The sequence below is a fragment of the Lissotriton vulgaris genome, chromosome 1_2, assembly GCF_964263255.1.
Source record: "Lissotriton vulgaris chromosome 1_2, aLisVul1.2, whole genome shotgun sequence".
NCBI lineage: Eukaryota > Metazoa > Chordata > Amphibia > Caudata > Salamandridae > Lissotriton > Lissotriton vulgaris.
The window spans coordinates 305,622,375-305,910,732 of record NC_141686.1 but is presented as its reverse complement, the minus strand read 5'-3'; the positions used below and the strand labels follow the sequence as shown (position 1 = coordinate 305,910,732).

At 46.8% G+C, this 288,358-nt stretch overlaps 1 protein-coding gene across 1 annotated transcript; it reads left to right on the top strand.

Annotated features, from left to right (window-relative positions):
- Positions 1 to 61,975: 61,975 nt before the first annotated feature.
- LOC147736570 (mas-related G protein-coupled receptor member H-like) lies at positions 61,976 to 236,446 on the top strand. Its single transcript, XM_086953307.1, has 2 exons — positions 61,976 to 62,340; positions 232,637 to 236,446. Exons 1-2 carry the CDS (start codon positions 62,300 to 62,302, stop codon positions 233,619 to 233,621), a joined length of 1,026 nt encoding a protein of 341 aa, XP_086809433.1. The 5' UTR covers positions 61,976 to 62,299; the 3' UTR covers positions 233,622 to 236,446.
- The last annotated feature ends 51,912 nt before the right edge of the window (positions 236,447 to 288,358 follow it).

Here is a 288,358-nt window from a genome sequence, read left to right as displayed (position 1 = left end):
TTTATTTGTTTCATCTGAAATTGTCACTAACTGACCTTTTGATCTCCCCTTGCTTTTATTCAATTTTATTCTACTGATCCATGAGGTATTTCCTAAGTACGTAGCCTTAACCTCTGTAACGCTTTTTGTCTTCTGGACAGTCGAACAATAATCAAATAAAAAGAAAAAAACGTTCAGTTTCATTTTGGTCATGTGACTGCATTCTTCCCGGTAAATACTGTAGAAGGACAACTCCCGTCGCGCAAACTTACCAAACTAGGTTATACGCTACCGGCGACTCTGACGAAAGGTAAGGACAAACAGCTCTTGCGATTTTACCGCTGCGCACCGCTTTAACTCCTCGTAGTGGTTCACCCTCCCATTCCTCCTTTCTAGGGTGAACATTTGCAAATAAACAAACGGGCGTACACCTTGAAGCCGTCCAAACTGCCCGGTAAGCTGCTATTCACGAAAATGCTTTTGTTCCGCTTTAGTAGCCATTAACCTTGCTCACATGCAGGCCTTTGAAAAAAATTATGTTTCTCTGCCCTTTTAGGTTAAACAGCTCTTTTCATTCACACAGGTGAGTGCTGTTAAACTATGTAAACGCCCATCAGGCCCATTTCAATCAAACTAACTTTGTGACAGTTTTATGTTGTGTTTTTCCTGTCTAGTGTGACTACGAAACTGATGGTTACCAACTGCAATTGTTTTGGTCACTGATGTTAGACCATATTTACAAGGTAGACTTGTTTAAATTCCTTTTTGATTTCTGTTGTAGAAAATGTGTTGGTCCTGATGAGAACCCCACAATCAGGGGTTTGAAACGCGTCGACCTGACCTGATTTTGATTGGACCCTTTGTCAATTTCAAATTCTACAAGAATCTACTTTATGAAACAAGGATTTGTTATCAATGTATATAGTTAGAAAAAATTGGACTAGAAATCTAGACAAACATTTTCATCTATAAGGCTCAAGCACTTAGATTTCCTTGACAAAGGTCCACACTGTTGTTTTTATGTATAGGTTTGTGAGTGAAGTATGAATGTTGTAGGTAGGTTGTTTAGCATTTGTAAAGATGTGTAAATTCGCCGTTTTGATATGTTCAACTGTTTGTACATGCATAAATACTCTATGATAAGAATTTAAAATTGAATTGTATAAATAGTGAAGAATATAAATATTTAACTTGTGACGTAAGCAAAAAACGGACTGATATGTTTCATTCATAAAGGTTAGTATCTGAATATCTTATAGCAGGTCCAGTATTGGCCAATGTATTGTTGTTTTGTTGGAAATAAAGAGCGCCACGTGTGTGTTAAGTGTTTACGCAAAGACTCAATTTGTAAGGTGACACAACCGCTTATAAATGTATTGCATACAGGATAGATAGATAAATATATTTATTTGCACAGTTAATTAAAATCATTGCAATTCATACAAAAATAGAAGATAAAAGATACTTTCAGTGCTCAATTTAAAATTGAAAAAACGCAATTTCATGTCTGACTCAGTGAAGTATCATGGGTGGTATCTGCTGGTAGCATTAGATTAATCTTAGTTATGAATTTCACAAAGCGGGCGGCCATTTGTGCTGAATCCCCCTTCATACATTCCTCTAGTGCTTCATGGCAGGTACGCACATTGAGAATTCTCCAGATGGGGCGCAGCCAGTAAGTTAGAAGGAGGAGTACATTTCTGTAAATACACAGAACATGGATTACATTTTCTTCCCCATTGTTGCAATAGCGACACTGAGAGGACATTGCCCGCCTTGTACTTCCTTCCATAGTTGTACCCCACCAGGGAGATTAGCCCAAAATGTAGTCTCAATAACTGATGTTTCACTAATGGGCTCATGGAAGATGACATGTAGTGTGGTAGGGTTTTTAGGTCATAAAGTTTTGACGCCCAGCAACTGTAGGGATAGCTTTTTGTATTGTGTTCTATTGATAGTATTTTTGCTTGTTTAGTCAGGGCTTTGGTTACAATCCCTATGGGTAGTGAGCTTAACATCAGATATTGACTTCTAAAGCATCCAAGCAGAATGTTAAAAATGTATTCCATGAAGTCCTGGGGTTATTTAATAATGACCAAATGCAACTCTTTAGTGTGGAGGCTTGGGCTACTTTTGTTTTTGCACAATAGGAAATTAATCTCGCTTTCATGATCCTGTTTTGAGAAAACAAGCTGAATTGGGTGAATATAACAACAATAATAGTAAGGGCACAGCAACTCCAATTCCAGCTGTGGGCCGGGTCAGGGTCGTCCCTGTCTGCCCTGAACCAGTTATTATTGGTGACCAGCTGAGCACAAGCGAGGGCTTCAGTGATGTCTCTAGGTCGCTGGATATCCTCTTTTAATGCAAACCAATATTAATGTTACAGAAATAAACACAGATTTATTTTTATAGGGAACCAGATTGAGACACTATGCAATGTTTAGGTATTGACAATTGTAAGCTTGCATTTCTTAGTTCATGGACTATGTTGGAGGTTTGTTTTGTTCTCTTATTTTGTTAACTTCCTTCTTTATTTATTCCCACATTCTCGCGGTTCTTTTCCGCTCCTTTTCTTCAACTCCGTTCAACGCTATAGTTCTTTTGAGTAAACAAGGGTTTTATAAATAAAGAAATAAAAAACATTTTTAATAATCTGCACACGTTTCATCCATTCTTTTAAAGCCCGGAAGCAGCTGAGGGTCATTCAGTCTGATAATAGAATACCAGTTAAAGCACTCATACAGGAGGTGCCAACACGTTGTTTCATGTTGCTACCTCTGATTGAGCGGTACAGACTAATCAATGAATACGTTATGCAAAGAGGGGATGCAACTGTGAAAGGCATGATCATTGATTGAGTTGGACCAATGGGGTCTGGTCAAATTTCTGACAGAGATGCTGCTTCCTTTTGAGGTTGCCCCTTAAGAAACCTACTAAACCAAGACATTTTTAAATACTGTCCCCACCCGATTGAATCCAAAGTAGTGGGTTGCATAAATACTTCATTTTTTTCCTTTCCCAAAATGCGTTGCAAACCTCAATCCTTGGTTGAAATCAGTTTCCTCTAATTTGTATGAGGAAAAGTTCATAAGTCTGATCATCCACAAAATTCCTGTCAGGCAGCATACCCACACTTAAAACAAAACTACCTACTTGTGTGGGTGCGCCTAGCATCTGCAACAGGAATGGCGCTGACTGCTTTCAGCAGCGACATCGGCACACTGCACACTGATAGTCATGTAAAGATCTCATAATGCAAGGGAAGCTTTTCCCTTAGGTCCCACATTTATTTTCTTGCAAGATTATTTTTCTTTATTGTGGTAGATTAACTGTCTTCCACACATCAGAATGCAGTGGACGTGAAGGATTCATCCACCACAGTAAAGGGGTTAATGGCTAACTTTTGTTAACAAGTCAATGTTCATATCATCCACCCTAGACTTTGTGTATTTACCGTTCAGTGCTTATAAAGACAAATAAGTGAAACATATTGGAGATGGGGAGCAGTGCGTCATCAAATGAAGTGTTCACAAAGTCTCAAATACCATTCTAGGGTGGGGTATGAGATGCAGATATCCATGGCTGTCTACCTTCTTGGACACAAACCTGTGTGATTCTCAGCAGGACCCACCTTTAATCACATAGCACCCATTGCAAAATAAAATGTGCCCCTCTCCGACCCCATCCCTGCTTCAAAAGGCTTCCATGAAAAATACTCAACCGACCTGCACAAATACCTGTACAGCAGTTTATGGCATGTGGCCTCCACAATTTTTAACAGATGTTATATGGCCAAATAAATCCATATACATAGAAAGCAGTGAAGAGAACTGAAAAGCTGTTGAATACACTTTAGTTTCTTTCATTTTGGACCTAATGAACACCATGAATAAAACTATATTTAGTACACAAATAGTACGCTGCTCTTTATGTTTATTTACCCACATTGATGAGTTTGTTCAGGCATTGTTCTCTGAAGGGCACATGTATCATTAAAATCTTGACTTTCTGGCCTTTTTCCAATTGTGCATGAAATTAAGCATATCAAAAGGCTTCTTAATGCCTATGGAAGCATGTACCTTTGACAAAGTATTACGCTTTAAGGACCACTGCATTAATATGAGCCTAAAAGGTAAGTGCCACATCTAAGTTATTGTGTCCTCCTAAAAGAAAGGGCCTCGCCAAGTGCACGGGCGTCTGCAGAAATCTTACGGAGGCAACATTTCAACAGCATCACCATCCTCCAACATGTGCTGGTTGGGGCACAAGAAATACTGGGGCGCAGGGGAGCAATGGGGGGGAAGGGGGCAGAAGACAGGACGCATATTATCTCCTACACCGTAGAGTTGTTGTGCCACAGCCATCTCTTTCGTTTGTGGCCTTTGGTAGATATCATTCACACCTAGCAGTTGGCAAAGAAAAAAGCAGAGCTGCAAGCTGGAGCGGCTTGTGGCCAAAGGTGAAAAAGCACAGGCATGAAAAGGGTTGAGAAACCTGATGCAAAAGCTTAATAAATGGATCAAGCTGCCATTGTCTGAACAGCAATTTCTAATCTGTTTTAATGTCGCCACTATTGAATGCACCACGTTATTCATACACGCATGATCAAGGCAGTGCAGGCACAATAACTGATTTATAAAAAATACATGTAGAGTTTGGTGTTAACATGCACAAATGAATGAAAATTAAAAAATATGATAAATGTATTTATTTTGGAAATGTATTAACTTAAATATATTAAAATAAATAAAATAACAGTTCTCATCCAAATTGGAAAATTAAACATAATTAACCTGATTAACTGTTGTAAATTAGGACCTGTAAACATCTACTTTCTAATGACTCGATGATGAAGTCTATGTATGACACATAGGTAGACTGGTGATATTCTTCCACAGAAGGGGAACCAAAATTAGAACAAAATACTTGCCAGCCACACTGTTTTAGAATACAAAGTTCGATGTTCAGTTTTTCTGCTATTGTTTGACGTTCGTTAAAATGTCCTTAAATAGTTTTCTGCTCTTTGTCTGTAATTACGGAACACAGTCAGGTTTTGCACTTGGTCGCACACCTTGAGGATATCAATCAACTTAATTTTTTATACTAAGTTTCCTTTTTCCTTTACCAATATCTTCTTAGGGAGCCCCTCACCTTTATGGGAAAACATGATGTGTATTGTCAAAATTATTGATCTGTTATTAGCTGTTGCCTTGCAGCAAATTACAATAAACTGGAAAGACTTTACAAAAATTTCTTTTAGAGCCTGGTGGTATAATATTTGCCACAACCACAGGTTAGATACTGCTTTTATTTACCCTCTAAAATTGGCAACGAAACGCTTGGGCTTATGGTCACCTGTTACAATGTTTCTTGAGGTCAGTGCTTAAAGGTTTTCTCAGACACAACCATTACAACAAGAAGTTCCTAAAAATCCCTGATCCCCTAACCGTTCCAATTTTTTCTTATATTTCATTAGTCTTTAAATTTGAGATGTTATGTGCATTTCTTATATTGTCATTTATGAGTCTGATTCGTGTACTTATAAATATGTTTATGCTGGATATTCCTTTAGAAGACTATTAAGATATACTTTTTATTGACACCTTTATATTACTCAATAAAGCTTTCTTGAACTTCAAAGCTGGACAGCTTGGAGAGCCTGGCTTATAGATTCCCCTCTTGATGAGTAATATGAATTTATGGACAAGCAAACTAGAAGGCTCTCTTTGCTAGAGGAACATTGCAATTGATACCCATCCTGACATGTTTTCCCTGATGCTGTAGTGACCAGTAAGCTTAATTGCTTAAAAATCTCTTCAAAGTTTGAGGTAAAACTTCTAATGCTCTTGTATTTTGCTGTCCATCGTGTTTCAACCAGCAATGGCACATTGGGAATAAGATCTTATTTTTGGACTCACAGAAAAACTTGATGATGGCTCCACTGTGCCAATAGAATTCTGTATACCAGGAAGAGCATTCAGGGCATTAACAACCAAATTAAGTTTTATGTGCAGCACAGTGAGCAAAAGCAGCTTTAGGAAATTTCCTCTTTAATATGGCTTGAACGCCACCTTCCTTTCCTGAATTGTAGAGCATTCATCAAATCCTTGGCCATGTAGTTTTTCTAAGTTAATTTCAAATTTAGAACATGCATCCATGATTGTATTTGCAATTGAGAGAGCATCCAATTCTTTTAAGGTTAAAAATCTAAGGAATTCTTCTCTGATGTCTGCTACAATGCTACTTGTGTCTACAAAACGTACTCCAAGTGACATCTGTTCTTTTCCAGATGTCAGCACTTTCATCAGCAATGATTGAAAATCCTTTTGGCATATTGGCTAAATAAACTAGATCTTCTCCTAATGTTTCTTCATTTAAGGTAATAAATTTATGTTCAACTCGAACTGATGTATAACATGCATTAACTGGTGCATTTTCCAGATGGCTCTTTAGGCTCACATCTCCTGCTTCAATGCGAAATTAGTACAGTCATTGCAAATTTCTGGTTTTACTTTTTCCCCCCACATAAAGCAATGTTGTGTGTGCCACAAAATCAGTTGGTGTACAAAATGAAATGAAATGAAATGAATGAAACTTATATAGCGCACGACTTAGCCTGGGGCATCTCCGCGCTTGCTTAGGGAACCCGTCCTGGTATTCCCCTGTGAGATAACCCTGGCAGGGTATCCACAAGGTGAAAGCCAGGCATCCCACCGCGAGGTGCCGTTGTGGAGATTAAGCAAGCTATTGCCCAGAGTCGCAGAGTGTGAACCCGTGAGTCGAGAAGGCACCGGAGCGAGAATTAACGAGTCCGTGGAATTTTGAGCCCAAGACCCGCCGAGGCGGGGAATTGAACCCTGGTCCAGGGCCGAACTCAAGCTCCAGGTCTGCCGCCTCTAACCCCTGAGCCACACTTCTTGGTAATTTTTTTCCAATTTTCTTCAACATGCCTTTTCACATTGCTGTCTCGTGTTTGGCAAACAATACTTGTTTCTAGTTTCTTTCTGATAGCCAAAAATGATTTTTTAAAAATTTTATAACCTTTGAAAAGTGTATGGTAACACCAAATGGTGGGTCCCTGTACTGGGAGGAACTCTACAGGGAAGGAGGACAGCAAAAAGACCTATACCTGGAACAACCATGTTTTTATTTTTCTCCGGAAGAGAACCTCTGAAGATTCCACCCAGAGGGTGAGAGGAAGAGCATTCCAATTTTTGGCTGCCAGATAGCTGAAAGATTGCTCCCTCATTGTGGCTTTGAGGTGAGCTGCTGTGTTCTGAATGCATTGTAGTCTGTGAAGACCTTTTTTAGTTACTCCCAAGTACAGGCCATTTTCCATAGTGCAGCTGAGATGTTACCATGGCATGGACCAGGGTTTTCCTAGCTGGAGTGGGAAGAACGTCCAGGGTTTTCCGCAGCATCCTAAGAGTTCCAAAACACTTCCCTGCCACCTTGTGGGTCTGTGTCTCAAGAGATAGATTAGAGTCGGACCATATTCCTAGGATTTTAACATGCATACTTGGAGTGGGGGTTGGGCCCAGTGTCCGTGGCCAGGATGCCGAGGACCAGATAGAGGGGGATTACCTCACCACCAGAATCTCCATTTTACTGCCATTTAAGTTAAGGCAGATGTTAGTCATCCAGGAAGGCCAAGTCCTTCAGGCATGAGGGGAACTTTGCAGCGGGTCCTTCCGAGCAATCTGGCGGTGACACCACCAATTGCGTGCCATCTGTATATGACACAATGGGCCTTGCTGTTCCACAATCACTGTCAGGGGTGCAACATATAGATCAAAAAGGGTGGGGCTCAAAATGGAGCCCTGTGGCAGAGCTATGCATTTGGAAATGTGTGGACGCTGTGCCACCTGGAAGCTCCTGTCCTGCAGCAAAGAAGTCATCCTTTTCAGTGTGACATTATCCAACCCCCCTACTCTGTGATGATGTAACAGTAGATGGTGGGGGGAAACTGTGTCAAAGGCCGCACTAAGGTCTTGAAAGAAGGCCACTGTCTGCCCCTCATTCACATTGTTGGACTTAGTGGCAAGAAGCAACGCTGACTCCGTAGAGTATGTTGATCTAAAGGCTAAGTGAGACGGATGAAGTTTGTTGGTTCATATTTGTAATTAATGGAGATATAGGGCAGAAGTGAAATCGGGCGAGGGTTTTCTAGCTGACTAGGGTCAGCTCCCAGCTTTTCAGTAGGGGGAGGACAGCTGACTGTTTCCAAGGTTTAGGGACCATGCCCTCGGAGAAGGAGAACTCGAGAAGTTGCCGTATATATGGCAATGAAATCTCCAGGCCATCTCTCCTGATCTTAGCTGTTGTTGGATCAGTTGGAGAGCCCGATTTTAATACTGGAAGCTATGGCTTTGAGATCTACAAATGAAGGTGGGTCAAATTTTAAAGGCAATTGGCCACGTCCCCTGTCGTCCTCTCAGCTATGCAGCTCCTCCCATCATGAGCCTCCTCTGGAAAGGTATCATATTTTAGCTACCTTCTCCTCAAACTAATCTTCAATTCTATTAGACGACACAGGTGAACTAGTCATCGGAGTCTCGGTTCTCGTCAGCGAGCATAGATCTTTAAGAATGTCAAATAATTCTCTAGAGGAGCTCTCGGCCTGTTCTATTTTTTCCTTGTAGTTGGCAGCATGGGTTCTTGATTGTGCTTTAACTTCAGTTTTTAGGTAGTCTTGTTTTACTCGGAGAAGTCCTTCCTCCATATGCACCCCAGGCACTTACAAGAGGTGAAAAACAAAAGGGGAATACTTTAAAAGGGGGCAGGGTAGAGACCCCCTGACCCCCTAGGTTTTCTCAGGGGGGCCTAGTAGGACCCCGAAGGGCAAACAAACGATTTTTTTTGTTGTAAATTTCACGGAGTACGCTCAGGGGTGCGCGTACATGGACGTTTACAGGTATGCGTACCCTGAGCGCACCACGGGAAAAAACAGTGAAAAAAAATAGAGTAGAATAGGAATTTAGAGTGCTTAGAGGTAGGGTAGCTCTGAAAAGAGCTGTTGTGTTATGTGGGTGACGATGCAGAGTCTAAAATTCAAGAGGAAGACTCTGTTCCCCTCATCTGAGAAATGTACACCGTCTCCTCTATAGATACCTTGCATGTTGTAACGCAAGTTATTGTGGTATATGGAACCCATACCGTAGTTTCTCAGGAAAGCAGAAAAAGATTTATTCACATGTTTCCTTGCTTTCTCAATCTGCGGACAAAATTGGTTGGACCAGTTCCTCCATCCCCTCACTCTGTGACTCCCCCTTCACTCACCCTCACTCACCTTCCATCCTTCACTGTCATCAACTCACCCTCACTCACTCCCCTTCTGTCATTTGTTTCCTCAGTCACTTTCTACCCTTCATTCAGTCATTTTATCCATTCATTTATGCAGTACACATTCATTAAAAAAAAAGAATGACACAATATATAAGGAATATAGCTCTTTTTGGAGAATTGGAGGTAGTTCTGTTAAGAACTTTTTTCTTCTTTTTTAGTTTTTAAATTTTTTTTATATTATTTCAGAACGATTTTAAATTGTTTTGGATATTTTTTGCAGGACAAAAACAAAACCAGGGAATGCAAAACTGCTCAACAGGAGAAAAAAAGGGGAAAAATTAGGGCTGGGTGGAGCAGTGGTGTTCCTCCTTTTTGCGAACAATAATTTCAATTCTCTGCTCCCCGTAGCAGAGCAGTTGGTCACACTGTTTGCATACAATTTTCAAATCTCCGAAGACCGGCTGTATATTGGGGATTAAATGTGCTGGTGCTCTCCCATGCGAAGTTATTAGGGTGCCTCCTCTCCACATGCCGGATCAAGTTGGCTTTCCCGAAGCTGTATTTGCGGGTGGGGATCCCCACGTGACTGAGTTGTGTCACATATCCGGCAGGTCACTTTAGCTGCATTACATTTTTTCCCCCTCTGGGAAAGTGAAGAACTTCCAATGAAATGCTCTTTTACTTTTCTCTGGGGGGGGTCCTCAGGCAGGAATTCAAGATCAGAGTCTGAGGAGGGGTCCCTGGAAGCAGACATCTTGAAAAAAAAAGAGGTATTATTAAGAACAATGGGCAAGTTGTGTTCTCTCAGCAATTGCAAAGAGGTAGTGAGGGAAATGGGTGGGGACTTTCCATAGTAGTGAAAAAAAACTGTTATTAACCAATCAAAAGTGTTGTTTTAAGGTCACATGGCTTGACGCGCGCTTACGCTGCGCGCTCCGGGGGCGCTTACGGAGGCGCTTCCGGGGGCGCTTACGCGGCGCGTAGGAATGACATTTTGCTCGATTATCGGAAATGCGTTTAAAGTTAACATACGGTTATTAAAAATCAAAAATACTACTTTTATGAGTATGCCATTGAATATCTTGCATTAATATTTACTTTAAATACATAAATATATTTTTTTCGCACACGGGAATTGCGCTCCCGCTACGTGTACGGGTGCGCGCACCCTGAGCGCACCGGGGTTTAAATATTTTTTAAAAATACATTCAAAAAGTAATATTATAAAAATATAGAATATTGGAATAATTAGAAAAAATTATAATTATCAATAGCTATAAAAATTAGCTATTAAAAAAACTTAATAATTCACTTAAAAACTGTAGGTTTCAAACTCATTATAGTTAGGAATTAGGACCTTTGCTGTTTTGTTCAGACAGATACTTATTTATACAGGTACTCTTCCAAATTCTCACTCTCACATATACTCAATTATATACATCAATACTAACATACTAGTTTTAAACATATGTAGTTACACATGAATATACTATTGAGACAATCATTCACTCACTAACCCACCCATACATACAATTATCCACCCATGCTGTCTTCAAAACACATACAAACAGTGAGTCACTCATTCATGCATCTGTGCGCTAAGTAATATCGCCCACTGAACCATACAGACACTCATACTGATACTCAAAACAACTTATAACCCATATACACACTCATGTAGCTACTCGCCAACCCATGCAGGCACTTGTACACAAAGTGAGACACAGATACATATATTTAAACATTACTCGCTAATACATGTATTCACTAAGATACACTTAATAAATCAGTTAACCAATCATTTTGACAAAAATATAAATTTAGACACTTATTTACCCATTTATTCTTCCATCGGCGTTTAGATATACACATTTAAAAAATATTTATTTTTCAAAAAGACACACATTCGCAGGATGATGTCATCAGTGATGTCATTTGAGATGTCATCAGTGATGTCCTGAGTGATGTCACTGACCATGTCATGAGTAATGTAATATGTGACATCATCAGCAGTGGATTGCGGGCCCGCGAGTTATAGTAAGTAAAACTAACTATAACGGGGGAGTTTCAATTGTATGCGTGAAATGTCCGGCTAACTATAACTGGTGTGAAACCTATGGTTTTTTCAGTGAATATATATATATATATGTGAACAAGGGCTTTTGAAGCCCGAAACGCGTAGTGCCCTCTTGCTACCGACTATTATGCAATAAAAGAACCTGTGAAGCGCATCCGTTGGTCCGTCTCCTCGACTTGACCTTGGTCTGACTCGGAAGTGGTGTGTGGAGTCTTTGTGCATATATATATATATATATATATATATAGATATATATATAGATATATATAGATATATAGATATAGATATATAACCTACTGGCGGTCGCCAGTAGGTAGTTATAGTTAGGATTTTTTTCAATGCAAAATCTCAAAATTCTATTTGAAATAACTTTGGCGCCGGTTGACGAATCTGCCTGAAAATTTCCTCAAATTTGCCTCGCGGAGCTCCGGTCCTTCCTTGAAAGTTTGGGGGGATTCGTCAAGAAGGGGCCGAGATAAAAGGGGGGTCCCAAAACGTGTTTTCCCCATGTTAATTTCCATAGGGCGGTCGAACTCACTTTTAGCCAGAACGGCTGAATGGATTTCCACTAAACTTGGCAAAATTGTAGGGACTAGGGACTGGTAGCCCGATGTGCCTTTGCTATGTCTCAAGATATGTGCTCCAGTGGATTTTGAGTAATTTAGGTTAAAAAAAATATATATATCTATGGCCGCGCACCGGGGGGCGCACCGGGCGCGACACTCGAGGTGCGCACGGAAAGCTGATTGGCTCTCGGGTGTCTGTAAACATTCGAAACAGTCCGTACCGGCCGCCATCTTGTGTCTCGGTAGGATAAAGGGGGAAATGACCATAACGTGGGAATTTCAATGGTTTTATGCGAGTAAAATTTCCAGATAACTATAACTGGTGTGAAACCTATGGTTTTTTCAGTGAATATTAGTTATAGTTAGGACCTCATTTCTATTCAAAAAACGTTTTTTCTTTTGCCAATGTCTTTGGCGCCGTTTGATGAATCTTTACGAAATTTTCAAAACTAATTGTTCACTCAGGTCTGCTCCTGTCCCGAAAGTTTCGGAGTGATTCGTCAAGCGGGGTCCAAGAAAAAAGGGGGGTCCCAAAACACCCTTTCCCAATGTTAATATCCATAGGAAACTTAAGACACGTCTACAGCCCGAACTGCAGAACGGAATTGCACCCAATTTGGCAAAAAGGTAGCATTTGGTCTAGAAAGCACTCTCTTTTGTGTAAATGATGTAAATCCGTTCAGTAGTTGCTGAGAAATTCAAAAAAGAAAGATATTGATATCTGAGTACAAAGTAAGAGTTGCGACTTCTCCTGAGCACGAGCTGACTTCTAATTGGCTACCAACACTCCAAACCAGGAAGAAATATTTTTTTAACAAAAGTGGTTTTTGACAGCAACCCCAATATCATCCACTGATCGCTATCCATGGCAGAGTACTTTCTTGCATTTAATGCAATGTTGTTCAAGTCTTGCAAACTCCGGTTTTATATTAGTAGTCATACTGGTGGAAGAACCTGATGAAGTATTAGGCCCTGCAAGTTAATCTAAGTTGGAAAGCTGTTTTTTCGAGATCACAGTGATGTTTCGGTGCAAGGGCCCATGGATGAATGGTTTGAAGATGCTTGAGCATCGAAGATGTTCCACACAACTATTTTTTGTAAGATCCACGTGATAGGACATTCTTACTGATGGTGCAAGTCACCTTTCGTGCGATGCCCTTCTCACCTTCAGGGGTGGAAAAAAGACCCTAAAATGCTCTCATACCTTCTTTTAACAGTTTCTTGTAAATCTTATTCTTCTGCACAAAGCTGTTGATCAGTATTTGAAGAAGCCATTTGGTCTTGATGTTCAAAAAAAAACAAAAATTCAAAAATTCACGGTCAAAGCAGGGAGGAGAGCATCACATCTGCCTACAGCACATCACTCCCACACACCTGTATAACACACTGCACAGGACCACAGCAAGAGAACACACCACCACTGCCCCCTATCCATGTACTCCCCCCACCTGCACATCCACCCCCTCAACAGGCACTACCACCATCCACCATCACCCCATGAGCAGGCACTACCCCCACCTGCACACCCACTCCTTGACCACGCACACACCCAACTGTATAGACACCATCAGCCCCTGTACATGAACTCCTCCCTGTACAGGCAGATGCAGCACACCAACCTACACCTTGGCGACAAGCCAGACTTAATCACTCACAGCGATCCTCCCCTCACACTTTGCAAAGTTGCAAGCATGATCCCTATTGATCACATCTCAGATATTTTGTCTAGTGTGAATATGTACATCCAATAGGAAACCAGCCTTGCATCCACACATGATCGTGAATAATGACAGTAATCGTGCAAATCTAAAAAAAAAAAGCTCAAAAATTCAGGAAAAAGTCTGCATAGTCAGAGACTGAGGAACTGGAACATAAACTGATAGATCCTGAAAGAGGCAGTCCAGAGCAAATCAGTGGATGTAAGAGTGAGCTGTGCACCTCCACGCAACAGGACTAAGAAATGACCTCTAGAAAATTAAGGCAACAACACTGACAAACTACTTCCTGTATAAACAGGCGTCCAACACCAGCTCTGATCATGTGTTCGGTGTGAGGTGGATACAGCATTGCTCTGCTTCCTGTGATGATGACAGACCCACCATTGAGCACGCTAGGTGTATTGTAAACTCTTTCTAGCCAAACCTCAGGAGCAAGAGAAAAGCACAAGGGAGTGGAGCCAGACAACTGAAGGGTAAAGGAAAGAGAGGGTCTCTGATCTACCAATTTGCTTCGACCAGAAGGAAGACTAATCTTCACTCATAAACATGCAAACCATTCCACAATCTAAAGATATAATCACCTACAAAGAAGCTTAACTTGCCACAATTATAAGATATGTAGTTGGTGAGTCTCGTATTTCATTGTGAAATCTGAAATCAACCATCCAAAATACCACACACATACAGGGAATGTGAAAATAACACAATTGCTTTATCAACCATGTTAGCTCCTCAGGAAACGCAGTCATGGTATACAGACAAATATAAACGCAACCCATAGACACTAACCTTTAAAGAAGAATAAAACACAAGCAACAAGAGCTTTAGTTTGTCATGACTACTGATGAGCCATCAGCAAACACAACCAGGAGAAGCAGCGTGCAATTGTAATGAATGTGTGAAGAGCTTTAGTCAGTTAGCACTCCTAAAGATCATCAGCGAACACACATGGGGGAAAAACCATACCATTGTACTGAATGTGTGAAGGCGTTCAGTCAGTTATCAATTCTTAAAAGCCATCAGCGAACACACACAGGAGAAAAACCATACCATTGCAGTGAATGTGTGAACAGCTTCAGTCAGTTATAAAATCCAAAAACACATCAGCGAACCCACACTGGGAAAAAATCATACCTTTGCAAGGAATGTGTGAAGAGCTGTAGTCTGTTATCACAACTGCAAACACATCAGCGAACATACTGGGGTAAAACCATATCATTGCACTGAATGTGTGAAGAGCTTTAGTGTGTTATCACAACTCCAAACACATCAGCGAACACATACTGGGGAAAAACCATACCATTGTACTGAATGTGTGAAGAGCTTCAGTCGGTTATCACACCTACAAGGACATCAGCGAACACACACAGGGGAAAAACCATACAATTGCTATGATTGTGGAAGTAGTTTTAGTGATTCCTCAAATCTCAGGAGTCATCAGCAGACACACACACAGGGTAAAAGCCATTACAGTGTGGTGAATGTGTGAAGAGCTTCAGTCAGTTATCACAACTCCAAACACATAAGCGAACACATACTGGGGAAAAACCATACTATTTCAATAAATGTGTGAAGAGATTCAGTGTGTTATCATGTCTTCGAAGACTTCAGCGAACACACACACGAGAGAAAAACCATAGCATTGTAGTGAATGTGTGAAGAGCTTCAGTCGGTTATTGGTCCTACAAAAACATAAACAAACACACATTGGGGAAAAACCATACCATTGCAATGAATGTAGAAGTAGTTTTAGTGATTCCTCAAATCTTAGAAGTCATCAGCGAACACACACAGGGGAAAAGTCTTTCCAGTGCAGTAAATTTATGAAGATCTTTAGTCTGTTATCAATTCTGCAGTGACATCAGCGAACACACGCTGGGGGAAAACCATTTGATTGTAATGAATGTGGAAATAGTTTTAGTCGTACCTCAAAATTAAGGAATCGTCAGCGAACACACTCAGGGGAAAAAACTTTCAAGTGCAGTGAGTGTGTTGAATGCTTTAGTCAATTATCAGAAATACAAAGACATCACCATACACACACAGGTGAAAACCCTACCATTGCAGTTAATGTGAAAGTAGTTTCAGTGTCCCTTGAACATTAAGACATCATCAGCAAACCCACTTAGGGGAAAAGCCATTCAAGTGCACTACACAAACAGGGGATAAACCATACCGTTGTAGTGGATTTAGAAGTGTTGTGGGATGGCTTTTCAGCTAACTACAGGGATTAGTGATAACACCTATAAACACAACACACTTGAATAAGTTTAACAAGCACAGACTGGAGAATATTTCTAGCTGATTTTGGTGTTTGGTCATTTGGTGCAATAACTGGTTCAATGTCAGATGCTAGAGAACAACGTCCAAAGGCACAAGAAGTCAAAGTAGGAAATTGTGACCTGTAACTCTTGAGAGTTAATGCTTGCAGTGCACAACATTTACCTCTGAAGCCCAGACGCAGGAGAAATTATGTCCTCAAGATGGCCACCACCCTTGTGTTTTAACCTTGACACAAAGTCCTCTATGTGATCGGGTGTTGGAGGCGGAATCAACTTAGAGCACGCAATCAAATAACCTTCCCCCAAGAGGATGGAATCTTCTGATTGACCTCGGACTATGCCCCATGGGCAGATTCTAAAACTGTTTTACCAAGCAATGCATTATCCCTAAAGTTACCACCATGGTGTGTGCTCTTTACCAAAGCACTCCTTCTCCCCTTGTTGGGGAGGGATCCAGCATATACCCTGGAGTCTGAGACCCCCCTTAGAGAGTGCACAGCATCAAGGAAGCCACGGACAACAGTGGTGTGGGAATGGCGCCCCTTGCCAAAGCACTTGCTCTCCCCTTGTTGGGGAGGGGTACCGTTTTTATGCCCTGGAGTCTCAGAGACCCCTCTTAGAGAATCCAGAGCATAAAGGGAGCCACACACAGCAGAGGTGTGGGAATGACACGATTTCCACGTTTTTCCGCCTCTCCCGGTTATGTTTCCTTCACCCTCCCCTACCTCTTTCCCTGTTTCATTATTTGTCTACCTCCCCTACTCCTATCCTGTCCCCTTGCCTGCTTTTTCCCTTACGTATGTTTTTAACACATGTAACCACGCTTCAGCAATTTATAACTATGCTCTGAAACTGTGTAACTTGTAACTATGTAAGTGGTAACCATGCTCTGAAACAATTCTCTTCCTCATGTAAAGCGCTCTGATACCTCCGGGCCTAGCCAGCACTATATAAAAATTTTCAAATAAAAAATAAAATGTGTGAATAAAAAGTACAGCTCATCACAAGTGAAGACTGTTGCGCATTTTGTCCTGATAGGCAAATGTTTACCATTGTGGTGGCCTAGAGATGTGAGGATGAAGGTGTGAGCGTGACACATGTAAAAGTGTAACCCCATCATTGCAACAAGCTCTCATGTGCACAGCAAATAACAAGTCTCAAAATATATGTCCGCATTTCATACAAGACATTCACAATTAAGTTAAACAAGATAAAGTATGATTCAAAATATCATTTTATGCAAAAAAGTTTTGGGAGAAGAAATACAACAGTCCATTTAGGAGGGAGAAAGCAAAATAGATGATGTTAATAATACAGAAGGGGACTGGGACTTTGAGTGTGGTAGGGCAAGTTAAATATAACACATTAGGGAGCGTCTGGTGAAATAGTCTACTTACAAAATGCAAATTAAATATTTGTTCCCAAAACATTTCAGTCCAACAGGTTGTGTCCTTCTGGTCATACTCAATTTCCAAAATGTTGAGATCCTCTGAGTCTGAAGCGGGCTCTTGGCTAGCCGGTGCAGGACCAGGCAAGTCAGGGTTTAGGACACACGAAGAGTATGGGGGAAACAGTGTGGGGCAATGGACAGGAAGAGACATTGAGGGTGGTGTGAGAGGGACATTGGGATGGGGCAGACAACTTGGCTGCACCCAAGGAAGTGAAACTGGCAGTGAGGATGGCCATGGCTCGTGCATTTTCCTCTTGCATCAGACGCAGCTCTGTACACATCTGCAGCATGGTGCAAGAGGGAATGTCTGGCTGACCCTCACATGCCCACATCACTTCCTGTGGTGATGCCACAGGAATTACAACACAGGGAGGGGTTTAGGTGGAACATGAGGGGTGTGGTGTCTCGGGTTCTGAGCCGATGTTGGTGTCTTCATGGCAGCCACAATAAGGGGGTCTGGTTGCAGGGGATGCAGCTGGAGGCCCCCATGGAATGGGGGCCTCTAGAGTTAGGGAGGGGCTGATGGCAGGCCCAAGTTGTGGTCTGCCCTGGGGACACCTCTCTAAAAGAAAGTTGTGTATGGTCCGAGGGAAAGCATATCTCCTCCCTTCCCCCTCATCTTGCCAGAGGTGTCCAGTTCTCCGCGCCTCCTCGCCTTTCAATGTCCTCGGCCTCCATCCGGTCTGTAGCACCAGAGGTGTCTTCCTGCTCAGTCCAGGTGGGCGCAATTCCCCAGCCGCCTGATAGCGAAGGTCCCGCCTCATTCTCTTCTTCCTCACTTGTTTGAAGATCTGGGCTGCCGGTGCACCAAAGTTGTCCTGCTCCGAACCGTGTTTCTGCTGTTCTTCCTCTTGGCCCGCTAAGCCTAATGATGATGTAGTTGTTATACACGCCCAAATTTGAGACATAACTAGATGAGGCTAGGGCACAATTTGTTCTCCTCTGATCACACTATACAGATGTCAGTGATTAGGAGCTTAAATGACATGTATGTTCACTGTCATCTCCTGATTTGACTCAGACATTGGCATCTCACTTACATTTTGGTGGCTTACACTTCTGTACTGACCAACCCTCAGCGTTGGCATTCTTTTGATCTGTGTTTCCTGTCACTGCTACATAAGCAGCTTCCAAACCCAGTCTACAAAAGGGGATCAGAAAGAGTTCAAATGGTATTGGAATGGGCCTGTGATATGAAGTCTCTGAACCGTTACTTCCGCACAAATGCTATCTGATGTGCAGTATTGTATGAGACAACACAAATGCCGTTTGGGGTCACACACCCTTATAGGGTCTGGGCTATTAGGTTTACTAAGTTGTGAGTCTAAAATGTTGATAATCCCTCACAAAAGCTGTCAATCCAGTGCCACATATTGGCTTTGAAGACTGATCAGGCAGAGAAAAGAATGCAAAGTTTAAAAAGAGTTTATTTCAAGAAAAGAATGCAATCGAAAAACACAATAAAATCATAATACAAAGTAAACATCAATCAAATATGAAATAATACACTACAGATTTAGTGAGGGGAAGAGAGAAAGAAAGAGAAAAAGAAAGGAAAGGGATGGGGTAGGAAAACCGAAACATTTCATTATGTAAATTGCATAGTATTCATATAAAGAGATAATGTTGCTAATTAAAATATCTTACTATAAACAGTGAAAACACACTTATGTGATACATACATATGATTCTATAGAAACAATATCAACATCATGGAGGTTTGGGGACTTCTTCAATGGCAGGGGTATGCAATGGACGAGACTGAGCAGATACATCAAGAAAATTAGTAATCGGTAACCATAAGAGATAACGTTTAATAGCAAGAGAAAGAGGGGAGACATATGCTCTATCCAATCTATGATTGTAGCAGACACCATACCACAAAGCTTGAAAAGAGACGCTTGACGTATCCTGCCAAGATTTAGTGATTTGCTGAAAAGCCACCGCCAAGAGCAGGTCAATAATAGAAATATTAAAGGTCATAGATGACCATATGTCAGATAAGCTACCTAGGAAAACGTGAGTAATTGAATAAGGAAATTGTGTAGAGAAAATAGAGTTAATTTGCTGCCATACTTTAGACCAAAATAAATGAATTGGGGGACAAGTGAAAAGCATATGTTTGAGATCTGTGTATGTATTTGAACAGGACCAACATGTGGAGGGGATATATGAATCAATAGTGTGTAATCTGGCAGGAGTGATCGAAAGTCTATTATAAATAAAAAATAAAGTCTGAGTAGTATTGGCTGCTCTAGAAGATCTTCGTATTTTATTCCATATGTCATGCCATAACGAACTAGCAAAAGTATCTTTTAAGTCAGATTCCCAATCTTGTTCTACCTTGGACTTATCTCTAACTAGAGGAAAATCATGTAATTTTAGTATAAACTTGTGAAGCCGAACGTGAAGACAAAAGAAAAGGAAGAGTAAGAGAAGAGACTACAGGGGGAGAAGAAGGAGTAAGAAAGGAGTTATATGACGTTTGGCGAGCCATACACAACAGTTTATTTTTACTAAGAAAGGATTGAGGGAGAGAAAAACGAGACTGGAGAGACGAGAAAGGAAGGCAAAGGCCATCCTGGAAGAATTGATAAACCCAAATAAGACCAAGTGAATGCCAATCCTTCCAGAAAAATTTTCTATTTTTAATTTTAACGAAAGGATTGTACCATAAGGGAGATTGCAAAAATTGAGCTCGGTCGTCAAGACCATGAAGGAAAAAAGGCAGAAAGAGTTTTCTAGCAGTTTTAAGAATAGGAAGAGACATCCTAGAGGGAAAGTCTGAGAGAGAAATAAATTATTTGAAAGTGAAAGGATGAAAGAGGGAGGATTCAATTGCAACCCATATCGGAAGTGAAGAGATATCTGACTCCGAATCTAGTAAAAAAGAAGCCGAATGGGAAAGGAAGAATGAAGAATGATAGGACAAAAAAATCCGGAAAATTAACTCCACCTAGAAACTTAGGCCGTTTAAGTTTGGCAAAGGACATCCTAGCTTTCTTGTGTTGCCATAGAAATTTTGAAAGGACAGAATAAATGTTTTTAAAACAGGATTTAGGAAGATTAACGGGAAGGTTAGAAAGAAAAAATAAAATTACCGGAACCAACATCATTTTAACCCCTTCCATGCTCATGACGAGCTCAGCTCGTCATGAGGCACAGTGGAGCTGTGCTGATGACGAGCTGAGCTCGTCATGAACAGTGGAGTTCTTCATAAATCAGCACAGGAGGGGAAAATGCACAGCAGCGATGTGGTTAATGGAGTCTTATCTACCCCACCAGGATAAAAATAAGGGGTGCCATCTAGTCGTGGAATCTGTTATAATACCGATTAGGTTCTTAATATTTAAAGCCACTGTATCTTTAATAGAAGGAGGAAACTCAAGACCCAGATATTTGATTTTAGTAGGACTCCAATGAAAAGATGAGATTAAAAAATCAGCATGAAAACAATATTTATAAGGAGGGAGAATTTCACACTTTTCGACATTAAGTTTTTAACCGGAGACTGTTGCATAGGAAGAGACCTCGGGTAAAAAAGCCGGAATAGATGTTTGAGGGTGAGAAATAAACAAAAGAATATCATCTGCATAAGCAGAGAGTTTCAGCTGCTTACCCCATACGGAAAACCAATGATATCTTTATTTAATCTAACTTTTGACAAAAACGGTTCTAATGCAAGGATAAAAAGTAAAGGAGAAAGAGGAAAACCCTGACGCACACCACGAAAAAGAGGAAAAGAAGAAGATACAAGACCGTTAGCAAAAATAAAAGACCTAGGAAAGGAATATAATAAAGAGATATAAGATATGAATTTCAGGCCAAAACCAAACTAAGAGAGAATAGAAAGCATAAAAGACCAGTTAACTCTATCAAAAGCTTTCTCTGCATCTAATGCAATTGCAGCTAAGGAGTGATTGAAGGTAGGAGATTTACTGAGAACATTAAAGAAAAGGCGAGTATTATCCGAAAGAAGACGTCCCTTGATAAAGCCACATTGTTCTCTACCAATCAAGTGTGGGAGAATTTTATCCTTGTCTGAATTCTGCGCTCCTGCACTGAACTATCTGCTGCTGGCTTCTGCACATACGATATAACATAGCGCTTCAGCACGCATTTAGAGTGTGCAATTACATGCGAGCTGCCTGGCATTAATTTTAATAGCGCTTCTGGCCGATCCCACCAGTGGTGTTTATTTTTGTGGCAATAGCTCAGGCTTAACTCGGACTGTGCCCCGGTTTCATTTTCAAGCAGCCCGCCTCCATCTTGTTGTTGTGTTCAGCTCTCCTGGCCCGCCTCTACCTCCCCGAGACCGCCTCCCAGCGGCCCCTCCCACGCTCCCCCCCTCCACCATACATTTATGGCCAATGCCCCCACGCGCTTCGGCCGCGCCGAAGGTGCGCCAAAGGTAAGCCCGTCTACGCCCGTCCGCGCCTGGACCGCGCCCAGCGCCAGACCCCCTGGCCCCCGTCCCTCCCAGCCCCCCGCATTACCTACGATGCCGCCACCCTCCTAGCCCTTAACCCCGGTCGCGCTCCCACCTGCGTCCAAGCCGCCCCTGGACAAACCCATGGACCTTTCTCCTGCTTCTCCTGCAAATTCAGCGGCACCGACAACATCTCCGCTACGACCACACCACAGATTCCCGACCCCAACCACCTACAATGCATCCTTCTCAACACCCGATCGGTCCACAGGCACGCCATTGACCTATGGAATCTACTAGACACCATTTCTCCGGACATCGCCTTCCTTACGGAAACATGGATGAATGCTTCCTCCGCACCAGACATCACCATTGCCATCCCTGAAGACTATAAGATCACTCGCAAAGACCGCACCAGCCACACAGGAGGAGGAATCGCGATCGTCCATAAGAAATCAATCCGCATATCAACCAGCTCTGACGCCAACCTCGCCAACTCCGAACATCTTCACTTCCAGATCCACATCGACCCCAAAACCACACTCAGAGGCACCCTCCTCTACAGACCACCAGGACCCCGCGCAAAATTCAGTGAAGACATCACGGACTTCATCACCCCACACGCGCTCCCCTCCAAAGACTACATCCTTCTGGGAGACCTCAACTTTCACCTCGAAAAGATCAACGACCGCAACACCGCCACCCTCGTGGACAACCTCGCCAACCTCGGACTTAAACAACTAGTCACCTCCCCCACCCACATCGCAGGTCACACACTCGACCCCATCTTCACATCCAGCAACCATGTCTCCTTCAGCCACACCACGGACCTCCTCTGGACTGACCACAGCTGCGTTCACTTCACCTACAACAAGCCAAAACCCAGCATCCACCTCCAACCTACCCTGCAAAGAAACTGGAACAAAATCACCACGGACCAAATCTCTGCATCACTCCTTCAAAACACCCCAGCCCTCTCTTCTAACGCTAACGAAGCCGCCGCCAACCTCACCCTATGGTTATCCAACACCGCTGACACCTTAGCACCACTGAAAAAACGCCAAAACAAACCTGGCAGCAAGAAGGCCTCATGGTTCAACGATGATCTCAAGAAGTCCAAGAAACTCTGCCGCTCCCTTGAAAAGGCCTGGAAAAAAGACCCTACCACCAGCACCAAGGACGCCTTCAAAAACGCCACACGCACTCACCACCAACTAATCCGAAAAGCCAAGAAAACAGCATTCAAGGATCGACTTGACAACAACGCCCACAACAGCAAGGAACTTTTCAACATCGTCAAGGAATTTTCCAATCCCTCGGCCAACTCCAACGACATCACCCCCTCTCAAACCCTCTGCGACTCCCTAGCCTCATTTTTCCACAACAAGATTGCAGACATCCACAACAGCTTTGACAACCAACCCGGAAACCAACCCACCCTACCATTTGCTGATCATCTCCCCCCCGTGAACACCCTTAACGACTGGAACCCAATCTCCTCTGAGGACACCATCCACCTGATGAATTCCATCCACTCAGGATCCCCCACAGACCCATGTCCTCACCACATCTTCAACAAAGCAGACTCCGTCATAGCACCGCACCTCCGAGACGTCCTCAACTGCTCCTTCAACTCCGCCACCTTCCCGGAAGACTGGAAACACGCTGAACTCACCGCCCTTCTGAAAAAACCCACAGCGGACCCCACCGAACTCAAAAATTACCGCCCCATCTCGCTTCTTCCATTCCCGGCCAAAGTCATCGAGAAAGCTGTCAACAACCAGCTCGCCGCCTTCCTCGAAGCCAACAAATCCCTCGACCCCTCACAATCTGGCTTCCGAGCAAAACACAGCACTGAGACCGCCTTTATCGCAGCAACAGACGACATTCGAACTCTACTGGACAATGGAGACACAGTCGCCCTCATCCTCCGTGACCTCTCTGCAGCATTTGACACAGTCTGCCACAGCACCCTTTTACAACGCCTCAATAACATCGGAATCCAAGGAAAAGCACTTGATTGGATCACCTCGTTCCTCACCGGAAGAACCCAGAGAGTCCGCCTTCCACCATTCAAGTCCGAGGCCTCTGAAGTCATCTGCGGCGTACCACAAGGATCCTCACTCAGTCCCACCCTCTTCAACATATACATGAGCCCCCTCGCGGCCATCGCACGCCAACACAACCTCAACATCATCTCTTACGCGGATGACACTCAACTGATCCTTTCTCTCACCAACGACCCCAGCACCGCCAAAACTAACCTACACGAAGGAATGAAAGAAGTTGCCGAATGGATGAAACAAAGCCGTCTGAAACTGAACTCAGACAAAACAGAAGTCCTCATCCTAGGTACATCCCCCTCTGCATGGGACGACTCCTGGTGGCCGGAAGCCCTCGGAAAAGCACCCATCCCGACAGACCACGCACGGAACCTAGGCGTCATCCTGGATTCTTCACTCTCAATGAACAGACACGTCAGCGCCGTATCCTCTTCCTGCTTCAACATTCTTCGCATGCTCAGAAAAACATTTCGCTGGATCCCCTCCGAAACAAGGAAAACAGTCACCCACGCTCTGGTCACGAGCCGACTGGACTACGGAAACACCCTCTACGCAGGTACTACCGCAAAACTCCAGAAGAAACTCCAACGAATCCAAAACGCCTCAGCCAGACTCATATTAGACATCCCACGCAACGAACACATCTCTGGTCACCTTAAAGACCTCCACTGGCTACCCGTCAACAAGAGGATCACTTTCCGACTGCTTACCCATGCACACAAATCACTCTACGACATCGGTCCAGAATGCCTCAACTCACGACTGTCCTTCTACACCCCCTCCCGCCAACTACGTTCTTCCAGCCAAGCCCTCGCCACTGTACCTCGCATCAACAAGACCACCATGGGAGGCAGATCCTTTTCTTACCTGGCTGCTAAAACATGGAACTCACTCCCCGCTTACCTTCGCCTTACCCAGAACCACCTAGCATTCAGAAAGCAACTTAAAACGTGGATATTTGACAAGTAATCCTCCTCCCCTTCCTAAGCGCCTTGAAACCCTCTGGGTATGTAGTGCGCTATATAAATTCTATGACTTGACTTGACTTGACTTGAGATGAAATAAAAAAGCAAAATAATTGGTGAAGTTTGGGAACAAGAAAAGAAGAAAAATTAGAATAGAATTCTATAGAAATCCATCTGGACCAGGCGCTTTACCTTTTTTAAGCACATGAATGGCATCCAAAATGTCCTTGGGAAGAATATCTTTATCTAAAGAGGAAAAATCAACATCAGCCGTTTGTGGACGAGGAATAGAGGATAAGTACTGATCAATATCGGAGGGTACGGGAGGAGATTCTGGAGTATAAATATTTTGATAAAAAGTAGTGAATTAACGTAAAATATCTTCATCCTTATGGAGTATAGTATTAGAAGAAGAAACAATCAAACCAATTTTTGTTCGTTCTTTTTTTACTTTAAGATAATTTCCAGCCTTGTTTTGTGTAGAATAAAATTTAGCGCTAGATTTAAGTAAAAACAAATTGGCCGAGTTGGTAGTCAATTTATTAATCAGTTAGAGATAGTGGGGCTGACCTGGCTGGTGTGCTTTTCGTTGCCTGCTCAGACCTGTTCGTCGAGGGATTTGGAGGCTTGCTTGCCTGCAAGGACGCGGCTCTCATCGGAGAGTTGCTGCTGTTGAATCAAAGACCCGCCCTGACCGCCCACACCGTTGCGGGACTGCAAGGCAGTCCTTCCACCTGCAGCCTCTTCCCGCAGCGGCCCCGCCCCCCACCCGGAGAAGTATAAACTTTCGCAGCACCCGCTGCGCGGGTGCTACTCAGTTAGAGATAGTGGGGCTGACCTGGCTGGTGTGCTTTTTGTTGCCTGCTCAGACCTGTTCGTCGGGATTTGGAGCCTTGCTTGCCTGCAAGGACGCGGCTCTCATCGGAGAGTTGCTGCGGGTGAATCAAAGACCTGCCCTGACCGCCCACACCGTTGCGGGACTGCGAGGCAGTCCTTCCACCTGCAGCCTCTTCCCGCAGCGGCCCTGCCCCCCACCCGGAGAAGTATAAACTTTCGCAGCACCCGCTGCGCGGGTGCTACTCAGTTAGAGATAGTGGGGCTGACCTGGCTGGTGTGCTTTTCGTTGCCTGCCCAGACCTGTTCGTCGAGGGATTTGGAGGCTTGCTTGCCTGCAAGGACGCGGCTCTCATCGGAGAGTTGCTGCGGGTGAATCAAAGACCCGCCCTGACCGCCCACACCGTTGCGGGACTGCGAGGCAGTCCTTCCACCTGCAGCCTCTTCCCGCAGCGGCCCCGCCCCCCACCCGGAGAAGCATAAACTATCGCAGCACCCGCTGCGCGGGTGCTACTCAGTTAGAGATAGTGGGGCTGACCTGGCTGGTGTGCTTTTCGTTGCCTGCTCAGACCTGTTCGTCGAGGGATTTGGAGGCTTGCTTGCCTGCAAGGACGCGGCTCTCATCGGAGAGTTGCTGCGGGTGAATCAAAGACCCGCCCTGACCGCCCACACCGTTGCGGGACTGCAAGGCAGTCCTTCCACCTGCAGCCTCTTCCCGCAGCGGCCCGCCCCCCACCCGGAGAAGTATAAACTTTCGCAGCACCCGCTGCGCGGGTGCTACTCAGTTAGAGATAGTGGGGCTGACCTGGCTGGTGTGCTTTTCGTTGCCTGCCCAGACCTGTTCGTCGAGGGATTTGGAGGCTTGCTTGCCTGCAAGGACGCGGCTCTCATCGGAGAGTTGCTGCGGGTGAATCAAAGACCCGCCCTGACCGCCCACACCGTTGCGGGACTGCGAGGCAGTCCTTCCACCTGCAGCCTCTTCCCGCAGCAGCCCCCCTCCCCACCTGGGGGGATATAAACAGGCAACCAGTCTCGCGCAGCGGGACGCTCGCGGGACGAAGACTGGGCAAAGACTGGGCCGTTTCAGGCCGTTCAAGACCGGACCGGGCCATCTCCCTTGGCTGTATTTGTCACGGTACCCTAAATTATTAGTGTTTGATTAATCCCCACCCACCTTTTAAATTATGTCCGTTCGTGAAACACGAAGCAGGGCCACCAAAACTGGGAAAAAGGCTACAGGAACCCTGGATGACTTTATCACAAGGACTAGTTTATCGATTGACAATGAGATTACTAAACTTCAGCATAGAGTCTCCCTGGAGTTAGAGTCTGCAAGAAGGCTGTCAACTGAACTAGCACTAAGAAAAAAATCCTCGTTAGGTAGCATTGCATCCTCGAAAACTCCTGAGCGCACCTCTGGCCCTGCACCAATTATCATCCTGGCCGAGGTACATCCTATTCCCGAGGAATCAGCTCCCTCCGTCAACCATGAAGTACCCTCAAGGCTATCCGTCAGTGTTGTATCTGAAAGTATCCCATCTTCAGATCCACTGATTGAGATCATTGAGGGAGAAAAGGTGTCGGGGGAAGCGGCTCTGAATAAGACTCGGGGAGCCGCTAAGGCAATACCAAAACAAAAGAGAAAACGTAAACATCTATCTGTGTACGCTAGGAAAAGGGCTAAGGTAGCCTCAAGCCAATGCATCTCTGGGGGGCCTCCACAACAATCTATTGCTATTGCTACTAATGGGTCTGATCAGACGCTCCTAACTGCACAAAGTAGTAATGACAACATAGAGGCTCTTAACTCGGATTTAAGGGCCGACCACTCTGTAGATGAGGGCGAGAAAACTTCCATATCCATGGATGACCTACAAGGGGACAGGGAAGAGTTTTTGAAACTAGTATGGGAAACGCTTAAAAACTTCTCAGGCCGTTAGAAGTTAGGCTAACTGGCATTGAAAATCAACTACTTGAGGTGGAAAAAAGTGTTATAACATTAGCAAGCTTAAGCCTTAATGGTAGTGATATCCCTACACATGCTCCGATCATGGCCCCTGTGGTATCCTCGAACATAAATCCACCTAGTGTACAGCATCAAAAAGAGGGAGTAGTAAAAAACATAAGTTCAAATCTGACAGCAAGTACCCAAGTAAAATCTAATGCTACACCCTCGAACCTGCCATCTGTTAACACTACTAGTAAACCTTCGTCGAAGGGTCCTGTACAAAGTAAAAAATCACAGTTAGCAAATGTTGCTGTCACCCATTCTTCTGCCCCCAAGACTCCCGTTTTGCAGAAGTTCTCCTCTAATATACCTCCCAACAACCACACTACTCTGGGCTTTAACAAATCCTTGGCTGATAGATCTTTTGCCAACAGAACAAACACACATAACTATCAATCAGCCCACGCATATAATAACTTCAAGGGAGGGTCCTTCCACCTGCAGCCTCTTCCCGCAGCAGCCCCCCTCCCCACCTGGGGGGATATAAACAGGCAACCAGTCTCGCGCAGCGGGACGCTCGCGGGACGAAGACTGGGCAAAGACTGGGCCGTTTCAGGCCGTTCAAGACCGGACCGGGCCATCTCCCTTGGCTGTATTTGTCACGGTACCCTAAATTATTAGTGTTTGATTAATCCCCACCCACCTTTTAAATTATGTCCGTTCGTGAAACACGAAGCAGGGCCACCAAAACTGGGAAAAAGGCTACAGGAACCCTGGATGACTTTATCACAAGGACTAGTTTATCGATTGACAATGAGATTACTAAACTTCAGCATAGAGTCTCCCTGGAGTTAGAGTCTGCAAGAAGGCTGTCAACTGAACTAGCACTAAGAAAAAAATCCTCGTTAGGTAGCATTGCATCCTCGAAAACTCCTGAGCGCACCTCTGGCCCTGCACCAATTATCATCCTGGCCGAGGTACATCCTATTCCCGAGGAATCAGCTCCCTCCGTCAACCATGAAGTACCCTCAAGGCTATCCGTCATACCAGGTGAGCACCACCTATGCAACCCTCACTATCTTAGGAGATTACACTAGGGAACCTGGGCTCTGCTAGCACCACCTGTACTAGCAAGAAGGAAACCACCTAAGTATTGCTATACCTGTAGGGGTTTAAGGAAGGAAACACATGATGCATCACAATACATTCAGCGGTGTAAAAGGACAAAGCACAAGAGAACACATGATGAATAATCTACCCATTCAGAGGTGTAAGCAAAAACACACAGTTGCGCAAAACTCAGATAAGTCACCACCTGTGACTGTCCCTAGGCCAACTGGCCTCTCTAGGGCTAGGACGCCCTGTGTCCCAAAGTCAGGGGGCCTAAACGTGGCAGTTGCCCACAAAGTGCTGGGCAACTGGTGCAGGGGAAGTTAGGGCAACGTTGGAGCCTCGTGGGCTCTAGAACAAGAACTGGCACCCTGAGCCTCTCTCCGGCTCTTCAACAGGACGGGGCACTCGAGCCTCTCAGGGCTCGCAAAGCAAAAGGCGGGCTGGAGCCTCTCTGGGCTCAAGAACGAGGAAATGGCACCCTCAGAGCCTCGCAGGCTCTGCTTTCCAGAACAACTGTGCCCCAGAGCCTCTCAGGGCTCTCAAAACGACTATGGGCACAAGAGCCTCTCGGGGCCCAATATATCCAAATTGCCCCCAGGAGCCTCGGGGCTCCTAATCTCAAGGCGGCTGCGTTGGAGTCCCTCACGGGGGACTCAGAGCAAGGACAAAGGCCCCCAAGAGCCTCGCAGGCTCACAGAACGAATTGCCCCCAGGAGCCTCTCTGGGCTCCTCAACTCTGATGTGGGCGGCGGGGCCCCTCTCGGGGGACCCTCGAACACGTGGGGTGCTTTGGTTTGGAGTCCCCTCCTCTGGGGGACTCGAGATGCTTGCAATGCCCCCGTGAAGCCCTCGTGGCTTCACTCTGACATCTAGCGCGAGCTCGCGCTACCAGGGGGGGGGGGGCGGACACCGACAATCTGTCCCGGCGCCCCTCCCTTCCCTTCTCGTCACTCACCGGCTTTTCCCTGGCAGGCGGCTCTCCTCACGGGATGCGGGGCTCTCCCCTCACTCGGGGCGCCTTGCCGGGGACTTCGCTTCAGCTTCCCGGCTCCTCTCCTCGCTGCTCGGCTGCGGGGCGGGACTTCCGGTTGCTTCTCCCGGGGCCGCGCTGTGATTGGCCGGCCGGCCGGAACACTTCCGGGTCGTCGCGGGCAGCGCGGCGGCCCGGTCCAGGCACTCGTAGGCGGGGAGCAATTTACCGAGGAGTGGGCTCCCTCGAGGAAAAAGCGAAAACGGGCGGCAAGGTCCCTGGCAGGGTGGGCACCTGTCAGGGGGCAAATTAATCAAAAGTAAGCGAGGTGGCACTCGCTTGGGGCGGACAATGCCGGGTGGGCACCGGCCTCTGCAGACAAAGCGCTCCCAGCGCTAGAGGGGTGACCACAGCGCTCCCAAGCGCTGCAAGCAAAATAAAGCGCTCTTTAGCGCTAAAAAGCAATCCAAGGCGCTCCCAGGCGCTAGGGGCCAACAAGCCCAGCAAAAGTCCTTTCAAGGGGCAGGGGGGCAAGGCTGGGCCAAGAGCCAGCACACTGGGTCTCCAGGCAGGGAGACTCCCCAAGTGGCGGTCCTCTGGCCCCAGCAGCAGCAACAGCCCCCTCTGGCAGGATCCAAAGGTAGAACATTTTCAGTGGGGACACAGCCCCTTCTTATACCAACAAATCCTTTGTTACAATGTGCAGGGTGGGGGGAAAACCAGTCGCAGCTGGTTCTGGAGCACTCTTGATGGCCCAACCACCCATTCCTTTCACTGGGGAGGCTAGGGTCATTAGACACACCACAGGGGGGCGGAGCCAGCATTGTGTGGGGAAAACCCAGCCCATCCAGGACACAGGTACACTCCTCCCACACATCACTCATGCTAATCTCCCACTCACCACCGGGCAGACCCATCCAGACTTCCTGGAGCCTGGCATGCCAGCCAGCTCCAGCCAATCACGCTCCAGCACCCTCACTGTACACATATCTCAATGTCCAGAAGTAGTACTTCCCAACTAGACACACACATGCCGCAGACACCATCTTGCAGCATTCACTCTCACGAGTTCAGGCATACCAAACTCGAGCCTGCACTCCCCACGCATCAGGAACTACTAGGGACACACACATTCCCCATGCATTCCTATGGGAGGGCAGGCCAGCCATACTACACGCACGCACTTTCACTCTGGGACTCAGGGAAAAGTGCGCAGAGACCCACAAATCACTAGCACAGGGTCACAAATAAGGCAAAAAGTCTAGGGGTGAACCTGCCCTGCGGGCCAAGTCCAACACAACCCCCTTCCAGCCAAAACGCAGGGGAGAACAATCACCACCGTGATGGACTTCCCTGCTTGGGGCGATAGAACACGGACGCAGGCCCGCCACGGCCGGGACACTCTCCTGTTCTATGCCACGGTGAACCCCTAGGGTTCCTTCTAAAGCTCCTGTAAGGACCAACTGGGCTACCCCACTGGTACTCCTCAGCTGGCCGCGGCCAGGACCCGGCCCTGGGCCACCCAGGTGCCACCGGTCCTTGCCAATTCGCAGAGCGGGGGGTCGTAACCCCTGGCACATAGTGTCCATTCTCCACTCTCCCTGTCTGCAAGACAGGACTAGACTGCCACTGGTTCACCAGCCTTTGGTCTACAACCTCAGGCGGACCAGGAGTCTCAGGGAAGGCTCTCCTCCCCTTACCTCGTCTTCCAGGGTTCCTCCTCCTCCTGCGAGGGGTACCCTTACAACGCCACTCCAACCCAGGGTTTAACCCCTCAGGTTGCACCGGGGTCAGAGGTGGGCTTTCCCACCCTCTGCACCCCCTTCCAGAGGTCTGCCCTCTCCCAACTGGAGAAGTTCCTCTGGAAGAACCGGTCAGGACACTGCTTACAGTCGTCCTACCCTTCAGGTCAGGCCGAACCTGCCCCTGGCCTCCCAACCTCCGGTCTAAAACCTTTGGTGGAATAATTGCCTGGCACTCCAGGACTTCTGGGGATTCACACGCAATCCCCCTGAGGCTGACACATGACCCATGTGTCGTGTGACGGTCTGTCTGGCGCAGATCTCCCGCCTCCTGTCCACCTGACAGGGCGCAAAGATCCCCCAGACCAGAAGTGGCGCCCCCCGGGTCCACCCAAGACCTAGCCCCACTGGCTAGTCTCTGGTCCACTGGTGCATCCACTGGGAAACTCGTCCCCCAATCACTCCTCGCTTCGGACTTCTGTGCCCTCCCAACTGGAGCGACACTGCCGGACACTGGAACCCCTGGAGTTCTGGTTACAGACACTCCAGGTTCCCTAGACACTAGGAGATCTTCCTCAAGTGTACTAACCGGACAGCCTAGGTCCCTAACCTGGTGTTCCCTCAAGAAACCACCCAGGTTCTGAGATAGGGCTTCGGGCCTCTGGGGACTCTCAGCCTCCCACTGACTCCTGCTCCACTGAGCCAGGTAGTCAGCCCCTCCACCTCTCTCACTATACTGGGACCTAGCTGGGCTACACTGAGCCTCTTCCACCACGCTGGGCTGGAAGATACCTATACCACTACAGTTGGACTCACTCTCCAATGACTCTACAGAACCTCTGGCACTCTCCCAGCGCTCTGCTTCTTCTGCAAGGGTGTCCGGATCAGTCAACCCACATTCCAACAGGTGTAGGCGCAACTCTGGCAAACAACTACTAAGCACCTGCTCTCTTAGAACCAGATCAAATAGTTTGTCAAACTCAGATTCCATGTGAACCTCTAACCATTCAGCCAGTGCACCTTGACATTCATCCACAAACTCCCCCCAAGACTGGTGAGACAGTTTCCTACTGCCCCTGAATCTCAACCTATACTCCTCCTCTGGGGAAACAGGTACCAGACTCTGGGAACTGGGAGTGGGATTTCCTGCACTGAGATTCAAATAGCTGCCACCACTGGACTCAACCCTCCCTGGGGGATCCAGAAAATTATGACTGCAGTCAGGGGATAACCTACACTCTAGGGCTATCTTCTCCCTGGCCAAGGCCCTCTCAGCCTCTGCAATCCGCTCATTCACACCCAGCTGCGCCATCTTCCAGGCATGCTCTAACCTGAGCTTCTCTATGGCCAGCTGGTGCTCCCTCTCTTCTCTCCTATCCACCCACTCCTCTGGGGACAGGGAAAGGGATGGGGTGCTACATCTGACACTGGACCCAGCAAGGGACTCCCTATCTAGGGGGTACTCGCTCTCTGCTGGCGCCCATCCACTGTCAAACTCACTCTCCACATCAGACTCTTCAGGGCTCCCCTCAGACCCACCACCCTCATGGTGTGCGGTCCGGGCCCTCTCCCTCTCACTGTGCTCACGCTCCCAGTCACTCTTCTGCCACAGGATCATGTTATCCCTAAGCTTGGACTGGGTGTCTGACTCACTCACTGGGATGTCTCTCTCCTTACATAACCGTACCAACTCATGCACACTGTACTTAAACAGGCCACAAAGGTTAAAAGGAGATTCCATCTTGACAGGATGCTCACAAACACGTGCAACACAAGGGAACTAGCAATCTGAAGTAAAAGTACACAATTCCAAAACTTCCACACTCTCCTTAAAAAAAAAAAGAACTCACTCATGCGTCCAGGGAAACACACCATTCATCCACACACACCCTCCCCTCGGATCGGTAAGGCAGTTTCTACCACCCCTGACTTCTCAACCTGACCACAAGTGACACAGGTACCAAACTCTGGAAGCAGGGCGGGGGACAAATGTACTGGACACAATTATAAAATGACACTCTTCAGGAGAAGCAACAATGGAACTTCTACCAAAACACAATAATCCCCAAAAATGTGGTCATCTAAAATGCAGAGCTTTGTAGTGGCCAGTTGCCACTGTGGTACAACGCAAACACAAATCCTTATCCTCACCGCTTGCCGCCAATGTTAGACCCGGGACCCTGGCCGGCCAAGACTCGCGTCGAGGTCAGTCAGGGATCGCCAGTTCTAAGTGTCAGGGCAAGGGAGTCACACACCAAGGCAACCCCTACTCGCCCTTTAGGTAACGTGGCGCGAGCAGTCAAGGCTAAACTTGGAGGCGATGTAAGTTAAGTATTTGCGCACGCACCCCAGCAACAACACCCAAGGCCCACCACAAAGAAAGACTCCACACAAGGATATATAAAAAATAGCCTTTGTATTCCAATAAACATACATTAGATAAAACACACACTTTACATTGTGCCAGAGGCACGGGCAGAATTTACAGGGGATAATGTACAGGACAGGGCCACCTGGACCACTGTCAAGGGTATGCACTTTTAGAAATAACACTTTTAGAAATAGCACTTTTTAGATCATAGAATTATCACTGTAGCACAAAAATAACATACAACCAGTCACTACTGGTACCAGGTGAGCACCACCTATGCAACCCTCACTATCTTAGGAGATTACACTAGGGAACCTGGGCTCTGCTAGCACCACCTGTACTAGCAAGAAGGAAACCACCTAAGTATTGCTATACCTGTAGGGGTTTAAGGAAGGAAACACATGATGCATCACAATACATTCAGCGGTGTAAAAGGACAAAGCACAAGAGAACACATGATGAATAATCTACCCATTCAGAGGTGTAAGCAAAAACACACAGTTGCGCAAAACTCAGATAAGTCACCACCTGTGACTGTCCCTAGGCCAACTGGCCTCTCTAGGGCTAGGACGCCCTGTGTCCCAAAGTCAGGGGGCCTAAACGTGGCAGTTGCCCACAAAGTGCTGGGCAACTGGTGCAGGGGAAGTTAGGGCAACGTTGGAGCCTCGTGGGCTCTAGAACAAGAACTGGCACCCTGAGCCTCTCTCCGGCTCTTCAACAGGACGGGGCACTCGAGCCTCTCAGGGCTCGCAAAGCAAAAGGCGGGCTGGAGCCTCTCTGGGCTCAAGAACGAGGAAATGGCACCCTCAGAGCCTCGCAGGCTCTGCTTTCCAGAACAACTGTGCCCCAGAGCCTCTCAGGGCTCTCAAAACGACTATGGGCACAAGAGCCTCTCGGGGCCCAATATATCCAAATTGCCCCCAGGAGCCTCGGGGCTCCTAATCTCAAGGCGGCTGCGTTGGAGTCCCTCACGGGGGACTCAGAGCAAGGACAAAGGCCCCCAAGAGCCTCGCAGGCTCACAGAACGAATTGCCCCCAGGAGCCTCTCTGGGCTCCTCAACTCTGATGTGGGCGGCGGGGCCCCTCTCGGGGGACCCTCGAACACGTGGGGTGCTTTGGTTTGGAGTCCCCTCCTCTGGGGGACTCGAGATGCTTGCAATGCCCCCGTGAAGCCCTCGTGGCTTCACTCTGACATCTAGCGCGAGCTCGCGCTACCAGGGGGGGGGGGGCGGACACCGACAATCTGTCCCGGCGCCCCTCCCTTCCCTTCTCGTCACTCACCGGCTTTTCCCTGGCAGGCGGCTCTCCTCACGGGATGCGGGGCTCTCCCCTCACTCGGGGCGCCTTGCCGGGGACTTCGCTTCAGCTTCCCGGCTCCTCTCCTCGCTGCTCGGCTGCGGGGCGGGACTTCCGGTTGCTTCTCCCGGGGCCGCGCTGTGATTGGCCGGCCGGCCGGAACACTTCCGGGTCGTCGCGGGCAGCGCGGCGGCCCGGTCCAGGCACTCGTAGGCGGGGAGCAATTTACCGAGGAGTGGGCTCCCTCGAGGAAAAAGCGAAAACGGGCGGCAAGGTCCCTGGCAGGGTGGGCACCTGTCAGGGGGCAAATTAATCAAAAGTAAGCGAGGTGGCACTCGCTTGGGGCGGACAATGCCGGGTGGGCACCGGCCTCTGCAGACAAAGCGCTCCCAGCGCTAGAGGGGTGACCACAGCGCTCCCAAGCGCTGCAAGCAAAATAAAGCGCTCTTTAGCGCTAAAAAGCAATCCAAGGCGCTCCCAGGCGCTAGGGGCCAACAAGCCCAGCAAAAGTCCTTTCAAGGGGCAGGGGGGCAAGGCTGGGCCAAGAGCCAGCACACTGGGTCTCCAGGCAGGGAGACTCCCCAAGTGGCGGTCCTCTGGCCCCAGCAGCAGCAACAGCCCCCTCTGGCAGGATCCAAAGGTAGAACATTTTCAGTGGGGACACAGCCCCTTCTTATACCAACAAATCCTTTGTTACAATGTGCAGGGTGGGGGGAAAACCAGTCGCAGCTGGTTCTGGAGCACTCTTGATGGCCCAACCACCCATTCCTTTCACTGGGGAGGCTAGGGTCATTAGACACACCACAGGGGGGCGGAGCCAGCATTGTGTGGGGAAAACCCAGCCCATCCAGGACACAGGTACACTCCTCCCACACATCACTCATGCTAATCTCCCACTCACCACCGGGCAGACCCATCCAGACTTCCTGGAGCCTGGCATGCCAGCCAGCTCCAGCCAATCACGCTCCAGCACCCTCACTGTACACATATCTCAATGTCCAGAAGTAGTACTTCCCAACTAGACACACACATGCCGCAGACACCATCTTGCAGCATTCACTCTCACGAGTTCAGGCATACCAAACTCGAGCCTGCACTCCCCACGCATCAGGAACTACTAGGGACACACACATTCCCCATGCATTCCTATGGGAGGGCAGGCCAGCCATACTACACGCACGCACTTTCACTCTGGGACTCAGGGAAAAGTGCGCAGAGACCCACAAATCACTAGCACAGGGTCACAAATAAGGCAAAAAGTCTAGGGGTGAACCTGCCCTGCGGGCCAAGTCCAACAGTTCGTGAAACACGAAGCAGGGCCACCAAAACTGGGAAAAAGGCTACAGGAACCCTGGATGACTTTATCACAAGGACTAGTTTATCGATTGACAATGAGATTACTAAACTTCAGCATAGAGTCTCCCTGGAGTTAGAGTCTGCAAGAAGGCTGTCAACTGAACTAGCACTAAGAAAAAAATCCTCGTTAGGTAGCATTGCATCCTCGAAAACTCCTGAGCGCACCTCTGGCCCTGCACCAATTATCATCCTGGCCGAGGTACATCCTATTCCCGAGGAATCAGCTCCCTCCGTCAACCATGAAGTACCCTCAAGGCTATCCGTCAGTGTTGTATCTGAAAGTATCCCATCTTCAGATCCACTGATTGAGATCATTGAGGGAGAAAAGGTGTCGGGGGAAGCGGCTCTGAATAAGACTCGGGGAGCCGCTAAGGCAATACCAAAACAAAAGAGAAAACGTAAACATCTATCTGTGTACGCTAGGAAAAGGGCTAAGGTAGCCTCAAGCCAATGCATCTCTGGGGGGCCTCCACAACAATCTATTGCTATTGCTACTAATGGGTCTGATCAGACGCTCCTAACTGCACAAAGTAGTAATGACAACATAGAGGCTCTTAACTCGGATTTAAGGGCCGACCACTCTGTAGATGAGGGCGAGAAAACTTCCATATCCATGGATGACCTACAAGGGGACAGGGAAGAGTTTTTGAAACTAGTATGGGAAACGCTTAAAAACTTCTCAGGCCGTTAGAAGTTAGGCTAACTGGCATTGAAAATCAACTACTTGAGGTGGAAAAAAGTGTTATAACATTAGCAAGCTTAAGCCTTAATGGTAGTGATATCCCTACACATGCTCCGATCATGGCCCCTGTGGTATCCTCGAACATAAATCCACCTAGTGTACAGCATCAAAAAGAGGGAGTAGTAAAAAACATAAGTTCAAATCTGACAGCAAGTACCCAAGTAAAATCTAATGCTACACCCTCGAACCTGCCATCTGTTAACACTACTAGTAAACCTTCGTCGAAGGGTCCTGTACAAAGTAAAAAATCACAGTTAGCAAATGTTGCTGTCACCCATTCTTCTGCCCCCAAGACTCCCGTTTTGCAGAAGTTCTCCTCTAATATACCTCCCAACAACCACACTACTCTGGGCTTTAACAAATCCTTGGCTGATAGATCTTTTGCCAACAGAACAAACACACATAACTATCAATCAGCCCACGCATATAATAACTTCAAGGGAGGATACATTGACCTGCCCCCTGATGCCAGTCCTTTTGTAATTGTTCTTACTGGGGTACCTGAATTGGAAAACCAATATGAAGAGAACTTTTCATACCTAAAAAATAAGGTGATCTATTGGTTAAACTCAAACAAACCAATTCCAAACCATATGAAAAGTAAAATTCTTATGGTTCGTAGGGTACCATGGGTCGGTCCCATAGCAAAGTCAATTCCGGGTGACTGTATAGTTATTTCATTTGAGGAACCCCATAGTGCTGACCAGATTTGCGCATGGAAATCATATGGAGACACATCATCTATTGTAGCTAGACCCCTATCGTTTTTTTATCCCCCACCCAGTCCCTTAAACTACGGGTCTAACTGGAATACTGTTAAACAACACTATGGTTATGCGCCAAATCCGGCCAGACAGGTTGACCGAAACATGTGGACTGGAATTCCCACTCTCAACAGGTTCAGCTGCCTAGATGCAGTTGACTGACTTGAGACCATGCCAAACTGTATCTCAAAGTTATATGACACCTATTGTACACTTGGTGTTGGGTGCATTTATCCTAGTTCCAGAAATAGCACTCAGAACACGGAAAGCTTTTCAGTAGCGAACCTAGTATGCCACGACATATATGAGGGTTGTTTTGGTAAAGAAACTAGTACCGTAGTTGGGACTTTGATCACCGAAGCAGAGAACCAAACAGCAGACCTACAGCTAGATAGAGTAGATCCTCTGTCGGTATCAGTGTCACCCATTGATGATTGTAATTTTTCTGGTAGTGGGCCAACCCCAAAGTTGCTTTTCCTGTCATGTAATATTGCTGGAGTAGGCAAAAATCTGAAAGACCCCGAATGGGCGGATTATGTTGACTCCAGTGATTTCTGCTTATTGCAAGAAACATGGGCAATGGATATTCCACACAGGATGGGATATAAAACCTTTGGTAATGAGGCAGTTCAGTCCGACAGGGGGAGGCCTTCCGGGGGATTGATCATATGGCTCAAAGTCACTTTAGCTATAAGGGTCGCACTTATAGATACAGGAACCCCTGATATTTTGGCCTTAAAAATTGCAACCGTAAAGGGAGATGAATATTATATTGTTAATGTTTATAATAGACCCCTTGGTCGCTCCAAGGTTTCACCTACTCTGGAAACCTTGGACTCTTTCCTGAAAAGGGTGGTTGGTGATGTCCCTGTAATTCTGGGAGGCGATTTAAACTGTCATTTTGAACCGATCCTTGGTATTACTGATGTCTTTGAGGATGAAGATCAAACATATAATATTCCCCAGCTTGATTCTTCAAACTACGTTCAATGCACTACTCTGGCGGTCCAACTACTGAGGCTAACTGCTGATCACGGTCTCAGAGCATGTAACGGCCGCCTTCCATCCGACCTAACCAAACAGCCAACCTTTGCTAAATCCAAAAGTAATCTAGACTTCATTCTTGTCTCATTAAGTATTTGGCACTTTATGATTGATTTTAAAGTAGTAAACAGGGATGAAAGTGATCACTATCCTCTGGAACTTCATATTGATGCATACATGCTCAGCGACATCCCTGCCCCTATATCAACTGAGATTGCCACTGGTAAAATGTGCGAACAGGTACACATTAATAATAATAGACGTGCCTTAAAATGGCCGCATATCCTATCTGAAGGTAAGACCTTAGCATCGGTCTACTTACTTTTTGGTAGGATGTTGGCGCCTATAGTTGGACAACCCTTCTCACCTGACCACTATGATCATTTTGTTGAACTACATAAATACAATACCTAGGAAAAAGCAACAAAATATACGAGTGGGATGCCACGGGAAACTCTGGTATGACCACTCATGCAGGATGGCTAAGAGGAAGCTCTTAAATGCTATTAAAAACAATTCAAAAGAAGATGTCAGACTTGCAAGGGAAGAGTATAAGCATGTCCAAAAAATCTCGAAAAAATCATGGGAAGAGTCGATCTGGGCTGATATGTTGACTGCTGCAAAACTAAATGATAATGTTGGCTTTTGGAGGTTGGTTGCAAACGGGGGGCATGCAGGCAGAGCTGTGAAGAACACGTTCCTAGATGAATTGACATGGGTGACACACTTTACATCTCTGTACAAACAATATGATAGTGGTGTCGATGAGATTCCATGGCTACTTCCACCTTCTGAATGTCTTGATTTCACTCTGGATGAAACAAAAAGGGCAATCAATGAACTAAAAAATAGTAAAGCTCCCGGCCCTGATAAAATACCGGGCGACCTCTAGCACGAAATTGAAGTCTGGGCTCCATTTATAAATCGCTTGTTTAATGCTTTGTCCAAAAACTGTAAATTCCCTGATAGCTGGCGCGCAGCAGAAGTTGTTTTAATTTTCAAAAAGGGGAATAGATCTGTTCCTTCAAATTACAGACCTATTAGTTTAATGGACACCCTGCAAAAACTCTATGCCAAACATTTATTATTTCGGATAAATGATTGGCTGGAGGAGTCAACAATACTTTCTAAATTTCAAGCAGGCTTTAGGAGCAAGATAAGTACCATAGATCAGGTCTTCAGATTTTGTTGTATATATTGAAAATATGTGCACATTAGGAAAGGTCATTTGTATGTAGCTTCGTAGATTTGAGAGCGGCATTTGACCTTGTCCGTCGCAACCTGCTCTGGAGATCCTTAAATGAAGCCTGCCAGGGAGTCTTTTGGTACAAATAATTGAGTTGCACGCTAGAAATCATGCCAACATTAGATGGGGTCCAAATGGTGAACTGACGCGTAACATTCCAATTGAGCGTGGTGTCCGGCAAGGATGCGTCTTGGCCCCCACCATATTTTCTATATTTGTCAATGATGTTCCTGATCACTTGAATGCTTGTAGCAATGATTCACCACAGCTTAATGGAGAGAGGGTGCCTGCGTTGCTCTTCGCGGATGATACCATCTTAATATCCCAAACCAAGAAGGGCCTCCAGGCACTCTTAAACTCCTTTAGTAGCTACTGTGTGACCAAAGGACTAGAAATAAACGTTGACAAAACTAAATGTATGGCATTGAACCCTTGTAGACCGGACAGAGGGAATTTGATCTTGAATGGCCAAACTTTAGGAACTGTGGAGAACTTTTCCTATCTGGGGGTAGTTCTCGATTCAAAACTAACATGGAAGGCCCAAATTGAGAAAAGCAAGGTGTCATACGCCCACAATGTCAAACCAATAATTAATAAACTGAATGCCAGTACAAGTTAGAGCGTAACCCCTGTGCTTGAACTCTTTAAATTTAAAATCCAATCTGCCGCCCTATATGGGGCTGAGATATGGGGACCTTGGGCCAAGGAGAGCTTTCAAGGCCTGGATAATAAATTCATGAGAACAATTGTAAGGGTCCCCACTAGTACACCATTAATTCCCCTCCAATTTGATCTGAATTTTAAACGAACTGATTATCTGACCATCATAAGACCATTAATGTTTTGGATAAGGATTTGGTCCACCCCAGAATTGCTAGATTACAGGAATGGCCTTCGAGAGTTATTGAATCTAGACTCTTTTAACTCTATCCTATGGTTTGGGCATATTAGAAAATGGCTCACAATGCTGGGTTTGTATCCGTTGTGGGAAAATCCAGAGAATCTACCACCCTTTGCCAAGTCCATAGTAAAGAGAGCCTTTTGGTCTTATATGACTAATAGGCTTGCACATGAAAGTAGAACTGGGACCCTAATACAAGATTTCTTATCCTTTAAAGATGAACCCTGTTTTGAATCCTTTTTGGACGAAATAGAGCCCCCTGTTGCGAAGTCTCATTTTCTGAAATTCAGGTATGGGAACCTTATGTTGAACTCTAATATAGAACGTTGGTCAAAGAAAAAATTGGAATGTCTGAATAGCAAAAGTGGGAGATGTCCTATGTGCTCAGTTATTTGTATGGAGAACGAGGTCCACATGTTGTTTATATGCAAAGCGTATTCGAAAGCCCGAAAAAGATGGCTAAAACCCATGTGTGCGCTCCTAGGAACTAGATCTTGTCTTACAGCATATAGGATCTTAAAAACTAATACAGCCCAGTTTATTGTATTCAGTATCAGTAGGTTCCTCTATTCTGTGTATATTGTTCGCAGGAAATCTGGTCAGATGCTTTGAGTAGGACTCCTTTACAAGCTTATGCTTTTGCTGCTAAATGAAATATGTTTTAAAGAAGTTGGCGAAAAATTAATTCTGTACTGTATTTTAAAAAATTCAATTGATTTTAAAAGTATTGATGTACGTATATTGCTATGATCCTTTGTCTTATGTATGTATATATGTGTGTCTTTTATGACCAATTGGCCGAAATAAAAAAATAAATATATAAATATAATTTATTAAAAGAAAGTTTAGTCTTAATGAGTTGAGTAGGAAACGACTGAGATTTGGTCGAGTAATAAGAAAGCTCCAATTGTTTAATCTGAGAAGTTAAAGAAGATAAATATTGGCGTGCAAGGCGACGTTTCTTGGCAACATAAGAAATAATAAAGTCCCTGGAAGCAGCCTTAAAAGTGCCCCAAATTAATTGGGGAGAAGATTGTGGTGTCTCATTTTCTGCAAAAAAGCGTGGAGCAAAATCAAGGAAAGCAGAAGTAAAAGATGTGTCCAAAAGAAGGGCATTATTAAAGCGCCATCTTCGTGGTCCTTTAACAGGAGGGAGTAAATCAAGACCTAATGAAACGGGCATGGTCGAAAATTAGTATAGACCCAATGTCAGAGTGAGTAATATGCTGTGACAGAGCCTTGGAAATAAAGAGATAATCAATTCGTGATTGAGAGGAGTGGACGGGTGAGAAATATGTATATTCTTGTAATGTTGGATTGGATAGTCTCCAGGAATCAACAAGAGACCTCTGAGAAATAGTGGATGTAAATTGGGTATGAACCTGAGATGGAGAAACACGAGAATTGGATTTCCTATCTAAAAATAGATCTATAATCATATTACAATCTCCCCCGAGTATAAAGTAATCATCAGTATAATTCATAGAGGATTGAAGGATGGAAGGCCAAAACAGTTTATCAGGAACAGTAGGGGCATATAAGTTGAAAATAGTTAAAGGAATTTTATTAACCAATAACGAAACTACCACCCATCTACCTTCCGTATCATTATCTTGGGAAAGAAGTTGAATGTTTAAACTTTTATGACATAAGATTGCAACCCCATTACGCTTCCCTGAGCCCGGAGATGCATAAACATGGCCCACCCAATTACGACGTAACAGCTATTTCAACATCTTTAACATGAATTTCTTGCAATAAAACTATATCAGCTTTCAAATGTGCTTAATGTGAAAGAACATGTTGTCTCTTAATCGGGGACTCCAAACCTTTGACATTCCACGAAATTACATTATTGGCATTTAAGCTTATCAAAAATATCGAATAACACGATACTTAGCAATGCTGACCCGGCTAAACCATTACATCACATTCCCAACCACACAACAGGGCTTGAATCAAACCAAGCTTGACTACTACAACATTGCACAATTCCCCCATGTAATTGGATGCATTGACTGTACCCACATCCACATCTGCCCACCTGCACAAACAGAATACATGTACCGGAACCGCAAGTCCTATCACTCCCTGTATATCCAGATGGTTGACCGAATGCGCAGCCAAATCTGTCTTTTGTCCGCCTCTGGCACCCTCCTTGAGTCCTTCCCAAAGAGCCGGTCGAGGTCCTTACTCACTCCCTCCATAAGGTATTCCAGTTCTTGTTCTGAAAACTTTATTTTACGTTTTCTTCCGGAGGAACTGCTCCCTGCTGCTTCCTGGGACATTTTCTGCAGTGGGGTGTCTCCTGACTGTGAGCTGGAGGTGGTCTGGAGTAGAGCTCTGGCCAGTGCTGCTTCCAAATCGGGCTCAGTATGCAGAATAAGGGAGGAAACTGCCTGCTTCCTGGTTGTGATGTTATCACTGTGCTCGAAATGTGACTTCCGTTTTTGCGATTTCGCTATTAGCGAGATCGCAATTTGCGATTTCAGTAATAGCGAGATCGCAGTTTCAACATGGAAAATGACCTATTCTGCGATTTTAGCAAAATCGCAATCGGCAATTGCGGCCGATTCCGATTCGTATTTTTTAATCGCAATCTTTCATGAATCCCATTCTGCGAAATCTAAATTGCGATTCGGTATTTCTCGCAATTTAGAAATCGCAGAATTGGGTTTTCATGAATCTGGGGGATAGTTTCTTCAGTTGGAGTAGTTTACCCATTAAACTCAAACCATAGGTAAAAGGGCATGGGAGGGAAAATTGACTCACCCGTAAAAAATTACAGCTTCTACTTTAGCCATCAGCCCTCAATTAGGGTGGGGTAGGTTCAGATACTGGGTTCCTATCTGATACAATCTGTATTGGACCTGGACCGGCAACCCGGTAGGGATGGGCGAGGTTTCCACAGATGTCGCAAGATAAAAGAATCTACAAATAAACTGTCAAGAACAGAACGAGTCAGAAGATTACAGGAAAGTAGCAGATGCCCCATATAACCAAATGATAGAGCTAGGATAAATAGCTCCAAAAGAAGTAGAGCATACTAGAGGTGAACAGGGACCGGTTATGACCTACCTGGATACAGTCTTCCACTGATTAAGTAGGCAATGTGGGCTAAGCTCCACCTCCGCTGAGAAGAAACTACCAACTTTTCTCGGGAACCAGTTAGGCCTTATCAGAGAGGTTAATCTATATGGGGTTCCCAAGAGAGAAAAAGAAAAAACGCATCTGTAATCACGTTAGAACCCCATCTCCAACAAAGAGTCTGAATGAAGGAAGGTCCAGACATAAGGCTGATGACCCGAGTACCCGGGCCTCGGATGGATGAAAGCCAAAATATGAATGTACACTAAAGTCAGACCAGTTATTTAAACATAATGCAACGGTTCCCCCAAGTGGCCAAATGGGGACATCTCACTGATATATATATATACCAGAGCCACTTATATCCCGTTGTCTCTAGGATTGTGTGCCCTATCGATATGGTTTCAAATATCACAAACAATACCTTGTGGAGGACGGATCTTAACGAAAAAACTCTCCATCAGAGTTCAACCAAGTATTTCGAATTATAGGACGCGTCCCGAAATCAGCTACGGGCGGTATGTAAGGCAAGTTTACAAAAGTTGTTAATGAGGCACAGAACTCCTCTTCGGGGTGAACATGTGCATGGGGAGATCATAATATATAATCCCTTCAATCAGGGAGGGGAGCACAAGGCTAAATAACCGGCCATGGGGTCAGTGCCAGGTCGAAAATCTCGGACTCAATGGGCGGAGATTCAGGCCTAAAGCGTCCATCGAGAAGAACAGTTTCGGGGAAACTCACCAGAAAACTGCAAAGCAGCACGGTCACCGGGGGGTCTGAGGCAATGAAGATAGCTTAGTCCTCAAAGGGACGCCAGGGAACAGCCATTCTTCCCGCGTCCTTTTAAACCGATGACGACATAGAGACGCCCATCAATCAGCGTCTACTACAGGTGTAAAGAAATAAGTCCCGGGGAGGCGGTCATCTTAGATAGGAGTGGATAGACCTCCGGGTCCTAATGAAAAAGGACTACATGTGAAATCCAATGCCTACATACTCGTATGGGAACACCAACTTGATTTTTCTAGGTGTTGGTATGAGATACAAAACGATATACCAAGGTATCCAGTAGACTCGGTTTAGTGAGGATTCATCGCAAACAGCGGCCATATGTGAGATCCTAAGCGAAGCTCAACATGCTCAAAAGCTATATGGACTACCATATAAATTAAAGGCGTGCACTCCGAATTTTCACCTCAGAATAAATAGTCCAGTCAGGGACAGTTCTGCCGTAGTCTTTTCAAGGTGTACGATACTACAGACATAGGGTCCCAGGAAGGCAGAAAAAGTAGATTACTATAAGGCTCACCTGTCAAATGACAGTAACCATCTTGGGGAACCACCCTCGTCAAGTATAGGTACTTTTTAAGCAAAAAAGTGTCGAGAGATGGCTGATCCAGAGGCGTCAGGCCAATGGGGGGGAAAACAGCCATTTCTAAAGGTATTTACATCCAGGTATAGGTGGTCCCTCTCATACATAGGACTTACCTATGGGCATCAGTGATCATGCAGACACACAGAGAGTAAAAGAAAGATCACAGGCTACTGCAGCCGCTCCTAAAGATGGATCGCTCCAGGTATCTCAGGTCTAGAAAGGGGACATACAGGGAATTCGGTCACAGGGAGAGACAGTCATGGGGACGATGAATATAAATGGACTTTCAGAAGATCCCCCCCAAAAAAGGATAGATATAGCCAGTAATAAATGACTTACACAATCTGCTTAACAGAGGCAAAGAAAATAAATATCAGTTAAGATAAAAGTACTTAATGTTTCAAAATTGCATCTTCTTTGTGGTATTTTGTTACATTGTGCAAAGAGGTAATTGCATCGGGTGGTACATGGGCATTACCATGCAACCACATATGGGTTTTGATGCAAATTCCGATCTACATGGATTTGATGCAAATCCTTATCTAAAAACAATCACGAACAGGGATTTGTGCCAAATCCCTGTCTCCTGGGGGCAGACGCAACAAGGAGAAATGTTATTTATTTCTCCTAGTTTTCCTAACCCTACTGCATTGGACAGCACGCATTCAGGAACAGTATAAATGATAGGTTTTGTACTGGGAGGGTCTCCTTTTAGTACAAACAATAGTCCGTACAGAGGCCCACTCCCTTGCACTATGGCGCACATGTCTGTGCCAGTGCACAGAGAGTGGAAAATTGCGTCACATATTAGAATATGACACTGTTCTGCTCTCTCTGTTTCATGCAACACTGCGTTGCATTACTTTTAGGTAAATCTGGGCTGTAATGTGGGAATGTCTCTGGTTACAGGGGTGCTGGGCAGCCATCTGGAGAATAATTACTGCCACATTACACGTGTCTGGAACACAGTCCGGGTTGGCAGTAATGCTCCACAATGCTTCTGCAGGGGCAGTGGTACACTTTGTGGGCACTGGGGGGGTGGGGCACTTGCAGTCAACTAGGCACCAGGGGAGGTAGCGCTCTGTGTGGGCACCAGGGGGAGGTGGTGCACTGGGCACCCGGGGAGGTAGTGCACTGTCTGTGTGCTCTGCACCAGGAGAGGCGGTGCACTGCTGGGCTCTGTGCACTGGGCACCGGGGGAGGTGGTGCACTGTCTATGCACTGGTGGATGTGGTGCACTCTGTCCACTAGGCACCAGGGGAGGTGGTGCACTGTCTGTGCGTCAAGCACCGGGGGAGGTGGTGCTCTGTGTGGAAACTGGGTGAGGTGGTGCACTGTCTCAGCACTGGGGGAAGTGGTGCTCTGTGTGGACACCGGGGGAGGTGATGCACTGTCTGTGCACTTGGCACCGGGGGTGGTGGGGCTCTATGTGGACACTGGGGGAGGTGGTGCACTGTCTGGGCACTGGGGGAGGTGGTGCACTGTCTGCACCGGGGGAGGTGGTGCACTGTCTGCACCGGGGGAGGTGGTGCACTGTCTGTGCACTGGTCACCGGGGGCGGTGGTGCTCTATGTGGACACTGCGGGAGGTGGTGCACTGTCTCAGCACTGGGGGAGGTGGTGCTCTGTGTGGAAACTGGGGGCGGTGGTGCACTGACTCGGCACGGGGGAGGTGGTGCACTGTCTGTGCAGTGGGCACAGTGGAAGATGGTGCTCTTTGTGGACACCGGGGGAGGTGGTACACTGTCTGTGCAGTGGGCACCGGGGGAGGGAGTGCTCTTTGTGGGCACTGGGGGAGGTGGTGCACTGTGTGAGGTGGTGCACTGTCTGGGCCACAGGTACTCATAGTACGGCCCGCTGGCCGTACTATGAGTACCTGGCCGTAATTTACCTGTGTTTTAAAAAGAAAAACAATTAAAGAGTGTCAGCAAAGGGCATTCCAGTGATACTCCGAGAACAGCTGCAGCGTGTTAGACCTGGCACCTTGGCGTGAGTCTCCCTTCCACTTTTTGATGATGTGCCTCAGATGTTTTTGCTGGTGTTCGTAGTGCAAGTGCTCCCTATGTTAAGTGTATCCGTAGTTGATTTCCATGATTGGCTTATTTGGTTTACTGTCAGTCCCCAGTAACGTGCACCAGGAGTGCCGGGGCTTGTAGATACAAATGCCGCGAGTGGGCCTGCAGCGCTGGTTGCGCCACCCACAGAAGTGGCCTAGTAAAAGGTGTCTCGGGTCTGCCATTGCAGACCCTGCGTACAGTCTGGTACTGTCACGCTGGCTGTGCAAGTTCCCACACTTCCCCGTCCCTGAACCTTCCCTAACCTTCATATCAGTCACCCCTATGGTAGGCCCACGGGCAGTGTGCATTGTAAGCGTAAGGTAGGACAAGCCTGATGTGTGTGGCATGTCCTAGTAGTGAATTACCGCCTTTTTCGTTCTTCACTATTGAAGGGCTGCCGGTTCTTTTAGGCCGAGGTGAGTGGCTGGAACTATTACACCCTATAGTCCCAACCGGCTCCGGGAACACGATGGCATGTCGAGTTTGGTATGCCTGAACTCAGGATAATAAAATACTTCCTTTAGCAAGGTTTATTTTAATATCCTGCGTTTGCAACTGCTACTTTTAGAAAGTTAGCATTTGCTCGCCTGACTATTTCAGCCCGCCTCTGCCAGGATGTGTATCTGCTGTCTGGGTTTGTGTGAGTGACAGGGCTGGGGAATTCCTGGGGACAGTCGGGGTGACCAGGTGGTAAATAGAGTGCTTACACCAGGATGGGTGGGCAGAGTAGTCCTCGACTCTGAATAGGGTTGTGCTCCACCACCACAATGCTGGCTCCACCTCCTGCGGAGCATCTGATGTCCCTGCCCTGCACCGTGAAAGAAGACAGCGGCGTCCTGTAAACAGAGTACTCCAAAACCGGGTCGAACCAGGCTCAGGCCCCCTGGCCTGCCAAGACAAAAGAAATCGAGTTTAAAGGTAGGAGCATTGCTCCTAAGAAATCAGATCCAGTTTTTTTTCTTCAAAACCATTTTTATTATGAGTTCGAGCAAATCTTGGTACAGCCCTCCACATTCAGGAGGAGACTGTCAACGACAATATGAAAAGATACAGCATTGACATAGCATTGAACCCAGTACTTTTAGAATAATACACCCCCAACTGCCCCAACCCACCCAATCCCACGAACACCATCCAACCCCCCCCGTAGCTACCCACCCCTTATCCCACCCTAACCCAGTGCACGTGATCACAGTTCAGCAATATGAGATGGAAAACAAAGGTGGTGTCGGCCAGCAGCCTAGGGTACGGGATCCACATCTGGAGGCAGTGCATCATCAATGTCCATGGGGGATCAAGGGTCAGGCCCCTGTAGTCCGCCCAACGTTTCCAAATTTTGTAATGTTTGCGGGGACACCCCCGGGCTTCGAAAACAGGCTGTTCCAGACCCATGAGGAAGTCCAGGCCCGCCTTCCAGGCACCGAGCGGAGGGGCACGCTCGCTCTTCCAGGCCTGCGCCAGATCCCTTTTCGCCACCACAAGCCCCAGCAATAACAGATGACGTTTGTAAATGTTGCCCCCAACATTCTCAAGGACATGAAGAAGGCCCAGCCTAGGGGTACGAGGCAGGTCCCACCCCAACACCTCCGACAGGCAGTCCCAAACCCCGGCCCAAAATCTAGACAGTCTCTCACAGGACCACACAGTATGGAAAAGCGTCCCCCTTTCAGCACCGCACCTCAGACACTCCGGAGCTGCTATAAGACCCGCCCGCCACAGGCGGTCCCTAATGTAATAAGCCCGGTGTAGGTATTTGAATTGAATAAAGCGGAGGCGGATAGCTATAGCAGCACCACGGGGAGATTCAAGGGCCTCACGCCAGTCATCCTCATCCAGGGGACCAACATCATTCTCCCAGGAGGCCTTCATTGTCGAGAGGGAAGGGGAACAGTGTGTGACCAGGGAGCGGTATATCTGAGAGACCTTCTTGTCGCCCAGGTCCCCCATAAAAAGTTTCGCCTCGATGGGGCTAAATGCAGGGAGTTGCTCCAGGCCCACTAGGCTAGGGTTAAGAGCGTTGCGAAATTGGAGGTAGCGGAAGAACTGAGACCTGGGCATGCTAAATTCAGAACTAAGGTCCTGAAAGGACTTAAGTGTAGTGCCAGAGAGGACATGGCCGAGGGATGAGATACCGATCGCGTCCCAGCCACCGAACCCGGACAGGGACGCTAGCGCCGGAAGTAGGCCATTGCGCCACAGTGGAGTCTCGGCCGTCAGTTTACCCCACCAGCCCATACGGTGCAGAGCCTGCCGCCAGACCGCGAAGACCACCTGGGTAACCTGCGGGAGCAGTCGCCTCCGCCTGGCCGAGTACAGCAGGGTGTGGAGGGAGGCGCCACCCATTAGAGAATGCTCCAGGGCATAGGCCGGATCACTACGGTCCCCATACCACCACTCGTTGAGCACAAGGAGATGGGAGGCCTGATAGTAAGACAAAATATCTGCGGTCGCCAAGCCACCGCAGTATGTAGAGAGAAAGCACGTGCGTAGTGCCACCCTGGATGCACCTCCGGCCCACAGAAATCGGCCTAGCACAGAGTCAACACTCCGGAACCACTGCGGGTCAATCTTATATGGATGATTCTGTAGTTGGTAGAGGAGACGAGGCAGGGCCACCATCTTAAAGATGGCCGACCTGCCGTAGATGTTAAGAGGCATACGCGTCCACGTCTTGATATCCATCTGGACCCGATCCCACACCGGCTGGACGTTCCGATCCCACGCCACCACCGGCGAGGCAGAGAGGAAAACGCCCAGGTACTTCACGCCATCCACAGCCACCCGAAGGGATGCAGCCCAAGGACAGTTCACCGCGTCACCCCCCAACACCCATAGGGTCGACTTGCGCGGGTTAAGGAAGAGCCCCGACGCCCGACCAAACTCTTGCATCAATTCCAGGACACGAGGGCCCGTACGCTGCAGGTCAGTCATGAAGAATAACACATCATTGGCATACAGAGCTATGCGGTCCGAATGTTCCGCCCCCCAAACGAAGCCCCGATAAAGCACATCACGGCGCACCCGGGCGGCCAATGGCTCCATGGCCAGCGCGAAAAGGTAAGGGGAGAGTGGACACCCCTGGCGAGTGCCCCTGGTCACTGTAAACCGAGCGGAAGCGGCCCCTGCGACACGCACCGAGGCAGTGACATCTGTATAAAGCAACTTGACATAGGAGACGAAGACCGGGCCTAAGTTCAGCAGCGGCAGGAGAGCAAAGAGAAAGGTCCAGCTAACCGAATCGAAGGCACTGTCGATATCAGCCAACAAGAGCGCCGCCTGATCCTCCGAAGACCCAATTGCGTCAATCGTAGCCTGCGCCCGTCGAATGTTGTGCCTGATCCGGGTGAACGAGGGCAGTAATGTGTGGGAGCAGGCGGTTCGCGAGCGCCTTGGCCAGGAGCTTGGCTTCAAAATTAATGAGGGATATGGGGCGATAAGATTCATGTCGATCAGGGGGCCTACCCGGCTTCTGGAATACCACAATTTCGGCATGGCGCCAATCCGGTGGAAGGCGGCCGTGCTCCCGCGCCTGTTCCAGGGCCCGCTTGTAATGCGGCCCGAGCTGCAGATAGAATTTCTTATAGAATTCACTGGGGAATCCGCTCGGTCCCGGTGCTTTGCCCACATTCAGTTGACCCAACGCGTCACCCAGCTCCTCAGCCGTTAGGGGAATATCCAAAGCATTGCGTACCTCATCGGACACTGCGAGCGGGGGGACCGTCGCGAGGTAGGCGCGATGTCGTCGGGGCAGAGAGTCTCCTGGGCGGCATACTGGAGCTCATAATAGCGCGCAAAGCTCATTGCAAGAGTTGCGGGGTCCATGATCGCCACCCCGGCATCGTCAACAAGGCCCGGTAGGGTGAGAGGCTGCAAAGTCTGTTGGCAAAGCCTGTGGAGCATAGAGCAAGACTTGTCGCCCCACAGGTACACTCTACTACGCGTGGCCAGCCACGCCTGGCAAGCCTCATCCAATAGGACCGAGGAGTAGGACTGCTGTGCCTGTAGGAGCAGTCGTAGCGAAATATCATCGGCCACCTCACTGTGACGAGCCTCCAGTTCCTCCACCCGCTCTGCAGCAGCGACAATACTTCCTTGCCGAGTCCCCCCCAAGCACAGAGCACAATCAAAAGCAGTGCATGGTAAAGAACATCGGTTTGCAGGAGTCCCAAGCATAAGCCAAAGGGGCAAAGTTATACTGCACCAAATCGTGTCTGTACCGCCGACTGGCAGGCCGCCGATGCAGTGACCGCCCATAGAAGAAAAGCTGGGAGCAAACAGGCAGCGGACAGGGATCAAGGCCCCTTGCCAGAATGATCGGTGTCAGGCTGCGTGTCCCCCAAGAGGGGGTCCCGGGACAAGGACCTCCGCCTCGAGCGAGACTTGCGATGTCGCTTCTGCTTGCTCGGCTGGTCGTTCCGTTCCTGAGAGGAGCTGCGTGAGGATCCGGAGTGCAGCCCCCGGCTGGACGTGTGGCCTGATCCTGACCGCCTCGTCAGTCCAGGTGAAGACGGCCTCCGGGGAATTGAAAAAGTGAGTCTTTGAGTTGAAGATCACACGGAGGCGAGCCGGGTAGAGCAGCGAGTATTGGATCTTCAGGCCCCGCAGCTTGGCCTTGGCCGCCAGGAAGGAATGTCTCTGCTGCTGGACCAGCTTGGTATAGTCCGGGAAGATCATAATTTTACAGTTATCATAAAGCAGAGTATCTTTGAGCCGTGCCTCCAGGAGAATGACGTCCCTATCATGGTAGTTGAGGATCCGAGCAATGATCGGGCGAGGCCGCTCCCCAGCCGGCGGCTTCTGCGTCAAGGCGCGGTGGGCGCGCTCCACCACGAAGCACCGTGACAGGTTGTCCGGAGGTAGCCAGCTCTCCAGCCACCGGGACAGGAAAACATCCATAGGCCCCTTCTCGCAGTCCTCCGGAAAGCCGACGAAACGTAGGTTGTTCCGCCGCGCCCGTCCTTCGGCGTCCTCCACCCGGAGCGCTAGGCCCCGCTGCGTTTGCTCCAGGTCGGCAACCCTCTTCTTCAGGGCGCCGACGTCGCCCTCCACCGTTGTGACCCTGGTTTCAGCTTCAGTGATGCGGGCGACTGCATTGCGAAGGTCCTGGCGCAGCAGCATCACATCGGCACCCACCGCACCGATCTTCGCATCCAGCATGTCCCGAGACTGCGTGATGGCCGTCAGCAGCGCTGCATTGTCCGGTCCAGCATTCTGACCTCCTCTGGCCGCCCCGGTGCCACCTCCGGAGCCGGTGAACTTGTCGATGGGCCCCGTCTTAGCAGCGGCGTTGCCACCCCCGCCTCTAGTCATGGCGGCAGCAGAGGCGGTCCGGCGGTACGTACCCGCAACGGGGTCGCCTCGTGAAAATGGCCGACAAGTAGGATCCGGGCCGTCCACAGCACGCCAAGCCCCCCGGCTGCAGCTTGCCCCAGTCCTCCAGGACACAGGCCAGAACCCAGGGAAAGTCACTCTAGCACGGCACAGCAACCACCAGGCAGAGGCCCAGAGCGGGGCCGCCGTAGAGGCGCCTCCAATCCGTCCGCTCCAGTCAGCTCGGCAGGCCCCTAGTGCCAGTCAGGGTAGTTCGAGCAGGTCGATCGCCGGATCTGTACAGCCGTCTCGGTGAGGCCCCACTCCGCAGGACACAGCAGACGGGCACTTTGTCCCACAACTTCCGGTGACTCCGCTCCAGCCTCGCGGGTCCAGACGTAAGACGTCCGGCCGGCGTGCAGGGTTATCCGGCGGGCGGGACAGAAATCGAGGTCCCGGCTCGCCACGCGGCAAGCAGGCCCAACAGGCACGGTCTTCAACGGCCGCGTCAGCGGATGTCCGAAGCTCCAACGACCACACCACTGTGCTCCGCCGGACACCAGCAAGCGCCTGCACAGTAAGAGATGAGGGATGAGGGTCTAGGGCAAGGATAAATTAGCGAATAAGGATCAGGCCGGCAGGAGCTCTACAGAGCCGCGTCCGCCATCTTCGCCCTCGAAGCCACGCCCCCCAATCAGATCCAGTTTTGACCACGACAAACCTCTGCCCGACTAGAAGGACCAAGAGAAGGTGAGGAGAAGGAATCCTGCAGTGGTGCCTTGCTGAGAACGGAGAGGAAAAGACCAGAAAGGACTTTGAAGACTTGTGCCTGAAACTATCTCCAAAGGCTTGATCACGAGCTTGCCCCCTGAACGGAACCCCAGGACCATTGGGTTCTATTCTGCCTTTGCCCCTTTGCTGTTGGGCCTTTATCTTATTCCCTCGCCGGAATTGTGACTCGGGTGCCTTTGCCCTCCAGGGTCGTGACAGCTCGGAGCCTGGTCGCCCCGCCGCCGAGAGCCCCGCTCAAGCTTCAGTCGCTCTCCGCTTCAGTGCCGGGCCGCCCGCTCTCCTGTCACTTTGCCTGCTACGGAGCACGCTGTGCGCCTCTCATCTTCTCTCGCCAGAATCTGCACGGAGCGCATCTGATAGCCTTGGACGGTCCGTACGTCGTAACGTACCTGACTGTCTCGATTTGCCCTCCTGCATATCAAGGCCGTGCCGCACCTCAAGAAGGTCTTCCATACTACAGTACTGAAGGCCCGGTGCTGCACCCGCCTGCTCGAGAACGCGATGCCCCACCCAGATCCACAGGTACGAACTGGTGTGCTAACAAGTAGTAGGCCCCCAGGCCTGAACGGCGCCTCGCCCCATGACCTGCACCAGATCCTGGATCGCCACAACCCTCCACACCGTCCCGCTCACCCGCCTCGCACCTCGAAAGGGCTCCGAGCCGGATAGATCCTTCGGAGAACCGTTGGCCTCGTCCAGGGTCCGCCCTCACCAGTAGCCGCGCCTGAAACGCCTCGGACACTCATCACAGGGTACATTGGAACTCTATCCTGAGTTTGCATCGGATCCAGGGTTCGCAATGTTTGTTTTCCCTGTCATCGTACCTTGCTAACTAAGAACACTTACGAACAATTGCCTATCTAAATCTGGTGGCCTTCCTTCGCAAAACGTTATATGGTCTTGTGATAAATCTGCATATATTTTTACATAAAGTTTACGTATTTTTGATACAATCCTACGACTGGTGTCCGTTTGTGGTGGGTCAGTGGGTTTCCTGTATGTGATCATAAATGCTTAACTAACTATCGCCCTGAAGATTAGCCTTGTCTGCTCGCGCCACACTACCTAAAGGGTGAGCAAGGGTTATTTGTAAAGGAGTAGTTCTCTTACCCTGACTAGAGGAGAGGGTCTCTGTTTGCCACAAGTGCATACCTGTGCCAACCAGAGACCCCCCGAGTCTAACACAGGGGCACTAAGAGGTGAAATACAAAAGCCTCATTAACATACAAATGGTCTTTTAAAGACCTGTGAAGAGCTGCGGCTGTGTGTATGTGTCCAGGAAGCTGTCTCAGCCCGGGCACACTCAGGCAGGGTGAGATGAAGAGAGTGACAGAGGGAGGGAGACATAGGAAGGGAAGGAAAGGGAGGGAGACAGAGGGAAAGCGAGGGTGGGAGTGAAAGGGAGGGGGGAGAGGGAGGGAGGGAGGGAAAGGGAGGCAGACACAGACAGGGAGGGAGAGGGGGTAAAGTGAGGCAGATAGAGGGAAAGCGGAGGAGGGAAAGGGAGGCAGACGGAGGGAGAGCGAGGGAGGGAAGTCGAAAGAGGGGGACAGGCAGGGAGGAAAAGGGAGGGGGAGGGAGAGCAAGGGAAGGAAAGGGAGGGAGAGAAAGGAAGGCAGATAGATGGATAGCGAGGGAGGAAGGGAAAGGGAGGGAGAGGGAGAAACGGAGGCAGACGGAGGGCAAGTGAGGGATGGAAAGGACACAGGGGGAGGGAGGGAAAGGGAGGCAGACAGTGAGAGGGAGGTAGGGAAAGGGAGGCAGACAGGGAGAGCGAGGGAGGTTAGGAAAGCGAGGGAGAGGTGGAAAGGGAGGCAGACAGATGGTGAGGGAGGGAGGGAAAGGGAGGCCGACAGAGGGAGAGTGAGGAAGGGAAGGAAAGGAGGGAGGGAAAAGGAAAGCGAGGGAGGGAAAGGGAGAGGGAGGGAAAGGAAGGCACACACAGACAGAGGGAGAGCGAGGGAGGGAGGGAAAGGGAGAGAGAGGGAGGGAGACAGAGTGAGACAAAGAGAGGGAGGGAAACATGGAGACAGACAAAGGGAGACAAAGCGGGAGAGGGAGGGAGACAGGGAGAGGGAGGCAGACAGAGAAAGGGAGAGGGGGAGACAGAGAAAGGGAGAGGGAGGGAGATAGAGGGTCTCAGACAGAGGGAGGGAGGAGTGTGACAGACAGAGGGAGGAGGGTGTTAGACAGAGGGAGGGAGGAGGGTGACAGACAGGGAGGAAGTCGACAGTGAGAAGGCTGACACGGTGAGGAGGGCAACAGAGTGAGGAGGGAGACAGAGTGAGGGAGACAGAGGGAGAAGGAAGGAGAGAGAGGGAGACAGAGGGAGAGGGAAGGAGAGAGAGGGAGAAAGACAGAAAGAGGGAAACAGGGAGTGAGTGAGACAGAGGGAGTGAGAAATAGGGAGAGAGCGGTTGAGAGAGGGAAAGAGAGAGAGAGAGATGTGTGTATGGCGGGTCTGGTGGCTCAGTGGACAAAGACGTCCACTGCAGGGACCTGTGTTCAACCTCATGGTCACAGTATTTTTTGTTGCTCTAGCCCCGCCTCCTCCCCCACTGACCCTGCCCCCACCATTGCGGCCCTCGGACACAAACTACACTGTAAATTTGGCCCCCAAGAGAAAGTTTGTAAGTACCCATAGTCTGGGCACTGGGGGAGGGGTGCACTGTCTGTGCAGTGGGCAACGGGGGAGGTGGTGCTCTGTGTGGACACCGGGGGAGGTTGTTCATTGTTTGTGCAGTGGGTACTGGGTAAGGTGGTGCACTATCTGAGCACCAGGGGGAGATGGTGTACTGGGCACAGGGGGAGTTGGTGCACTGTCAGTGCAGTGGGCACCAGGGGAGTTGGTGTACTGTCTGTGCAGTGGGCACCGGGGGAGGTGGTGCACTGTCTCTGCACTGGGGGAGGGGGTGCACTGTCTGTGCACTGGGCACCGGGGGAGGTGGTGCTCTGTGTGGACACCGGGGGAGGTGGTGCACTGTCTGGGCACTGGAGGAGGTGGTGCACTGTCTGGGCACTGGAGGAGGTGGCGCTCTGTGTGGGCACTGGAGGAGGTGGTGCACTATCTGGGCACTGGAGGAGGTGGTGCACTATCTGGGCACTGGAGGAGGTGGTGCTCTGTCTGGACACTGGAGGAGGTGGTGCTCTGTGTGGGCACTGGAGGAGGTGGTGCACTGTCTGGGCACTGGAGGAGGTGGTGCTCTGTGTGGACACCGGGGGAGGTGGTGCACTGTCTGGGCACTGGAGGAGGTGGTGCACTGTCTGGGCACTGGAGGAGGTGGCGCTCTGTGTGGGCACTGGAGGAGGTGGTGCTCTGTCTGGACACTGGAGGAGGTGGTGCTCTGTGTGGGCACTGGAGGAGGTGGTGCACTGTCTGGGCACTGGAGGAGGTGGTGCTCTGTGTGGACACCGGGGGAGGTGGTGCACTGTCTGGGCACTGGAGGAGGTGGTGCACTGTCTGGGCACTGGAGGAGGTGGTGCTCTGTGTGGGCACTGGAGGAGGTGGTGCTCTGTGTGGGCACTGGAGGAGGTGGTGCACTGTCTGGGCACTGGAGGAGGTGGTGCACTGTGTGGCACTGGAGGAGGTGGTGCTCTGTGTGGGCACTGGAGGAGGTGGTGCACTGTCTGGGCACTGGAGGAGGTGGTGCACTATCTGGGCACTGGAGGAGGTGGTGCTCTGTGTGGGCACTGGAGGAGGTGGTGCTCTGTGTGGACACCGGGGGAGGTGGTGCACTGTCTGGGCACTGGAGGAGGTGGTGCACTGTCTAGGCACTGGAGGAGGTTGTGCTCTGTGTGGGCACTGGAGGAGGTGGTGCTCTGTGTGGGCACTGGAGGAGGTGGTGAACTGTGTGGGCACTGGAGGAGGTGGTGCACTGTGTGGGCACTGGAGGAGGTGGTGCTCTGTGTGGGCACTGGAGGAGGTGGTGCACTGTCTGGGCACTTGAGGAGGTGGTGCTCTGTGTGGGCACTGGAGGAGGTGGTGCTCTGTCTGGGCACTGGAGGAGGTGGTGCACTGTCTGGGCACTGGAGGAGGTGGTGCTCTGTGTGGGCACTGGAGGAGGTGGTGCTCTGTCTGGGCACTGGAGGAGGTGGTGCACTGTCTGGGCACTGGAGGAGGTGGTGCACTGTCTGGGCACTGGAGGAGGTGGTGCTCTGTCTTTGCACTGGAGGAGGTGGTGCTCTGTGTGGGCACTGGAGGAGGTGGTGCACTGTCTGGGCACTGGAGGAGGTGGTGCACTGTCTGGGCACTGGAGGAGGTGGTGCACTATCTGGGCACTGGAGGAGGTGGTGCTCTGTGTGGACACTGGAGGAGGTGGTGCTCTGTGTGGGCACTGGAGGAGGTGGTGCTCTGTGGGCACTGGAGGAGGTGGTGCACTGTCTGGGCACTGGAGGAGGTGGTGCTCTGTGTGGGCACCGGAGGAGGTGGTGCTCTGTGTGGGCACTGGAGGAGGTGGTGCTCTGTGTGGGCACTGGAGGAGGTGGTGCTCTGTGTGGGCACTGGAGGAGGTGGTGCACTGTCTGGGCACTGGAGGAGGTGGTGCACTATCTGGGCACTGGAGGAGGTGGTGCACTGTGTGGGCACTGAAGGAGGTGGTGCACTATCTGGGCACTGGAGGAGGTGGTGCTCTGTGTGGGCACTGGAGGAGGTGGTGCACTATCTGGGCACTGGAGGAGGTGGTGCTCTGTGTGGGCACTGGAGGAGGTGGTGCTCTGTGTGGGCACTGGAGGAGGTGGTGCACTGTCTGGGCACTGGAGGAGGTGGTGCACTATCTGGGCACTGGAGGAGGTGGTGCTCTGTGTGGACACTGGAGGAGGTGGTGCTCTGTGTGGGCACTGGAGGAGGTGGAGCTCTGTGTGGGCACTGGAGGAGGTGGTGCACTGTCTGGGCACTGGAGGAGGTGGTGCACTGTCTGGGCACTGGAAGAGGTGGTGCACTGTCTGGGCACTGGAGGAGGTGGTGCTCTGTGTGGGCACTGGAGGAGGTGGTGCACTGTCTGGGCACTGGAGGAGGTGGTGCACTGTCTGGGCACTGGAGGAGGTGGTGCACTCTCTGGGCACTGGAGGAGGTGGTGCACTGTCTGGGCACTGGAGGAGATGGTGCTCTGTCTGGGCACTGGACGAGGTGGTGCTCTGTGTGGGCACTGGAGGAGGTGGTGCTCTGTCTGGGCACTGGAGGAGGTGGTGCTCTGTCTGGGCACTGGAGGAGGTGGCGCTCTGTGTGGGCACTGGAGGAGGTGGTGCTCTGTCTGGGCACTGGAGGAGGTGGTGGACTGTCTAGGCACTGGAGGAGGTGGTGCACTGTCTGGGCACTGGAGGAGGTGGTGCTCTGTCTGGGCACTGGAGGAGGTGGTGCTCTGTCTGGGCACTGGAGGAGGTGGTGCTCTGTCTGGGCACTGGAGGAGGTGGTGCTCTGTGTGGGCACTGGAGGAGGTGGTGCTCTGTGTGGGCACTGGAGGAGGTGGTGCACTGTCTGGGCACTGGAGTAGGTGGTGCACTGTCTGGGCACTGGAGGAGGTGGTGCACTATCTGGGCACTGGAGGAGGTGGTGCTCTGTTTGGGCACTGGAGGAGGTGGTGCACTGTCTGGGCACTGGAGGAGGTGGTGCACTGTATGAGCACTTGAGGAGGTGGTGCTCTGTGTGGGCACTGGAGGAGGTGGTGCTCTGTGTGGGCACTGGAGGAGGTGGTGCACTATCTGGGCACTGGAGGAGGTGGTGCTCTGTGTGGGCACTGGAGGAGGTGGTGCACTGTCTGGGCACTGGAGGAGGTGGTGCTCTGTGTGGGCACTGGAGGAGGTGGTGCACTATCTGGGCACTGGAGGAGGTGGTGCTCTGTGTGGACACTGGAGGAGGTGGTGCACTGTCTGGGCACTGGAGGAGGTGGTGCACTGTCTGGGCACTGAAGGAGGTGGTGCTCTGTGTGGGCACTGGAGGAGGTGGTGCACTATCTGGGCACTGGAGGAGGTGGTGCTCTGTGTGGGCACTGGAGGAGGTGGTGCACTGTCTGGGCACTGGAGGAGGTGGTGCTCTGTCTGGGCACTGGAGGAGGTGGTGCACTGTATGAGCACTGGAGGAGGTGGTGCTCTGTGTGGGCACTGGAGGAGGTGGTGCTCTGTGTGGGCACTGGAGGAGGTGGTGCACTATCTGGGCACTGGAGGAGGTGGTGCTCTGTGTGGGCACTGGAGGAGGTGGTGCACTGTCTGGGCACTGGAGGAGGTGGTGCTCTGTGTGGGCACTGGAGGAGGTGGTGCACTATCTGGGCACTGGAGGAGGTGGTGCTCTGTGTGGACACTGGAGGAGGTGGTGCACTGTCTGGGCACTGGAGGAGGTGGTGCACTGTCTGGGCACTGAAGGAGGTGGTGCTCTGTGTGGGCACTGGAGGAGGTGGTGCACTATCTGGGCACTGGAGGAGGTGGTGCTCTGTGTGGGCACTGGAGGAGGTGGTGCACTGTCTGGGCACTGGAGGAGGTGGTGCTCTGTCTGGGCACTGGAGGAGGTGGTGCTCTCTCTGGGCACCGGGTGAGGTGGTGCTCTGTGTGGACACTGGGGGAGGTGGTGCACTGTCTCAGCACTGGAGAAGGTGGTGCTCTGTCTGGGCACATGGGGGGAAGTGGTACACTGTCTGTGCACTTAGGTACCGGGGGAGGTGGTGCACTATCTGCACTGGGCACTGGAGGGAGGTGGTGCACTGTCTGCACTGGGCACTGGGGGGAGGTGGTGCTCTGTGAAGGCACCAGGGGCGGTGCTGCACTGGGCTCTGTGCACTATGCACCGGGGGAAGGCGGTGCCCTGTCTGTGCAGTGGCACCGGGGGATGTGGTGCAGTGTGCTCTGCGCACTAGGCACCGGGCGGAGGCGGTGCTCTGTCTGTGCAGTGGCATCGGGGGATGTGGTACACTGTCTATACACTTGGCAGCGTGGGAGGTGGTCTACTGGCAGTGCACTGGAGGAGGAGGTGCTCTGGGCACGGGGGAAGGTGGTAGACTGTCTGTAGTGGGCACCGGGGGAGGTGGTTCACTGTCTGCAGTGGGTACAGGGGAAGATGGTGCACTGTGTGCAGTGGGCACTGGGGGAGGTGGTGCTCTGTGTAGAAACTGGTTGAGGTGGTGCACTGTGTCGGCACTGGGGGGGTGGTGCACTGTCTGGGCACTGTGGGAGGTGGTGCACTGTCTGGGCAGTGGGCACTGGGGGAGGTGGTGCTCTGTGTGGGCACAGGGGGAGGTGGTGCACTACTGTCTATGCACTGGGCACTGGTGGATGTGTTGCACTCTGTCCACTAGGCACCAGGGAAGGTGGTGGACTGGGCACCGGGGGAGGTGGTGCACTGTCTGTGCAGTGGGCACCGGCGGAGGTGGTGCACAGTCTGCACTGGGCACCGGGGGCAGGTAGTGCACTGTCTGGGCACCGGGGGGGGGGGTGTACTGGGCAACGGGGGAGGTAGTGCACTGTCTGTGCAGTGGGCACTAGGGGGAGGTGGTGCACTGGGCACCAGAGGAGGTGGTGCCCTGTCTGGCCACCACGGCAGACCATCACCAGACATGAGCAGGCTTCTATGAACCTGCTGCTCGGTAGCACGGGACACTAAGAACGAGCGCTGGAATCGAGCACCGGCACAAATTAACCCCGGACCCGGCACTTGTATCTCCAGGGGGGTTATGTTGAGCATCTATCACGGCTACTTGTATCCAGTTCATGGGGTGGACTGGTCCTCAAGCACTCCTGGGTGGACCCTATAAGCAGGCACAGCCACTGCATCCTTACCCTAACAAAGCAAGAACACGCAAGAGCAGTCCCCTGATAACCAACCCTGTACGAGCCCAGAACACTCCTCACATACTCCACACTCAGATTGTGTACTATAACAACCAAGCAGTCCAGGTTGTGCCATGCTACCCATCTGCTAATGCGCTTCAGCGCCTCGCCGGGGCTGTGAAGCGCTATATAAATGCAATTGAAGAACAATGCAAGCAGGTCTCAGCAGCACAACACACTGCTGCTCTGAGCATCCCTTTATTACTTCAGCAAAACTCTTACAGGCATGATGTGCCCGAGGTGATCTGGCTGCGCCCGCTGCTGTGCTAAACGAGCTCAACATCAGTGTTTACAACTTTTCCTGGGCCCAACCCCCATGTGTGCTCTGAGCATCCTTCCAGGCTCTGTTTGTTTCCAGCTCAGGAGACTGCAAGACCCGGCCCGGAGTGGGGGCTGCGCTGGATCTGCGCCCCCTCTCCCCAGGAGCCTCCCCCAGGGCCAGGCTGGGTCCGGCCCAGACCTTCCCTCCTGGAGACGGGGCGAGGAGGGATTCTTGCCCATCCCTCTGATCTCAGCAGAGGGGCCCCCAAAGGGCGGGGATCGCAGCTCTGGACAGAGGGAAGAGAGAGGCAGGAAGTGACTCGAGCAGAGAGTGGGCGTGAGAAGAGCTGCAGCTGTGGGAAAGGGTCTGCTGATCTCGGCGCTGCCCCTGACTCACTGGCAGGCAGGCAGGCGCCCCTCACACGCAGACCCTGGGCACATCACGGAGCGGGAGGCAGCATGGGCTGGGCAGAGCCGCGGGAGAGGCGCTCCCTGCCACAGTAAGTGCAAGGGGTGGGGGGGCTGGATGCACGGGGCACGGGGCATGCACGTGCCAGGGCAGGGGCAGGGGCAATTAGGCATCTGGGCTCTGAGCAGAACAGACTCCGAGCCACCATTCAGCCTCTGGACTGTGACAATGTGGGGCACGTGGATGTGTGTGGGGGCGGGGACGGGGGGGGGGGCACTCGTTAAGCAACAGCTGCGCAATCCTTGCTTCTCTCCGGCCGCTGACCCCTCTCAACCCAGGGTGAGAAATGTCATCGCGGGTGGGTCCTGCTCACAGCATCTCTGCTAGGAGTTAGGGGGTGTGATTCACCCCAGGAGGCTAGGGCTCTATCTGTGTGCCCCTCCTGCTGCAGCATCACCCTTTCTCTCTCCTCCACTCCTTTTCCTGATTAATTTTGCCTTTTTAGGTCATTGCTTTCTTAATTTATTTTGGGATTTCTTCCAGCCAGGTACAACTGAAGGCGCAGTGCCTCGCCCGTGCGTTTACTAACCACCTTCAGGTAGAAGTGGGTGAGCCTTTGAAAACTCGAGCCAGGCTCCAACCTGAAGCCTGGCTCGGCTCGGCTCGAAGTCCTGGTGGAACCTCGAGCCCAGAACGAGCCGAGCTTTCTTTCATGCGGCTTCTGCCTGCACCTTTCCCTCTACCTAGTATGTGGCATTAGGCCAGAGCTACAGACTCTGTAAGTGGGGAACCAAGTCCGAGTATCGGCGTCGGCTCAATATCCTGTGATCTTGGGCACATCACTTCATCTCTCCTCGCCCATGCATAATGCATGTGACCTCGTGTAATGTAACTGGCGCTCATGCAAAGCGCATCGAGTTCGCATTTATTTACAATCTGCTTTAAGATTTAAAAAAATACAAAGCATAAACATATGAAAAAAACAAATATCCAATTATTTCCCGATTCATACAAAATGAAACAAAGAAACCTTGATAAATCGCGTCTTCCTCGCTTTAATTGTGAGAACTTAAGCAAATAATTTATTTTACCAAAAGTCTTTTTTCTTCGTTATTGTGTATAAAAGCACTTGGGAAATGCGTGTTGAGACTTCCAGCTGTACAAAACTATCACTTTTAATTAGGGCTCCCGGTTTTAAGGTATTTTATTTTTTTAATTTTTTAACATTCATGTCTGTATTTATCCATATTTATTTTTTGTTAATTTTTCCATATTTATTATAAAGCTGAAATTAGTATATTCCCACATTTATTTAACCGCTAAATATGCACTCATGTTTGAATCCCTATCAGGCGAACACCCGCAGAAGATAAATCAATGCACTTATATGAAAATATGCACATTTCAGTATCAACCATTTGCATTTCTACTGGTGTTAAAGCCTCTTTACTGAAATTCCATTTTTTTTAATCCCATTGTCTATCCATTCACACAGCTATTGGCCTTGCAGTCATGGCAGACAGTATTTAGAATTTCTCAAAGAGCAACCCAATTTCTGTTTTTATCCACATTTAAAAATTAATACAGACAAGAAAATAAATGTTTTCTGTCTGTATTTATCTGTAAAAATCTGTAAAAACTGAAAACAGGGAGCCCTACTTTTAATAAGTCCTTCTCAGTGCAGAGCAACAATTTTCCCTATTAATGGCAAAGCTTTCACATTTTAAAGAAATACACTTTTTTGAATTTTGAAGAGCCTATCGTGTTTTACATAATGTTTCTTGTATGATTTACATATATGTTCGGGGCTCGGCTCGTGCATGGACTCTAAGACCTGAGCCAGACTCTTAGCTCGGTTCTGGCTCGGCTCTCCCTGTTAATTACTTGGTTCGTCCACCTCTAGCTTCAGGGTAGGTGAGTTTACAAAGTCAGCTGTCCCAAAGCACATCCCTACTGTGATGGTGCTCTTTCGGGCGGGCTCCCTGGGGCATGCAGCTGGGGGTATCAGCCAACTGCTAAGGGAGGTAGTGGTGGGGGAGATTTAACTATGCCGTGGCAGCAATAACGGGACACATGCACTCTGGTACTTAGTCCACGCTGTCAGCCATGTGCGCTGACGTCGCCGATTATTTATACTCCCTGGGCTGAGCCCGGCCCAGGGCGTTGCGGGTGCAACATTGTAGTGCAGTGGCCGTGTTGCTCACTACATCCCATCTATCCCACGGAAAGCGTGAGGATAAAATTGTAAATTGATACTTGTATAGTGCACTACTCACCCGCAAGGGTCTCAAGGCGCTTGTACGAATACCGCTGTGGAACCCATCCTGGCTTTCCCTGTGAGGTGTCCACTCCTGGGCACCCCCAAGGTGGAGGCCAGGCATCCTTAGCGTTGTGGGGGCCGTTGTGGAGATTAAGCAAGCTATTGCCCAGAGTTGCAGAGTGGGACTCCATGATTGGAATAGGCACCGAGGCGAGAATTATCAGGTCCGTAGAATTTTTGAGCCCAAGACCCGCCGAGGCGGGGAATTGAATCCTGGTCCCGGGCTAGACCTTTGCATCAGGGTCTGCCGCTCTAATCATTGAGCCACACTTCTCCACAACTCCACAAGGATACCAACTTCAGTAACAGAACAATAACGTTTGTGTCAGTTAATGGCCGGGTTTGTTCATCTCTCGACGGCTCACTTTCCCCTTCTTCAGCAGAGGAAGTCTCGCAATCGAGTGCTGGGTTCAGGGTAGCCTCATAGTCCGTAGTCTTAGTCAGTATATATTCCTTGCATAAAATAGGGAAGAACCAATACAAATTTTAAAAAAGCAAAAAAAAAGACTGCCCAACAGGGCCTTCCCACACGCTAGTAAGCCTGGCGGGCCCAAAAGGAGAAAGTCGTCTAAGTAGTGCACCACACCCTAGGTAGACACCAGATCTTTCACCGCCCACTCCAGGAAACGACTGAAGGTCTCGAAGACCTAACAGGTGATAGAACACCCCATTTGCACGAAGACAAAGAAACACCCCTTAGATGTAAAACCCAGCAAACAAATGTCATCTGGCTATACTGGCTAGAGGCTGAAGGAGGCCTCCACGTCAGATTTTGCCATCAAGGCACCCTTACCTAGCCTCTAGAGCTTGTGGATTGCTGTGTCAAAGGTGGTGTACCTCACAGCACAAGACCCGGATCCAGTCTGTCGTTGACTGAGGATCCTGGCGGGAAGGATAGGTTATGAGTGAGGCGGAATTTTCCTGTTTCCTTCTTAGGAACTAACCCTAGCTGTGAACACACTTGGTCTTGGCCTGGGAGCGAACTAAATGTACCCACAATCCTTCCTGCACAAACCTCCTTCATGATTGTCTGTCTAACGATCTCAGGGTTTCGTAGTACAGCCAACTGATTGTTGGGGGGTTGGTTACTAATAAAGGAGAAGCAGTTGATGGAATGCAGAATCCATATTTGAAGCCATGATACAACAGCTGAGCATCCTGCCGAGAACTATACCTGCCAAGAAGAAAAGCGAGCCCATGCAAACGGATGGGAGTGGGCACTTTTTCAAGCTGACTGAAGCTAGCGTCTTTTGGGAGGGTGTCGATCTTTTGCCTTTCCAAGCTTTCTGAAACACTTGCTCTCTGTGTGGAGACCTGACCACTAGGCTGAGACTCTGATGAAACCTCAGCCTGAGCTGTCACCGAAGCGGGTATGGCTGTGCCAATTGAGGGGGTTGTGGCTGCAGACAGCTGGGTAAAACCTCCATTCACCTGTGTAGCCGCTGGCGAACCCTCGGACTGAGGCACCCCACTCATCTGCTTGTTGGGCCTCCCACACGCCCTATATTCTGGCCCGCTGGGTACTGAGCTCTTACCCTGAGCCACCAAAGACTGGCCTACTATCGCCGCCTCACCTGCTGGCACCGCCTGTGCCTGTGAGCTACTCTTGGTCGGTTCTGGATGGGCCTCTTTGAATTGCGCCGGAACCCTTCTCTGCCACTTGGGTGGGGGAGCTCGCTGTTGAGACCTTTCCTCAGGCCCTTGCGACAACGTCTAGAGAGCCCATTCTATGCCGTGTATCTTCGCCACTTTCCTTATCTCTTGTAACGACCTAAACTCCTCCTGCATGGCTGGTGTGTCCTTTGTGACCTGGAAGCACTTAGGAGCCATGGACAGAATGAGCCTTTGAGTATGAAAGCACCACGTGGGGCTAAAGATACCTCCTGTTGAACACATACTGCCAAAGTTTGCGCACAACACCCACCGCTGCGGTGCGCCTACAGCGCAACATTGACCCTCATATTATCCAGTAGCTGTGTAGTTATATGCTTTCCTCTAGTACATGGGTACTCCTAGTACGGCCCGGCAAGCCTTCCTTGGCGGCCCGCGGACCTTTTCAAACATCGTACCAATGTATTTTTTTTTTTTTTAAGAGTGTCTGCTGCAGCGCGACTCGGAGAGTCTCTGCTGCTCTGTGGGGGCCGGGCGATTCTCGCATAGCTTGTGGAGCTGCAGAGTCCTAAGATGAGGTGAAATACAACAAAGCCTCATTAGCATGCAGATGGCCTTTAATGACCTGTGAAGTGCTTGGGTGCAGCTGTGTGTGTGCGCCTGAAAGCTGTCTCAGTCCAGGCTGACACACAGGCAGGGTGAAATGACAGAGGGTGACAGAGGGAGGTAGAGAGAGGGAGGGAGAGAGGGAGTGAGGGAGGGGAGGGCGAGGGAGAGAGGGAGTGAGACGGGGAGTGAGAGAGGGAGGGAGGGAGTGAGTGAGAGAGAGGGAGTGAGAGACAGAGGGAGGGAGGGTGGGAGAGAGAGAGGGAGAGAGAGAGGGAGCGAGAGAGGGAGCGAGGGAGAGAGGGAGCGAGAGAGGAAGCGAGAGAGAGAGGAGGGAGTGAGGGTGGGAGGGAGTGAGGGTGGAAGGGAGAGAGGGAGACAGAGGGAGGGAGAGAGAGGGAGTGAGAGACAGAGGGATGGAGAGAGAGGGAGTGAGAGACAGGGAGGGAGAGAGAGGGAGTGAGAGTGCGTGGGAATAAGAGAGACAAACAGAGGGAGGGAGGGTGGGAGCGAGGAAGAGAGAAAGGGAGCGAGAGAGGGAGCGAAACGGGGAGGGGGCGAGAGGGAGGGAGAGAGAGAGGGAGTGAGAGACAGAGGGAGCGAGATAGAGGGCGAATGAGAGAGAGAGGCAGACAGAGGGAGGGAGGGTGGAAGAGAGAGAGGGAGAGAGAGAGGGAGGGAGAGAGGGAGCAAGAGAGGGACCAAGAGAGGGAGTGAGTGAGTGAGGGAGTGAGAGGGAGTAAGAGAGACGAACAGAGCGAGGGAGGGAGGGAGGGAGTGAGGGAGAGAGATGTGTGTATGCCGGGTCTGGTGGCTCAGTGGACGAAGGCATCTGCTGCAGGGACCTGTGATCAACCTCATGGTCATAGTTTTTTGGTTGTTCTAGCCCGCACCCTCCCTCACTGACCCCGCCCCCACCGGTGCGGCCCTCGGACACAAACCACAATGCAAATTTGGCCCCCGAGAGAAAGTTTGTGAGTACCCATGCTCTAGTATATCTACATTACAGCCTTCTTTCCCTTCCATGCGCCCGCTAGCCCTTGTTGGCCCCTATGCGACTTTGGCGCATCATTGGTTTTAGTTTTGCAGGAGTGGCATATTAACAGGAAGATTGGGCAGAGACAAGTGAAAGTTGTGTGCAAGTCCTTGACATGAAAATACTTCCGAAACAAGACATCTCTAATCACCATAAGCACTAATGCAAGATAATATTGAGGCAGAGATTATATACTACTCTCAAATCCATCCCCCACTGAACCCTCCTATCAGCACCTCGACCCGCCTCGGAGCATTGGCATTTACAGAGACACTGTCAGATCTGCCAGCCTGTACCTTAACACAAAAGTACCCTGCAGCCTTCCCTGTAGTGTAACCCGATTGTTCAGCCTTCCGATGTGTTCATGAAAGTCGGCTGCTCGCGCACCACCCCCTAGCTCCGAGCGAAGGATCTGTGCACCCGCCATGCCCCCACACAAACTTTTGCCTCTGTCAAGCCACAATGCTCAAACACACTGCAGAAATAATGACGTCAAACCCATGCTGACGGAGCATACTGCTCTGCGAGTGCCCTCGCCCTCCGACACAGCTGCTGCCCACAAAAACTACCTGCAAATGGGACATGCTGCAGGCTGCTCGGTGGGGATACTCAATACTCAGCCGGTAACCGACGTCCATACAGACTTAATGCAAGAGCTTACGTTGGAGTGCAACCAAGAAAAAGATGCAGTTGTGGCATGCTGCTCGGCAGGGATACTCACCACCCCGCTGGCAGCCGCTGAACAAACAGACCTCATACAATCATCCGATAGGCATGGCATGCATACTAGGGGCTTACCGGGAATACTTACAAACCTAGAGCACCAGCAAGGCGTAGACATTTGCCGGCACCGGGCAGTTGTGAAACCTTTCTACTAGGCAAAGCCAGGCATGCATACTGTGCGCTTACCGGGAATACTTGCAAATCCGGTAGCACCAGCAAAGCTTAAAAAGATTGCAGACAAAGCTGAAAATATGAGAACTACGCCATGAGGCCCCCTCCAAATCTCCCAACAGCAGATCAGCCTCACTAACCTGTGAAGAAAAGCAGTGAAACGTGAGCTACCTAGAACCCCGCCGCACCACCGGGATCCCAGGAACAACGCTGCCGATCCCTCACCGCACCACCGAGGACCCAGGAAAGGCTGCAACAGTTTTGCTGCTGATCCGACTTCTGAGGCACTGGAGGAGACAAAGAGGAAGATCCCAGTCCCGACTGCAGCTTTATCTTCCTGAGGGGTGCCTCGCGCACCCTGATGACATCACATGGCCGCCTCTATTTCGGGAATCATTTCCGGTGCACCAAGGTGGAAGTCAAGGCTCCCGCCCGAGATGCACCTAAGGGCGCCAGCCCGCGAGGTGCTCGCGCAATAAACAGACCACGCAGTTATAGGCGTAAAAGGCCATTTATTAGACCAGAACTGCGCATAACAATAGAACAGTAAACAATAACAGAAACACCCCACTCATACATCCCCCCCATTCGTTTCAATCATTCATGTCAATACTGAGCCCTAGCGGCTCCAAACACCCTCCACTTGCCGTCAATCACCCTTCCAGCTCCCAGCCATTGCCAACTTCAAACAAACTTCGATCCGTCCTGCACCAAGTCTCCCCCCCAAGGGATGGGTATGCCCGCTCTTGACCCCCTATCCCTACGGAACCTGCCTACCGCAGCTCTGGCCTAAACTGGCAACTCAAACAAAGCCAGCCCAAGAACCACCTCTAACTGCCGGGTGGGTGGGCGGTCTTTTCGAGCTCCCTCCCGATGGTGCCAGGCGCAGAAAAGAGGAAGATCCCTTCCACCCCCTAGCTCCTCCCCTTCCCCTGCCTGGACTATCCCCTGCGCGAAAGACCCCGGGGAAAGACTAGTCTGCGACTCTGCTTTCCCCGGGGCCCGGCATCGCGCAATAAACAGACCACGCAGTTATAGGCGTAAAAGGCCATTTATTAGACCAGAACTGCGCATAACAATAGAACAGTAAACAATAACAGAAACACCCCACTCATACATCCCCCCCATTCGTTTCAATCATTCATGTCAATACTGAGCCCTAGCGGCTCCAAACACCCTCCACTTGCCGTCAATCACCCTTCCAGCCCCCAGCCATTGCCAACTTCAAACAAACTTCGATCCGTACTGCACCAAGTCTCCCCCCCAAGGGATGGGTATGCCCGCTCTTGACCCCCTATCCCTTCGGAACCTGCCACCCAGTGGACCCCCTGTAGGGCGGTTCACTGCCCCACCCCCCCCCCCCACCAAGGGGCCGTCCGTCCGTCCGCGCAAAGTCACTCCCTCCGACACCAGATCGACTCGTTCCACAACTTGCTCACCACATCCCTCAGCTCCATCATATACCACGCATTCCCCAGACGAGACAGATGCACACCGTCCTCCCTAAAGGCTAAAGGCTCCTCCAGGCGAAGTCCAGGATGTGAGATGACTTTCACCCCCTTATCAACACAGTAGAGTCTCATTGCCCGATTCAACTTTCTCCGGGCCTTCTCAATGGCCCCATGTTTCATGGCCCCCCTCCAAACTTTACGGGGGACCAGCTCCGTCCAGGCAATGCAGGCCCCCGACATCCTTGATTTAAGCACATCCAAGTCCCTCTGCATCAATTGCAACAGAGCCAGTCCAGACAACTGCACCAGGTCGTTCTCGCCCAGATGGATGATCAACAAATCCGGGCACCCCCTTTAGGGGACCATCTTCGCGAGCCAGGGCAGTCCGCTCTTCCCCCACCATTTCACCTCGTGCAATTGTCCTCTCAGCCCCAGGTTACGTCCGTAAACCTGCTGGTCAGCGTACTTGGATGCCCAGTGCACAAAGGAGTGCCCAACGATCCACGTCACCGTCTTACCACCCGGGCCACCCACGCAACCTACGAAGAAAAAAGATGTTAGAAACAGGCAAAACAGAAAACACAAACCAACAACCTGCCTGGGACCCCAGCTACTTCCTCACATACCGCTCGCAGCAGCGAGACTTCCAACGACCAATACTCCGGATCCGGTCCCAGGACCAACCCAAACGAGCCGCTGCAGTGGCAGCCCCAATACGGAACGAATGAGTACCAAACCCCGCACCATTCATCCCCAGGCGACCCAAAGCCATCCTCAACACCGCCAACAGCTGGCCCGCCGACAACCTCGCACCCGAAGCATGCTGGAAAATCTCACCTCCCCGCGGGCCCCCCGCCCCGCAGAAGCAGCGCCACTCACGCACCGGGCAAACCGCCCCACCAGACTCGTTCAGCCACACCCACGTACCACGGCCCATCTGATCAGTCTTCGAGCGGCCCAGCCAAATCCCCAAACGTCCCGCATCCACCCGCACATCCTCGTACAACCGCCTGGGCTCGTGCCCAGCAACTCAGACACACGGAACGCCCCAAAAAACATCCACACCATGCACAGGCGAAACAAGCCCACCTCGGCCCCGTCATAGCAACACTCAGGCAACACCCCCACCAGTCGCACCAACAGGTCAAACGTCACCGCCTCCCGCAGGCGTCTCCCCCCGACACCCCTCTCCCGGCCCCACCCCCGCAACATGCGAGCCAGTACCACATCCTTGGTGGGGTCGAAACCCAGAAACAGAATACAGTAAAAGGAAATACCAGCCAACTTCCCAGAAATCGTAGCAGCAGTCAGGCCCCGATCCATGCAGGAGAGCACATAGCCCCTCACACCACCCAGCACTTCCGACTCCCCACTCACCACACCATCCACCGTCCAACCCATAAAAGAACTAAATTCAGACCATGCCAAACGATATGTCCTCCTCGTGGACGGTGCCAACGAACCCTCCACCAGACCAATCATCCTCACTCCCCCAAGGCCCAGATGCCGGCCGGCAGCTCGGTCTTGCAGGCGTCCGCTCCCGGCGCCAGATGTCGGAACCGCTGCCACTGCGAACGAGACAAAGCATCCGCAATGTCATTATTCGCCCCAGGGACATGCCTGGCCCGAAACACCACATTCAATTGCAGACACGCCAGCATGAACCTTCGCAACAGCTTCAACACTCGCAGGTCCCTCGCCCTCTGGTTATTCACGAGGTCCACAACCGTCATGTTGTCTACGTGGAAAAGCACTGTCCTGTCCTGAAAGTCATCCCCCCACACCACCAGAGCCACCAGCAAAGGGAAGAACTCGAGAAAAGCAATACTCCTGCCCTGCTTCATCCAGGAGGCCGGCCAGCTCTCCGCGCACCACCGCCCATCCCAAAAGACTCCAAACCCCGTTGACCCAGCCGCGTCAGAAAAGATCTGGCATTGCCACACCGTCCTCTCCTCATCAAACTCCAAGGGCACTCCATGAAACTCCTGCAAAAAGGCGATCCAAGTCCGTAGATCCGACCGCACCCCCAGCGAGATCCTCACCCGGTGATGCGGAAGCACTGCCCCCAACATGGCCATGCCGAGCCGCCGACAGAACGTGCGCCCCGCCCGCACAAACCGGCAAGCAAAGTTAAGGAAACCCAGCAGCCTCTGAACCGCCCGCAAAGGGATCCGCCTCTCCCCCACAGCCCACTCCAGACACTCCAAAATCTCCTTCACCTTAACCGCCGGCAGACGCGCCAACCATGCAACCGAGTCCAACTCGATCCCCAGGAACGTGAGGCAACAGCTGGGACCAGCCGTCTTCTCAGGCGCAAGAGGCACCCCGAACTGCACCGCCAAGGCCCGGAAACGCGACAGAGCCCTGCCACAATCCCCCGACCCCGCCCTGCCCAGGAAGAGGAAATCGTCCAAGTAGTGAGTGACCTCGCGGCACCCGCTCACCCGCACCATGACCCACTGCAGAAAAGAGCTAAACAATTCAAACAAGGCACAGGAGATGGCACAACCCATGGGAAGGACCTTGTCGATATAGATGGCACCCCCGAACTGCATGCCCAAGAGCCCGAAATCCGCCGGGTGAATCGGCAGGAGCCGGAAAGCTGACTTGATGTCGCACTTCGCCAGCTCCGCCCCGGGACCACAAGAACGCACCATCCGGACCGCATCGTCCACCGACGCATACAGCACCCTCGAGTCCTCCTCTGCAATGAAGTCATTCACCGACCTACCCTCCGGCCAGGACAAGTGGTGAATCATCCTGAACTCCCCTTCCTCCTTCTTCGGCACAACCCCCAGTGGCGAGACAATCAGGTCCGGCAGCGGCCAGTCTAGGAACGGCCCTGCAACTCTCCCCTCCGACACCTCCTTCCGCAACTTCGCAGCCACCACACCCGGCAACTCCTTCGCCGACCTCAAATTCTCGGCCCACCGCCGCTCTCTGGGGCCCTGATAACCCACCCGAAAGCCTTCGGTGAAACCCCAAAAGAGCCGCGCCGCGGCCTCGCGGTCAGGATAGCACGCGAGCCACGGGGCCATAGCCTCCACCTTAACCGGAGTAGGCGCCCTTTGGGCCAGACTGTCCTCGCCCCCTGGCATTCCGCCACTGTTCGGAAGGGGTGGCGAGCGAGAGGCACTGAGTGATGGGGTGCTTCCCTCCGCACTTAGAACACTCATGTTTAAACTTGCACGGGTACCTGGAGCAGAAACCCCGACTGTAGCTCCAACACACTCCTGTGGTGGCCCCCCCCCGGTTTGGGCGGCTGTCCGGACACAATGGTGCTGGGTACAGTTCCGCCCCCCGCCCCGCCCTGGGCGGGACGCGTCGGAAAAGACCGATACAACACCGGCAAACCGCTGGCCGTATGTGTAGAGGCCGACGAGTGTGACGACGCCATCCACTGCATCCAAAGTTCCTGATCCACCTCCCCCCAGCTTTTCTCCGGATCGGCGCTGACCCTGGCCCGGAACTCCTCGTCATAGCTCAGCCAAGCAAACCCCCCAAACTGCATCTGAGCCTTGCGGATAATGTCCATGTATTTGAACAACGCAATCGCCCGATCGAGATACTTCACACAATAGACGCTAGCATAGATCAGAAAAGCCGAAGTCCAATTCTCCATGGTGATAGGCACCCTAGGCCGCCTCCTCAACTCCCACTCCTCCTCCTTGGAACCCTCCTTCGCCTGAACCTCCCGGTGCAGTAACTTAAAAACATCCACAAACTCATGTTTCCAAATCTTCTCCCTCATTTTCTCGGACAAATGTGACCCCAACGGCATTGCCAGCCCCATGTACGGCATTTTCTTCGGGACCTTCACCCCTTTTTCATCTTTCCCATCACTCTTGTCAGTCTGCATCCCCAAAGTTACCGACTTACCGTCCACCTTCTTACCATCCTCAGGTGGACCGCCCGAAGGCGCCCCCCCCCTCCCTCACAGACCCATCCCCCACTCCCACCGACCGGCAGGCCCGCTTCCTCCCCTCCCCACCCCGGGGTCGGTCATCCCAAACCGCCCACCAGGCACTCTCACCTGTTAGTGCCTCTGTCCGCTCCCGGGGCCGTCCTCTGGACTCCTTTCCACGGGCCTTCACCAGTCCAGTCTTCCTCCGAGATCCGGGGTCGACCTGCAAGACACCAAGGTCGTCACCCCCCGCTGCGCGGCCTACGCCTTCCAGGTCATCCCGCACCTCCCCTTCTTCCAACTCCTCGCTCTCAGCACTGTAATCCAGTTCAAGCACCGGTTCCTGATCCACACCTTCAGTCGAGACACACTTCACTGCACGCTTCACACCCTTGGCTCCACACTCGCGGCCACGCTGTACGGTGGCGCCACCAGAACTCGGTGCCCGATCCCGCGGGGGAGGGACAGCCGCCGCGGACTGCCCTACTGCTTCTGACCTGCGTCTTGGAGCCGTGTTGCGCCCGCAAGGCCCCCCTTGGCTCTGCCGACAACTGCCGACTTGGATCCCCTCCCGCCCCCCAGGTCGCTCGAACCTGGCAGGGCCCCGGCACCATCGGGCCTCAAAGCCGTGCTGGCCGTCCCTACCCCGGCCGCACCCCCAGTAGGGTGGGCGGCCAGGCCTGACCTCCTCAACCTCGCCTGCCGGATCTCCTCCTCCTGCCTCTCCGCCTCCCTCTCCTCCTCCGAGGTGGGGGTGGGGGGCCCCTCAATGTCGGGGCCCCACACAGAACCAACCCGGGCCCTCGTCTCCTCAGCCCACCTGACCTCCTGAATCTGTTCCAAGATACGCTCTCCCCTGGCCCTCTCCTCCCAGGAGACAGAACCCCAAATCGGAGGGGGGAGCGGCTGGCCGCGGCCAAAAAATTCGCCCCCCCCGTGGGAAGAACCCCACTTGGTGGAAACCGTGGACCCAACCAGGGCCGCAATTGGGAACCAGAGAGGGGGAAGCACTCCTGCCCACCGCAAAACCAGGCACCAGCGGCCGAACCACGGCCGGGGTGCCCACCCTGGAGCCCCGGGACAAGTCAATCGGGCCGCCCCCAGACACCCGCAGGTCCAGCCCAGGCCCATCCCCACTAAAAGGAGCCCCATCCAAACGAACCAAGGCCCCGGGGGCCCCGCCGTCACCCTCCGACCCGACCAGGCCCTGCGCGGGCCCAGCCCGGGCGTCACCTAGCTCCACCCCCTGCGCAGCACCGTCCGGCGCCAACAGAGGACCCTGGCGCGGAAGCTCCTCGGGCACGGCCTGCACGGCCGCCCCCTGGGCCCCAGGCAAAAACTCCAATTGGGGGAAGGGGCGTGCGGAAGTCGTCCGACGCTTCCCGCCCCGCGCAGTATCCTTAGGGACACCCCCCCCCCCCCCCCCCTCCTGGCCCCCGAGCCACCCTCCTGAACCTGGTCGTCCTCCAGGCAGGCGAAAACCGCCGCCTGCACCCCCGCCGAGGCAGCCCTCGTGCCTCTGGTGGCCCCCACCCAGGCCTGGTCCATGACCCCGGGCCTAATCAAGTCATCGCGGCCGGCCCTAGCGAGCAGCAACAAGGCCTCACGGACCTGTTCCGCAGACACCCCAGACATCCCGGCCAAATCAGCAACAAAAGCAAGAGAAAGATTCACAAAACCCAGCTGTCGTAAGAACAGCTCCGAGAACAATTCCTAAAAGTAGCACTAGGCCTCAAACTACGCACTAACTAAAACTCTTTTCGAGCTCCCTCCCGATGGTGCCAGGCGCAGAAAAGAGGAAGGTCCCTTCCTCCCCCGCGCTTAAGTACCCACCCCCTAGCTCCTCCCCTTCCCCTGCCTGGACTATCCCCTGCGCGAAAGACCCCGGGGAAAGACTAGTCTGCGACTCTGCTTTCCCCGGGGCCCGGCAAAGTGACGCCTGCTCATTTTTGAAAATTCTCAGTTTAAAAAAATACTTCTGAATGCACTGATATAATCTGATGCTCTAAAGTACAATGCTTCTGCATGTTCATAAAATACACTTTTTAAAAATTTTGAAGATGCTTTATTACATTTTTAATCATTAGTTGCAAAATTAACATATTTCTAAAGTCAAGTGGTGCAGGACACCTTATTTACGTCTTTTCCTTTGCTTCGGTTAACAGGTAAAATAATGCTTGCCTATTTATTTAAAATCTTTCTGAATGTTGCTGCTCTCTCAAGTAAAGAGCAGCCCAGTACACTTGTTCAGCTGGGTGCCACGCTTTGAATGTGGATAAACAACAAAAATGGCCGGGTACATAGATTCAAAATATTAACATTAGCACCACACCTAGCCATTGTTGCAAGAAAGGATTATTTAAACTGTATTTCTGCAACACCCATAGACATTCTTATTCCAGCGTAGAGTCAATGCGTTTCGAACCCTTACAACACTCGGGGGTTCTCCTCAGGGCAGGGACTAGAGATGGCCTATAACAATAAAACACGGTGTAAGTGGGGATTGTTCTATTAGCTCATATACACTCAGGCTCCACCTTTACTTGAAAATACCTGTGTGTCTTTTTTTCTTTCAGTGCTGTAGTATCCCATTGACAGTAGGGGCGGGAAACCTATAGCTGAATGTAAAGTAAAGTAAAAAGTGAAAGCTAGTATCAGTCTGTTGGCTCATGCACCTTCTGAATTATACCACTGCTTGAAATGCTGTCAGGTGTGTACCTTAAATCCTTGCTTTATGGCGGGGTCCCTTCTCTCATTGGTAGGTTGCATTGAGTTTTGCAGATGAAAGCGCTGCGCTGTAAATGACAATCACAAGATTGTAAGGATGGGGACACTGCTGATAGTGGCATAAGCGCACATCACGGGCAAAATATTGTGCCATGTACCTTGAAACTTCTTGTATCGTCTAGTTCAAAAGGCGGAATGCGGCATGACTACCTCAATTTTGCGATGTACGGCAAATTTCTTCAATTGTTCCTAAAAATTAACCAAAATCAGAGTATATGTTACTCACAGTTTATCTTTCACGGTGCGGCCTGCTACATGCTAAATTCAGTCTGTAGAGGAACTTACTCGCAGGGCCGGCTCTAGGCTCATGGTGGCCCTGTGCAGGGAGCGTAGGTAAGGGCCCCGGAAGAGGGGGTCCGGACGGGCGGAGCTCAGGAAGGTGTTTAAATAATACGTCCAGAAAAGTCGTTAGATGATTGACCAGTACCTGCGGCTGCTCCTACCCTTCCGAATTCGTCTCAGAACGATACAATTTAGGAGGAGGAGGGCATTGTGACACACAACATGAGGGACTGGGCGCACAGACAGCTGCATGACAGGTGTCATGCAGGGCCATGACAGGGACACCGGGACACCGGACCCCCACAACCCCCCAGAGAAATAATCGGTGGCTTTTTGCCCGGAAACAGTAATATCGATGCCATATCGAATATGGTGTCTTACGCTTGGCAGATAGCCACGTCTGTTGCAGACACTGCATAGCCACCTCGTGACACAACAAGCGTTTAACTTTTGTCGAAATTTGCTGCTGCGTTTTGCCAGCTTTCTCTGTTTACACCAGGCACCATGTGGAGGTAGCAGCAATACCTAGCTTTTTTTTGTTATTTTATGTTTTTTAACTTTTTCTTTTACTTTTTTACTTTTAGTGTTTTACTGTTAGCGAGTCTGATTAAAACTATGGAAAACATCTTGCGTACTTCTTTATGAAAGGAAGTCAAGTTTCCGAGCCTTCTGTGCTGCAAATTCCCTGATAAGCTGTCCGTAATCCAGAGATCTAGTAATGTCATGTTCAATTGATAACAGGGCCAAATGATTCAGTCTCTCTTGAGTCATTGATGTCCTCAAACAATTTTTTATCAATTTCAGTTTTGAAAAAGTTCTTTCCCCCGAAGCCACTGTAACTGGGATTGTCAACGCAATGAGTAAAGCCATGCAAGATTTGGAACTGCAGTGTGCAGTTTGTTTTCATAAATGAATTGTTATGTTTCGAAAGCTGTTGCATTATTTGCCACCAAGGAGGAGAACATTCGAAGCTCGGTATGTAAATCTCCGGGATCAACATCTGAGTCAGAACTGTTGGTTAACACGATGCTTAAATCTGCATATCTTTTCATCAATTCATTATCGTTCATGCTAGCAATTTTCCCCCAGTCGTGAAGGAAACCAAAGAAATCATAGTGATGTTTCATCTGAGTTAACCTTTCAGTCATGGACATAATTGCTTGATCCATCAAGACGTTGAAGAACTCAATGCGATATTTCTCTTTTGGTTCTAAGATTCCCTCATCACGACTCTCGTATTGAAATTGTCTCCTAATCGTTCTTCTTCGCAAACTTGTAGATGCAGGAAAACTTATCTCATCTGAGCTCATCTCCAGTTCTTCCGCCAACTCCTTAGCTGAAACTTGTGCAGATGTCAAACCACTCCCCTTATAAGTTTCCAGAAACTGGACAGTCTTTTCAAGGCATTTCAATGCAATGTCAAGTTGCATTTCCTTACTTTGCATGATTTTGCTAACAAGATTTATTTGCTGCAAAAGGTCATACCAAATCACCAGCGATACTAGAAATGCATAACTCCTTAATTGCTTAGCCAACCCGGCTGCCTCAGTTCTGGCCTTTGGGTCATTCGCTTCCTCTGATACTTCAAACACGGCATCATAAACGGCGGCATCTTGGAAACGGACAGCCTTGACGCTATCACTACGGCATTCCCATTGAGTTTCGGATATGGGCTTTACTGTCAGATCTTTAACGTGCTTAATTAGTATTTGCCATCTCTGTGTTGAGGCAGAAAACAGTATGTAAATTTGATGCAAGATTCCAAAAAGAGTCACAGCGTGAGTGTATGATTTCGCCATATCACTAAGTACTAAATTCAAGTTATGGCAACCGCATGGAACATAAAACGCTCTTGGATTCATGTCAAGTAAACGTTTCTGAACACCACTTTTGCAGCCTATCATATTTGCCCCATTATCATACCCTTGACCTCTGCAATTTTGAAACGGCAATTGCAATTCCTGCAGTTTTTGCAAACATGCTTCTGTGAGACCAGCACCTGTGCTGCTTTCAACAGACAAGTATCCAACAAATAATTCACTTATTTCAACTGGCATTGTTTCCACGTTCACAGTTCGAAGGCCCATCGTCATTTGCTCCTGATGACTTGCATCAGTTGTACAATCCAAAATGACAGAAAAATATTTACTCTTGTGTATTTTTGCAATAATGTTGTCCAAAACTGAAGCTCCCATAGGATTAATGATTTCATGTTGAATATTCTTGCCTAAGTAATGGGCATGGATTTCAGCGCATTTAATTCTACGTGCATGCTAATGCATATATGGGTCATTCTTCGCTAGCAGCTCAACAAGACCTAGAAAATTGCCATTGTTCTGTTTGAACAAAGTATCAGTTGTACCACGAAAAGCCAAACTTCGTTCTGCTAGAAAATGAACAATGGATATGATCCTTTCCAAGACCTTGCCCCAACGATCACTTTCCACTTGCAGTAACTTCTGCTGTTCTTTATCTATTGTCTGTCCTTGTTTTAACCTTCTTTCTAATTCAACCCAGGCACTGACGGCGCGTATATGTTTTGAAGAGGGTTCATGATCAGACCGACAACTGTGCATGTGTGCCCAGTCGTCATTTCCATTATTAGTAAATCTGATCCCTGCGTCAGAAAACAATTTACAGCAAAAACAGAATACTGCATTATTTTTTTTTTAATAGACAAGCCAGCACCTATCTATAATTTCACCATTCCTTAATTTCCGTGAGAACATGGTAACAGAAATATGACGTTACTTTTTGAGTGCTCATCACTTGGATACTTTGTTTTAGAATCTGGGTCTCTGGAGGGACCCCTTTCAACAAGAAGGACACGTTGCGCGTCAGTAAGAGAGTTCGGCCACGAAGCAGGATCACTCCAATCACATAAATCATATTCAGAACACAGGTCTGTAACATGGTCTTGCTCTTTGGCTTCCTTTTCACTACCAGCATCATCCGTCTGTAAACTCTGAACCTCCTCCAGAATGCCAGATGTTGATGGACCGATGAATGATGATTCAGTTTCTCTGTCTGAGGGTCTATTGTCAGGATCCTCATCCTGAGTTGGTAATTGCTGCATGTTTGTATCAATGTCAGAGTCACCTTGTTCATTTTCATTGGTCTGCTCGTGAGTATCATTCTGCTCATGGATATTATCATCATTTTTTTGTTCTTGTTTATGGTCGTCAGCGCCGCCTGTTTTACCTAGTGTATCAGCTGTACTCTGGCCAGAGGATTCCCTATCTTTAGGTTTCAAATGGGTGAGAAAGTTCAGGATTGCTCCTTCCTGTGACGCTACGAAAGCCTCCTGAGCCACCTTTCTCTTTCGTTTCGAAGAACCAGATTCATGTACTCGAATTCTCTTCATATTGCTTGCAATACAAGGGCCGGGCTGACAGTGGGTAGGGAAAAAAAGAAGGCATTCAGCAGTTGCGGCTGGTGAAAGATTTTGATGTGTCATTTTCATTTAAACCACAAATTACCAAATCAAATGATATTTCCTAAAGAAATTAGGACTCTGATAGGTCAGGTTGTTGTGTAGTTCCTATATTTCCAATAGGCTCTGCGCATTGGAATAGCATATACCAGTGGTTCCCAAACTTTTGACTCCTGAGGACCCCCATTGAGTCACCACTGGAAGCCGGGGACCCCCAAGCAATTTGTAGGATTTAAATTTCAAACATTAAAACAGTAGTTCGAAAAAAATGCCCACATATGCACACAAAACAAATACTCAAATTACTAATGATTTTAGGGGAATATTTACAAGCCCCTATCACCATGGAAAACCACTTTTTGCAACGTTCCCATGGCAATAAGGGCTTTGCCTTCTTTACAAGGCTGCGTTCAAGCCACTTAACGTGGCTTAACGCTGCCTTGTAAATAAGACCCCCTTTCACCCAATGCTTAGTGTTAAAGGGGTGGGCAGTGGGTGTTGTGGTGCAACACCCATTGATTTTGACGCTGCCCCCTATTTACAAGGGCAGCGTAAATGGGAGGCAACGCCAAAATTGAGACCAGGGACCACCGGGTCTTAACTTGGCGAAACAAGGAGAAATGCTTAATTTCTACTTGTTTTTGCATAACGCCTTGGATTGTTTATCTTCAGGAAGGTGAACATTCCTGCACCTCAACAATCTTTAAAATAAAATGCCATTTTATAACTTTCATGTGTGCTGCATTAAGCAGCACACATAGAAGTGACAAAACAACACTTCAAGATTGTTTATGTGCAGGAAGGGGGACCTTCCTGTACATAAACAATCTTCCCTTGTTAAGTGTAGCACCAGTGCAGGGGAAACGCAGGGCTGCACCATATTCTTGTAAATATGGTGCAGCCCTGCGTTTCTGAAGTGGCGGAGTGTGTTGTTAAGCCAAGGAGGCTAACGACACTCCTCACCACTTCTGTTGTATTTTATATTGAAAGAATTTGCAAGAAAACGCTCTGTCACGTGTATTTCATTTTTTATAGCATTGCTCATACCATTGTTGGATGTCAGAGCACTTTACATCACACACATATAGAGACAGTGAATCATACATGTAAATCAGTGTATAGAAAATGTTACATAAGGCAAAGGGGACTGCAACGTGTAGAATTCACATGTCATTCATACTGGTAGGCATTTTTAAAGAGTGTTTGTTCTGGAGAAGCTCAAACCCAGGATTCAGAAAATAACACAGTGGTTAGCATTGACTTTAACAATAAAAATGTATTTCCACCCAAATAAACCTTTTTAGCAGCATCATGATAATGAAAGACTGGGAAAAAACATGTTACTAACTTGTACCTTACAGTTTGCAAGCAGCTCTTTGATGACAATTTATAGGTCTATTTGCTAGATTACGACTGTCACTTATGAACTGCGGAGTAACAAAAGAATCCCTCTGACAAAAGCAGTAACCCACTGACCTACGCAAATAAAATACTGTTTCTTCTACGCAAATAAAATACTGTTTCTTAAAATTCATGGTACACTTCCTTGCAGTAGGCATATTAACCCTCTGTGCTACATTGGATAAATCAAAGCTGCCACCAGACAAAACGCTCATCTCTCTCCAGCAGGGACATTAATCACTGGTGTTATCTTGACACTTTCATTGTTCTTTGAAAACTGCTTATTAAACAAGACACTTTGCAGTGCTTTTAAAACTGCTGCCTGCGGATCCCCTGGGAATGTGTCAGGGACCCCTGGGGGTCCGTGGACCACAGTTTGGGAAACACTGGCATATACTATCGAATTGACGTAGGACTTAAGTCGACTAGGTGTCTATCGAATATACTAAACTTAATTGTGTGTGCCAGCTAGCAGGGTCGGCTTCCTTCTGCACTTACTGTAGCGAGCTAGGAGCTGCGTCGAGCAAGTAGATAGTCGAACTGCTCCAAAGCACTGTGTGTTTGCCTGGGCAAATATGGGCATATTTATACCTTGAAGGTGCCGAGTTTGACCTAACGTTGGACATAATAACGTCATTAAAGACTCGCAATTATTTGAAAAATCCATGAGTTCTTGGATAAATCAATATTCAAGCAAGGGGAATTCCCTGACTGCTGAAGACTAGTTTTTCCAAGAAATCGTTACGGATTTTCAGAACTAGTGGAAGTAGCCATGCGTATTTGGACTGCATGGGTCAAGTCTAAATATGGTTATGATTTCTATGCCTATATACAGTGGCGTCACTAGGGTTGGTGTCACCCGGTGCGGGTAACTCATGGTGTCACCCCCTCACAACTTACCGCTTGGACCAAGGATACCAGTAAAAACCCTGGGGCTTATTTTATTTACAAGCCCCTTGCGCCGCCGGTGCGCCACTTTTTCCCATATTAAAAGTGACGCACTGGTCGCGCAAGGGTCTTGTAAATAACCCCCCCTGTTCCACTCACTAGTCATAGCTGCCACCAGCTAGCTGCCTGTCTCCCTTAGACTGGTGAGAGGGCACTGTACCAATACCCCAGCGGGCTTCAAAAACAACGCCGCTTATCGAAAAGGGGCACGTGCGAGCAATATGTGCGATAAAATGACACGTAAAATCTAAGACACTTTAATCTTCCGGTCCGGTTAAACAACATCGTTAATATAAATCAGATTTATGTTCATATTGTATGCTCGAGGGAACTTTTCCATTAACCAAGGCGTATCTCGCTGCTCGTATGTCACCCTTCAACTCAACAAGCACGGCTAGTGCATATAAAAGGCAGCCAGAAACAAACACTCACGCAAACAACCACACATTCGCGTGCTCACGAACGCACAAATGTGCATGCACGCACACACGCACTCACGGCTGCAGGCGCTATCCCATTACACATATAGTAGAATTGTTGTCAAAAGCTGGTACAATCCAATTAAATATACAGCAGGAATACAGCCAAGGGCTGGCACTCTCCATTTAAACTTAAAACAGAGTTGCTCAATATCAGCAAACGGAGTACTGATATTTTGTCAGTCATTGGTCACTGAATGTGCTTCCTCTTCCAAAGACATCACTTCCTGTGATGTCAGGGTTTTGGAGATCATTCTCATGATGTCACTCAAGTACCTTTCAAGCACTGGCGACATGGTGGCTGATGTGGTGCATTTTGATATACATTGTGTGACAAATCTTGGGAGGCCAGGCTCGGCTCGGAGTATGCAGCTGGCTGTCACACTAGACCCAACGTTTAGATCAGACAAATTGGACTAGGCTCAGAGTCTGGTCCTGGCCTGTCAGTCAAGGTCCAAGGTTGCAGGGCAGGCAATACCCACAATCTGGCTTGGACCAGTTAGGCTAAGACAAGGATTTTCAGCTTGCTGGTGAGCCTATATTCAAAGGTGGTGCTGGCCGGTAAGGCTAGGCTCAGAATATGGCATTAGCAGGTAAGACTAGTCCCAGGGGCAGGGTCGTTGAAAGAATGACAGCGAATTTCCTATAAAAATGCAGTTTAAAAAAAAAATTGAAATGTGCTTGGTTAGAAATAAATAAAGTCTCTCTGGAAGATACACTATGTCGAATAGATTCAGAAACATAGTGATTCATGAAATACCTAGTCTAAAACCGTAGGCTTTATAGACACATACGACTTCTATAGACACATGACTGCCCCACATGGACCAGACTAGAGCGATGCACCCTTGAGTTCTCTGAATCAGTGCTGTCGGTCTACTGCACCCTACAGTCACCCATCCCGTTGCAGGCTGTATGATGCCACTATTAGAACAGCGCCATCAACTATGGAAACTAGACCCATACATACATGCCTCAGCCCCAATAGCCAGAAACTATAGGATATGAAGAGATAGTAAATATCTTTGACTGAAGGGTCCAGATAGTTGGCCAACTGGTGACAAATGGAGAGTTTGGGGTCTTCCGGGATTGAAGTGAGAGAAGGGGGTAGCGCAGCACTTCTTGGAGGCCAGTTGGGAAGTCCATTGTATATTCTCCTCAATTCTTTACTCCCTATTTGACTACTTTTGGAAGAATGGAGGGTTGCTTCTCTCCTCTATGGGATGTTAGTAAATCTACAATACTCTAACCCAACAGAGACTGTGTGCAGACAGCGGTGGCAGACCAATCTGAAGAAAAATTACCCAGACTGGGCGGAATTGCTGGAGAAACAGAGTCTTTAAGGAGGCAACACCAACATGTTTGCTCTTATAAATTCAGCAACTATGGTATTGGAATTCACTGAAATGGCATAAAGGTGTGTTACTCCCTCATGATACCCACTTGGCATGTGCCCAACGCTAAAGCGATCTAGTCCATATGTTGTGCTCTTGCAATGCTTTAGCCCACTATTGGCCGGATATATGTCCAGACCTATCTGCCTGGACTTAGGTTCACGTAAGACCATAAGGCACAACTGGTTCTGTTTCATGATGTGGCAGAATTTCCAACCCTAGATATACATTTGCAGCATGGATAGCTGGTGTTGGCACAGGCCTTTGCTAAAATGTGAGAGTCCCATTCTTGGAGGCACGCGACTATGCCCACAAAAGACTGTTGATCACTCATAAGCAGGCCATGTAAGAATTTAATGATAAGATTACAGAAATTGACAAAATATGGGATCCCGTTCTCCGAAGAGTGGAGCAAACCTAGCTACACATGAACTAACCAATGCTTTGCACATAGGGTACATTTCTGATGCTTGGAGGCGAAGGCGGTACTACCATGGATAATCTTGACACTTATTTAGTTCCAGACTAGTGTTAAGACCACGTCTCCCTGCATAACTGTACAGAGTAGCGTGACCAAGGGTGCACTCTCACACCATGTGAAGCACATATAGATCATATTAACCTACTCCTCCTCTCCATTCTAAGCCATATGTAAAGGACCCCATCTGGACAGAGAGAATCAACCATTGAGGTTTCCTGGTTGAGTAAGATAGCGGGTTAACAAAACATTTAGCACCTGAAGGAGAGGTCATGTGCTGAGTACAACAGAGGCAAATTTAACGTCTTACTGTGTTCTTAACAACAACATATGGAGTTTTGAGCCCACCACCTGGTGATACTGGAAATCTGTTCATTCAAGTTTGCTTCCCGAAAATAGAACTTTTTCATAATCCTACCTTCCTAATATCCTTCACCCACGTTTCCTGGATTCCTCTCCCATTCTCCTTCCTTTCATTTATTCTTTATGTCTCGTGACCATTCACCACTTCGTATATTCTACATAGAAACTGGAAATCTTATGAGTTTATTGGGATAAATGCAATGTGTTCAGATAATGCTGCAGGAATCTCACATCTCACGGAACAAACACACACGTTGAGGAGCACACAGACTCATGCATTCGTCAGGTCTCGGTTATGCACAGGCACACACTCAAATGTGCATACACACGTTTGTCGTGAACATGCATAATGCAGACAAACCATTCAGTATTGACTACGCTGCGCATCTTAGACATGTTGTTAACACTAGTCAGACCTCCCAGGATATGCATGGATTAGCAAATTTAGCGGCACAAAAATGGAAATTTAGCGGCACAAATATGGAAATTTAGCGGCAATTTTGCGTCATTTTATGTGGCCATTTCTCCTACAACAAACACAGATATCTTAGTTTTTTTGTTATTTAACAACATGAAGCTATGTATATTTGGTTTCTTTACAATGTAGACACTTTGGGGCAGATTTACAAGCCCCTTGCGCTGCATTTACGCCGCCGTTGCGTCACTTTTGTGACGCAGCGGCGGCGCAAAAGATGCACCATGGTGCGGGGTATTTACTACGTGACGCATCTCCCAGATGCGTCACGTTGCAAAGCCCTGCGCCAGAAGAGGCGTACCATTGCAGGTCAGTTTGTGTCTTGCAATAGCCTTAGAGCTTGGTGCCACTGTACCTGCTGCACTAATGATGGCTATACCTATCGCCCCTTTTATTAGTAAGCACGTTAAATAGTACAGTGTATTTTGAACACGACCTGATATCCCACCGGATGCCCGTTCGACAGACCTAACCACTAGAGAGAGAGCAGTCAAAACCGCCAAGTGGTCACTTGTTAAACAGTAGCGAACTGCATGTTGGTACTTGTAGTTTCGTTGCAAAATGTCAGCCTGCAAATCGTCTCCGATTTAAAAGCGGGGACTGGTTGAAGTTGACACCCATGACATGGGGCCACTTGACGGACGTGTTAAATTTCTCGCCTCTAGGATTTTTCCCATGGCTCACTCCCAGGGGGAAATGGTCTGCAATAGGTGAGCTCAACCCTCTGACTTCATCCCTTGTCCAGCGCGCCTCTGCAGATACCCCGTCCCGTGTGCGCCTCAGCTCTCTCGGCTGAGTGGTTCTGTCTGTTTATCTTGTGGGACAGACATCTCTGCACGGTGCTCCGTCTCCAGGCCAGCGAATAGGGTGACCAACTGGCATTGGTGCAAATTCAGGACGTTGAGTGTAAAAATTCAGGACAAAGGGTCAAAATTCAGGACAGGAGCTCAAAATTCAGGACAAAACTTCAGGACAATAGGTACGTTTGACAGACACATCAGAGGCCGCGCAATAGTATATAAGTAAGCCCAGCCATTTCCAAACATATTCAACCGTTTGCAAACCTATCCATCATGTATCCTTCCATCTATCATTTCACTCATCCATCCCTTCATCCATCCCCTCATCCATCCTTTCACTCATCTCCATTATCCATCCACCCTTTCACCCTATCCATCTGTACACTTATCCATCCACTCTTCATCCCATCCATCCATTCACTCATCCATTCAGCCATTTACCCTTTTACCAATCCAGCCATCCTTTCACTTACTAATCCTTCCATCCATCCACTATTTTAGTCATCCATCCATCCTCCCTTTCTCTCTCCATCGACCCTTTCACTTAGCCATCCTTCCTTCCATCCATCCTTTCACCCACCCTTCATCCATCCATCCATCCATCCATCCATCTGTCCTTCCCCTCATCATCCATCCTTCCCCTCATCACCCATCCATCCTTTTCCCTCATCATCCATCCATCCATCCTTTTCCCTCATCATCCATCCATCCATCTACCCACCCACTCTTCATCCATCCATCCATCCATCCATCATCCATCCATCCTTCCCCTCATCATCCATCCATCCTTTCACCCGCCCCCTCATCATCCATCCATTCCCTCATCATCCATCCATCCACCCTTCCCCTCATCATCCATCCTTTCACCCACCCCCTCATAAACCATCATCCATCCATCCCCTCATCATCCATCCATCCTTTCACCCACCCATCCATCCATCCTTCCCCTCTATCCATCCCCTCATCCATCCATCCTTCCTCTCATCCATCCTTCCCCTCATCCATCCATCCTTCCCCTCATCCATCCTTCCTTTCATCCATCATCCATGCTTCGCCTCACCCATCCATCCACCCATCCTTCTCCTCATCCATCCATCCATCCCCTCCATCCATCCATCCTTCCTCTCCATCCATCTCCTCATCCATCATCCTTCCCCTCATCCATCTTTCCCCTCATCCATTATCCAGCTACCCTTCCACCGGTAGGGTGTTAAAATATCGATAACAAAAATATAGCTGACATAAATATCGTTGCAAAAATATCGTTTACAAAAATATCGACACCCTATACTTAAACAGGTAAGTACATAAATATCGACTCCAAAATATCGTTGTAATTAATATAGATGTAAAAAATATCGACTTTTTAAAATAATTAAAATTACATTAAATAATAAATAAATATAAGTACTATTAACAAAATACATTACATTACTTTTATTTTTTAACTATTTCAAACAAATTTACTACACTTTTTAATTATAAAATTAATAAATGTGGACATATAAATTAATTTTACACATTACTTTATATAACAACAATAATACATATATATAATTAAAATACCCCTTTACCCAAAAACCCAAAACTGACCCTGAACCCTAAAAATACCCCTTTACCCAAAAACTGAAAACTGACCCTAAACCCTAAAAATACCCCTTTACCCAAAAACTGAAAACTGACCCTGAACCCTAAAAATACCCCTTTACCCAAAAACTGAAAACTGACCCTGAACCCAAAAAATACCCCTTTACCCAAAAACTAAAAACTGACCCTGAACCCTAAAAATACCCCTTTACCCAAAAACTAAAAACTGACCCTGAACTCTAAAAATACCCCTTTACCCAAAAACTGAAAACTGACCCTGAACCCTAAAAATACCCCTTTACCCAAAAACTGAAAACTGACCCTGAACCCTAAAAATACCCCTTTACCCAAAAACTAAAAACTGACCCTGAACCCTAAAAATACCCCTTTACCCAAAAACTGAAAACTGACCCTGAACCCTAAAAATACCCCTTTACCCAAAAACTGAAAACTGACCCTGAACCCTAAAAATACCCCTTTACCCAAAAACTGAAAACTGACCCTGAACCCTAAAAATACCCCTTTACCCAAAAACATTTTCACTAAAAAAATCCTGTACACACACCTAAAAATAATAAAAAAATTAACATAATTAATTACATAATTATTATTCAATTAACTAATTGAAATTAATTAACTATTATTTATTACACTATTTATATTCATTTAAAACATTAATTAATGTATTATTTCATTATATTTAAATTACTTCCCACCCTACTCCCCTATAAACCCACAACCCGCTACGGAACTATTAATACTAAATTCAACTGAAAATACATTATTAAATAATAATATTCTACTAAAAATAGTACTTTGACTAAAAATAATCATTAAAAACACTACATTACTTATAATTATTTAAAAAACGATATTATTGTAAACTATGTTTTTGTAAACGATATTTATTACAACTATATTAATGTTAACGATATTACTTACCTGTCTGTCGATATTTTGGTCAGACGATATTTTTGTCATCGATATTTCTTCCTGTAGATATTTTTGCGGCGATATTTATGTTAGGCGATATTTTTGCGGCGATATTCCTGCTCTGTACCCTTCCACCCATACATCCAGCTATTTACATTTTCTCTCCATCCTTCCCCTCTCATCAATCAATCCATCCTCTCTCATTATCCATTTATTCAATCTTCCATTCATCCATTCACCCTTTCACTAATTCATCCAGCCATTCACCCATCCCTTCACTTACTTACTCGCCGACCTTTCCATATACATTTTTTGTTCAAATCTGTTTTTATTGTGAACACAGCGATAAGCCTACAACCTCGTGCTGAGGCCGGCCGCGCACAGAAGAACTCATAGGAGTATACCAACTGGGGCGGGGGAGAAGCGTTAACACAGCGCCCTGCCTACAACCCCGCCATGGGGGCCGGCCGCGTGGCTTAGGGGTGATGATTGCAAAGGTTGGCTACGCGCGGGTGACATGCTGCTACGCGAGGGAGGCACACATAGAATACCCTACTGTAGTGTCACAGATTTTAAAGGCCCAACGGGGCCCAACTGCCCCAGAGAGAGGTGAAGGCCAGAGTGGCAAGTAGGAAAGGAGAGAAAATCAGAGGGGAGCTAGGTAGAGATGACAGGGGGGGGCGGGGAGAGAGCGGCAGCATCGCAATTGCGGTCAGGGGGGCAGAACGCGAGCGGGCATGCGGTGTGCAACAGCGCCTGCATTGGGGAGGTCAGTTAAGGGCGTAATCTGCTTGGGTCAGCTGGGATAAGGGCGTCGTCAAATAGGTGTAAAGCACGAAGCCTAGGAGGCATGTGGCGCGCATAACTGATGGAGCATAGGTGGCGCACAAGGGGTTCCCACACTGCTTTGAAACGTGCGTCCCTCGCTTGTAACCGCGCCGTAAGCATTTCCATAGCAAGGACCTGCCAAAGGCGCACGAACCAGGAGGCTATCGGCGGCGCTTCAGCCCGCTTCCAGTACAAAGCGATGAGTTGCTTAGCTGCGCCTAGCATTTGGAGCGTGAGGATCCAGTCGCTGCGCGTGAGGGCCCTAAGCGCAGGGGGTCGGATGCCTAGCAATAGCGTGCACACCTCCTCAGGCAGGGGGAAGCCCAGCACCCTTTTGATGTGACTGAGTACCTCCTTCCAGAAGACAGCTAGAGTAGGGCACGTCCACCAGATATGCACAAAGTCACCAGTCGCAGATCCACACCTCCAGCACAGCGGCGAGGTGGTAGGGAACATTTTGCTAAGTCTCAAGAGGGTATAGTACCATTTCGTGAGCATCTTGTAGGCATTTTCCCTCTGGGGGATGCTGCGGTAGATTTTGGGGATATCGTTCCACAGCCTGGCCCATTGGGAGGGCTCTATGTCGGCGCCCGCTGCCGACTGCCATTGCCTCTGGTAGGGGTGAGTGGGTGGTGCGGTGGGATGCTGTAGTATGCTATATATTTGGGAGATAAGCCTCTTCAGCCCCCCTAGGGAACGTACCAGTTTCTCAAAGGGCGTGTAGGCCCTGGTGGCCGCTCGGTACATGTCGTCTCCCATAGTCCAATGGCGCAGCTGGGCGTATGCAGGCCAGCATTCGAGGGTAGTCCGAATTCTTCCTTGCAGTCCTTCCACGATTTGGGCGAGCCTCCAATGAAGAGGTCTCCTATGACCCTGCAGTCTCCGTGCGTCTAGCTCTCAAATGCACGAGTCCGGGCTGCGGGAGGGAAGTGCGGGTTTCCAGCTATGGGGGTGTGCGGGGACGGGAACGTGGTGAGACCTTTGGACACCGCTATCCTGTCCCAGATATCCAGGACCGTTTTCGTCGGGACCGCCATGTATGCACTCCTGGAACGCGCCACTCGCGGCAACCAGGGTAGATCCCATATAGTGCGCCCCGTGACTGCCCGGTCCATGTGGAACCAGTGTTTGTCGCTTTCACGTGTACCCCATTCTATTACGAACCGGAGGTGCGCTGCCCAGTAGTAGTGTAGGAGGTTCGGACAGGCGAGGCCGCCCCTATCCCTCGGTTCCATAAGGACCTTCTGGGAAAACCGGGGGCGTTTTCCACCCCAAATGAATGACGTGAGGTCGCGCTGGAGACTCCTAATGCAGTGGAGCGGGATCAGAGTGGGCAAACACTGAAAGACATAAAGAATTCTGGGGAGAATCAACATTTTAACCGCGTTGAGTCGCCCCAGCCACGAGACCATCAAGGGTTTCCATTTCCGTAGATCTGCTAGGACTTCTTTGCGGCATGCCGTCCAGTTCCGCGCGGACCAAGAGTCTAGATGGGGCGTCAAATCGAGGCCCAAGTACTTGATGTGGCTCTCCGCCCATTGGTAAGGCACAGCCCCTTTCAAGAATTGGACCTCTTCCTCAGGGATGGTGAGGTTGAGCGCCCAGGATTTGGTGTGGTTTATTTTAAGGCCGGACGCCCGCTCATAGAGGCAAAGCACCTCATGTACCGCTGGGAGGGAGTCGCGAGGGCGTGTAAGAGTAAGGATCAGGTCGTCCGCAAATAGCGCCACCTTTTTGTCACGTCCCCCGTGGGGTATTCCATGGATGTTAGGGGTACGCCTTATCAGCGCCGCTAGCGGTTCCACCGCGAGGGCGAACAAGAGTGGCGAGAGCGGGCACCCCTGTCTCATGCCCCCGTAAATCGAGAGCGGCGGTGTTAGTTGGCCGTTGACCCTGATTCTGGCCTGTGGTCCGAGATAAGGGGCCATGATTCTAGCGATCATTTTGGGACTGATACCGAATTTCTGGAGGACCCCCCTCAAGAAGACCCAGTCGACCCGATCAAAGGCCTTCTCCGCGTCAAGCGAGAGAAGACAAGCCGGGATGTCCCAGTGCCACACCTTCCCCACCAGATGTGCCAACCTGCGTACGTTGTCAGCCCCCTGTCGATCTCGAATGAACCCCACCTGGTCCGGGTTTATCAGTCCCGGCATATACGGGTCCAGTCGTTGGACAGAATTTTGGTGTATATCTTCAGAACGGTATTCAGGAGGGCAATAGGGCGATAGGAAGCGCACAGGTCGGGGTCCTTCCCAGGCTTAGGGATCAAGGCGATTTCCGCCAGGCCCATATCTGGGGACGGGCCAGAGGTGTCGGAGAAGGAGCGATATAGCCGCAGTAGGTACGGGCGAAGCTGGGTCAGGAATACGCGGTAAAAGGTCAGCGGCAGGCCATCCGGTCCCGGAGTTTTCCCGGTGGGGAGGTCCTTTACGGCCGCAGAGATCTCCTCCTCCTGTAGGGGCTCCTCCAATTCAGCCGCACAAGCCGGAGGCAGCGGAGACCCCTCGTAGTCCGCCAGGACGGCCTCCCGCGCCTCCGCCTTTTGTAGCTTCCTCTGCATACAGGGAGGAATAATAAGCAACGAAGGCCTCCTGCTTGGCCTTTTCAGTGGTGGCGCAAGTGCCGTCCTGCCGCCTTTTATTGGCTATATGAGCTCTAGCTGCACGTGCCCGCAGTCTACCCGCTAGAAGACGTCCTACCTTGTCTCCACCCTCGTAGTATCGTTGTTTGAGCGCCAGCAGGGAGCGCTCCGCCATGTTGGTGCGCAGCGTTCGGAGTTGCCCCCTGAGATTGGCGAGCGTTCTCTTAGACGCCTGCGAGGGACAGTCCCTGTCCCGGGTTTCCGCCTGTTTGATCTCGCTGGCCAGGTCGGTTTCCAGTTTAAACACCTCCCGTCTTCGTGCCACCGTCAGGGAGGTGATGTGGCCTCTAATGGTGGCCTTAAAGGCATCCCAGACTGTCGGGAAGGGCGTGTCTGAGTTATCATTAATGGCAAAATACGAGTCTATGGCGTCACGGATGCTGGCAACATCCTCCGGGTCTCGAAGGATGGCCGGGGGGAGGGTCCATCTCCGCTCCCGAGTGGCACAAGCCAGCGGGTCTTGTAGCAGAAATTCCACGTGCGCATGGTCCGACAACGAGATATCGGAGATGGTGGCCGTCAGTGAATCTCGAGTCAACTCAAGGGAAGTAAAGAGATAGTCTATACGGGAGTACGTCCTGTGGGATTGCGAATAAAAGGAGTAATCCCGGGCTCCCGGGTTGTGGTAGCGCCACACATCCACGAGTCCCAGGTCCGTGATCTGCGCCCTTAGGGCAGAAGACATTGCGCCCGCGTCATTAAACAAAGCCCCCGCGCGATCCAGATCCGAATCCCATACAAGGTTGAAGTCCCCACCCAGGATCGTGTGGGAGTCACCGGAATTAAACTGATCCCGCAGAAGCGCTTGAAGGTATTTATCCTGCGACTGGTTGGGTGCATATACGCAACCCAGGGTGAACTGTGTGCTCCCCAGCTGTACCGTGGCTCGGAGGAAACGCCTGTCAGTGCTCTTGTAGGGTTTCGTGGGTCCCCGTCTAAAGCCAGCCCTGCAGAAGATTGCCACCCCCGCCGTTTTAGTGTCAGCGGATGCCCAGAATTGCGTGGGGTATCTAGGGTGCGCCTGGTGTCCCCCCTCAGAAGATGCGTCTCCTGGAGGAGGATGATGTCAGGGGAGTGGTGTAGGAGATAGCGCCATACCTCATTTCGCTTATTGGGGGAATTGAGCCCTTTGACATTGAGTGACAGGACCTTCAGAGGTGCGGGGATATTCGCCATTATCGCACTAAGGTGGTCGAGGCCGCTCAATCACCCATGGTTCACCCCCCCCCCCGCAGACGGGGCAGTGGTCACCTCCCCCCGCCCCCATCGCGCCAGCACCCGCGTCCTCCACCAGGCCACCACACGACAGGATTGGGGAATAAGCCAGAGGAAAGGGCAGCGCAGGCAAAAAGTAGGAGAAAGAAAGAGAGCAAGAGAATAGAGAGTATGGAGAGAGAACATAACCACAACAGGCCAACAGGGCCGCAATACAGTGTCCCAGGTACCGGGCAACCTCTTCCCAAGGGTTCGGATGAACACAGGAATGTCACTTCCTACGGGACAAAGTGAGGGGGTGGATGTCCGAGAGGAAGAGTTTTGAACGCCCCGCTGTCTCAAGTAAGTTCGAGGGCAGCAAGAGCCGAGACTCCTCAAAGGTACATAAGCCTGAACCAGATGGCAATAGGACAACAAGGCTCAATAGTGGGGGCCAGATTCAGAAGAGGAAGGATGCCACAGGCCGCTCCCTCCGACCCACCGTGGGGGGGGGGGCGGAGTCGGCCCGCGAGGGACGGATGGGGTCCCCATCACCATCGACGGCAGGACAAGGCCACTATTAAGTGACAGGGTGGTCCCGGACGCCTGAAGGTCAAGTCTAATCTTCGAAGCAGCACCAGGCACATACCTGCCCTTCAATGGTCATCTAGAGTCAGGGGTCGATCCTCTCCTTCAGTTCCAGAGGCGAGGAGCTGGGAGGCCTGCTCTTCGCGGTCGCCCTCAAGGGAGCGAATGTGCGCTATAATGTCTTGCTTGGCTTGAGAAGTGGAGCTGCTATCCACCTGGGGGGTTCGGCGATGTCGGCGTACCGTGGACCAGTCCGGGCGGGGGGGGGCCTCTCTTGGCGGTGAGAGCGGGATGGGCTGTGGTCCGGGGATTCCGGCATGCCAAGTAGTTGGGCCGCCTCACGGTAGGACCGGTGGGCCCTGCGTTTATCTTCCCATCGAAAGATGAGGGCAAAGGGGTGTCCCCACTGGTAGGAGATGTTGAGGGCCCGCAGTCTCTCCGTGATCAGGCGGAAGACCTTCCACCTGTGGAGTGTGTTAGGGGCCAGGTCTTGGAAGATCTGGATCTTGTGACCTCCGTAGCGCAGGTCCGGGTTGTCCCTCGCCGCCTTCAATATGGCCTCCTTCTCCGTGAAATAGTGCAGTCTGGTAACGATATCAGGCAGGAGGCCCGCCTTGCTTCCCGCCCCAAAGACTCGATGGGCGCGATCCAGGCGCGGTAGGGAAGCGTCGTCGTTGCCCCCCACCTCGTGCAGGAGTTGGGCCACATAGGCCATGGCGTCGGTCCCCTCTTCTCCGAGCGGCACTCCCCGTATTCGGAGGTTATTTCGGCGTCCCCTATTTTCAAGGTCCTCTTGCTTGATCTGGAGCTGAATGTGCTGCTCCTCCAGGTTCGCCACTCTCTGCCATAGCTGTTCCAGATCTTCAGTGCGGGAGTTGACTGTTTTTTCAAGGCCATCAACCCTATCGCCCAGATCAGTGACCTCCTTGCGCAGCTCCTTGACACATGAGTGGACCTCCGATCTTAGGGACCCAATTTCGGATTTCAAGTCAGTCATGAAGGAGGACATAAAGGCCTGGGTCACCGGGGGGGAGTCGGCGGGCGGCCGGGGCTGTCCCCCTGACGAAGACGGTCCCCCGGAGGAAGGCGGTGAGCCCACTTTGCCCCACATGGTAGCCACCGATGTGCCCTTGGTCGTCGCCACCGGTGGGTCCGTCTTGCCCCCCTGCCACGGGTCATTGTCCTCTCCAGGTGCACAGTAACGTGAGGATGGGTGGTCTGTTACCAGCGGCCCCCGGTCCGCACCAATAGGGAGTCCAGAGAATGCCCTCTCAGTCCAGTGCGTGGGGCGTAGGCCGCTTCCCCCGGGGCTGTGGGGGCGCTTCAGCGCGAGGCCGTCGGTGGCGAAGGGCGTCCCCCCGGGCAGGGGCACTATAGTGGCCCCCTCAGCTCAGGTTGAGTGCTCCCCTGCGGGTGCGCCAGGGGCGATGTCGACCACCGTGTGGCGAGGGTCAGCACAGGGCCGCAGGTGCGGCGTCGGGTGTGTGGCGCAGGCGAGGGCAAGGCTAGCACGAGATCCCTCAAGTCGTGGTGTCCAGCTGTGGTGGCCCGTCCAGGTGCAGCGCCGCGGTGCAGCGTCGCGTCACTCCTCGGCCACCACTCTCTAAAGTCCCAGCATCCAGGCAGTTCACGGCCCAGGGCCGATGGCGCCAAACAGCAGGGCAGAAAATGGCGGAAAGTGGCAGGAGTCCCTACAGGCAGGGGGGAGGGTGCCCCAGCCGGCCCCGTCGCTGCTCGACTGTCCACGTAATGGCAGCAGGGGACCTCGTGGGCAGAGGACCGCGTGAGTAGGCGAGGAGTCCCCCCACCTCGCCCGGGTACATCCCCACGGGCAGCCGACAAGGGGTCAAGGTGGCGGTCGGCACCGCTCTGAGGCCCCCCGGGTGTGGGACACCGCCGGCGACAAGCGGGGGAGGGTGATACAAGGAGGGCTGCTCACCGGAGTGATCCCGCGGCGGTCCAAGGATCAGGAGTCGGGTCCCGTAGGGTGGGGTCCTCCGGCGACCTCTCCAGTCTCGGCCTCCAGTCTCCGCCGAAGCCGGGGTCTCTCCCGGCAGCAGCGCCCGGGTAGCTTCAGCGCCTTCCGGTAGGGAAGGCCCGGCGCCGACAGCCTCGATGTCACCGCCCGGCCAGCAATCCGTCCCCGGGGGGGGGGGGTCCGCCGCAGGTGGGGCACAGGCAACCTCCGGCGCTGTGCCAACATCAAGGATCGGCCCAGCTCGGAAGGAGCTGGGCCAGGCTTCTCGGCGGCAGACCCGCCAGCAAGATGGTGGCCAGGGGTCGGTCGCGGAGGTCTCGGAGCTCCAGGCGCCTCTAGCGGGATCACCAACAGCCAGGACTACTCCCGGGGCACAGTGCAGACAGGACATGCAGCACATAGGGGGGTCCCCAGGAAAAACCCCCGAACTACGCAGTAGCAGGCTTATTGTACAGCGGGGCGACGGAGCTCGCACAGGACACGTCCGCTCACATCGCTGTCTCGGCCACGCCCCTCCATATTAATTTTGAGCTGAGCCCTTTTGAGAAGAGGCCCATCAAGAACTTCACCCTCGCTGCAGGGGCCGTTCCAGGACTGGGACAGAAGCCACCCAGGGCGGAGACAGGATCCACCACAGGGGGGGACAATAGCCATCACAGGTTTAGGTGGACTGGAGCCACAACATGGGGGGACAGAAGCCATCACAGGCGGGGGGGTGGACTGGAGCCACCACATGGGGGGACAGGAGCCATCACTGAGGGGAGGGCAGGAGCCATCACAGGAGAGGGAACAGGATCCACCAGGGTGGGCACAGGGGTGGGCATGCAGTATTCTAGTATCATCTTGGTCTCCATGCCCCCTCCTGCACAAGACAACGAGAAGACAGGCTCTCTGTCCAAAATGCCATCCCCCACTGTGATGTACAGTACTTACAGGAGATACTCTAAGAGAACTGATTGTCCTCCATACTCTGTTAATCAGTGTGGGTGCGATTGTGCCATTTCTGTGTTTTCTTAAATTATAGACTGCATGTTTGAAGAACCGAGGTTTGCTTACAATTTAGTGACAGTAATTACGCTCTGTGAAGAGAACCACATGCTGCCTCGGTGTAATCAGGAGTGTAATCTGGCCGAGTCTCGGATGTTTGGGGCCCTGGGTAGAAATGGAATGTGTGAGCCCCCCTCTAAATAGCAGAGACATGACACATTCAGGGCTGTTTGCATGTGAATAGATGTCGCAGCTCCTGAACCTGCAGCCCCTCCCTCTCAGTCACCTTCGAAGCACCTCTTAACAGGTCATCAAGGGCTGGAGGTGTGAGGTTTGCCACCCCGCTGTGACGCTTCAATGCTGCTGAGTATCTGAGGAGCTTTGGTGCAGCATCGGAGTGAAGAAGGGAGGTGGGTGCAAACTGTGCCGGCTTTAGGGTGGGGCAACCGGTGCCCTGTTAAAATGACGGACAAATGGCGTCCGTTAGCAAACACTTCCTTGTTCGAATGCTCCATGAATGGTTTGGGCAGACAAGCGTGGCAGTGAAGGCTGAGCGTGGCGTAAAACTCAGCACTGGATGTCTTTGGCTGCTAGCCCAATTCACAGGCGATAGCCACATAAAGCAGACCCCCCAGGATATAGCGAAAAATGCAGCGATTTCTACAAAAATGTCGATTTCGCTGGCATTTTTGTAAAAATCGTGGCATTTTTTAAAAAGTGCCGATTTCGTGGCAAATCGCGATATCCTGGAGGGTCTGACTAGTAACTAGGCAGCTCAACTGGAAAGACAGGTGATTACATTATAAATATTTTGTGAGCAGTCTCGTCTCAGAGACAGAGTCAGACTCTCACCGTTCCAAATTTGAAGGGTCGGACTCGGGGAAGAGTCGAGATAGTGCCGCCCGGAGTCGACTCGGACAGGTGTTCTCTGTCGGGGGGCGATGTTAATTGTTCTTTATTCTCAATCTCACACAATGACGATGCACCGCTCACTTACGTCACGCACTCTCCCTGGCGGGAGCGTGACCACCGTGACGGGTCACTGAGCAGGTAAGAGCAGCAGGTGCACAGTTGCGCACAGGGGCTGTCCCAGGGCCGGCATGTCATTGGTATAGTAGGGCTAAGATTGACGGCCCTGGGACCAAAACTGCTGGCTGGCTAGGCAAGTGAAACCAAACTGAAAACAACAACGCTCACGCTGCCATTGCCCGGAGGCCGCCAAATCCTGCCAGGGGGCCACCAGTGATCCTTCCGATCCGATCCTCGTCGTGGCGGCCCCTGGGGTTTGGCGGCCCTGTGCAGGTGCACACTTGTTACTCGGGGGCAGCCAGGCTTGCTCCGACTTCCGTGTTCGATTCCAACGGCAACGCGCATCACGTGGTTCTACGTGTGCGTGAATGCCTATATTTAAAGGAGCGATGGTGATTTTACCTGTAAGGTGATGCGAAGGATCTTGGTACTTGATGTACTGACATCTGCGTTTCACAAGAGTGGGACTTGACGCTCTGCAGTCAAAAATCTTTTGCAGTCGTATATTGAATGAATGGTGGTGATCCCAACTGCGAGCACGTCAAGATTTGTAAACAAACATGAAATGATGTATCACACTTAGGGCCCGATGTAGGTAGGGCGTTACCGATCTGTAACGGCCGAAAATACTGATTATTGGCCCTTACCGATCGGTAAACAGCCATCGAGATGTAGGGAACAAAAAACATAAAGATTCGGAGTGAAAACCGAATCGGAATGAGTACCGAATGGGAAAGAATCCGATACGTACATACCGAAAATCGGATATGTAACGAATCGGAAAAACACCGAATCGGATGCAAACACCGATTCGGTCCATGTACCGAATCGTTAGTGACACCGAATCGGAAAATCACCGATTCGGTCCATGTACCGAATCGGTAGATAGACCGATTCGGACATGAGCCGAATCGGAAAACATGCCGAATCGTATGAATCGCCGATCGGGAAATTCCCCGATTCCGACAGATGGGGAGATGTAGGGAGGCACAGAAACACCGAAATCGGCTCAAAATCGGTAGAAATCACTCGGTATTTACCATGGATTGCAATCAGGTGGTAACCAACTCCAACCCATATAAACAGGCCCAAAATGCATTGCAACTTGCAGGATGGCAGCTTTCTATGTCATTGCGAGGCGGCTACGGCTACAGCAGGAAGGACAGAGGGAATGGCTAAGAAATGAACAGGTCTACAGACAGAGGATAACCCTGTTCATGCTCAAAGAGGCAGAGATACTACAGAGATACAGGCTGGACTCTGACACCATACTTGAGCTCATCAGGGATCTCAAGCCATTCTTGGACCACCACACCCCAAGGGCACACGCCATCCCTGCGCACATCCAGGTGCTATGCAGCCTACACCTGCTAGCGTCTGGCAGCTATCAAAGTGGAGTTGCAGCGGCAGGAGGGGTGAGCCAGAGCAGCCTGTCAAGGTTCTTCCACACATTCCTTGATGCCATGATACACAGGATGGACCAATACATCTCTTTCCCTGCAACCCACGCAGAACTGCTACAAACCAAAGCTGACTTCTACCAGATGGCACAATTTCCCCAAATTATCGGTTGCATAGATGGCACGCACATTCCGATTTGCCCACCAGCGGACACTGAATACATATACCGCAATCGCAAGTCTACACACACCATCAACGTGCAGGTGATCTGCAATGCAAAGTGCACCATCACAGACCTGGTCGCAAAATTTCCAGGGAGTACCCATGACTCCTATATTTTCCAACAGAGCGGCATCTATGCACGGCTGATAGCTGGCGAATTTGGTGAAGGATACCTCCTAGGTGAGACACATCATCAGACCCCCATAACACATAGTAGCTAGGTGGAATACATGTATGCATGTGTGTAATGTGACCCCTTTCTCTTCCAGGCGACAGTGCATATGCCCTCCGCTCATTCATACTCACCCCCCACCTCAACCCCTCCACACCCAGCCAAAGGAGGTATAACCGGGCCCACATACGCACAAGGAATGTTGTCGAACGGACCTTTGGCATCTGGAAAAGTAGATTCAGATGCCTGCACAAGAGTGGAGGTGCAAGGCAGTATACCCCCATCACCTGCTGCAAGATCATAGCTGTATGTGCAATGTTACACAACCTTGCGGTGAAGAAGGGCACTGAGGTGGAGTTGTCTGACTACGAGGACCATGACGACGACGAAGCTGTGCCACTGACTCAGCCAGCTGGGGTGTGTACGCCAAGTGATGGCAGATACAGACGTGAGGAGATTACTGAGAACTATTTCTGACTGAGTACAGATGCAAAGACAGCAAAATGTTGGTTGGAAAAAACAAATTTTAATAGTGTTGCAACACAGTTACAGCACTGATGTGCAACAAAAAATGGTGTATGGGAAATAAACACAAGTCCAAGGTTCAGGTTGCCTCACCCGCCCTTGCAAGGCTATTTCTTTGCCCGCTTGCCGGACCCACTGGGGTATCCCTCAGCCCCCTCTGAATGCCCAGCAGCATCAGCAGAGCGCCTGGTGCTCCTCCGTGGCTCAGACGCAGCGCTGGCCGGGCTGCTGCGGCTGCTGCTGTCCCCAGCATCACCCAGGTCCAGGGCAGGATTGGAGGCGGTGTTAGAAATAATCATGGCCTCCATAGCAGTGGTGATCCGGGCCATCCCCCTTGTGAGCTCAGCCGTATGCTGACTCAGGCTAGATTCCTGGTTCGCGCTGCGATGGCACAGTTGTGCCGTCGCCACAGCAAGGCGGCCCATGGCGCGGTTCAGCACCCGGGCATCCCGCCTGCGCACCAGCTCATGCTCCTCCTGTCTGCTAGATGATTGGGTGATGGCAGTGGTTAGCCTGCCTAACCCTGCTGCCACCTCCTTGTTCGATTCCACGACGGCCTGGAATCCCTTGACCAACTCTCCCATCTGCAGGTTGTGCTGCAGGAGCTGGCGTTGGCAGGCCATAGTGGATCTTGCCTGTTGCCTCTGAATTTTCACCATCTGTCCCTCGAGGCCCAGGAATACACTGCCCTCCCGTGCTGGTGCAGCAGTGGTGGTGATGGTACGGCGCCGGGCACTGCTGCTTCCGGCCTGCTGAGTGGGCTGGGGTGCCACTGATGGGGGTGTGGAGCTGGCCGGTCCCTGAGCCCCTGCTCCCAGGACAGGTTGTACAGGTGGCAAGGCCATGGTTGTGGCAGGAGCTGGTGTAGGCGGAATGGTGTCCCTTGTAGGGGAGTTCTCTGGGGAGAACTGCAAGGGGGGTGTGCTGGCCATTTGTGGGGAGTGCAGTGCATCGAAGTCTATGACCAGGTCTCCCTCCATACCTAGCCCTAGGGTGTCTCCTTCCTCCTCTTCCTCCTGGCCAGCCTGGCTGGTGCTCGGCCCTGCGACTGCAGTGTCAGACGGTGCTGCTCCCTCTGATGTCAATGTTGTTCCGCCTGATGGGGCCCCTAGGTACAAAGAAGCATTTGTAAACTGAGTGCCGATGTATTACAGTCAGTACAATTATAGCATTCCACATGTCCTTGCATCTCCTTACACTGTGTCACACTGTTTCCTGTCTTGTGATTCTGCACTGCCATATTTAGCTAACTTCTGCTGACTACATATACCATGATGCTTGTCTCTTGTATGTTGGTGACAGTACTGTGCTGGGGTTTGCCTATGCATTGTGTCTAATGGGGAGGTGTCTGGTAGGGTGTGTCATGATGCGCATGCTTCTTACCTGTAGCTGTAGCTCTCGCAGAGCTTTCCAGGGTCCCGATTCCACTGACACTCTCCCTCTCAATGGTGCTGGAGATCAGTTCCTCCAGCTCGGTGAGGGGTGGCGCCGGGTTCCTGCCTCCTCCAGTGCCTCCAGCCTGCCTCTGTATCTCAGCCATCTTCCTTTTTGTGAGGCTGCGGATGTCATAGAATCTCTTTTTGAGTTCTTCTACTACGGACCTGGGGGTGACACCTGCAGCATTCACCTTCTGGGCGATTTCGGCCCAGATCCTCCTCTTGGTGCTGTCTGGCACGTTGAGGGACAGCTTGCCAAACAGCTGGCGGTGCACCCTCACCACCTCCTCGACCAGCACCTGAAGTTCGGTGGTGGTGAACTTCGGCTTCCTCTTCTGGGAGGACTTCTGGCTTTCTGACTGCTCTGCCATGTTCTTCAGTTCAGTTGGCAACCTCCTATTCCCACTGCTGCTAACTGTGAGTGTTGAGCTCAGGCTGGCTCTCCAGAAACTTCTTAATTAGCTGCACCTGCCAGGGTTGCCACTCCCTGTTTGGGTGGGGGAGGGGGAGCCACCTCATTGGCTGAATCGGCTTTTGCCGAATCGGCTTTTACCGAATCGGATATTACCGATTCGGTAAAATCCGAATCAGTATTATCCGATTCGGTAAAAGCCGATTCGGTTCCTTCAATGCATTCCTATGGGCTTTTTCGCCATGGGTGTGTTTTCATGGCTACGAATCTATGATTGCCGAATCGGATTTTACCGAATCGGCTTTTACCGATTCGGTGTTCGCCGATTCGGGACTATCCGATTCGGTGGTAGCCGAATCGGTAATTTCCAATTCGTTGTTAGCCGATTCGGTACTTTCCGATTCAGACCGTGCCGAATCGGAACGTACCGATTCTCATTACTGATGCCGACCGATTCGGTATTCATTCGCTTTTTTTTCCCTACATCTGGTTTTCCGATTTCAGAATACCGATTCGGCCCGCCTCGGTATTTTGAATTCGGAAAATCGCGTTTACCTACATCGGGCCCTTAGTCATTAAGGAATGACACAGAGACTTCAGATTACAGATGTGACCAGCGTGCTATCGTAGACTGCTGAGTTCTGATAATTCATTCAATCCAGTCATCGCTGTGTTAAATTTCATAATAAAAAACGCATCAGGGTCTCCCCCTCCACCAATAGAGACTTTGATCGCCGCTAGAATAGTCCACGTGAACTCATTTGGGCTGTGATTCATCTGTAGGAAGTGAGATACCAACGGAGCCGTTAAGACCTTGTTCTTGATTCTGGAGCAGTGTTGAATAATGCTTTGGTGCACTTCCTGCGTGGTTTTTCCAATATAGTTTTTTTGGCATGGACAGAGAATGGCATAGATGGCATATTTAGACTTACAGTTGGTAAATTGGTCATGTCGCCAGAACTTTTTCCCGTCTGAAAAAAGTGAACCCTCAATTGTGACATTGCATACTGAGCAAGTTCCACATTTATGATGCCCGTTAACCGGACTCAGACCGAACAGTGTGCTTTGGTTGCCTTTTTTTGGAGCTGGTCGTGTCGAAGTAATCAGTTGGCCTATATTTCGATTTTTCTTTAGAGTGAAAAATGGTTGTCCTATGCTTGGCAGAGCATCTTCCACCAGATGCCAGTGGTTCCGTATGATTTTTTGGACAGGATGTGTGTATGGAGTCCAAAAGTTGAGACACACACCATTCGTTCTGTTTGGGGTTTGTAGTTCTTCTGTAATAGATGTTCTCTTGGGATCCAACGTGCTCTTGTCCTGGAGTGCTTGATCAGTTTGCGTGGGTATCCTCTGTCTTGTAATTTCTGTCCCAAGGCTTCACTATGTATGTCAAAGTCTTCCAACTTGAAACAATTCCGTCTCACCCAAAGGAATTGTCCATAGGGGAGATTGTTTTTTAAATTTCTCGGGTGGTAGCTCCGAAAGTGAAGTGCATTATTCTTGTCTGTCTTTTTGAGGTACAGCGAGGACATCAGTCCTTCCAGTGTGTATTTATTTCAACATCCAAGAATGAGAGAGATTTGCAGTCATACTTCAGACTGAACTTAATGTCATAATGTCAGGACTGCGATTGTTGAGCCATTCATGGAAATCTGTCAACGCTGTCGAGGATCCTTCCCAGATACACCACGCCAATCTCAAAAGTTGACCATAGGGAAGTCCATCTTTTAATGCTCGAGAGTGGGAACCTTTGTATTGTGATAGTGTGTTGCTTTCAGTGAGCTTCCTGTATAGATCGACAATAATTTCATTCTCTTTATTCTTAATCTTAAGATCTAGAAAGGCAATCTTGTCTTCATCGATGTTATAAGTAAAGGTAAGAGTAGGTTGACAACTGTTTAGATATGTAACTAGTGGTAGAGCCACAGGGTTAGATTGTCTTCCAGCTGACGCTTTCATGTATGATAGACCAAAATGGTCCAAATATACACTCTTACTTGCTAATGCCATAGCGCAAGGAGCACCCATCCCAGCTAAGTGGCGGGTGGTGAAGATAATTTCCATATACAAAAAAGGAGATACATCTGTGCATGGTAACTTTAGGCCACTAAGCTTTATCGGTTCCTTAGACAAAGTGGTGGCCAGGCTTGTTGTGGCCAAGGTCAAGGCATGGATTGAGGTAAATAACATTCCTACCCCCTCCAGGCGGGCTTCAGGGCCCGCATCAGTGCAATTGACCAAGTCTTTCAATTTGTTCTTATTTATTGGCGGACTATCATTCTCAGCAAAGGAAGCATGTATGCTGCCTTTGTCGATCTCAAATCTGCCTTCGACCTGGTCTCACGAATAAACTGTGGGAGATCTTGAAGGAGATGGTGATGCCACTCAACTTACTCTCCCTGATTGCCTGACTCCATGAGGATAATTACGCTCAAATACGCTGGTGTGGGGCAGGAAATAAGACAGATTCCTCCCCTGTGCGCAAGGGTGTCCGCCAAGGATGTGTGTTGGCCCCCGCACTGTTTTCTCTCTTTTTAAATGGAGTCGCAAATTTCCTTGATGCCATCCACACCGATGTTCCTACCCTAGCTTGAAGAAAAATTCCCACCCTAATTTTTTGCGAATGACATGCTGATAATCTGTAAAACACCAAGTGGATTGCAGCGTCGCGTGCCCGCCACTACTATGAAGAGTTCTGCCTGCTGAGAGGTCTTAAAATCCATGCCGCCAAGACAACATTCATGGCATTTAACCAATATTACATGCGTCAGAGGGAAAATGATGATGGATGGGCTTCCCCTAGAGCAGGTTGATGCCTTTGTTTTTCTGGGTATCAAGCTGCAAAAGGACACGAGGTGGAAGCCTCATATTGAAGTTATGACGTTAAAGTATCAGCAGTTAGCTGGTACCCTTAGAAAGGAATTTACATCTTCTTTGACAAAGCCGCTTAGTGGTGAGTTCCGTCCTTTATGGGGCAGAGCTGTGGGGCTTAGAGAATGTGACCCAGCTTACTCCAGCTGAGAATACGTTTATAGTTTGCCTCATAGTGCACCTACTCTTCCCTTTAGGAATGACCTATGCACTAAAGCTTTGTCAGATTTAACTAGACCACGCCAAATTCTATTCTGGCATAGATTATGGTTTACGATCACACTTGTGGGACCACCCTTCTACCTCAACGTTCCTGTCAAATAATAGCCTCAAAGAAATGTATTGGGAAATGGTTGCATCTGAAGATTTCAGGCGTCATGAGCTAACCTCACTTTTGGGGCTCTTTCTTTAGATAAAGCCATCCCGAGTTTTGAGCCCTATTGGGACATTGTTAAAAAGCCCTTGGATCGAAAACTCTATTTTCAATTCAGATCTGAATTCCTGCCCTTACAGTGTTTCTCATCTAAATGGTCTCCCACCGGGTACAACTAAAGCATTGCCTGTGTCACACATATAGAATCCTACTTGCATGTGCTCTTCGCTTGCCCAGCTTATGCTGGCAGGTGGAAAGCTTGGCTGGCCCAGCTTTGCAAGAACTTGAGCACAAGATCACAAAGCACTGCCCTGAAAAGCCTTTGCTCTGACCCATCACTACGGTACGCAATTCTGGTGGCTAAATTGTTGAGGTTTATGTGGCTCATACGCTGCAACCAAATCAGTGCGAGCAATTGATCATGATGAAATGTTTTAAGCCTTTGCAGGCATTTTGGGCATATTGGGACAAGAGAGGCCCGTTACAATGCTCATGTATGTTGAGATTCTTTTCTTTGCATTTGATGGTTTTAATTTTGCAGTGGTACGTTATGTCTGACATAATGATAGCCTTTATTGCGTAGAGAAAACCTTCCTCTAGGCCTTTCGTGGTTCGTTCCTGTATCTGCTGCTTAATTTGTGCCAGTGGATTCCTAGTGGGTTTTTTGTAATGGCGAGGATTATTCAATTGTCTGGTTATTTCCGCCTCATACTGGGTTTGTACCTGGTTCACGATACCTCCACCTTTATCTGCTGGTTTAATAATGATGGCTTCCTCCTTTTTAAGACCGACTAATGATTGTCTTCTAGCAGAGAGATATTGTAGGGAGTATAGGTCTGAAACTTTTTCAAGTTATTGGTGTCCTCGAGTACATGCTTTTCAATTGCAAGGATCTCTTGGGCATCACATTTTTGGCAGGTATAATTGATGATTTAGAGCGCAGAATGGATATCTGGCCGTTGCTTCCAATCTTTGTCCTGAAAAAATATTTAAATCTCAGTGTTCTAAACAATTTAGGAAGTTCTGCCTGTATATTAAAGGAATCAGTCCTTTCTGTAATCACATAGGACAGTCCTTTACTTAAAAGGTATATTTCATTACTATTTAGCTGGTGGTGGGAAAGATTAAAGATCGGGATAGCTCCTTTTTCAGTGGAAATCGGATCACATGAGTGGTCGTCCTCTTTGCATTGCTGGATGCATGATGCCAGGGCAAAACAAAGTCAGGATACCAGTTCATGTGCAGTGTGGCACTCAGGACAGGGGCACACAGCTGTTTCCCATGTTGTGGACCTTCCCATCCAACACAAACACACACTATGTGACAATGCACCCTCCTCTCTGTACAACATCCCCCGCCTTTTTTAGAGTATGCAAACACAACTGTACCAGTGCACATCATTTCTAATCATCATTCCCTATTTTTCTGACACAGGCAGACATAATATGTGACAATGCGCGTCATTTCTGGCTCACAGCACCGCCTTTTCTTGTATCGTATACACACAAAACCTGTGCCACTGCACTTCATCTCTGACCACAAAACTCCACCACAACACATGCAGGATGAAAGCACTACTGTTAGACTTGTCTCACACCCTGAAAGCCCCCTGCTGAAGATAACCTACCACACTATTGCTTCACCATCTCCCCAGACCCTTCAACCTTCAGTCACACATCCTCAGTCCTGAGCAAGTGTGTGTCCCCAAGTTCTTCTTACTGTAGCTGCTTGTTCCTGGCATTTTCTTATGACTCCTAGCACATGCCTGTATGAGATGCTTACGGTGGAACACCAGCCCTGGAAAAGGCTCTGCTGACTTGGAGGCCCCAAAGTTCAATCTTATATAGTTGCGGAGGCCCAGGTGTGTAGAAAAGGTGATGATGTATCTGAACCTTGGGTCCAGCTAGTTCTGGTGATATCCTGACCAGTGGTTAATTTTTGAAAACCAACCAGACAGAGTGATCTCGATTATCAAGCCATCTACTGTCATGGTCATGTGCCTCTCCCATTTGATTGGCGGGTTCAGGAGACTAATCTCTAGTATTCCCCTGGTTGCTTGGGTTTGTGGGTCTCCATGGTAGGTGATACACAGGGGGTATAAACCCTTCCACCTGCTGAATATCAGCTTCTTCTAGTTTTGGGAGTTCGTCTTCTACCTTGAGCCTCAGGTGAAAATCTTCTCTTGCGATGGCACAGTGCCACTGGTTGCACAGGTTGATCTACAGGTAGCTTCACAATCCTTCCTTTCAGACAGCCAATCCTTCAGAAGTCTTAAAATCCTCTAGCAGAGGGTCCGGCCCAGTAGCATGCATATTGAGTGTAAAGTGAATTATTTGCCATAAACACCCCAGCAAGAAGAAGAGGGTTTGTATGTCTGTAGGCTTGCACCTTCACATTAGTAGGTCTTAGGATTGCTCTTTGCATTATGGTCTTGTCTTGGGCCTAAGTGTGAAATGTTCGGCATTACATTGTTGGGTTCCTGCAGTATCTGCTCCCACGGTTTAGCTGATGTGCAGCGCTGTATGAATTGCACCTTTATCTCTTACATTTCATCACGCGGGGGTAGACGTCATCAACTGATTCGTCAGGGCCTTCCTGCTCCTGGTGCAGGAGAAAACGTTCATAGTCTAGGTTTGCCCGGGTTCAAAGTGATTGTTGAGAGTTATCACAAGAGTGTCATACTTGAATAGTAGGTTACACAACCGCTTGTATATGCTTTCCCTCTGTCAGGTGAAGTAGTAGGGGCATTCCCTCCTTTAAATGTTGTGCTGACGGTGGTCCTGCAACTGCAAAAGGTAAGCTGTGGGGATCGATGCCATGGAGTGCAAAAGATACTTTGCTCCATTGACAGTTTTGCGTGGGTGGGGCTCGCCTTGTTTCTGCACCTGCTTCCTAGGACGAGAACTCTCTGTTTCACTTCCAGTTTCCCAATGCACTGCTGGGTCCACTCAGAAGAAGATGCCAAAGTTACTCTTTGGTCTTCAAGTAACTCACAGCAATCATGTTGTGTGGGAGGCCAGGCAACCTGACAGTTTTTATGTGGCTTTTCCCAGACATGTGAGGATTCGCCCCCTGCTAGGATATGGGCATCACTGTAGTTGCTGATCTCCGCCCTGTTCCTCTCTGCACGTAGTGGGAGATCTGTTGCGGCTCTGTGTGTCTCGCACCCTGGATGCTGCTATTTCAGGCTGGTGAAAGGATGTCCGTGCGCTGCAGGGTTCTGCGCAGCCCTTCGGTGCTCTGGATCTCAAGTGTGGTGGATGCCGGTGGGTGTGGCTCATTGTGATCCTTCAGCCTCCTCTCCTGTCCATTGGAGCCAGCGGTCAACAACGTGACGTGCGCCATCTTAAATCCCTTGTCGCCATAATGTGGTGTCAAGGGCAAAGTATAGATCACACAAACAGATATATAGGTCAGTCACCACTGCCCGCACGCACCTCGAGAGGACCTCTAATTTGTACCAGTGATGTCACCTTTTTAAACCATTGTGGATCAAAAACAGGGCAATGAACACAGAACATATTCCTTCCCTAGATTGCACAAACACATTACTACAGGGCCCGATGAAGCTCTGTGGGTAGCGCTTCCACCACAGATTCTCCTTTCTTCTTCTTGTTCCAACAAACATAAATATGTCTTCATGCAGTATGCACCCACTTCAAATGATTGCTAAAATGCTGTCACCATGAGCCCCGATTGGCTCCTTCGAAAGCCGCCAGCCTAAAATCAGCAAGCTGTTTCCCGTGCGGCCAGGCCCGTCTTACCTCGCTGCTTCCTTGGTTTGCTCTGCCCATCTCTTGCCCTGTTCCCCACCTATTCAGGAAGGTGTGGGGGTGCACGCACGATTTTGTGCATGGCTGTGCAACAATAGTTGCACCCAGGACCTCAGCTGGATTTAACTATCCTGCCCCAAATGCCCCTTCATTAGCTGTGATTTGTGTTTACCATAGCACAAAAAAGAACATTGTTTGGTATGAGGTGTGTTCAGCTAAGATAAATACGTCCAGGATTCACTAAAAGCCATGATTTTCACACAGATGACCCCCCACGTGCAAACCCTGTAAAGTTTTATATAGAGATCTTTGCATTGGTTACACAAGAAAAAACTTGTATTCTTTGCACACATTCCAGCTTGGCTGAGTTTAATGAGACTGAATCTTTTCTTGTTTTTTTGCAATGAAAATGACATTACCATGCAGAGTAATATTTTTACAAAGTGACTAAACCAAGGCCCCCTTTATGTGCTTCACAAAGGACAAAAATTGGTATCTTAGCAAAACGTTAGAAGTGAAAAAAGAAGAAACTTTGCACATCTATTACTTATGTTTCACAAAGAAAGATAAGGAGGGCGGAGACGAAAATGTCTGCATTTTTAATCAGTTGAGTTAAAAAAAACAGGAAGGAACAAAAGGGTGATAACAGTGGAGCCTCTGCACAAAGAGCTCTGTCACTCACTAGCACAGAAATAACAGCTTCAGTCTTTTGTACTTCCTATTTACTACAAAAGTACACACACTTGTTTTCATCTCACAGTTAATAAACTAAAATGCCGCGTGTACGAAGGTAGCCGCTAAAATCTAGCTCCTATTACTTCATCTGCTTTGCATCACCATGAGTTTGTAGGAGATGGGAGGGGGTTAGGAGTTCCCACTGTGATAGAAAGGAGCAGGGGTTTGGAAGTCATGTTGCCCTATGGCATGACAAGTGCTATATGGAGGTTATTGCAGCTACTGCCCCATGGTGCCACCACAAGAGAGGGTACAAGAGGACTGGACGTCAGCAAGCAGACACAAACTGGCTTTGTTGTTGTGGGGGACACAGGGTGTTCACAAATGCAATCAATCGGTAGAGCACTGAAAACACAGGTGTGAACCAGAGCTAGACATGAGTCACGTTTCACTGACAAAAACGCTCACAGTAAGTCGCTAAAGGTCAGAGTTTGCAGTAGCATGAAGGTTTGAGACACACTGGTTTAAATGATGGCATGGAACACATGTTTCAATCAAAGATCCTCTGTAAGCAGGTAGGGTAGGTACACACTTACACTCCCACTCACTGAGCAGCAGGGAACTATCGAGAAAATGCATCACACCTAATATAAGATATAACACATGACTTCCCTTAGACTTCCCTTAGAAATAATAAACATAATGGTATATGCTAGGCACATTCTAAATAGAATAAATTCATGGTTAGAGGAGGAGTCAATTTTATCTAAATACCAGGCGGGATTCCGAAGTAAAACAAGTACTATTGATCAAGTATTTAGGCTATGCTGCTTGTATTGGAAGTATGTCATCATCCGCAAAGGTCACTTGTATGTGACCTTTGTCGACCTGCGAGCAGCATTCGATCTTATTCCACGAGACCTACTTTGGGAAACCCTGAATAGGCAAGGGCTGCCAGGCGACCTCTTAAAACTTGTAATAGGATTGCATCGGGAGAATTACGCTAAGGTTAGATGGGGCCCAAATGGAGAACTCACAGACCCGATCCCGATAAAAAGGGGAGTACGACAGGGCTGTGTTTTGGCCCCTACTTTATTCTCCCTTTATGTAAATGATATTGCAACCTACATGGAAAACTGCGATAATGATTCTCCTCGACTGGGAGGGGAACGAGTTGCGTCCCTCCTTTTCGCGGATGATACAATCCTAATATCGCAAACGCCACGTGGACTACAGATCTTATTAGACAGGTTCCAACAGTACTGTATCAATAAAGGACTAGAAATTAATATAAAAAAAACAAAATATATGGCACTGAACCCGCATAAAACTTTTAAAAAGAACTTAATGTTAAATGGGCAAAGATTAGATTACGAGCACAGCTTCACCTATCTAGGGGTCTTGATGGACTCTGTAATGGGATGGGGTCCACAACTGGAAAAATCTAAATTGGTGTTCAAACAAAACTGCTTCCCCATAACACAGAGATACAATAAAAGTGTGAATAAAGCAGTTACCCCAGCGATAGAGCTCTTTAGATATAAGGTACAGTCTGCCTCCTTGTATGGGGCAGAAATTTGGGGACCAGTATGTAAAAAATCCTTTGAGGTATTGGAAAATAAATTTGTCAGGGGTTTATTAAAAGTTCCAACCAACACTCCCCTGATACCATTATTCCTAGACCTTAACATTAAACACACAGATCAGCACGCTGTGCTGAGACCATTGCTGATGTGGGTCAGATTATGGACAACTGTGGAACTGTCTGACTATAGAAATGGGATGAAGGAAGTATTAGAGCTGGATAGAGACAATAAAATCTTTTGGTTTAAGCATGTTAAAAGATGGCTTACCAAGCTCGGATTATCACACTTCTGGAACGAGCCTGAATGTCTTAACCTAAATTCCAAAAAAATCGTCAAATTAAGCTTCTGGTCACTAGTGAATCATGAATCTGTGTATTCAAGAACCCATGGCCCCCTTACTGAAAAATTTCTTATGGCAAAAAATGAGGCTCTATTCGAACAATTTTTAGACGAAATCCAACCCCCACTGGCAAAATCTCTATATCTAAAATTTAGGTATGGAACGTTGAGAATAAAAGTAACTGAGAAAAGTTGGGGGAAGACTGACAAAGAACACTGTACCCTGTGCACTAATAACCAAAGGGAGGACATTTTCCACATATTGTTTTTTTGCCCTAGCTATGATAAAGCCAGGAAAAAGTGGATAGTCCCCTTGTGCCGCAACATTGGCTCTACTTCCCATAGGGAAGCTGGCAGAATCCTAAGTACGGACACCAGCCAAGTAATTGTGTTCGGTATTAGCAAATTTTTATTGTCCACTTACTTTGTCAGAAGGAAACTATCTCTTTCCTTCTAAACTACGAAAGTTGTACTTGTACTCCCCTGAACCATGAACCAAGCCAATGCATTGTATATTAATCCGGGTTGTAACTCAAACTAATGTTTAATGTTTTTTTTAACTTTTCTATACTTTTTAAAACATTTTAAATATTTATTGATACTGCGCCAAACTGAAGTATAAATCACGTGCTTTTATAATGAAATACTAGCTAACATGTTAAAATTTGATGAAATGTAGAAGAGTGCCCTTATAATGGATGTTATATTGTTGTATTTTTTTTTATAATGAATTGTATTTTATTGTTATCTTTTATGTTGCAATGCAACGAAATAAAGATTGAATACTAAAAACATAATGGGTATAATCCAACCCTAGTCCAAAAATTAAGCAATAGGTGTCTATCAACCCCCAGTCATCCCAACTTAAGACATATCCCATGAGGCTTTGAACCACGCCTCCTTTAACAACCAATAATAACAGAGGTTAGCATACAAAATAACGAGGCACCATCTTGACTACCTCTTTCTTTGCAAAAACAGTTCTTTAATTGTCCGAAAACAAACAATAGTCCTGGCTCTCAACGAAGAGCAACAACAGCAGATCAGGCTCCCAACGGAGAGCAATTCTCGACAGGTCCCATATGCGACAGTCATCCTCCAACAGCAGGGAAATCCGAACCATGAAGTATCTTTGAGTTATTTCTGTTTGGAATGCGTTCCTAAAAACAGAAAGAAGTTTGAATCAATCCCTGCTTCAGCCATCACCCACCTGACCCAACGTGCCACGGTGGCCGCTAAAACTGGACGAAAATGTTTCTGGATTGCCAAGAGCAATTGACCCAAAGGGACTGATCTATGAACTAGTGTACATTCCTAATTTACCTTCAAACATTTTAACACACATAATTTGTCATTATGAGGAAAAGCAGGATACTCAACCAAACGTGATATCGTCTTAGTCCTCCTAGAGATGACGAAAGACACTCCCTGGGGAGAGAAAATCCTTCCTGCCAAGTCTAAAGCATGAACATCAGAAACTCTTCTACAGGAAATCAAACACAATAACATAGTAAGTTTAGCAGATAATTGTTTTAACAATAAATTGTTATCTGGCCAAGATTCTAATAAAGACAGAACTCTAGAAACATCCTGTAGTCTATCTGGGACGGGGCAGACGAGCAACTCTGATGCCCTTCAATAACTTACACACCTGTGTATGCATTCCCACAGGTTTTCCATCGATGTGATTGTGCCCAGCAGAGAGAGCTGAACTGAAGTTATTAACAGACCTATAAGAAAGACCTGATTCAGCGCATTCAGATAACAAATGTAATAGTTCCTTGGCATCAGATCCCACGGGATCCACCTGTTGTTGAATGCACCGACCCATCCATCGCTTCCATGATGCAGAATATCGATAGTAGGCGGATGGAGCCCAAGCCTGTAGTATAAACTTGCCAGCTGCCGATGAAAGGCCCTCTGTTGTAGATAGAAATAAGATGAATACACAGGAACTTCAGGGAAAACTATGAAGTATATTCACAGAACAAAAACGGATGAACAAGCCACCATCTGGCCAAGCTCCAACTGTCACGGTCAGAATGTCCTATAGAACATTAGAAAGTATTACATAGACAAAGTTCTAAATGAAAGTCCTAAAGGAAAGACCAACCCACAAATAGAGAAATCATATTTACAACACATCTCCCTCCCATGAACGATTAAAATAAAAGCAAGAAAAACAATTAACAAATATAATCACCCAAGTAAGTAGGTGGATGATGGGAGCGGGAACTTCTCATATTTGATCTCACATTTGTACTGATAGAATTGTCATGGTTGGTAACATTGTCATGAGTAGAAAAACTAGTACTTTGAGTACTATCACAACCAGAAGCATCACCACTACCCACTTCCCTCCTTACATCAGACTGGAAAGATGCATTCGGAACAACCTGGGTAGAAAGCATATAACCATTATTGCTAGAACAAGGAATTGAAACAGAATTTCCTGGTGAAACTTCAGAATGTCTATGATACAGTGCAACCCTACGGAAATTCCATTTCTCTCCATTCTCAAGAACAATGAAATGAGGAAATACGTGTTTAACATGAAAAGGACCCCTAAACTTTTTGAGCCCTTTTGATAACCTTCCTGGTTTTACTTTGACAAGATCCCCCACAGCAATTGGCAAAGAAACCCTGTCAGCGTTAGACTGAGAGGAAAGATTCACATTAAGATTTTTTAACCAAGAAGGTGTCAATTTAGTGATAGGAGGTCAACCTCGCATCAACTCAAACGGAGATTTCTCATCTTGTTTCTGAGGAGTAGACCGATAGGCCCACACAAGCTCTTGAACTCTATCATCAGAGAAACACCCAAACTCACATGACATCTGAATGATGCTCTTCAACAGTCGATTGACTCGCTCGCAGATACCATTTGCTCTAGGATTGTATAGGCTAGTTCTGTGATGACCTACCCCACTGCTTTGCAAAAACACACTCATTTTGTTAGAAGTTAACTGAGTTTCGTAGTTAGTTATTAAAAATGACGGAAATCCTTCGTCCACAAAAACACTCTTTAGAAAATTAATTGTGGTATCAGTAGTAATTTCCCTTACAAAACGTACTGTTAACCATTTAGAAAAACAATCTATAACCACGATTGCGAATCGTTGATTGAAATATAATTCAACCATGGGACCAATAAAGTCCAAGCAAATTGTATGCCATGGTTGATCAAGATGGAAAATGTCCCCAATATCCTCTGCAAAAACTACACTTCACCACACATTTTACAGCATCTGCATCAATAGATGGCCACCAAAAATTTTCCTTTACCCTACGTTGGGTAAGTGACCCTCTTTTGATAAGATCAACAACCCTCTTTAGAATCACATCATTCTCCATACCCATTGACCACTCATCCCAAGGGAAAGAACCTGCACTCAGAAAAAGAACATCATCCATAAAAGCTATAGCACAATCATCCTGAGGTTCGGCAAGCCCACTAGATTGAACGGGAAGACGAGAGAAACAGTCTGCTTGTACATTCTTCAAACCCTGAACAAACTGCAACTCAAATTGAAAATCTTGAAGACGTGAAGCCAGTCTAGCTAATCTGGGTGACCCCTTCCCTGTACCACCAGGAGCCAAAACATTGACTAAAGGTTTGTGATCTGAGCGTAACAGGAACCTATTTCCCCACAAATAGGTCCTAACAATAATACGTACCCCAGACCGCAGCAAGAGCCTCGCTCTCAATTACAGAATAGTTACATTCTGAAGTGGTTAGAAGTCTTGAAGCAAACTCTATTGTTTTTTCCTCAAAGCCATGTCTCTGTAACAAAACGGCACCTAAGCCAATAATGCTTGCATCCACCATTAAGATGGAAGAACATTTAATATCGAATGGAGTAAGAACCATAGCAGAGGCTAGTTCCCTTTTGATCAAAACAAAACAAGATTCCTGCTCAGAAGTCCACAAAAACTGAACGCCCTTTTTCAACAAACCCCTTAAAGGAGCAGGTTTGAAGGAAAAGTCTTTAACAAATTTCGAATAAAATTCGATAAGGCCCATAAAAGACCGCAACTGATCCTTATCAACAGGAAAGGGAGCCATCTTAATAGCTTCTAGTAAACTCCACTTGGGTTTGACTCCATCAGCCGAGAGAGCAAAACCTAAATATTCACTTTCTCGCGACAAAAATGAACACTTTCCCTTCCGCAGTGTAAGGCCAGCCTCGTCAATTCTACACAACACACGTTGGAGAATATCCCCAAAGATTAATATGTAATAAAAGCTGTAAGGTGCTTAGACTCACCGTGAAGACGAATCTGGTGATAAGCAGGTTTTAAGTCCAGTTTACAAAAAAATGTTTGCTCCTTTCAAAGTAGAGACCAGCTCACCAATATTAGGCAATGGGTAGACATCCGCAACCACACACTTGTTAAGAGATCCCAGATCCACACAAAATCAGATTTTTTATCAGATTTTTGAGAAATAACAACAGGCGAAATCCATGCTGATGCCTCAACAGGTTCGATGATCCCGCCTTGAAGCATCGCCTCTAAAACTTCTTTGACTTCATTTCTAACAGCAATTGGAACCCTCCTAGCTTTATGTTGGACGGGGATGGCACCTTCCTTTAACACAATTCTGTGAGTATACCCTTGTAACTCCCCCAACTCATCCCTGAACACATTCTTGAAGCTGTGAAGGATGTCATCAATATTAAGATCATCCACAACTGACACAGGTTCATCCACCCTTGGATTGATCTTAATATGAAGGTCAAATTGATGCATCCAACCTAAGATGGCTGGACCATCAGTAGAAACATATATTTTTCCGTGAGTCGATCTGTTCTTAAAACGAATTTCACTCTCGAAATACCCTAGTAAGTTTATCTTTTCACCCTGATAGCCTGTTGGACAAATATCAGAAGTTAATAAAGACTTACGACCCCACAACTGCTTCAGCAATGACAGTGGAATAATGGTCCACTTAGAACCACAATCAACCATTAAACTTATGTCCCTGCTGTCAATGACAAAGTCAGCTTTGGGACGTCTCTCCCTGTTATCCAGGCAAGACCCAATCATATTATCTTGCACAACAAGAATTTTGTTTACATCACGTTTTATGTCATGCTGTTCACTAACTACCGTCACTATAGTACTCATTTTATTTTTGCACATTTTTGCAAAGTGGCCCTGTCTGCCACACTTCAAGCATTCTTTATTTGCAAAGCAAAACTTTGCGTCAGAACCATGCATGTTACTTCTACACCTCGAACACACTTTGGTTTGCCACTTGTTATAACCTTTTTTTTTTGTTTTTTTTGTTTTTGGAGTTCAACCATCTTTATTAAGGTATACACAAGTGACACAGCCTCACACCTACAACCCTGGGGCCGGTGGCATGTCCATCAGTTGCATTAGAAATTCGTAAGTTAAGGAAAGTAGAGATAAAAAGATAGTAACACAGCCTTTATACCGGCAACCCGGAGGTCCGTTGGCAAGTTTAGAATGTCTGTAACACTTATATCACACTCATGTATTTAAATAAATACCAGATCTCTTTTGTAGAACAGTTTTACACATTTTTTTTTTAACCCGTAACCTAGTTTAAGACCCAACAAAACATTAACAGCGATCACTACTCCACAGCACTCTCACTCCCATCTCACATTTTCAAATTGTGTTACCTTGTCTACCTTGACATTTCTGCATTATTTATTCACCAGGATCTGATAGTGGACGGTCTTGTAGATATTTAATTAGATACTGCCAATAGTCTTTGGGTCGAGAGCTAGCCGGTAGCTCTTCTTCATAGGTTGCTAGCGTGTCTTTGCAGTAAGTTAGATCTTCTAACCAATGCCTTGGTGTAGGCCACCTTGAGCCATTCCAGTTTATAAATGCCCTTCTTTTTGCCATCAGTAGCGCTACCACACAGAACTTTCGTTTACGTGCTCTTATTTGCGGAACTAGTCCCAGTAAGCATACCCGTATGGTACAGTCAACAGGTGTATCTAGCATGATGCTCAGTGCTTTTGTCACCTCGCCCCAGTATTTCGCTATTTTCGGACAATGCCATGCAAGGTGAATAAAGTCTGCTCCCTCCGCCTTGCATCTTTTGCACCTAGAGTCCGGAGCTAGTCCATATTTATACAACCTTTGTGGTGTGTAATACATTTGGTGTAAGTATTTATAATGAATTATTCGTAAATTGCCATTTGGAGTTAGCATCTGAGTCCCCATACATGTTATGGTCCAGTCATCTGTACTTATCTGTTCAGATGTTGCGTCATTCCATTTTTGTCTTGTTTTCTCGGTGGTTTCTGCTATATCATCCTGCAGTCTGGTGTATAGCCTAGATACCATGTGAGCTGCTGTGGGTGCTGTAATTATGTACTGCAAGGAGGTCATTTGTGGAGGTTCTATTGGATATGTTTTGTACAGTTCTTTTATCGCCCTTTGTAGTCTGTAATAAGTAAAGCTAAACAGTAGTGTGGGATTACTTATGTAGCTCAAGGTCTCCAGCGATCTAAATTGGCCCTCTTCATATAGGTCACCCATTGTATCTATTCCGACTTGTTGTTAAAGTCCCATGTCTACTTCCTCTTGCGTTACTGAGATTTCTGGATGATTTGTCAGAGGCAGAGCGGGTGCATATATTGGCAACTTCCCTGCTTTCTTGCCCATCAAGTACCAGGCTGTGTTCGTTGCATCAATAGTGTTTATATCTCGGGAGTGCAATGGTGGTCGTTTGTGTGGTAGAATTGCCAATAGGAGGATGGGTTGAGCGTCACCTGTTTCCACCGCCACATGGGACATGAACGGGACCTCGTGATACCAGTAGTGCGCAAATTGTGCTTGTGCACATAGATAATAAAGGTACAAGTCCGGCACCTTAAACCCTCCCTTCGAATAGTGCAGTGTAAGTGTTTGTAATTCCAATCTCGCTTGCTTACCCGCCCAGATTAGTTTGAGCACCAGTCTGGTTATATTACGAAATACTTCCATTGGCGGCCTGATAGGAATATTGTTAAAAAGATAAAGAAATTTGGGTAACAGTACCATCTTTACTATGGCAGTTCTGTCCGCCAGCGAGAGTGGCAACTTATTCCAGCGGTCTATTTTCTCCTCTAGTTCCATCACGACCCTTCCATAGTTTGTACGTATTACCAGGTCCGGATCTCTATGAAACCAGATACCCAATTAACGCGTGGGGTCTTCCCGCCATTCCAGTGGGTAATCTAGTGCGAAGTGAGTAGTGCTGTCTGTCAGTGCCAAGATTTGTGATTTTGACCAATTGATTTGCAGGCCTGAGTGTTGTCCAAATTTGATATATTCCCGGAGTAAGGGATTAAGGTTTACATCTGTTTTTTTTTACATAGAACACCATATCATCCGCATATAGGGATATATGCAGAGGTCGCGTAGGAAGTTGGATAGCAGAGTAATGGTGGTGCTGCCTAATTTTGCATGCTAACGGCTCTAGTACCAAGGTGAATATCATTGGCTACAAGGGGCATCCTTGCCTAGTCCCTCTGTTTATTGTGATTGGATCTGAAATATAACCATTCACTTTTATGCGGGCTGTTAGGTTTGTGTAGAGCATTTTTATCCACTTCATAAATATGAGCGGAAATCCCATACACTGTAGGACGGCATGCAAATATGTCCATTCTATTGTGTCGAAAGCCTTTGCGGCATCTAATAGTACCGCCGCTGCTTTGGTATTAGGTGTCGGGTAATGTGATAGTGCAAAAAGCGTGCGTGTGTTGTGCGTCGTGGATCTTTCCGGTATAAAGCCCGATTGATCCGGTCTGATCAGTAGTGGCATTAGGGGTTTGAGCCGTGCCGCCAGTGCACTCGCTATGATCTTGGTGTCAACATTCATTAGGGATAACGGCCTATACGAATCACAGAGTTCTGGATCTTTACCCGGTTTTAGCAAAGTAATCAACATTGCTTCTCGAACTGATCTTGGGAGGGACTGCTGTTCATGTGCTTCGCCGTACATCCTGACTAAGTGTGGTGCCAATATATCTGGAAATGCCTTATAAAATTTGCACGTAAAGCCATCCGGGCCTGGTGCTTTCCCGTTAGGGAGGGCTTTAATGGTGTCCGTGATTTCCTCAACTGTGACAAATATTCTCTGTGTGCATCTGAGAGCCACGCTAGTTCAACGTCTGCCGTGTAGTTTAGTATATCAGCTGTTGATACGTTTAGGTGAGATTCGTACAGTTGGCCATATGTGAGTTGGCATTCATTCAGTATGCCTTCTGTGTCATACCTCGCTATGCCGTCTGAGTCTTTAATTTTGTGTATATGTTGTGGGGCATGTCCAGTGCATATCTTTTGAGCTAGGGCTCTTCCTGGCCTACCACCCTCTCCATATGCCCTTGCCAACCCCCGCATCGAAACATATTTTATTTCATCATTTGCGTAATTCTGATGTTCTGACAGGGTCGTTTTTATCTCTCCTAATATAGTCGAATCCCTCGTTTGGGCGTATCGCTGCTCTAATTCACCCAGTTTAGTTTCCCTGATTTTTAACTGTCTTCTGATGTCCTTTAGAATACCCGCATTAGTACTGATGCATGTACCTCTAATTGTTGCCTTAAACGCTTCCCATAATAACCCTTTGTCCTCCGTGGTGGGTGCATTTAGTTCAAAATAGTCCTCTATTGCTCTGTGTATGGTGTCAGTAAATGTAGAGTCAAGGAGCGCTGCGGCATTGAATCTCCAGGCAAAGGGGGCGGGGGGGCTATAATGTGGAAACTGTAAGGAGAGTAACACTGGGCTGTGATCAGATAATGTGCGTGGGAAGTGTTTGATGGAGGCGGTCCACAGCGATATCGCATTAGTTCCTAGCCAATAGTCTATTCTCGACCAGCTATTGTGCACTGCAGTTACGTGTGTGGCTTCTAGTTGGCCTGTATGACGTGCCCTTCAAAGATCTGTTAGTCTCAGATCAGTGATGATATCATGTAATTCTGCAAGTGCCCTTTTGTGTGTTTCTGTTGTGTTCGGGGAGCGATCTAGTCCATCTTTCAATGCTATGTTGAAGTCACCTCTCCACAGTAAGTTTCCTACTTGTAGGTCAATGATAGTATGCCAGAGAGTAGTATAGAACCCTGGGTCATCTGTGTTTGGACCATATGTGTTTATGAGCGCTATTTTTTGGTTCCGAAGATGCCCAATCACTATGATATATCTGCTCTCTGCATCTTTTAATATCTTTGAGGCTTGAAAATTGACCCCCTTGCGTATCAGGATACTGACCCCCCCCCCCCGTGCATATGAGGAGTAATTTGAGGTGTACACCGCTTCTGCCCATCATTTTCCTAGCGTAGTCGGTGCTGTTGGTGCAATATGTGTCTCTTGGAGGAAAGCTATGTCAATTTGCAGTCTAGTGAAGTATGCAAATACTTGTCGAATTTTTTGGGGGTTATTTGACCCCCAGGTGATAAAGTTTAGTAGTATTGTCCTCATTCTATCAGCACGCTAACTGTATACATCTTATCCTTTTGAAGTTCCTTGTCTCATGCGTACCATGAGGTGTAAAGTCAAGTAGTACCAAGAAATCAATTATTGCATTTTCACCATGTGAATCGGAGTTTGCAATGCTTCTCAGGTGCAGTGATCTATAACAAACATTCCCACATTCCCACACCCTCCCTCCTCCCACTTTAGCAACCCAACCCTGCCAAAGCCAAGTCCCTGAGTCAAACAACCTTAGAAACAAACTTAGTGTGGGGAGCACCCTCGTAGGGGGTCCACCAGTGTCACACATCTCCATCCACATGGTGGATGTGGACAGGTGCGTTACCATCATTAGCAGATCGCGCATCATAGTGCTTCAAATTAATGCATTAATAGTTTTTTTTTCTTCGGTTTTTTTTCCCCTATTCTGGTTAACAGGTCACAATCGTTCATGATTGTACATAGCAATTTCTGAAACGACATTGCTTTTAGGAAGAGTGTCTTTATCCTCACAAGTCATTGCATAGCAGTTCTAAGACAAGGCTTCTCTTCAGCCCACCCGTCAGTCAGTGTAGTCCATATATCTGCTCCAGGTACAGCACTTGTGTGGCTTTAATTAAGTGTTCACAGGTACATTTAGCATGAGCTACCCAGTCAACCAGGTCTTATATCAGCCATCAGAATACTCAGTGCCACAGTGTTGCTACACTGGTGGCTATCACTCCACCTCTGCTTAACGCAAATAGTCTGTACGTCAGCATGTTAATCAATGTGGTTTATACACAAATTAAATGTTCGAGGCACTACCCTTACTTAGTTAGGAATGTCACATCTTTACCTGTTTATGTTCGTTCAATCTTCCTCACTCTGTTGCTCTTCTCGACCCAACGTTTGTCTCCTTTTTAACATCTTTTAAATGTATACTACATACTGTATTGTCTTGGCGAAAAATGAATGAAATGTATGCCTACCTCATCGTTATATGTGTTTCTGTGTTTGTAGTATACTTTTATGATTTTAATTAATCGAATAAAGTATTTTTGACTTGACTTGACTCTCCGTTTTCCTAGCTTTTTGATAAATTCATGAGCTGCCTGTGGCGTGGGGAGCACCGTTGAGAGTCCTGCATGTGTAACCTTTAGTTTCGCCGGGTAAAGCGTAGAGTATTCTACTCCCAGATCCCGTAGCTTCTTCTTCGCTGAGTGGTATTCTTTGCGTGCCATTTGGACAGCCATGGTGTGATCCGGGTAGAATGCTAGTTTATTTCCCTGATGTGTGATGTCTCCCTTTTCTTGAGCCCGCCTTAATACCGCATCTCTGTCCCTATAGTTCAGCAGACGGGCTATGATGATACTTGGGGGAGCCCCAGGTTTCGGTCGTGGCGCAAGGGATGGGTTGGCTCGCTCCACCAGGAACACCGCCGAGAAGTCCTCCTCTCCGAATATTTCTTTGAGTAGTGTTTCCAGATATTGTTCCATTTTGCCCGTGTTTGTCGATTCCGGCAGGCCTGCTATGCGAATATTGTTGCGTCGTGATCTCGCTTCCAAATCCTCCGCCTTGCCACGCAGCCCTTCCAACGTTTTTTCCATGTTGGCACAGTTCTTGGTGTTGGTGCTGGAGGCGTCCACCACCGCCGATATTCTCGTTTCCGCTTCCTCAAGCCTTTCACCGTGTTTGTCCATTTTTGCTGCCATATGGTCCACTCTCTGCGTTAAGGTGTCTAGCTTACCATTCATTTCTTGCAGGCTGCGTTGTATGGCTTCCTTCCATTCCCGCTCCCAAGTCGTTTTCATTATCTTCGTCTGTTTCCGATGCGTTGGTGTTGTCTTTATTCTGTTTTCTCGCTTCAAATTGCAGTTTTGTTTGCTGTTTTTTCGGTTTCCCCATTGTAGCTGCTGATCGTGATGTGCGACTACTTAAGTGCGGGGCGGCATGGAGAGCGTGTCCCCGTCTGGTCACAGTACTCATTCGGTGTTAGGAAAAACACTGGGATTTGATCGTGTTGCTGGCGCTTGCGATGCCAGTAGTGAAAGAGTACAGTGTCTGCAAGTTGTTCACAGCTTATATTTTACTGCCTATTTCCCTGCGCTGTCTCTGCATAGGCAGTGTACATGGTATCTTATGGCAGTTCCTTTTTTTCTTTTTATATTTTAAATCCTCCATGTGAGTCATTAGTGGTGAGCTTGTCCGACTTGGATCCGCCAAGTTGTCATTTGCTAGTGTGCCAATGCAAGTCTATGAGTTCCTCATGCTATTGCGCCCTATATCTAAAAATTGCTTCAGTGGCGCAGGTTATTGACCCCGCATCAGAACGGCGTGCACTTATGCCCGTAATATTTGTTATCCCAGCTGCAGATCCCGTCTAAAGCGCGGGCTGGTATATTCTGGAGTAGCCGGCGCTGGGGCTCTGTCCTCTGCGTAGCGTGTTTCAGGTTCACTTTGCGCTTCTCCCTCCCGTATGGGCTCGCCGTTCTTATCCCTTCACTTAGCGCACCAGGCGATCCGAAAAGCGGCACGGAGCTTCAGCGGACAGCGCTTTTATACATGCGGTTGTTCAGCTACTTGTGCGGCCAGTTGTAGGAGCACTTCTCCGCCGCACCTCGCCCTCCGTACCCCTGCGTTCCAGCGCGGCTGCCATTTTGCCGTTTGCGAGCGCTCCGTGGAACGCACAGCAGTTGTGCAATTACAGGCTGTCGCTGGTGCCGCCTGAGCACCGCGTTCCGCTGTCCCAGTGTCGCCTGTCATTCGAGGGCCATCTGGAAGCCTGAGTTCGATCGGAGCATTTGTCTGGCGGTGTCAAAGTCGAGCTCAGCGTTAGGTCGCGGGTGCCGCCATTTTGGATCTTCAGCAGCCGTTAGGATCCTTTTAGGTCTGTACTTGCATTTGTAGACAGTTTTGGGGTACGCCAATCACTTCCAGTCGAGCCGCTAGTGTTCCGACTCCTGTTGAGTAGAATTAGGGCATTTTTGATAGGTATTTCACTGCGGTATTTGCGATAACATTCACCCGTCCGGCGGAGCTGTCTCAGGAGGCAGCCATTCCGCAGTGCGCCCTCTAGCGCCCCCCCCCCCCCCCCCCACTTGTTATAACCTTGACTCATGTTTTTTTTTTGCATGACATACCCTTTTTTCCTGACAATTGCTACAGCTCCACCTTCATTGTCACTGTTATCGCTACTAATTACAGATTTGTGAGATACTTCTGCTACACTTTGGCCTAAACCACTTTTCTGCAACTCTAACATACATTTTTCAGATTCCTCAACTATTTTAGCAAGTTCGATTGCAACTTTTAGAGTTGGGTTTTTGGCCGCCCACAGCCTCTCCTGTATCTTGCGATTGTTACACTGAACAATCAGTTGGTCACGTATATGTTCGTCAGTCATTTGGCAGAAGTTACACTTCACTGACAGCTCCCACAACCGAGCCACAAAATCATCGATAGATTCTGCTACATGTTGTCTATTTTTGTAGAATTTATATCTATTTAGAACAAGATTTTCCTCCTTTGCAAATCGTGTTTCAAGTCTAACAATCGCTTCCTTGAATTCATCTAAAGCAGATTGCGAACAAGAAGGCAGGACTTGAGGTAAGTACTTGAACACTCGTTGCCCTTCTTTTCCTAGCGTGGTCATTAACAGTGCCTTTTTCCTTTTGGGAGAAAAATCCTCACCATCTAACGCCTCTATGTAATTATGAAACATCACAATCCAATCTTCCCAAGCAGTACTAGGATTACCAGGTTCACAATGAAAAGGAGGAGGCAAGGCTATGTTTACTTATTGAGACATTAGGAACAGATGATGAAAAAATTGAGTTGCCCCTAATTAAAACCTTGCAAGTTAATGAGTCACTACAAAAGTAGAAACACGCTTTGAGTATAAAGCAGGAAAAACTTAACACACCCAAAAGCGTGATTCAAAATTGACTGTATCGATTTTCCTACTTCTTTCTCTCCATCATGACTTAAACGTGAAACAGCAATCACACTCCTTTCCAATTTTTTGCTAAAATCCGAGAAACGTTGAATCTTCCTCACCGCTGAGACGCTGACTCTTCCTCTTGTAGATTGAATTTAAATAAAAACTACAATAAAAAACGGCAGCATTAAACATACGGAGTACGAGATTGACTGGACTTCACTTACCGAAGTAAAAAGTAAACTTAAGATGGCCGCCGACGTCTTGCATCATGCGTCGTAACGTCACAAGGTCAAAAGTCAAAACGCACTGCAGCTTAACTTGCGCGTAATGAACTCAATTCCTTTTGCGCACTGTTCTTTGCAACGTAAACAAGAGGTAGAGACGCTGCTCGTTGCTGGGACAACTGTTGTTAAGCACACCGACTGCCACAGCTTAATACATCAGTCACCAAGCAACGAAGATGACGCGCTGTACACAAAGCACGTAGATCGTGCTCGCGCGAAGTAAGTTGAAACGCTCACCTCAATATTTTCCTTTACGTCTCAAAATCATCCAAAGATGTACTAATCACAGATGGATGTTCCGTAGTACGCTATAAATTCCTTCTCAAACCATAGCACTGTGATCGTGGGCTGTCGGCGGGCTGGAAAAGCAGGCAAGGAGGCCGGATATAGTGGGCAATAGTGTTCTTTTATTGCACACTGGGCAGTTTTGCCAACCAGAATGGAAACAAGATATGACACAAAATACGGGCTGCGCAGTCTTCTTCTTTCTCCGCCAGATGTTGTGGGGGTCCAGTGGTGTTCCCGGTCTTGGGTGTAGAAGTCTTTAGATGGGCAGGAAGGCTCCTCGGAGGGCAGTAAGAGAAAGAGAAGGAGCTGTTAGTCTCACTGGGACTAGAGATCAGATACCGTAACCATTCACCAGGAGTGAGAGGAATGGAAATGACTGTGAGGAAGGGGCGGACAAGGAAAGGTAAAGTACAAGCGGTGTTCAAAAAGGTTTGTGTGGGGTCAGGGTTTATACAGTGTCAGGTGCTATATATCTATATACAAGGTGTCCAAGAGCTACAAGTGACGTGTCTAAGATAGCGGGGTTCTTTATACAGGGGGCCAAACTATTTACACAGAGCACCTAGCGTGCTTTAATGGTAGCTGGTACTCACACGCTCCGCCGTAACTCTCCTCCGAGTTACGCCCGCTCTTCAGCCACCTCTGTGGGACTCCACCAGTCTTCGGACCACTCCTCGATTTCTCCACTCCCGTCTTCTCCTTCGGTCACAGCTCCAGCCGAAATCTCCGGCCACGATACTCCGACCTCTTCCGCTTCTCGTCTTCCGTCTTTTCTGTGTCCGGCCGCCGGCAGGGTGGCGGGACTTCCGGGGTCAAGGGGAGGTGCTTCCGGTCCGTCGTCTCTCCTGATTGGATCCTGTAACAGAGAGAGGGGCAGGGTTCCCGTTGTCACGGACGCTTTTGTGGTGGTTTTTGATTGTATGCCCGGGAAAGGAGAGCCTCGGAGGGGTGATACTCGTGATGGGGTGAGTAGGGGTCGCGCGACCCGTGGGGGCGATATCACAAGCACGCAGTGAGTTCTTTGTCGATGTTTGCTCTGTCCGCTTCTGTTTTTCTTCTTTATTTATCCGCTGTGATAGTAATCATCGAACAGCTGGCCAGATACTTCTTAGATGCCTCTTCGCCAAGATGTGGTAGATAGAAATAAGATGAATACACAGGAACTTCAGGGAAAACTGAAGTTTATTCACAGCACAAAAACAAGCCACCATCTGGCCTAGCTCCAACTGTCATGGTCAGAATGTCCTATAGAACATTAGAAAGTATTAAATAGATAAAGTTCTAAATGAAAGACATAAAGGAAAGACCAACCCACAAATAAGAGAAATCATATTTACAACACCCTCAATTCTCTTGTGTGTTGGTGGCAGGTATAACAGAGGAGGCAAATCGCTCGCTGGGTCCACACTGCCAGGACCTCTGGGTGGATAGCTGCCCCATTCTCCTGTGCTTAAAGGGCTGTTTCCAGAATCTTTGCCAGGGGGCCTGAAACATCTAGCAGCTTGTATTGGCAAGCTCTAAGGGAGCGATCTATGCCCTTTGTGGGATCTTTTTTATATGTACCAAAAAGAGCCCTACGATCAGCAGAAGCCAAACTGATTTCGTAAAGCCAGCTGGAGTGGTAGAAGTTTTGTAGCCAATGCAGCAAGGGCTTGGAATGGCCTTCCACTGTATCTTAGATCGATATCAGACCTACTCTCCTTTAAGAAGTCCTTGAAAACTTGGCTTTTCTCGACATAAGCCTTGCTGAAGTTGCTCTCCCCTAATGCCTCTTTTGGAACATTCAGCACCAGGACACCTGTTGGGTAATGTTTGCGCTCTATAAATGGCAATAACATTAACAACATACTTCTTTAGGAAGGTGGTCATAGAGGAGTCAACATCAGGTGTGAGCGCAATTTTGTGAGCAAGGTCAGGGCGGGGACAATCAGATCTGAGGCGGGCTCTGACTTCTTTATCGAAGCTCTTACGCAGGTGGGCCTGCATATATTCTGCCACTGCCGGGGTGGGAGCCCAGTCTGAAGAGCAGGGAGTGGACTGTATCGGAAGGGTCAAAAGAGAAAGGGGAAGGTTAGACGGGCGAAGAGGAATGCTTGTGCTTCTTGGCGCATTTGCGGGGCCGTGATTCTTGAGAGGAATCTGTATCGTTGGCCCTGAGGGCAGCAGGGACAGAGGGGAAAGGGTCTGGGGAAGAAGGGCCTAGGTTTACGTTGTAGTCCTGTTCTTTAGACTTTCGTAACTTGGAATAGACCTGAACGTGTGGCCAGGGGAGACCAGGTGGCTCGGTGGAGGAAGGATGAGGGAGTAGGAGTGCCAGAGAAAGCAGGAGTAGTACCAACTAACCGTTCAAGGTGTTGGGAAATAGGCAGTAAGGTGGAGAGAAGGACCTTATCCAACTTAGAGTCTAGTCTCTTATCTATGAGAGCCTCCATTGAGTCATCATAGTAAAAATCTTCGTCCTCTGCATCTGTGGAAATTGATTCAATGGAGTGCGAAGGATACTTTGCTGACAGTTTGACGTGGGTGGGGCTTGCCTTCTCCCTTTTCCCTGCACCTGCGTCCTGCGATGAGAGTTCTCTGTTTCACTTCCAGTTTCCCAATGCACGGCTGGACCCACTGAGATGAAGATGCTCAAGTCACTCTTTGGTCTTCAAGTAACTCACAGCAATCATGTTGTGTGGGAGGCCAGGCAACCTGACAGTTTTTCTGTGGCTGTTCCCAGACATGTGAGGATACGCCCCCTGCTGGGATATGGGCATCACTTGTAGATGCTGATCTCTGCACGTAGTGGGAGATCTGTTGCGTCTCTTTGGGTCTCACACCCTGGATGCTGTTATGTCAGGCTGGTGAAAGGGTGTCAGTGCGCTGCAGGGTTCCGCGCAGCCCTTCGGTGCTCTGGATCTCCAGCGTGGTGGATGCCGGTGGGTGTGGCTCATTGTGATCCTTCAGCCTCCTCTCCTGTCCATTGGGGCCAGTGGTCAACAACGTGGCGTGCGCCATCTTAAATCCCTTGTTGCCATAATGTGGTGTCAAGGGCAACGTATAGATCATACAAACAGATATATAGGTCAGTCACCACTGCCCGCACGCACCTCGGGAGGACCTTTAATTTGTACCAGTGATGTCACCTTTTTAAACCATTGTAGATCCAAAAGAGAGCAATGAACACAGAACATAGTCCTTCCCTATATTGCACAAACACATTACTACAGGGCCCGATAAAGCTGTGTGGGTAGCACTTCCTCCCCAGATTCTCCTTTCTACTTTCTTTTTCCTGTTGGATCAACACACATAAATATTTCTTCATGCAGTTTGCACCCACTTCAAATGATTGCTAAATTGCTGACACCATGAGCCCTGATTGGGTCCTTCGAAAGCTGCCAGCCAATAATGAGCAAGCTGTTTCCTTTGCTGCCAGGCCCCTCTTCCCTCGCTGCTTCCTTGGCTTGCCCTTCCCATCTCATCGTGCCTTGCCCTGTTCCTCACCTTTTTCAGGAAGGTGTGGGGTGCAAGTATGATTTTGTGCATGGCTGTGCAACAATAGTTGTACCCAGGACCTCTGCTGGATTTACCTATCCTGTCCCAAATGCCCCCGATTTGCCCTTACCATGGTGCAGAAAAGAACATTGTTTCGTATGGGGTGTGTTCAGCTATGACTCATACATCCTAAACTCACAAAAGCCATGATTTTCACACAGATGACCCCCAAGTTCAAACCTTGGAAAGTTCTATATAGAGATCTTTGCATAGTTAGCAACAAAAAAACGTGTATTCTTCGCATACATTCCAGCTTGGCTGATTTCAATGAGAGTGAATCTTTTTTGGTTTTTTTGCAATGTAAATGACAATATTATGCAGAGTAATATTTTGACAAAGTGACTAAACTAAGGCCCCCTTTATGTGTTTCCCAAAGGACAAAAATTGAGATCTTAGCAAAATGGTACAAGTGAAAAAGGAAGAATCTTTGAACATCCATTACTTATGTTTCACAAAGAAAGATAAGGAGGGTGGAGACGAAAAAGTCTGTATTTTTAATCACTTGAGTTGAGAAAACAGGAAGGAACAGAGTGCTGATAACAGTGGAGTCTCTGCACAAAGAGCTCTGTCACTCACTAGCACAGAAATAACAGCTTCAGTCTATTGTACTTCCTCTTTACTACAAATGACACAAACTTGTTTTCATCTCAGTTAATAAACTAAAATGCCGCTTGTATGAAGGTAGCCGCTAAATCCTAGCTCCTATTACTTCATCTGCTTTGCATGCCCATGAGGTTAAGGGAGGTGTTATTGTTAACGTTTATTGTGATTTATCGAGCGCTTAATACCGGTAGGTCTCTAAGCGCTACCAGAAGATTAGCTATAGTCCCAGAAGTGAGTTTAGTCTCGGTGGGTGCTATGCCCAGGCTTCTGTGAAGAATAACATCTTCAGTTTCTTCCTGAATAGTAGAAGGGCACTTTCGGAGCGGAGATGGCCTGGCAGCCAGTTGCGGGATGAAGACTGAGAAGGCTCACCCACCTTTAGTGGTGTAATTAAACCATGGACATTTTATTAGGGCCTCCGTGGCAGACCTTAGGGTGCGGCCTGGGACATATTTCATCAGGCGATCTTTGATGTATTTTGGTGCCTGACCAACAGGGCCTTGTGGGTGATGCAGAGGCCTTTGAAACTAGCTTTCTGTTTAATGGGAAGCCAGTTGTTGCAGTAGGGGGGAACCTCAGTTGCGTCCGGGAATCTTAAAGATAAGCCTCGCGGCATAATTTATCACCACCTGGAGTTTGCCAAGCAACTTGCATGGCATTCCAATGTAAAGTGAGTTCCCGTAATCAAGATGTGACAGGATCAAGGCGACCACCACTGTCCGCTTGGTTGAGAAAGACAGGATGGGGGATAATTTCCTCAGCTGTCTAAGCAGACCCACACAGGTCCCAAACATGGTCGATACTTGGTTGGCCAATGTGAATCTGGCATCTATTTTAATGCCCAGGCTTCTTACGACCAGAGCTGGAGACGGGGTGTCTCCCAGCTCATGTGGCCAATACTGAGTAGTCCATGGGTTACAGTCTGTAGTGATGGCCAATACCTCACTTTTATTGGGGTTGATCTTGAGAGAGTTGGCCGTTCTCCAGTTTTCCACAAATCTCCGTATATCTTTCACCCATGTGTGGGCTCGTGGGGTGTTTTCTATTTGTAGAAGAAATTGTGTGTCATCCGCATAATTAAATACCTGGCTGTCCATCTGCACCAGATCCCTCACTAGTGGTCTGAGGTATATGTTGAACAGAAGTGGGGACAAAGCAGACCCTTATGGGACTCCACAGGTTAGGGACCCCTGTCAGGCACATAATCGTCCACATGTATTTTTAGGCTACGATCTGTCAGGAAGGAGCTGATCCACCGGAGAATGAATTGTCCCCCTAATGCCAATGTACTGGAATTGGCAGTGGTGGACCGTGTTGAACACTACCGACAGGGCAAGTAGGACTAGCGCACACTAATTTCATCCAATACTGACAGCATCACCAGCTCAGTACTGTTCTGGTCCCTAAAGCCTGCCTCCTGTCCCTAAGTAGTTGATGTTCTTCCATGAGCACTGATAACGTTTGCAGAACGTGTTGTTCCATGATTTGGGCCAGAAAAGGAAGTTGGGATATGGGCATGTAGTTTTTCATGTTTGTGGTGTCTGCTCCTAACTTTTTTTCATTCAAACTTTTTTTTTTTTTAAATCTTTTTTTTTTCTACTTGAAGAGTAGAACATTGGTCCAGACGTACACAGCGTTAAGCACACAACCCATGTAGGGTCGGTCGCGTTTCTATCAAGTGTCTTCCAGAATATAAAAAGGCATTAGTAAACAATTTGGAACACAGCATGTCACCTCCAACCCTTGTTGGGCTGGCCGCGTGACGTACCACTTATAGCAATATTAGCGTGTTGTGGGACGTCTCGGTACCTGTTAAAAATCCATAACATTGTGAACACGGGGAAGAGGCCTATATAAAGTGGATAGTGGTAGATGGACAGAAACGGGTAAAAAAAAAGAGTAGATACGTAGCAATGAAAAGTCCTTAAATCCAGAATATGAAAATAGATCTGATTTAGTGAAGATTAGTTTCAGGTCAAGTTGATAATACAAAAATATGTAGGTCCAATTGTAACCCCACCAGGAGCAGCTGGACTGCTGCTCAGCCTCAGATGTAACTGACTCTCATTTCAAGCCTACACAACCAGCACTCTATGTGACATCATAGATGTGTGCTGAGCTAGTTATAACAAACACTAAAGAAGGACCGAAAGAAGGAAAAGCAATACGTAACACATCTCCCCCCTTGAAAGAAATACATATAAAATGAGATAACAAAAAGAATAGAAAAGTAGATGGCAGAACATAGAACACATACACAGAAAATAATTGTAAGCAAAGTAAATAGAAACGGTTAAAACATCAAATGGTGAGAGTATGAAAGGAAGTACACTCACCTACAACATAACAAAATCCACAAGAATGGAAATGGATGGATTTGATAAATTAAATATGAACTCCTCTAAAACATTAGAGCATTTTAAATAATTCATATCAATGAACAACCTGCGGATCTTTAAAACATCAAATAATTTGAACACCTCTAAAATATTAGAGCACTTTGTGGTTCAATAAATGAGCAACCTGCGGCTCTTTAAACATCGAACATACCGAACACCTGTGGTTCTGTAAATGAGCACCCAGTGGCTCTTTAAACATCAAACATGTGAATACCTCTAAAATATCAGAGCACTAATGTGGTTCACACCCAAAAATAGAGCAACAAGGGGCTCTTGTAAACATCAAACAAACTGAACACCTCTAAAATATTAGAGCACATATGTGGTTCAACAAGCATTAAAGCTCTTCAAACGTTGAAATTACTAAAGCATGGCTCATCCTCCAATGCAAACCGTAAACACATAAAACCGAGAAACATTAGAACTCCTCACATAACACTGAGCACTAAAGCGGCACCCTGTATAATTGAACACCTCTTGCAGAATAGAGCACAGCACTGCTCTTCAAAATTAGCTTGAAGAGAATGGAGCACCTCAAAATTGAGCACAGATGTGGCTCCGCAAAAATACACATCCAATAAATCCAACACTAGAACAACTGAAAAGAACACCTCAAAATAATTTTAGCACATTTGTGGTTCACTACAATAAAAGAAAAAGCATGACTCCATCAAAAGTAAAGATCAATAAAATTGAACATCTCAAAAGAAACTGAGAACCTAAATGGTGGTTCAGAACAAGAAAGCACCATGTCTCATTATCAATAAGTATAAATTGAACTGAGCAATGCACTATAGTAAGTATAACCCAAACTGAGCACCTAAACCAGGTTGAGCAAATAATTGTCTCAGCATTTACAAGCATAAACAGAATAGAGTATTTCTATAATTCATCACAAGCAAGATAAGCAGAAATGAGCACCACAATTGAAATTGAGCATGTGAATGGCTTGCCAATAATAAATTAGGATGCCTAGCAATGAGCAAAACCTTAACGAAATTCTGAAAACTGACTTATATGCAATAACCAGTATAGAGCATTACATAGAAGATAATTAAAGATGAAAAACGTGTCTTCAAGTAAATAATAAGCAGGTATAACAAAGCAAAGAAAATCATAAACAGGAAAACAGTAAATGTTTTTCACCACACATTCATCTGGAGAGAAATTACGCGAGTATTAGAACATAGTACTCGAGAAATCCGTAGCGCATGTAGGAGATTTTATAATGTCAAGACAAAATCCCACATGTTCTGGGTGAGCACACTAATCTAAACTTCCTTCGGAAATAGTCAGGTCCACATTATGCAGGTTTGTCTCACGATGTAGCTTTTGAACGTTTGTCCACGATGTAGCTCTTGAACTCATTAGCCGTGCAGAGTCCTTCAGGAATTATGACATTAGGAATTTACGTAATGCGCAAAAATGGTGGCACGTTGATGACGCAGGGCCGGATCGCTCCCCTCACGCTGTAGCAAGTAACTTGTATCAGCAGTGTTGAAGAACATCACAGAAGACTGCTCGGGTGTAGCGCGTGAAAGTATGAGTAACGTGTGTACTCTTTGAATTTTAAATGTTTGCGTACTTGTTAATTTTGAAAGAATCTGCGCCCCGTTAACTTTTACAAGAATGCGCTGTCATTCTCCATCAAATTTGATAAATTAATACCAAGTAGCTCACCCTGACAAGAGTTACGACAACACTCCTTCAATGTCACAGCAGAAAACCGTACTTTGTGCTCTGTTCACAACTGCCAGCATCTTTGTTTCTTCCGCAAGGGCTAAAATAAATCTGCACGTCTTTTCTTACACTGCTTACTCTCTCATACTATCGAATAACAAATAAATACTGCGCACCCACTTCCCCACAGCTGATGACAGACGCGTGTCTCTCCTCAAACATCAAAGTGGACTCATATAGGTTACTGGTCACACAGTCACAAGCTTGGTGTGAGCACAGCTCCTCATGGGCAAATAGTTTGTACGTTGTTCCAGGCCAATATTATCTCAATTATGCAGCAAGAACTCAAACACACTGGGGTAGCAGGCTGTCCTGATCATTAGGGACACTGGTGGGGTTAACCAGGGCGCTTTCCTTAATTTACCTTTTCCTTTCAGGCTTAAAGTACTTCTTCAGTTGCAGTATTCCTAAATTCCTTAGTTGCAGTAATCCATTGAATCAGTCTTTTCCTTCACTTGTGGCTTTGTACCTCGTCGCCAAAAGTAGCAATGAAAAGTCCTCAAATCCAGAATATGAAAATAGATCTGATTTATTGAAGATTAGTTTCAGGTCAAGTTGATAATACAAAAATATGTAGGTCCAATTGTAACCCCACCAGGAGCAGCTGGACTGCTGCTCAGCCTCAGATGTAACTGACTCTCATTTCAAGCCTACACAACCAGCACTCTATGTGACATCATAGACGTGTGCTGAGCTAGTTCTAACAAACATTAAAGAAGGACAGAAAGAAGGAAAAGCAAGATGTAACAAGATAGTAAAAAGAAGAGATATATAGCAACTTGGGTGGTTGGGCGGAAGGACGGGAAGTGGTGTGTGGTGGCGTCTGTCGTATCCCTTACAAGGGAGTGAGAGATAAAAAGATCATCAATACGCGAGTACGAGCGGTGGACGTGCGAGTAGTACGAGTAATCCAGCACCTCAGGAGAGTGGTATCGCTATGAATCCATCAAGCCAAGGTCTGTTATCTGTTTCCGGAGTGCAGAGGACATGGCCCCGACCCATTCGAGGAGGCTTCACTACGGTCCAGCGCAGGATCCCACACCAGGTTAAAATCTCCCCCCAAAATCAAGGATGGATCGCCATGTGGCACATGTTCCCGTAGGAGCGTTCGGAGGTAGGAGTCCTGCATCTGGTTCGGCGCATAGACATTGCAAAGTGTGAATAGGCATTTCCAAATCGCCACCCCTTCTCTGATAAAACACCCATCTAGGCTACGAAAAACCTTTGGTTCCCCCTGCCTGATGCCATTTCTGCACAGGACAGCTACCCCAGCCGTTTTCGTGTCTGCTGTGGCCCAGAATCGGAGGGGATACTTGGGGTATGCCATGCGAGGGGTATCTACTTTCAACAGATGGGTTTCTTGAAGAAAGACGATGTCTGGACTGTGTTGAAGTAGGTAGCGCTACAATTACTAACGCTTGTTGGGGGAGTTAATCCCATTGACGTTAAGGGATAATACCTTTAAGGAGTCGGGGAGAGCCATAGGTATATCTGATCCCAAGTTAGTGCATCAAGCCACCGTAGAAAGCATAGCAGGATAGGGAAAGGGGGGTTCAGGGGCAAATCCTCCCTATGGACCTGGGCGCACCATAGCCTTAGAGAAGATTCAGGCAAGTAGGAGGATATAAAAGAGAAAAATTGATAACCAACATTGGCCAACCGGGCCACATAATTGTGTTCCAGTCATGGGCCAGCCTGCACCCTAAGGTTTGGATGGACCCAGAGAAGTCACTCTATCAGAAACAGATGGGGATAGGTTGTCTGCTGCACTCCAGTTCACCCAGGTGGGGTGCTCTGGCACCAGCTACACAGCGAAAGGAGAGTTGGGACGGAGTCTAGAAGACAGCGTCAACCACTACATTTGACCAGGGAAGAGTCGTGCACTCCGAGGCAAGTCTCAGACTTCGTTACGGGCACATGAGCTGTTTATCAAGGGACTGGAGAATCTAGGCCTGTCTCTGACTTGTCCCCCTCCAAGGACCTGATGTGTTCGATAATGCCCTTTTTAGCCTGCGAGGATGATTGCTCGTCAAGGGGTGGTGAGCGTCTGTGCCGACGTACGGTGGACCAGGAAGGCTTGCCAGGCACCCATGTGGGAGGCGGTGGGTGGGTGGGGCTGGCAGGCTTTGAGGTGGGAAGTCGGAGTAGTTGAGTCGCTTCTTGGTAGGACCGTATCACTTTACGTTTGGACTCCCATGGAAAAATAAGAGCGAATGGGTGGCCCCACTGATAGATGTCCAGGCTCCGCAGTTTGTCTGTTACACGTTCAAAGTTGCCGTGGAGTCGCATCATATGTGAGGTCATGCTTGGCTTTTGCCGCCCGAAGAATGGCTTTTTCTGTGAAGAATTGAACCCTGGTTAAAATGTCCGGAAGAAGGCCCGGCCTGCACGCGGGCCCGGCGGCCCGGTATGCCCGGTCCAAAGCCGGCGGGGAAACATCATCATCTCCCCAGACCTCGTGGAATAGCTGTGCCACATAAGTCATAATGTCTTTCCCTTCCGCCCTGAGAGGAACCCCTGGATGCGGAGGCTGTTCCGGCAACTTCGATTTTCCAGGTCCTCCTGCTTCAGTTGCAATTCTATGTGTTGGTCTTCCCGGGCGGACAGGCGCTGCCAGAGTTGCTCCTGATCCTCTGTGCGGGCGTTAACCATCTTCTCTAGTCTGTCCACTAGTTCACCTAGGTCCATAACTTCCTTCCTGACTTCCTGGACACAGGAATGGACTTTGGTGCATAGGGAGCCGATTTCAGTCTTCAACTCAGACTTGAAGGAGGCCATAAATGCTTGTGTTACCGGTGGCGGGTCCCCTCCAGCCTGTGGGGCCACCTCGGTAGGTGCAGACTGGCCCGCCTTACCCCACATCGCTGCCACAGAGTTGTCCTTTGTGGCTGGCACTGAGACGTCCACGCCTCTATCGGTGCATGTCATTGTTGAGCCGTGGCCGTCTTGCGAGGCCCTAGTCTCAAAGGTCAGTGAAGGTCCATGAGCTAGCTTACAGGTGCGCCCGATTGCCAAGTGGGTTCGCCGCTCTTCAGCCGCCCAGCCAATGACCGTAGGATGGGGCCTGTTCTCCAGGGAGTCCCGCTCTCTGCCTCACACCGGGGCCAGGAAGTATGGTGAGATCTAAGTCAATGGTCACTGCAGTTTAACCGTCTGGGGCGAAGCTACCCCCTCTACTCAGCTGGCACGTGGCAGTTGCAGGGAGGGGCCAGTTCCAGACAGCGCAGACAGGGGCAGTCGAGGACATGCAAGAGGGAGAACTCGCAAAAAAGCTAACAGCACCTTTTCCAACTCAGGTGACGAGGAGCTCACATTCAGTAAGGAGCAAGTGCGGACCTCTCCACGTTTGCAACAGGGCCCAGACTAAGTGTTCATATGGGGAGAAGCCAGCAAAGTAGTCCCTCCGCTCAGACATCCAGGGGTTTCAGTGATCAAGCAAAGAAGCGCGACATGATGAAGCCCCACCATGAGAAGTCCAATGGTGTGTCAATGTCAAGTCTCCACACTCAGAGCGCTAGCGCACCCACACTGCGGCCCTCTATCCAGCGGTTGGACAGGGGCCCAAGTCCACACCGGTGTCTCAGCCAAAACCACAAAGCTCACGCCACTCCCGCCAACCCCTTCAGGGGAGACAGTGGCGACGGGGGTGCTATTCTTCTGGGCCCCCCTGATGATGTCTATTTCCGGGGCCCACAGCGTTCCCTCCGGGCTTTGCTCCCCTCAGGCTCTGTTCCAAGATAGTGGCACCCATGGGCTTGCAGTCCCGCCACCTTCCCCCCACCAAGTCTAGGAGGTGGGCAGGGCTCAGGGTGACGGTCTCAGGTGCGAGGGGGGCAGAGGCTTCACCAAAATGTCCACTTCAGGGACCCCCCACACAACCCACAGAGCTCCCTCAGGGCCCACAGTACCTCCTAGGGGAGCGCGCTCCCCAGTTACAGCTCCAGATGGCGGCAGTCCATGCAGTGTGCCTCCCCAGGCCAGGGGTGCTCACTTCCAACGCCGTCCTCTGTCGCACCCCAGGCGCTGCCTTCTCCGCCGAGCCGCTCCCACAGAAGTGGATGGTGTATCCTGGTGTCTTTTGCCAGCGGCGGGGGCACTCCAGCTGAAGTGCTGCCCGTGCAGTCCAGGCTAGTTGCCCACGCCGTTTCAGTCAAGGTCAGTGCCCCGTAATCCCACCTTTCCAACCGGCACTATACGCAGCCACAGGGTATTCGGGGAACAGGGCCGAGCGTCTCTGCACCTCAGAAGAGATCTAGACCCGTGCAGGCAAAATGGCGGGCGCTCTATACTGCAGGTTAAGACCAATCACGACCGTCAGGCCTTCTCCCAATCCGCCAGGAACACACTTCAGATATCATCAATTTTCAGGGACCCGCACTCACCAGGGTTCAGGTGCTGCAGGTGCATGGTGGCCGAGAGCAGGCAAAGTCTCATCGAGCTGAGATCAGGTCACCCGCCATGTACCTGTTTGTTAATGTCCCGATTCCACTCACATCACATTTCTTTGCAACATTGAAATCACAGCTTGTCACACTGGCATGAGCGGGTGGGCAGGCAAGAGCGTCCTGGGACATACTAACACTACCTTTGAAGCAGGGAGGCTTGGGTGTTCCTGATATGCACCGTTATGCGCTTGGCGCTCAAGCCCAATTTTTGCATTTTTGAGTGCATCCTACCCCGTTCCAGCCACACTTGGCCATGGAGCGAGATGCTGTAGCACCGACTCCGTTACAGGCGGCAATCTGTGTGAAGGCGAAGCGCCCCAGGGGAGATGTCGACACGGCAGAGACGCTATGATGGGTGTGGGATGAGTTGAAGAAGAGGGCGGCTGTTCCGCTGATGTATGCTCCATCACTATCGATAGTACAGAACCCACTTCTACCGTGCATTGAGGGAGGTAATGATAAATCACTGCAGAAGAGGCTGGGCCTGCATACATTTGCAGATCTGTTCCCTGATAATGAATTCATGCCCCCTCCAGCGGCTGCTGAAGGACAGAGTATACCCTTTTCGGAGATGTTTTTATATCATAGACTTAAATCGGCTTGCTGAGCAGTGATTTCCCGTTGGCGCCCCAACCTTTCAAGCGTTGGATACCTTGGTTAGCTCTCCATCACCTCTGAGACTTGTCACTAGACTATTTAAACAAATGCAACTTAGTGCACCTGTGATCCAGCCTGTAGCTCTGCAAAGATGGAACGATGAGTTGCCTACCCCGTTGACGGAGGAACAATGGGATTTTTGCTGTGGGCAACTTACTGAACTTTCTCCTAACTACAGATTGCGTTTAATTCATTTTAAATACCTGCACAGATTCTATAGGACGCCGGTTGGTTTCCACAGAATGGGACTTAGGGAAGATGACAAATGCCGGAGATTCTGTTATTGGTCTTCGGTGTTTGTGTCAATTAATCAGATTTTGGGCAGAGTGGATGCCCTGTCCCCTGAGCTAGGTGTATTGGGATATGTCAAAGACACTCTACCCAAGGCAAGAAAATTACATGCATTATTATTTCTGTATGCTAAGCGTCAAGTAGCAACTCATTGGGGCTGGCTCGCGGATGTCACATATGGGCACACGCAACTGGGGACATTCTTGGAGCTAATGCCACCCACTTCCAGACCGCACGACATCTGGGAACCATTTACACTCTGGGCGAGGGGGCAGCGGGAGGCAGACGGGATAAGCGAGGAGAGCGATATCTGAGATGTACCTTTGCTAATTTGATGTTCCATGACTATCTATTGTGGTTAGCTGCAGATGTTATAAAAGCACTGTACATATGGATGTCGAGTGGGAATTGTATTCTGCGGGTGCAATCAGCACCCTGTGCTGTAGCTGTGATATAGACCCTATGGTAGAGTTATCTGTTAGGCTGTGGTCCTCGAACATATGAAACCGACTACATGTGTGCAAGTATATTGTTGTAAGGGCATGACAAACCTAAATCTTTATTATCTATGGATATGACACAGGAATGCATTGAGCTATATTTTGGATGGTATATAAGGACTGGCTTATGATGTTTTTGCAGTGTTTTGTATGTTGTTTGAAAATGAGAATAAACAGAGTAAAAAAAAAAAAAAAGTGAGCTATTTCCCAGAGTCGCATGCCGCTGAGCTGAGCTGCCGCCAGTGCCGGGGATGGAACTGTGGGCCCGCACTCCTGAGTCGGCCGCTCTGGCCGCTGCGCCACAGCTGCTGTGCTGTCTGTTGTGGTTAGGTTGCTCGTGAATCCCCTGGCCTCTAGGGCTTGATTAACCCAACTGTATTCCTGACTTCCAAGGACGGGGCACTAAGTTATGCATGCGGGGCTTCCTCCGCAGAGATATGGTGCCACCCTTCTCCTTCACGTTGGCAATCACATTCTGCGCTCCTCCATCACATACGTCCTGATGCCTCAACTATTACTCAGTACACAAGGCCGACTCGCTGCATTTTGGCCTCTGTAATTTGCCCTCATGTGATGTCCAAGCAGGGCCCACTACTGATGCTGCTCAGCCCGGCTCACCCCAGCTCACTGCACTCCCGCCGCACTCGATCCTGCCCGCCACGACTTGAGGATTTAGGCGCCGACAAACTTACCGGGTGACCGGGTCTGTGCCACCTCTGCTCCTGGACCAGAGTTCCATGTTGGCGCTCTTAATTTCAATTGAAAACCCTGCGCAGGCGCAGAAGGAAATTTTGCAGCCCAAGTCAGCCAAAATGGAGCCCAAAAAGTGCCCAACTCAACTGTGCTCGACAGAACAAGCCCAACGCCCATCAACACAAGACCAAAAGAAGATAGACTAAAGCCTGAAAGAACTGGAGTTCCACATAACGATGAAAACAGGTTACAAAAGTTAAAGGACACATCGAGGAGAAACATTTATTATCCCTTGCAAAGCAAACAGCTTTATATGTAGTTCAATTAATAACGTATTGCAGCATGAAAATACAAATATGAATGTAAAATATTTAAATTAAATTGTCTGAAAAACGCAGAAACAACTTTTAAAGCTCAAACCATTTGCAGTAGTAATGTCAAAAGGTGACTATGTTTCACAAGTTAGTTTGAATTTTTTAGCTCCTAATTAAAATGAAAGTGCATTTTGGGGTTGTAGTTCTAATTGACTTAACCAATTATTAAGCTAACAGTCTTATCCATCTCACTGTCATAGCTGCCATGGATTTAGATTGCCATGTGTGACATTTTCATAATTTTAGTATATTATGAGTGACATTCAACAATTATGAGTGACACTTTCGCACGAGCAAAATCAAGCCATGAACACAAGGAAAACATATAAACATTACAAATTACCCCTATTTGAGCAACAAGAAACTCTAAGAAGACTTTAAAACTGCTGAAAAGTACCAGAAATAGAAGGGCGGTAACGTCGCAGAAGGGCCTCATAGTGATAATATTAAAGAAAAAGTGCTTGTGAGAAGGTTTACCACAGCCTCATACCCAAGACCGCTGCACACTGACACTGCAGAGAAGGCCTTTCAGCTGAGCAGTAACTCACACTATAGCTCTCAGCCCCTCTCGGGCCAGCTGTGCTCTCTGAGGTTCTTTCAGGGCTGGTGGCGCCATGGCAGGCAGCCTCTTTGCTGTGTTGTCTCTCTCCTAACTCAGGTTTGGGATGCAGTCACAGCCCGACTCTTCTCCAGAGAGGGACAATTGACGTGGCTGGAGGGCTTCACTGGTAACGGTGAAATTCAAATCCCTTTGCCCCTGCCGGTCGATTAAGTCCAGATGGGCTGAAGATGGCAGGTGCAGGTAGGGAAAACATCCTGCGCCGAGCCAACACCGCCAGCACAGACACGCAGTACAGACCAACGTAAGTATTGTGCACGGCGGGCCTATGGGCAGGCGTCAAAGGGAAAATGCAAATAATGGTTTTGTATAATACATTGCCACCACCTATAGGGAGAAGTGATGACAATTGCACAGGTAGTAACATGAGGATGATTAATTCTTTAATCGTAATTCAGTACTCCCGTAATGGCTCAGATTGGAAACATGGCTAAACTGAATTTTGTGCATACTGCAGTGTGACTGCTGCAGATCGCTCAGGTGTAACTTTTACCTTGGCCATCACGTCTCCCATCTCTCCTACACCAATTCCCAACCTGCACATTTCTTCGTTTCTATCTCATTTAATAGAAGAATGTCGGTTCGGAGTCTGGAAACGAGAGATCTGACTTTAGAAGGGTGTATTATAATGTTCAATGGTGTGCGGCTGCTTACAATACTTATACAATAAGGAGGGTATGGCGAAACGGCAGGTTCTAGGTTTCCAGTCTCGAGTCGACATCCTGTGATTTTGGGCAAATTACCTAATCACGCCGTGTATACAAAAATGAACGTGTACATGAGTTACCAGTGCTTTTGTAAATCCCTCAAATACCTTCAGGGTGACTTTGTGCAATACAAAACTAAAACAAATAATAATATTGAATTTATACACAACTGTTCTGTTCTCGTTATGAAGGTCAATTACCCCCCTGCCCCCCGTGTGTCTCATGTGCAGCTGTGGGCTCAGATGGGCAGTGTCTGGAGTCTTAACTCCTGCACACCCACATTTTTCACAGGTCTCTAAAGACCGTTTGCAAATTTGCATACCTTTGTAAACTGGTTACTGAGGCCATAGTGTGAGACATTTCATCAAAATGTTTATAAAGTAGGGTTGCCAGCACGACCCTCCCCGACCCACAGTCCTGTCCCACACTCAAACACTACCTTGCACGACCCCCCAGCACTACCCTAAACCATAAAACACTACCCTGCACTACTGTGTTGTCCTGGAAGAGTCTTCGAAGTATCACGAGATAGGTGGCTCCTCCCCTGGACTACAGTGCGCATGGGCATCGCCTCCATCCCCAGATTGTTTTTAGCCATTGGCAGAGATGGAGTGAAGAATGTGAGTGATGACCATGCTATGAGCATATGTATGTATATGAATGAATTCTGCAGCTGCTACAGGCGCCGGGGAGGAGGGTGGGCGATATGAATGTCAGCAGCCCTACATGCCAAGAACAGATGCATACTGGTAAGTAGCATTTGCAGTTCGAGGCATGTGGGCTGCTGAATTCATATCTGTGCATAGAATACATAGCAGTCCCTCCATTAACGGCGGCCGTCCGTGCCAGCTGCAGCAGTCTGAAAAAGCGTTTTTAGAACAGCCTGACCAACAGCTTCCTGCTGTTTGGAATGTGTGGTAATGAAAAGATACAGAGTCCTTGTACTTTCTTGTAGTATCTTTATTCAGGTAAGAAGGTAGGTAAACAAGATACTAGTAAAGGCCCCACCAGGAGCTGATGTTGTTGCTCAGCCCACACTCATCAACTGTCATTCCACAGACACACAGGCACACTCACATTCAGCACTCTCTGACATCACACACTCCAACATTCCACACAGACGTAACACTCACTCTGGCTGAGCAACTGGAAAGGAGGAAAACTCAGGCACAACAGAATGCACGTCTACAGAGTAGTGTTTAGTGAAAGTATGTGTGGTAGACCATGTGGCTGCTCTACAGATATCTTCTAAGGGAATGTTACCTAGGAAAGCCATTGAGGCCCCCAACTTCCTGGTGGAGTGGGCCCTCGGTGGGATAGTGAGAGTGCGCTTAGCTTTAGCGTAACAGATCTGAATGCACTTTACTATCCACCTAGCAATCCCTGCTTTAGAGATAGCGTTTCCCTTGTGGTGTGTGGCAAAAGCAACAAAAAGCTGCTTGGTTTTGCGAAAATCTTTTGTCCTGTCTACATAATACATCAAGGCCCTCTTAACATCAAGGGTGTGGAGCATGCGCTCCGCCAGCGTCTCTGGGTTTTGGAAAAACACCGGCAATTCAATTGTCTGATTTAAGTGGAATTGGGATACCACTTTGGGTAGGAATTTAGGGTTAGTGCGGAGCACCACCCTGTTAGCATGTACCTGGAAGAAAGGTTCTTGGATGGTGAGCGCCTGCAGCTCGCTAACCCTCCATAGCGATGTAATTGCTACTGAGAACGCAACCTTCCAAGTCAGAAACTGAAGCTCACAAGAGTGCAGTGGCTCAAAGGGAGGACCCATCAGCCTCGTAAGAACCACATTGAGGTTCCATTCTGAAGCTGGTGGGGTCCTTGGTGGAATGACCCTTTTGAGTCCTTCCAGAAAGGCCTTGATAGCAGGGACCTTGAAGAGTGACAGGTGTTGCCTATTCTGGAGGTATGCTGCCATAGCAGACAGGTGAATGCGGATGGAAGAGTATGCCAGATTGCATTGATACAGGTGGAAAAGATAGCAAATGATGTTTTGAATGGAAGCATCTAGAGGGTCAATATTGTGGTTAGCACAGTAGATGACAAACCTCTTCCATTTAGCCGCATAACAAGCTCTGGTAGTGGGCTTCCTTGCCTCCCGAATGATGTTCATGCAATCGGGAGGAAGATTGAGGTAGCCAAACTCTAGGACTTCAGGAGCCAGATCGCCAGGTTGAGCTGTTGCGGATCTGGGTGCTGAATGTCGCCATGGCTCTGCGTCAGAAGGCTGGGAGTGAGATGAAGCTTTTGATGCGGCACCACGGACAGTTCTAGAAACGTGGTGTACCATGGTTGGCGAGCCCACGTTGGAGCAACCAGGATGAGAGTCATCGAGTGCTGCCTGAGCTTGCATGCCACCAGCGGTATCAGAGGTGCCGGGGGAAAAGCGTACGCAAATCTGCCTGACCAGTTCATCCACATCGCATTGCCCTGTGATTGGGGGTGTGGGAATCTGGCGGCGAAGCTTTGGCATTTTGCGTTCTCCTTTGTGGCGAACAGGTCTATCTCTGGATGACCCCACCTTTGGAAGTACGGTTGGAGTACTGATGGATGTAGCTCCCACTCGTGCATCTGATGGCTGTGCCTGCTGAGCAGATCCGCCATTTGATTGTCCTTGCCCGGGAGATGCTCTGCCATGAGGAAGATGTTCCTCTGAATGGCCCACTTCCACATGCTCTGAGCCAGATGAGACAGCTGTGGAGAGTGTGTGCCTCCCTGCTTCTGAATGTAGTACATGGCCGTCATGTTGTCCGTCCGGATCAACACGACTTTGTTGCACAGATGTACTTTGAACGCCTTCAAGGCCATGAAGATTGCCATCAGTTCCAACACATCGATGTGCATCTTCCTTTGCTGTAGTGTCCATAGTCCCTGCACAGTGTAATGGAGTACATGCGCTCCCCATGCCTGGAGAGAGGCGTCCGTCGTCAGGATAATCTGTGGGACAGGCTCTTGGAATGGTCGGCCCTTGCAAAGGTTGTGTGGATTCCACCAATGCAGAGAGTTGTATGCCCGACCGCTCACCAACACTAGGTCTGTCAGTTGCCCATGAGCCTGAGTCCACTGACGTGCAAGGCACTCCTGAAGCGGACGCATATGTAGTCTCGCGTGCGGGACAATGGAGATGCAGGAGGCCATCATGCCTATCAACTGCATGAACACCTTCGCTGGAAGCGGGTGTTGGGGTCTGAATCGTTGGATCAGCGCCTGGATACTGGCGATTCTCACTGAATTCGGCTGCGCAGTGGCTGCCAGAGTGTCTATTGTCGCGCCCAGATACTGTCGCACAAGGGCGGGCTGGAGATGGGACTTTGGGTAGTTCAGAGAGAATCCCAGATCGTGCAGGAGATGAATGGTGCGTGACACGTGGTTGACGCACTGCTGTTCTGTCCTTGCTTGAATGAGCCAGTCGTCCAGGTAGGGAAAGACGTGGACGTGCTGGCGACGGAGATGCGCTTCCACAGTCGCTAGGCACTTGGTAAACACTCTCGGTGCCGTGGTGACCCCGAACGGCAGAACCCTGAACTGGTAATGCTGGTCTAAGATCGTGAATCTGAGATACTTCCTGTGGGAAGGATGCAGGGGGATGTGAAAATAGGCATCTTTCAGATCCAGCGTAGCCAGGAAGTCCCCCTGTTGAAGCAGGGGAAGCACCTGCTGCAACGTGAGCATATGGAAGTGCTCCGAGAGGATGTACCAGCTCAGGGGCCTGAGGTCCAGGATCGGCCTGAGGGATCCGTCCTTCTTGGGAATCAGAAAATACAGGGAGTAAACCCCTGTTCCCCGCTCTTGTAATGGAACGAGCTCTATCGCCCCTTTTTGCAGCATGACTAGAACTTCTTGCTGCAACAAGGTCAAGTGCTCGCCTGACATAGGACGGCTCCTTGGGGGTATGTCCGGTGGAATGGACGTAAGCTCTAGACAGTACCCGTACTGGATAATAGACCTCACCCACCTGTCCATGGTGATGGACTTCCACGCCGGCAGGAACTGCTGGAGTCTCCCCCCGACCGGTGTTGTATGGTCGGGGGGCAGTGACACGACGTCACTGTTTGTAGGTGGCGGTGGACCTGGAGCTATTGTTTCCACGTCCCCTGCCCTTTACATTATTGCCTCTGTAACCACCTCTACCCTTGTTGTTATACGAGGCTTGGGTGTTACTCTTGTAATATTGTGTGGACTGGGATGCCTGTCCCCTTGAGGTGCCTCTGGAGTTTGAGCGGCGAAAGGAACCACTCCGAAACTGCTGACTTTGTAAAGCCCCCATTGACTTGGCAGTTTCCGTATCTTTTTTCATTTTTTCCAGTGTGGCATCCACCTCAGGGCCAAACAGGTGGTCAGGATTCACTGTTTGATTCAGTATCGTAGTTTGGATGTCGGGTTTGAACCCCGAAATTCTAAGCCAGGCATGGCGTCGAAGCAGCACACTGGTATTGATAGCCCTGGAGGCTGTGTCTGCCACATCCAGTGCACATTTGATGGATGCATTCGTAATGAGTTTACCCTCCTGAATCAGCATCTCTCCTGCTTCCTTGTAGTGTTGCAGTATGGCCTCTAATGTGTCATAATGGGCCCTATCATAACGTGCAAGTAAGGCTTGGGTGTTAGATATTCTCCAGATATTAGCTGCCTGTGCAGCAATCCGTTTGCCTGAGGCCTCAAAGATCTTGGACTCTTTGTCTGGGGGAGGAGCGTCACCAGTAGTTTGAGAGTTCGCCCTCTTCCGAGCGTTGGAAACAACCAAGGAGTCCAATGGCAAGTGTCCCTTGATATATGTAGGATCCGTGGGCGCTGTCTTATATTTCCTGTCGATGCGAGGGTTGACCACACGCGCTCGGGTGGGCTCCTTGAAAACCTCCGTTGCATGTTTAAGCACCCCCTTAAGCATCGGTAGCGTTTTGACTGACTTTTCGGCTACCGAGAAGGTGTCGAATAAGAAGTCCACATCCACGGGGTCCGAGTGCAGCTCGACGTCGTGGTTAGCAGCAGCTCTCTCTATCAGAGCATTGAAGGCCGCCGAGTCCTCAGTCGGGGACGTCTTGGCCGCAAAAAGTTGAGTGTCCTGACCCAACTGCGGGTCCTCCGTGTCGCCTCCGGCGGACCACGGAACGTGCTCCTCCTCCGGATCCGAGTACGCCGGATAGTCGTACTCGGCATCTTCCTCGTCCGCATCGGCTGCGGCGGAATGCGGCGGCGAGTGTCCTAGGGTTTGTGGGGACACAGGTTCCACCAAAGCCGAAGAGTCCTCGGAGTCCCTTTTGTTTTTGAGAGGGATCTTAAAAGGTTCCAACGCCGGCTCCGTCGTGATCTTCCGTTTGAGGAGCGACAGTTTCCCGGTGTTGGCGTCGATGATTACCTCACGACGTTCCTCTTCCGCAAGCGGCTGGAGACGAAGCTTTGACACCGCCAAGGCAGCCTTCGGCGTTAATGCCTCCTTCGAGGGTCCGGCTTGTTTCGGCGCGAAGGCCTTCGGCGCCGACTTGGGCGGTAGAGTGAAACGGATAGGCGTTTGCTCTCTCGCAGGCGTAGGCGTGAGCTTAGGCGTACTGGTGTCCTGAGCGGGAACAACACTGGCCTTTCGAATCCGCTGCAAGGATTCCGCTACCTTCTTCGTCCAGGCTGGAGAGGGCTGGACTGGCTCGAACGACCCCACATCGTCGAGAGCCTGATCGCCGGCAGGCACCTTCTTCGGGGCCGATGCCCCATGCCTATGCGCGTCGTCGCCCTGACGCTTCTTTGGAGCCGTCTTCGGGTCCGCGACCCCTTTCGGCGCCGACGCAGCCGCGTCGGAGGACTTCGCCTTCGGCGCCGACCCCGAGGGTTTCGGGTCGGCCATTTTGGCGTGGCTCTTCAAGTCGGCCATTTTGGTTTTCTTGGAAGTTGACGCCTCCAGAACCTTCTTCATCTGCGCAACTTTCACTTTCGGTTTCGCATCCGAGGATGCATGACCAGTTGGCTTCACTTTCGTTTTCTTCGACGTAAGCGATGGTTCATAAATGTCCGTGACCGGGCCCGGAGGCGGGGACGTAGGACTCATAGTTAGATCTTGGGTAAGGCCCGAAGGCGATCCCTCGACCTGGGTCGTATGAAGGGGAATAACCCTTGAGTCAGGTTGGGGATGCTCCTCCTCCGAGCTATCACCCATCGTGGCAAAAGCCTGATCGTCGTCCCCTACCTCGTCGGTGACTTCGTCAAAGTTCTCCGCACCCGCGTCGTAGGTCTCCCCCTCGGATGCGGGATTAGAGTCCGAACCTTGCACGTCGTCTTCTCCCTCGACAGATTCTTGGAAAATGTCATCTGGTGGGGGCGCCGTAGCCGATAACTTAGCCTGGAGCCTATTGGCTCGACGAATCTTTAAAGTCTTCTTGCTCCGGAATTTTGAACACGCCATGCAGGTGTCTTCGCGGTGATCCGGTGACAAGCAGGTATTACACACAGGGTGCACGTCGAGGTGTGAATATTTAGAGTTACACACCGGGCACTTCTTAAACGGAGTTCGCTCCATAGCAAGAGTGTAGTGTAGGCCCGTCCGCGCCGAAAGCACGTGGAAGGGCAGCAAGAGATCGGAGCTGAGAGTCAGAAAGAAACCCGTCGCAACTATACCGACGCCCAGCCTAAAGACCTTTTGGTCTCGAGTTGAAGTTGAACAACTATCGGTTCCGACAGAGGGAACCGAAACACATCCGAACCCAATGGCGGAAAAAAACAATCTGGGGATGGAGGCGATGCCCATGCGCACTGTAGTCCAGGGGAGGAGCCACCTATCTCGTGATACTTCGAAGACTCTTCCAGGACAACAATGTGCAATCATCCGGACCCAACACTAGGTGGCGATCTATGCACAGATATGAATGTCAGCAGCCCTACATGCCAAGAACAGATGCATACTGGTAAGTAGCATTTGCAACACTACCCCCAGCACAACCCTCCCCAGACCTTACGTCCGGTCCCCACACTCAAACAATACCTTGCACGACCCCCAAGCACTACCCTAATACCAAAAACACTACCCTACACTACACAAATACCGCAACACTACCCTAAACCCTACCCCCAGTCAGGTCTCTACACTCAATCACTACCCTGCACGATCCCCCAGCACTCCCCTAAACCCTAAAACACTACCCTACACTACACAAACACCACAATAGTATAATAAATAAGCAATAAAATAGTGTAATAAATAAGGCACCGATCTACCATTCAGCATGCAGCTTGAATAGAATGTTAGTAGTAGTTTGGGTAAAATCCAGTAGTATTCGAATTGTTTGTATTCACTAAATGTTCTGCATTGTAAATGAAGACTATGCGATTACAAGTAAGTATGTGTTTAGTATTCTGTTAGTATTCAAGAAGTACCACTCACATATCAGTAGTCTTCATGCACTAGCCTTCCCAAAAAGAACACTATTGAATACTAACATTGGCATAAAATAGTCTTTGAATGTTACAAAAAGACAGGTTAGCCACTAAATGTAGTAATCAACTTCGGTTAGGGTAGTTGATCCCTAATTATTTCATGTCTCATATCTCAACATTTACTAGTGACCGCCAACATCCTTAGGTAAGCCACACATTGCTCAATAGACTCTCCTGGTGACAGTGTGAAAAAAATGTATGTCTTTCTACCACTACACTGACTTTTTCCCCAAAATTTTCTTCTAAGGCCTTCAGAGCAATATCATACACAACAATATTGCTTTCACCTGCTCCACCAGCTTCACCTTCAGTAATCTCCTCAATGCTAATAGCCTCCACCATGGGTAAGGTTTTTAAAACATTCCTGCCTCCTAATCCTAAAAATTGTTTGAGGCTTGCTAATTTCCTTTTTGACACATATACATCACCACCTATGGCTTCTACATATGTTTCAAAAGTCTCCTTCCAGTTTTCCCAAGCCATACAAGGTTGGGCTGGGCTTTGTAGGAAATAAGGTGGCGCAGAAATTTACTGTTGTCATACTTAAGGAGATATAAGTGTTTTTGCGTACAGCTGATGTTTGAAAGTACCGCTGCGTCTTGCTGATGACAGCAAAATCACAATTTGATGTCACTGTCCAAAACACTGTAAGAACTTGACTATTGAAATTAGCAGTGGGAGAACCTGCTGCAGCGTGAGCATATGGAAATGTTCTGACAGAATGTAAAAGTTGAGAGGTCTGAGGTCTAGGATGGGCCTGAGGGATCCGTCCTATTTTGGAATGAGAAAGTACAGGGAGTCAACTCCTGTACCTCTTTCCTGCGGGGGCAGGAGCTCTATTGCTCCTTTTTGCAGCATGACGTTGACTTCCTGCTGCAACAAGTGCAAGTGCTCGGCGGACATAGGACGGCTCTTTGGGGGTATGTTGGGTGGAGTGGACGTGAGCTCCAGACAATAACCATATTGGATAAGAGATCTGACCCACCTGTCCGTGGTGATGGACTTCCACACGGGCAGGAACTGCTGAAGTCTCCCCCCGACCGGTGTTGCGTGGTCGGGGGGCAGTGACAAGGCGTCACTGTTTGTTGGCGGTGGAGGACCTGGAACTGGTATTACCACATCCTCTGCCTTTGACGTTGTTGCCACGGTATCCACACCGACCCTTGTTGGGATAGAACGGTTGGGTGTTACTCTTATAGAATTGCGTCGACTGCGACAGTTGACCCCTCAAGGTGCCTCTATTATTGGAGCGACGAAAGGAACCACCCCGAAACTGCTGGGACTGCAAGGCACCCATAGACTTTGCAGTGTCAATCAATCAATCAATCAGTGACACTTATAAAGCGCGATACATACCCGTAGGGTCTCAAGGCGCTGGGGGGGGGGGGAGCTACTGCTCGAACAGCCAGGTCTTCAGCTTCTTCCTGAAGGAGAGGTGGTCTTGGGTCAGGCGCAGGTCGGTCGGGAGGGAGTTCCAGGTCTTGGCGGCCAGGTAGGAGAGAGTCTACAAACAAACACCTATCACCAGAACTTCTGGGCCAAACAGGTGGTCTGGGTTGACAGTTTGGTTCAAGATGGTAGTTTAAATGTCTGGTTTGAAACCGGATATTCTGAGCCATGCATGTCTACGCAGTAGAACGCTAGTGTTTATTGCTCTTGAGACGGTGTCAGCCACATCCAGAGCGCACTTAATTGAAGCATTGATGATAAGCTTCCCCTCCTGTATCAACATTTCTGCTGCTTCCTTATATTGATCTGGTAAGTGCTGTAGAATGGTCTCTAGAGTGTCGTAGTGTGCCCTGTCGTAACGCGCAAGTAGCGCCTGTGTGTTGGATATGCGCCATATGTTGCCTGCCTGCGCAGCAACACGTTTCCCCGAAGCCTCAAATACTTTTGATTCCTTGTCTGGGGGAGGAGCATCACCCGTGGTTTGTGAGTTGGCTCTTTTGCGTGCATTGGAGACAACCAAGGAATCCAGAGGCAACTGTCCTTTGATGTACGTGGGATCAGTGGGCGCTGCCTTGTACTTCTTGTCGATACGTGGGTTGATGACTCTTGCACGGGTGGGCTCCTTGAAGACTTCTGGCGCATGTTTCAACACCCCTTTTAGCATTGGCAAAGTCTTTACAGTTTTTTCAGCGACTGAAAAGGTGTCAAAAAGAAAATCGACGTCTACTGGGTCAGCATGGAGATCTACGTCATGATTGGCTGCCGCCCTTTCAATTAGAGCATTGAAAGCTGCAGAGTCTTCTGTTGGGGAAGTCTTTGCCAAAAAGAGCTGAGGCTCCTGCCCTGAATGCGGGTCCCCAGGGTCGCCACCAGCAGACCAAGGCTCAGTCACATCTTCTGGGTCTGAGTAAACTGGATAGGAATACTCATCCTCGTCGTTTCCATCACCCTCCTCAACATTAGAATGAGTGGGTGAAAGTTCATGGCCTTGTGGTGATACAGGCTTCATAGGGGCAGAGGCACCAGCAGAGTCCATCTTTCTCTTAAGTGGGATTTGGAAATGCTCCAATGCTGGTTCAGGGGTGATCTTCCTTTTAAGGAGAGAGAGCTTGCCTGTGTTGGCGTCGATGATCACTTCTCGATGCTCTTCTTCTGCCAGCGGTTGGTGGCGCGGGCTTGGAACCACCAACGATGCCTTCGGCGTCGAAGATAACTTCAAGAGCATTCCGGCCCCAGGTTTTGCTTTGAAAGCCTTCGGCGCCGTTTTTGGCGGCAACGTGAACAGAATCGGCGTTGGCGTCTTCACCGGTTTTTGGAGAGGCTTGGGCGGCACAGTGTCCTTCGGCTCGACTGCTGCGGCCCCCTTCCCTAATACGCTGAAGGGACTCCGTGACCTTTTTAGTGAACGAGGCGGAGGGACGCACCGGCTTGACAGAGTCTTCTGAAGCTGGTTTTGGGACGGCGACCAATGACGCAGTCTTCGGAGCCGACGCAGCTGCCCCCTTGGCCTTGTCGAGTGGAAGCGGGGCAGTGAGAGACTTGGGGTCGTCCTGCCGCTTCTTCGTGGCCTTCTTATGGTCGTCGACCTTCTTGGTATCGATGCAACTCTTAAGTGCGTCGACCAACTTTTGCGCCGACGCAGCCGCGTCGGCCGTTTTTACCTTCGGCTTCGATAACGTAGTCTTCAGGTCGGCCATTTTGGCGTGGCCCTTGAGCTCGACGGCCATCTTGGATTTCTTTGGCGCCGAGGCCTCCGAAGTCTTCAACCCGACCAGCGCGACTTGCGCTTTCGGTTTCGATACGTCTGGCGTCGAGACCGATGGTTTTACTTTCGGTTTCTGTACCGTGAGTGGTGCCGTATCAATGTCCGTGGCCAGGCCGGAAGGCGGAGCCGTGGGACGGGAATCAAGGCTTTGGGTAAGGCCCGAAGGCGATCCCTCGGCCTGGGCCTTAGAATGATGGCTGGCCCCGGAGTCAGTGTGAGGAAGCTCCTCTTCCGAGCTATCCTCTACGGTGGCAATGGCCCCGTCGTCGTCCCCTACTTCCTCGACGACTTCCTCGAAATCCTCGTCTTCCGCGTCGTAGTCTTCCTCGATCTCCGACGCCGGGTTAGATTCTGTGATATCTTGGATAGTGTCGTCGCCGACATCCTCCGTTTCGAAGATGTCCTTTGGAGGGGGTGCTGATCGCTGGGCCTGCAGTCTCGCAGCTCGGCGGAGCTTGAGTGTCTTTTTTGACCGGAACTTGGAGCAGGCCATACACTTGGCCTCGTCGTGGTCCGGCGACAAGCACTTATTGCACACCGGGTGCACGTCGATATGTGGGTACTTCGAGGCACACACCGGGCACCTCTTAAATGGACTTCGTTCCATGATGAAAGTAGGTTGGAGCGTCGTGTAGGCCCGTCTGCTCCGAAAGCACGCGGAAGGGCAGAGTTGGGTCGGAGTCGATGAAACAAACGAACCCGAACGATAGACAATACCGACACGAGTCCTAAAGACCTTTTGGTCTCAAGCAAAGTAAGTTTAAGAACTATTGATTCCGACAGAGGGAACCGAAACACATCCGAACCCAATAGCGGAAAAAAACAATCTGGGGATGGAGTCGATGCCCATGCGCACTGTAGTCCAGGGGAGGAGCCACCTATCTTGTGATACTTCGAAGACTCTTCCAGGACAACAATGTGCAATCATCCTGACCCAACACTAGGCGGCGATCTATGCACAGATATGAATGTCAGCAGCCCTATTTACCAAGAACAGATGCATACTGGTAAGTAGCATTTGCAATACAGTACACAATGACATAATCCACTTGATAGTTGCTCAATGCTGAAAACCTTGTAAAATTACAAAAGGTGTGCGTGTCACTGGTGTAAAACGTGTAGACAATTCCACAGACACTCTTTAAATGAGGGAAGCACGAATCATAGATGTGCTTGTTACCGTTGCAAAGCGTTTAGTTAATTCCACACGCTTTGTATGAGGGAAACACGATCATAAAACCTCTTGACCGGAAGAGATTGAACTCTGCATCTTCAATCCCCGTAGATAATACTCCCAAAATGGCAGCAAGCTTCCTACATGCGTAACATGCATGCTGTGTGAGTGTCAAGACGACCGCCTGACTCCAAAATGGCAGAACGTCTATGGTAGCACGTTGGCAAAAGAACTCTCAGGAGCAACATTCAAATGGCAGCAAATCCAGGAGACAGCGGCGCGCGGACCTGCCGACAGTTGCTCTACACAAGTAAGCTTTCAAGTCTTACCAAGTAGTAGAAATTTGGTACCTGTAACCACAGGCTGGTTGGACACTAGGCGATTCTTCATTGTCAAACAAAGTCTTCTTTCACCAAAACAATAGACTTTCCCGGGGTCGTGTACAATCCACAATCGTTCTTGTAATAAGTCCAATGGGCTACAGGTGTACTTTAAAGATGTATGCTTTATTGATACGTTTCTTTGATGGAGGTAAGTATCAAGCATAAGTAATACAGGAAAGTAAGCCCAAAGGGAGAGCCCCACCAGGAGCAGCCTCCTTGCCGCTCAGCCCATTCTCTCAACTGCCACTCCACACGCAGGCATACCAGCATTCCATTCACTCATCACACATACCAACATTCCAAGCTCACTCACACTGGCTGAGCAGCAAGGGAGATAACTAGGAAAGGTACAATACCAGTAAATACTAGCATACTACATACCTTCCCCCTTATAAACAACAACAAAAGAATTATGTAAGTCGAAAGCATAAAACATCAGTAAACATAGGAAAAACAATGCATTAAATAAATGAACTTCCCCTTTTTTTTACGGAGAAAAAATAGTAAATGCAAGACGTTAGATAAATACAATCAAAGACACAACTCGCAAGAAAGGTCTGAGGAAGAACCAGAATAAATCAAGAAAATACAAAAATAAGAAGGAGAATGTGGAAAATGAGTAGCAAGACTAAAACAAATCAAGAACTTGAGATCAAGTTACCATCAAGACAAACCAGTCGGCCAGACTAGTAAGCAGATGACAGTGAACATCAACTAATGAAGAAAATAGCAAAACAATGAAAAGAACAAGAAAAAGTACTCCCACATACAGAGAAAAAGGTTGGTCGCGATCCAACACATAATCCAAGTAAGAGAGACTAGAGATAATGAAAAGAAATGAAGATTACACCCAGTTGGATTTTAAAATAAATCCAACAAGACAGAAGATAAGTGTGAAATCACGCACGCACCTAAGTGAGAAAGTGAAAAACACACACCCTGTCAGAAACTTATAAAAGTAGATTCTACACACACTGAGTTAAACAATCCAGCACTAAACTAAAAAACTAGTAGAACCACTCTAGGTGATATTTCAATATCACATTGCATATAAGCTATAAAAATGTATACATAAAGTAAGATATCCCCGTGGAATATCGCATAGCTTGTAGGCCATCTAAACTTATGTATGCATACCTTCCAGTGACATATCCACGCAACAGTGGAATAACACATATAGCCAGTAGGCTATTAAAAAACATATACTTTAAACCATGGCACTGCCCTAACCAAACTTGCCAATATATGGTGCAAGGAAATCATTTAAAATAAAATAGGTGACCAGTCCACTTAACGGTGTAAGGCCACATAGCCAAGAAGCTATTACAATTCATATTTAGAATACTTACCAAAACCTGCGAGGAAAACGTTGTAAGAAAATCATTTTTTTTTTTTTTAAATAGGTGACAAATCCACTTGACTGTGGAATGTCACATAGCCATGAAGCTATTACCAAACCAAACATTTAACCAATCTTCGCACATTAAATATGCATTAAATATGCATAACTGCACAGGTGGAAACAAAAATAATGAATGTTACCCCTGTAACTCTAAATATAAACAGTAACAAAATTTCACTTACAAATATTCATATGAAGGAATAAATGTAAACCATTACATTACATTTAAAAAGATGTGCATTATGACTGTAGATTACATAAAATACATTCAAAAACAAAATCAGTAAAGAAAATTACAATCCTGTGAAAATAAATGCTTGTTAGAAATACAACTAGGCAAATAATTAACATGCCCAAAAGATGGAGCTCTATCCATATCATAAAGCACAAGTGATAGTAACCATATAGATTGCAAAGTCACTTAGTAGAACGTTTTTAAATAAACATATTCTTGACTGCACTGCATGGAAGACGGAATAACCTGATGATTTATTACCAGCCCGAAAGTACTTTCTTCAGTTTTGCCGCTTTTTCCTTTAAAAGTTTCACACTTGCTTACTACACTCACTGGCTACCTTGTGAAGGAAACTTGTAACGCAGCCGTGTCTAACAATCGAATGGCACATCATGCCAGACAAATTCAAGGTAGACTCACCGAAAGTTCTGTAAACGGTGACCTCAACATCGATGATTTTGTATAAGAAAACAAACACTTACTCTTAATCCAAACGTCAGAGAAGTGTTGACAAATATGCTGGCAAATGACGTAAAGAAGGAACAGGGTGACTCCAGAGAAGACATCATGCCTGAAACCGCAAGATGGTGGTTCGTAACGTTGCGTCCTCCCGGATGGCTCTAGGCACCTAGAAGCTTGCAGGCATCCAGAGAAGGCAATGCAGAAAGATAGACGTCACAAAGACATGAAGGCAGCATGACGACAAGGAGCACACGCAGGATCTGAATGCACGTGAGTAAACATGTAAAAATTTGGTAATGACGGTTCAACTGCCTTTAAAGTTAACAATGCCAATGGCGAATAAAAAGGCCTTGACAAGTTCAATATAGAAAGAAACCAAAACAGTAATTTAAAAAAAAAATGACTCACAGCATTAATATAGAACCACTCAGACAGATCCTACCGTCTGCGCGCCATCTGTGCAATACAGCAAATGAGGTATGAAGACCCTTTGTGCCCCATAATCATGAAGTCAAACAGTTGTGCCATACAAGTAAAAGAACTGTCGATCGTATCTGCCGGAGACTTAGAAAGCTCTGAAGTGTCAATAAATAGTCTCCAGTAGGTGGCAGCAAACCATTCAACAGAATATGCTCTTCAACTTGGATCACGACGCTCTCGATCAGCCCTCTGTCATATTAAAGTTTGAAAAGATTAAGTTCACTTTCAAGGGTTTTAACTCACAAACGCTGAGCTTGGGCTTCGGTTCTGGATTTCTCCATTCTTTTATTTTCAGGTCTGGTTACCAATTTTTCTTCCCCTATTCACGATTCAGTTGTGATCTTTTAGGGACTAGGACATCTCAGATGCCAGGCAACAGGCAGCCAGGTAATACCGTTATCGATAAGCAGTGGCACACTTCAATTGTGTGCAGCAAGAAGCAAGGCAGCAGGCTGTAGCCACTTGCGTATCCGAAACAGCTGCAAATAGGAAAAGCAAATAGAAACTGGCACCTTACCGTTGTGGGCGACCGATGGAGTTCACTGGTGGGGCTCTTGTCGGGGTGCCAGTAATCTTGAGTTGTGATCTATTCAGAAAGGAGATGGATACTTCGGATAGATTATTTAAGTTACTTTATTAAGTTAAGATGTTAAGATATACAGATAACCCCATCAGGAGCAGCTGTCCTGCTGCTCAGCCCTCACCCAACTGACAAAAATTCACAAACCACTAGCATTCCACCCATCCAAAATTCCACAACACAGACATTCTAGCTGAGCAGCAGGAAGACTCAAGATACAACATATCTCCCTACGTTGGGGAATTTAAAAGAATCAAATAAAACATTGACAACATGTCTAGTACAATTGGCCAGTAGAATCAATACATTTTAAACACAGCACAAATACAATAAAATGTGCAATATAATCAATATACAATAGACTCCCTCATACCTCGCATCACAACCAGTGACACAATCATCAAACTGACACAAGAAGACACATCCTGTCACTTCCCATACTGATACACACTGAAACGTAATATAACATCTCGTCTCGCACACTACATCTCAGAGAGCATCACGTTGCCTCCTGAAATAAACAACTATCCTACATCTTACGCCCAAATGTAACAAATCATACCAGTTGGCCAGACCAGTATAACAAGCAAAACACACAGGAACAAAACTTAACACCCTATATATCAGGAAACAAAGTGCACCCTTCAGACGAAAAACAAGCACTTACATAACTCATTCATGCGCCAGGGAAAAAACGTGCACACCTCAGACCAAGAACAAGCACTTACATAACTCATTCATGCGCCAGGGAAACAACATACGCACCTCAGACCAAGAACAAGCACTTACATAACTCATTCATGCGCCAGCAAACAACATGCACACCTCAGACCACGAACAAGCACTTACATAACTCATTCATGCGCCAGGGAAACAACGTACGCACCTCAGACCTAGAACAAGCACTTACATAACTCATTCATGCGCCAGGGAAACAACGTGCACACCTCAGACCAAGAACAAGCACTTACATAACTCATTTATGCGCCAGGGAAACAACGTGCACACCTCAGACCAAGAACAAGCACTTACATAACTCATTCATGCGCCAGGGAAACAACGTGCACACCTCAGACCAAGAACAAGCACTTACATAACTCATTCATGCGCCAGGGAAACAACGTGCACACCTCAGACCAAGAAGAAGCACTTACATAACTCATTCATGCGCTAGCAAACAACATGCACACCTCAGACCACGAACAAGCATTTACATAACTCATTCATGCGCCACGTGCACATCAAAGACAAAGAAAAAGCACTTACATAACTCATTCATATGTCAATCAACACTACACAGTACTCAAGAAAGAGTGACTACATACAGCATAGCCCCCTCAGACATAAGCTAATGAGTTGCGTAACAACTTGAACAACTTAGGAGACCATTTACTGTTTCTCCACACTTTGGATAGAAAAGGTAGAAGGGAGGTAGGACGATCGTTTTCTGGTTGAGCCGCCTCAAGGGGAGGGTTTTTTCAAAAGGGGATTTACCTTGCCATTTTTCCATGCCCTGGGTACCATCGCTGAGGTCAATTAAACATAAGTATATTCTTGAAAGTTGGATAGAATACATTATGTGAGTTTTAAGATGTAGTCCGAATTGATTGGATCATCAGGAAAGCGTGGCTTACCTTGACTGACTTGAACCGCAAAGGCGACAGTATCAAGCAGGGCTAGCTCATTCAATTCCGCCCTTCGTAATGAGCCGTCTGTCAAACTTGATAGGACAGGTTCTTCACATCTATAACTTATTGCAAACTGTAAATAGATATGGTTGACCTGTGTTAGAAAGTAGTCTGCCAGTTTATTGCAGTGATTATTGGAATCCTCCACTGGCTCCACTTTGACTGCAGATTTAGTTAAACTGTTAATAATGGAAAAAGTTTCTCTCGCCAGTCATACCATTATTTTTAGTTTTATTAGACAACTTAACACAAGCCTTCCTAATCATCTTGTAATACGTTTTCATTGCTGTCATATATCGATTTTCAGCAAGAGCATCAAAGGCCTTCTTCCCGGCTCGTTCGAGCACATTCCATCGCTTTGTTTTCAGCGATCAATGTGTCATTGAACCACGGGTCAGAGGGGTCTCTTTTTCGCAAGGCCTGGGCGGGCGGGTATTGTCATCCAGGGCCGAAGTGAACCACACATTCATCTTAGGCTGTGCTAACTCCATATTAAGACATTCATGAGGAGGATTAGATTGAATGTAGCTATGAAATTTAGTCAGATCAAATTTATACCATTGCCTTTTCATAGTAAAATTGGCAGAGGAAGTCCTAGGAACTCCGGGAATATTAATAGTCATAGGTACCTTACATCACTGTTGTATGCCACTCAATATTGTCTATATTCACATATTCTGCTGGTGAAGTGATGATATTAAAGACGGAAAGGCAATGTGAGCTGGAAAGCCCTACACAGAGTCGCTGTAGAATTAAAGCCCACCAAGGCCTTAGCAACTTTCCTGGGACACCAGAAGGTGCTGTGGTGTGGGGGATGAAGCCTGCACCGGTACCAGGCTCTGACACTGCCAGTCATTTAATAGATACATTCATCAAGTCTTAAATTACCGTCTTACCGATATCCGAGTTATATCGAGTACAGTGGTCCATAATCAGAAATCATATCGGAAAATGTTAGTATAACAAATGTTTAATAACAAAATATCAAAAAAGAAATAATATTTGAGCGAACTTAAAGTTGATTTAAAAAGTGTTAAAGTTGATTTAAATAGTGCCAGCGAGAGCAAATTTGCTGAGAAAATGCGACACGAAATAATAAGCTTTTATATGTGTTTATCGCATTCCGTTGTTCTGAATATGTCCTGAAATTTAATAAATACAAAGTATGACTATTGGGGTCCTTAAATAGGTCGAAAGCATTTTGATCCCTTAACCATATAGGATCGGCGTAAGGACTAAAAGAAGTGTTTGGTGGAGGCAGAAGACCTGTAAATGAGGGGGAAGTGTTTGTGTCGGAGCCGGAGCTCATCTCTTCGCGCCAGGTGGGTCTCCTGGAGACCCACTACATCTAAGTGATGGTCAGACAAGTATTTCCAAAGTTTTGAGCGTTTCTGTGGGGAGTTGAGACCCTTCACATTCCATGTGCCGATACTAAGAGGCATGAGGAAACATTAGGTCCCATCGCTTTGCACTCGTTCTGTTAACCTGCCCTTGCCCCCTCCCCGCCAAAGGCAACCAGGCGTCCCCTCGCTCCCCATTCCCTCTCTGCATGTCCCCATCCAGCCCCTCCCCTCCACACCCGGCACCAAGCCCAAAAGACCCGCAAATCCCGGTCCCACAGCAGCAAGAAAGTATTTTCAGCCATAGCACAAACCCAGTGGTTGCGTCCGCTTAATAACCTGGTATCCAAAGGCCTATGTGACATACCTCCAGAGGGGATAAGACTCATAGCAATCACACATCGGTCGCCACCACCACCCTGCCCACCCCAACCCAGTCCCCAACTACCCCCCCCCCCACCCAATCCTCCCCCAAAATTCTCCAGTCCCCCCCCCCCCCAACAAGCAAACAAACAAGAACAATGTACTTAGCAGTCCCAGTGGATGGTAGTTCGTAGAGTTCTCCCTGGGCTGGGGTCAGGACACCACTGATGGGTCCCCCAGGGCCACGGTCCGGGGTGCCTTCTCAAAAAGTACAAATATACCCACGGTACCTGAGTTCACGTGCCCCTCCGGCACCATACGGCCATCAGCTCAAGGTTCAGGCCGCTCCGGAGCTCTGCTGGGAAGACGCCGACGTCACTGAGGCCACAGATGCCACCGCCTCTCCCCTCTCCTGCAGGCTAGTTGTGCGGTCAGGCCTTCTACGGTCCGTCTCCGGACCCACTCTGTGCCATGAGGAGGACCGTCGTCACCTCCGCGATGGTGAACTGCCAGCCTCTGGTGAAGGAGTCGAGTCATCAAGGCCCAAAAGATCTTTCGCCACCTGGAGGGAACGGATTTGCGTCAGTCTATTTTGCCACCTAAGGATGATGCGAAAGGGGTGACCCCACGAGTAGGAAATGTTATGTTCTCGCAGAAAGGCGGTCACTGGGCGGAACTCGCGTCTCTTTTGGGGTGTCGATGCTGCTAAGTCCTGGTAAAGTTGAGGACGGTGCTCTCGGAACTGCAAGGACGGAATGTCCCGCGCTTTCCACAGGATACGCTCCTTTAACTGGAAGTCATGTACGCAGTCTAAAATGTCAGGGGGCGGCCCTCCTCCCCGTTTAGGTAGACCAACCCCTTGGACTCTATCCATCCTGATATCATGTATGTCCTCCTCGCCCAGTATCTGCAAGAAAAGTGCCTGCACATAGCCTCGTAGGTCACCTGCTTCGCCGTCTCACGGCACCGCACGTATGCGGATGTTGTTCCGGCGGGAACGGTTCTCCAGATCCTCCACGTGGGCCTGGAGGTCTAAGTTCTGCTCCGTAAGCCGAATTACATCCTGCTGCAATTGGTGGACATCGTTCGCCATGCTTAAATCGTGATCCTCCAGGGTAGCCACTCTCTTTCCGATGCCATCCACGTCCCTTCGCACCTCGCGGAGATCCGACGCCAGTTGAGAGCGGAGCTCCGAGATGTCCTCCTTAATAGAGGCGAAAAGTTCCGTCATAAAGGCCTTGGTCGCAGGGGCCTCATCATTTTTCTGCCCGGGCGATGCACTAGAACCAGGGGATGCCGGTTGTTGGGATCCTTTGGGTGGGCCATCCTTGCCTGAATTCCCCTTGCGCCGTGTGGAAGACATCGCGGCACCCCTGTTCTGTCGAGTATTCGGGCGGGAGATCGTCTTTCAACAGTACGCAGCTCCGTCGAGGCGACTGCACACTTTCCCAGTCCAGGTCACCGCCCAAGCGCTCACAGCCTATTCCAATGGCCCCTCGGCAGGTTCGAAAGACCCAGGCGGCATATGGCGTCACCACCTCGCACCCTCTTGGTCGGCCGAGCAGGACCCTGGAAAAAGCAGTCCCGGGCCCACAGTCGCAATCCCAAGGCCTCAGCTGCACAGTTGCTCATGGGCCAGTAGTACTTCGGTTCAGGGAAAGCACAATGTCCAGGGGCCCTCTACGCCACGCGGCGCCACCAATTCGGTCCCTTACCTCCGTAGGTCCCAGTTCCGAAGCTTGAGTAATCGTCTCCCGTAATGAGCTTCAGTCCGGCAGTACCCCCGTTGCACCGAGCCCTCTCTCCTTCCACAGCGGGGGGGACGAGATTCACTCCAAGAGGGCCGACCGGCCCGTCAGCAGTCCGCCACGCGGCACAGGGGTCTTCGGTGAGCACTCGCGTCTCTGGGCCGTCTCACTGCGCTGCGTGCAGTGGAACACCGCGCTCATTCACCTACACCCAAACTCTCCGTGGGTGTAAGGAGTCCAGCAGCAGGGTGGGCCGCAACGCACGCACCTTTCCGTCGCGGCAACCAGGCCCCAGTCCTCGGACTCGCGTAGTTCGTAAGGCCTGGTGGCTCAGTCCCCACCACTCTGGGCCGTGCCCCCTCGCTCCCGCCAGGAGCCGTCGAGATATCCCGGGCAAGTCTCCTCTACCCCGGGCAGGTGAAATCGCCTCTTGCACGCCCCACGGCACGTTCCGTGCCGCCGCTGTGTCCAGGCTGCAAGCCTCAGGGTCACGTTAGCAGCAAGCCGGAAGGCGCAGTCCCCCTCTCGCTCGGGCCCCGTCGCCGCACTTCGGCCAGGATACGTAGATGTGACCCGGAGATTTCTTGTCTCTCCAGGCGACCTCGATCGACACCTCCAGGGCAGCCTTGTTCCACAACTCCCTTCGAGCAGGCCGTAACCCCCAGGGGCTGCACAGCGCTACCGCTCGTCTGCGCGGTACGCCCGCTCCAGTCCTGGCGCCGTTATTGGGGCGCCTCCGCAGCCAGTTCGGGGCCGATAGTTGGACACGACCCCCAGGAGATGCAGGGGTGTCTGGAGAGCCGTAAACTAGCCCGGGCCGGGTGCTTTACAAGGCTATAGAGGGCCCGGTGCCGGAGGGACTCAAAAGCACGTCCTACTCCGCCGCCATCTTGGCCACGCCCCTTAACACCTTATTTTACATGCACTCTAGCAGGGTGCTTGCTCGCATGCCTGCTGCAATACTTCTTACTTTCGGGCCAGAATTCCTGCTCCCCCGTTTCCCACCGGCTGTATCTCACAGCTTCAGTCTGAGGTGATCACAGGGTCCTGGATGCCCCACTCTACACCCTCCCCATTTAAGCATTAACCCCATTGTTCCTACTGACTTCAGATAATCTTCAATAAGACATCGTGCCTTGGTTACTTCTCTGCCTGACTGAGTGGTCACCACTGACAGAGTTGGTTCATTACCCATCAGGTCATACAGGGCTTGGTGTAATGCTAAACGGGACTTTGTTGTTCTGCATGGGGGTTGTGTCCTTAAAGTGTGACGTGTTCTGGCTGATGGACTTCCCGGGGCGAGACACCTTGACCATGCCCATTCGATTCCTATTACCTGAAGTGGCTTGGTGTCATAACGGGTGTCCCTTTACCTATGTTGTCTCTGCTTGACCACTACCCATTCACCGGATTCAGGAAATGTTTCCTATCCTTGCCGCTTTGTTTCCACATTCGCTTTCATCCTCTCTATTTTCTCCTGGTCAGTGGCCTTGACCATGTCTGGCTTCACCTGACATTCATGTTACCATAGCGACCATTTTATGTGAGTGAATCTGCTAAATGTGAGCGTAGCAGGGCTCTGTCTGAGTCGTTTTGTGACGGGTGCTTTAATAAGCCACCAGAACTTGACAGAGGTCCTACTGAAGCACAAGTCCTTCATCGGTGGTTTGCTGCATAGTCCATTGAGGGTGCCCATAAATCATTCTGCTTTTTCATTGACTAGGGGCCACAGTGGGGTTATCTGATAATGTTCAATTCCCAGGCAGTTCCAATATTCTCTAAAGTCACCAGTAGTTCATGGGGTTCCATTGTCGGACTTAAGGATTTTGGGGAATCCCCATGTCACAAAGATGACATCCAGGGTCCCTTCCTTGGTATCTCCAGTTGATGAGATCATTTTTACTTGTGGGAATCGGGTGCATTTGTCTACTACCGCTAGAAGATACTTGCCAGACTCAAGTGCGCTGAAGTAGTCAACCGCTTTCCACTTCAACACACTCTCCGGTATCTCTGACAACTTTAGAGGCGGTTGCCGTTTGGCTAGTAATAAACAGATGCACAGGTGCGACTTAGCAGTTCTGTCTCTTCCATGGGGTCTAAACCTGGGACCCACGGCCTGTCTTGGAGTGCCCCTTTTGGTGCAACTATCCCTTGGTGTCCTTCAGGTGCTAGGCCGATGGCTTGTTTTCCGAGGTTCTTGGGGATCACAATATGTGATCCTCTGAGGATGAGCCCCTCTCGTGGAACTGCTAATTCCTTCCTGACATTGTGGAAGGCTTTGGTCTCCTCAGAGTTATCACGACACTCTTTGTTGTGCTTCCACTCATGCAGTCGACGAGGTACATGACAGGGGCCATATTTCTATTTCTTTTGTGGCATCATCTATTTGAAGAATAGAGAGTGCAGGGGTCAGGCATGCACATGCTAGCTATGAATTAAAGGTATTCCTCAGCCCATTCGTCAGGTCCAGCGGTTGTCTGTAAAAGTAGTCCGCTGGATTATGTTGCTTTCCTGGTTTCGTGAACAAGGGTGTAGTCCTACTCCTTGAGGCGTATTACCTACCGTTCATTCCTGAGAGACATTTTTTTGCTTTTCTGTTCTCCATTGATAGTTAGGAGAGCCTGGTGGTCTATTATGATAGTAAACCATTTGCCATGTAGGAAGATATGGAAAGGTTTGCAAGCCCACTCTACTGCAGGGCTCTCCTTCTTAGGATGAGAATAGGCTGTCTCAGTGTCGGAGAGACTTCGCTAGCAGAGGTGGCAATTTGCCCCTGGGCCTCCGAGGTTCCAGAGTATTGTTCTAAGATGGATTGGAGACCCACTAGACTGGCATTGATAGTCACTTTTGTGGACAGTTTAAGGGCGAAATAGGCCTTGAGAGTGGCCTTGATGAGGGTAACTTATGCATGTTGAAAACTGTATTTGCATTCCGGGGACCACTGGAAGAACAACTTCTACCTTGTGAAGTGACAAACAGGGGCACTGATGGCATCATTTGAAATGTATCCAACACAATAGCTAGGCATGCATAAAAAAGAGCAGAGCATGGGCTTACAGCTGTGAGAGCAGCGTCCTTGTCCGGATCAAGCATTATGCCGTCCAAGAACATGTGCCCAAAGTTTGTGTTTTGAACTCACATTTGTCAGAATTTAGAGTGAGACCAGCCTCACATAGCCGTTAGCAGATCTTTTTCAGCGTTACATTATGCCCTTGGCACGTGGGTTCAAAGATTAGTTTATCGCCACTGTTGTTTAGCGAGTTGGGTACTAGCTAAATGACCCAGCGAAGATTTCAACAGCTGACAAGATACTGAAGTTCACTCTCTTGTAGCGGAAAAGTCCCAGGTGTGTGGCAAAAATGTGTGATATACCGGCTCCAGTTTGATCTGATGGTAGCCTTTGTTGAGGTCAAGTTTGGAGACAAGCTTTGCTCCATTGAGCTGGTTGGTCACGTCTTCGAAGTGCGGACCAGGGTGGCATTATCGTTCTATTGCCTTGTGCGACGGGTGCATGTCAACACAGCTTCAGACATCTCCTTTTGTGTCTTTTTCGATGGACCACAGTGATAGGAGAGGCCCTTGGGCGGTTCATTAATATAGAGGCTGAGGAGGCTTCTTCTTTCTCCACAGCCTCTTTCCAGTGGGACACAATTCTCATGTATCTCTGTGCCACTGGGTGAGCACTCATTGATGTTAAGGGGGGACATGGGCATCTTTCAGTTTGCAGAGGCCACTGAAGAGAGCTGGGAAATGAGGAGTGATGCCTCGGTCTGTCTCAAGGTAGTAGTTGATGGAGATGAGACCCATTACTGCTGCTGTGGCGTAGGCGAGGAGGTAAGCGCCGGACAACTTGCAGAACAAGAATAGGCGCTGTAATAAAGTTTGTGCTGTGTGTTATGGTCGCGTTGAACGAGCAGTGGCTGTGAAGAGGTTTGAATGCATCCCACTTGTAGGCTTTGATGGGCAACTGCAAAAGCTTAGGGATTGGGTCAAGGTCAGTGAAGGCGTCAAGCGAAATCATATTGATGAACTCCCCACTGTCAATTAAGAAAGGTGGAACTGCCTGTTTAAATCCAGGTGAACAATTGACAATTGTGGGTGGCCATTGGCAGATGCACCTGGTGGATAATCATAGTCTCTGAGTGTCCATGCATGAGTCCCAAACTAGAAGCAGTGGGTGGACAGAGGACTTTGGGAACAGGCACCAGATGTTAAAAGTGGTGGGCCCATGTAAGTGAAGGATGCTGTGAACCTCCGTATGCAGCATAATGGCGTGGCCTCTGCCCACACATAGATTTTTCGTCGAGTCTCAGTCAGTTGCACACAACCTTGGTGGTCAGCTATGGCTTTACTTTTTGATGAGATTGACTTAAGCACCACTGTTGACGATGAAGTTCATTGTGCGTCCATTCTCTGCAAGGGTAACGCTGTTTCACGGGGCCACAGAGTGGCAAGTAGACCTCATCATGAGGTAGCCATCCTCCTTACGATCACTGACTGCAGATGCAGTGGATTGAGAGGAGGGTGAGGTGGGCAGCTGGCCTCTGGGCGCTGTGGTGAGAGTCCGCAGTTAATGGCGGAGGTCTGTCACATGATTTTCTATAGCATCGGCTTGCACTGCTTGGCTTGTCCCCTGCAGTTCGAAAGTTGGTGCTTAGTTTACGTGTGGCATACAAATTTGAAGTGGTTTTCCTTACCTCAGTCTTTGCATACCTGCCCAAGGGCTGGGCATGTCCCATCATTAGGGTATGTGAAATCACACCTGTAGCATGATTTTGCAGCTTCCGGACATAGTGGCTTGTGTTTGTCTTTTCGTGTTCAGTGGCTGCTCCCTATAGCTATCACAATCTCTTTAGAAATCACAAATGCTTCCATAGCAGCAGGTTGCTTGTCAGTGCGCTCCTCTTCATGGCTGCGACCAGCATCTTGGCAAGAGAGTGGGTTTCTCTAAGCATTCATCTTCTGAAGGCTTCCGATTGGCAGCCATCCATGATTCTGGGGCTCATGGCTTCCTCATTGCAAAATTAATTGAACTGACAGCACTTGAAGAGTTTTTCTAGGCAAGGTTGTCCATTGACATCCGGTTGTCGGCGAGCTTTTCTGAACACGTAATATTAATAGTCCACGTTGGTGGGAGGATCTAATTTCTTGTTGAGTTTGGCTTTCACTTTCTGATACGTGTTGGCCTCTTCTTTATGTATTTTTTTTTAGGGCCTCATTGATGAGATCACCTGTGATGTTCTTGAGGATGCGAATCACCTTTGTTTCATTCGGTTCTTCCAGGGCTTCAATGAAGTTGTCAAATTTCTCAATCCAGTCAGCCCACCATGCACCAATGATGCCCTTTTTGAACAAGTCAAAAGGGACCGGAGACTTAAGGACTGCAGCAGCGTCATACCCCGGCCGTCTGCCAGTGTACATGGTAGCTGGAAGTATGGAATGCACCTTGCGCTTGCAGTGCAGATGGAGTGTATGCTGACAGTCACTGCGTCTGACGGAGAATGCTGCTATCTGTGGGATGCTGGCTCAGGACAGGAAACAACCAGGCACTATCCCAATTCAAAATGGCCACTACTCAGATGCAGGTTTAAGGTAGAAGGATAAGTGGTGGGCCTCAAAGAGCAGGGCCTAGATACTGCGTAGGCCTCTCCAATTCAAGATGGCTGCCGGCAGGGAACAGGGCATGCATGTCAGTGAGCACTGGGGGTGCTGAGATACCTTAGGAGGCCTTATGATGTGCTGCAGGAGTCGGGATATGGTGGTAGCCCGCGGTGATTGGCTGCACCATGTGCAGGGAGGTGCTGGGGCCCCGATGAGTGCACTTGCAGGTGAACCCTCAGGGCTGGTTGACTGCTTCGTGAGTGGATTCTTGTTGTATCCTTAGTGGAAAAGACACCAGGAGCCAGGGTGTATATTTAAGACTAGTTTATTCAGTCTTCAGATAAAGGTTACATCTTAGATGACTCCAGCCAGCCTAGTGTGGTACCAGGAGCAGCCTCCCTAGCTGCTCAGCCCATCTCCAACTGCCACATTCACCCCTCTCAGTCACCCAGGCATTCCACGCATCACAGGCACACCAACATTCTGAGCAGCTAGTGGCAGCAGGGCTAGAGCACATGTTATATAATTATGTAGAATACAACATTACCTCTTTTTCTTTAAACAAAAGAAAACTATTACATCACATTACAATAACATTACAGATCTGAGAGATGGAATCATAAAAGTAAGCATCAATGAAGATAGAATCATTAAAGAACACATTTCTAATCTCAAGTATGCAGCGATGAGGGGAACATCCATTACAACGCAACTATTACAACGTAGTGCTATTACAACGCAGGTATTACAACGTAATTTCTATTACAACGCATGTTTTTACAACGCATGGTGTTACAACGCTAATGCTATTACAACGCATGTATTTACATCGTATTTTAATTTTTATAATTTATTTTGGGTATTTAGATACATAGTTATTTATATATTAATTATATTTAATTATTATTTATTTAGTAATAATTTTTTATTGTTTATAAAATTAATTAAATTTTATATATAATATAAAAATAATTATAATAGTTAGTGATTATTAGAAGATTTTGGGTTTTCAGATATATAGTTTTTTATATATTAATTTTATTTAATTATTATTTATTTAGTAATAATTTTTTATTGTTTATAAAATTAATTAAATTTTATATATAATATAAAAATAATTATAATAGTTAGTGATTATTAGAAGATTTTGGGTATTTCAGATATATAGTTATTTATATATTAATTTTATTTAATTATTATTTATTTAGTAATAATTTTTTATTAATTTTTATGGGGGTATTAAGATAAATATTTATTTTTTATAATTTTATTAATTGTTTTAGATATATATATATTTAATTAGTTTATTAGTATTTAAAAAATGTAGGAAGTATTAATATTTAGGAAAATATTTATTAAAAATTAAGTATTAATACTCAGGTACTTTTTACAACATAAATATCATGTTTGTTATTACATTATTTTTTTGGTACTTTAAATTAAATATTAAATAATTTTAAAAAGTAAAGAAGATTAAAAAATCAAGTATTAATACTCTGGTTTTACTTAAAAATAGAATTAATTTTTGTAGAATGTTACATTAGTAATAATTAAATCAATAAAATATTGTTTAGTGTTTATAATATTTTTTATCAAATAACAATATTTTTTTAATCATTTATAGATTCATATTTATACTTTTTCCCACGCTTTTGTATTGATTTCAATGAAGCGTTTTGTCCTTCATTTATTTCGATGACGTCTTGAATGGGTTCCGCGGGACAGTTTGGTATGCTTTTAAAACAACGGATGCAGGAGGGAGAAGAAGGAAATAAGGGTAGACAAATGGTAAGTGATAAAAAACATAATTTTTGATGACTTTATTTTAATTAATAACGTTAAAAATAAAAATAATAAAAGTAGAAACCACATTTAGTTCGATTTAAATTTTGTTTATTGATGTAATTACATGTAAAAAAAGTATATATATTTTTATTTCAATTGTAAATATTTTTATGATTTTTTTTATTAACAAATAATAGATTTTGGAATTAATATAAACATATGATACATTATAATGTAATTGTCCATTTTCTATTTTGATGTTTTTGGATGACGTCTTCACGTTAACGTCGACGCAAGCCGCCATCTTGGATTTTCCGATTGCTGGAAGTAGCAGGAAGCTGATCTGCGCTAAAGGTAGGAAACTTTTCAAACTTATTTTACACTAAAACATAGTTAAAAAGATATATATAATGTAATGAGAGGTTAAGTAGAGGTTGCTTATTAAACTAATAGTTGTTTTGATTATATTTCAACATGTCGCCGAACATTTCACTGTTATATGCCATCGTCGGGTTATTTTTCGGGAAAAATAAAGGGTAAATATGCTTGTAAACATATAGTGATGATATATATTGTATACATTTTGAACGTAATATGATTTGTGTAGTGGTAGATATGTTTGGATTCTTTTCATTAGATGAACACAGATAGGAAATGTTAGAAACAATTTTTGGGAAAACTGATTGCATTTGGCTTGTTTTGTATAAGAGAAAACTTGTTTTTTTGGATTTAAAAGAGAGTTCGTTTTTCAAACACCATGCAAGGTTTCGTTTGTTTGCTTTTTAGAGAATTTAGAAAAATGTTCTCAATTGATTGATATGGTTACATTTTCATGTTTACGTTTTGTTTGAGAGAGTTGACATCGAGGTCCGTTATTTAAGAAAGAAATTGTTTACATATTGGAAAAAAAGTGATTTTCATTGCAAGTAGTAATTATTATTTCGTAAAAATGCCAATTAGATTTTTTTAGTTAGTGAGAAATACTGCAGTTAGGTTGTTTAGTTAGCGAGAAATACTGCAGTTAGGTTGTGGTGAAATAAATAATGACATTTTACATAATTTAATAGTTAGAAAAAGTCAAATTTTTTTGGGAAGATTTGTTACAAACAAACAACAATGCTTTAAATTTAAGCTTAGAAAAAAAAGTATCTTAGCTTTTAAAAAACTTTTTCTGTTTGAAATAGCACAGAAATTTTTGAAAAATATAATAAATAAACAGATATATTTTTCCATATTAGTACCAGTTTACTAATATAATTTTTCACAAGCCAGCATCACTTTTCTAAAATAAAGGGGTGTCATTTTGTATAGCATATATTTTCTTGGAACGTTCAAAATGTTTACAATATTTACAATAAATGGAATGAAAATTATTTCCATTTTAGTTTTGAAAAAGATTTTTAAAAACTATTATGTTTGGCTTTTCTTCTTTTGAAAGAGATAAGAAAAGAAATTTTTCTTATTTTTAACAGGTGTAGTTTGAAAAACAAAAATTCTAAAAAAGGTAAGGGAACCCGACAAGTAATAATTTAAAAAATGTTTTAAAAAATGTCAAATGAATTAAAAAATTGAAAAATTAATTTAGGGCAAAGCAGGAAAGTAAGTTACAGAAAAAATAGTTAAAAATGTAAAATATTAGCTACATTCTCTAGGTAGTCCAAAGCCACACACAACGAAAATTGTTGTAGTACACCCAATAGTCTCTCAGACATTTCCTTTGTTTGCCTTGAAGGACGTGGATTTAGAATACCTGACAATGCCTGAGCAAGTCTCATTTCTTGAAAACTTTGCTCCTTCTTCAAAGTTTTCAGGAAAGAGTAGAAATTAGGATGGTGTTTGCCAATCGTGTGACTGAAGGAGTTATGCCATCCCTCTATGGCATTATTTGTTTTTGCACCACCTTCTAAGCAGGTTGAGTAGCAATTCCACCACTCCACATGGTAACGTGGCTTCCTCCTGCGACCCGATCTGCCTAGACGCCCAATCCATGTGTCTTCGAAATAATTTAAAATGGGTGCCAATTTTTCCTCATGTTCTACAAAATATTCTGACTCTGAAATTGCTGTGTAGTAGTCATCTACACTATCAGGTGGTACAAAACAAAGTGCAGTTACTTTTTTTAGTTCTACTTGTAATTTGCTATCAGATGAGTAATCAGCAACCAGGGATGTTTTTTGAAGTTTACGCCAATATGCCTGGGAAAAATGAAAAAAACATCCCTGAATTTGGGTATCCGTGTACAATTTGTTGATGACATTCATCATTGTCAATTCAAAATCTAATATGATTTTCCTAGGACTTTTTCCAGAAGTTTTTTCTTTAATAACTGATAAGAACTCAGTATAGGTTGCAGATTGCTTATCTGGTAGTAAACTGTATACTAAAGGAACTACATTATTATTAATTTGAGCATGAATACTGTAAATTTGGGTGAATGGATGGGGCGTACTTTTAAACGTCCCATCCATCATCCAAATTTCTGTATTTTCTAATTTAAAAAGGTTACGGGGAGTGCTAAATATTAACATGCGTTTGAGAGGGTTTTGGTTATCATACAGTAGAAAAGGTTCATTAGAGAAAGAAAGAGTTAAATCATGTGGAATTACAATGTCAGCAAAAGTTTGAGGAGTAACAGTTTGTGTGTTACTTGCCTGCTTTTTTCTTTGAATTATTCTACGCAAATTTGGGATTGTTGGCATATTACAAGCAACATGTCCAGGGACATGTTGTGCAACCTCTCTCAAAATCTGACCAGGAGTTTGATTGGAGGTGCATGCAATATCTTTCATTTCATTGATGGTATCGCGTATTTCAATCTCCATTGCAGAGGCAGAGTGGTTATGTTCTGTGGTTCTTACCACAATCTCACCAACAGTAACCGCTCTGCCGCTGCAATGGGCGGTATAATATTGTACACACCTCTAATGTCTCCTTGGTTCACTTAGCCTCTCATTACAGTATATATACCCACAATGTTTAAGTAGTCTGTTCCCTTTTCGAGATTTGGTGTAAGTTGCAGTAGTTTGGCTTGCCATTTCCTGTTGAAAAAAAGAAATAAAAATTATATTCTAATTATGATACACACATTTTTGGATTTTCTTATTTACACATATTTTGAAATATATATTTTCTTTTAATGCAGATTTTAACTTAAAAATGCACTTTTTTGTACTTGGAATTGTAAGTGGCACTTTTATACTATCCAACACTTCCTCTTCTCATTCACTTTCACGGAGATGAAATAGTATGTTGTTCCTTTTCACTATCCAGCACTTTCTCTGAATATGCACTTTACTTGAGTTAGAATACTAAGAAGCAATAGGACACTATTATGCACTTTCCCTGCTCATGCACTTTCATGCAGTTGGAATAGTACTTGCCTTTTTTTCTCTATCCTGCACTTTCTCTGATTATGCATTTACCTGGAGTTTGATTAGTAAGTGGCACTTGGACACTATCCAGCACTTTCCCTACTCATGCACTTTCACAGAGTAGAAATAGTAATTGGCACTTTTTCACTAACCAGCACTTTCTCTCAAAATGCACTTACCTGGAGTTAGAATAGTAACTAGCAATAGGACACTATCCCGCACTTTTCCTACTCTTGCACTTTCACAGAGTTGGGATAGTAATTGATTCATTTTACTACTTATGATTCTGCACTTATAATGCGTTTTACATTGATATTTAATTGCTCTGAAAGATGATATTGAGATGTGTTTATTTATGAAAATTACCTTGTGTTTCGGAAGGTTCTTTTAGAACAACTGTTCAAAATAGTTTTGGTAGTGGCTTGCTTTTTGCTGATTATTGCCTTGGAGTGCTTTCTGGTTGGCTGTGAAGAAAACAATTACAAAAGGTGTTCAATGTTTAGAAAATCTAACATTTTTTTGGGTGTTCTATATATGTGGGGGAAAAGCATTTACCGTTAAGCATGTTTATAAATATGGCACATGTTATTATTATACTGCACTTTCTTTCAATATGCAATGATGTGGAGTTTGAATTGTAAGAGGCACTTTAACGCTATCCAGCAATTTTCCTACTCATGCACTTGCACAGAGTAGGAATAGTAAGTGGTACATTTTCACTATCCAGCACTTTCTCTGAATAGGCACTTACCTGGAGTTAGAATAGTAAGTTGCAATAGGAAACTATCCAGCACTTTCTCTACTCATGCACTTTCATGGTCTTGTAATACTGATTGGCTTTTTTAAACTAACCAGCACTTTCTCTGAATATGCACTTACTTGGAGTTAGAATAGTAAATGGCACTTGGACACTATCCAGCACTTTCCCTACTCATGCACTTTCACAGAGTAGAAATAGTAATTGGCACTTTTTCACTAACCAGCACTTTCTCTGATTATGCACTTACTTGGAGTTAGAATAGTAAATGGCACTTGGACACTATCCAGCACTTTTCTACTCATGCACTTTCACAGAGTAGAAATAGTGATTGGATTTTTAAACTAACCAGCACTTTCTCTCAATATGCACTTACCTGGAGTTAGAATAGTAAGTAGCAATAGGACACTATCCCGCATTTTTACTACTCTTGCACTTTCACAGAGTTGAGATAGTAATTGCATCATTTTACTACTTATGATTCTGCACTTTTAATGCGTTTTTTATTGATTTTTAATTGCTCTGAAATATGATACTTAGATGTGTTTATTTATGAAAATTACCTTGTGTTTCGGAAGGTTCTTTTAGAAAAACTGTTCAAAATAGTTTTGGTATTGGCTGGCTTTTTGCTGATCTGTGCCTTGGAGTGCTTTCTGGTAGGCTGTGAAGAAAACAAGTAGAAAAGGTGTTCAATGTTTGGAAAATCTAACATTTTTTTGGGTGCTCTATATGTATGTGGGGGAAAAGCATTTACGTTGAAGGATGTTTAGAAATATGGCAAATGTTATTATTATACTGCACTTTCTTTCAATATGTAATGATGTGGAGTTTGAATAGTAAGAGGCACTTTAACACTATCCAGCACTTTCCATACTCATGCACTTGCACAGAGTAGTAATAGTAAGTGGTACATTTTCACTATCCAGCACTTTCTCTGAATAGGCACTTACCTGGAGTTAGAATAGTAAGTTGCAAAAGGAAACTATCCAGCACTTTGTCTACTCATGCACTTTCATGGTCTTGTAATAGTGATTGGCTTCTTTAAACTAACCAGCACTTTCTCGGAATATGCACTTACTTGGAGTTAGAATAGTAAATGGCACTTGGACACTATCCAGCACTTTCCCTACTCATGCACTTTCACAGAGTAGAAATAGTAATTGGCACTTTTTCACTAACCAGCACTTTCTCTGATTATGCACTTACTTGGAGTTAGAATAGTAAATGGCACTTGGACACTATCCCGCACTTTCCCTACTCATGCACTTTCACAGAGTAGAAACAGTGATTGGCTTTTTTAAACTAACCAGCACTTTCTCTCAATATGCACTTACCTGGAGTTAGAATAGTTATTAGCAATAGGACACTATCCCGCACTTTTACTACTCTTGCACTTTCACAGAGTTGAGATAGTAATTGAATCATTTTACTACTTATGATTCTGCACTTATAATGCGTTTTACATTGGTTTTTAATTACTCTGAAATATGATACTTAGATGTGTTTATTTATGAAAATTACCTTGTGTTTCGGAAGGTTCTTTTAGAAAAACTGTTCAAAATAGTTTTGGTATTGGCTGGCTTTTTGCTGATCTGTGCCTTGGAGTGCTTTCTGGTAGGCTGTGAAGAAAACAAGTAGAAAAGGTGTTTAATGTTTAGAAAATCTAACATTTTTTTGGGTGCTCTATATGTATGTGGGGGAAAAGCATTTACGTTGAAGGATGTTTAGAAATATGGCAAATGTTATTATTATACTGCACTTTCTTTCAATATGTAATGATGTGGAGTTTGAATAGTAAGAGGCACTTTAACACTATCCAGCACTTTCCATACTCATGCACTTGCACAGAGTAGTAATAGTAAGTGGTACATTTTCACTATCCAGCACTTTCTCTGAATATGCACTTACTTGGAGTTAGAATAGTAAGTTGCAATAGGAAACTATCCAGCACTTTCTCTACTCATGCACTTTCATGGTCTTGTAATAGTGATTGCCTTTTTTAAACTAACCAGCACTTTCTCTGAATATGCACTTACTTGGAGTTAGAATAGTAAATGGCACTTGGACACTATCCAGCACTTTCCCTACTCATGCACTTTCACAGAGTAGAAATAGTAATTGGCACTTTTTCACTAACCAGCACTTTCTCTGATTATGCACTTACTTGGAGTTAGAATAGTAAATGGCACTTGGACACTATCCAGCACTTTCCCTACTCATGTACTTTCACAGATTTTGAATAGTAATTGGTACTTTTTCACTAACCAGCACTTTCTCTCAATATGCACTTACCTGGAGTTAGAATAGTAACTAGCAATAGGACACTATTCCGCACTTTTCCTACTCTTGCACTTTCACAGAGTTGGGATAGTAATTGATTAATTTTACTACTTATGATTCTGCACTTATAATGCGTTTTACATTGATTTTTTATTGCTCTGAAATATGATACTTAGATGTGTTTATTTATGAAAATTACCTTGTGTTTCGGAAGGTTCTTTTAGAAAAACTGTTCAAAATAGTTTTGGTATTGGCTGGCTTTTTGCTGATCTGTGCCTTGGAGTGCTTTCTGGTAGGCTGTGAAGAAAACAAGTAGAAAAGGTGTTTAATCTTTAGAAAAGATAAAATTTTTTTGGGTGCTCTATATGTATGTGGGGGGAAAAGCATTTACGTTGAAGGATGTTTAGAAATATGGCAAATGTTATTATTATACTGCACTTTCTTTCAATATGTAATGATGTAGAGTTTGAATAGTAAGAGGCACTTTAACACTATCCAGCAGTTTCTCTACTCATGCACTTCCACAGAGTAGGAATAGTAAGTGGTACATTTTCACTATCCAGCACTTTCTCTGAATAGGCACTTACTTGGAGTTAGAATAGTAAGTTGCAATAGGAAACTATCCAGCACTTTCTCTACTCATGCACTTTCATGGTCTTGTAATAGTGATTGGCTTCTTTAAACTAACCAGCACTTTCTCGGAATATGCACTTACTTGGAGTTAGAATAGTAAATGGCACTTGGACACTATCCAGCACTTTCCCTACTCATGCACTTTCACAGAGTAGAAATAGTAATTGGCACTTTTTCACTAACCAGCACTTTCTCTGATTATGCACTTACTTGGAGTTAGAATAGTAAATGGCACTTGGACACTATCCCGCACTTTCCCTACTCATGCACTTTCACAGAGTTGGAATAGTAATTGGTATTTTTTCACTAACCAGCACTTTCTCTCAATATGCACTTACCTGGAGTTAGAATAATAACTAGCAATAGGACACTATTCCGCATTTTTACTACTCTTGCACTTTCACAGAGTTGAGATAGTAATTGAATCATTTTACTACTTATGATTCTGCACTTATAATGCGTTTTACATTGATTTTTAATTACTCTGAAATATGATACTTAGATGTGTTTATTTATGAAAATTACCTTGTGTTTCGGAAGGTTCTTTTAGAAAAACTGTTCAAAATAGTTTTGGTATTGGCTGGCTTTTTGCTGATCTGTGCCTTGGAGTGCTTTCTGGTAGGCTGTGAAGAAAACAATTACAAAAGGTGTTCAATCTTTAGAAAATCTAAAAATGTTTTGGGTGCTCTATATGTATGTGGGGGAAAAGCATTTACGTTGAAGGATGTTTAGAAAATGGAAATGTTATTATACTGCACTTTCTTTCAATATGCAATGATGTCGAGTTTGAATAGTAAGAGGCACTTCAACACTATCCAGCACTTTTCCTACTCATGCACTTGCACAGAGTAGTAATAGTAAGTGGTACATTTTCACTATCCAGCACTTTCTCTGAATAGGCACTTACCTGGAGTTAGAATAGTAAGTTGCAAAAGGAAACTATCCAGCACTTTCTCTACTCATGCACTTTCATGGTCTTGTAATAGTGATTGGCTTTTTTAAACTAACCAGCACTTTCTCTGAATATGCACTTACTTGGAGTTAGAATAGTAAATGGCACTTGGACACTATCCAGCACTTTTCTACTCATGCACTTTCGCAGAGTAGAAATAGTAATTGGCACTTTTTCATTAACCAGCAGTTTCTCTGAATATGCACTTACTTGGAGTTAGAATAGTAAATGGCACTTGGACACTATCCCGCACTTTCCCTACTCATGCACTTTCACAGAGTTGGAATAGTAATTGGTACTTTTTCACTAACCAGCACTTTCTTTCAATATGCACTTACCTGGAGTTAGAATAATAACTAGCAATAGGACACTATTCCGCACTTTTCCTACTCTTGCACTTTCACAGAGTTGAGATAGTAATTGAATCATTTTACTACTTATGATTCTGTACTTATAATGCGTTTTACATTGATTTTTAATTGCTCTGAAATATGATACTTAGATGTGTTTATTTATGAATATTACCTTGTGTTTCGGAAGGTTCTTTTAGAAAAACTGTTCAAAATAGTTTTGGTATTGGCTGGCTTTTTGCTGATCTGTGCCTTGGAGTGCTTTCTGGTAGGCTGTGAAGAAAATAAGTAGAAAAGGTGTTCAATGTTTAGAAAATCTAACATTTTTTTGGGTGCTCTATATGTATGTGGGGGAAAAGCATTTACGTTGAAGGATGTTTAGAAATATGGCAAATGTTATTATTATACTGCACTTTCTTTCAATATGTAATGATGTGGAGTTTGAATAGTAATAGGCACTTTAACACTATCCAGCACTTTCCATACTCATGCACTTGCACAGAGTAGTAATAGTAAGTGGTACATTTTCACTATCCAGCACTTTCTCTGAATAGGCACTTACTTGGAGTTAGAATAGTATGGCTGAGATACCCGCCACCCCCTCTCAACACAAATCCCCAAGGATGGGAAACCGGAAACGATTCTGACGTTTTTGGAAGACGGGAGGGAGTGACCCTCCCGGCCGTATTTATTAAAATATGAAACAAAATTAAAACAAAATTAACAGTTTCATATTATGTACAATTTCATAACCACATTGCGATGTTTGGCTAACCTTAACATATTCTCTAATACAAAGGTCCTCCTAGCCGAACTAACATCCTACAAAACATTTACTTGAAATTTTGAAATTGTACATCCTAACGTTTAAGGGCCAACGGCAAGGTCGTAACCGGTGTCAAGATCCCTAACCCAGAAATATCCCCCTCACTTGTGAGGGGCGGCACAGAGGCGTACCTCCAGTGCAACTTACCAATTTCCCTTGACTTGACGGGGGCCCCAATAAAACTCGACGCCACTTAAAGGTCGTACGAGGACTCGTGTGAGGTATCTAGAAGGTAGCGTAGACCCCCCCCCAAACCCCACACAACTTACCACATCTGCCGTCGCAGATGTCCTGGCCCCGGGAAATTCCCCAGGAGGGGGCTGTAACCCCTCCTACCCAGGAAGGGGTCTTGACCGCCTTTCCTTTCCTTTCGGCGACCCATCCTTAGAAGGGACCGCCTCCCCGTTGAGGGGCCAATGGCCACCTCCCCCGCGCGCTCCCATCCGTAATGGGTGACGCCCACTCATAGGGATCTTCCAATTAGTGCTCACCGATCATGACCTTACCGCCCGACCAAAATAAATACGACAATGCTAACTAAAATACAAATGACTAATTCTAAAAGACAGTAGCAACAACAACTTTATTAAATGCATGCTTACTTAGGGACATTAAAGCAGAATTACTTTATTTGCGAAACATAACACCAATCGACCATTCTTTATTGCATACTCAAAGTCATCACGATAATACGACAACCTGTAAACGAAAAAATCCGAATTATCATCAAACTTTATTCAAAACCAATCGCTGTCTTCAGGGGCTGGTGGGTGGGTCAAAATTGGCTCTTCGTTCCGTCTCGAGCTCACGTGCAGCGAGGAGGTGCAGCTTCAGAGCACAGGAACAAGAGGATGCCTTCTGGTCTTACTTCTCCTTTTATCCGTCTTCAGGGCGGGCGTAAACCCGCCCCTGCCTGCCCAAGGGCGTGGCCAGCCGCGTCCGTGTCTAGGCCAACCCACTCTAGGGCGGGAAAAGGCGCGCCCCGGCTATGCCGCTTCGGGCATACCAGCCGAGACTCGCCTCCCGCCCAAGATGGCTTCCCGGGGGGATCGTGGTACTCTGCCATACGTTCGGGGGGACCGAATGGTCGCCCCTTTCCATATGGCTGAGATACCCGCCACCCCCTCTCAACACAAATCCCCAAGGATGGGAAACCGGAAACGATTCTGAAGTTTTTGGAAGACGGGAGGGAGTGACCCTCCCGGCCGTATTTATTAAAATATGAAACAAAATTAAAACAAAATTAACAGTTTCATATTATGTACAATTTCATAACCACATTGCGATGTTTGGCTAACCTTAACATATTCTCTAATACAAAGGTCCTCCTAGCCGAACTAACATCCTACAAAACATTTACTTGAAATTTTGAAATTGTACATCCTAACGTTTAAGGGCCAACGGCAAGGTCGTAACCGGTGTCAAGATCCCTAACCCAGAAATATCCCCCTCACTTGTGAGGGGCGGCACAGAGGCGTACCTCCAGTGCAACTTACCAATTTCCCTTGACTTGACGGGGGCCCCAATAAAACTCGACGCCACTTAAAGGTCGTACGAGGACTCGTGTGAGGTATCTAGAAGGTAGCGTAGACCCCCCCCAAACCCCACACAACTTACCACATCTGCCGTCGCAGATGTCCTGGCCCCGGGAAATTCCCCAGGAGGGGGCTGTAACCCCTCCTACCCAGGAAGGGGTCTTGACCGCCTTTCCTTTCCTTTCGGCGACCCATCCTTAGAAGGGACCGCCTCCCCGTTGAGGGGCCAATGGCCACCTCCCCCGCGCGCTCCCATCCGTAATGGGTGACGCCCACTCATAGGGATCTTCCAATTAGTGCTCACCGATCATGACCTTACCGCCACAGGACCGGATAGTTGACCGGCTATCCGGACCCCCCACAACACTCCTACCTAAAGGTCATGTTTTAACGTCCTTAGCCAAGCTATGAAGTCTCCTATGAGTAACTCATTCCCCACCCGAGACAGATGCACACCATCCCTCAAATACATACTGTCCCCATTAATACAACCATGCGAAATAGAATGCAGTGTACTGGAACGGAACAACCTACTCACTTTGTTATTAATTTTCCTTACAGAATGATTCAAAGCTGAAACAGAAAAAGCCCCCCGCCACACTTTTCGTGGGATCATATGGGACCACGCAATCGTGCACCCTGGAACTCTCCTTGCTAACCAACTTACAGTGGAAAGCATTGCCTCAAGGAGAAGTCGTCTACCAGTGGTGACCAAATCATTGCCCCCAAGATGTACTATGACTACAGACGGCGGTGACCTCATCCGCCCTAGCAAACCCTCGAAAAACGATTGAAACTGGTCAATACAGAGACCGCCCCTTCCGTAGAAGGACACACTGTACCCGTATTCCCCAGCCACGTGAATCATGTCACCTGTCTTGAATACGTCCGCGGCACGCCTCACGTATGAGTGGCCCACGACCCACACCTCCCTTTTCACAGCCGGTGATGTCTGACCGCTGGCCCGGTGTTGGGTCGACTGCATAGTCCGCCCCGCCTCGTAGGCTTGCGTAACTGAAAACCAAACAAACAAGAAGCGTGAGTACATCATTACAGCTTCACAACATGTGCAAACGCACATACCTCTTATAACAATTGGAGGACCAACGCCCCACCCGTTTAACTTGTTCCACATTCAGACCCCTGGCTGTAGCCTCTGTAGCAGCCCCTATCCGAAAGGAATGGGTCCCAAACTCGCCCGGGTTCAAGCCCGCAGCTGTAATCGACATCGCAAGCACCCGCTGAAACTGAAACCTTGTCAGTGGGGTGGCGTCAGCGTGTCTCAACAAGGTCCCCCCCCATGATGCCACCCTTCGTGTTAAATAATCCTCTAAACACTTCACCGGGCACATGGAGGACCCGGGAATCCTGCGTATGATTATGCAGTCACCCATCCCACTCTGATCGGTCTTGGACCTCACAAACGAGACAGTCATTGTCTCCCCTCTGATCTGTACGTGCTCTGCGCACAGCCCTCCCGTCACATCCTGCTTGTTCCTTGCCACTAATTCGCTTACCCGCATAGCCCCATGAAATGCCAGCGTAAAAGCGGCCCGGAATAACACTGTCTCAAACTGAGATGAACAAGTTGCAGGGAGTCTGGATAATAACTGGGCCAACCTATCCAAACCTATCGGGCGCCTTTCATCTACTCTGCGACCCTCAAGGCGTTGCCACCCACGTAGCGCTTTTTGTACAACGAAAGACGCTGTCGGGTCCTGGATCCCATGAGCCCTAGCAACGAAGGAAATGGTAGCCCGATGCCTCTGGGCCGTGGCCACCGATTTCCCAGCCAGATGTAAAGACATCAGAAAGCTCACTACCCATTCCTCCTGACCCCAAAGCTCCTCTCTAGCAGTCCCCAAGAAGGCAAAATAGGACCGGAACGCCCCTTCATATGCCTTCCTGGTCCTGGGTGCTAAACTCTCTCCCACGAGGTTACGAAGTTCGGGGCACCGAGAGACCAGAGAGCTTCGGGAAAGGGTGCCGGCTCCGGGTCCGCTGTGGGAAGAAAACCCCAGAAGGCCTGCATACGAAAACGAGAAAGGGCATCAGCCGCCTGGTTCATTACCCCAGGGACATGTCTTGCCTTGAATAGCACATTCAATTGCATACACAGTAATACGATTTCCTTGAGCAGCCTCAAAATCCATTTGCATCGTGCTGCCTGGCTATTGATACACTCAACCACGGTCATATTGTCAGACCAGAATACCACAGAGTGATCTCTGAACCCTTCGGGCCATGTTCTCAGGGCCACCAAAATGGGGAAAAGTTCCAGGAAAGCAATGTTACTTGTCAGTCCACTGTCATGCCACCATGCCGGCCACTTTTGTGCAGACCAACGAGTGCCAAAAATGGCACCAAAACCTATGCTCCCTGCCGAATCTGTCCACAGCCCCAGCTCTTCAGAGGACACGGCTGGTTTGCTCCAGACGACTCGACCATTGAAATCCGCCAGAAATGCCAACCAAATGCGCATGTCCTGGCGGACCTCTGCCGAGAGCCTTGTGCGATGATGGCCCTCTTTCAGGCCGACCATGGCTTGAGCGATCGAGCGGGAAAAGGGGCGGGCCATTGGTATAATTCTCAGGGCAAAATTCAACTGTCCCACTAACTGCTGTAATTGATGCAGCTTAACCTTAGATTCACTTATACACATTTGCAGGGATGACCTGAACCTTAACACTTTGTCCCCTGGTAAACGGAAACAACCTTCTCCGGAGTCCAACTCGATCCCCAGAAACTCGAGGCAAGTCGAAGGACCAACAGTCTTACCTGGTGCCAATGGCACGCCAAACTGATCCATTAAGACACAAAATGCGGCCAAAGCCTGCCCACATTCCGGATCCCCGGCTGCCCCCAGGAACAAAAAATCATCGAGATAATGCATCACATGTTGGAAACCCGTCTTCTTTGTGAAGACCCATTGTAGGAAACTACTGAATTTCTCGAAATAGGCACAAGATATAGAGCACCCCATCGGCATACACCTATCCATGTATGACCCTGAAACATGAAACCTAGGAGACGCTGATCGTCTGGGTGTACCGGGAGCAACCGGAACGCTGACTCGATATCAGATTTTGCCATCAGCGCACCGGGCCCCAGGCGATTCAAAATGGCTACGGCCTCATCGAAGGATGCGTACCGCACCGAACACACTTCCGGGTCTATCGCTTCGTTTACAGAAGCACCACGTGGGGCTGATAAATTATGTATCAGCCGAAACTCCCCCAGGTCCCTCTTGGGGACCACCCCTAAAGGAGAACAAACAAAGTTAGCCACCGGGGGTACACTAAACGGACCGGCGACTCGACCTCGAGTAACCTCCTTCCGGATCTTTTCCTGTACCACGGTCGTATGCTGCAAGACCGATATCTGATTTTTACATTTCTCTATTCCTTGAAAGTCCCCAACTGGGATGCGGAAACCATATGAAAAACCGTTTCGTAACACCCCAGCGGAAGTACGATCCGGGTATTCGCTGAGCCAGGGAATCATTGCCAAGGTATCAATCGGGGTAGGTAAAGGCGCCCCTCGGACTATGTTAGACCTGTTTGGCGCTTCCTCTACCCCCGTTATCACCCGTTTTGGCTCTGCACGTGGACTCAGGATGGGATGATTGCCCACACCCACTACATTCGTGTCTAAATTTGCACGACCCCTGGGGCCTAGTACATTTACCCCTGTTAAAGTTCCAACAGACCCCCCTTTTACCTGTATTGCCGGTAGGCCTCGAGTGACTGTCGGTACCCGTACCCGATCGAAAGGGCGTCCCCGCATACTGGCGGGAGGGTTCGCCAACGCTACTCCCTACCAATGGCAATTTCAACATACCAGTATCCTCCATTTTGGACCAGGACACAGAATCATAACAATCCCAAGTTAAATTCTTATCGTGTTCTTTTGCCTTTCTGAACAGATTATCATAGCAGAACCAATGATTACCCTTGTGTGATACAGAGTACCCCATGATCCGTGACTGATAAATCGGCAATTCGGGTAGCAATTCGTTCCCCCAAGATCGATGTAAATATTCCCCACGCTTTGCCCCAATTGCCAATGTTTTCATTTACCTTAAAGGCGGCCATCTTTGCGCGCCAAACACTCGGATGCATGAGGTCTTTCTGGCCCTTAACATGCTCCATCTCATAATGATCAGTAAGCAACGAGAAGATGTTTACATACTCCCCTGCCCATATCTTTTCTTTAATAGCTACAGGGACATGCTGCCCCAACTTTTCCCTTCGAGAGGGTGCTGACTCATCCCTCGCAATCGGCAATGGCCGCTTACCTGAACCGGACGCTGTCTCTGCGACTGAACCAGTCCCCTGTGACTTCTCTAGTGCCGCAGCCGGCGTGGATACCTTCGCTGCTTCCCGAGTTTCACGCAGTTGCTTCATCAAGACCTGCGCGTCGACAGCCGTGGCGCCCTCGCTACCTTTACCCAACCACGCTGCTAATTGTGCTGCCAGTTCGGGCGGCATATCTTCCTCGGACACGGGAGTGACCACTACGGGAATCTGTTTGGCGCTTCCTCTACCCCCGTTATCACCCGTTTTGGCTCTGCACGTGGACTCAGGATGGGATGATTGCCCACACCCACTACATTCGTGTCTAAATTTGCACGACCCCTGGGGCCTAGTACATTTACCCCTGTTAAAGTTCCAACAGACCCCCCTTTTACCTGTATTGCCGGTAGGCCTCGAGTGACTGTCGGTACCCGTACCCGATCGAAAGGGCGTCCCCGCATACTGGCGGGAGGGTTCGCCAACGCTACTCCCTACCAATGGCAATTTCAACATACCAGTATCCTCCATTTTGGACCAGGACACAGAATCATAACAATCCCAAGTTAAATTCTTATCGTGTTCTTTTGCCTTTCTGAACAGATTATCATAGCAGAACCAATGATTACCCTCGTGTGATACAGAGTACCCCATGATCCGTGACTGATAAATCGGCAATTCGGGTAGCAATTCGTTCCCCCAAGATCGATGTAAATATTCCCCACGCTTTGCCCCAATTGCCAATGTTTTCATTTACCTTAAAGGCGGCCATCTTTGCGCGCCAAACACTCGGATGCATGAGGTCTTTCTGGCCCTTAACATGCTCCATCTCATAATGATCAGTAAGCAACGAGAAGATGTTTACATACTCCCCTGCCCATATCTTTTCTTTAATAGCTACAGGGACATGCTGCCCCAACTTTTCCCTTCGAGAGGGTGCTGACTCATCCCTCGCAATCGGCAATGGCCGCTTACCTGAACCGGACGCTGTCTCTGCGACTGAACCAGTCCCCTGTGACTTCTCTACTGCCGCAGCCGGCGTGGATACCTTCGCTGCTTCCCGAGTTTCACGCAGTTGCTTCATCAAGACCTGCGCGTCGACAGCCGTGGCGCCCTCGCTACCTTTACCCAACCACGCTGCTAATTGTGCTGCCAGTTCGGGCGGCATATCTTCCTCGGACACGGGAGTGACCACTACGGGAATCGGGTTCCCTTCTTCCGGCACGGGAGTGGGTGCTTCGAGCGGGGTACTGGGACCCGGGATGTCTCCCCCAGCTGCTCCCCTCCTGGGCCTCTTGCCTTTTCCTCCCGGGGCTGCTCCCGCCAAAGGACGTTTCGGCCCCCCTTCCTCGTCTTTGTCCATTCGCCTCTTTAGGTCGGTCACCTCCTTCATGAGAACACGCAGCATCTGGTCGGTAGTCATTCGCTTTCCCGCCTTCTTCGGCATTCTCCGACAGAGTATCTGAAAAACAAACAAGAACGATTACAACGCTCAAAATTGGCTCTTCGTTCCGTCTCGAGCTCACGTGCAGCGAGGAGGTGCAGCTTCAGAGCACAGGAACAAGAGGATGCCTTCTGGTCTTACTTCTCCTTTTATCCGTCTTCAGGGCGGGCGTAAACCCGCCCCTGCCTGCCCAAGGGCGTGGCCAGCCGCGTCCGTGTCTAGGCCAACCCACTCTAGGGCGGGAAAAGGCGCGCCCCGGCTACGCCGCTTCGGGCATACCAGCCGAGACTCGCCTCCCGCCCAAGATGGCTTCCCGGGGGGATCGTGGTACTCTGCCATACGTTCGGGGGGACCGAATGGTCGCCCCTTTCCATAAGTTGCAATAGGAAACTATCCAGCACTTTCTCTACTCATGCACTTTCATGGTCTTGTAATAGTGATTGGCTTTTTTAAACTAACCAGCACTTTCTCTGAATATGCACTTACTTGGAGTTAGAATAGTAAATGGCACTTGGACACTATCCAGCACTTTCCCTACTCATGCACTTTCACAGAGTAGAAATAGTAATTGGCACTTTTTCACTAACCAGCACTTTCTCTGATTATGCACTTACTTGGAGTTAGAATAGTAAATGGCACTTGGACACTATCCAGCACTTTCCCTACTCATGTACTTTCACAGAGTTTGAATAGTAATTGGTACTTTTTCACTAACCAGCACTTTCTCTCAATATGCACTTACCTGGAGTTAGAATAGTAACTAGCAATAGGACACTATTCCGCACTTTTCCTACTCTTGCACTTTCACAGAGTTGGGATAGTAATTGATTCATTTTACTACTTATGATTCTGCACTTATAATGCGTTTTACATTGATTTTTTATTGCTCTGAAATATGATACTTAGATGTGTTTATTTATGAAAATTACCTTGTGTTTCGGAAGGTTCTTTTAGAAAAACTGTTCAAAATAGTTTTGGTATTGGCTGGCTTTTTGCTGATCTGTGCCTTGGAGTGCTTTCTGGTAGGCTGTGAAGAAAACAAGTAGAAAAGGTGTTCAATCTTTAGAAAAGATAAAAAAAATTTGGGTGCTCTATATGTATGTGGGGGGAAAAGCATTTACGTTGAAGGATGTTTAGAAATATGGCAAATGTTATTATTATACTGCACTTTCTTTCAATATGTAATGATGTGGAGTTTGAATAGTAAGAGGCACTTTAACACTATCCAGCAGTTTCTCTACTCATGCACTTCCACAGAGTAGGAATAGTAAGTGGTACATTTTCACTATCCAGCACTTTCTCTGAATAGGCACTTACTTGGAGTTAGAATAGTAAGTTGCAATAGGAAACTATCCAGCACTTTCTCTACTCATGCACTTTCATGGTCTTGTAATAGTGATTGGCTTCTTTAAACTAACCAGCACTTTCTCGGAATGTGCACTTACTTGGAGTTAGAATAGTAAATGGCACTTGGACACTATCCAGCACTTTCCCTACTCATGCACTTTCACAGAGTAGAAATAGTAATTGGCACTTTTTCACTAACCAGCACTTTCTCTGATTATGCACTTACTTGGAGTTAGAATAGTAAATGGCACTTGGACACTATCCCGCACTTTCCCTACTCATGCACTTTCACAGAGTTGGAATAGTAATTGGTATTTTTTCACTAACCAGCACTTTCTCTCAATATGCACTTACCTGGAGTTAGAATAATAACTAGCAATAGGACACTATTCCGCACTTTTCCTACTCTTGCACTTTCACAGAGTTGAGATAGTAATTGAATCATTTTACTACTTATGATTCTGTACTTATAATGCGTTTTACATTGATTTTTAATTGCTCTGAAATATGATACTTAGATGTGTTTATTTATGAATATTACCTTGTGTTTCGGAAGGTTCTTTTAGAAAAACTGTTCAAAATAGTTTTGGTATTGGCTGGCTTTTTGCTGATCTGTGCCTTGGAGTGCTTTCTTGTTGGCTGTGAAGAAAACAAGTAGAAAAGGTGTTCAATGATTAGAAAATGTATAATTTTATTGGGTGCTCTATATATGTGGGGGAAAAGCATTTACTTTGAAGGATGTTTAGAAATATGGCAAATGTTATTATTATACTGCACTTATAATCTTTACAACATTGCTTTTCAATTGCTATGAAATCTGTAAATGCAATGTATGTATTCATGGAAATTACCTCGGTTTTTTGAAGGTTGTTTTTCAAAAATTCATCAAAATACTCTCGATTTTGGTTGTTTTTTCGACGTTCTGTGGCTTTTGCTACTTCTTCGGTTTGGCTATAAACAATACAATTTCAAAAGTTTTATTTCACTGTGGTGTTTTTTAATCATTTAAAATTCGAAAAATAATATATTAGTGCACATTATCGTACGATTTTGTATTCGTTTTTTTTATTTTTCCTATGAAAGGGAACCTTATTCTTTATATATATAAATACTCTATACACTGTATTTTCTTTCCGTTTAATCATATTTATTTTTAGTATTTCGGGTTATTAATGAACTGAGTGGGGGTATATAGAGGGTTCGTTTTTTTACGTGCTTTGTTATTTTCGATTAAATAAAATAATTTAAACAAATAATTTATATTTTTATAAACAGTTATTTTATTACGAATTTTTTACTATACAGTTAATGTTCCAATTATTGGTTAAATATTTTTCTATTATCCACTTTATTTAATGGAATTATCAATTTTTGTTTTCCAGTTGGGTCTGCTTGAGATAATATTACAGTTCACTTTTGAAATATATCTATTAATTAATAATAAATCGTTTACCATGCATTTGGATGTACGAATAAAGAAATATTACTTTTAAGTCATCTCTCATTAGTTTAGAAATGTTTACGTTTCTATAAATTAATTAATAAACTGTTTATTTGTTCACGAAATATTTTAAATCGTTTTATTAATTATATTATGTTTATCGTACATTATATAAATTTATTTCTCTTAAAATAATTTTTATTTCTTATTACCGTTCACAATGTTAACAAAAAAACGAATCAACCTTACATATTATGTTTTAAGTGTAACTAAATTAATGTATACTACTATATTAATTAATACAATATTTAAACAGTTTTTGGAAATATTACGCTAATAATATGTTAACCTAAAACATTTTAGCAAATCGTTTTAAATAACTTACTGTTGTATGAAATAGAAATGCTTCTACGGTCGCTTTCGGTGATATTTATGTCAAGAGGTCAGAGGGTCAGGTTTTCACGTCTGATTACTCTGCTAGTTGATAATCAACTGTTTTCAAAATGGTGGGATACGTCTATTTATAACTTTTCTTAATTAGCATTATATTTGTCGTAAATTATATTGTTTTCTATCATTTTTTTTGGGGAGTCATTTCATGAGGAAACCTATAATTTAAATTGTTTTATTTAAAAGTAAGCTTCACAAACTTTCGTTCCGTTTTAGCATCCATTTTGAATGTCTTGTTGACATTGGAGGGCATGGAAATAGTAGATGGACATTATTTTTCATTGCTGTGTTTAAAATGGCGTTCATTTGTTCGTAAGGTCATTATTTTTGTCCATCGAGTATTGAAAACTCTTATTTTTTCTTGATATCCTAAAATTATATATATATTCTTCAGCGTTGTTACGGAATTTCATGGTATACAGTATTATTTTAAGTACTCGAGTATTAATTTATTAATGTTCTAAATCGGTATCGTATTATTATTATAATTTTTAAACCCATTTTTAAATATACTTAGCCACCCCTTACCTCTATTTTCCATGTAAGCCGTACTAGGTATTATTTAATAAAATTTAATTATATATTTTTTTGTGTCTCATTATAGTATTCGATGTTAAATAGTATTATTTTTTATAATCAGGTATTAATTTATTAAATAATTAAATCTGTTTTTTAATACTCGGGTATTAATTTAATAAATAATTAAATCGTAATCGTAATATTATAGTAGTTTTATAACCCGTTTTTTAATACACTTACCCACCCAAAACCCCTAATTTCCCTGCATCCCGTGCCAGATTTTAGATTACAAAAAAAAAAAAAAATTATATGTAATGGTATGCGTTGTAATTTATTATTTTTTAATACTCGGGTATTAATTTAATAAATAATTAAATCGTAATCGTAATATTATAGTAGTTTTATGACCCGTATTTTAATACACTTACCCACCCAAAACCCCTAATTTCCCTGCATCCCGTGCCAGATTTTAGATTACAAAAAAAAAAAAATATTATATGTAATGGTATGCGTTGTAATTTATTATTTTTAAATACTCGGGTATTAATTTAATAAATAATTAAATCGTAATTGTAATATTATAGTAGTTTTATGACCCGTTTTTTTAATACACTTACCCACCCAAAACCCCTAATTTCCCTGCATCCCGTGCCAGATTTTAGATTACAAAAAAAAAAAATATTATATGTAATGGTATGCGTTGTAATAAAATGCGTTGTAATAGTACTTTTTATCAGTAACACTATTTTACGATGTAATAGCATGCGTTGTAAAAAATCGCGTTGTAATAACATTTGCGTTGTAAAAAATGCGATGTAAAAGCATGCGTTGTAATAACATGCGTTGTAGTGACACCAATCCAGCGATGATAATAATACATCACAAGAGAACCATATACTGAAAAGGAAGGACCGTGAAGATAAAAACAATTTAATTGCAAAATCCCCTATACCCATTCATGAGAAAATAATAACAAATTTCAGAACGTTAAATTAAGTTCCATACATTCTGTGACATGAAGCACTAATACCGAAAAGGTCGAAAGAACACACAACCCAAATGCCCAAAAGCATAACCAAAAATAGTGCTAAAAGGTAACACTACCTATGACTCAAACCCAAGAGTAGGGAAAACAAAACAAATGGGTCGTCACCCATATTACCAACCATAAAGGTACTTTGCACAACTGAGACAGGGATTAAATCTCACAACCAACCCCGCGTAGGAGTTAACCTAGGTACAACTGATGGGAACTAACCCATGACCCAACCCCATTGTAGAGGTTACTTACCCCGTGAAGGAGTAACACACACATAAGTAGGAGCAACTGTACCTACGACCATCCCTCATGTAAGGGAACTGTGATACCACCCTTCAAAGACTAAACTAAGAAAGCCCCCTGTGGCATCACTACTGACAAAGGCAGTAAAAGAAACACCTTACACTCTAAAAAATATAAATACCAGATCAATTGGACACCTTACAATAGACAAATTGGAACACGCCGGTGAGCGAACTCTCACCTGAGTTGTAGCAAAACACTTTACCAGCACAACCCACAATTCCTGGTTATACTACACTAAATAACATGGTCTAATAGTGAGGAACAAAACCAATGTAGGCAATAACAAGAATAATCACATATTTGTATTGTAAAAACATGTTGTCACCTGAAATGAAAACGGACGTACTTGACTCAGAGGTTGTTACTGGTGGTAACAATAATTACATTTTCCCCAAATGCATCAAATAGGAGAGATTACTCTCACAACGTAAAATCAGCAGTCACGCACTTGTAGAAGCTGACTTCAATGAACGATGTCTGGTACAAAAACAGTGAGCGTGAGAAAACAACACTAGATGGCAGTGTAACACAGTGGAAAAAGTATATGAAAATACGATTGTACACACATATTTAACAAACCTACACTTCTTCGAGAAATGGTTTGTGCCACCCTGACTATTTCTGAATAGAATTTTCTTACTGCCATATTTACTACAAAACAGTAGACACGCTGTGAACTTGGTTTCCTATGTGCTGTTAAATATCCAAAGCATAGTTCACATGCACCTCATATCTTATGAGCTGCTACAATGTTTTTCCACATCGCTTTCCTCCAAATTCTCCATTTGCAACGTCAGTGCTGCTACGTCGTTTTTCCACAACACTCTTCCTCTACATTCTCTCTTGGCAACATCAACGTCTCGAAATCACTTTGAAATTTATTGGTTTTTCTGCCGCTGGGGAAATCATCGACTCTCCATACCTTAATTAGAACAGCCGCTGGAGGAGCTTCTTATTGAAAAAAGGTTGAACCACAATTAAATAAGTAGTAACTTCCCCAAGAAACACGTAGAACAAGTTGCAGGAAAACTTTTCCCAGGGTTATTAGCGCAGGCAGATGAGCAGAGAGCATCCGTTTTGAAAACAATGAACTGTGTCACTGTCACTGAGGTTTTGAAGATACTAAGGGTAACTGCAACTGTCATTTAAGTACCAACAAGCACACTTTCTCTGTGCAGCCTTCGCACAATGTAAATTCTTACTGTAACTTCATCAGTGTCTCCACAACACACAGAAGGTTAATACATCCATTAGGAACTAGTTACTGTACGCTTGATGGCTAGACATTTCACATAGTGCCAAGGGTTTAATGACACTGAAGGCTCTGTAGAGCGCTGTAACTGGAACACAAACAAGTGGTGCTTATTAAAAAGAGCAACCCAAAACTGTGCCTTGACCATTATTCTGTCACTTTAGAGAAAGACACTCTTCACACATTAGTGTGATGTGGCTGGTACACCTACATCTGGATGTAGAGACGCTACCCATCCAACTCACAGTCAATCTTGACTTTACCAAGTGGCTGGAACTCCAGATGAGGCTGTAGTTGAACTACTCAACCAACTCACTGTTCAACGCTGTGGCTGGACCACCCAAAAATTGATTGTAGTTGCGCTACTCCACCAGCTCACAGTTGCAGATGTATTCCCAGGCTAAAGTGTCAGTTGGTGGTGACACTGCTCGTTGGGGCTGACCATTAGAAGGACACTGGTGGGGCTGGCGCTGGCTTGCCTGGAAATACTTTCTTTTTATCTCTTGAAGTTGCTAGTAGGATCTCTTGGTTACTCTCGTAGTTGCTTAATTTCTTTGTTTGTTTGTTGCTTTGTTGTACCAGGAGTCACTGGTGTTCAAGACTGACTGTCCCCGTCGCCAAAATAATGTTGTATCCTTAGTGAAAAAGACACCAGGAGACAGGATGTATATTTAAGACTAGTTTATTCAGTCTTCAGATCAGGTTACATCTTAGATGACTCCAGCCAGCCTAGTGTGGTACCAGCCCCACCAGGAGCAGCCTCCCTAGCTGCTCAGCCCATCTCCAACTGCCACATTCACCCCTCTCAGTCACCCGGGCATTCCACGCATCACAGGCACACCAACATTGTAATACCAAGACACACTCTGGCGGAGCAGCTAGTGGCAGCAGGGCTAGAATACATGTTATAAAATTATGTAGAATACAACAGTTCTCCACTCATTGCCAGCTGTCGTATCTGGCTAGGAGGAGACCCGACACAGGGTAGGGTTTAATACCTTTATTTTACATGATCCGTAGTAGGCTGATTGTTTGCACGCCTACTGCAATGCTTCTTTCTTTCCCAGAACTCCTCTTCCCCCGTCTCCGGCTGGCTGTGTCATCACTGCTTCAGTCGGAAGAGATCACAGGGTCCTAGACACCTGACCCCACAGCCATTTGTAATATTTGTATCATGTTATAACATGTCTGACCTGTTCTTCTCCCTCATCTTTGTGATATCCCCTGGCTTCTCTCCTTTGAATTTGAAGCACCACTTGTTCCTTTTAGAGGATCTGAACAGTCACTGGAGTCTTCGGAAAAAGTTAGATTTTTTTGTTGGAACGGCCCCAAGGCTCAGTATGTTTAATGTAGGAGTCATTTCCATTAGTATAGAAATAGTCAATGTGGTATTGGTATGTTCTTTTCTACTGTGTAGGTGTTTATCTCTTTCAGAACTCTGTTGGCTTTCTTTTTTCCTGTTCAATTCGTTTACATTGTGTTATTTATTTACATATTTTACCACGTAACACTACAAATGTGGAGCCTGTGCTGTACGTCAACTTACAATTTTAAATACTTTTCATTGAGAACTACATGTCGTCATAACTGAAGTTCTTGTTCTCAATCGTAACATAATGTTTGCTCAAATGATATTTTAATTAAAACTATTTTATACTAACACTTTCTGATATAAAATATCTGATTAGGGACCCTTAAACTTGATAAATACAATATACCCCAGGTCCCTAAGTACTTAAGGCTAAACCCTTGTTTTTTAAATACCAATCAGATGATTGTTGTCATTCCGTATTGCATGGCGCAACACAACAAAAGCTACCTCTCGCTAGGGCAGCACCTATACACAGAAGGACCACTTCTATGTACACACCGCTATACCGGAAAATGCAACATTGTGCCTGCATCGGAACTCTGTGTTGTGCCTTACTAGATGATAAAATCATAGTGTACAATATTATTGTTTTTAAAATAAACTTGTATCAAATTTTAGTTTGAAATTATAGTCCTTTTAATGAGTAATTAATGAATAATATTTATTGTTATTGAAAACTACACAAACATTCTCAGTAAAGCCCTATACTAAAACCATGACGCAAACTGTAACTCACCTCGAGTATCGTTTTGCTACTGAAGCAGAAAATCTCTACCGATCGATGATCCCTGCACCAACATCTGTTAAAGCGGCATGTGTAGGTCCAACTCGCCCCAGAGTGGGGTTAGGGAATGTGTTATATGTTTTAACTTTCTTCAGAACTGTAACCGTTTCTTTTCTAGCAGACAAGCTCTTCTTCTCCAGCAGTACACAGGCTGTATCCACGGCCACGGCACAATCACACTAAAGACCAAGTTCTAAGAAGATCAAATAAGACAACAGAAGCAAATTTACATTTTCAAATATGTATAAAAACTAGCACACAATCTTCCTAATTAGTGGGATTCAGGAAATTGAATATTTTTGATGTAGCTTTGATTTTTCACAGCAGCCAATGAAAATGCATTTTTTCATAAATACAGTATAACAAAACTACATTTCCCATGATACACACATGTATAGGCACGCCCCCATAGTCCATAAGAACCCTCTGCGTGCCTCCATCTTCCTCTTTCTTTGTAGTGAACACAAGTCCAATTATAACTTGAATAACTGTACAACTCCTCCAACGTGGAAGAAACAATGATCATCAGCCATAGGTTCCTGGCAGCCGTCTTCGTCTATTCAGACTTCTTGTCTGATCCTGAAACAAAGGAAACGAAAGAACCGTAACCACTGAATATATGGGTGGGTAAGCTTGTTACACTTAATCAAGCCGGGTGGGATAATCTTCGCATCCGTGTCCTTAATAGAATTGAAATTTCTTGGCACGAATGCTAGCAAATTTTTGATTCTATTACAGGACCGGAGGCTTCAGATTATGCTAGTTTAACGCTCTTTAAAAACCACAGACGTAATATCACCCACCGGCTTATAATAATATGTCTTAAAAGTTGACACAGAGGACCAGTCTGCACAACGCATAATGTCCTGAATAGTAGAACCGACCATGAATGTCTTTGACGCCATAGCGCCCCTTACAGAATGAGCACCAAACATTTGAGTGTCAATACCAGCTTCTTTCATTATAAAACGTAGCCATCTGGCAAAGGTGGCGGCCGGCACGGGTTTAAAAGGTTTCTGCAATGCAATCAGTAACTGAGAACAACCCTGAGGCCGCAAGGCCTTCGTACATTCCTTGTATGTCTTTAAACATTGTAATACACATAACTTGTTATTTTCAGGAAAAGAATTATACTCAATATGACGTGACAATGTTTTAGTACGACCAGTAATAGTGAATAAAACCCCTTCCGGGCTAAATACTCTACCTGTTACATCGAGTGCCCTCACATCCGATGAACGTCTGCACGACGACAGGCAAAGCAGCATGGCCAGCTTGGCCGACAACTGTTTCCTGGATAAGAGCGTATTAGCAGGCCATTTATTAAATAAGTCAATAACTAAAGATACGTCCCATAGAGCTGTATATTTGGGTTTAGGTGGATTGGCAACCCTAATGCCCTTAAGTAATTTGCATACTACCGGGTGCATACCTACCGGTTTCCCGTCTATCTGGGCATGCCCCGCAGAAATTGCCGACCTGAAATTGTTCACTGAACGATATGCCAGCCCGTCCGCTGCCTTATCCGACAAAAAATTCAACACGTGGGATAATTCCGCCCTCACGGGATCCAGATGTGGTTCCACGCACCAATCCACCCAGTTCTTCCAGGCTGAGGAATAGCGTTTCCTGGTAGAAGGAGCCCAGGCCTGTCTGATGAATTCAGAAGCCCTGCTCGAAACTCCTGGCAGTTGCCACTGTTCCCTGAAAGCCTCCATGCCATCAGCGTGAGTCTGCCCTCTGGATTCAATGGGTGCCGCTCCTGAATAGGGCCCAGCAACAGCGCTTCCGACTCTGGTAGGAGTCTGGGGAGATCGCAACTCCACTGCAACAACTTGGGGAACCATGACTGTGACGACCACCACGACGTCACCATGACTATCTCCACCCGTTGCTTGATCACCTGCGTCATGACTCTGGGTATCAGCAAAAACGGGGGAAACGCATAATGGATCGCGGACGACCAATCCTGGAGAAAGGCATCGGTCGCTTTCACTAATGGGTCCGGCCCCCAGCTGAAAAACTGTGGGAGCTGATGTGTCAGTCTGGAGGCAAATAGGTCCGTCTGGAACGGGCCCCAAATTCTCTGAAGACACTGGAAGACTTCGGGAAGCAATTTACAGTTGCTGTAATCTCTCAGGTGCCTGGAGTTCCAATCCACCACCTGATTGGATTGTCCCAGGATGTACTCCGCCATCACTGAGATCTGATTTGTGAGGCAGTAATGCCCAAAATCCTTGGCTATCTGTACAAGAAGAGACGATCTTGTGCCGCCCAACTTGTTGATGTACCTAACCGCTGACACATTGTCCAAGCGTAGGAGGATGCAACAAGATGTCTGCCTCGTGGAGAGCGTCCGAATGGCGAACGACCCTGTGAACAATTCTGAACAGTTTATGTGCATGGATAGCTCTTGCTGAGACCATCTGCCGCCCGTGGAGATGTCTCCGCAGCGCGCGCCCCAGCCCCAACGGCTGGCGTCCGACTCAATTATCACCTCTGGTTGAGAGGCGAATATCGCTCTGCCGTTCCAGGCGTCCACATGTCCTCGCCACCACTGTAATTCGGTCCTGACTTCTTCTGACAGAGGAATGATGTCTGAGTAGGACAATTCCCTCTGAAGGTGCCTGATTTTTAGGCGTTGAAGGGCCCTGTAATGAAGAGGGCCCGGGAATATCGCCTGAATCGAGGAGGCTAATATCCCCACCACTCTGGCAATCGCCCTGAGTGTCACCGTCTGACTGTTCAACAGTTTCAGGATTTCCTTTTTGAGATCCTTCAATTTCGCTCTGGGAAGACACAGCTGGGCCGACAGGGAGTCTATCGTAAACCCGAGGAAGTCTATCACCTGAGTCGGAACAATCACCGACTTCTTTTGATTGATAACAAATCCTAAGCTCTGAAGCAGAGTAGTCGTAAGGACGAGGTTTCTCTCTAGCATGCTTCGACTCTGTGCCATGATCAGAATCTAGATATATTATGAGTCGTATCCCTCTCTCCCTGAGATGAGCCACTACTGGTTTCATCACCTTGGTGAAGCACCAAGGAGCTGAGTAGAGCCCGAAAGGTAGAGCCAAATACTCGTACCATTGGCCATTCCATTGAAACTGAAGGAACCTGCGGTGTGAAGGGAAGATTGGAATGGAGCGATAAGCGTCTTTAAGGTCCAACCAAACCATCCAATCTCTTTCCTGTAACAAGCCTGCTAGAAGATGAATACCCTCCATCTTGAAATGATTGTATGTAAGGTACTGGCCTGTTGCTGCCACCTTTCTTTTGAACGACAAAGATATTGCTGCAGAAGCCGTGAAGGCCCTCTTGGCATTGAGCAATCGCGTGCTTCTGTAGCAAGTCTGCAATTTCTTCATCTATAAAATTGCGATCTTGTTGGGAAAAATGGAGACCTGTTGGGAGAACTGACTGTTTTGGGCAAGAGCAAAACTCCAGCTGAAAACCTTGAATGGTTTGCAAAACCCAAGCGTCCTGAGTAAGGACCTTCCACTGTTGGAGACAATGTCTTGTGCGGCCCCCCAAAGGAAGGAGAGAAAGATCTAATACACTCACCTGCGGATTGCTGGTTCTTGAAGTTCGCCCTGTTGTTTCTGGTCTGGAAACGACCTTTGTTAAAAGGTACCTCCACGTGTGGGGTCCCAATCTTCTCTTCCGCGGCCGAAGTCGCCGCGTTGGGAACCTTGGTGAAATCCTCAGCCTGACGAGCGGCCCCCGCCTCGCTCGGCTCGGTTGAAAACACCTTGGTTAAGGGCCCTTTTGATGCCGCTTTGCGCTTTATCCAGGGCGGTGAAAGTACCGACGTACTTCGAAACGTCTTTGACAAAACGGTCCCCAACACATTGCCACCAGCTAGGGGGCCGGGTTCGCCTCTGCTAATTCAGTGAGGTTGCCGTCCATTCTTATCAACAGGGACTTACGCCTTTCCGACGATATTGCACAATTGGCATTTCCGATGAGACAAATAGCTCGCTGGGTCCAGCCAGCTAGAATATCCGGGTCGATAGGAGATGTGCTCTCTTTGGCTGCCAGAGCTATTTCTAAAATCTTAGCCAGAGGTCCCACAACGTGTAGCATTTTGTCCTGACAACCGCGCCAAACACGGTCTAGGCCACGTTTTTGGTCCTTTGAAAACTTCTTAAGGAATGTGAGCATGCTAGCGTCTATCTCGGGCGACTCCGCCACCTTGTTCGGCAACTCCGGTCTGGGACACTCCGATCTGAGTCTGTTTCATAGTTCTCTTGAGAATCCCTTCCTCAGATTTTCATGAAGATAATCTGAAACCGCAGGAGGCGGTATCCAGTCCGATGACCACGGGTGGACGATTTCTGAGGGATCAAAGGTGAAAGGGGTGTTAGGAAGCTCGGCCGAGGCCTTGGGACCAACCTTGGCTTTCTTCGGTGGAGGAGGAGGCTCCTCCAAAGTGTCAGTGTCTGTGTCAGTGTTAGTGGTAGTGGTAGTGGTATCCGTATCAACCTAAACCTTGGCCGTAGCTTTAGGTAAACCACCTGCGTAGGCGTGGTCTGTCGACCCACTAGGAGGCAGGGTCGCAAGAGTCTGGAAGTGCTGCAATTGTTTGGGATTACTTGAGCCTGTGCCGGAAGTAGAAGCCTCAGATTTCTTTTTGAGATGTTGCTTGTCGTAGCCATGACGTTAGGCGAAGCCCTCTAGTTGTTTCATAATTGGGCGTAGGGCCACTGCCAGTACTTGCTGCACAGTTTGAGGGACCTTGGTCTCCATAGCTCTATTAACAGAAGCTTGGACAGAAGCATCTAGGGCTTCCACTAGGTTGTCCTCCAAGACAACCTCCTGCTGTCCTTTACCAACTTCTTCCTCCTCTCCATAGTATTCTTCAGGGTCCTGAACCCACTCATCCCTAATTAGGGTTGGGTAGATACTGTACGACAGTGGAGCTACTCCAAAATATTAACTATCAGGAGGGGTAATGGGAGGGGGGGGTTAGCCCACACGCACATAAATTTAAAGTTACTTAGACCCCCTCAGCAAAGCTGTAGTCCGATAGGTCAGTGACCTGGGCCAAAATATTGTCCAGAGAGCGTGTGCTCGCTCTTATGGCCGAGTTTTTACAACCTTCGAAGTATAATCTGAAGCCTCCGGTCCTGTAATAGAATCATACATTGTTGCTCATCACATAATATGCTCTCATGAGTGAGGTGTTTCCATACAATCGCTTATGTAATGTATTCAATTTAAAACTGAAGTCCTTGAATAAAAATAATCCCAGTGCCCTGTTCATGTGTAGATTGTGAATGCTTCTTGAAGTGCCTTTGTTGAGTTACATATACTTTGCGTTTATTGCGTATCACTATATGTGATATTAAGAATCTGTTGGCGAAAGCGTAGAGGCCAAGTGAACTGAACTTCTTTCAGATGGCAATCCTGAACTTTACTGTCTAGCGTGGGGTATGTTTAAGAAAATGTCTAAAGGATGCACGTGATGTCTTTAAAACAATACCAAACTGAGGCTGTCTGTCGTACTTGCAAAAGGTGTAACCTCTGGAATCCATGACACATATATAAATATATTTATTTGAGATATCAGTTGTTAAATCGCATGTTGGTACATTGCAGTAGGTTATATAGTGGTAAACACATAGTTATTATCTTTACATCACAAAATGTTACCTCGTGGTACCGTACCAAGTATTATTTCTAACCCTGTGTGTTTGTATTTTAAATACTACTTACCATCTAAACTTCATGGTAAAGATATCTAAATCCTTTTTTAGAAATGGACGTCTTAACCCCATACATCCTGTGTGTTTGATTGTGTATGTGTATAGATATATTCTTCAACCCTAGAAATTACCCTTACCACCTAAAAACCTATAACCACCCTAAAATCAAAAGAATACCCTTGCCACCAAAAACCCATTCCCACCCTGAACCCTTATATTATCCTTGCCACCAAATCCCCTAAACCCTAAAATAACCATTGGCACCCAAAAATCCATACCAACCCTGAAATCCCCCTTGCCACCCTAATATCCATACCCACCCTAAACCCTAAAAGTATCCTGGCCACCCAAAAACCCACTCTGACCATAAAACCTAAAATTACCCTGGCAACCCAAAAACCCATACCCAACCTAAACCCTAAAATTAGCCTTGCCACCCAAAACCCTAAAATCACCCTGGCCTCCAGAAACTCACACCCACTCTAAACCCTAAAATTACCCTGGCAGCCCAAAAACCTATACCCACCCTAAACCCTAATATTACCCATGCCACCCAAAACCCCATACCCACCGTAAACCCTTAAATTACCCTTGCTATGCAAACCCCCATACCCACTCAAATCCCAAAACCACCCAAAACTAATTTTTGGTTACCTACTGTGATGTATTTGTTTTGTGTGCTTTTATGGGTATCCGAATAAAGTTGAATTGACTGAAAACCACCCAAGAACCCATACAACCCCTAAAATTACCCCTTTTCGCCCAAAAACCCATACCCACCTTACACCCGAATATTACTCTTGCTACCCAAACACCTATATCCACCCTAAACCCTAATATTGGCCTTGCCACCCAAAAACCTATACACGCCCTAAACCCTAAAATTACCCTTGCCACCCAAAAACCCATGCCCAGCCTAAACCTTAATATATATATCTATCCATAAACTAATATAATAAAGAGAGAGCCCAAACCTTTGAGGCGGGTAATCTCAGGAACCACAGCACTAATCACAACACCCAATACAGCGTTGGAAAGGGCAGTTGCAGCAGAAGGACATAGGCTATGCAGGCGCCCACCATATACATTTAAAAGGTAAAAGAACCGTGACAGCAAAGTAGTCCCTTGTGGGCGTGTCTGCATTGTGCTGTGGGCGTGTGCTGGGGGAGTGTGGTACGTTCCGCCCTTCATGCCATGTCTCATATCGTGTGCTAATCCCACCCTGATCCCTTTAAATACCCCTGCACACCATAATCATAACCCACCCTTACTCCTTAAAATACCCCAATACCCTTAAACACTAACCCATCTTAACCCTGTAAATATACTCTGTATCCCAAACCCTATCCCTAAACCCTAAAAAAAAAAACCCTGTACCCCAAACCTAGCCTTGAACCCTATAAATACCCCTGTACCTCAAAACCCAAACCTATCCCATAACCCTGAAAATACCCCTATACCCCAAAACCCAAACCTAACCCCGAACCCTAAAAATACCACTGTACCCCAAAACCCAAACCTACCCCTGAACCCTAAAATACCCCTGTACCCCAAACCTAGCACTGAGCCCTTAAAATACCCCTGTATCCCAAAACCCAAACCTAGCCCTGAACCATTAAAATACTCCTGTGCCACAAAATCCAAACCTAGCCCTGAACCCTAAAAATAACCCTGTACCCCAAAACTCAAACCTACCCCTGAACCCTAAAATACCCCTGTACCCCAAAACCCAAACCTAGCCCTGAACCTTAAAAATACCCCTGTACCCCAAAACCCAAACCTCGCCCTGAACCCTTTAAATATCCCTGTACCCCAAAACCCAAACCTACCCCTGAACCCTAAAAATACCCCTATACCCCAAAACCCAAACCTAGCCCTGAACCCTAAAAATACCCCTGTACCTCAAAACCCAAACCTCTCCCTGAACTCTTTAAATATCCCTGTACCCCAAAACCCAAACCTACCCCTGAACCCTAAAAAAACCCTATACCCCAAAACCCAAACCTAGCCCTGAGCCCTAAGAATACACCTGTATCCCAAAACCCATACCTATCCCTAGACCCTAAAACTACCCCTGTACCCCATAACTCAAAACAATATCTGAACCCTTAAAATACCCAAACACCCCAAAACATATGCCTCAGTACCCCAAAACATATACTCCAATACCCATACTTACCTTATCCAAACATTAAAAAAAATATGCTTTTACCATTCATGCATTTACAACGAATTTCGTTGTAAATGTATGCGTGGTAAAAGCATATAAAATGTAATGCCATGCGTTATAATGGCATTGCGGAGTCTTGGTACTTTCGTAATTAAAGTATGCGGAGTCATGGTCGGCGGAAAGAAAGTTGCGGAATAATGGGTGTTTACCCTCCTCCCGGTAAGTACATTAGTGGCACGGCGGCCACATCTCCAGCAACATACTCATATTTTTTCACCACCCATTTGAAAAATGCACAGGTCTCTCTCATTGATGGCCAGCACCAACATACACTTTTAGACACACCTCCTGCCACAAGTTCTAGAATTGCGAACTTTAAAGCTGGGGAGCTACGTTCGAATCTCTGCATCAGCTCAACATCCTGTGATTGAATGAATGAATGAATGAATGAATGAATACCCTCTTCTATAGCGCATGGCTACTCTTGAGCATCCCAGCGCTGTAAGACCAAGGGACAAGGAAGACACTATTGAAACAAGTGTGTCTTTAAACGCTTCCTGAAAGCGAGGTGGTTAGACTCGTGCCTGATGTCATCTGGGAGTGCGTTCCATTCTTTAGCTGCGTGCACAGAAAGCCGGCGGCCACCCATCCGGGCCAGCTTTATCCTGGGGACTACCATCAAGTTCCGCTGGTTGGATCTCAGAGATCTCACTGATTGATGGCGACGAAAGAGGGGATCCAAAATCGGCGGGCCAGCACCATGGATGGACTTATGCGCCAAGCACAGGGTTTTGAAAGTAATCCTTCCCTTGATGGGTAGCCAGTGGAGATATTGAAGTGCGGCTTTCGCTGAGCATCTTTTGGGGACTTTCATAAGCAGCCGAGCAGCACAGTTCTGCACAGATTGCAGAATTTTTATGGTGCCGACTGGAGCCCCCATATAGACGGCATTTGCATAATCCAGCCGCGACATAATCAGCGACTGGACCAGCAATCGTCTGGCTTCGAATGGCAAGAGATCTAGCACTTTTTTTAAGACTCTCAGCAGCCCATAGCAGGTTGCGGCTACCTTTTTAGCCTGATAGTGAAAACCAAGGGAGGAATCTAGCCAGATCCCCAGGCTTTTTATATGGGTCTTAGGTGCTGGGGGGGGTCCTAAGCAGTGAGGCCACCAAGGGTCCAAGTTAATTGGGGCTTTGTAGCCCAGAAGCATAATGTCCGTTTTGGTCCCATTTAGCTTCAAAAAGGAGGAGGTCATCCATTCCAGAACCTTGGTGAGACACGGGGTCAGATTGTTGATCCCCTGATTTACGGCATCGTTCCTCACCAAGGATACAACCAGCTGCGTGTCATCGGCGTAGGTAACAAGTTGGATTCCCCAGGGAAGAACCACCTCAGCCAAAGGTCTCATATAGATATTAAATAGAGTGGGGCTGAGGGAAGATCCCTGGGGAACGCCGTGATTCAGTTGCAGCTGGCTGGATGACACCTCTCCCTCAAAGACGGAGAAGCTTCTTTCTGATAGAAAAGAATGAAACCATTTGATGGCCACTCCGGAGACCCCTGTAAGATGCAGCCGATGCAGCAAGAGAGAATGGTTTACTGTATCGAAGGCTGCGCTGAGGTCCAACAGGACCACCGCAGCACAGCCTCCTGCATCCACAATACCCCTAATTGCCTCCACTGCCGCCACCAGGGCAGTCTCTGTTCCTTGTTTTGCTCTGAACCCCGTCTGGGTGGAGTGTAATCCATTCGTGGATTCAATAAAGGACGAAAGAACCTGGTTGACATGTTTTTCAGCTATTTTGCTGATGGTCGGTAGAAGAGAAATGGGCCTGTAATTGGCCAGGTCTTCAGGATCCAAGCTAGGTTTCTTTTGCAAGGCTCTGACCTTAGCCTTCTTCCAATTGGGGGGCACAACACCGGAGGCCAGAGACGCATTGGTGACCTGCATTATCACAGGGCATACTGTCCCTGATACTTGTTTCAGAACTGCCGGGGGTGCAGCATCTACCGGGGAGCCAGATTTAAGATTGCCAAGGAGACTATCCACTCCAGCCAGATCCAGTGGCGGGAGGACTTTGAGACCTACAGATGGATTAGGGTCTACTTCCCGGTTCCCCCTTTTTCCGTTCTCCCAATTATCTGGGGAATCTTTCACTGGTGCAAAGCCGGAATAGATTCCAGGCAAATCGCTTTGTCTCCCCGTGCCTACCACAAATGAATGTGTTCTTCTGTAATGTAAATTGTGCTCATGGCATGTTGTCAAGTTTGCGCTATATAATATTGCAACGAAAAATAAAGTAGGGAAACTCGAGTTCAAACACTACTGAACGCGCACTCTTAAGTGCATCAGCAGCGCACTGTGAATCGGAGCATTTCACAGACCTGTCACAGATAAGAAATGCTATCAAAACGAAATCCTACAAAACAATATACTACTGGCCGGCAGCAATTCATACCCGGACAACATATATATTACCTACTGGCGGTCGCCAGTAGGTATATATAGTTAGGATTTTTTCTCTATGGGATTTTTGAAAATTCTATAAATAACTTTGGCATTTGTGGACGGAATTGGCTGAAATTTTCAGGAAAATGGAACATTTCGTTTCTGAGCAGCCCCTGAAAATTTGGGGGGGTTTTGTCAAGGGGGGGGACGAGAAAAAAGGGGGGTCCCAAAACGCGTTTTTCCCATGTTAATTTCCATAGGGCGGTTGGCTTCACTTTTAGCTCGAACGGCTGAATGGATTTGCACGAAACTTGGCAAAATTGTAGGGACTGTTAGCCCGATGTGCCTTTGCTAGGTCTCAATATATGTGCTCCAGTGGATTTTGATAAATTAACGTTCAAAAAAATATATATATCTGTGACAGCGCTCCGGGTAGCGCTCCGGTTCGCGTACTTGACGCGTAACGGAACTTTGCAAAGTGAAGCTGATTGGCTCTCCGGTGTCTGTCAACATTCTAAACAGTCCAGAGCGGCCGCCATCTTGTCTCTCGGTAGGATCGAGAGACAAGAGGAGGCCAAAACAAAGGGGGAATTGACCATAAAGGGGCATAGTAGATCCTCCCTTACCCCCTAGGTTTGATGTGGAAGCTTTTTGCGTGGGGAGTGCCCGGTACACTTTTGTGCAATGGGCGGTGGTAATCTGAATGATGAGGAGGGGGGGGATGGGGGCGGCGTTCAAAGCACATCAGAGTGCAGAAACACGAAAATGTTTTTATCTACCACGTACTTGACTTATCTCTCTGAGATGCATTCCCTTGTGTTTCAGCAATGGTAGTCTGTTCATTACATAGATCGCCCGAGGGTGGTAGTACAGACCGCGCGTAGGAAAGGGTCAAAACCCAGGGGTATAGGAGTATGTAACAAGCGAGCCATTTAATTGAAAAAACTAAACGTAACAAACGGTTGCAGGATCAGTGAAGGTTGATTTTATAATTGAAAGTATAACAGGAACAGTTACAATGAAATCTTCCATACGCACACCATGGGCGAGTATCATGGGTAACATTATTTCGAAGCTTTATTAATACAATAATCAATAATGAAAAATCGACATCAATAGGGTTGTCCGTATTCCCAGTCAGTACCCTTCCCCGCCCGCCATGTGCACAAAGACCGCATACATCCCCCATAACGTCAAGGCTAAGTAACTAGAACGTCATACGGAGTTGCAAGTCGCTCCCATACTGGCGCCATTTTGGTCGAGGCCAGGCAGGTCCAGAGTATAGTTCAATGTCTCCAATAAGTAGCGGCAGGACCAGAATCCCTTTCGGTAGTTCTGGCTTTGTCATTACGAGCACTAGAAAACAAGACATTCTGGGCAATACCACCCTTGACGCAGCCCTTTATTCTACAAGATGGTGTCTTTCAAAAGCCAGGGGTATAGGAGTTTGTAACAAGCGAGCCATTTAATTGAAAAAACTAAATGTGACAAACGGTTGCAGGATCAGTGAAGGTTGATTTTTTAATTGAAAGTATAACAGGATCAGGTACAATAAAATTGTCCATACGCACACCATGGGCGAGTATCATGGGTAACATTACTTCAAAGCTTTATTAATACAATAATCAATAATGAAAAATCGACATCAATAGGGTTGTCCTTATTCCCAGTCAGTACCCTTCCCCGCCCGCCATGTGCACAAAGACCGCATACATCCCCCATAACGTCAAGGCTAAGTAACTAGAACGTCATAAGGAGTTGCAAGTCGCTCCCATACTGGCGCCATTTTGGTCGAGGCCAGGCAGGTCCAGAGTATAGTTCAATGTCTCCAATAAGTAGTGGCAGGACCAGAATCCCTTTCGGTAGTTCTGGCTTCGTCATTACGAGCACTAGAAAACAAGACATTCTGGGCAATACCACCCTTGACGCAGCCCTTTATGCTACAAGATGGTGTCTTCCATTCAGAAAATATTGTTGGCAGCATTTTGAAAGGAAAGATAAACGGCCGTTCTCCTAGTGAGTCTCACATTGTTACATTTATGAAGAATGTTGAAGAGTAGTATGTTGAAAATCTGAAGCCATCGTTCTACAAACTCTCAACCAGCTTTGGATGGAAAAATCCTGAAGAATGTACAAACTGAAAACTAGTTTTTGTCTGCATAGCATCAGCAGCAACACTTGAGTCAGCTTTGTGTGAAGCCGCCATCTTGATCCAATCAATACCGTCCCCCTGCACACATTCAGGGTCCAGAATGGAAGAGTCACCAAAAGGCAAAAAGTTCCGCCGGACCCCGGGAGCCGGCCGCCTATGTCGGGTGCGATCTCAGGCCACACCAGGGCAACAAGACTTGGGGAGGGGGCAGGAGCCAAGCGCCCCCTGCCAGTCCGCGCTACCACACCGCCCCTCGGGGGCCTCCGTCAAGCGGTTCAGGAAGGCACCGCAGGCAGCGGTTCTTCAGATCAGTGGCTCTCACCGGCAAGGCTCCCCTCCGTTAGCAGCGATCGTTGGCGCCGTGGTTGCGGCCGGAGGCCCCGCCTAGTCAACGCCCCGGCCTCTCCATGTCGTAGGCCGCAAGAGTGGGCGCAACTCAGCTGGCCGAGCGAGACTTGGGGAGGGGGCAGGAGCTAAGCGCCCCCTCCCAGTCCGTGCCACCACACCGCCCCTCGGGGGCCTCCGTCAAGCGGTTCAGGGAGGCACCGCAGGCAGCCGTTCTTCAGATCAGTGGCTCTCACCGGCAAGGCTCCCCTCCATCAGCAGCAATCGTTGGCGCTGTGGTTGCGGCCGGAGGCCCTGCCTAGTCAACGCCCCGGCCTCTCCATGTCGTAGGCCGCAAGAGTGGGCGCAACTCAGCTGTCCGAGCGAGACTTGGGGAGGGGGCAGGAGCCAAGCGCCCCTTCCCAGTCCGCGCCACCACACCGCCCCTCGGGGGCCTCCGTCAAGCGGCTCAGGGTGGCACCGCAGGCAGCGGTTCTTCAGATCAGTGGCTCTCACCGGCAAGGCTCCCCTCCGTCAGCAGCGATCGTTGGCGCTGTGGTTGCGGCCGGAGGCCCCGCCTAGTCAACGCCCCGGCCTCTCCATGTCGTAGGCCGCAAGAGTGGGCGCAACTCAGCTGGCCGAGCGAGACTTGTGGAGGGGGCAGGAGCTAAGCGCCCCCTCCCAGTCCGCGCCACCACACCGCCCCTCGGGGCCTCCGTGAAGCGGTTCAGGGAGGCACCGCAGGCAGCTGTTCTTCAGATCAGTGGCTCTCACCGGCAAGGCTCCCCTCCGTCAGCAGCAATCGTTGGTGCTGTGGTTGCGGCCGGAGGCCCTGCCTAGTCAACGCCCCGGCCTCTCCATGTCGTAGGCCGCAAGAGTGGCCGCAACTCAGCTGGCCAAGCGAGACTTGGGGAGGGGGCAGGAGCCAAGCGCCCCTTCCCAGTCCGCGCCACCACACCGCCCCTCGGGGGCCTCCGTCAAGCGGCTCAGGGAGGCACCGCAGGCAGCGGTTCTTCAGATCACAACAGAGTCTCATGCTCGATCGATTGAGCTGGCCGAATCAGGCAACAAGAAGGTGTGGGGGGGGGGCACATCTTGCTCAACCACCACCTGAGGAGGTGGTACTCTCTTCCTAGGAGGTGGTGCAGGTGATGGGGATGCACCAGCTGAAGCTACAACACTTGCTATTGCTAAGTGATGAAAAAAGGTCTTCCTCTCATAAAGATGATAGTTAGAGTGAGGAAATAAGGAGGGGTTTTCATCATTTGGGACTAAAAATAGTTCTAAACCAATGAAAAGTGTTATTTTTAGGTCACATGACCTAGCCTTACATCATTAGGAACCCAAAAGTGAAATGAACCAATGAAAAGTTTTATTAACAAGTCACATGACCTGTTATGCTTACGTTACGCGCTCCGCGCCCCGGATCGCTTCCGGGAAGCTGCGCTTCGCGCACCGGAGCACTTCCGGGTGCGTTAACGCGGCGCGTCACATGACGCATTACGCGACGACGCGATACGTCGCGGTTACGAGACGCATCACGATGTTGTTTTCTAACGCGGCAGTTGCGCAAACAGAACGTTTATCGGCCGGGCATATGGAATACATACACATTCATACCATACAATCAGGGCATGTACGCACAGTCACACCATATAATTTTTCACGTTCCCAGTGATGGTCTGCACTCCATGCAATATCTCACAGCGCTTGTCTATGTCTTTCCTTACATGGAGCACGGTGCGGTCTATGTCCACTCCATTCTTCAGTCGGAACTCCGATGTAACCTACAGAGGAGAAAAGAAAGGGGGGGGATACAGCATTGAGAGGATATCAGCGCGCGCAAACACGAAAAAGCTTCTACTTACCATGTATCAGACTAGCTGCAGGAACGTGTGATACAACAGATCTTGGCTATCCCTTTCGCATTATTTTTCTGTGTAACATATCCTCCCCTTCTTATGATGCAAAAAAATGTTTCATTTTGTTTGTCTCTAAATTCGAGTTCCCTCTTTGTGTATTTGTTTCTCAATTAGTCTTATTTTATGGGACAAAATACCACACCTTACATTCGGCAGATACCTTAAGCTACGGTCGACCATTTTCTAACAATTCTGGAAAAAGGGCAGGTGTGACGGATACAAATTTCAATCAATCCTAAATTCAGGCAAAGGGTCTGCATTATCTGTCTTCTATCGTTTGGGAATAACAGCCATTATTCTAAAACCTTACCAACCTAGACGATTGTTATGACGCTGATTCCATACTTCCTTCGAAAACTCTTTTTTTGCAAAAATTTCAGTATACAAATACGGGCCTACAACCACGTGGGCCGGCCATGGAGCAAACTGGAATCGTATATGATGAGGGGACCTTTACACTGTAGGGGTTGCAGGAATTAAGGTGCCTCTCCATCTCGTAGGCCGCAGAGTAGTCGGGGAGAAATCACGGGAACGGCGGCATGCATTTGGATCGATGTTGCAGCAGGCTGCCATGTAAATAGTTATTTAATAAAACCTTTTACCCTGTTACTTTGCTGGTGTGTTGTATATATTTATAATATTTGCAAAGCGTTTGTCGTTATTTTGGGCGGGGTGGGCGGCGGAGCCGAGCTGTCTTGCAGCCATCATGGCGTCGAGCTCAGTTCCTCTCACTAGTTTCATATTTCTCATGAGGGGTTGTTCCTAATATTTCTATTTTAGCGAGGTCAAAAAGAGATCCCATTAGTGGCCTACTGATTTTGCTTGATTCCTTTTGTTTTTTCTAACGATTTTTGTTTGTAAATAGAGAATGAACCAAAGAGAACCAATTTCAAAACAATAAATGCTTGGATAACAATCAATCAAATGGAGAGGGAAGCAGGCATGACGGATTACAACGGGGGCAAAGGCCTGCGTTACCTACCCTTCACTATCTGCAAAGAGAATACTCCTAAAAGAAAAGAGGGGAGGGGGGGCAGCGTTCAAAGCACATCAGCGTGCATAAACACGAAAATGTTTTTACCTACCACGTACTTGACATTTTAAAGCTTTTGATATTTGCTATTAAAAAACCATTGAAATTCACTGAAAAAACCATAGGTTATAGACCATATATAGTTAGGAATTAGCATTTACAAAACCTTGAAAATTCACTGAAAAAACCATGGGACCATGGGTTATAGACCATATATAGTTAGGAATTAGCATTTACAAAACCTTATTTTACTCACACAAAACCATTGAAATTCCATATATAGTTAGTTGCACTAACTATATATCGCGCACCCGCAATCCACTGCTGATGATGTCACATATTACATCATTCATGACATGGTCAGTGACATCACTGATGACATCTCAAATGACATCACTGATGACATCTCAAATGACATCACTGATCACATCACTGACGATATCATTCATGTGATAATACGATGCACGTCTTTACACTCTAATATAACCTAAGAAACACCCAGTGTTAAATACAGACTACCATTCTTGAAACCATTGACACACCAATACCAGTTACTACATACGCACACACTGATTCTTAGGTCTACACACTCAGTCACTCATTCACCCATAGAATCACTCATACATACAGTCACTCATCAATACAACACTATCATATGCACTCATACACCTATACAGACACTCACACTCTGCCACTCATCCATGGAGTTACTCACACATCTAGTCAGATATGCAAAGAATTAATCACACTTCCATTTCTTCAACTATACAGTTATACACACAACACCTTACTTATTCAAACATATACTAACACAAACTTACTCTCTTATACAATCACTGATACAAGTACATGTTGATCTGCACAGTCACACAACTTTCAAGCACTCACACACACACTCAGTCTCCCATACAAATACTTGGGCAACTAATCAATAACCCATATAACCACTCATATAGCTAATAATCAACACATGGAGCAGCTTGCACAACAACAGACATAATGATGCCAACATTCAGACAGTTTAGTCACTAACCCATGCATTCAGTAAGACGCATTTAATCACTCACTCATACAGTCAGTCACGCACCTACTAAATCCTTCATCCAGACACTTATACATCCACTCATTCTTCAATATGTAAAACATATTTAAACTTTACAGAAACACAGTCACTGGTTGATGTCATCAGTGATGTCATTTGAGATGTCATCAGTGATGTCACTGACCATGTCATGAATGATTTAATATGTGACATCATCAGCAGTGGATTGCGGGTGCCCAAAATATATAGTTAGTGCAACTAACTATATATGGGAATTTCAATGGTTTTGTATGATTGAAATATCCAGCTAACTATATCAGTGAATATATATATATATATATATATATATATCTCTCATGCCTCATTTTCTTTTCCTTCTCTTTTCTTTCCTTTGGAATTTTGACTTTCTATTGGTCACTACTGGACACAGGTGAAGCAGGAGGATATGGAGCATATGCCCATCCAGTGCTCAATGTTGGTTTTTGAGATAAACATATCTATTTCGTATCGATTGTAAATAGGTGTACCCATCCATGGGCTTTATTTTGTTTAGTCATTGATTTAGTGATTAATTTGACACTTCAAGATGGCGCTCATCCATATTAGGACCTGGTTGATTTCTACGAGTCCTTTTTTGCTTTCCACTAACCTTGTGTTCTTAACTGTGACCAAGATGGCGCTTCGGTAAACATGGATGAAGGTTTACTACCGAAACGCGTCTGTTAAGCAGTGTGTGTTTGGTGTTCGAATAAAATAACCCAAACTGTTTCCCGCGAGTGCTTCTTTGCCATTTGGACATTGTCCCTGGATACGGAATCGGAGCAGAGATTGAATAAGTGGGTGCACCCTCACTTCAAGGAGCACCCGCCTGTGAGTGCAACGTCCTGGTGTCGAGGTGGAGCAAATATATATATATACTAGCAGCCCGTTCCGACGTTGTCCGGGGATGAAATGTAATGTGTGCAATGTTTGTAATAGTAAATCCTAATTTAAGTGGCGCTTAGAGAATTCCGTCCTTCTGAAAGCTGCGCCCCTTTTTTTAGGCCTGCCCCCTCTGACAACGCCAAGGCTCGCAAATGAGTAAAGGTTTGTTTTTGTTAGCGCCGCAAGCACTGTGAGTGTTATCAGTAATGGAACGTGAATGTGCGCACACAGTGAAATCCGGTCACATCTAGTTTTTTGTTTTTTGGTTTTGGGCCAGGCCCCTCTGACAACGGTGACGCCCACAAAGGCGTGAATGTGGCACCAAGTCAATTCCGTGCTTGTGAAAGTCGCGCCCCTTTTTTTAGGCCAGCCCCCTCTGACAATGCCGAAGCTCACAAATGAGTAAAGCTTTGTTTTTTGTTAGCGCGGCAAGTCGGCAAGTACTGTGAGTGTTATCAGTAATGGAGCGTGAATGGGCGCGCACAGTGAAATCCGCGCCCATTTTTTATTTGGTTTTTGTTTTGGGTCATGCCCCTCTGACAATGGTGACGCCCACAAAGGAGTAATGTGAAGTGTAGTTTGAGACACCCATCGCTACTTTGACACGCCCATCGCTGACAGCAGAACGCCAATGCCCACAAGGGACTACTTTACCCCTAAGGTTCTTTGACCTTTCTAATGTATATGGTGGCCAGCTGTATAGCCTATGTCCATCTGCTGCAACTCCCCTTTACAATGCTGTATTGGGTGTTGTGATTGGTGCTGTACTTCTTGAGATTACCCGCCTCAAAGGTTTCAGCTCTCTCTTTATAATAGTAGTATAGATACCCGCCTCAAAGGTTTCAGCTCTCTCTTTATAATAGTAGTATAGATATATATTGTATATATATCTATACTACTATATATATATATATATATACCACAGCTTTGACGAAAATCTGCCCACGCCTCTTTTCCATGGCGGGCCTCGACAGGGTTTCGTCTCACCCCCGTAAATCCAAGAAAACGCTGTCTCTCTTTCCTCACAAGACAACAAGTCGAGACCCAGTTTGCTTTTTAAGTGAATTTATTTAGGCAACAACACCCAATGCGTTTCGCAGCCTTCGCTGCTTGCTCACGAGTGACAGGTTGTGTTTTACCAATAAATATATATACAAAAAACGGAAACTTAGTCATGTGACTTACAAAAAGTGAAAACATACTCTCTCATTAGACATTACTTCATGTCACAATATATATTTTGATACAATTGTTGGTTCTCATTGCATCCTATGTGCTTAACATTTTCGTGTAATCAACGTTATTTATGCCATTTGCGAGAGTCAGAGCTGTATTTAGCGTTTTCTGGACTACATCCCCCACAATTCATCTTGTTAGGCTCGCGATGTAATACCCACTCTGTATTCATTTAGAACTTGAAGCAGCGAACAAAATGTTTGAAACAACCACACTAGCGCAAAGTGAGATAAGTACAGCGGAACCTACGTTGGGCGGGAACATGTCAAAAAAAGCCCAATGGGACCTGCTATGGAAATATATGAAATTAGAACAGAACAAATGGTGGGAGGCGACCACACTGCAAAAGTATATGGAGGCAGGAAGAGTGCCTCGAGGACTCCGGATCTTCATTACCCCAACGTTCAGCGACCCAGACCCTGATTTAATTGGGGAGTGGGCTGAGAACAATCACCACTGCTCAATGGTCATGTTGAAGTTATTGGTGAAATACGCAAACCGCGACTGTGAGAAACTGACTGAGACTATCGAAGGGGTAACAGCGAAATTAAAGGCACTCTGCGAAGCTGAAGAATTTGACCGAGATATGGCAAAAATGGAAAGCAAACTGGAACGAATTGAAAAAGACATAAAAGAGAAAAAACAACAGAAGTTCTTACGAGATTTTGTTGACTATGAAAGAGGGCAGATCCTAACATTCGCCCAAAAATTTGACCGGTTGAGAGGTCAAGGGGCAAATGCAATGGCAGCAACGAAAAGTTCAAATAATGCTGATGAGACTAATTATGTGGAAAAAACACCAGAACCTAGAGCCACTACCAGCGAGCCTGCCCCCAATCAGAATATGTCAGTAAAAGACAAAATTTTAATGGAATTCACCATGTTGGCCCAAGAAAGGTTGACCACACAGGAGAATGTCGAAGTAAGCAACACAAGAGGACGAGGTCGTGGACGCGGAGGAAGAGGCGTAGAAAGGCTGCAGAATACGCCAAAAGAAACGATGGAGAGTCCGGTAGGATCTCGCACACGATGGCAAAAAAGAACAAAAGAATATATATATATATATATATATATATATATATATATATATATATATATATATATATATATATATCCTACTGGCGGTCGCCAGTAGGTAGTTATAGTTAGGATCGTTTTCCATAGGAAATCCGCAACATTCTATTGGGAATACCTTTGGCGTTGATGGACGGAATTGGCTGAATTTCTCCAAGAAAATGGCGAGCTCCGCTCCGCTCCCTCCCTGAAAGTTTGGGGGGGATTCGTCAAGCGGGGGCCGAGATAAAAGGGGGGTCCCAAAACGTGTTTTCCCCATATTAATTTCCATAGGGCGGTTGGACTCACTTTTAGCGCGTACCGGGGAGCGTACCATGGGGAAAACCCAGTGAAACAGTAAAATAATAATTTAAAGTGCTTAGAGGTAGGGTAGCTCTGAATAGAGTTGTTGTGTTGTGTGGGTGATTTAAGTATTATAACAACAAATAATACCTGGGGGTCAAAAGTAGTAAGTCAAACAGAATGGATCCCAACACAAATACTACGCAAAAAACACCAGTGAGAACATTAAGCATGCTAGTAAATGCAAAATGCAGGCCAAGTCAAGGCTCAAGAGCATATGGAGAAAATAGTTCCCATCAGAAGCCACACTGTACCGCCCTTTTTATCATCATTTGGGTTCTCCTTACCCAAGAGACAAAACGGCCGGTCTGATGTTACCGTGACCGATAGATGTGATAAGTGGGTGGTATGTTTTGTGTCACAATTATAGTGGCTACTGAAAAAGCAGTGTTTGATGGTAGAAGTGAAAAAGTGAGGGGTTTTAATAAAATTAGGTGAATCGGGTAGAAAAACAAGATTTATTAGTATCTCCCAATCCCTAAGGTTAAAAAGCAAGTGCAAGTGCGGGTTTGAAATAATAACCGTACTTGATGGTGGTCAACATGTTTCTGCATTACATAGAACAGAGTTTCAAATGCATTCTTCAGGACCTTGTTTAACAACACTACTGCTTAGAATAAATAATGAAAAAATATCACCTGAAAGTCCCAGGTGTGTACTCAACCGTATACCATATACGATGGTTGAGAGGCTTCACCCCACCTGGCTGCAGCGCAGGTTTTAGGAGCACCGCTCTGTCCGTCGGTGTCTCCTGGCAGTCATCCGTACTGTCTGGGGGGGCGGACAGACACCGACGGACAGGCTTCTGATGGGAACTATTTTCTCCATATGCTCTTGAGCCTTGACTTGGCCTGCATTTACTAGCATGCTTAATGTTCTCACTGGTGTTTTTTGCGTAATATTTGTGTTGTGATCCATTCTGTCTGACTTACTACTTTTGACCCCCAGGTATTATTTGTTGTTATAATATTGTGTTTGGGGCATGTACCTGGTTGGTCGGTAAACCCGCCCTCAGACCCTCCTCCCATTGTTTGTTGTGTGTGGGTGATTTAAGTACCAACATGTAGGTACCAATGCAGAGTCTTAAATTCAATGTACACAGTCTCCTCTGTAGATATCTTGCATGTTGTTACAGAAGTTATTGTGGTATATGGAATCCATGCCATAGTCTGTCAGGAAAGCAGAAACAGATCCTTTAAACACTCCATGAGAAGGCCTAGGGGATCATGGGTAGTCTACCCTGCTCCCTTATGATGTTTTCAAGTATTGCATTTTACTCTCTTCTGAATCTACACAAAATTGGCGGTGATATGGTGCATTAGAGACAGACAGTGAGAGAAAGGAGGCAGGAGATGAAAAAGAGATGTCAAATACACATTGGAGATAATATAGTGGGAGAAAGGAAGTAACAATGAGCAAACTTACTGTGTAACACAAAAAAGTTGCACTGTATACTATAAGTCTCACTTTATATTATAATCATTTTGGTACTACTTCATGAATTACATATAAAAATGAATAATGTCTCAAACAATTTTTAATTATTAAATATAAATTTATTCTTCAGAATTTTCAAAATTTAATAGAACTTCCAACATCAGATTGTCTGGAATCTCCTCAAAATTTTGATTGCATGATTCTATGGTTTCCATACAGTCAATTAATTCTTGGTCCAGAGACTCATCCATGAAATCCAAGTCAACTATATCTTCTTCAGGATTGTTCTCAACCATAATTTCAAAAGAAATATTATTGGAGTCGTCTTTCCCTTCCATTTTCTTGCTGTAAATTGCATAAAAAATAACTATATCAGTAGAGTTAGGGTACTGTTGGTTTTAAGTTCAGACAGATACTTCTGAGTTTTTAACAGTGAAGTTATCTTTGGGCAGTGTATGGTTTCAGGCAGGAAATAGAAATATAAAAAAGTACATGTGATAAAGCCTAAGTAAATTCATAATTATACCAGAGTAGCCTAACTCAATCCATACCTATAACAGAGAAGCCTATCTCAATCTATAACTATAACAGAGGGACAGTAAATAACTATCAGAAAACGTTTTTCCAAATTAACTTAAAGTGCACAACATCGTTCCCCTTACAAATTAACAACTTACCTTTCAGAAAGCAGTTGAAGTTTTGAGAGAAAATCCTTTATAAATGTACCTCAGGTAGTACTAGTCAAAATGGCCGTGTTTCCCTCTCATTTTTCATATATATTCATGTACATAACCAATCAAATGTCAGCACATAAAAGTACAAAACGAAAGTAACATTTTAATTGGTTGTAAATTCTAACACTTTCATATGTGTTTTTGTCATGTAATTTACCTCAGGATATTTAGACAGGGCTACAGCCCAAATGGCTCAATGGAATTCCACCAAATTTGGGAAAATGGTAGGGACTGGTATGTAGTAGGGCCTATTCTATATTTGGTGAAAGTGTCTCTAGTGGTTTTTATGTAAATTAACTTCCAACATTTTTGGGAGCGCTTACCGGTACGCGCACCGGTAGCGCTACGGTAGTCTGCCATTTTGTGTTTCGGTAGAATTGAGACACAAGATGGAGGACAAACAACGTTGGGAATGGGTAAAAGGGGGCACGGTAGACACCCCCTGACCCTCTAGGTTTTCTGAGGGGGGCATAGGAGGCCCATATTGGCCAAAAATTTTAAATTTCGCGGGGGAGCGCCCGGTACGCGCACCGGGGAGCGTACCGGGGAGCGTACTTTGGTGAAAAATAGTGAAAAAAGTTAGAGTAAGATAATCATTTTCAGTGATCGGAGGTAGGGTAGCCCTGAAAAGAGCTTTTGGGTTCTGTGGCTGATTTAGGTACCTACAAGTAGGTTCCAATGCACAGTTTTAAATTCAGGAGGAATATTCTATTCCCCTCATCTGAGAAGTGCACACCATCTCCTGTGTAGATATCTTGCATGTTGTAACGCAAGTTATTGTTGTATATTGAACCCATTCCATAGTCTCTCATGTAAGCAGAAACAGATTTATTCACATGTTTCCGTGCTTTCTCAAATTGTGGACAAAATTGGTTGGACCACTTCCATTTCTGTCTTTGGCATATATTGGAATATACCAAGGCAGTTTGTGGAAAAAATGCCATCAATTGCCCAAAGGTGTCCTTTAAAAGCATTTCCAGACCTACCCCAGTCAAAGTGCCCAAGTCATTTCCACCACAGTGCACAATTATGATGTCAGGGTGTGGCAGATGCAAAAAGGTTTTCACCAATGGTATCAATTGATGACATCTCAATCCTCTCTGGCCAATCCACTTGATGTCCACATTTGGTAAATCAAGGTTGTGAAAATTTCTGATAGCTACATCCACTGGGCTCAAAGGTACACAGCTATGTCCAATAATCCAGACAGAATACATGGTGAGAGGAGGTTCTGGTGCAGTCAGATGAAGTGTGGGAATGAAATGGCAGTTGGAACAGTAGGAGTTTACAAAAAAAAAAACTGGAGTTTCAGTGCTCTTGAATCACAAGCAATGATTGGTGGATTCAGATAGTTGAAAACTGAAAGTTAGGGTGCATGGTTCTGTTCTGTGAAAGAAGTAATTTGAATGGTTAAGAAAAAGTCATTTAAAGAAACATTGCACCGGATAAGCTGGTGTATTGAGAGGTCAAACATCCTTGCTGAGTTCATTTGCAACATTGTAGAATACACTTTTAAACCTGAGAGTCAAAAATTTGCTAGCATTCGCGACAAGAATTTTCGATTCTATTAAGGACACGGAGGCGAGGATTATGCTTCTCAATCTTTACTGCATAAAACACAGCAGCCAATGAAAATGAATATTTTCACAAAAAAACAGTAAAACAAACTTCATTTCCCATGAGTATAGGCACACCCCCATAGTCCATAAGAACCCCTTGCGTGCTCCCATCATCCTCTTTCTTTGAGGCGAAACAAGTCCAACGAAACTTGAACATGCTCAACTCCTCCAACGTGGAAGAACAACTTCAGGTTAACATCCTGACATCCATCAATCCGACTTGTTATCAGATCCTGAAATAAAGGAAATAACACCACCGTAATCACTGAATAATTGGGTGGGCAAGCTTATTACATACTGTACATTAAGCCGGGTGGGATAATCCTCGCCTCCGTGTCCTTAATAGAATCGAAAATGCTTGTCGCGAATGCTAGCAAATTTTTGATTCTATTACAGGCCCGGAGGCTTCAGATTATGCTAGTTTAACGCTGAGTAAATACCACTGAAGTAATATCTCCCACTGGCTTGTAATAAAACATTTTAAACGTTGACTCAGAAGACCAATCTGCACAACGCATGATATCTTGGATACTTGATCCCAAACCATATGATTTCGATGCCATAGCGCCTCTCACTGATTGAGCACCAAAGATCTGTGTATCAACACCTGCTTCTTTCATAATGAAGCAAAGCCATCTGGCAATAGTGGCGGCCACCACTGGTTTCAAGGGCTTTTGAATGGCAATCAACAACTGAGTACAGCCCTGCGGCCGCAAGGCCTTCGTACATTCCTCATAGGTCTTCAAACATTGGACCACACATAATTTTTCATTTTCAGGGAAGGAATTGTAAGAAATATGTCGAGACAATGTTTTAGTACGACCTGTAATATGGAAAGAACCCCCTTCCGGGGTAAACACTCTACCTGTTACGTCGAGTGCTCTCACATTCGAAGACCTTCTGCAACACGATAAACAAAGCAACATGGCCAATTTCGCCGACAATTGCTTCCTAGACGAGAGAGTATTGGTCGGCCATCTGTTGATTAACGAGATCACTAAAGAAACGTCCCACAACCCGGTATACTTGGGTTTGGGAGGGTTAGCCACCCTGATTCCTTTCAATAACTTGCAAACTACCGGATGCATGCCTACCGGTTTCCCGTCTACCTGAGCATGCCCCGCCGAGATAGCGGAACGAAAATTATTGACCGAACGGTATCCAAACCGTCGGCAGCTTTCTCCGACAGAAAGTTCAAGACTGGGGTAACTCTGCCCCCACGGGATCCAGGTGTCGTCCCACGCACCAATCCACCCAGTTCTTCCAGGCTGCGGAATAACGTTTCCTGGTGGAAGGAGCCTATGCCTGCTTGATGAACTCGGCAGTTTTGCTCGAAACTCCCGGCAACTGCCACTGTTCCCGGAAAGCCTCCATGCCATCAACAATAGCCTGCCCTCCAACAGCAACGGGTGCTGTTCCTGACGAGGGCCCTGCAACAACCACTTCGAGTCCGGTAATAACCGTGGACGATCGCGGCTCCACTGCAACAACTTGGGAAACCATGCTTGTGACGTCCACCACGGAGTCACCATGACTATTTCCGCCCTTTGTCTGATCACTTGAGTCATCACCCTGGGAATCAACAAGAACGGGGGGAAAGGCATACTGAATCCCCTGAGACCAATCCTGCAGGAAGGCATCGGTCGCTGCCGCTATCGGGTCCGGTCTCCAGCTGAAGAACCGGGGAATCTGATAAGTCAACCTGGAGGCGAACAGGTCCGTCTGAAAAGTGGAATACTTGGGGGAGCAGCTTCCGGTCGCTGTAATCCCTTAAATGTCTGGAATTCCAGTTTGCCACCTGGTTGGCCTGTCCTGGAATGTACTCCGCTATTACCGAGATTTTATTCTGGAGGCAATAGTGCCAAAAGTCCTTGGCTATTTGGACTAGAAGTGACGACCTCGTGCCGCCCATCTTGTTGATATACCTCACTGCGGACACGTTGTCCAAGCGGTGGAGGATGCAACAAGATGTCTACTTCGGGGATAACGTGCGAATCGCAAACGACCCAGCTAGCAGTTCTAAACAGTTTATGTGAAGTTCGAGCTCTTGCATTGACCATCTGCCGCCTGTAGAAACATCTCCACAGCGCGCGACCCAGCCCCACCTGCTGGCATCTGACTCGATTACTATCTCTGGCTGTGATCCAAAGATCGCCCTGCCGTTCCAGGCGTCCACGTGGCCCAGCCACCACTGAAGCTCGGTTCGGACCTCCTCTGATAGGGGAACAAAGTCCGTGTACGAGAGTCCCCTCTGAAGATGCTTTATCTTCAGGCGCTGGAGGGCCCTGTAATGCAGGGGCCCCGGGAATATCGCCTGAATAGCCAATATCCCCACTACTCTGGCCAGCGTCCTGAGCGTGACCATTTGCTTGTCCAGCAACTTCACAGTCTCCTTTTTCAAATCCCTCAATTTCGCTTGGGGTAGACGCAGTTGGGCTGTCTGGGAGTTGATAGTGAACCCCAGAAATTCAATTACCTGTGTCGGGCCCATCACCGACTTCTTTAGATTTATCACAAACCCTAAGCCCTGGAGCAGCGAAGTAGTCATGATCAACTGCTGCTGCAGGATGTACTGGTCCTGCGCCATGATCAGGATATCGTCTAGATAAATGATCAGTCACACTCCTCTTTCTCTGAGATCGGCTACCACAGGTTTCATTACTTTGGTGAAGCACCAGGGAGCCGAGGAGAGACCGAAAGGCAGGGTCAAGTATTTGTAACATTGGCCGTTCCAGAGAAACTGCAGGAACCTGCGGTGTGGAGGAAAAATCGGTATAGAAAGATATGCATCCTTCAGGTCCAGACGGACTAACCAATCCTTTTCTTGCAACAAATCTGCTAACAAATTAATACCTTCCTTTTTGAAATGGTTGTAAGTCAGATACTGGTTGAACTCTTTGAGGTTGAGCACTAACCTGTTGCCACCCCCTTTCTTCTGGACAATAAAGACATAGCTGGAGAAACCGCGGGGGCCTCTCTGACATTGAGCAATCGCGCCCTTCTTCAGCAAGACTGCCACCTCTTCGTCTATGAAACTGATCTAGTTGGGAGAAATGGAGAGGTGGCGGGGGGAACGCCTGCGCCGGCTGAGAGTAGAACTCCAGCTGAAACCCCTGAATGGTCTGCAGCACCCAAGCGTCCTGAGTCAAGGCTTGCCACTGTGGTAGACAGTGCTGCTTGCGCCCCCCCCCCCCAATGGAAGTAGAGAGATATCTGCTACACTCACCGGTATTCTGGTTCGACTTGAAGCTCGCTCTGTTGTTTCCCGATTGGAAACGTCCTTTGTTGAATCTTCTTCTAGATGGATAGAAGGTGCCACCGCGGTTGGAGTCCCACTCTGCACACCCGCGACCAAAATCTCCTCGTTGGGAGCCTTGTTGGAAACCTCGGCCTGGCGAGCGACCCCCGCCTCGCCCGGCCCTGTTGAAAACCCCCTGAGTGAGGGCGCGTTTGATTCCACTCTGCGTCTTGTCCAAGGCGGTGAATGTTCCCACATACTTAGTGACATCTTTAACGAAACGGTCTCCGAACAAAAAGCCCCCAGCCAGAGGGCCTGGTTCAGCTTCGGCAAGTTCTGTCAAGTTACTGTCCATCCTGAGCAACAAAGACTTGCGTCTCTCCGAAGAGATTGCGCTATTCGCATTGCCTACCAGGCAAATAGCGCGCTGAGCCCAGCCTGCCAAGATGTCCGGATCCACAGGAGTTGCCCCTTCCTTGGCCACCAGGGCCATCTCCAGGATTTTCGCCAGGGGCCCCACAACGTCAAGCATTTTATCTTGGCATCCCCGCCTAGCCCTGTCTAACCCCCATTTGGGGTCATTCGAAAACTTCCTCAAAAAGGTTAACATGCTGGCATCTATCTCTGGAGTGTCAGCCACACCGTCCGGGATATCTGGACGCGGACACTCCGACCGCAACCGGTTACGGACCTCCCTATTGAAGCTCTTCCTGAGGTTCTCGTGAAGGTATTCGGAGACGTGTACTATGTCCGAAGGGTCAAAGTTAAAGGTTTTGACAACCTGGTCCTCCGCCGTCTTGGGGGTAACCTTAGCCTTCTTGGGAGGGGGAGGTTGCTTCTCCGGGGTGTCAGTGTCCGTATTGGTATCCGTATTTGTGGTGGTGGTGGTATCAGTGTCTGTTGGAATCGGCCGTTTATTCTTTGCTTTTCCACCTGTATAGGGATGGTCTAAAGCCCCTCTTGCTGGTTGGGAAGCCATGGATTGCACATGCGGCCATTGCGTCTGCTCGGCCGAACCTGTGGCGGAAGAAGAGGCTGCTTGCTTTCCCTTTTTCTTCTTATCATATCCATGGCGTTTCGCAAAACCCTCAAGTTGTTTCCGTAGGGGGCGTAGGGCCACCGCGAGTGCCTGCTGCACTGTCTTTGGGAACTTCGTCTCCATGACTCGATTCACGGAAGCTTGGACCGAGGCATCCAAAGCTTCCACAATATTGTCCTCCAAGACATCTTCCTGCTATCCCTCAACAATCTCCTCCCCAGCTGCATATTCCTCATCCGGGTACCGTACCCAATCTTCCATGGTGCAGGTATACACCTCACGGTACAAGGGAGAACACCCTAGAAAGTCTCACACCTGGGGGGGTAATGGGGGAGGTAAGCCCAAAGCACACTGGTGCAAGTAGAAGTCCGGAAACTGGAATTACTGAATTGGTTGTTGTAACTGGTATGGGTATCTCCATTTTTTGAAAATTTTAGTTTCTATTTTTGAATATGTGTTTCAAGGGGTACATTACACTGAAAGGAGGTTTGTCACTCTGTCACAAGGATGATGTCATCAGTGATATCATGAGTGATGTCACTGACCATGTCATTAATTGATGTAATATGCGACGTCATCAGCAGTGCATTGCAGGCGCGCAAGTTATAGTGAGTCCAACTAACTAAAATGTGGGAATTTCAATGGTTTTATGTCAGTAAAATTTCCAGCTAACTATAACTGGTGTCAAACCTATGGTTTTTTCAGTGAATATATATATATATATATATATATATATATATATATTACCTACTGGCGGTCGCCAGTAGGTAGTTATAGTTAGGATTTTTTTCAATGTTAAATCTCAAAATTCTATTTGGAATAACTTTGGCACCGGTTGACGAATCTGCCTGAAAATTTCCTGAAAATGGCCTCGTCGAGCTCCGGTCCTTCCCTGAAAGTTTGGGGGGGGATACGTCATGCGGGGGCCGAGATAAAAGGGGGGTCCCAAAACGCATTTTCCCCATGTTAATTTCCATAGGGCGGTCAATTTCACTTTTAGCCCGAACGGCTGAATGGATTTACACCAAACTTGGCAAAATTGTAGGGACTGGTAGCCCGATGTGCCTTTGCTATGTCTCAAGATATGTGCTCCAGTGGATTTTGAGTAATTTAGGTTCAAAAAAATATATATATCTATAGGCGCTCTCCGGTGCGCGCACTTGAGTGCGCTCCCGGCGCGACACGCGACTTGCGCGCAGAAAGCTGATTGGCTCTTGGGTGTCTGTAAACATTCTAAACAGTCTGGAGCGGCCGCCATCTTGTGTCTCGGTAAAATCGAGACACAAGGGGTTTGAAAAAAAAAGGGGCAAATGACCATAAGGGGGAAGAGTAGACCCCCTCTGACCCCCTAGGTTTGATGTAGGGACTAAAATAGGGTCCTGCAGGGCATTAAAAAAAATGTTTCGTTTTGCGCGGGGGAAGCGCATGGTACGCGCACCGGCGAAGCACGGGGAAAATCCAGGACCATATTTATGAAGGCCTTGCGCTGTTAGTTTTGCGCCTCCTGTGCGTCAATTTTTGTGACGCACCAGCGGTGTAAAAAAATGCGCATTGTTATGCAATATTTAAAAAGTGACGCATCTATCTAGATGCGTCACTTTTTAAATATAGTGCAACGAGGCACATTTTATTACACTGCTGGTGTTATGCGTCACTTTTCTGTGCGCACTCCTTATGACATTCCAGATGTGTCATATTTAATGTATGACGAATCATGTTGCAAGGAGTTACAGATACGTCAGTATTTCTGACATATCTGTAAACATAAAAGTGATGCGAGGCAGGTGCAAGATTTTGACGCAACAGCATCCTAAAAGTGACGCAGAGAAATCTTATAGATTTCAGTACGTCGTTATTACCAAGCTTTTTGCGGGGGAATGCCCCCTTTGCATACATTATACCTGACGCAGATATAATGTGGCGCAGAGTTTTAAAAAGTGACCCATGTACCTAGATGCGTCACTTTTTAAAAATAGCGTCAGGTATAATGCATGCAGAGGGGGTGTTCTCCCGCAAAAAGCTTTGTAATAGCGACGCAGTGAAATCTTTGAGATTTCACTGCGTCAGTTTTAGGATGCTGTTGCGTCAAAATCTTGTGCCTGCTTTACAGCAGGTGTTAGACTGAGGCAAGACCTTTCATATGCTGCTTTCCCCATTTGAAAGGACACATTACTGGAGTTGCGTCACTTTTGTGACGCACTCCAGCAATGCGTTACTTGGAATGTCATAAGGAGTGCGCACAGAAAAGTGACGCATTGCACCAGTAGTGTAAAAAAATGTGTTGCGTTGCGTTATATTTAAAAAGTGAGGTATCTAGGTAGATGGGTCACTTTTTAAAATCAAGCGCCACATTATATCTGCGTGAGGTATAATGCATGCAGAGGGGGTGTTCTCCCACTAAAAGCTTTGTAATAGCGACGCAGTGAAATGTTTGAGATTTCACTGCGTCACTTTTAGGATGCTGTTGCATCCTTTAAATATAGTGCAACGAGGCACATTTTATTACACTGCTGGTGTGATGCGTCACTTTTCTGTCCACAGTCCTTATGACATTCCAGATGTGTCATATTTAATGTATGACGAATCATGTTGCAAGGAGTTACAGATACGTCAGTATTTCTGACATATGTGTAAACATAAAAGTGATGCGAGGCCGGCGCAAAATTTTGACGCAATAGCATCCTAAAAGTGACGCAGGGAAATCTCATAGATTTCAGTACGTTGTTATTACCAAGCTTTTTGCGAGGGATTGCCCCCTCTGCATACATTATACCTGATGCAGATACAATATGGCGCAGAGTTTTAAAAAGTGACCCATGTACCTAGATGCGTCACTTTTTAAAAAATAGTGTCAGGTATAATGCATGCAGAGGGGGTGTTCCTTGCAAAAAGCTTGGTAATAATGACGCAGTGCGTCACTTTTAGGATGCAGTTGCGCCAAAATCTTGCGCCTGCTTCACAGCAAACCTTTCACATGGTGCTTTTTCCATGTGAAAGGACACATTACTGGAGTTGCGTCACTTTTGTGACGCACTCCTGCAATGCGTTACTTTTGTGTTTACAGATATGTCAGAAATACTGACATATCTGTAACTCCTTGCGAATTGATTAGTCATATATTAAATATGACATATCTGGAATGTCATAAGGAGTGCGTCCAGATAAGTGACGCATCGCTATTTTCACGTAGCGATGCGTCACTTTTCAGAAATGAGGCCTCCAGTTTATTCACTGTGTCATAACTTTCTTTTCTAACACTCACCTTCTTTCAGTCCTCCTACTTCACTTCCTTTCACCTCTCATACCTTTCTGTTCTTTCTTACTCATTCTCCTTTCAATTATCAATGCACTATATTTCACTTACTCTTCATTTTTTAAGATTATAGCTCTTTGATGAGAATTGGAGGTAGTTCTGAAAAGAACTTTTGGTTTTCTTCTTTTAACTGAAGAGGAACAAAAACAGGGAATAGAAACTGCTCAACAGGAGCAAAAAGAAAAGAAAAAAATTAGGGGTGGGAAGGGCAGTGATGGTTCTCCAATGCCCGAACCATGAGCAGGACACTTTGCTCCCCATAGGTGAGGAGTTGATTGCAGTATCTGCATCTGACGACCCCATGGTTGAATGCAGGTTGAATGTTTGCTACCTGCCCCTGAGATTGTTCTCTTCCAGAAGAAGTTGCTCCTCCTGTTGATGTAGAGGCCCCATCTCTGGGAACCTCCTGTGCCAGAGCCCTGACACTTTCCCGGGCAAAATTCTGGGGGTGCCTCCTCTCCACATGGCGAATCATGGTGAAGTTGCCAAAAGAGTATTTTTTTTGGGGGTTACCCCGTGACAGGACCTGTTTGCAGATCCTGCACTCTACTTTTGGTGCATTCACCTTCTTCTGGCCTTCTGGAAACTTAAAAAATTTCCAGATGAAATGTTCCTTCACCTTTGGGGTAGGAGGCTCTTCATCAATGAAATCATTGGAGTCATCTTCACTGCTGGATGGTCTGGCAGCCATGATGAATCCAGGAATATGGAGCAGCAAAAAAAGGCAGGTCTTTCAGTCACAAAAGTGAAAGAAGAAGTGAAGGAAATGGGTGGGGATTTCATTCATTGTAAAAAAAAACTGTTAGCAACCAATGAAAAGTGTTATTTTAGGGTCACATGACCCGACGCGTTTACGCTGCGCGCTCCGGAGCACTTCCGGGTGCGTTTACGCAGCGCGATCGTAGGCGCTTCCGGGGCGCAAACGTGGCGCGATCGTAGGCGCTTTTCCGTGCGTTTATGCGCCGCGCACGTATGCGCTTCCGAGGGCACTTACGTTGCGCGCCGAAGTGACGTCATCAATCTTTTATAGAAATGCATAATCATTTTCCATATTAAAAAAAACAAATTTTATTTGTATGGTACGAAATGTTTTGCATTATTATTAACTTTTCATTCATATTTTTTTTCACGAACGACAGTTGCGCTCTGGGTGCGCTTTCAGATGAGCTCTCGGAGAAGCTTACAGGAGAGCTTAGCTGAAAGCTTCCCGGAGCGCGCACCCAGAGCGCAAAAGAAAAAAATTATAAAAAAAATGAATACTTAAAAAAAAACAGCAAATTGTAAAAAAAAAAAAGGTTAGAAACTCGATATACAAAGGAATTAGCATTTAAAAAACTATGAAATTCACTGAAAAAACCATAGGTTTCACACCAGTTATAGTTAGGAATTAGCATTTAAAAAACCTATGAAATTCACTGAAAAAACCATAGGTTTCACACCAGTTATAGTTAGGAATTAGCATTTAAAAAACCTATTAAATTCACTGAAAAAACCATAGGTTTCACACCAGTTATAGTTAGCTGGAAATTTTACTGATATAAAACCATTGAAATTCCCATGTTATAGTTAGATGGACTCACTATAACTTGCGCGTGCAATGCACTGCTGATGATGTCTTATTAAGCCAGTTAACCAATCAATTTTTAAAAACCATCCATTTAGACACTTATTTAAACATTTATTCTTCCATCAACTTTTACATATACATATATAAAATATATTTATTTTTCAGAAAGACACACATTCACTGGATGGTGTCATCAGTGATGTCATGAGTGATGTCACTGACCATGTCATGAGTGATGTAATATGTGATGTCATCAGCAGTGCATTGCACGCGCAAGTTATAGTGAGTCCATCTAACTATAACATGGGAATTTCAATGGTTTTATATCAGTAAAATTTCCAGCTAACTATAACTGGTGTGAAACCTATGGTTTTTTCAGTGAATATATATATATATGATTCTCCAACTTGTCTTTAATAATGCTTTGCTGCACTGACAGGTTTGCAGACTTCAAATAACGCCAAAAGCCAGTCTTCAAATTTTACAGATAGTTTATTCCATTGTGGTGCAAGCCATCAGACGCGTTTCGGGCATGACGTTCTTGCTCACTGATGGGGAAATAACAAGCAGCCGCCATTATATACAAAAATGTGCATTTGAAACGCGCGCTAATTGTCAGAGTCTTGCAACAATATAAACATAGGACTGTGTTACTACCTAAGAGCCTTGTAGCGATGTTAATGCGGGCGCCATTTTAAGACATGTACGTTATACTTAAAAGACGATATAAACATTCGACTCTGATTAAAACACAAAGCAAATTCATGTTAAATACATGGGGAATGCAACTAAAATTGTATCAAAGCTTCAAGTTCATAGAGCTACATGCGACATACTCAAATGTAATTGATTGCCCTTAAATCTGCCGGTTTTCAACACGCAAAAAGGTGTATAAAGTTAATTAAATGACTCTTTATAATCACAGTAACCTTTACAGTATGGGGTTAACGGTAGATATGTTACATAGGGGTATATTTCATGAACTGTACAAATACATTTGTTCCATATCTAAATAAAGTATCCCTCAATGATAAAATACAAATCTATCTATATTTGGTATAAACCCCTCACACGAATATTGAATCACATGATCCACAATGATCTGAGTCAATTAATTGATATATTCTTATCCCTGAAAAATCGATTGTAACTTCTGCAGTTTTGTCACTATTAATAACAACTGTTTGAACAGTTCATTTTAGTGTATGTGTGTGACGGGCAACAACATTGATGCTGAGCTCGAATATTGTAAAAATGAGATATCCCATATTGCTTTGCCCATGATATGTGCAAAAAATAGTTGAAGACGTGCGTTCTTACATTGATAAAGTGACGGTGCTTGTAAGTGACAGGTGCAAAATAGGGACTCATAACATCATTGAGTACATTAAGAGTATGTGTAAAGTGCTAAAATAAGAAATAAAATAAGAAAATGAATCTAAAATACATATCGATTTTTTTTGTTTTTAAACAAGTTTTTTTTTTCATATATACTTTACTGTAATCTGCCTACACAGTAACAAGGTTAATTGGGAAAAAGGACTTATCGCACTATAAAAGACACTGACAATGGGAACTCCTTGTATGCCTTGTTAGCTGTTAATGGACCGACTTAACCGATTTATTTAACGATTTAATTATAAAAAGTTTTGAAGGTCCTCCCCCATGTTCAAACCTCCCTGGCTTTTGCTATTCAGAAGCACAATGTATTTAGATTCGAGCTGTCTGAGACGTTTTTCATTGTCTCCCCCTCTCTTACTCTGGGTGACTGCATCGATAACGAAATACCTTAGATGGTTCAGATTTTGTCCATGTACATTCTGAAAAGGCCGAGCTAGTGGGTAGCTTTGATCGGCATTCACTATGGCCCGTAAGTGCTGCAGGATGCGCATGTGAACAGGTAATTTTGTGCTGCCAACGTAGGTGAGGTCACAGCTACATTTTAAGACATAAACCGCTAGTTCGGTGCGGCATGTGTAATGTCCCTTCAATGTGACGGGCATGTTGTCAATGGGATGGGATAGGTGGTCATATTTATCCCAAATTTGCACGCCCTACACGAGCTGCAACGAAAAAACCCTTTCCGTGGGGACAGCCAATTGTCCTCTTTAAGAGTTTCTGGACTGTTGACTACTAAGTCATTGCGCATCGCATAAGCACGTCTGTATGTCACAGTAGGGGATTTGGGCATTATCTATTTTAGTACGATGGGTCACTGTTGTTTGACCAATTTAGTGATCTGGCGTGCTTGGCGGCTGAACCCTGTGATGAGGCGTATGGTGTTATCATCATTGCCTCCTATTGCTGTCAATGGGTTAGTTCTAGTGGGATCTAACAGATCAAGACGATTAATGCGGTTGGCCTTTGCCATACTCACTTCTAATCTTTTCTCATTGTGCCCTCTGGCCATTAATCTGCTTTCACATTCCTGCTGATGTTTATTTCTAAACTCAGGGGTACTGCAAGATCTGTGAATCCTTAGAAATTCCCCATAGGGAATAGCTGTGATTGTATGTTGAGGGTGAAAACGTTTCGCGTGCAGAATGGTGTTACTTGCTGTTGATTTTCTAAACAGACTTGTAGTTATCTTATTGACAACTATATTGATCAGCACGTCTAAAAAAGTTGCCTCATGGTCACTTATGCTAGCCGTGAATTTCAAATTCAGTTGATTGTCATTGATGTCATTGACAAAATCCCTGGCTTGTTGCATAGTGCCTCGCCATATCATGAAAACATCATCGATGTATCTCCAATAACTTGTGACATGATTCTTCCAGCTAGTTGCATGTTGTACTTTAAGGGCATGTTCCTCCCACCACCCCACGTGGAGCCCCGCGTAGGTCGGAGAAAAACATGCCCCCATAGCCACCCCTCTTAGCTGTTTGTAAACACTGTTATTGAATAAAAAAACATTGTTGTTAAGACATCTGTCAATCATGGCAACAAGCATCTTGTTATGTTGATATACTTCTATGGGGCGTTGATCTAAATAATGCTTGACTGCTCTGATGCCATCGGCATGTGCAATGCTCGTATACAGTGTTGCTATGTCCATTGTCACAAGTAAAAATTCATCAGACCAGGTAAATTGGTTTAAGAGGTACAGAAATTCCATAGAGTCCTTGATGTAGGCTGGTAGGGAGACAACAAAGTCTTGTAAAAAGAAGTCTATATATTTTGAAGTATTCTCGAAAACGCTGTTTATCGCTGACACTATGGGCCAGCCTGGCACTGGTGTCTGTTGCTTATATATATATATGTATATGTGTAAAAAAACACAATACTGACCTAAAAATTACTTACATTGACATGTAAAATTTTACCACGAGTTTTCCTTTATCATTTATAATTTTACAGCGAAATTGTAAACGCATACTGGTGGTAAAAAATTGTGTTAGGACTGTTTCATTGTAAAGCCTTTGTTGTAATGGAATTTGTGGTAAAGACGTCGTTGTTAAGAATGTTTTCTGTACTGAGGTGATGACCTCTTTCATTTTCTCTCATTATTGACAGGTTGGAGAGAGCACCCACAGCCGGCATAGAGGAGCTTCTGGTGAGCACCTTGAGCAGTGCCGGGATGACTGCATCTCCTGAATCTGACCAGGCACCAGAAGTAGACTCGAAATATGTGGACCCACTCCCATTTGCCAAGGCAATCTACTGCTCCTACGTGGTCTTCTCTCTAATTGGGCTGATCACAAATGGGACAGTCCTCTGGTTCTTGGGTTTTCGGATCAAAAGAAACCCATTGAGTGTCTACATCCTTAATTTGGCTGTTGTTCAGTTTGTCTTCTTTTTTGCCTTTTCTATTGTAGCTATGATTTTCGTGCTGAGTCTACATGGAGTGCGCACAGGCCGCATGCCCTATGAAATCCTGCAGGCACTCTACATGTTTGGATTCCTGACCAGCCAATGCCTCCTTACAGCCATGAGTGTGGAGTGGTGCCTCTCCTTTTGGTGCCCCGTTTGGTACCACCGACGCCGCCCCAAGCACCAGTCTAGGACTGTCTGTGCAGCAGTCTGGGTCGTGTCTTGCTTTGTTGTTGTGTTGTGGCATTTATTTTGTGGGTACTCGTACCGTGCCTGTTTGGGGATGTTCATAGGTCACTGTGTCTTGGATGTGTTAATTTGCATTCCCCTGATGCTTCTCTCCAGCCTGACCATGCTCATCAAAATTTGCAGGAGACAGAGAGGTCAGCAGCTCCCGAAACTCTACATCCTCCTCTTCATCACAGTCCTTGCCTTTCTCCTCTTAACTGTTCCAGCCAAGCTGGTTGTCTTCCTGAAGGCCACGTGGCGAAGCTTTGCAATAGCCGTCTTGTGCTTCTGCATCAATAGCAGCCTTAACCCTGTGATCTATTACTTGGTGGGGAGCATCAAAAGATGGCGGCTAAAGCGGTTCATCCCAGGGGCTCTGCAGAAGGCCTTCCAGGATGAGTCTGAGCCGCCACTGCCAGTGGAACATGCACCGGTCCAACAACGGTGTGTTCCAGCCTGAAGGCCACTCCTGTAATCCGATACAAAATCATCGAACAGCCTTTGCTTCTTCACTGCTTCACTCCTTAGTGACACCAGCTTTTCTCACTGTGAAATACAATTCTGTTTCTACAGAAAGAAACTTGCCTGAAAAAAACATTTGCAAAACATGTAGATGGCAAGTTGGCCTAGAGTGACATATACTGCCCTCAGCAGGCCAGCAATGTAATTGCAAAAAAACACCTTCACATATTTCTTCATAGCGATCACTCATGCAACTGCACATCGCTTTTGTTAAAAAATGTTTTAGTATTTTATGGAACTGATATATTCCCTGCACTCTTGTACATGTCAGCCCTCCAGCAACCTTCTTTTAAAGGGTTTCACCTAGTAAGCTGGGCATAATCAAAGGAAGATCTCTCCAACATGTTTCGCAACCCTCCTGAAGTTCCTCAATGTTATGGGCTGATACGATTTGAGCACTGTGATGCACAGGGGATATTGGATTCCAATTAATTTCAGTGTAAAAGTAAACCTGAAGAAGTATCCATATGTATTCTGTAACGCTGGAAGGGAAGTAGCTGGGGAAGAAGAAGACGGAAGCTCTCTGGACTCACCTGCTTCCCATGCTGCTGTGTGAATGCGGTTGCTTTATGTCTCCATAAAAATCAATGCAGACTAATCAAGAGAAAAATATGCAATATAAACCAAAGTTTGCGTCTTTGAGATATTCATGGAATGATATGATGACAGATAAAGCAGGGCCTATTATAATATTATGACTATTTCTTCAAATGAATAGTAACTTCCCCTGTACAGAGGAAGTTAAAGCAATGCTGTAAAGAGTATACTCAAATTTGCTTGAAAATGATATTGCAAACCTCTGTGTTGTACAAGGTTTATAATATCAGCACTCTTGACTTGATCCCATTATTGTCTGTTAAGAAATGAAGTTAACTTGCTTTCATTTTTGATTCATCCAAGGGCCAGATTTTATTTGCAAAAGGAAAAATATAGATCAGTTTGACACTTTGCAATGTAGTGTATTTCTGAAAAGCTTTAAGTATTGTGCCTTCAGGTATTCAGGGGTTCGAAATGTAATAATCTACTTTTCTAAGTGAAGGGATGATTCAGAAATCTCTTGCTGTGCATAAAAATCTACTTGTACTATTTGATACAAATCAGCACTCAATGAGGGCAGCCATTAGGGAACATGTACATGTGTCTTTGGTTAGAGGACACACCAAGGGAGGTCATCTTGCAACAGATGTATTGTTTGTTGAATAAGATTACAAATTGTGAGAGGTGTGCAGGAAATCACTAACTAGCATTCTCGTATCAGAGCTCTGATAACATCTTTTCTGATTTTGCTAGAGCTCATTTCAGTTTTTGGATTGTAGCAAGGCTTAGACGATGAAACATTTTCAATTATATCAAACACTAAACTTTGAGACTCTTACTGGAAATGAATAGACTACTTTTTGATCAAAGAAGGCTTTTGAACATATTCATATTTTTATTATACTGCAGTTCTGTTTATAACTGATCTCAAGTAATGCCTTTGTTCTAACGTTACCATTGCTCTCCTTCTTACGTTATTTCCTGAAGAAGCATGCTGTGAAATGCTTTGAATTTACTTTTAAGTATTCAATTTATTTCACAATCTGTTCTGTAAATTACACCATATTATAATTCTGGTCTAGTGCTTAGGTTTCCAACAGAGCAGTGGTACTGGAACTATGGGTGTTGGAGGTGCTACAGCAACGCCACATGACTTTGAAGGAAGTCACTTTGAAAGTTAAAATGAAAGAGTCCATTGTATATTTGGAGAAAAAAACCATTAAATGTTGCAATACAAAGGCAAGACTCTCAAATGTAAAGATAGCTTCATCTGACCAGTTGCTGCTATTTTATTTCCACTGTGCTTACTTTTTCTTTCTCAGTCCAGTCAGTGAGGGCATTTTTTAGAGTGAGTTCCTATTTTGCTTTCCTGCAGTTAACACAATTTGAGAATCCACTGTGAGGTAGCACAGATGTGCCTGCCCTGGTGTGTCTTCTCTCCAAATACACAAACTGCTAAACATGCCAATCCCAAGCACAGGACTAGCGACTTGGTGCAGTGTTGGTTGCTTCTTTAAACAGCTAAACCATTACTCCTAGTTCCTCAGAGGTGCTTCATCAATAAACCTTGATGTTTTTCCAACAATATATATGTCAGCAAAGTCTTTGCTTCAGAAAAGTACATCTAAAATAATGGTAAGAAATGTTGGGCTGCCCTCAATGTATTATGGGTGCCCTGCTGTCTCTCGATCCTAGTAAAAACAATAGCCCCCTATCTGTGGTACCATAGAGTTATTCATAGGGCCGAAAATGTGGCCATGTACGTGAAAAATCCAGTGACTACTTGAAGTTAAAATTACTTTCAAACTAGCTTATCTATAAAGGAACACAAGATTCACTTCCCAACAAAAGAAGAGGCGTTGGATGAGTTCATGATTATGAAATCAGATATCATGTTTACTAGGTTATCTTTTGACCAGGGGGGAGAAAAAAGAAAACAACCTGTTTTTGAAGAAACACCAGCTGAGAACACGGCTTACACCTCTTCTCAACTATGACAAAATAGCAAATCGTTTAGATTATATAAAGTCTGTGATGCATATTATATTTGATATGACTCTTGAATGTTTTTTTCAATTGTTGATTTATTTTTGTGTGATGTGTTAAGTTTGTCAGATATTTCACTGTAAAGTTTGTATCCTCACTGCTCATATCAAACACTTTAAATTTCACGCTCAATACAATTTATAAACAGATGTATATAAAAATAAATCTCATTTTGAAGAATCTTTGGTTGCACAAGGTTTGCATATAACTAATTACTTGAAAGCTGTGGTATACTGTATAAAAAACAAGTTTTCCTCAGGTTTCAAATTCTGATGCATGCCTGCTGCAGAATAAAATATTTGCTAGCATTCGCACCTAGAATTTTCAATTCTATTAAGGACACAGAGGTGAATAATTATGCTTCTCTTTTTTTATTGCTACTCACAGCAGCCAATGAAACAAGCATTTACAATGCAACGGTCTCGCCTTTGCAAAAGTTAGAGCTATTGACATTGTAAATGGCAACATTTTTATTTATGTGTTGGCTTTGAAAACAGATAAATAAATTGCATTGTCATTTAGAATGCCAATAGCTTAATCTCTCGCAAATGCGAGACCTAGTAGTAGAGTGAGTAATAGTGAGTAGTAGAGAGTGCATAGTAGAAGAGTAGAGAGTGTGTAGTAGAGTAGAAGAGTGAGTACTAGAGAGTAATAGAGTGATTAATAGAGAGTGAGTAGTAGAGAGTTGTAGACAGAACTAGAGTGAGTAGTAGTGAGTATAGTGAGTATTAGAGAGTGAGTAGAGAGAAGTAGTGAGTAGTAGAAAGTAGTAAAGTGAGTAGTAGAGTGAGTGGTAGAGAGAGTATTAGAGAGTGAGTAGTAAAGAGCGAGTAGGAAAGAGTGAGTAGTAAAGTTTGAGTAGTAAAGAGTGAGTAGTGGATTAATAGAGTGTGAGTAGTAGAGTGAGTAGTAGAGTAGATTGAGTAGTAGAGAGAGCGAGGGAGAGGCGAGTGGAAGAGAGAAAGGATTGGACAGGAGAATGGTGGGCGAGTGGGGAGGCCATTGTCCAAAGTGTATGACTGAAGCATGGTGTGCTAGGACACTACCTTCTACAGAGAGCACAATTGGGCACTACATTTGTATCAATTATGTAGCTTCACTGCTAAACCTGCGTGACACATAAATGATGACGTGGAAATCGATTTTCTGTGCATATCTCTCATGTGTGCATCACACATGTAAAATGTCTTTTTGTTTTGATCCTATTAAAATCTTTGCAACAATCGCACTTCAGAATCACAAACAAAACTACGAGCTTCATTTGAACTTTTCTTACTGCTGAAATATTTTGAAATATTTATCAAATTTATTTTGCAAGCATTTTCAGTTTGTCAAATATTACAAAACACTTGACACTGTGCAGCTTCTTCCATAGCTTGTAAGCACTGCACTACCTCTCGCACCCCTACTTCTGCACCCCTGCCCTTAGACCACCCACCCACTGCAGTTTACCTGGCCCAGAGTTTTGGTCTATAATATGTCCCTTGTGTGGCCTTGCTGAGTAGAATCCTTCTCGAACAGGACGTGCAGCCAAGCTTCAGGAAAGTGAACAGCACGTGCAGGCAAACTTTATGTATTGCCAGGGATGGTGGAGCAATAAGAATTAATCTTTCAACGTGGCAGGTTGCATTGTTTAAAGTTTAGTGTTACTGAAAAGTAGACTTGCAGCATTAGGAGAAGTGCTGCTGGCATGAGCTGGAGAAAAAGACACAAGTTCCACGGATGGCAGGGGTGAGGTTACCTACTGGGGGTGTGGGGGGGAGATAGGGTGGCGTGGAGGCTACAATTCTCAGGGGTAGGGAGGGTACTAGGCCATAAGCGGTGAGAAAGGGTACAGGGCAAGGAAGGGTCGGGTTTAAAAAAATAATCTTCCCCTTGTTGATACAATGAACACGGGGGAATGGGGTGCAATAAGCGACACATCACTGTGCTTTGTGCACCAGGCATGTCATATATGGCTCTGTCACCAAAACCCAGAAGCACAGAAAATACTCACCCCTTCCCGGTCATATTACAGGACTCCCAGACGCCAGATATTCCACATATAGGCTCATGTAATGACACGCCCCGTAGCAATCCACCCCCGGCCCCCTCATAGCGCTACCAGCTCCCCATCCCACTTTCTTAAAAAGTCAAGTTTTCCATACATGTGCCACCCATGGTGGGGCGCGCGCGGCCCCCTCGGATCCGGATGGGTGCTTGTTCCTGGATCATGGATCCGAGCAGATCTGCCACTGTTGATGAGGACAGCTCGAAAGGGCAGAATTGCGGGGTCCTCTGAGCACAGACGGGTGGGGGGGGGCTCTGTGCGAGCCTCCTCTCTTTCTTCAGACTCAACCCTTCAACCCTCCCCTTCCCTCTCTGCTGTAATTCCTTATTTAGGATGCCACAGCGCGCTTATCTGTGAGACTCTGGAGAAAAGACACGAGCAGATGGGGAGCAAAGAAAAACTAGAAAGGCAACCCAGACACCCACTGTGCCGCTGGCTGTGTTCGAACAATAGAGACAGCGCCCAAATGGCCCCTCAGACTGCTCAAAAAAGCAGCCCACAGCAGAACTCTGACACCGGCCCCTCGGGCATTGCCCGAATGCCCGCGTTACCAATCTGACGCTGACCCTCCCAGCCCCTCTCTTCACAGTCCATCTGCCACACACCCACGCCCGTTTTGCCCGTCCCCGGCTGGTGACCGGGCTTTAAAATATGTTCTCCACTTTGAACCCTGTGGTGTTACGCGTTCAAACAGAGGACCACATCAGTCGGACCAACATAGCTCAGTGGGTTGATCCTCCCGATCCGGAGTTGCGTGTGAACATTTAGAGCTCCCGCCCCAGTAGGTAGTAGATAAGTAGGTTATTACCCAAGTCCATCACATGGGAATCTTTACACTGTCTGAACACTACTGTCACCTCGTTATTAAATGTCTGATTACAGAAATTAATAGCTGATGGTTATCAGTTTACTTTCATTAAGTGTCTGCAGCAACATTGCACACATTTTAACAACTTCTGATCAGTTGATCCTTACAACATATTTTACTATTAAAATCTGCAAATTACATGGATGACGGACTATTGTGGTGAGTGCGGCAAATTCCTTTAATGCAGAAAATGCCATGGACGCACAATATCGTTTTCAGGCACACTGCTCCTTTATTTTATCCCTGAAACAGGGCACACATTTGAGAAATGTACTTTTGTGTAAAAACAATAAGATCGTCAAAACATTCCTTTGCGTGCCAAGAACAAACAACGCAGTTTAAAGTTCCTCCAGAGGACACAAAACTCATAATCTCTTCCACGTGGACTTTGGCGCGGAAGCAGCGTGTTAAACTGGGGTGATGGAAAGGGAAAAGTGTTTCCATTCTGTGCACACAAATCCCATTCAACACATCCTTATAATCGGGCTTTAAAACAAGTGTTGGTACAAATTCACTATCCTTCTGTTGACACCTGGATGCGTTCAATAGGAAAATCTACTCAAAGCGGAGGGCCTGCTGGTGGAATATCAAGCTCCAAGCTGTGACGCTTGCTGGTTGCCAAAGTCAGGGCAAGCATGATTCTTTAAACTGTTAAATGGGAAACGAGCGAAAACGAAATTAATCACCTTGAGGTACAGAATGAATATCGCCCTTGACAACATAGTAATCAGCTGGCAGAAGAATTGTGTTCACAGGCACGTCGTCAAGATTGAATTGCACCGCTATTGTTATGGAGCAGCACTTTGGAGAAGTTGGCAGTGCAGTGCATGCTAAGTGTATTCAGTTGTTGGAAGGGAACAACCGGCGCTGAATAGAGACACAGGCGAGAACAGCACAGCGGCAGAAAATAACCTCTGAGAGATAAGCTGCCACTCGGAGGTTTCATTCATTGACACATTGAGCACAGCCAGATGAATGGCACCAATAACTGAGCGCGGTTTCTCTATCTGCGCGCCGCAGATGTTATTTTATCATTGTTTCATCACAAAAGGCCTAGTTGAAAGTGCAGAACAATGTGCTGGATGGGAAACGCGAGGCACGTGGTATCCTTGTGTTATTGCTGAATTGCGATGGAGTTTTTTCTTTTCTTCAAATTAAGCAGACATTTGATGATTTGCTCTTCAAACGTATTTAATTTATATCCAGTATTTCGTCTCGTGGTGGCAGCACTGTGGGAATCTGATTCCGACACCGTGTTATTTATGTTATGCATCTATAGAGTGTTACACCCCGGAAAGGGCTCAATACGTTTTCCAGCACACCTGTTCCCAGTCAATAGGCATCAGCGAGAGGCTGCATTTAGATACAGAAACCACAAAGCGCACTGAGGCTGAGGGTGTTGGCTCTGGCCTGGAACCTCGATGTTTGCCACAACTTCCTAAACGACCGTGATTGGCAGCGTTTACTAATGAAGAGGCCGGGGAGTGTAACGAAATGCACGAGCGCTTATACAGTAGACAAACAAAAGGGAATATAGAACATGAAAAGCAGAAGGGGAAACAGGATTAAACTAGAATTACCGGCACTGCAGAGTTTTGGGAAAGCCTGTCAAAGTGGCAAATCCCGCTGGGGCGTAGTCGGGTGCCATAGGCCATAATGCGATCAAAGAAAATGGCTACCGTGCTGTCCTGTTATCGAGTATACTCGGCGAGAGGTCCTGGAGAGAAGCACTTCCGGGTCGCCGCGGGCAGCGCGGCTGCCCCTTCAGGTCACTGCAGGCGGTGCGTCAGAGCTTCACAATAGGAACAGAAATGATCCGTGAGACGAGTGAACACGTTACAAAAGCAGACGTTAAGTTACATTAGGCAAAAGTGACAATTGTGAGCAAACAAAATTCAAGAGGTAGCAAAGGGTACATTACAGGAGAAATAGACTGTGACCTTGGCGAGAGGGAAGGTGTAACGCCCATCACTAGAAAAGGGGCGGGGCTTAAAAAAAGAGAGAAAAACACCCCCGAATCTCGTTAAGACAGGGCCTGAACTGAGTGACGCCCCTCTCCTCCAATGGCTGGCCAGCATTTACGAGGCCAGCCAATGGAGAAGAGGGGCGGGTTCAAGCCCCCATACTAGACAACATAAAATCTCGGACTCCACCCACTGCGTGGGACGCTAGTCCGAGACCTAAAAACAGTTTATTACACAAATAAACTACACTTTCCATGATGCTTCTTGTTACATCCTATCCTGTTTTACCCTATAAGAGCCACCACTTCCTCTTCCTGAGCCTCTTTCTTTGCTCGAATTTTAGTCCATATAACTTAAAATCAAGCCCAAACTGTCATCCTCCAAAGTGGAAGAACCATAACCAAACTGGAGCTTATACATCTTCTTCAACCAGAAGTACATCTACTCCGTCTTCTTTTCGGAAACCTGGAATGAAGAACCTAAGAAGACCTGCAACTTCTGCTAAACAGGGTATAAAGTACATACGAGTGGGAATATATTAGAGACATTATAATATAACTGGGTAGGACAATCCTCGCCTCCGTATTCTTAATAGAATTGAAAATTCTTGGCACAAACGCTAGCAATTTTTTTTTTTCTATTACAGGACCAGAGACTTCAGATTATGTTAGTTTAACGCTTATCAAACACAACTGTAGCTATGTCACCCACCAGTTTATAGTAAAATTGTTTAAACATGACCAATCAGCATATTGCATAATATCTTGAATAGTTGAACCCAACATGAAAGTTTTGGATGCCATGGCACCACAAACAGAATGTGCCCCAGGCAATTGTATATCAATACCAGCTTCTTACATAATTAACTTTAACCACCTGGCTATCGTAGCCGTTGACACTGGTTTATAAGTTTCTGTAGCGCAATCAATAATTGTGTTGAACCATCTGGTCATAAGAACCGAGTACACTCTTCATAGGCCTTCAGGCACTGAATCACACATAACTTTGTACTGGGAAAAGCATGATATTCAATACTTTTTGATAATGTTTTTGTCCTGCCAGTAAAGTTAAAATGGACTTCTTCTGGAGTAAATACTCTACCTGTAAGATCCAAAGCTCTGCCGTCCAACGAACGTCTGCAGGCAGATAAACATAACAACATGGCCAGTATAGATGTCAACTGTTTTCTAGATAACAGATTTTTAGCTGGCCACTTATCGAATATTGAAAGGACTAATGAAACATCCCACAGAGAGGAGTTTTTCGGTTTAGGAGGATTCGCTACTCTGATTCCTTTTAATAATTTACAAACTAATGGGTGCATACCGACTGGTTTGCCATCTATTTGGGTATGTCCAGCGGAAATAGCCGACCAAAAGTTATTGACTGAACGATAGGCCAATCAATCCGACGCCTTGTTTCACAAGTAATGTATAACATGAAGTAAGTCTGCACCCACGGGATCCACTTGTAGTTCCACGAACCAACGAACCCAGCCTTTCCAGGCTAAAGAATATTTTTTCCGTGTGGCGGGAGCCCAGGCTTGTTTAATGAACGCCAAAGCATTGCCTGAAAAGCCAGGCATTTCCCATTGTTGCCGTAAAGCCTCCATGCCATCAGGAGCATCGTCGAGGACCACAGAATAATTCTGGGCAAGTCGCAGCTCATTTCTAAGAGCACTGGGAACCAAGGCTGCGACTTCCAAAAGGGTGTTACTAAAATCATCTCAGCTAGTTGATGGGTTACCTGCGTCGCCACTCTGGGAATCAGAATGAACGGAGGGAAGGCATAGTTCAGGCCCATTGACCAGTCCTGAGAAAGGGCGTCCACCAATTTTTGTAACGGATCTGGCCTCCAGGTGAAAAACGTCTGCAACTGTTGATTCAGTATGGACGCGAAAAGGTCTATCTGGCAAGGGCCCCATATCTCCTGCAACCATTGAAATATTTGGGGTTGGGGGTTGCCAATCGATGTAGTCCTGGAGGTATCTGGAATTCCAGTCTGCCACAGTGTTCGACTGTCCCGTCATGTATTCTGCAATGACTGAGATCTGATGAGTCAGCAATAGTACTAAAAGTCCTTTGTTATCTCCACTAGTAGTGACAATCTCATACCTCCCAACTTGTTGATATAGCTGAGATACTGTCCATCCTGAGCAGGATGCAACAAGAGATCTGTTTCGGAGAGATGGTCCGGATCGCAAACAATCCCACCAGCAGCTCCAGGCAATTGAGGTGGAGATCTAACTCCCGCAAGGACCACCTTGCTCCTGTAGAGATATCTCCGCAACATTCCCCCGAGCCCCAACGACTGGCGTCTGACTCTATAACGACCTCTGGTTGGGAGTCTACAATGGCTCTGCTGGTCCACGCCTCTACATGGCCGAAACACCATTGTATCTCTTCTCGTACGTCTTTAGAGAGAGGCACCAGATCTGTGTAAGACAGACCCTTCCGAAGATGTTGGATCTTCAGTCTCTGAAGTGCCCGGTAATGAAGAGGGCCCACAAAGATTGCCTGAATGGAGGATGCTTGCTAAGAGTCCCACTATTCTGGAGATTGTCCTTAGAGAAACTGTCTGTTTTGATAATACCGTTGTGAGCTCTTTCTTGAGATCCCTCAATTTGAAGCGTGGAAGACTTAGTTGAGCTGTCTGGGAATGTATGACAAATCCTAGAAAATCCACAATCTGAGATGGACAAAGGAAGGACTTGGGTTCGTTGATCACAAAACCCAGATTTTTTAGAAGGGACATAGTCATCTGTACATGTAGCGTGGCTAAGGATTGTGTCTGTGCCATGATGAGTATATCGTCCAGATATACAATCATGCGGATGCCCTGTTGTCGTAAGTAAGCAATCAGCGGTTTCATTAGCTCGGTGAAGCACCAGAGAGCTGAGGAAAGCCCAAAGGTAAGGGCCAAATACTCCAACCACTTGCCACACCATCGGAATAGCAGGAAATGATGATGGTGAGGACAGATAGGTATCATCAGGTAGTCATCTTTCAAGTCTAGTCTGATCATCCAATCTCCTTTCTTTAGTAAATCTGCCAAGAGACGGATGCCTTCCATCTTGAAGTGTTAGTATGTCACGAATTGGGTGAATTCCCTTCAGATTTAATACTAACCTGTGACCACCACCTTGCTTCTGTACCAAGAAGACTTTGCTGCAGAAACCGCGAGGCCCGCTGTGGCAGTAGGCAACCGCACGTTTCTACCGCAATTCTTCTATTTCTGTATCTATAAAGGCACACTCTTGTTGGGAAAAACTGAGTTACCTCAGTTGAGTGTCTTGGAATAGAGTCTGATAAAAATCTAGTTGGAATCCGAATGGTCTGTAAATGCATCGTGTGATAACATTCTCCATTTGTGAGTGAAAAACTGTGTCCGACACCCCTTAAGGTAAATGGGACATTGGAATAAGACTTATTTGCAGAATTTTGGGCTTGGAACCCCGCTCGGTGTCCGCCCCTGTTGAAATGCTGTCTGTTAAATCTTTGTCTCGTGGGGTAGAAGGTACCCCCTCTGGCGGAGTCCCAATCTCCACGACCACGTCGGTAGTCTCCTCTGGGAGAACCTTAATAATACTGGGGGCCCTGGGAGTTTCCTCTGCCTCACCCGGCCCTGTTAAAAAGGCCCACATGGAATACCCTTTTGATCCCAGATTGGACCTTGCCCAAAGAGGTAAATGTGCCCACATATTTAGAGACCTCCTTCACGAATCTGTCTCCAAAGAGGTTTTCCTCCGTTAAAGTGCCAGGTTCGGCCGCCCCTAGCTCCGTCAAGTTTGAGTCCATCCTCCTCTGCAAGGATTTGCGTCTCTCCGTAGAGATGGCGCAATTGGTGTTCCCTAATGGTCATATCGCTTTCTGCGTCCAGCCCGCTAACACATCCGGATTCACAGGCGTGGCCGATTCCTTTGCTACTAAGGCCATCTCAGGCATCTTGGCTAAGGGCCCTGCTACGTCTAAGAGTTTGTCCTGGCAACCCCGCCAGGCACGGTTGATCCCTTTTTTTTGGGATCTTTTGCAAATTTCTTAAGGAAGGTGAGGAGACTGGTGTTGATATCTGGCATCCCCGCCACCTTATCCAGAATGTCGGCCGAGGGCACTCGGAGCACAGTCTATTGCGCACTTCTTTGTTGAATCCTTTCCTCAGCTTATCATGTAGATATTCTGCCACCTCGTACAAGCGAGGGTGTACAATATTCACCGGATTAAACGTGAATGGAGTGTTAGGATTATCATGTGTATTATCTACGGTCTTCCTGGTTCTTTTCTTGGGTGGAGCCTCCTCATCAGCCATGTCTGTGCCCGTGGTGTCAGTGTCTGTGTTCACTTTCTCCTTGCGTTTTAGCCTTGGGCAAACTTGCGAGCGCATCAGCATGTGGCCATGGCCCTGACTTAGGCTTGTCTGTACTGTTATCAGTTTGAGGATCAGTAGGGGCTTGAACTCCATGCGGCTTCGCAAAGCACTCTAGTTGCTTGGTAATGGGTTTTGAGGCAGTTGCCCAGGCTTGCTGCACAGTGCTATGGACTGCCTTCTCAATGACCCTGTTGACAGACTGTTGGACGATGGCGTTTAGAGCATCAACAGTCTTCTATTGGGTTGTTTGCATTGACGTACTGCACTGATAGACAGCTGCAAGTCCCAGTTTTCAGCTACACTCTCTAATGGAAAACTCTGTTTTTTTCACTTTTAATGCCGTCCGTTGCACTTATCAGTTGATTGTTGGCTGCTGATCATCAGCCAGGCACAGTTTGTATTTTTCCCGTCACTTTCGGATTAGGGTGCTGAGTTGCAGAGTCAGCTCTCCCCCTTTAAACCCTCTTAGTCACTGTTGAAAAAGACACGAGGTGATTCTTGAGTACCATAATTGACAAGTCAACCTAAATCTAATCATTTGCAGAGGTAAAATATTTGGGTTACTAGTAATTGTTTCCTCTTAGTTGCATTCTAAAATCAAATGAAAATTACTATGAGGCGTGGCAGTAACCCTGGAAACCACCTACTCTTTTTGGGAATTTTTTTTTCATACACAATTTGCTGAATCAGAACTTTTGGGATGTACCTGGTGGCAGCAGCGTTTCCACTGGTGATCCCAAACTTAATCAGTCTTGAAGACTCACTCACCTACATTCCGGGTTTTATAGCATAGAGTCTCAAAGTTCGATCTTTCCGTGCATATAAATGTGAGAATTAATGTCATTTCATGGTATGAATGTACTGTACTGATAATCCACAGCAGGATGAGGGACATTTAATCGAGGGCTTGTTTTATACCCCGTGCTTTGAAGACAAACTGATTACATTTTGAAGTTTTCTCCACAAATTCAACTTGGCTCCTGCATCATTGCACAACTGCCTGCTGGGTCTGAATTGATATAATGGAAGGGGATAGCTGGTGGTGTATTTGATATGTTCATATTGGGTAGTTCCAGGAATGTGAGGCCAGGAGTAGAAGGATAGGCACCAGGAGGACCAGAGCTAGGCGTGATGGACCAGAATTAGAAGGAATGGGCCAGGAGGTCCAAAGCTAGCAGCACTATGTGGACAAGAAGCATCGGTTCAGTGGGTCTAAGAACAGGGCCTGGGATTTCAGGTTCAGAGTACAGAGTGGTGCACAAAGGCCAAACAAAATCAGAGTCAGGACAATTAGAGGGAGAAAACGAGGATGTCATGATAATCTGGTCCGGGTCCTAGAAAGCTGAAAGCATCAGAACCAGCTAAAAACAGAAGGACAAGGGATAGTAGACCCAGAAACAAGGGGCCTAGGGTTATGAGAGCAAAAAGGACCAGGGTGAGAAGGAAAAGGATGGTCAAGACCAGAATGAACAGAGCCAGGAGAACTCTGCTGGGCGCAGCTATTATCATCATGGCCGGAACAAAAGTGGAACTAGAGTAGCACGCCAAGAAGAACCAGGACCACTTAAAACAGAACTAAAAAGACCAAGGCCAGGAGGACTACAACTGCAATGAACAGGACTTGGAGGATCAGAAATATCGGGATTAGGACTGCGGATATTTGGACCAGGATCAAAAAGACAGGAACGAGGAGCTAGAGGGCCGGGAACAAGAATAGGAAGAGGGTCAGTGCACCAGGATTAGGATGAGTAAAGCAACACGGTCCTGATGAGTTAGGCTTAGAAAAACTTTACCTAGAAGGGATAAGTAAGAGGAGCAGGACTAGTGGGCAGTGATTGAGGAGGACAGCAGCACCGAAGGAACAGAAAAGGGAACGATAAAACTAAACCAGGAGTGGACAAGGGCTATGAAGATCAGTAATAGGAGAAACAAGGCTACTGGGACCAGTACCAGGAACACTAGCGGCCTCATTTATGGAAGTGACGCATCTCTGCGCTGGTGCATCACAATTCCGTACGACACACTGCGTCACTTTATTCCGACATCGATGCGTCAAATTTATGGTTTGGCGCATCATGTCGCAAGTGATGATGAAGGTAAAAAAAAAAAACACGCATACGCTGCCGTCTTGACGTAACCAAAACTGACACAACTGCTGAAAAAGTGTCGTAAGTCAGAATAACGTATTCTGATGCAAGACAACCTTGCCCTGCACCACTTTTTCGTTGCGTCAGAATTCAGAAATACCTAAAAATACACCCATCCACCTCTAAACTCATATTTGGAGGCAAATATAGCTACCATGGAGCATGAAGGAGACAAAAGCAGTCAAGATAACCTCCCACATACCAGCCAGGATGTCCAGCCCGAAACCCAGGGGCAGAGGAAGAGGAAAGTACATTTCAGTGTGGTGGAGAATGAAATACTCATTAATGAGGTGACAGACCACCAACACCAGCTGTTTGTGAGCTCGAAGTTGCCGTTATCTTAAAAGGGGCCATTTGGCAGTCCATATTGACAAAGGTCAATTGTGTGACTCAATCAAGGACAGTGTCGGATATAAAGAAACGCTGGCATGACATCAAGCGCAGCACAAAAGAAACAAGCACTTACAATGCAATAGGTCTTGCATTTGCGAGTGTTTATGCTTTTGGCATTGGAAATGACAATGCCGTTTATTTATCTGTTTCAAAAACCAACACATTAATAAAAGCCATTGTAATCTACAATGCCAATAGCTCAAACTCTAGTAAATGCGAGACTTATTGTATTGTAAACGGCAATGTCTTTTATTTACTTGTTGGTTTTTAAAACATAAATAACCAGAGGGGGAGGGGAGGGGGTACCGCCACTTATTTTGCCACATCAAACATTTACCCAGTGCTAGAGAGGGAAAAGCAGACTGAGCAGGAAGAGGGAGGAAAAAAATTCGGGCAAAACCCTCAGAAAGAGAGAAGGCACAGACTTGCATGAGTGAGATAACGGGGCTGGGAGCGCCTGATTATACAGAGCTTTAAATGTGCCGGTACCGAGGACGTGCACTTCTTTCATTTGAAAGTGAGAATACCGGCATTTTTCAGCAGTACATTTAACGGAGAGTAGCGGCATTTACCAGGAGCAAGCAGGTATTCTAAAGAATGAGTACCTGAACTTCGGTATTTTCATTTAAAGCACTGATTATATACTCAATTCTGCCCAGAATCGCAGGTTGTTGAACCGACGCCAGGCGCAAACCTGGTTCCCTACTTTCCACGCCTACAGCCCTTGCCCTCAATCTTCTGTGTCCCCTGCCTCCCCCCACCGCGTGTCACAACAGAGGCAGTGACGTCACGGGAAGAAGTGAGTGGGGGAGAAGCAACAAGTGTAAGGAGTGGGGGTTTGGTATGGGGTGGGTCAGCACATGAAGTTCACGGCACACGGGCCGGTATAAATGACCGCAGGTGTGTGCTGTCTGCAGTCTGTCTGTGGGTGGTTTGCATAGAAGAAGGACAAGTCCCAGACAGGTCTCTTCAAGGCGCTGGAAAGTCGTTCCTGGGCGCACAGAGCTGCTTTTATGGACCACCCTAAAATGAAGTTGCACAATGTTTTTTTGCACTTTGTGACACTTCTAGCCATCAGCCAAGGTTAGTGAATATAAAAGTGTACTCGTTTTTGGTAATTAATTAATTAAATTAATTTTTCCTGTTAGAAAGTGCAGACCGCAGAGGATAAAGCAATAGGCGTGTTTTTCTTCTCTTGGTTTTTATTTGAACTTCCAAAAACTGCACGTACTGGCGTGAGCATGTAAATGCTTTTCAAGTAAAATTAAATACATTAGAATGTATAATTAGACAACGCCCCTTCTAATGATTACAACATTATACCAGCCCTGCATTGTTTAGGCGGTGGGTACAGTTCATTTTTTTCTATCCAACGTGCATGGTGAACAAGTGGTGGGGGGAGGGGTCCCTCAATGTGACCCACAGACTAGACTTAGCCCAGGAAGTTCCCCCGAGCCCTCTCTTGTTTTCCTGTGTCTGACATGGGCCAGGTCACACCTGAATTCACCATCACGAAACCACAGGAGTTCATGGAAAACAATTCTAAAAGTTCACCTAACAGTAAGGTCCGGGCAGCGCAGTGACTGTTCAATGATTTGCTGCGCACAGGCTGAGTTTGTACAAGGATGTTGCAAAATTGTAGTGGGCCTCAGAGGTCTCACTCTCTGAACCTCGGAGTGTAATTCAAAAATCCTCTGTCATACGTCTCGTAGACTTAGGGGACGACCCTCTGGGCTCAACTTCGATCGCTCTGAGTGCGATTATTTGTTCAGACAAAAATTAAATTCAAGAGAATAATCAGTCTTTGTTCAAGATATAAGCTTCAAGATTTATTTGCATCATGCATTTATTTTTTTTTTTTTTTTTTTTTTTTGGTTTTTGTATAGCGCGTAGTCACCCTTGAGTATCCCAGCGCTGAAACCTCGAACTCCTAACGGGGGGCACAGGAAACATGTGGAGCGGATCAGGGAAAAAGGAGGGTTTTGAGGGATTTTCTAAATCGAAAGAGGTTTGGCTCGGCTCTGAGGTTTGAGGGGAGAGCGTTCCATTTTCTGGCCGTGTTCACCGAGAATCTGCGGCCGCCTATGCGGGATTTCTTCACCCTGGGGACAACAATCAGGTTTCCTTGTTCGGACCGAAGCGCTCTCGAAGGTCTGTATGGAGTGAGCAGTAAATCCAATGGATTGAGTTTACTCTTCCTTAGTAAACAAAACAATCTTTTTGAGTAGCATTCCCAATGCATTTCAGTCACTCGCGTGCACTTCTTCAGGGGAAAACCTTTAAGAAAATGTAACTAAATGAGGGTCCACACCCAAAACAAATGGGTTCATAAAACATGGGTAAACAATCAAGGTGTTGCTTCAAACTGAAGGGTAAATTTTGCGTGAAAAGACAAATTCATGTGAATCATAAATGGAACATTGCTAATGTTCAGCATGCGTTGTAAAGCACTATTGTAATTGTGGTGAAATGATCTTAGTGGCGTTTGCGGGTGAACTTCGGTATTCAAAAAATCTTACAGGTGATCAGTGATTGGTGCATCCAATGGTTGAGAGAATGGACTCGTGATGCGGGTGAACCGCACAGTTTGAAAACGATTGCGGTACTTGAGTGGAGGAAGTGATACATTAAGTTAAAGAATAACAATTATGAAAGACACATGGTTTAAAAACTATTTCAGTACATAAGTGTAAAGGAAGTGACATGTGAAAATAAATTGGTATTTGTAGCAGACGCATATGTGCGGTTTTTAAAAAAGCGGTAGTGAGCATGGTGATCACGTACTAAGTGTGAGTGAATTAAAGTTTAAACTAAATTTAGTGAAATTATTACGAGCCTTACCTACTGTTCGATGTGTCATGCGCTGGAGGGTTTTTGTTATTGGATGCGGCGTGTGGGTGCGAATAAAGGATCGCGAACGCGTGACGTGCGTGATCAAAATAAAAATGGACTTAGTATCCTCGGCGCTCTAATCAGCGCTATCTTTACATGGTGCATTTAGCATCAAAAAGGCATGAGGCATTGACCATTATGTCTCGGGTTCAAATGAACAGTCGAAGCTCTAAACATACATAATATGTATATGAAACCCCGGGAGGGCTATCAATTATGTGTTGTCATCATATTTATGATCTTGCTGAATGAGAATAACAAAAGGACTTAATGTCCTAGGCGCTCAGGTCAGCGACCTCTTTGAATGGTACATATGTAACTAAGTCATTGACAACTATGTTGGGTTGGAAATTAAACAAACGTGTGTATGTATGAATCGAATAAATAATATAAATGTCCACCCCCTGAAGGACTGTCAATTACATTTTTTTATCAAGATTGTGATCATACTGAGTAGCATTGGTCAAGTAACAAGATGTGCATGTTGAATAAAATCAGTGATATTGTGTCATGCGTGTGAATGGAATAACTCAATAGAAATTATGTGCCAACATATGAACAGGCGGTGTCAGATCTGTGATCAGTGTGGGTGTATACATGGCAAGTTCAGTTCATGGCGAGCTCAACACTTTGCGCAAACTGGCCAACAACACCAACATCATTTGCCAACGAGCAGATAAAGGGGGCGCACTCGTCGTTATGCATTCAAGCTTGTATATGGCACAGGCGAATAAACACATAAAAGACAGTGACACATACATTGCATTAGGCCATGATCCGACTTCAATCTTCCAAGAACAACTCCATAGAATATTATTGAAAGCTCATGAAGAAGGCATCATCACTGAGAAAACAAAACAATACTTGATACAAGAACACCCTAGGACACTGACCCTATATATGCTCCCAGAAATTCACAAAAATCTCACACATCCACCATTTCAACCAATTGTGACTACAAAAGGAAGCATACATGAGCCTATAGGGAAATTTTTAGACACACACCAACAAGGATTAGTGACGAAGATGAACACTTATGTCAAGGATACGACTGATTTTCTCAACAAAATTGAACTGATTCAACTCACAGATAACCAGGAAATTTGGTTGTGCACGATTGACATCAAATCCATTTACACCTCCATCCCACACAACCTTGGGATAGAGGCAGTGGAGGAGATTTTACTAACATCTGATCTAGACCTCAACTTTCAAGTATTTCCTATGGAATTACTGACATTCACTTTATATCAAAGTTACTTCAAATGGGAAGAGGAACATTACCTACAACTCACGGGGACCTCTATGGGTAATTGTGCCGCCCCGGTATACGCGAATACATTCATGAATGTTTTAAAAAAGGAAACTTGGGTGAAGCATGCTCTTCTATTCTTACGTTACATATATGACATCTTTGTACTGTGGCAGGGTACCCATCAGGAACTCATAACAACCTTGGAACACCTCAATACCATCAATTAGCAAATTAAATTTACATATGAAGTAGACAAGACTTCTATCTCATATTTGGATGTATTTCTCACACGCAAAAAGAATAGAATTGCCACCACCCTGTTTAAGAAAGAAACGGACCGGAATAACTTGTTTCACTATAGAAGTTTTCATCAACTTCCACTGAAAAATAATCTACCACTTTCCCAATTATACAGAGTGAAAAGAATCGTATCAGACCCTAATGAATTACAGATCCAATCAGCGAACATGATCAGTCGATTTGAGGAACGAAGATATCCAAAATCAATACTTGAACAAGCACAGCAGAAATGTACGCTTAAAATGAGACAAGAACTATTACAACCATCATTCAAAATCAAACAACCCAGGACAGTAGTTCTGTCAAAATACTCCACATTGTGCCAACAATATAAACGAATCATTAGATCACATTGGCCTTTATTAGCAGGGGAACCAGACTTCAAAGGAATCTTCACCAACACACAAATATTCGGCTATACAAGTAGTAAAATCATTCAGGAACTTCAAAAGCCTTCTACAAACACTGTAAATGTATAGGCATTTATATAGCGCACTACTTACCCGTAGGGTCCCAAGGCGCTTCGACCGCTGCGAAACCCTTCCTGGCTTCCCTGAGAAATGGTCCCTTAATGGGTATCTCCAGGGTGAGACCAGGCATCCCCGGCGGTCTGGTGGGGCCGTTAGTGAAGATGAGGCAAGCTAATGCCCAGAGTTGCCGAGTGTGATCGCTGATCAGAGTGGGCACCGAGGCGAGAGAATTATCGAGTCCGCTGACCCTGGTCCAGAAACCTGCCGCGCCGGGAATCGAACCCTGGTCCCGGGCCGTCCTCTGCTCTCGGGTCTGCCGCCTCTAACCAGTGAGCCACACTACTTCACTGATAAGGATGTGCATGAAGGGACAATCCCTTGTCGTAACTGTAGCAATTGCCACAATATCATCAAAGGCAACACAATCACACCATGCGAGGTACACCAATCAAATTAAGGGTCACAGCAACATGTGACACAGCCAATGTCATTTATCTTTTGAAATGCTCATGCGGTCTTGTGTACGTTGGCAAAAACATCAGGAAAATAAAGACATGCATATCCGAACATAAAAGCAACATCAGAACAAACAATTTGAAATCAACAGTAGCACTGCACTTCAATGAACGGCATCGTAACATATCACAATTGAAATTCACAATCCTCGAAGTTATTGAGAAATTAGCCGGAAGAGACAACAACAGAACTTTGCTGCAGAGAGAGAACAATTGGACTTATTTACTTGATTCAATGAAACCCAACGGACTCAATGACCATCTGGAATTCGCTTGCTACCTGTGAACTTGAAAGACCTCAATACATTGTATAGCACCTAATTTAACACCTTTGCCATGTATACACCCACACTGATCACAGATCTGACACCGGCTGTTCATATTTTGGTACATAACTTCTATTGAGTTATTCCATTCACACGCATGACACAATATCACTGATTTTATTCAACATGCACATTTTGTTACTTGACCAATGCTACTCAGTATGATCACGATATTGATACAAAAATGTAATTGACAGTCCTTCAGGAGGTGGACATTTATATTATTTATACCATTCATACATACACACGTTTGTTTAATTTCCAATCCGACATAGTTGTCAATGATTGAGGTTCGTATGTACTATTCAAAGAGGTTTCTGACCTGAGCGCCTAGGACATTAAGTCCTTTTGTTATTCTCATTCAGCAGGATCATAAATATGGTGACAACACATAATTGATAGCCCTCCCGGGGTTTCATATACATATTATCCAATCACAAGTATGTTTAGAGCTTCAACTGTTCATTTGAACCCAAGACATTATGGTCAATGCCTCATGCCTTTTTGATGCTAAATGCACCATTTAAAGATGGCGCTGATTAGAGCACCGAGGATACTAAGTCCATTGTTTATTTTCACTCGCGCTTAGTACGTGATCACCATGCTCACTAACGCTTTTTTTAAAACCGCACATATGCCTCTGCCACAAATATCAATTTAATTTCACGTGTCACTTCCTTTAAACTTATGCACTGAAATCGTTTTTAAACCATGCGTCTTTCATAATTGTTATTCTTTAACTTCATGTATCACTTTCCTTCACTTAAGTACCGCAAACGTTTTCAAACCGTGCGGTTTACCCGCATCTCGAGCCCATTCTATCAAACATTGGATGCACTAATCACTGATCACCTTCATGATTTTTTGAATACCGTAGCTCACCCGCAAACGCCGCTAAGATCATTTCACCACAATTACAATAGTGCTTTGCAACGCATGCTGAACATTAGCAAAATGTTCCATTTATGATTCACATTAATTCGTCTTTTCACGCAAAATTTAAGCTTCAGTTTGAAGCAACACCTTGATTGTTTACCCATATTTTATGAACCCATTTGTTTTGGGTGTGGACCCTCATTTAGTTAAATTTTCTAATAGGTTTTCCCCTGAAGAAGTGCACGCGAGTGCACAAAAGGCATTGGGAATGCTACTCAAAATGATTGTTTTGTTTACTAAGGAAGAGTAAACTCAATCCATTGGATTTACTGCTTAAATGCATGATGCAAATAAATCTTGAAGCTTATATCTTGAACAAGGACTGATTATTCTCTTGAATTTAACTTTTGTCTGAACAAATAATGGCACTCAGAGCGATCGAAGTTGAGCCACTGAGGGTCGTCCCCTAAGTCTAGGAGACGCATGACAGAGAGCAGTAACTGTCCCACGCTGAGTAGTGTCGAGGTGTAAGAGGGGCGGCAGTGGAACATCGCTGCCAAGGTTTCAGAATGCTATGTATGGCATTTTCATTACTTCAGTGCAATTATGAGTGACATTTCAAAATTATGAATGACATTTCAATGGCTATAAGTGTCCCTTTCTTGCGAGCAAAACCAACACACTAAAATTCGCAGATGAACAGCCCTGCCACACACAGCATCGGGCATTGATTGGGGTGCAAGCCTGGCCGAGGGACACACACAGAGCCGGGCGGCAGCGGAGTGAGCCGGGAGCTGTATTATTACAAGTCCATTGCATGGCTCGTGAATACAAGGTCACTGCAACGTCAACTACCAGGACAGGCAGCTGACTGACCTGCGCTAAGGGCAATTATACTTTTGAGTCTGGTTGGTAACACTCTGTGCTTAGACTGACACTAGTATTGCACTTAAACTGCCAGGCGAGCTGCGATGGTTTGGTTTACAGCCTGCTGTGAACCGAGCTGGGGGTCGAGTGGGGGTTGTGAATAAAGGCTTGCACGAACACTGCCATAGCACATTCCAAGAGGGTCCATTTACCTTGGGGAATTGCCATATATTCCAATGAAGTAACTGCTAATATGTGCTTCCTAATGATTAAATAACAAGCAGATTTTTTTTATTCAAAATAAGGGGTTTGTGCCCTAAGGTAAATAGGGTTTCAACACCAACGGACCAGTTACACTCAAATGCAGAACTTACTTAAGTAACAAGCGGTGCGGAAAAAAAAAATGTCTGCGAGTGGTGCGCACACACGCCACTACGAGCCATATGTCTTCAATTATCGCGCCCGTGTCTGGGCACGATAATTGAAGACATATGGGCTTTGGTGCACGTAACAGACACCGATAGGCCATGGGCAGAGCAATGGGCCTGCCTTTGGCCTATTGCGTGCTCTATTAAAAAACACACGCACACAAAGCCACAGAGCGGAACCAAAAAGAAAAAGCACACGCACAAGCGTGTGCGAATCCAGGGTCCGTTTTTAGACCCTCTACAAAACGGCTTGCCTGCCCACAACTCCTGCGCAGTACACCATGAGGGGCAAGCCCTAAAAATGAGGAAAAATTGGAAGGAAGCAACGAAGACTGGAGGAGGCAGCCCAGTACACCAGGAAGAGCTGGATGCCATTGAGGAGCAGGTGGCGGCTGTCATCCCAGACGAGTTGGTGGCAGGACTTACAGGACAGTGTTGAGCATGAGGAACTGCAAGACACACAGGGTAAACTGCTACAAGCGGCAATGTTGGTAACAAGTTAATGATGTGCAGTTCATTTACTAAGGTACCAGGCCTCATTAGTGACATGCATTGTGCAAAGGGAAGTCATGTATGTCAATAACAGTGTAGTGTCACATAAATGCCTTGTACCTTGGACAGTCAGATGTTGCATAGTTCAATCCAGATCCCTCATGTACATCACAATACATATGTCAAAAGTGTAGTACCAGCACACTGCCACATCTGTGAATTGCCATCTGAAGGTTCAAACACAACAGAACCCATATGAAATACAAATCCCACAACACCCTGCAACAGACAAAGAGTGCCTCATTTATGATGCTGGACTGACACCACTGTGCTGCTAGGATGCCACTCTTATTATGTACTGGTGGCACAATGTGCTACAGGCAAAAAATTAGGGCACGGAAAGCCATGTCACATGGTCCACCAAAAAATGAAATTGGCAACATTCACACATTAAAGTGCGTGAAAGGGGTATTTCAGGGGTGTTGCTAGGTGTGTTCCCAGAAACATCCATATCCAATTGACAATGCCCAATAAACATATGCCTCACCAGGGGAGGCGTAAGGGAGGCACATGCAGGAAGGTTTCCCTCCCATGCACACAAACAATCACCCCCCACAACGCAGGCACTCTTGCACCATGGTGCAAAGGTGTCTGCATTGGTGCACTGCAGAGCATTGTGTACTGGTGCTGGGGAAAAGGGCATGATTGTGCCGTATGTAACAGATACTGAGCAGCAAGGCGTGTTGTTGCACAGCCGTATGGCAAAATCCACTTAAAATATGCACATGGTGCAGTATCCTCAGGTTATGTCCTTATGCTCCCTTTCACCTTGTAACTAGCTGCTCAGCCAATGTGAGTATGCCTTGTAGAATGTAAGTGTGATTGACATTCTACAAACACTTTGGGCCAGCCCACTACACGAGGTCTCACACATTATCCACTAGCAACACTGGAGTATCACTTGTGACACATTTCATAATTGAAAATCCAGAGGTGCAAGGTGCAGGTGAAAAAGCTGCATTGGAACATTTGAGGAATAACACATCACCACTTGTGCGTCCCATCATGAGTCAAACTGGTGACACAATGGTTCAGCACCCATTTTCAAGTCCCTGCAGAGTCACCATGTGTGGCTTCCTGAGGCCTTGTCATTATGTTTACATTACAGCCAGCACAATGTGGGGCTGTGTTAAAACGTGTGTTGACACAACATCCAGGATGTACTACACACTGGGTGAGCAATCTGAAAACCTCAATCTGGACCGGTCAGTGCTGCAATGAGGCTGTGCTGCCCTGTATCTAAATAAAAGTTCTGAAATCTGTTTAATCCCCATGCTACAGTGCATCCATAACCTTTGGGCCTGTGTTGGTACACAATGGTCTGCCATGTGCCAATGGACACATCCTTGCATTATGTTACAAGGGTGCCTGGGAAGAAGGCCTGATTTAGCCTGTGCCGAATGGAAGCATACCTGCTCCTAATCAATTCTAAATAGCAAATCACATTAAAGATGTGCATTGCAGGATGCAGCACAAATGTTACAAGGTGAAAAGATACATCAGGGAACTATTTTCACTTCACAGTGCCTCCATAGGCTGATGCAGGTGTCTGGACACTGTTGGTACACCAGCAAAAAATGTTGATATTTGACCTTGTGGTAACATCAACAGTGTTCTTTGATGCATATAGAGACCTTTGAAGATTCCATAGGGGCACATTGGCTGAAAGTTACGGCTGACTGTACATCACTTCTCAGCATATTAAAAGTGATGCATCAGTGATGCAAAATGTACAAGAAATAGTCCTTAATGTCAGCCACAATTGCACATGAAGGTCCACTTACAAAACGTAAGCTACTCTGCAAGGCAGGCACATTGTTCAACAAACATAATGGTACAGTCATTAGCTCATGTTGTGCTGCTGGTAAGTGCAGTTAGATTGATTGTGTTGCTTCTCTTGGATAACACTTCATGGAAGAGGGACACACATTGTGCCCCAATCTGCAACATATATCACGGGACATAAAGGACATCATGCCCCTTAGTGTTAATCAGGAATGTATTTTTCCTTGCACAACAATCAATCAATCAATCAATCAGTGACACTTATAGAGCGCGCTACATACCCGTAGGGTCTCAAGGCGCTGGGGGGGGGGGGGGGGGTGCGCTACTGCTCGAACAGCCAGGTCTTCAGCTTCCTCCTGAAGGAGAGGTGGTCTTGGGTCAGGCGCAGGTCGGGAGGGAGGGAGGGAGTTCCAGGTCTTGGCGGCCAGGCAGGAGAAGGACCTTCCTCCTGTAGTCGCTCTTCGGATGCGGGGGACGGCGGCGAGGGCGTGGTTGGCTGAACGGAGGTGGCGTTTGGGAGCGTAGAAGTTGATCCGGCTGTTGAGGTAGCTCGGGCCTTGGTCGTGTAGGGCTTTGTGTGCGTGGGTGAGGAGGCGGAAGGTGATTCTTTTGTTGATGGGGAGCCAGTGAAGGTCTCTCAGATGTCCGGTGATGTGGCTGGTTCGTGGGATGTCGAGGATGAGTCTGGCTGAGGCGTTCTGGATCCGCTGGAGTCTCTTCTGGAGCTTGGCGGTGGTACCGGCGTAGAGGGCGTTGCCGTAGTCCAGTTGGCTGGTGACGAGGGCCTGGGTGACGGTCTTCCTGGTCTCGGTGGGGATCCACCGGAAGATCTTCCGTAGCATGCGTAGGATGTTGAAGCACGCCGAGGAGACGTTGTTGACTTGCCTGGTCATGGAGAGGGAGGAGTCCAGGATGAAGCCCAGGTTGCGTGCATGGTCTGTCGGTTTGGGTGCGGTGCCCAGGGCGGGAGGCCACCAGGAGTCGTCCCAGGCGGAGGGGGAAGAGCCCAGGATGAGGACCTCCGTCTTGTCAGAGTTCAGTTTCAGGCGGCTGGTCGTCATCCACTCGGCTACCTCTTTCATCCCTTCGTGCAGGTTGGCTCTGGCGGAGGCGGGGTCGTTGGTCAGGGAGAGGATCAGCTGGGTGTCGTCGGCGTAGGAGATTATGCTGAGGCTGTGTTTGCGTACGATGGCCGCGAGGGGGCTCATGTAGACGTTGAAGAGGGTGGGGCTCAGAGATGATCCTTGAGGGACGCCGCAGAGGACTTCGGAGGCCTCTGACTTGTACGGTGGTAGGCGGACTCTCTGTGTTCTTCCGTCGAGGAAGGAGATGATCCATTCCAGCGCCTTGTCCTGGATTCCGATGTTGCTGAGGCGCTGTACTAGGGTGCGGTGGCAGACCGTGTCGAATGCCGCGGAGAGGTCTAGGAGGATGAGGGCAGCTGTTTCTCCACTGTCCATCAGGGCTCGGATGTCATCGGTGGCGGCGATGAGGGCGGTCTCGGTGCTGTGATTGGCTCGGAAGCCGGACTGTGAGGGGTCGAGGGATCCGTTCGTCTCGAGGAAGGCGGCCATCTGCTTGTTGACGGTCTTCTCGATGACTTTGGCTGGAAACGGGAGGAGCGAGATGGGGCGGTAGTTCTTGAGTTCGGTGGGGTCCGCTGTTGGTTTCTTGAGTAGAGCGCTGAGTTCGGCGTGTTTCCAGCTCTCAGGGAAGGTGGCGGTGTCGAAGGATGTGTTGATGATGTCTCGCAGGTGGGGTGCGATGACAGCGTCGGCCTTGTTGAAGACGTGGTGAGGGCAGGGGTCGGTCGGTGATCCGGAGTGGATGGAGTTCATCGTGCGGATGGTGTCTTCGGTGCTGATCGGGGTCCAGGCGTGGAGGGTGGTGGTGGGGGGTGATTGTTCGGTCATGGTGTGCGTTGGTTGGTTGTTGAAGCTGTTGTGTATGTCCGCGATCTTGTTGTGGAAGTATGAAGCGAGGGAGTTGCAGAGGTCTTGCTATGGGGTGATGTCGTTGTTTCCTGCGCTGGGGTTGGAAAGCTCTTTCACGATGTTGAAGAGTTCCTTGCAGTTGTGTGCGTTGTTGTCCAACCGTTCCTTGAATGCTGTTTTCTTGGCGGCGCGGATCAGCTGGTGGTGCTTCCGGGTGGTAAGCTTGAAGGAGGTCCTGTTGTCCGGTGTAGGTTCCCTTCTCCAGACTTTCTCGAGGGCTCGGCAGTTCTTCTTGGAGCTCTTGAGTTCGTCGGTGAACCACGGGGCTTTCTTGCTGCCGGGTCTGCTGGGCGGGGTCCTCAGCGGGGCGAGCTCGTCCGCGCAGATGCTGATCCACTTCGTGAGGTTGTCGGCGGCCTGGCTGGGGTCCGCTGAGCTGGCAGGAGGGTGCTGGCTCAGGGAGGTGGCGAGCTGGGCTGCTGTGATCTTGTTCCAGCTTCTGCGGGCGGCCTGTTGCTGGTGGTGGTGGGTCGTCGTTCTCTTGAAGGTGAAGTGGACTCAGCTGTGGTCCGTCCATTGAAGCTCTGTGGCGTGGCTGAAGTCGATGTCTGTGCTGGAAGAGAAGACTGCGTCGAGTGTGTGTCCGGCGAGGTGGGTGGGGGTGGACACCAGTTGCTTGAGTCCCAGGTTGGCGAGGTTGTCGAGCAGGGTGCTGGTGTTGCGGTCGTTGTTGTTCTCCAGGTGGAAGTTGAGGTCCCCCAGGAGGATGTAGTCAGAGGAGGGGAGGGCAAGCGGGCTGACGAAGTCGGCGATGTCCTCGCTGAATTGTGTGCGTGGTCCAGGGGGTCGGTAGATCAGGGTGCCTCTGAGGGTGGTGTTCGGGTTGGTGTGGATCTGGAAGTGCAGGTGTTCGGCGGTGGTCAGGGTGTTGTCGGTGCTGGTCGTGAGGCGGATGGTGTTCTTGTGGATGATGGCGATGCCTCCTCCCATCTGGTTGGCGTTGCGGTCCCTCCGGACGATCTTGTAGCCCTCTGGGATAGCGATGGCGATGTCGGGAGCTGAAGAGGCGTTCATCCAGGTCTCCGTGAGGAAGGCAACGTCAGGGGCAGTGGCGTCTAGGAGGTTCCAGAGTTCGATGGCGTGTCTGTGGACGGAGCGGGTGTTGAGCAGGATGCACTTGAGGTGGGTGCTGCTGGTGTTCGACTTGGCGGGTGCTGGTGCGAGGCAGGTCCGGATGCAGGTGAATTTGCAGGCGTGGCAGCTGAAAGGTCCGTGGGTGCGTCGTGGTGTGGCTTGATGGCATTCTGGGAGTCGGCCGGAGTTGAGAGCGATGAGGGTGGCGGCGGAGTACGTCAGGCGGGTCGGTCGGGGGCCAGTGGTCCTGGCGCTGGTCGCGATCCGGTCGCGGACGGGCGCAGACGGGCTTACCTTTGGCGCGCCTTCGGCGCACAATCGGCGCGCCCGCTGCGCGTTCGCACGGTCGCCATTTAAGGCGAAGTGCGCGGGTGGGCGGAGCAGCTGGGAGGCGGGAGCGGGGAGGGAACAGAAGAGAAAAGGGGCGGGGCAAATGGCGGTGGCGGGAAGCGGGGAGGGAGAGCGGAGGGCGGCGAGGTAGGCGGGCAACCAGGAAGGAGACAAACACGGCACAGAGGTAAAAATCAATTAAGCAGGCACAAATGGAGGGCAAACCAGGAAGAAAAACGGCACAAAAAATACAGGCACAAATGTCGGACAAAACAGTGAAAAAACAGCGAAAGTAGCGATCATACGGCACAGAAAGAAAGCAAGCACAAATTTAGGGCAAAAACCAAAGGGGAGCGACCAAGGCGGCAGCAAGGCCGGCGCTGAGGCAGAAGGCAGGCACTGGGGCACACGCAGCAGCTGGTGGCCGTGCGGCGCGGGGGTACTCTGGCAACTGAGAAAAACTTGCAACATGCCACATGGGTGCCTACACTGGTTTAAGGCTGCTGCCTGTTACATGCTGCAGGCTCAATGGTCTGGAATGTTGCATATCTACCATACATGTCTCATCCTTCTAAGTGTACAATTACACAAAGGCAGTGCAGTGCGCCATTTTGCAATGCTGCTGGGCATTACATGCTGGGAATTGATGGGCCTATTATAGCTCATTGCATTGACTGAAGCTGTGTGGAATGTTCATCAGATTAGTGCTGGAAAAGCCTATCAAATAACATGTGTAGCAATGGGATCTTTTGCAAATTTCTTAAGGAAGGTGAGGAGACTGGTGTTGATATCAGGCATCCCCGCCACCTTATCCAGAATGTCGGCCGAGGGCACTCGGAGCACAGTCTATTGCGCACTTCTTTGTCGAATCCTTTCCTCAGCTTATCATGTAGATAATCTGCCACCTCGTACAAGCGAGGGTGTACAATATTCACCGGATTAAACGTGAATGGAGTGTTAGGATTATCGGGTCTATTATCTACGGTCTTCCTGGTTCTTTTCTTGGGTGGAGCCTCCTCATCAGCCATGTCTGTGCCCGTGGTGTCAGTGTCTGTGTTCACTTTCTCCTTGCGTTTTAGCCTTGGGCAAACTTGCGAGCGCACCAGCATGTGGCCATGGCCCTGACTTAGGCTTGTCTGTGCTGTTATCAGTTTGAGGATCAGTAGGGGCTTGAACTCCATGCGGCTTCGCAAAGCACTCTAGTTGCTTGGTAATGGGTTTTGAGGCGGTTGCCCAGGCTTGCTGCACAGTGCTACGGACTGCCTTCTCAATGGCCCTGTTGACAGACTGTTGGACTATGCTACTCAGTATGATCACGATATTGATACAAAAATTTAATTGACAGTCCTTCAGGAGGTGGACATTTAAATTATTTATACCATTCATACATACACACGTTTGTTTAATTTCCAATCCGACATAGTTGTCAATGAATGAGGTTCGTATGTACTATTCAAAGAGGGCGCTGACCTGAGCGCCTAGGACATTAAGTTCTTTTGTTATTCTCATTCAGCAGGATCATAAATATGGTGACAACACATAATTGATAGCCCTCCCGGGGTTTCATATACATATTATCCAATCACAAGTATGTTTAGAGCTTCAACTGTTCATTTGAACCCAAGACATTATGGTCAATGCCTCATGCCTTTTTGATGCTAAATGCACCATTTAAAGATGGCGCTGATTAGAGCACCGAGGATACTAAGTCCATTGTTTATTTTCACTCGCGCTCAGTACGTGATCACTATGCTCACTAACGCTTTTTTTAAAACCGCACATATGCGTCTGCCACAAATATCAATTTAATTTCACGTGTCACTTCCTTTACACTTATGCACTGAAATCGTTTTTAAACCATACGTCTTTCATAATTGTTATTCTTTAACTTCATGTATCACTTTCCTTCACTTAAGTACCGCAATCGTTTTCAAACCGTGCGGTTTACCCGCATCATGAGCCCATTCTATCAACCATTGGATGCAATAATCACTGATCACCTTCATGATTTTTTGAATACCGCAGCTCACCGCAAACGCCGCTAAGATCATTTCACCACAATTACAATAGTACTTTACAACGCATGCTGAACATTAGCAAAATGTTCCATTTATGATTCACATGAATTTGTCTTTTCACGCAAAATTTAAGCTTCAGTTTGAAGCAACACCTTGATTGTTTACCCATATTTTATGAACCCATTTGTTTTGGGTGTGGACCCTCATTTAGTTAAATTTTCTAATAGGTTTTCCCCTGAAGAAGTGCACGCGAGTGCACGCGAGCATTGGGAATGCTACTCAAAATGATTGTTTTGTTTACTAAGGAAGAGTAAACTCAATTCATTGGATTTACTGCTTAAATGCATGATGCAAATAAATCTTGAAGCTTATATCTTGAACAAGGACTGATTATTCTCTTGAATTTAACTTTTGTCTGAACAAATAATCGCACTCAGAGCGATCGAAGTTGAGCCACTGAGGGTCGTCCCCTAAGTCTAGGAGACGCATGACAGAGAGCAGTAACTGTCCCACACTGAGTAGTGTCGAGGTGTAAGAGGGGCGGCAGTGGAACATCGCTGCCAAGGTTTCAGAATGCTATGTATGGCATTTTCATTACTTCAGTGCAATTATGAGTGACATTTCAAAATTATGAATGACATTTCAATGGCTATAAGTGTCCCTTTCTTGCGAGCAAAACCAACACACTAAAATTCGCAGATGAACAGCTCTGCCACACACAGCATCGGGCATTGATTGGGGTGCAAGCCTGACCGAGGGACACACACAGAGCCGGGCGGCAGCGGAGTGAGCCGGGAGCTGTATTATTACAAGTCCATTGCATGGCTCGTGAATACAAGGTCACTGCAACGTCAACTACCAGGACAGGCAGCTGACTGACCCGCGCTAAGGGCAATTATACTTTTGAGTCTGGTTGGTAACACTCTGTGCTTAGATTGACACTAGTATTGCACTTAAACTGCCAGGCGAGCTGCGACGGTTTGGTTTACAGCCTGCTGTGAACCGAGCTGGGGGTCGAGTGAGGGTTGTGAATAAAGGCTTGCACGAACACTGCCATAGCACATTCCACGAGGGTCCATTTCCCTTGGGGAATTGCCATATAGTCCAATGAAGTAACTGCTAATATGTGCTTCCCAATGATTAAATAACAAGCAGATTTTTTTATTCAAAATAAGGGGTTTGTGCCCTAAGGTAAATAGGGTTTCAACGCCAAAGGACCAGTTACACTCAAATGCAGAACTTACTTAAGTAACAAGCGGTGCTAAAAAAAAAAACGTCTGCGAGTGGTGCGCACGCACGCCACTACGAGCCATATGTCTTCAATTATCGCGCCCGTGTCTGGGCACGATAATTGAAGACATATGGGCTTTGGTGCACGTAACAGACACCAATAGGCCATGGGCAGAGCAATGGGCCTGCCTTTGGCATATTGGGTGCTCTATTAAAAAACACACGCACACAAAGCCACATAGCGGAACCAAAAAGAAAAAGCACACGCACAAGCGTGTGCGAATCCAGGGTCCGTTTCTAGACCCTCTACAAAACGGCTTGCCTGCGCACAACTCCTGCGCAGTGCACCACGAGGGGCGAGCCCTAAAAATGACGAAAAATTGGAAGGAAGCAACGAAGACTGGAGGAGGCAGCCCAGCACACCAGGAAGAGGTGGATGCCATTGAGGAGCAGGTGGCGGCTGTCATCCCAGACGAGTTGGTGGCAGGACTTCCAGGACAGGACAGTGTTGAGCATGAGGAACTGCAAGACACACAGGGTAAACTGCTACAAGCGGCAATGTTGGTAACAAGTTAATGATGTGCAGTTCATTTACTAAGGTACCAGGCCTCATTAGTGACATGCATTGTGCAAAGGGAAGTCATGTATGTCAATAACAGTGTAGTGTCACATAAATGCCTTGTACCCTGGACAGTCCGATGTTGCATAGTTCAATCCAGATCCCTCATGTACATCACAATACATATGTCAAAAGTGTAGTACCAGCACACTGCCACATCTGTGAATTGCCATATGAAGGTACAAACACAACAGAACCCATATGAAATACAAATCCCACAACACCCTGCAACAGACATAGGGTGCCTCATTTATGATGCTGGACTGACACCACTGTGCTGCTAGGATGTCACTCTTATTATGTACTGGTGGCACAATGTGCTAGAGGCAAAATAATACGGCACGGAAAGCCATGTCACATGGTCCACCAAAAAAGGAAATTGGCAACATTCACACATTAAAGTGCGTGAAAGGGGTATTCCATGGGTGTTGCTGGGTGTGTTCCCAGAAACATCCATATCCAATTGACAATGCCCAATAAACATATGCCTCACCAGGGGAGGCGTAAGGGAGGCACATGCAGGAAGGTTTCCCTCCCATGCACACAAACAATCATCCCCCACAACGCAGGCACTCTTGCACCATGGTGCAAAGGTGTCTGCATTGGTGCACTGCAGAGCATTGTGTACTGGTGCTGGGGAAAAGGGCATGATTGTGCCGTATGTAACAGATACTGAGCAGCAAGGCGTGTTGTTGCACAGCCGTATGGCAAAATCCACTTAAAATATGCACATGGTGCAGTATCCTCAGGTTATGTCCTTATGCTCCCTTTCACCTTGTAACTAGCTGCTCAGCCAATGTGAGTATGCCTTGTAGAATGTAAGTGTGATTGACATGCTACAAACACTTTGGGCCAGCCCACTACACAAGGTCTCACACATTATCCACTAGCAACACTGGAGTATCACTTGTGACACATTTCATAATTGAAAATCCAGAGGTGCAAGGTGCAGGTGAAAAAACTGCATTGGAACATCTGAGGAATAACACATCACCACTTGTGCGTCCCATCATGAGTCAAACTGGTGACACAATGGTTCAGCACTCATTTTCAAGTCCCTGCAGAGTCACCATGTGTGGCTTCCTGAGGCCTTGTCATTATGTTTACCTTACAGCCAGCACAATGTGGGGCTGTGTTAAAACGTGTGTTGACGTTTAGGTGTTGACACAACATCCAGGATGTACTACACACTGGGTGAGCAATCTGACAACCTCAATCTGGACTGGTCAGTGCTGCAATGAGGCTGTGCTGCCCTGTATCTAAATAAAAGTTCTGAAATCTGTTCAATCCCCATGCTGCAGTGCATCCATAACCTTTGGGCCTGTTTGGTACACAATTGTCTGCCATGTGCCAATCGACACATCCTTGCATTATGTTACAAGGGTGCCTGGGAAGAAGGCCTGATTTAGCCTGTGCCAGAATGGAAGCATACCTGCTCCTAATCAATTCTAAATAGCAAATCACATTAAAGATGTGCATTGCAGGATGCAGCACAAATGTTACAAGGTGAAAAGATACATCAGGGAACTATTTTCACTTCACAGTGCCTCCATAGGCTGATGCAGGTGTCTGGACACTGTTGTTACACCAGCAAAAAATGTTGATATTTGACCTTGTGGTAACATCAACAGTGTTCTTTGATGCATATAGAGACCTTTGAAAATTCCATAGGGGCACATTGGCTGAAAGTTACGGCTGACTGTACATCACTTCTCAGCATATTAAAAGTGATGCATCAGTGATGCAAAATGTACAAGAAATAGTCCTTAATGTCAGCCACAATTGCACATGAAGGTCCACTTACAAAACGTAAGCTACTCTGCAAGGCAGGCACATTGTTCAACAAACATAATGGTACAGTCATCAGCTCATGTTGTGCTGCTGGTAAGTGCAGTTAGATTTATTGTGTTGCTTCTCTTGGATAACACTTCATGGATGAGGGACACACATTGTGCCCCAATCTGCAACATATATCACGGGACATAAAGGACATCATGCCCCTTAGTGTTAATCAGGAATGTATTTTTCCTTGCACAACAACAATTACTCTGGCAACTGAGAAAAACTTGCAACATGCCACATGGGTGCCTACACTGGTGTAAGGCTGCTGCCTGTTACATGCTGCAGGCTCAATGGTCTGGAATGTTGCATATCAACCACACATGTCTCATCCTTCTAAGTGTACAATTACACAAAGGCAGTGCAGTGTGCCATTTTGCCATGCTGCTGGGCATTACATGCTGGGAATTGATGGGCCTAATATAGCTCATTGCATTGACTGAAGCTGTGTGGAATGTTCATCAGATTAGGGCTGGAAAAGCCTATTAAATAACATGTGTAGCAATGCAAGTCACCCCTGTTTGGTTTGTCATGCGTAACTACAAATGTCCATAAAACAAACCTCTCATTGCCTCAAAGGTGTGGTCTGCGTGTGTTGTATAGTGTGTCCCAAACATGTCATAGTCAATCTGACCAAAAACAAGGGGGTTATGTACAAGGTCCTTGGCGCAGCAGGTGTGGCACTGTCAAAATGGGAAGAAGTGATGTACCAGTGGTACTAGGGGATTGTAAATAAGCCCCCAAGTGCCTCTAGTTGTTGCTAGTTTTACTAGGTGTACCATTCCAAAAATCACTATGGAAATGCCCATAGGAAGGCTAACTCTGCCCATCTTCAGACTGTCCCTGGGTTACATCTGTTGCTAAGTGGTAACATGAATGATACTGAAGTACATAGAAAACTCATGTGTATTGTCTGTGAAAGATGTGGGTCACCTGGAATGCATGCCAATTCTCCAAATAATAAAACTACATCCCTTTAAGGTTCAAGGATGCCTGCTCCTGTTCATGGAATTCCATAACTGATGCCACCACATGTGAAAATTGCCAAACATTTAGCTCTCACCTACAATATGCATCATCATGAGTGTACTTATAACCATTGGCCTGTACAGATAGATTTTATCATTATCGACCTGACCGGAGAATAGACGTGATGCACAGAGCGTGATAGTGACCCTATCATAGTGAGGGTATCATCAAGGCCGAAAGAGTATCTACAGTATCTATGGCATATATGAAAAAGTAACACAGAGAAATAAGATGCTTGAGATCCATCCCAAAACAAATAATCAGGACAAACTTACTGGAAGGATAATATCGTGTACAAATAATAGTAAAGAACAGAAGTATTTTCGACTGAAGTCTTTTTAATATCTAGAGGTAAGGAATCGTCATTCCATTAGACGATTAAGTAACTAACAACACCAACTGATCCAAGAAGGAGAACACTCTTGGCCTGAATAAATCTAAGGTGTGCTTAAATGTGTTTTCTGAGACAAACATTGCGAAGCAAGAGAGTCGTAAAAGTGCAGTCTTGGTAAAGATGGGACAATTATTTTCTATCCATCGAAACTCGTTGACACTTTTTCTACACAATCCGAGTACCTGCTGGAACCACAGATTATGAATCAATTGTAGTATCGGGTTCTAGCTGGTGTCCATTGTTTTTTTTTTTGAAAATTCTTTTTATTGTTGCATCAGACGAATCACAATAGCAAAATCAAGACATCGCGGAGGAGCGTCAACATTCCGCTCTCACCGCCATATGCGCAACTTTTTACATCTGGCCACATCGTATTCATCATGCTGAACTTATTTTTGCATTTTTACCTTAACTCCCCCCCCCCCTAAACTGCAAGAAAAGACGTCAACTGTGGAACACCATTTTGAAAAAAAAACCCTCCCCCCTCCCCTCCCCCCAAGCAGCGTGTCACCCTTCCCAACCACCCCCCGACCCCCGAGTCCACTTCATCCCTCTATTTCCATGTAGCATTCGATGTAGGCAACCCCGTGGCCTGAACCCCCCCCCCCCCCCCCCCCCCGAGAATCGCTATACATGGATCAATAGCAAATGTACCATCCCGATGTCCCACCCAACATTCCACCCTCCAACCCTGGCAGTCCTCGGCCTCCTACTCCAACCCATGGTAGTGTCTCCACTTGGCCCATATTTTTCGGAATTTTCGAGGGCACCCTCTAGCTTTGTAGGTAACCCTTTCAGCTGCCATGTACAAATCTAATTCCCTTCTCCAGTCTTCCAAGTTAGGTTTCCCGGGCGCCCCCCAGAGTCTCGCTATGTGCCTCTTCGCGACTACCAGAGCCAGCAGCAGGAAAATGAGCAGGGGGCGTGTGAGGTCCACCTCTGTTGACATGCCCAAAAGCGCCAGTTTGGGGTCCTTAGGCACATCTATCTCCAGTATCTCACCCAATTCACTGAAGACCTCATCCCAGTATTCTTGAATCACTGTACACCCCCAAATGATATGGAAGAAATCGCCTGTGTGGTGGTGACATCGTAAGCAATTTGTGTCGGCGATCCTCCCCATCCGAAAGAGTCTCACCCTGTCAAAATAGGCTCGATGAAGAACTTTAAACTGTATGATACGGAGCCTCGATTTTATGGCTACTTCTCGCGGGTGCATGAGGATGAGTTCCCAGTCCAGGTTCTCCAGGGTGCCCACATCCGCCTCCCACCTCTCCCTCAGGGCCTGTAGATCACCCAACATGTTATTCGTCAGTGTTTTGTATGTCATAGACACCGCCCCCCTCTGTATCCGTTCCTGCAATAAACGGCCCTCCAGTGGTGCAAACTGTGGTATGCCAGTGAGTGATATGTTCTGTGCCCCCCATGCATGCCGAAACTGCAGGTACTTGTAGTATTGGGTTTTCAGAAGGCCAAAATCGTGCTGTAGTGCCTGGAAAGTTTTCAGTTCCCCCCTTGCGATCACATCCCCCACTGTGGAGATGCCGATATCGTCCCACCTTTGAAAGCCTCTCAGTTTGTTCAGCTCAGCCAACCACTTACAAGACCATAGTGGTGTTTGGCGGGTGGGCCTCTCATACCAGCCCATTCTCACGGTTGCTCTGCGCCACGCCGACAAGGTAATCCTGGTCGCAGGGAGGAGCTGACGGCCCCCCTTCCCCCCATACAAGAAATGCAACACCGTCTTAGTCCCCCATTTGGATCTCTCCAGTGCATAAGTAGGGTGATCAGCTGGGGCGTGTATCCAATCATTCATCGGGGTAAGGTGTTCTGACCAGTAGTAGGCCTCCAGATTAGGAAGCGAGATTCCCCCGCTATATTGGTGGCGCTGTAGGGTTGTGAGCGCCACCCGGGGCTGCTTCCCCAGCCACAAGAAGGTGCAGAGATCGGCATGGATTTTGTTCACGGTCATGGTCGGCAGGGGATAATACTCATTTTGGAGTGCATACAGGAATTTCGGTAACAGGATCATTTTATAGAGGGCTGCACGGACTAAGATGGTGAGCGGGAGCGGCCTCCACCGATCCATCTCCGCCTTCGCTGCCACCAGTACTCTATTGACATTGTCTGCGTATGAGCGTTGCCTATCTAGGGTGATAAAGACCCCCAAGTACCGAAAACCGTCCGTGGTGTGTATGAGTAGATCAGGTAGGCACTCCCCCCGTGGAGCCCCCTGCGGGTCATAGAGGACTGATTTGTGCCAGTTTATAGTGTGTCCTGCTACTGCCCCAAAGTCGCCTAGTTCCTTGAATAGGGCCGGGATTGTCCTAGCCGGGTTTGTCACGTATAGCAGCACATCATCTGCTTATAGAGAGATCTTCTCCTGGTTCGTGTCCGAGACCCCCCAATGAAATCCAGTTATAGCTTGATTATGTCGGATACGGATAGCGAGGATCTCGATCGTGAGGGTAAAAAAGAGTGGGGACAGCGGGCACCCCTGGCGGGTCCCCCTCTCTATCGGGAATTCCCTCGACATTCGCCCGTTGATCCGTACTTGAGCTCTAGGGTTCGAATACAGAAGCCGCACCCAGTGCTGGAATTTAGGCCCAAACCCAAAACGTTCAAGGGTCCCCATCAGGAAGGGCCAATGGACTGCATCGAATGCCTTCTCTGCGTCCAGTGAGAGGAACCAGTGTGGCTCACTTCTTTCACACACTTCCTGGAGCCAGTTGTGGGTACGCCGTAGATTGAGTTTGGTGGCCCTGTCCGGTAGGAAGCCGGACTGGTCCGGATGCACTAGTTCCATAATGACCTGCCGTAGACGCCTCGCCAGGATAGCGGCCAGAATTTTAGTCTCGATATTTAGAAGGGAGATCGGGCGGTAGGAGGAACAGTCCTCCCTGGGCTTGCCCTCCTTGTGGATCGGGACAATGGTGACTAAGACCAGGTCCGGCGGGAGACTCCCTGAGTCATACGCGTCAGTGTAGAGCGACTTCAAGTGGCGTGAGAGGAGGTCCACCGTCCGTTTGAAGAACTCCGCCGGGAAGCCATTGGGTCCCGGGGATTTCCCCGGTTTCAGCGCAGCCACCGCCTCCGCGATTTCATCCAGTGACAGGTCGGCTTCCAGAGCCTCCTTACCGTCGGCAGTTACCTGCGGGACTTCCATGTCGCTCAAGTATGACTGCACTACTTCGCAGTCCCCCAGGTCCCTAGCCCTGTAAAAGTCCTCAAAATAGGTCGCAAATGCGCCTGCTATGGCGTCATCCGATGACGCCCGTGTACCGCCGGGGAGCTCGATCCGATCCACCCACCTGGCCGCTCGCTCCAGTCTACTCAGCCATGCCATGAGCTTCCCGGATTTGTCTCCGACATCATGCTCAAAAAAACATTCCGCTGGATCCCCACCGAAACCAGAAAAACAGTCACCCATGCTCTGGTCACGAGCCGACTGGACTACGGAAACACCCTCTACGCAGGTACTACCGCTAAACTCCAGAAGAAACTCCAACGAATCCAAAACGCCTCAGCCAGGATCATATTAGACATCCCACGTAACGAACACATCTCTGGCCACCTGAAAGACCTTCCCTGGCTACCCGTCAATAAGAGGATCACTTTCCGACTGCTAACCCACGCACACAAATCACTCTACGACATCGGACCAGAATGCCTCAACTCACGACTGTCCTTCTACACCCCCTCCCGCCAACTACGTTCTTCCAGCCAAGCCCTCGCCACTGTTCCCCGCATCAACAAGACCACCATGGGAGGCAGATCCTTCTCATACCTAGCAGCTAAAACATGGAACTCACTCCCCACCTACCTTCGCCTTACCCAGAACCACCTAGCTTTTAGAAAGCAACTTAAAACGTGGATATTTGACAAGTAAGCGTCCTCCCCTCCCTAAGCGCCTTGAGACCCTCTGGGTATGTAGTGCGCTATATAAATTCTCTGACTTGACTTGACATAGGTGGTGGAGGGTAGCCAGCGCCTGTGTGCGCGCTTCGTCCGTGACTAGTTCCCTGTATATCCTCTGAGTATCCAGCAGTTTCCTAAGGCGTGCCTCCCCCTTCATTCTGTGGTATTCGGCCTCCTGAGTCAAAATGCTTGCCTCTTCATTCGCTATTGCCTCGGTGCGTTTCCTTCTGGCCTCCCCCACCCTGGATTGGAAGCGGTCTCTCAACACGGTTTTCATGGCTTCCCACAGTGTAGCCCCGGACTGCACCGATCCCTCGTTTTCTGCCATGTAGACTCTTATGTCCGCTCTAATGCCCCATAGAATTTCTGGAGTTTGCAAATCCCATGACGACATATGCCACTGTGCCTGCCCTCTTCCCCTTTCCCGCCCGATGTGTGCGAACAGCGGGGAGTGGTCCGAGATTCCCCTCGCCCTATACTCTGCTGAGTCCCCCGCCGAGAGCTCCTGTCTGGAAGTGAATATATAATCTAGCCTAGAGAAGACTTTGTGGGCACCAGAGTAGAAGGAGTACGCTTCCTGTGTAGGGTGGAGCCACCGCCACACATCGGTGAGACCGATGGTATCCATTCTACGCGCCAGAGCTGTCGCTGCACCCAGGGTGTGGGGGGTCCCAGATCTATCTCGTGTCGTGCACATCACATCATTAAAATCCCCACCCATTATCTGAACCGTGTCAGCCGTGTCTAGAAGTATGTTCGTGATCTCCTGCATCGTTCGTGATTGCAATTTGGGTGGAGCATATACTGACAACAACGTGTACCTGCGCCTCCTCCATGTCCCCTGTACCCCGGCATATGTACCCTGTGGGTCCAACCATGTACGTGTAACTGTAAAGGGTGTCGTTTTCCTAATGAGAACTGCGGTTCCCGGGGAGTCCATAGTGTACCCTGCGTGTGCCAAAACCATGTATTGCCCGCGTGCTATAAATGCACAGTGGTTCCCCCTCAAATGGGTTTCCTGAAGGAAAATGATGTCCGGTGCTAAGCGCTTAATATAAGCAGTAACCAGACTTCTCTTAATTTTGGAACCCAGGCCATTCACATTCCAAGTTAGCGCCATAACCCCAGTGCCATTCAGGCGTGCTTCAGCTAGTGTACTTGCTATTGCCTTTTACGAGTACCTTCGAGTACTGGACCCCAGGGCAAGGGTAAACTGTCTCGAACTTGCTGCTTCACACACAACTCCCCCTTCCCCCCCAACTCCCCCGCACCCCAACATGAGGCAATAACAACACCAACTCACCCCTCCCGCCCCCTCCCCACCTCCCTCCCCTTCCAGCTGCGCCCCAACATGGGACCAAACCATCCATGGGAGTAGGTCAGTCGCCCTCCCGCACATCCCTCCCCAATCTAAACAGTAGTTAGTTCAAACACAGAGGAAAGAAAACTGTGAGGGGGTGTGCCAACTTGCGTGCTCCATTGCGCCGAGCTGCCATCTCCTCCGAGCTACACATAACAATGTTCATGAATGGGAGTCTTGTGTGTCTGTGGTCGGGCTGTGGCCCGACGAGTCTTGTTCCATCTGACGGATCTCCTTCGCCAATGGGTGCAATGATTCGCTCAAGAGTTCCATGTCTTCCTCACCGGACGATGGGCCTTCCGACTCCTCCACGTCGTCCCCCTCTGAACGCACTCCCTTCCGCAGGCCACTAAACCGCGAGCCCGGTGCTGGGTCATTGCCCAGGGACGCCGATCTGCCGTCCCTCATGTTCGCGGCGTAGCAGCGGCCTTGTGTTGGGTCCTCCGCGGCCTCTGTCTCTGTGGCTTCAGCAACTCCCATCTCGACTTACTCCTTATTGTTTTACATCACCTCCCGGCTAGCCACTTCTCGGCTATTCAGGATGGGGCGCTCTTCCAGCCACTGCCACGCTTCCTCAGGATGTGTAAAAAAGATAGCTTTGTCTTTATAGATCACTTTCAACTTGGCGGGAAAGAGAAGCATGTACTTGATTTGTAGGGATCGCAGCTTAGCTTTCATAGAGTCATAGGAGCGGCGTTGTTTTGATACCTCCTGGCTGTAGTCTGGAAAGATCATTATCGTTGCGTTCTCTAGGCGGATCTCCCCCAAGGTCCGGGCTTCCCTGAGGATCAGGTCCCTGTCAGCAAAGTTCAGGAAGCGTGCGATGACCGGCCGTGGTCTCGCTCCCTCCGGGAGTTTGGCCAAGAGCGCCCTGTGCGCCCGCTCAATTATGAAGCATGTAGAAAATGGCGCCGCTGGGAAGGTATTTTTGAGCCAACTGAGCAGGAAGGCGGCCATGTCCTTGCCCTCAATCCCTTCTCTGAACCCCACAAAGCGGAGGTTATTGCGCCTGGACCTGTTTTCCGCATCGTCCACCTTCCATTGGAGATGACGGTGCGCAGCCTGCAGTTCAGCCATGTCTTTCTTGAGCGTAGTAATCGACTCCCCATCTTCCTTCAACTTGTCCTCCGCGGCCGTTACCCTCTTGTTCAGGTTCCGAAAGTCTTGTCGCAACAGCGTCACCTCCGCTCCCACCTCTCCAATCTTAATCTCCAGGGCTGATCGCGATGCCTGAATGTCCGTTCTGGACGCTTGAATGGCCTCCAGCAACACGCCCATGTCGGGGCGGGAGCCTGGTTGATCTGCCCCGGTTCGTGGAGCCGCGAAATTGTCCATGGGGCCCTGCCTCGTATTTTTGGGGACCAGATCTTTCTTCCCCATTTTCACCACGTGTGAAGGCCCGGGTGGGTGCGCTGAAGGCAATGTCTCAGTGCCGGGTGCCAGTTCAGCGCAGGGGCGCCAGATGGCTACTCGGATCCCCACCGCTGTTACCTGTGGCCGCCCGCCGGCCAGCTGGGCACTCCGTGTCCGCGGCTTCCCCGCCTACGGACCGTTGGTTGTTGCGGGTGAGCGTCTACCAGGGGGGGTCCAATTGTAGCTGGTCTCAGTATGGCTCCCCAGCCGCGCAGCCCCCCTCTCCGGCGTCTGGGCGGCCTGTATCACTCCGCCACGATGTCGTCCTCAGCCAGCCACTATGGGGGGGGGGGACATCCGACGGTCACCGCACCTCCGCGATCGGGCCACCAGCTCGGCTCGTCCCACTACACACTTCCGTCCCCTACCAGGCCAGCGCCTGGCCTGCCGAGTCTCACGGTGGGCCTCCCCCGGCTCAGTACTCTCCGCCGGCCGCCATCTTGGAGTGGGAGACCGTTCCCCTTCGATCCTCCAGTTCGGCCTCCGTTTGCTCTCCGATGTTATGCTGTCTCCCCCGACCGTGAGGAGGGTCCCGGGATGTCCTGGTGAGTTTCCAGTCGGGCAGCCTGCCGGGCGTAGCTCTAGGGATTTCGCTGTCCTCCGCGCCTCGCGGTCGCCATCATGGCCGCCCTTTCTCCGTTGTCCTCTCTGGGCTCGCCGAACGCCAGAAAAAGCCTCTCTACCACTCAGGCGGCTGTCACTCCATAAGTCGCAAAGGTTTGACTTCAAACTGGTAGGATTTCAAGCTCGATGTCGAGGATTTAAGGCGGATGATAGGGCAACTCGGCCGGAGCTCCGGCGAGGCACGTCTAGTCGGCCATGCTGCTGGCCACGCCCCCCCTAGCTGGTGTCCATTGTTGTATCACGGATCTGTGTGTGATGACAAAGTCTGATGTCTTCTCTTATATGTACTGTATGTGATTTTAAAGTCTTGCGTAATAGAGTGTTGATTCTAGATGGATTTAAATTCTTTCTGAATTTGTTTGTACAAGGTAATGGATAAATTGATGAACTGTTTTAAAAAAAGAGATTATTTTCGAGTTTAGGTTTAATTTTCTACTCTCATTGCATGAATGTGTACATGGAGTGCGTATAGCCTGAATGATCAATGTGTCAATCTTCTCCAAGATTGTGAGTTTGTGTTTAAATAACGCTACTTATAGGAGTCTTGTAGCTATCAGTCCAAAGGAAACCCTCTTGGTGACACTGTACAGATAGATAAACAGTGGAGGATGCCTGTGTCTAATACATGTATTACACTCCCCTACCCTTAGTGCTCTTCTTTCAGTCACTCTTTGACTCCCCTTTCCTCACTCACCATACTCCCCTTTTCTCTCTCATTCCCTCAGTCCCTTCCTCCCCTTCACTGAGTCATTTCAGTTATTCGTGTATACACTACACATTCATTCAAAAAAGGAATGACACAGTGTGTAAGAAATACAGCTCTTTTTGGAGAAGTGAGTAAGTTCTGGAAAGTTGTTTTGTTGTTTTATATATATATTTTTTTTAAAGTTTTATATATATTTTTTTCAAACAGGGACAGGAAACTGGAACGGCAAAACTGTTCAACAGGAACAAAGTAGATGAAAAATTTAAAAAAAATTATCTCCTCTGGGAGCATTGGTGGACTCGAATTCTACGTTCAATCGGATTGAGGCTCTGCTCCCCGTAGACGATTATTTCTTTGCACATGTTGCATCTCATGTCCACGGAACTCAGGAATGGCCTTATATCCAATTGTGAGGTGGATGTTGAGGCATATGGTGGTGCTGTCGATGTGCTGGCCACAGCAGGTGGAATTTGTGATGCAAGGGCTCTTGTTGAAGCCTGTGCAAACTGCACAGGGTGCACATTCTTGACGTGCCGTATCATTGTGTAGATTGAGAATGAATATTTCTTTTCAGGGTTTCCCCTCGAGAAGACAGATCCACAAATGTTGCATTTCACTTTTGGTGCATTAACTTTTTTCTGCCCTTTAGGAAAAGTGAAAAATTGCCAAATAAACAATTCCTTCCCCTTCTTAGCAGGTACCTGATGTTCTTGGTCATCTGATTCTGAAGAGGAATCCTGTCTTTGTGCCTATTTTTCAAATCTCTGTGGAAAGCTGGAAAGATTCTTCTCCCAAGAGAGTGAAACAGATAGTGAGGGAAGTGGGTTGGGTTTTTGAAGATTCTAGAACAGAAGCTACTATGAACCAATGAAATGCGTTGTTTGCGAATCACATGACTTGACGTGCATGCTGTGTGTGCACCTGTGCGCACACGTCGCATCAAAATGGCGTTTTACCCGATTTTCATAAAAGTTTCAAAACGTGAAAAGGAGGCAAGGAAGAGACTCCCTGACCCCCTCGGCCTTCTCAGGGGGTCCCTGAAGAACTCCGACGGGCAAAAAAAAAGTTTTATTTTTTTGCAAAAAACTCGCACGGTGCGCGCACGGTGCTCGCACCCTCGCGGCACAAGGCACTCAAAAACAATAGTGGAGAACGTGAAAATGAGGCAGGTTAGAGACTCCCTGACCTCCTAGGCCTTGTCAGGGAGTCCCTGAAGGACCCCAAAGGGGCAAAAAAAAACATTTTTTTTTTAAAATTGCGAGCACGGTGCACGCACGTTTGAAAAAAACAACAAAAAATATATATATATTTATATATATCCATCACACAAGGCTTGCCTGGAATGAGGGAGCCACAAACAGGAAAATTCGATTTTGCCATTTTAATGATGATGCAAACAGCGAAGGAACAGCTTGCTGCCTCACAAAAATAATGTCCAGCCCTGACCCGTTTCGTGCTCTCTGCAGCACTTCTTCAAAGGGTTGAGGACTTGCTGTGAATGAAACCAGTCTTTGATGCCTGCACTAATCTCTGATAATCCCCGCCTCAGTGGGCGTGGCCATGACTATGGCCCCATGGTTCTTGTAGTGCAGGAGTTTTTGCATGTTTCATTCTCGGTGCAAAATTGAAATAAAATCCCCAGTGGGTTGTGGGGTCAGTGTTACAGTTCAAACACCTCCATTAATCACATCACCGGCTTTTCCCTGCTCCTCTCACTGACTCATCGCTTGATGCTTCAGCTCGGACTGCAAACTGCAGCTGGGTTCACCTCGTGGCTCAGGCAACAAGCCACATTTAATCCATCACACAAGGCTTGCCTGGAATGAGGGAGCCACAAACAGGAAAATTCGATTTTGCCATTTTAATGATGATGCAAACAGCGAAAAATAAGGAATCGCAAATAAAGAATCGCAAAATGAAATGCATCAAATATTCCTTATTTATTTTGCGATTCGGTAAAAATCGCAATTTTTACCGAATCGCAAGATTTATGCGATTTCTTTTTTGCAAATTCGCATTTTGCGATTTCCCAAATAGCTAAATTCGCAAATTGATGCATTCAAATGACATCACACCCAGGAAGCCAGGAGACTAATCACACACACCTGTCCCTAGTTTGAACTGGAGACGTGGCATTTGGAAGTTGGAGCTCTGCTGAGAGGTACTGGAGCAGTGTGTTTGTCTGCAGCAGGAGGGGAAATGGCCTCAGAAAATGCTGGATAGGACCTACAAGCCAGGAATAAAAAAAAATGTAGTGACCGGTAGCTGGAAATACTGATTGAGGAGGTCACTATGAGGCAGGACCAGCTTTTTGGGAAGCAATCTTTGAAGGTGCCTGAAGGAGTGAAGAGGAAACTGTGGCTTGCAATACAAGCCAAAGTGAATGCTGTGGGGGTTGCCCACCGTGATATTAATAATTTACAGAAACGCTGGTATGTCCTGCGCAGTCGTGCCAAGGAAAGAATTGCAAACCGCATTAAGTCTGCTAAAAGGACTGGTGGTAGAACACCCAGGGATAGGCCTAATACCCCCCTTGAGGACATGTTGGAAGGAACCCTTGTAACTGAAGCTGTAATTGGAGTTATTGAAATTGACACCTCCCAGCATGCTGGCACATCTCAAGGTAAGAATACATATATGTGTTTGTCTTTCATTTGTGAGTGAAAGAGACCCCTAATGATGTCCTAAATGCCAATTAATAATCATGTACTACTTCATTTCACCATGTTTTTTGTTTGGGGCGGCAGATGCCTTGTATCTGTTCCTTATCTTTTAACCGCTTTGTTACCTTCGCTATAAATGTGATTCCCCAACATGAAAGGATAGGTGAAACACCACTTAGCCAGCATATCACCGCCTGCCTGCAGGTACGGATCTTCAATATGTTGAAAATTGCCCGTAGATATCTTCTTCTTAAGACCTGCAGCGCTGGGCATACACATAGCAAGTGTGTCACTGTTTCATTCTTGTATCCGCATAATCTGCAGTTAGTGCTTTCAAGTTTTTGTTTCCAAGAAGGCCTTAGATCTTTTGAATAGTGCATGCCCAGTCGATACGCTATCAGAGATTGTTTTAGGTGTTGGCAGTAGTGTAAGGCTAGGTAGACTTGTGGTTTTTGGGTGATGTATGAATTGACTACTGTCCAAGCGTGTCGCCGTTTAGTTAAGGTTCTTTTGTCTTTTAGCAAGGAAATCCTTTTTGCTGATCCGTTTACTACTTTGCAGAACTGTTTGTGGTCGATATTTTTTTCCACACTTCGTGTAGGCCCAATGTTGTCAAACTCGTGCTGAGAAATGTACCCCATTGGGTGGTGTTGGGCTTGGCTACCTGAAAGTTTATTTCCTCCCAGCATAGATTGTCCAGTGACTCACTAGGGGCGGATCGAAGCTTATGGCAGAATTTTGCAAATGTGGACTTCGACCTGATTTCTTGGTTTTGCAAGCCGAATTCTAAAGGAACCTGGGCTGGCACAGCTGCATGTGGCAACCCAAACATAACTTTATAGATTTTGTTTTGTAAGTTGTTTAGTATCGTTGATTCACCTCCGAGACATGCTATTAGTCCATAAGACAAAGTTGGTATGATTTGTGTAGCCATTACTTTAAGTAAGTGCATATAGTTTGGACCTCCCACTGTCTTTTGCAGTTGCCTATATGTATAAATTAATGATTGTGCCTTTCCTCTTAATACCTGTATGTGCCTTTTTATTGTATTGCCCCGCTCAATGGTCATCCCCAAGTATTTGTATGAGGCCTGCTCTTCAAGAACAGAGTTGTTGATTGACCATCTATATTTTAATTTCTTCCCCTCCATGATTCGGAGCACTTTTGTTTTGTCTTTGTTCAACTCCAGGTTTTCTTGTGCTAAATATGAGGCTAACATGTTTACTAAGCGTTGCAGACCGACTGGGGTTTTGCTTAGTAAAACTATGTCATCGGTGTACTGCATTATGGGCACAGGAACATTGCCAAGTTTTGGTGCGTGACTTTCCGTTGCGTCTAAATTACGTCCAATGTCAGCAAGATATAAATTAAAAAGACTGGGGGCAATTACGCAACCTTGTTTTAAACCGTCCTGTGTCTCAATTTTGTGAGTGAGGCTGCTGCCGTTCCCTTGTTTAACCTTCGCCCAAGTTTCACTGTATAGGCTGGTTATTGCATTTATTAAGTAATCCGGCATCCCCCACTTTCTTAGTTTGCTCCAAAGCCTTGACCTGCTTACGTGGTCGAAAGCTGATTTTATGTCGACGAAACAACCGTATAGTTGATGTTTTCTTTTTTTGTCGTTTTTCTCGTTAGCAGGCCCAGGGTGACCAGGTTAGTGGTTGTCCCCATCCCCAGTCTGAAACCGATTTGAAACCTAGGGATTATATTGATCGATGTTTCCCAGTCCTGCAGCTCTTTCAACTGGCATGAGGCGTACAGCTTGGCTTCAACATCTATTAGGGAAATTAATCTGTAATTTCCTGGCTCTTTCCGGTCCCCTTTCTTGTGGATTGGATGGATGATGTTTCCTCTCCATGTTGCCGGAAGAATTCCTTTTTTCAGGATGTGATTGAACAATGTAGCTAAAAGTTCGGCCCAGAAGTCTATGTTTGTTTTGTAAACTGCTGTTGGGAGACCGTTTGGTCCCGGTGCCCCCTCTGGTTTTAATTTTTGGATTCGCCTTTTTATTTGGGCCCGGGTGATCGATACTTTATCGAATTTCAGATTTGTTTCCGGGATTACGCAGTTGTGCGGTCTTGAACTGTCGGCATTGATCTCCATTGGTGTCCCGATTTGTGTTTTTTCAGTTCTTTGGGGTTCCTTTGTTAAGTAAAGGTTCTTCACAAGTGTCCCCCATTCCTTGTTGCTGATACCGGGATCCTGTTGCAGTGCCGCTCCCAAGTTTAGTTCATTAATGGTTGCCCAGAACTCTCTGGAGGAAGCTTTTTTGCTGGAAATCAGTAGCTTTGCCCATACCCGTTCTTTGTGTTGGGCTTTTGCTACCCATAATTTTTTCCAGTAAGCCTTTCTCATGCTTCTGAGCTCTGTGGTGTTTGTGCATTGTCCCTTTGCGGCCGATCTTTGTGCCCTGGCCAATTTTCTTTTTTCTTGTTTTAGTTCCACGTTAAACCAGGGCGCAGGTTTTCCTATTGGATCTCTGATTGCTCTCGGCTGAACTGAGTGTTTTTCCTTAAGTTCCTCCAGTAAATTTTCCCAGTTGTTAATAGGGTCTCAATTTTCTAGGCTCCCAAGTTTTAACATAAAGTTGCTGGCCGTGGTCAAACTATTTTGTGTTTCTCCGCCCCTCCGTTTTATTTTCCGCAGGTTGAAGTTTTCTGTTGTTTGTGTAATGAGCTTATTCTCTCTGCTCTTGGAGCTGTGATGTCCATCCTGATGATTTGAGGGAAATGATCGCTTTCCAGGCGCTGAACTATTAAATATTCCGCAATTGAATTTATCAGGCTCGCACTTACCAGTGTGAAATCTAGAGTCGATTTAACGTTACCGCTCACGTAGGTAGGGCACGGCTGACAGTGGCCTTTTTTTTTACTGTTTAATATTGTTAGGCCCATTGAGGTTATCTTGCCCCGTTCGGGTTGGTTGGCCCCGAATGCTGCCCTTTTTTCTCTGTTCGATCCGCCCCTATCAGTGCTAAGTAGATTAAAAATAAAATCTCCCGAAATTATCATAGAGCTTTGTTTATTGGTTTTTTGTAAGGTTTTAATCAGTTTGAGCAGAGTTTCCAATTATTCCTTTTTTGGATGTATGTAAATGTTTAGAAGTAGCAATTGGTGCAGGGGCTGTATTGTAATTTTTATTGCTTGAACCCAGTTTAGCCCAACATCCAATATTTTTTGATTCCAGTTGTATTTTTGAGAAACAAGGATTGTTAGACCTCCTCGTGGGTGCCCATATTTTGCGTGCTTCTCTGCAAGTATGTGATGATCCGTGAAGCCTGGAATACCTAGTTGAGTCAAGTTCCAGGTTTTTTGTAAGAGTATTATGTCCAGTTCATCAAAAAAAAATTGTTTCATGGTTCTGCTCCATGGTGCTAAAACCATGCACGTTCCAAGAGCATAAGTTAATTAATTCCGCAGTTGTTTCTTCCTTCTGCCAGAGATTTGGTCGTTCTCTGGCTATGGACGTTATATCAGTTCTAGGAACCCTTTTCGCTTAGTGCTGTCGGGATCCATGACCAATCTTGATTACTGCAGTGAAGCCGATATATGATTGTCTGATTTTTTAAAATGGTTTTTGTTTCTATTCCTTTCCCCGGAGATGTTGCTCGGGCTGCGTGTAAGCATGATTTTGTCTTGGGCGTTTGGGACTCTGTGTTCCTATGGTGATCTAGGCTGTTGTGGAGGGGATAGGGGTATCTTGGTTGCTTATGTTGCTGTTATTTGATTCCCCAACTCTCAAATATTGCTTTGTGAGAGTAGATTTTTCCTGCGAGCTCTTTTGATTTCCAGGTAATGACTGAATTTTCTATTTCTGGCCTTGCTCTATTTTGCAGGAACTCTACTGCTTCCATGTCTTGCGAAGCTATTCCATTGAGATCCGTAATTATCTTAAGCAGTTTTAGGATGTTTCCTCTATTGAGGTTGTCCTGCCTTCCTTTTGTTACATATTCTGGGATAAAAGTAACAACAGGTTCGATTTCGTCTGGTATTCGTGTTAGGTTGCCCACCTGTTTTGTTGAGTTGTTTTTTGTTCTTAAGGGCCCTTTGATTGAATTAGTATCTTTTACGTGAGCTGTTGGTACCTCAATACTGTTTTCTGACTTCTTCACAAGTCTAGTTTCTGTGTGTTGTACTGTTTGCTCAAGTTCAAGGGGGTCTCTCTTTGTTATAACGCTCCTGCCTGTTGCGTTAGTGGTAATCTTTACAATTCTCTGCTCAAGTTCGAGTTGAGAGGTTTTTTGTTCCCTTGAGTCGGTGCTTAGATTTTTGTTCCGGTACCTATTGTTGGGTTTACGTGATTCCTCTACTTCTTTTCTTTGAGGTGAGGGCGAGCTGGCCTCTATGCTGCCAGCATCCTTATGGATGTACGGGTCTTTATCGCGGTCGTTTGGGTCGTTGTCCACATACTCTCTTATTCGTACGCTTAGCCCACACCACAGTTTCTCTATATATTATTAGATAGAGGTCTTTATTCACTTCATAATCCAGAAGTAGATGGAGTGTCTTTGATTTGTCAGTACATTTGTTAAAGCTGACATACAATAATTATTGCAGATGGAGTCCCCATTGGAACCATGATGGCTTATATCTCCCCCTTATAAAACCGGCACCCTCTGATTGATGAAACTATACACTCCTATACAGGTAAGAAACCCTGTTAGACCAGTCCAGAACTGATTTAAGGTCACATAAACAATTGGTATACTGAACAGAAGCCTTGTTTTTTCCTGGCCCTATAGTTATTCCGAATGGAGTGAATACCACGTTATTTATCAATGTAACCGAAGAACTTAGGAGAATTTATCGACTGCGAATCTACAGACCATCCTAGGTATACAAATTTATCATCAGTAGATCTAGCCTAGAGTAGTGTCTCCCTGCCTAGTCTAATTATAGTATTCGTTTTGTTGCATCTATGTCATCTAGAATACTGACCCGGCCTCCATAAACCAGCTGGTGGACTGATTCCCAGATTACACTTCAGATTGCAAGCAATCGTTCGTGCTCCATCCGCCAGCAGGTAACACATGAGTTACATGCTTTCTTGTTTCTAGATACAAGACCTAGACCACAGGTAGTTTCCTTCTGCGCTCTCACCACATGTGCCTTGTATTAGGGTAGGAAAAGTGACTTTAGCCACCTTATGCCATTTCACAATAGTTCAATTTATCTACTTTTGTCCGGTCCACACAATCAAAACCCCCCCTCCCCCGCCCCCCCTCCGGCCCCCCCGCCTCCTTCTCCCTTCCCCTCCCAGACATGATCTTGTAGTCACTCTGTACAAATTAGTTAAATGTGTATTGGAGGATGTGTTCATCCATGAATTCAAATCATCAGTCCCATGGTTCTGTACTATTAGTCAATAACATGGATAAACTGAATGTATATAAATGTATATAGAGTACATAGCGCTTACAGTTGTAAAAACCAGTTGCTGAGTTTTTCAAATTACAATATGCACGAATAGAATGTATATAGTGTAGATAGCACCTACAGTTTTAAAAATCTAATTTCAGAATTTTTTTTGATAAACCTTGACTTTGTATATATATAAAATATAAATGGGTGTGGTCTGCTCCTGGTAACCGCGGTTAATGCACGAAGGCACGAATTTCAAAGGGGAGGAGTCAAGATGGCGGGTTGAACGCCGCCGAGTGGAGACGCTGCATGTGTGGTCTGCTCCTGGTAACCGCGGTTAATGCACGAAGGCACGAATTTCACTTAATGATGTTCTAACGGAGAACGGAGAAGGAGAGGAAGATTTAACTTGCTTACTGGCGATTTTGCACTTACGTATCGAGAGGCGCGAGAGGATTGCTGGAGATCGGCGTTTGGCGTTTGGCGGGATCAATGTTGTGGAAGCTGCTGCAGCACGGCAGGAGCTTGCTTCGCTCCCGGAGCCGAGCAGTGAGCTTCACTCGTACCACACCGCCCTCCACCTTTTTGACAAGTCGGGCGTTTCCAGCGTTCCCAGCGTTGACTCAGGGCGCACACCTGAGAGCTTTCCCAAGTACACGGCTGCAGAGACGGACTGGAGCGGCGGAATCGGCGGAATTGACAGAAACTGCAGTGGTGCAAGAGTCGATGTCCTCACGCCAGACCAGATCCAGGAAGACCGCTTTGGCGCTTAAAAAAACACCTACAGGTACTATGACTGCGGTGGCTGTAGGGGTAACGGTGGTAAGCACCCTGGGGGATAAGAATGAGACTATTCAAACATCTTTAAGTGGGTCTAGTAACCCCGGCCTGAATACCCATGGGGCTAGTAATGGAGCTAAAAAAATAGAAAGTGATGTCGGTAAGAGTTTGTGCCCAGGGAAGATATTTGATTCCACCGCTGCCGCAAAGGGAAACATCAGGGGCGTGCTAAATGTGGACTCTAGTTTAACAGAGATGCTGCCTGCCGGCAAAGATAAGAGGAATGAGAATGGTAAAGGTGATAAAAATAAAAATAAAAACGAAGAAATATATGCCAGAAATAAAGAACTATGTAATATATCCGGAGAGGTACAGGCAGAGAAGAGTATGCAGGAAGCCACTCAGGACATCGGGCTTACTACTGAGAGACGTGGTGGCAAGAAAGGATCGGATAAAGTATTTATAGACAAGGGGCCTACAAACTCTGTAACTAAGGAAACTAAGGAAACTAGTGAAACGAAGCTGGCCCAGATTAGTGAAACTGCGAGCAATACAGAGACTGATTTAACCAATAAACCACTACAGATGGTACAAGATCAACTGGGAGGATCTGAGATTTCTAACGCTAGCAACAACATATGTGTAAAGATTGATAAACACAAACCAAGAGAGAAGGAGAAGGAGAGAGAGGGTGTGATTGATTTAGGTCAGGAATCTGGAACTAAATCAGATGAAGATTCAAATGTTGACTATGAGGAAATTTCGGAAGGAGAAGAAGGGCTCAATGAGACTCCCAAAGCGATAACTAATAAAAAATTGGTACCAAGTAAAGCTAAGAGAAAGGTTAAGACGAAACAAAAAATCCTCCTATTAAAAGCAACAGGTAAAGAAATGGTCGAAAATAAAAGAAGTCGCTTAATTGATGACAGCCCTTTGAGAAGGTGGATAGAAGCTAAAGGCGGAGTAAAGAATATGGCCTTAAGACTCTCGGGGGCCAGTCCGGACGAGTTCAATGGGCAGCTGAATAAAATTCAAGAGGATAATTTAAGTAATGATACAAGCTTAAACGTGGACAGACCTATGGATCCTCTAACCGACTCTAACGTAAATGTACTACCTTTGAATCAGGAGGTCTCTAGTAACACTACCATAGTCTCTGAAGAGGAGAATAATGTTATAAATGTTGTGACACATTCAGAGACTTCTGGAGTCTCTTCTATTTCTATTGGTACTTCAGATACCTCTATGTTGCATACTATATCAAATGAGGCCGAGAAATCAAGTGTGGAACAAAATCTCGAGCTGTCAAATCCAAATAGTGAGGAGATAAACGAAGCCGAGGAAACTATAGTATCCAGTTTGAGGAAAACACAGACACAACTAGATCAAATTGATCATAACTCTGATGATAATCCAGGAAAAGTAGTGGAATCAGACTCTTTGGTTGATGTGCCAGCAGGCACCTATATAAATCTGCAAGAAACAATACCTGGAGGGTCTATAGTACAAGCTGGAAACTCCTCTCCGCCAGGCTCTTCTGATACTTCCAATTTCATACCACCAAAAGGCATATCAATGGAGGCAATTATGCAGACCTTGCTAGATCAGAGGGTGGAGAGTCAACAACAATACCTCCAATTAAGAGAGGATAACACTAAAATACAAGGAGCCATGAGGGACATCTGTCAAAATCTAGGAGGAATAAGCAAAGAAATAGAAGATATTAAAACACGAATAGTGGAGGTGGAAGAAGATGTTAACCATGCTACTTCAACTATTAAACAGAATACTTCTAGAGTGTCCCTTCTGGAAGCCAAAGTGGAAGATTTGGAAAATAGGGCCCGAAGACAAAATCTTAGATTATTTGGAATACCGGAAGGTATTGAGGGGTCAGACCCGAGAGCTTTTGTGGTTAAACTTTTCCAAAGGGCCTTTGTTGATCTCGCGGATTGGGACTCTCAACTTCAAAGAGTTCACAGACTTCCGTTAGTTCAAAGGAACACTAACAGCAAGTTCCCAAGACCTTTTTTGATTTACTTTGGCAATTTTCTTTTGCGACAAGCAGTTGCACTAAAAGCAAAACCAAATAATCCTGTAACCGTTGATAACTTCACTTTTTTTGTGAAGTCTGATTTAACTAAGGTAACTATGGATAAACGGTGGGAACTCCGGAAATTAATTGATGCCTTTAAAAATATAGGATGCTTGGCCTATCTTCAAGAGCCTGCTCGCCTTAAAGTCATTCGGGATGGACAAGTGGCCTTTTTCACCGATCCCCTATCTGCGGAACAATGCTTGGAAAAATTCTCATGTGATAATGAAAGAAGAAGGCAAAGAGAAAAAGAGAACTAGTGCTATACCTTTTTTCTTTTACCTTCTTTCCTTTTTTTTTTTTTTTTTTTTGCTAATATACAAGAAGGCAGGTTAGATACAGGCATATGTATATACCCTCTATTCTCCCTTTGTTTTCTTCCTCTACTTTAGTGCGATATTTTGAATGTGAGTTAAATATAGATACTAAAGGTACTAAAGGTATGAATCAACTTAGGTTTGAGCAACCACTCATGCATGCTTCTTCACAGAGCTGCCACTCCAGCGGCAGCAATGCTAGAGGGGAGCTCCCCCCTAGAAACGGGGCGTTGCAAGGGAGGGGGTGGGGTTGCCACAAGGGCAAGGGTGGCAACGGGA

Bases quoted from the DNA above. Each gene is read 5' to 3' on its own strand.
- LOC147736570 (XM_086953307.1), top strand. From the start codon at position 62,300: ATGGGCTGGGCAGAGCCGCGGGAGAGGCGCTCCCTGCCACA. The intron at 62,341-232,636 runs GTAAGTGCAAGG...CATTATTGACAG, and splicing joins GAGAGGCGCTCCCTGCCACA to GTTGGAGAGAGCACCCACAG.